This window comes from Pristiophorus japonicus, chromosome 17, assembly GCF_044704955.1.
Source record: "Pristiophorus japonicus isolate sPriJap1 chromosome 17, sPriJap1.hap1, whole genome shotgun sequence".
NCBI classification, from domain to species: domain Eukaryota; kingdom Metazoa; phylum Chordata; class Chondrichthyes; family Pristiophoridae; genus Pristiophorus; species Pristiophorus japonicus.
This window is the reverse complement of record NC_091993.1, coordinates 116,595,152-116,838,682: the sequence shown is the minus strand read 5'-3', so window position 1 is coordinate 116,838,682 and position 243,531 is coordinate 116,595,152. Positions and strand designations below refer to the sequence as shown.

Sequence of the window (243,531 nt, the reverse complement as noted above, 5' to 3'; positions counted from 1 at the left end):
AGGCCGGAATCAGAAGAGAGGAGGGTGTGTGTTAGAACATAGGGCTGAAGGAGGTTGCAGAATTAGAGATGGAAGAACCAAGCTATGGAAGGATTTGTATACGATGAAGGAGTTTGACATTAAATGTGTTGAGGAATAAGGAGTTAATGAAAGTTGTCAAGGTCTGAGTTGATAGGGGAATGGAACTTTCTGTGAGTAGGAATGTGGATGGTGGAGTTTTGAACAAGTTGCAATTTATGAAGGGTGCAGCTTGCGAGGTCAGCAGTAAATGAGTCTAGAAGTGATGAAGGCACAGATAAGAATGACAGCCGTACTAGGGGCGAGCTGGGGCTGACGTGGGCAGAAGCAGTAGATGGTGGGTAGCAGGTGGGGTTTGAAGGATAGCTCAGGGTCAAATAGGACACAAAGGTTGCACACCATTAGATTCAAGCTGTGCAAGCAACTAGGAAAATGAATGGAGTCAGGGGCTAAGGTGCAGGAAATGTTGGTTTGAGCTGAACAGAAAGGCTATAAGACTTCCCAATGTTGATTAAGTGAGGCCAGTATAGAAGCTGTGCTAGTTTTGTTGCGACAACATAGAAGTAGAACCAGGCTGGAGCAGTGCCACAGAGGTACAGCACCAGAAAAATGGTGGAGGAGGATTTAATAGTTATCTGCTTTGAATGTAGCAGAGGAAATACCCCATCACAAAGGAGGACGACTTTGTTGGTGACACTGTCCAGGGAGGTCTTGGTGCTGTGTGCAGACTCTTCATCCTTGGCGATTTCAATCTCCATCTCAACCCACCTTGCCCCCTCTTGATTTCACGAGCTTCCTAACCCTCTCCCTGTAGTATGGAAAACGCAGCAACTACAAACAGTTTTGTATGTTTACATTGGAGGTTCCAACATAACTATCTATCCATATTCATGGCAAGTCTCTCGATCTTGCTACCTCCCATTGCCTCTCCACTCCTGTGGTCCCAATCACACACAATGCCTTCGGACTACTTCTTGTGACCCTCACCACCTGCATTCCACTACCTCTGTCCAATTCCACTTCCTTCTACATCTGTTATTGGGAAAAACAATTGCACCTTCAAACGACAAATTACCCAGCCTGTGGCCTTCCATTCACAATACTTCTTCAGCTATCAATCTGCTCAACTACTTCCTCATCTCCATCTTTGATCCACTTGAACCCAGCAAAACCTTTACTCTTTCCCGGCTTGATAGTGTCTCCATCTTTGATCCCTCAAGTCCAAGAGATGCAGACTGGTGTATATCCACCACACAACTGGTCTAGTCATCCATGAGATCTGGCTGGACCACATCAAGCGCCATTAGGCCTCACTCTCCTCTGCCAAACTTTTCACTACTCCAGGATCATCCTGGAAAGCAAAAAAAGCAGCTTTTCTCCACCACCAACCAGTTCCTTAAACCCTGCCCCCAACAACAGTCACTAAGTTTGAAATGATTCGTTCAATGGTCTTTGGGCTAACCCTCCTCTTTGCCCACCAAGCATTACATCCCCCAGGCTCTACCCTGCCATCATCCCAGGTTCCCTCTATTTGTCAGCTGGCTCAGTGGGTAGCACACTTGCCTCGGAGTTTGTGGGGTTCAAGTCCCACTACAGGGACTGGAGCACATAAATCTCGGCTGACACTCCAGTGCAGTGCTGCACTGTCAGAGGTGCTGTCTTTCGGATAGGACGTTAAACCGAGGCCCCATCTGATCTCTCAGGTGGACGTAAAAGATACATGGCACTATTTTAAAGAGGAGCAGCTAAAGATTTCTTTCCTGTGGGAGCTTGCTGTGCGCAAGTTGGCTGACGCGTTTCCCACATTACAACAGTGACTACACTCCAAAAGTACTTCATTGGCTGTAAAGCGCTTGAAGATATCCAGTGGTCGTGATAGGCGCTATATAAATGCAAGTCGTTCTTTCTCTGGAGCCATTCTTTCCAAAACTGTCGTCATTACCCACCCCCTCACAAGCACCCATGAGCCCTTTATTCTTGCAAACTAATGCCCCATCATCAACCTCCTGTTTCTCTCCAAAGTCCTAGAACATATTACTGCCTCCCAAATCTGTGCCCCTTTCCAGCTACTTCACATCTGACACGAATAGATTTCTGCCTGATACAGCACTGAAATGGCCCTAATCAAAGTCAAAAATGAAATTCTCCATGACTGTGGTGCATTATTTCTTCTCAACCACTCTGCAGCTTTCGACAGTCAACCACAACATCCTCCAGTGCCTCTCCTCCCTTGTCCTGCTCAGTGGGACTGCTCTCGCTCTTACCTAACCAATCATAGCCAGAGCATCTCCAGCAATGGCTTCCCTTCCTGGCCTGGAGTCCCACAACGATCTATCCTTGGCTTTCTAATCTACATTCTGAGCCTTGGTGACATCAAAAGACTGTCAGCTTCCCCCACATACGCTGATGACACCCAGCACACCTCCATCCTCTCTCGCCACAGCCACTGCTTGACCGACATCCAATCTTGAGCAAGTCACAATTTTCTCCTGTTAAACAAGGGAAAGAGAGAAGCCAGTCTTTGGGCTCTGCCACTACAGCCACAGCCTGGCCACTAATTACCTCCGGTTTAAATAGACCATTAGCAATCTCAGAGATCCCCCTAAATCAACCTCGTCACCTTAATCGACATTGGCTTCCGGTTAAGCAACGCCTGGATTTCAAAATTCTCCTCATCCTTCCCTATAAAGAACTCCCCCCATCCCCACAAAAAAGTGCACACAGTTTTGCTGCAACCATTTCAGAAGATCATTCATCCATCTTGGTGGTCAGGGTAAAGCATTTAAGCTGGAACACTGATCTAAAGATTCAAAAAAAGGTGTTACTGATCAATTTCCTGGACTTGGCATATTGTTGATAGTGGAAGATGCAAAGTTGGAGACAGGCACATGGGTTACCCTGGCTTACTGGTGCTCGCCACTCTCTTCTGCGACAGTTGGAACTGGTGCTTGCCACTTTCTGTCCTGCGACAGTTGGAGCTGGTGCTCTCCACTCTCCCGTCCTGCGACAGTTGGAACTGGTGCTCTCCACGCTCCCGTCCTGTGACAGTTGGAGCTGGTGCTCTCCACGCTCCCGTCCTGCGACAGTTGGAGCTGGTGCTCTCCACGCTCCCGTCCTGCGACAGTTGGAACTGGTGCTCTCCACTCTCCCGTTGGTGTAGGAGGGAGGGCTTTAGTTTCCTGAACAATTGGGACCGCTTCTAGGGAAGGTGGGACCTGTACAAGTCGGACAGGTTACACCTCAACAGAGATGGGACCAATGTTCTCGCGGGTGGTTTTGATAGTACGGTTTAAACTAGCTTGGCAAGGAGATGGGAACCCAGGAAAGGGCTCTGAGCTAGTTAGAGTGGGTGAGAGCTCAGATGAACAGAACCCTAAGAATGCAAAAGGCAGGAGGCAACAGAGCAGAGTAGCACTGGGGTAAGTGTAAACCACAAGGAGAGAGGAAGGGACAATATGTATGAATATAAAGGGGCTGCAGGAGGGGTCAAAACTAAAAATCATGGTTTAAAAACTATTAAAACACTACCTAAACGCACGCAGCATTCGAAATAAAGTAAATGAGTTGACGGCACAAATCATTACAAATGGGTATGATTTGGTGGCCATTACAGAAACATGGTTGCAGGGTGGCCAAGACTGGAAATTAAAACATAGAGGTATCTGACAATTCAGAACAATAGACAAGGGAAAGGAGGTGGGGTAGCTCGGTTAATAAAGGATGATATCAGGGCAGTTGAGAGACAATATTGGCTCTAATGAACAAAATGTTGAATCATTGTGGGTGGAGATGAGAGATAGTAAGGGGAAAAAGGTCACTGGTGGGCATAGTTTATAGGCCCCCAAATAATAACTTCAGTGGGGCAGACAATAATCAAGGGAATAATGGAGGCATGTGAAAAAGGAACAGCAGTAATCATGGGGGATTTTAACCTACATATTGATTGGTCAAATCAATTCGCACAGGGTAGCTTAGAGGAGGAATTCATAGAATGCATACGGGATTGTTTCTTAGAACAGTATGTTACAGAACCTTCAAGGGAGCAAGCTATCATAGATCTGGTCCTGTGTAATGAGACAGGAATAATAAACGATCTCCTAGTAAAAGATCCTCTCGGAATGAGTGATCACAGTATGGTTGAAATTGTAATACAGATTGAGGGTGAGGAATTAGTGTCTCAAACGAGCGTACTATGCTTAAACAAAGGGGACTACAGTGGGATGAGGGCAGAGTTGGCTAAAGTAGACTGGGAACACTGACTAAACGGTGGTACAATTGAGGAACAGTGGAGGACTTTTAAGGAGCTCTTTCATAGTGCTCAACAAAAATATATTCCAGTGAAAAAGGGCGGTAAGAGAAGGGATAACCAGCCGTGGATAACCAAGGAAATAAAAGGAGTGTATCAAGTTAAAAACCAATGCGTATAGGGTTGCCAAGGTTAGTGGGAAACTAGAAGATTGGGAAAATTTTAAACAGCAAAGAATGATTAAGAAAGCAATAAAAGGTGAAGATAGATTACAAATGTAAACTTGGGCAAAACATAAAAACAGATAGTAAAAGCTTTTACCGATATATAAAACGGAAGAGTGACTAAAGTAAATGTTGGTCCCTTAGATGAGAAAGAGGATTTAATAATGGAAATGTGGAAATGGCTGAGACCTTAAACAATTATTTTGCTTCGGTCTTCACAGTGGAAGACACAAAAACCATGCCAAAAATTGTTGATCACAGGAATGTGGGAAGGGAAGACCTTGAGACAATCACTATCACTGGGGGGGGTAGTGCTGGACAGGCTAATGGGACTCAAGGTAGACAAGTCCCCTGGTCCTGATGAAATGCATCCCAGGGTATTGAGAGATGGCAGAAGTTATAGCAAATGCATTCGTTATAATCTACCAAAATTCTCTGGACTCTGGGGAGGTGCCATCGGATTGGAAAGCAGCTAATGTAACACCTCTGTTTAAAAAAGGGGGCAGACAAAAGGCAGGTAACTATAGGCCAGTTAGTTTAACATCTGTAGTGGGGAAAATGCTTGAAGCTATCATTAAGGAAGAAATAGCGGGACATCTAGATAGGAATAGTGCAATCAAGCAGACGCAACATGGATTCATGAAGGGGAAATCATGTTTAACTAATTTACTGGAATTCTTTGATATAACGAGCATGGTGGATAGAGGTGTACCGATGGATGTGGTGTATTTAGATTTCCAAAAGGCATTCGATAAGGTGCCACACAAAAGGTTACTGCAGAAGATAAAAGGTACGCGGAGTCAGAGGAAATGTATTAGCATGGATCGAGAATTGGCTGGCTAACAGAAAGCAGAGAGTTGGGATAAATGGGTCCTTTTCGGGGTGGAAATCAGTGGTTAGTGGTGTGCCACAGGGATCGGTGCTGGGACCACAACTGTTTACAATATACATAGATGATCTGGAAGAGGGGACAGTGTAGTGTAACAAAATTTGCAGATGACAAAGATTAGTGGGAAAGCAGGTTGTGTAGAGGACAGAGAGAGGCTGCAAAGAGATTTAGATAGGTTAATCGAATGGGCTAAGGTTTGGCAGATGGAATACAATGTCGGAAAATTGTGAGGTCATCCACCTTGGGAAAAAAAAAAAAAACAGTAAAAGGGAATATTATTTGAATGGGGAGAAATTACAACATGCTGCAGTGCAGAGGGACCTGGGGGTCCTTGTGCATGAATCCCAAAAAAAGTTAGTTTGCAGGTGCAGCAGGTAATCAGGAAGGCGAATAGAATGTTGGCCTTCATTGAGAGGGATGGAGTACAAAAGCAGGGAGGTCCTGCTGCAACTGTACAGGGTATTGGTGAGGCCGCACCTGGAGTACTGCGTGCAGTTTTGGTCACCTTACTTAAGGATATACTAGCTTTGGAAGGGGTACAGAGACAATTCACTACGCTGATTCCGGAGATGAGGGGGTTACCTTATGATGATAGATGGAGTAGACTGGGTCTTTACTCGGAGTTCAGAAGGATGAGGGGTGATCTTATAGAAATATTTAAAATAATGAAGGGGATGGACAGGATAGAGACAGAGAGGTTGTTTCCACTGGTCAGGGAGACTAGAACTAGGGGGCACAGCCTCAAAATACAGGGGGAGCCAATTTAAAACCGAGTTGAGAAGGAATTTCTTCTCCCAGAAGGTTGTGAATCTGTAGAATTCTCTGCCCAAGGAAGCAGTTGAGGCTAGCTCATTGAATGTATTCAAATCACAGATAGATTTTCAACCAATAAGGGAATTAAGGGTTATGGGGAGTGGGCGGGTAAGTGGAGCTGAGTCCACGGCCAAATCAGCCGTGACCTTGTTGAGTGGCAGAGCAGGCTCGAAGGGCTAGATGGCCTACTCCTGTTCCTAATTCTTATGTTCTTATTAATGTTGGGGGAAGTCCAGAGCCAGGGGTCACAGTCTGAGGATGGGGGGTGCCATTTGGGGCCGAGATGGGGAGGGGCTTCTTCACCCAGGGAGTGGTGAGCCTGTGGAATTCTCTGCCACGGAGAGTTGTTGAGGCCAGTTCACTAAGTGTATTCAAAAAGGAGTTAGATGTAGTCCTTACTACTAGAGGGATCAAGGGGTATGGCAAGAAAGCAGGAATGGGGTACTGAAGTTGCATGGTCAGCCGAACTCATTGAATGGTGGTGCAGGCTCAAATGGCCTACTCCTGCACCTATTTTCTATGTTTCTATGTTTAACCCAGTGAAGTAAATACTTGATATCCACATGGTGTGGAGTCACACTATTTTGGGTTAAAACTTTAAATCAAGTGCCCCCTTTTGTAAGGGCACAAAATCCATAAATTACCATTAAAGGGCACCTTGATAAATCAATTTGAATTTTGTTTCAGGTCACTCCATCCTTTTAGAATCCCTTTCAATATTTTGGCTAGATCACCTCTCCATGCACTGCCAACAAAGGATTGCATTCATTATATTAAAAAAAACAGAAATTATACCAAAGACTGGTTATGCAATATTTGAACAATTAATTTCAATCTTTATTAAAGTTTTCAAAACCTCTCGTACACTAGGTTTTAGTAGCCTGGGGAGGTGTGGGGGTGGAAACAGCCATTTCCTTCACTGTTTTTTGTTGCCCCATTTGGCCATCCTGTTGTTGAAGGGTCCCTTCATAAACCGGTCCGATTTAATGTATGCTGCAATCTTCTCCAAAGCCTGAAAAAAACCCACATTTGGACAGTAGGAATGAGTGCACAAATCACAACAGATTAGGAAATGATAAATTAAAAGTATGGAGATAAAATGAGAAAAATAAGCTGCATAATTTGTTCCCTTTGCAGCATCGTCAGCCAATAAATACAGCTTCCAAAAAAAAAAAAATTGGTGGATAATTCCAATGCAATCTTTTCTTCAGTGCGTGGTCCCTTTAAATCTGCAGCATGGCTGTACATACACGCCATCTTCAGCGGCAACTGCTGGTGAGCAGTCTGCACGGGACTTCCCCATCCACGCGTAGCTGCGTGCTCGCATAGCTCGGGGCGGGGGGGCGGGGGAAAGACTGTCGACTCCATCCAATTTTACCTCCGTCCCTGGGTAGGACTGGACTTCAGCTGTACACTTCTGTGGCTGCACATCCAAAATGAGAAACTCAGCATTTGGTGGATCGGATACAGTGTAGATTTCTAAAATCCACCATCCCATTATGGTCAGCAGTTCAATAACCCTCATTTCCAAGTTAAACTATCACATGCTAATTTTTTTTGTTAAAGGCAATCAATTGATTACTCAATACTGCAAGTTCAAAATGCAGAAAACCCCAGGAAAAAAATCTTTAGTTGCAAATAGAATAAGTGCTAGCATGTATTAACTGTTGCAATATATTACACAATTTACAACACAGGAGGCACCATTCGGCCCAATTGGTTAATGCTTCACACGAGCCTCCACCTACCCCTCTTCATCATACTCCATCAGCAGATCCTATTGCTCTCCCTCATGTGGTTATCTAGCTTCCCCTTAAATGCATCTATGCTATTTGCCTTAAATACTCCTGTAGTAGTAAGTTCCACATTTTAACCACACTCTGGGTAAAGAAGTTTCTCCAGAATTATTCATTGGATTGATAGACTATCTTGTATTTATGGCCCCTAGTTTGAGACTCTCCACAAGTAGAAACATTTTCTCTATATCTACCCAATCATAATTTTAAAACCTTTTATTGGATCACCCAGCTTTCTCTCAAGCCCCAGCCAGTTAAGTCTTTCCTGATCGATGTTATAAATCGCTCAGTTTTGATAACAACCTTGTAAAAAAAATTGGTACCTTCTCCAGTACCTACATGTCCTTTTTAATAATGTGGAGATCAGAACTGTACTTTAGTGTCATACAAAACAAAACAGACCACCTAGTCCATCCTAGCATGGTGCAATTTCTGCATGCCCTTCTCCCCATACCAGATCTTGGAAGCTACATGGCTACCAGATTCAGTAGGCCAATTTGGGAACAGTAGCAGTGGTTATGTCACTGGAAGAATGATCGAGACACTAATTCAAATCCCACCATGGCAGCTGAGGAATTTAAATTCAGTTAATATATAAATCTGAAATAAAAAGCTAGAAATCGGTAATGGTGACCATGAAACTAGTGGATTGTCAGAAAAACCCAACTGGTTCACCAATGTCCTTTAGGAAAGGAAATCTGCCACCCTTACCCGGTCTGACCTGTGAGAGAATCCAGACCTAGAGCAATGTGGTTGACTCTTAAACTGCCCTCTGAAATGGTGGCTCACCATCTCCTTCAAGGGCAATTAGGGATGGGCAACAAACACTGGCCTTGCCAGCGACACCCACACCCCTCAAATGAATAAATAAGTATTCCCATCAATTGGATAATTTATTTCAGATCATCTGACTGGGTGTTTGTTTTAAAACTCTGTATACCAGTCAAGACTTTTTGCTAAAAACCACATTGCTTATAAACCACAGTTCTTACCTCAAAACGAGTGAGAAAATCCTTCAAATTTTGAAACTCATCCAAACACTTGGGTTCAAAGATTTGATGTGCATCCAAGGGTTCATACATTAGAAAATCTACAAAAGTAATCTGTTTGGAACAAGAAAAAAAATATATATATTTATTCAATTTATTTTTAAGTTCTGTACAAAGCCTGGTTTGAGATTGTGGGTAGAGAGTGAGCTTGGTCTAATCTTCACTTACCCAATACCAAACCATAGCACCCTCAAACTACTAGTTTATACAACGCGAAGATTGGTTTGCTGTACCTCATTTAAGGTCAGAAGCCTGCAATTGTCTCAAAACGTGTTGGATTAGCAAACCAAAAATTAATTTGTTGGGGTGGGGAAGAACATAGGGACATACTTCATTAGTTATGGTCTACAACTAGTGATAGTCACAACAGTAAGCAACTAGCACTAATAATTTTGCACTGCTTGTGTAAGCAGATTTGTGCTGGTTCAAGATACATGCTGTCCACACTTTGTATAAGTAGCATCAGTTCTTCACATGCAAGCTTCAGTACTCAAGCCCATTTGGTACATCAGTTTATTACACTAATTCCTCTGAAGGGAGGGGGACAGGGGGAAAAAAAAAAAATGGGGTGAAGTCCCAATTCAGGGGTCTGTAGGTCAAAATGATCCAATTTTGTCAAATGTATCCACTCATGTCGGAGCTCGAAGGGTTATTTTAAGCTGGTAACTGAAGTCCAGGTGGGACACAGGTTCCTCAAAAGCAGTACCGAAGATTCAGATTCTTATACCAGCTACTTGGCAGGGCCCCAGGGCTATGGATATTCAGATAGTCAGTGAGAGCACACGGAGTTGTGCAGTACAAACAAACCACCCACTTCACAAGGGTGGCCATTGGCACGGCAGAAGCCTTTTCAGTGTCTACATTAGCAAAGTTGTAAGAAATTGTGGATTGGAAGAAATAACACGAGACAAAAAGTCTCCAGACTGGTGTTAGAATTGAAGGCTTCATTCCATGTAGCTAAAACTATTTGAATATGAACATAAATAAAAGCATCTGAAAGCCAAAAATGGCATGTCAGACTCCAACCTTGGGAGGGCGACAGGAGAGATGGGCCTTCAAAAGGAAAGACGTGCAAAGGTAAGTTTTCACCCAAGAGTCGAGACAAAGAACTTGACATATCAGGGGTTAAATGGCTCTGTCCATTATTTTACACCAGGACTACCCAAAAAAAAAAAATAGAAGAGATTTCTAAAGAGCTTTTCAGGGTAGACGGTGCAGAAAAGAGCTGTTCGTGCCACCAGCAGTCTGTCCGATCAGGACCAATATCACGGTCGTATGTCTATCCTGATTGTGTGTGGTGTTTGACTATTTGAACTACTGCTCCTTAATAAAATGCCTCATGACTCCTAGGACCCTTTGGGTAATGGGTGTGTGACCTGTGATCCAAATCTTAAAGTGCACTAAATGCAAATCATTTGGCCTCAATAGCCTGAAAATAATAGGTAGAGAGGGGGCAAGCTCAGCCCACCCTCAGTAGCATAGCATGTTACTGAACCAACCACTATGCTGCCCAGTCAACCTGAGGAAACCGTGCAACTCAAGCTATTTGAAAAGGTCTTTACTGAAAAAAAAAGTTAGAAAAGGCTTTAGCCCCAGCAGTGAATAAGTGAGTGAAGGTACGTAGTGTAGTGATTACATTACTGGACTAGTAATCCAGAGGCCTGGATTAATGATCCGGAGACGAGAGATCAAATCCCACCACGGCAGCTGGGGAAATTTAAATTCAATTAATTAAATCGGGAATTAAAAAGCTAGACCATGAAACTACTGCATTGTCGTTAAAAACCCATCTGGTTTCAGTAATGTCCTTTAGGGAAGAAAACCTGCTGTCCTTACCCGGTCTGGCCTATGTGTGACTCCAGACCCACAGCAATATGGTTGACTGCCTCACAAGCCATTCAGTTGTACCAAACTGCTGCATGGTGGGAGCTCAGCATCACCCGCTCAATGGCAATAAATGCCAGCAACACCCACGTCCCAGGATAAACAAATAAACACGAGATTAGAGCAGAGCAGTCGAGCCCAGACACAACGGATGAGGAGGAAGGAGAGGGGGACGAGGCAAGATTTATACATTTTTGTAGATGGTGCACTAAACGTTTTTGGGTTTTTAAAAACCTGCAAGCAATGTCACAGGACATTGGTTCAACAACATGTTGCATCTGTGAAGTGGCAGTCTTACAGATCTTAATATTTACAGTTAACCAATACGGATTCTTACTCTTGTGTGGGGCTTCATCTTCAATACAACCTTCATGTGCCCAAGTGCAGCCATAAACAGGGGACCATAAAAGTTTACAGTAGACAAGCCAACAAGAATGAGGTGTGACCTTACAGAAACAATACTGAGGGGGCTTGACAGGGTAGATGCAGAGAGGATGTTTCCCCTTGTGGGGGAATCTAGAACTAGGGGGTTATAGTTCCAGAATAAGGGGTCGCCCATTTAAAACAGATGAGGAATATCCGAGGGTCGTATATCTTTGAAATTCTCTCCCCCAGAGAGCTTTGAAGGCTCAGTTATTGAATATATTCAAGGTGGAGATAGACCGATTTTTGAATGATAAGGGAGTCAAGGGTTATGGGGAGCAGGCAGGGAAGTGGAGTTGTGGCCAAGATCAGATCATCCATGATCTTATTGAATGGCGGAGCAGGCTCGAGGGGCCTGCCTACTCCCATTTCTTATGTTCTTTACAAGTGCTGTTCCCAGCAGAGTTAGTGCAGCAACAGCTCAGAAGCCAGCTTACCTGGTCACCTGCAAACCAAGGTCTTTTCCCCAGAAAGTCAGAGTACTGCTTCAGCAAGCCAGGCAGGCCTTTCTGATAATCAGCCTTCAGATTTTCCTGCAGCAAGTCAGATAACAAATGGTTACACTCTGGAAACCCGTGAACCAGATTATACGCGGAACAAAGGATGTGCACATGCACAAAATCTTAAGCATGTATAATCTCGAAAATTTAAGGAATCTGTAGAGAAGGTCAAGTAAAACCACAAAGTCTAAAGCCAGCAGTGAAAGTCATTTCCCTGGAATTAGCAATATTCAAGCTTAGACTGCAAGGGTTGAAAGTCTAAAAATTACAAGCTGGAGTTTAAAAAAAAAAATAAAGTCCTGTTTTTTTGATTTGCAGTCACCACCCTGATGTTATGTTTCATAAAGATCATGCGAGTCAAAGTCACAACTTGATTTGTTGAATTGCTGTAAATTAACCTGTGGGAATCCCACAACTTGAATGCTAGAGCAGGTACCAAGCCACACAGAACAGTGTTTATTTTAAATGACAGCTGTACATGCACAGCCAAGCCAGTCATCCAGATCACACCCACAGCAGCGACAGCTCCAAGGACAAACTTCAAACCAAAGCCCAGTGCTGAACTGAATGGGTTCCAGCTGGAACCCTATGGGTAGCATACTTGCTCGAGTCAGAAGGTCGTAGGTTCAAGTCCCACTCCAGGGAATTGGGCACCAAAAAAAAAAAAAATCCAGGCCGACACTCGTGCAGCGCTGTGCTGTCGGGGGTTCAGTCTTTCTGAATGAGACATTAAACACAGGCCCCATCTGTTCTCAGGTGAATGTAAAGGATCCCATGGCACTATTTTGAAGAGGAGCAGGTGATTTATCCCTGGTGTCCTAGGGCCAATATTTATCCCTCAAAAATCAACATAACAAAAACATTATCTGATCATCACCACATTGCTGTTTGTGGGAGCTTGCGGTGTGCAATTTGGCTGCCGCGTTTCCACATTACAACAGTGACTACACTCCAAAAGTACTTCATTGTAAAGCGCTTCGAGTTGCCCTGTGGTCATGAAAGGCGCTATATAAATGCATGTATTTTCCAATATATTGGATCAACAAAACACGGAACCATTAAAGCTAGTCGATCTGATCAGCACAGTCCACTTGTAGGAAGTTAGCCGAGAAGGTAAACAGGCCCCCCCCCCCCCCACCCCACCTCACTGGATGCTCTACTCATCTGTACAATCAATACTCTTGACTCCAGTCCGTGTTTCCTATTCTGTGCAAACAATTATAAATTTGCAGCACAGGAGGCTATTCAGCCAACTGTGTCTGTACCAGCCCTTGTACATTTAACAACTCCAGCTATTATAGGCCAAAGAAAAAGACATTTTTATAAAACAGATTGTCCTTTGACTGGAGACAATACATACAGGGCATCATGGAGGTAGATAAACTGGAGCAATGTGTTAGACTGCAGGGAGATTCATGCAAGTCTGAACAATCACCCTCCACATCCCCCATAAACAAAAGCGACTGTACAACTAGGCCCCATGCTCTGGAACTCCCTGCCTAAACCTCTCTTTCTCCTTAACCCCTACCTTTGACCAAGCTTTTGGTCACCTGCCTCAATTTCTCCTTATGTGACTCGGTGTCAAATTTGCCTTATAATACTTCTGTGGTTTCAATCACTAGCGAATCTCCAGGGCAACACTCAGCAACTCAGGAGATGCTGAACATTCTAAATGCAACCAATTAATTATTCTGTTTCTAAAGTGCAGCAGTGCCCCTTTAATATCAAGTCGAACTGGTACAACCAGTGAGCAAGTTCACACACCACATCAAGCCAGTGCCAATATTGTGGCTCCAGTATTGGGTGTTGCTGGACTCCAATTGTTCTTTTCAAAAGGTTAAGCAATGCCGAGATTTCAAAATGTGCATCCTGGCTTTCAAATCCTTCCGTGGCCTCGCCCCTCCCCAACTCTAATCTCCTTCAGCCCCACAACCCGCCCCCCCCCCTTCTCAAATACTGCCCTTGCTCAACCATTGGTGACCGCACCTAGGCCCCAAGCTCGGGAACTCCCTGCCTAAGCCTCCCCACCTCTACCTCTCTTTCCTCCTTCAAGACACTCCTTAACCCCTACCTCTTTAACCAAGCTTCTGGTCACCTGCCCCAATTTCTCCATGTGGCTCGGTGTCAAATTTGCCTTATAATACCCATGTGAAGCACCTTGGGATGTTTTACTACATTAAAAAAGGAGTTATATAAATACAAGCTGTCGTCATCATAGGCAGTCCCTCAGAATCGAGGAAGACTTGCTTCCACTCTTAACATAAGTTCTTAGGTGACTGAACAGTCCAATATGAGAACCACAGTCTGTCACAGGTGGGACAGAGTCAGTCGTTGAGGGAAGGGGTGGGTGGGACTGGTTTGCCGCACGCTCTTTCTGCTGCCTGCACTTAATTTCTTCATGCTCTCGGCGACGAGACTCGAGCGGTTATAAAGGGATGTGCATTGCTTTGTTCACGTCATCTGGAGGGTGACAGTGTGCAACTGCAAAGTTAACACTCGTGAATCTCCTGTGGGGCTCACTGTGAATTGGAGGAAGTGGTCAGTCTTTTAGCAGTGGTGGTGGTGGTTGCTGCATTAGGGCCAAGTAGTTACATCACCTCCGGAGCACGAGTTCTTGTAATGTTTAAGAGGTTAACAGCACCATCTAGTGGAGGGACTAACAATAGCAAGTGTTACCTCAAAGCCTCCCTGATAAAGTGTGACATCCCCACTGACACCTGGGCATCCCTGGCCAAAGACCGCCCTAAGTGGAGGAAGTGCATCCGCGAGGGCTCTGAGCACCGAGTCTCATTGCTGAGAGCGTGCAGAAATAAAGCGCAGGCTGCGGAAAGAGCGTGCGGCAAATCAGTTCCACCCACCCCTTCTCTGAACGACTATTTGTCCCACTTGTGACAGAGTCGGTGGCTCTCGTATTGGACTGTTTAGCCACCAAAGAACTCACTTCAGGAGTGGAAGCAATATAAAACATCCCCAAGCGATTCTAAGGAGAGATATGAAACAAAATTCAATAGAGCCAGATAAGGAGATAGAAGGACCAATGTTCAAAAGCTTGGTTAAAAAAGGTAGGCTTTAAAAGGAGCACCGAGACAGGTTCAGGGAGGTAATTCCAGAGTTTAGTGACAAGGCAGTTGAAGGCACAGCCGTCAATGGTGAATTGGAAATTCAGGGATGTGCAGGAGGCCAGAATTGGGGGAGTACATAGATTTCAGAGGGTTGTAGAGCAGGGAGGTGGTTAGAGAGCTAGGGAGGGGCAAGGCCATGGAGTGATCTGAAAATAGGGATAAAGAATTTTTTTTTAAAAACCATGGTGTTGCCAGAGTGGGAACCAATGTCTTTCAGTGAGCACAGGAGTGATGGGACATGGTGCGAGTTAGGATGGGTGCAAGTTAGGAAACATCGAAATCTACAGCACAGGTCATTTCGGCCCATCGTGTCCACGCCGGCCGACAGCCACACGGCCCTCAGTCAGCAGCCCTGAAGGTTACATATAAACCTATGAACAATGGCAGAAAGGTAAAGAGCACCCAGCCCAACCAGTCCATCCCACTCTTTACACCGAAATATTCTACACTCCACCCCAACCGGAGCCATGTGATCTCCTGGGAGACACAAAAACCAGATAAAAACCTAGACCAATTGGGGGAAAAAAATCTCTGGAAAAATTCCTCTCTGACCCATCCAGGCAATCAAAACTAGTCCAGGAGATCACCCTAGCTGTATTCAATTCCTTGCAGTACTTACCATGTTGGCTGGCGCAGATACAAAGGTTATCCAATCTAATCCCAATTACCAGCTCTAGGTCAGTCTTCCTACAAGTTACGGCACTTCAAGTGCCCATCCAAGCACCTTTTAAATGTGATGAGGGTTTCTGTATCCACCATCCTCCCAGGCAGTGAGTTCTAGACCCCCACAATCCTCTGCATGAAGCACCCCCCTCTGAACCTTCCACCAACTACCTGAAAACTATGCCCCCTCACAATTGACACTTCCACCAATGGAAATAGGCCCTTGCTATCCACTATATTCAGGCCTCAATTTTGTACACCTCAATGAGGTTTCCTCTCAACCTCCTCTGTTCCAATGAGAACAAATCCAGCCTATCCAATCTGTCCTCATATCCAAGATTCCCCATTCCAGGCAGCATCCTAGAAAATCTCCTCTGCACCCTCTTAGTGCAATCACATCCTTCCGATAATATGGCAACCAGAACTGCACGCAGTACTCCAGCTGTGTCCTAACCAGAGTATTATACAATTTAATCATAACTTCCTTGCTCTTGCATTCTATGCCTCGGCCAATAAAGGCAAGCATTCCGTATGCCTTCTTAACCACCTGGCCTGCTACTTTTAGGGATCTGTGGACAAGCACTCCAAGGTCCCTTTGTTCATCTACACTATTAAGTGGCCTACCACTTAGTGTATACCTTTTCCTTATTAGTCCTCCTAAAGTGCATTACCTCACACCTCTGAATTAAATTCCATTTACCAGTGCTCTGCCCAGTAGATTGATATCCTCCGGCAGCCCAGGACTTTCCTCTTCATTATTAACTACACAGCCAATTTTAGTATCTGCAAACTTCTTAATCATACCCCCTATAGTCAAATCTAAATCACAGATATACCACAAAAAGCAAGGGACCCAGTACTGAGCCCCTGTGGAACCCCACTGGAAACATCCTTCTAGTCACAAAAACATCTATCCTTACCATTACCCTTTGCTTCCTACCTCGAAGCCAATTTTGGATCCAACTAGCTATTTTGCCCTGGATCCTATGGGCTTTTACCTTCATGACCAGTCTGCCACGTGGGACCTTATCATAAGCTTTGCTAAAGTCCATATATACTATATGGTACGCACTACCCTCATCGACCCGCCTGGTTACTTCCTCAAAAAATGCAATCAGGTCCCTTAACAAATCCGTGCCGACCATCCCTAATTAATCCTTACCTTTCCAAATGTAGATTTATCGTGTCTTTCAGGAGTTTTTCCAATAATTTTCCCACCAGGGAGGTTAGGTTGACAGGCCTGTAATTACTCAGCCTATACTTTTTTCTCCCTTCTGAAACAAGGGTACATGCAGTAGAGTTTTGGATGAGCTCCCATTTACCAGCAGATGGATGGTGGGAAATGGGTAATATGCCATAGTGTCATCTAATGCACAATCCATCAGAGCTGGGTCAAACTCCACAATGTGAAAATTGGACCCTCAGTAACCGGTCATGTTCCTGCTTTACAAGTGTACCGAGATCGTCCAGTCCAGCCTCCAATATCAATTCAGACTGAAGGAGTCGAAAATGTTAAATGCTTCAATTTAGATTTGAAGAGTTTTCCGCATCATCAGGAAGAGCAAAATTATTTATTGCGTCTGAATGCAGCCATTAAAGGTTTGAAACTGGAGGGCCTCAGCCTCTCCCAAAAGCCATGACTCAGGAAAAGTCAAAGGGCAGAGAGAAACATTTCAGCTACAGTGAAGGTGGGCAGTGTGGCGAAACAACCAACATCACAAAATGATTCTACCGCAGTCTGTGGTCACAGCAAGGCCACCAACCAGCTGGTGTTAATGCACACAGACTCCCCGGGTCATTGGGAAGCACCGTGTTACTGTTTTGGGTGCAAATGGGCCAGATTTTGCTGTCAAAAGAGTGGTGAGGCTAATGGCAGTTATTCATGCAGAAATGGTACAGCAACTTCAGGTGAAGAGCAGATGCGCAGTTAAATGCCAATATCCAAAAAGGTTGCCGAGAGTTGCGCCACTCAGGCATTTTGTTGTCTACCTCACTATTGAATGTCATGAAGTTGCTGTACGTGCGGACAGATACGAACAAACTAACCTCGCCACAGAAAGTGAAGTCTTGCAAGCGCAAGTGCCCCTTCAACGTGATAATTGTTCGTTACTGCCACTGGCACTGAAAATTAACACAGTATTGCAAGTGTGGAGTCTCACTACTTCAGGTATTAATTGTTGATTAAAAATCACATTTTTCTTGCTGTACCTGATTTAACATTGAATTTACACTTCCTTCTCTACTCCTGCTGTTTTGCAATCCCTTATGTTCACTCAGGTACCCCCCCGATGCCCCTTTTCCCCCCCCCTCGCTGTGACGTTATCAGCTCGCACTTACAGCAACTTTGCGTGCAGGGACAAGACTAACTCACGGCAGACACCGTGAAGATATCCTGCTACAGCAAAATCTGGCCCAATGTTATTTAACAATGTACAGCCCAACAGTGCCGCCTATAGGTGTAATTTGTCCCTGCAAGTAAAAGTGAAAGGAAAGGTTTTTTCACCACAGCAAGGTCAGACCCCTCCCAACATGCTGCCCAACCCCAGTGCAGTGCTGCCAAACTCGGGACTATTTCCCAGTGCTACCAAAGCCCAGCTAAATCCCAATCCAGTACCGTTAGATATCAGAAATATCTCCGTCAGAGTTATGGAATTCAATCCGTAAAGCAGTAGAAATCTCAGGGTCTCATTTGAAAGTGAAATACAAATTCATAGAATCACAGCACAATGTGCCAGATCCTTGAAAGAGCTGCCCAATCAATCCCACTCACTGCTCCTGCCCCATAGCCATGCACATTTTTAATGTAAGTTAGTCACCCCTATATGGAAAAAATACCATTATTGCTAACTCGGACGCACCATAAACAATGCCATATTTTTCTCAACCACAGTTAATGGACTGTTACATTAAGGGTTTTTATTGCAAGAGGGATGGAGTATAAAAGCAGGGAAGTCCTGCTACAACTTTACAGGGCACTGGTGAGACCACACCTGGAGTACTGTGTACAGTTTTGATCTCCACATTTAAGGAGGGATCACCATAATAGGTGGTCCCCTCGAACGAGGATGACTTGCTTCCACATAAGTTCACAGATGTTTCAATGAAGCTCCTGATGTTCCAGTCCTGAACTCCAATTGAGGGGGTGGAAGATGTCTGTGCGTGAATGTTTTTTTTAAATAAACGTGTGGTGACCGTTGCACATCAGCCATCACCCGGGTTTAACAGAGCTAGGCATTTATCCAGTGACAAGGATTAACCAGGAAGACTGGAGATCTGCTCTGCTGCACAGACCTAGTGCATACTTGGAATGGAGACAGTTCAGAGAATATTTGCAAGGTTGATGCCAGAGATGAAGGGGTTGACTTAAGAAAAGTTGAGCTTCTATTCATGGGAGTTTAGATGAATGAGGTGTAATCTTTTGAAACATACAAGATACTGAGGGGGCTCAACAGGGTAGATGCAGAGAGGATGTTTCTCCTCGTGGGGGAACGTAGAACTTGGGGGCATAGTTTCAGAATAAGGGGGTCACCCACTTAGAACCCCAGAGGGTTGTAAATCAATGGAATTCTCTGCCCGAGAGCTGTGGAGGCTGGGTCATTGAATATATTTAAGGTGGAGATTTTTGAGCGCTGAGGGGGGTGAAGGGTTATGGGGAGCGGGCAGGGAAGTGGAGCTGAGCCCAAGATCAGACCAGCCATGATATTAAATGGCTGAGCAGGCTCGAGGGGCCAAATGGCCTACTTCTATTTCTTAGGTTCTTGTGTTACAACAGCGGAGCCACTTGAGAAGGTTAAAAAAAAATTCAAACTGAGCAAAATTGAAACTGAAGAATTTTGTCTCTGGCTGCCAGACTATTAATTTCAAATGTCCTTCCAAAAAAGTGGTGGTGATTTATATTAATATACAAACCACAGCACCCTCTACTGGCAGAAGATATCTGGAGTGATTCTGATTAAGTGCTACATCAGCATAACACAAGAACACAAGAACTAGGAACAGGAGTAAGCCATCCAGCCCCTCGAGCCTGCTCCGCCATTCAATAAGATCATGGCTGATCTGGCCGTGGACTCAGCTCCACTTACCCGCCCGCTCCCCGTAACCCTTAATTTCCTTATTGGTTAAAAATCTATCTATCTGTGACTTGAATACATTCAATGAGCTAGCCTCAACTGCTTCCCTGGGCAGAGAATTCCACAGATTCACAACCCTTTGGGAGAAGAAATTCCTTCTCAACTCGGTTTTAAATTGGCTCCCCTGTATTTTGAGGCTGTGCCCCCTAGCTCTCGTCTCCCCGACCAGTGAAAACAACCTCTCTGCCTCTATCTTGTCTATCCCTTTCATTATTTTAAATGTTTATATGAGATCACCCCTCATCCTTCTGAACTCCAACGAGTAAAGACCCAGTCTATTCAATCTATCATCATAAGGTAAACCCCCTCATCTCCGGAATCAGCCTAATGAATCATCTCTGTACCCCTTCCAAAGCCAGTATATCCTTCCTTAAGTAAGGTGACCAAAACTGCATGCAGTACTCCAGGTGCGGCCTCAGCAATACCCTGTACAGTTGCAGCAGGACCTTCCTGCTTTTGTACTCCATCCCTCTTGCAATGAAGGCCAACATTCCATTCTCCTTCCTGATTAAATGCATGTGGTGCAGCAGGTAATCAGACAATTTAAACTCCATTCCCACCTTTCACACCGCCAAAAAATATAAAGCTACTGAATGTTGCCAGTACAGAACTTACAAAATCAGGATTGTACGCAAGACGGGCAAAGCCCATGCGGAAATCCATTGTCTGGTTTTCCAACAAATCGATGCGTATCTTTTCAGCTTCAGTCTTGCCATCTGCGAACATGAATTTAAACACAAGTTAATCCCAGTCAAGGTAGAAATCAATGGAATGTGGAGCTCAAATTGCAGCACAAACCAGGTCCTTTCTGGATAATCTTTGCATTGGGAGACGGTGGAGAGAGAATTATTAAAATACTAAATTTCTCCAGGTCTGTACTGAAGTCACCCATGTGACATTTGTTCAGAATAGCATGCACGCGTTTCTTTTTTGAAAACAAGCACACATTTTAGCCATTGCACTCAGACACCATCAGACCTCGGTAGAAAGGAGCAGGGCAGGAGTCCAACCAGGCTTAACCTGCTGGCAGACACCGATGAAGTTACCGCACAAGTCCTCAAACTTTGCAATTCACAATTCACTGGTAACTGGTGGGGGAGGGGGGGAACATTACCGCACATGCTCAGTTGAACTCACGAAAGTTGGCGTCACCTCCAATATGGACACGAGATAAAAATGTTGGGGGAAAAATATATAAAATTGAGTTAAACTATTAAAAAAACAAATGCTCTGTATATAGCATTTAAATGCTTCCATTTGTCCTTCCCCCACCGGTTAACTATTTAAGTTAATTAATTCAATAGCTAACAAGTTAAAAAAGGAATTCTGCACAAAGAGTATTAAGTGGAACTTGTAGATGGAATTCCACAATTTGACAATGAATTGTTTTTCCCCCAACTTACATTTTTGCATCGTTATGTCAATATAACCTGCACAGGAACTACAGCAGTGTCAATAATGGCCAGCCAACCTACATCAAATGCATAGGAATTAATGGGTAAAGAATGGCAGGGGGGAGAGGAATGGTGCTCATCAAATGGATTGAAAACAATATGCCTGCATCCTGCAAGATGGTGTGTACATGAAATTAGACAAAAGTTTAACAAGTTGCTGCAGATAGATGCACATACTGGTGACCGTTTAGAGAAAACTTACCAAGGTTGTGTTTCCTTGCAATATAGCGCACGATAGCATTGCTCTGGGAGAGTTTGACATCTCCATCAATCATATAAGGAAGCTGGAAACAAAGTTTTCATATGGTCATAGATTAGAACACAGTGCAGTTAACTATCCACATAACTGAAGGTCGATTCGGTCATGATAAAAAAAAACAAATGCAACATTTCAAATAATAACGATTCAGCCAAATCAGATTTGAATGGTGTACCAAATTCATCGCAGACTGGACGGTGTACCAGCACTTCATGAGTGCTGCCCTGGAAAGCTAGCTAAAAGGTTAATTGTAACAAAACCAGCAGTTACTATCCAGCAGACCTCCGTATGAATTAAAAATGTTATTCTCAACAGTCGCAACCAACGTTTTCCAATACTTTTAGGAAAACTAGAAAGACAGAGCGAGCGCCGCGCGCGAGACACACACAGAGCGAGCGCCGCGCGCGAGACACACACAGAGCGAGCGCAAGAGAGAGACACACACAGAGCGAGCGCAAGAGAGAGACACACACAGAGCGAGCGCAAGAGAGAGACACACACAGAGCGAGCGCAAGAGAGAGACACACACAGAGCGAGCGCAAGAGAGAGACACACACAGAGCGAGCGCAAGAGAGAGACACACACAGAGCGAGCGCAAGAGAGAGACACACACAGAGCGAGCGCAAGAGAGAGACACACACAGAGCGAGCGCAAGAGAGAGACACACACAGAGCGAGCGCAAGAGAGAGACACACACAGAGCGAGCGCAAGAGAGAGACACACACAGAGCGAGCGCAAGAGAGAGACACACACAGAGCGAGCGCAAGAGAGAGACACACACAGAGCGAGCGCAAGAGAGAGACACACACAGAGCGAGCGCAAGAGAGAGACACACACAGAGCGAGCGCAAGAGAGAGACACACACAGAGCGAGCGCAAGAGAGAGACACACACAGAGCGAGCGCAAGAGAGAGACACACACAGAGCGAGCGCAAGAGAGAGACACACACAGAGCGAGCGCAAGAGAGAGACACACACAGAGCGAGCGCAAGAGAGAGACACACACAGAGCGAGCGCAAGAGAGAGACACACACAGAGCGAGCGCAAGAGAGAGACACACACAGAGCGAGCGCAAGAGAGAGACACACACAGAGCGAGCGCAAGAGAGAGACACACACAGAGCGAGCGCAAGAGAGAGACACACACAGAGCGAGCGCAAGAGAGAGACACACACAGAGCGAGCGCAAGAGAGAGACACACACAGAGCGAGCGCAAGAGAGAGACACACACAGAGCGAGCGCAAGAGAGAGACACACACAGAGCGAGCGCAAGAGAGAGACACACACAGAGCGAGCGCAAGAGAGAGACACACACAGAGCGAGCGCAAGAGAGAGACACACACAGAGCGAGCGCAAGAGAGAGACACACACAGAGCGAGCGCAAGAGAGAGACACACACAGAGCGAGCGCAAGAGAGAGACACACACAGAGCGAGCGCAAGAGAGAGACACACACAGAGCGAGCGCAAGAGAGAGACACACACAGAGCGAGCGCAAGAGAGAGACACACACAGAGCGAGCGCAAGAGAGAGACACACACAGAGCGAGCGCAAGAGAGAGACACACACAGAGCGAGCGCAAGAGAGAGACACACACAGAGCGAGCGCAAGAGAGAGACACACACAGAGCGAGCGCAAGAGAGAGACACACACAGAGCGAGCGCAAGAGAGAGACACACACAGAGCGAGCGCAAGAGAGAGACACACACAGAGCGAGCGCAAGAGAGAGACACACACAGAGCGAGCGCAAGAGAGAGACACACACAGAGCGAGCGCAAGAGAGAGACACACACAGAGCGAGCGCAAGAGAGAGACACACACAGAGCGAGCGCAAGAGAGAGACACACACAGAGCGAGCGCAAGAGAGAGACACACACAGAGCGAGCGCAAGAGAGAGACACACACAGAGCGAGCGCAAGAGAGAGACACACACAGAGCGAGCGCAAGAGAGAGACACACACAGAGCGAGCGCAAGAGAGAGACACACACAGAGCGAGCGCAAGAGAGAGACACACACAGAGCGAGCGCAAGAGAGAGACACACACAGAGCGAGCGCAAGAGAGAGACACACACAGAGCGAGCGCAAGAGAGAGACACACACAGAGCGAGCGCAAGAGAGAGACACACACAGAGCGAGCGCAAGAGAGAGACACACACAGAGCGAGCGCAAGAGAGAGACACACACAGAGCGAGCGCAAGAGAGAGACACACACAGAGCGAGCGCAAGAGAGAGACACACACAGAGCGAGCGCAAGAGAGAGACACACACAGAGCGAGCGCAAGAGAGAGACACACACAGAGCGAGCGCAAGAGAGAGACACACACAGAGCGAGCGCAAGAGAGAGACACACACAGAGCGAGCGCAAGAGAGAGACACACACAGAGCGAGCGCAAGAGAGAGACACACACAGAGCGAGCGCAAGAGAGACACACACACAGAGCGAGCGCAAGAGAGACACACACACAGAGCGAGCGCAAGAGAGACACACACACAGAGCGAGCGCAAGAGAGACACACACACAGAGCGAGCGCAAGAGAGACACACACACAGAGCGAGCGCAAGAGAGACACACACACAGAGCGAGCGCAAGAGAGACACACACACAGAGCGAGCGCAAGAGAGACACACACACAGAGCGAGCGCAAGAGAGACACACACACAGAGCGAGCGCAAGAGAGACACACACACAGAGCGAGCGCAAGAGAGACACACACACAGAGCGAGCGCAAGAGAGACACACACACAGAGCGAGCGCAAGAGAGACACACACACAGAGCGAGCGCAAGAGAGACACACACACAGAGCGAGCGGAAGAGACACACACACAGAGCGAGCGCAAGAGAGACACACACAGAGAGCGAGCGCAAGAGAGACACACACACAGAGCGAGCGCAAGAGAGACACACACACAGAGCGAGCGCAAGAGAGACACACACACAGAGCGAGCGCAAGAGAGACACACAAGAGCGAGACAGAGAAGCTGCACAACAGCCTAAAATGAACAGAGTGTGAAGAAATATAAATGGACAATCCTTACATTGGGGAGCACTTTGAAGTTGAGGGATCAGAGTCACTTACATTTGGGAAATCCAGCCCAAGCTTCAATTTTACATCAAGCCAGCAGCTTTTCTCAAAATCCGGAGCTTGAAAAGGAAGTGAATACATTCACAAAATGTCAAGATTTTGTTACTATATTACATTATTGAAGTTACTGAATAAAATCCAGACAGAATGCTCAATTTCCATCCCCCCACCACCCCGTGCAAAAAGGTTAAATATTTATGCTAAAATTCTCTAACCAGTAACTTAAGCAACGCGAGTCCGGTGTGTGTGAAGAGGCCTATAATAGGCCCAACGTCAGGGGAGGAGCAGCACGAGTCCAGGATGCGTGGCGAGGCCTATAAAAGGCCCAACGTCAGGGGAGGAGCGGCAGTGCGAGCAGCATGAAGAGGCCTATAAAAGGCCCAGCTTGTGCAGCTGCAGTGGGGACAGAAGGCAAAAAAAGTAGAAAGAAATTGAAAGGTGACGTCACAGCCAAAGGGGTAAGAGATTGTCTGGTGATTGGCAAGTAGCTTTTCTTTTTCTTTTCTATTTCAGTAAGTAACCTTTAGCATTGTGCTTGCCAAATTAAGTTAATCTAGGGGTTAATTCATGGCAGGAGAGCTCGGACACGTGTTATGCTCCTCCTGTACTATGTGGAAAATCAGGGACGCCTCTGGTGTCCTTGACAAATACGTATGCGGGAAGTGTATCCACCTCCAGCTCCTGACGAACCGCGTTGCGGAACTGGAGCTGCGGGTGGATTCACTCTGGAGCATGCACAAAGCTGAGAATGATGTGAATAGCACATTTAGGTGAGTTGGTCTTACTGCAGGTAAAGGGTACATCGCCAGATAGGGAATGGAAGACCAACAGGAAGAGCAGTGCAAGGAAGGTAGTGCAGGGGCCCCCTGTGGTCATCCCCCTGCAAAACAGATACACCGCTTTGGGTACTGTTGAGGGGGATGACTCATCAGGGGAGGGCAGCAGCCAGGTTCATAGCACTGTGGCAGGCTCTGCTGCACAGGAGGGCAGGAAAAAGAGTGGGAGAGCAATAGTGATAGGGGGTTCGATTGTAAGGGAAATAGGTGTTTCTGCAGCTGCAACCGAGACTCCAGGGTGGTATGTTGCCTCCCTGGTGCAAGGGTCAAGGATGTCTCGGAGCGGGTGCAGGACATTCAGAAAAGGGAGGGTGAACAGTCAGTTGTCATCATGCATATAGGTTAAAAAATGGGATGAGGTCATACAAGACGAATTTAGGGAGCTAGGAGTTAAATTAAAAAGTAGGACCTCAAAAGTAGTAATCTCAGGATTGCTACCAGTGCCACGTACTAGTCAGAGTAGGAATCGCAGGATAGCTCAGATGAATACGTGGCTCGAGCACTGGTGCAGAAGGGAGGGATTCAAATTCCTGGGGCATTGGAACCAGTTCTGGGGAGGTGGGACTAGTACAAACCGGATGGTCTGCACCTAGGCAGGACTGGAACCAATGTCCTCGGGGGAAGTGTTTGCTAGTGCTGTTGGGGAGGAGTTAAACTAATATGGCAGGGGGATGGGAACCAATGCAGGGAGACAGAGGGAAACAAAATGGAGACCTAAACAAAAGACAGAAAGGAGAAGAGTAAAAGTGGAGAGTAGAGAAACCCAAGGCAAAAAACAAAAAGGGACACTTTACAGCAAAATTCTAAAGGGTCAAAGTGTGTTAAAAAGGCAAGCCTAAAGGCTCTGTGCCTCAATGCAAGGAGTATTCGGAATAAGGTGGACGAATTAACTGTGCAGATAGCAGTTAACGGATACGATGTGGTTGGCATCACGGAAACATGGCTCCAGGGTGACCAAGGCTGGGAACTCAACATCGAAGGGTATTCAACATTTAGGAAGGATAGACAAAGGAAAAAAAGGAGGTGGGGTGGCGTTGCTGGTTAAAGAGGAAATTAATGCAATTGGAAGGAAAGACATTAGCTTGGATGATGTGAAATCAGTATGGGTGGAGCTACGGAATACCAAAGGGCAGAAAATACTAGTGGGAGTTGTGTACAGACCTCCAAACAGTAGTAGTGATGTTGGGGAGGGCATCAAACAGGAAATTAGGCATGCATGCAATAAAGGTGCAACAGTTATCATGGGCGACTTTAATATGCATATAGATTGGGCTAACCAAACTGGAAACAATGCGGTAGAGGAGGATTTCCTGGAGTGCATAAGGGATGGTTTTCTAGACCAATATATTGAGGAACCAACTAGGGGGGAGGCCATCTTAGACTGGGTGTTGTGTAGAGAGAGAGGATTAATTAGCAATCTCGTTGTGTGAGGCCCCTTGGGGAAGAGTGACCATAATAATGGTGGAATTCTACATTCGGATGGAGAATGAAACAGTTAATTCAGAGACCATGGTCCAGAACTTAAAGAAGGGTAACTTTGAAGATATGAGGCGTGAATTGGCTAGGATAGATTGGCAAATGATACTTAAGGGGTTGACAGTGGATGGGTGTTGTGGAAGAATTATCTTAGTTTATGATACTCTTGTTTTTGGTACTGTACAATGTAAACGTTCAAGCAACAAATTGCCTGCTTAAAACAAAAGACACATTTAGACCCCAACATTCGTTGACCCTGAGTCATGGAGATAGAGGAAGACAGACAATGGGTGGTTGAACAGGCACACAGATGTATATCGCTTGTACTAAACAGGAAGATAGTTCCTTGTTTTTCTGCTGATGCGAGGAAAATAACCCTGCTTGTGTGCGTATGCTAGTTAACCTTTGACTTACCACAATGTAAAGATAGATTGTCATAGCGTTACCATATAGGGTAAGACGTTACAAAAATGTTACATAATTGGACAATGGTGCAAGGGGCGGGACCGCCCCAAAAGGTATAACTGTAACTTGGAAACTTCGCTCAGAGAGAAGGTGTGGCGAAGCTGCGGAGTTTCCCCACTTCTCCCAGAGCGCTCTATAAATAAACTGACGTTTCCCTCAGTTCTCAGACTCGGTGTGGAATTTATTTCCCTTACAATGGGCAATGGCAGACATTTAGAGACCGCATGGAGGAATGACAAGAATTGTACATCTCTGTCTGGCGTAAAAATAAAAAAAGGGAAGGTGGCTCAACTGTGGCTATCGAGAATCAGGGATAGTATTAAAGCCAAGGAAGTGGCATACAAATTGGCCAGAAATAGCAGCGAACCCGGGGACTGAGAGAAATTTAGAACTCAGCAGAGGACGACAAAGGGTTTGATTAGGGCAGGGAAAATAGAGTACGAGGGGAATATATTTTGGTTCGGTATTCACTAAGGAGGATATAAAAGGGGTCAGAGGGTCTAGTAAGAAGGAGGAACTGAGGGAAATCCTTATTAGTCAGGAAATTGTGTTGGGGAAATTAATGGGATTGAAGGCAGATAAATCCCCAGGGCCTGATGGTCTGCATCCCAGAGTATTTAAGGAGGTGGCCTTGGAAATAGCAGATGCATTGACAGTCATTTTCCAACAGTCCATAGACTCTGGATCAGTTCCTATGGAGTGGAGGGTAGCCAATGTAACCCCAATTTTTAAAAAAGGAGGGAGAGAAAAAACAGGGAATCATAGACCAGTCAGCCAGACATTGGTAGTGGGTAAAATGATGGAATCAATTATTAAGGATGTCATAGCAGCGTATTTGGAAAGAGGTGACATGATAGGTCCAAGTCAGCATGGATTTGTGGAAGGGAAATCATGCTTGACAAATCTTCTGGAATTTTTTTGAGGATGTTTCCAGTAGAATGGACAAGGGAGAACCAGTTGATGTGGTGTATTTGGACTTTCAGAAGGCTTTTGACAAGGTCCCACACAAGAGATTAATGTGCAAAGTTAAAGCACATGGGATTGGGGGTAGTGTGCTGACATGGATTGAGAACTGGTTGGCAGACAGAAAGCAAAGAATAGGAGTAAATGGGTACTTTTCAGAATGGCAGGCAGTGACTAGTGGGGTGCCGCAAGGTTCTGTGCTGAAGCCCCAGCTGTTTACATTGTACATTAATGATTTAGATGTGGGGATTAAATGTAGTATCTCCAAATTTGCAGATGACACTAAATTGGGTGGCAGTGTGACTGCAAGGAGGATGCTATGAGGCTGCAGAGTGACTTGGATAGGTTAGGTGAGTGGGCAAATGCATGGCAGATGAAGTATAATGTGGATAAATGTGAGGTTATCCACTTTGGTGGTAAAAACAGAGACAGACTATTATCTGAATGGTGACAGATTAGGAAAAGGGGAGGTGCAACGAGACCTGGGTGTCATGGTACATCAGTCATTGATGGTTGGCATGCAGGTACAGCAGGCGGTTCAGAAAGCAAATGGCAGGTTGGCCTTCATAGCGAGGGGATTTGAGTGCAGGGGTAGGGAGGTATTACTACAATTGTACAGGGCCTTGGTGAGGCCACATCTGGAGTATTGTGTACAGTTTTGGTCTCCTAACTTGAAGGACATTCTTGCTATGGAGGGAGTGCAGCGAAGGTTCACCAGATGGATTCCCGGGATGGCAGGACTGACATATCAAGAAAGACTGGATCAACTGGGCTTGTATTCACTGGAGTTCAGAAGAATGAGAGGGATCTCAGAAACATTTACAATTCTGACAGATTTAGACAGCTTAGATGCAGGAATTATGTTCCCAATGATGGGGAAGTCCAGAACCAGGGGTCACGGTCTAAGGTTAAGGGGTAAGCCATTTAGGACCGAGATGAGGAGAAACTTCTTCACCCAGAGAGTGGTAAACCTGTGGAATTCTCTACCACAGAAAGTTGTTGAGGCCAATTCACTAAATATATTCAAAAAGGAGTTAGATGTAGTCCTTACTACTAGGGGGAATCAAGGGGTACGGCAAGAAAGCAGGAATGGGGTACTGAAGTTGCATGTTCAGCCATGAACTCATTGAATGGTGGTGCAGGCTCGAAGGGCCTACTCCTGCACCTATTTTCTATGTTAACTTGAATTTAAAGTCCATCAGGAAAAAATAACATCCAAAACACTGCAATTCCTCTTTTCCCCCTCCCCAGGGAAGTTTAACATTAATACTAATATGTTGCACATTATTAATATAGCAACATTAACATTGTGAAAGTCCTTTGGTATCAAACAGCAATCAGTTTTTATACTATTGCTGCAAAGTGGCAGCTGCATTGTTTAGTGAGCAGCAGAATCGATTCACTTCAGTTTAGAAAGCCTGGGCAAATGATTTCCAGATGCATTAGCTAGCGCAGCTTTTGATGGCATTTGCACAGCAGGGACTGAATGCCAAAGAGAAACGGTGTGCTACTAACTTCAAAAAAGGTTCCCAAAAGGGTTCAGGGCTGAACAAAGACGACCTCACTTTTATTGCACCAAAACCTGCACGAGCAGTTGGTGCTCGCCAAATCATACAAAAAAAAAGGAGTCTTACGAAAGCAGTGCCAAAGTCTGAAACCAATTCAAGTCGAACAGTTGGCACACACCAGAGACTGGCCATTGAGGAGTGTATGTGCAATGCCAACTCACATCACATCCCGCCCCATTTCAATTCAGTTACTAGGGAGCAGAATTCACATAATGACCTCGCAGACAGAAACACACTTACCCTCTCCACATGAATAGAGCTTGTCTTCATACTCTGTTCCAGTATATTCCAAAAGCAAGCGGATTGGCTGAGCCAACTACACAACAAAGACACAAATCAGAATGCACAAGAGTTGACTTTTTCATAAACGAAACACTAAGACACAGGCGTTTAAACAGGGGCAAGGCAAGAGAAAAAAAAAATTCATTTATATAGCACGTTTCACAACCACCATATGCCCCAAAGCGATTTGCAGCCAATGAAGTACTCTTTTTGGAGTGCAATCACTATTGCAATGTAGGTTATTTGGCAGCCAATTTTCACAAAGCTTCCACAAACTGCAATGTGACAACAACCAGATAATCTGTTTGCTGTTGAGTGAGCAATGACTATTGACCAGGACAACTCCTGCAAAAATTTGCATTGGGGTCTCTTACATCCAGCCGAGTGTGCAGACAAGGCCTTGGTTTAACATCTCATCCGAAAAGTGGCTCACTTCCAACCAGTGCAGCAGTGCACTGGAGTGTCAGCCTAGGTTTGTGTTCAAGTCTGGAGTGGGACTCAAATCCACAACCTTCTGACTCAGGAGGCAAGAGTGCTATCCACTGAGCCACTGACTGACTATGTAGGATGTAGTATTGAGACCCATTGTACACAATTGCTGTGAACAGTTCCAAACTAGTGTTACTGTACCATAAAAGACAAGTGAAGAGGTTTGGAATTGTTGCTACAGCCCAAGATATGGTTTTGAATACCTGTATTTATGCAGACTATATTTGTGGAGTCAAATGATCCAATTTCAGTTCTGGAACTTTCTCCAGAACCATTTCAGCAATAGGTGGAATCAATTCAAAAACTCCAAGCCCTCTGGTAGTGGGGGAAATCAATCTCTTTCATACAGCAGGTAGTCATTGGAAAGTCTCAATTTATCAGTAGCCTCCAGATCCTACCCAACGGCTAGCTACGTGGACCTCGAAAACCTGAGACATGACAGAGCCGCAGGGCAAGTGGGTGCAAATTCAGCATTGCGAAAGGCATAATCAAAACGGGCAATTATTCCTTTGCCGAGAACAAATCTGTACATGTTACTAAGGAGACAGATTGAGGCAAGGACCTGCTCCTTTTTAAAAAAAACAGGCGAATGTTACAGGGGCAGCCAGTCAATTTGGAGAAGGCAAAGAGAAAGGATGTTGAAGCAAAATCCATCATCACTGGTGTTTTTGATCCCAAGATGCCACTAACCAGCAGTACCACAGCATAAAACATGTATAATTCCTAATTCAGGAGAGAAGAATCATGATAATGAGGACAGTCTACACAAAAGGGCCAGGGTGATCTCCTATTGGTAGGAGGGGAATTCCCCAGATTATTTCCCCCCAAATTGGCCTGTTTTTAAAAAAAAAATCTGTTTTTTGCCTCTCCCAGGCAATCACATGGTTTCAGGTGGGGTGGAGTGTATATGTTGTGATACAGAAGGTATCGCAAGTGTGGGGGACAGGCTCAATGGACCAGAAATTCCAGTTGACTGCTTCCCAGTCAAGGGAAAAAGTTTTAAAAGATGTGCACATAACTGTTCCTGCTGCACCCACGTGCATTCCCAGTCCCGAGGCCTCCACTGACTGCATGTCGCGGAGCATGCACGTCAAGACGTGCACAGGGCTGGAGCGGGTCACATGGCTCTGGGCAACCAACCCAGGTAAAGTGGGTTCTCATTCATAATAATGGAAACTTCGTTTGTTGGAGTTAGTACGAATGAGAACGCCCCACCCACCCACACACACAAAACTCAATAACTAATAAAAAACGCATTTAAATTAATGTATTAAATATTTTTCCAATTTAAAAAAGTTTAAATTGGGGAGGTTTTAAAAAAAATAATTTTTAATAAATTTATTTTATAATGTTTGTGTATTTTAAAACTCTTATGCCTGTAAAAGTAGGCTATGCACCTGCTTTGATCAGGCGCAAGAGTTTTCAGGAAAATCCTAATTCTGCAAAAATAAGACAGCAACAAAATTTCAGAAAAGCAAGTTAGTATAAAGATAAAATATCGCTGCCAGTAAGAAGATACAAACATTTGGAATGCAAGGTTGCAAACTAAGCTAAAATTAAATCCCGTAATCTCGGCCATGCGAAGGTCCTGGCTGCCAAGATGCAGAAGATCGCTTAAACTCTAGCTCGACCGATCAGAAAAGCGCATGTGCATTGTGCACTGAAAACCGGCTTTTGCGATGCCTTCCCGGGTGCACACACTCCGTAGGGACCCGGGAGGCTGGAATTTCTGGATTAACTTTTACCTGTCAATCATTGTTTGTATGTTGATTAAAAAATGGCTGCAACAAGCTAGTCACTGAAGAGTAGCTCCAGCGAAAGTAAGAGCCCAGTAATCCGGCAAGTGATCGTTATATTCTGTTTTACTATTCCAGTAATGACAATGGCAAAACGACAGATCACTTCCCCTTTAAAAGATTTCATTACCAGGCTTGTAATAGTTTTGAAAAAGCTAAATCTAAGTCGCACATTCAGTGAGTCAGCTCACGGGACTTGCTGCTCAAATGAAAGTTCCAAGTTTATATCCTCCCGAGTCCTCACTGTTGGCACTACTCAAATCTCCCTCCATAAATTGCAAACTAAGCTAATATTTTCCACACAAATGTAACACGAAGCACACAGAATTACTGCATCTCCATCCAGCAAGTTATACATTTAAAAAAAATAAAGCACGCATTTATTTTCCGGCAAAGAGCTTGTCGGTAACGAAAATATTCACAACAAGAAAAATCCTAATTCTGCAAAAATAAGACAGCAACAAAATTTCAGAAAAGCAAGTTAGTATAAAGATAAAATATCGTTGCCGGTAAGAAGATACAAACATTTGGAATGCAAGGTTGCATCAAACCTGGAACAGAGAGAATATATGGCAGGAGGCATGTGAGAAATGACAGGAAACTAAAGGGAAGACCCGAAAAAAAAGAGAAAAGGCACAAACAGATGGTGGATACATTGGAGCAGAGCCCAAGTACTGAAAGGGAAACGGTCACAAGACTCGGACCTGCAGAGTGTGGAGCAAGATGGAGCCACATCCTGGACCTATCGGTCACAGTAACCACCCAAGCAGTGTGAATAATTGCATTTTAGAAGCTCAGTGATCAAGCTGATGGTATTGCAGCCGCTAATATCACTCTCGAATAAAATAAAGTGGCATTGCTTCGAGTCCCGTGTGGGCAGAGAGAGGCGACACAAAATAAAATCGTCTTTGGCACAGATTAGTGCAAATTCTGGAGAACAATGCAATTCGCTGCAAGCTTAAAAAAAGAGGGGGAAATCCTGATTTAATAAACTCCAAAGCAAACTTATGCGCGCCAACCGGATGCAAACTTAATTTCCTTATTGCAAGTAATAAGTGGGGGGTGGGGAAGAAGAAGCCGGACACGAACGCTACTGCGAACCCCTGCAAACACTGCAGCTCAGAAAACGTCACCAGGGTCCCAGGCGGGGATAGGCTTTGATTGACAGGCGAGCTTGCCCCTGTAGTAAATGTGTATGCTCCTTACCCCGCGGATGTCCCAGTATCCGAGTGTCAGCACCATGATTGCAGTTTCAGCTTCTACACCTCTCTGACTACTTACAGCCACACTCTGAGCGACACTGACAAACACCGCCCCTTTGCTCACAGCTTTATATATCCGGCCCTCACCACCCCCGGCCAGTTATATCTTACCAGGAGTTTATTGCCTATTTAAGTGAAATGCATGCTAGTGCATTGTATGGAACTGCTGTCAGCATCCAAACGAATTGTATGGAATTGTTGACCTCAAGCTACTGATGTAATGTGAATAAAGTATATTTTTGGAAAAAAAAATCAATGACGCGTCCCTTCTCAATTCTTTTTAAATTAATACAATTCAACCATCTGCCCTCCTTGTTAAAGGGGCACAACTATTTTAGTATAATGTAAGATCCAGCGCCCCCTTTTGGCAAAGGCACCACAACCAACAAATTTCAAATTAAACTTTTACAGTAACTTACGTCAAATTAAAATTTGGTTGCAGGGGTGGTGATGCACTCCAGTCCCTCCAGCGCTCACCTCTCGCGGAAGGCCGCGAGCGTACCGGTGGACACCGCGTGCTCCATCTCTAGGGACACCCTGGCTTGGATGTAGCCACGGAAGAGAGGCAGGCAGTCGGGCTTTTTAACCAGCGATTTAAAAAGGACATTTTAGAATGTTAACACAAATTCTCCAGTTCACTTATTAGTACATTTCTTTCTTCCTGTGTTCCTAGGTAAATCTTGCTAGTTTCTGACTGTTTTTGTCATATAGACACAAAAATCAAACTTGCACTTATTAGCATTTTATCACATCAAAATGTCACAAAGGGCTTTAGCTGTCTGCTGTGGCTCAGTGGGTAACACTCCTCCCCTCTAAATCAAGCGAGGTTGTGGGTTCAAATCCCACTCCAGAGACTTGAGCACATAAATCTAGGCTGACACGCCACTGCAATACTGAGGGAGCACTGTGCTGCCTTTTGGATGAGACATTAAACCAGGGCTTTGTCTGTTCTCTCAGGTGGATCCCAGGTCACTATTTCGAAGAAGAGCAGGGGAGTTATCCCCAGTGTCCTGGCCAATATTTATCCCTCAATCAACATAACTAAAAACAGATTATCTGGTCATTATCACATTGCTGTTTGTGGGAGCTTGCTGTGCTCAAATTGATAGCTGTGTTTCCTACATTACAAAAGTGATGACTCTTCAAAAGTACTTCATTGGCTGTAAAACGCTTTGGGGCGTCTGGTGGTCATGAAAGGCGCTATATAAATGTAAGACTTTCTTTAGAATTAATTGTTTTTGATGTGCAGTGGCTTGCTAATATGGTCAAAACTGATTACCATTTTATTGTCAGCAATACTGGAAGCCAGACTCTGTACTGGACAGTTACTCTCTCCTTTACTCTGGCACCCAGCTCAAGCATCCACATATGGATTAAGGTGGTGAGGTAGAATGGCATCTTATCCAACAAAGACAATAGCTACCTCCACATGTCAGGCTGATGTTTCTTGGTTTGGTGTCTTATTTGAAGTTGCTGAAGTCTCCAGGGAATGGTGCAGCTGGTAATTTCAAGGCGTCTGCTCAGAGCAGTTGCTCCCAAACATGGGTGCAGGAGTTTGTATCCCCTTGGCCTGCAGCATGACAGGGAGAATGAGCAGTGGCGACACAGAGGAGGACAAGTTGCTCGAAGAGGAAGGATGAGGAGGCGGGGGCGGGGGAGAAGGGCTCTCAGCAAGAGGCCATATCCACCCAGGACCTTCGGGGAGCAATTTAAGAGGTGCAGGCTGGCTTTAATTGGTCCTAGCCTCACACAAACCTGGGCCCCCAGCTGAGCATGCAGCCTCCAAGCGACACATTCAGCGCTGAGCTGCACTCCACAATCATTCTAATTAGCAGGCAGCGCGAAGTTGGCGTGCTGTCTGCCTTACATTGAACGGGTGCGCAGTTGATCCCGCATCACGATCCCCGCACCCTTTTTCGGGGGCAATTGAATTTTTAGCCCAAAGGCTCTAAATTGCCTCGCACTTCTTAGCGCACTGGAAGTGCAATGGCAGCAACGGTTCGCAGTACATATTGGAGTAGAACCTGTTTTCCTGACTGTCAAAATTCCCAGTGAGGGCAGTAGACACATTCTCCATCCATCCCCTTCAGCAATGCAGATACTTGAATTGGATGGAAATGATAGGTGTATGTTGTGGGGATAGTAGTTGAAAATGGCTAATGCTGAAATCAAAGTTAGCCTGAATGAATACACACAACTTTCAGCACTCACCCCAATTTCTGCTGACACAGGAAGAAGCAGTTCAAGCTGGGTGAGATAAGATAGAAAGCAGTGTTGGGATATTTCTTCCTCGTCCTTTTAACAAATTGGTAAAGCTAGAGACATTAATATCTCTGATAATTAACTAAATTTATTCTTGCTCAAAAATAATTAAACATTTCATACAGATTTAAAAAAAAATTGTTCTGGGATGTAGGCATCGCTGGCAAGGCCAGCATTTATTGCCCATCTCGAATTGCCCTTGAGAAGGTGGTGGTGAGCCACCTTCTTGAACCGCTGCAGTCCGTGTGGTGAAGGTACTCCCACAGTGCTGTTCGGGAGGGAGTTCCAGGATATTGACCCAGTGACGATGAAGCCGGTGGTGGAGGGAGCGAATGTTTAAGGTGGTGGATGGGGTGCCAATCAAGCGGGCTGCTTTGTTCTGGATGGTGTCGAGTTTCTTGTGTGTTGTTGGAGATGCATTGATCCAGGCAAGTGGAGAGTATTCTATCACACTCCTGACTTGTGCCATGTAGATGGTGGAAAGAATAGTACACATTTAGCACCACGTCTAAAACCATCTGTGCAGGGAACTTCTAGGAGTAAATTGCAAGAATGGTTTATCCAAGGCTAGTCACATGTTGGCAAAATGAAGTTCTTACTGAGTCAAATATTTTACATCTTTTATGACACCATTTTCTACTTTCCGCTGGATGTATCACTATTGGGTGTTTTATTACAAGAGTGACTACACTCCAAAAGTACTTCATTGGCTGTAAAACGCTTTGAGACATTCGGTGGTCATGAAAGGTGCTATATAAATTCAAGTCTTTCTTTCTTTTATGACTGCTCTTTCTTCGAACAAATTGCCAGATAGGGATGAGGTGTCTCATATCTTTTCATACCATACTGTTACTTCCTATCATTGCTTTTCCTGAGCCATAGCTTTGTGTTAGCAGTGACCAGTCAGGCTACCCAGGTAGTGTGTTTAGTATCTGTGCTTTGATGTTTGCCAGGGGCTGTGTTTCTTGATTGTACATCAGTGTTAACCATGAAGGATCACTACTCTTGTTATTGTACAGCAAAAAGTGTAGAGAGATGTCCAAGGTAAAACACTCCCCTTCTCTGAAGCCGTATTGAAACCAAGGGGGTAAGTTACCCAGTGGATCAATTCACTGCTTCCCCTCCGCCTTATAGCCAGGGCCAAGCCATGGTAGTTGCTCACTGTTGTTTATGCCTGATAAATTGTAAAAAATCAAATGGCTATCAGTGGTGTGTTATTGCAACCCTGTGGAAAATGGCCTGACTAGTGGCAGTGGTTCCACACCTCGTAATCACCATCGGGAAAGTTGAGGGTCTCGCAGTTCACCGCCGGTAAGTAGAAGGTTATGCTGATAGTTTTACATGAAGCTGAGTGAAAGGAGGCTCGTGTGGAGCATGGACACCAGCACAGACCTGTTGGCCTGAATGGTCTATTTCTGTATTGGATAGGAAGCAAGCCTTTGGCACAGTGATAACATTCCCGCTTCTGGGCCAGAAAGTGCCAGGTTTGAGCCCCACTCCAGACAATCCTGGCGCAGAGTTGGAGCAGAATTCATAGTTAACATCCAGTGGGATACTTGTGCCCGGTGGGTGGGTGTGAGTGCTCCCTTCCACCGCCCACTGCCCCGCCCCCCCCCCCCCCCCGAATGATCATGTGGGAGTCCATAAAACCCTCCAGCTGTACAGGACTAACCCTCCTATCAGCTGGTATAATAGATGGCTGTGGCCATGGAAGGGGTGTTAATGTGGCCAGTCAGCCTGTGAATCCTTTGACTGCTGAGAAGACATGAAAATGATGATGAGCTGTGTACATTCTATGTAAATCTTTTGAAAATTCCAGGTCTCACATTTGGCTGCCTATCTCTGTAACCTCCTCCAGCCCCAAAACCCCCCTGAGATGTCTGCGCTCCTCTAATTCTGCCCTCTTGAGCATCCCTGATTATAATCGCTCAACCATTGGTGGCCATGCCTTCTGTTGCCTGGGCCTCAAGCTCTGGAACTCCCTCCATAAACCTCTCTTTCTTCCTTTGCTTCTTAAAACCTACCTCTTTGACCAAGCTTTTGATCATCTGCCATCATTTCTTCTATGTGGCTCGGTGTCAAAAAATGTTTTTGTCTTATAACACTCCTGTGAAGGGCCTTGGACGTTTTACTACGTTAAAAGAGCTATATAAATACAAGTTGTTGTTGCATGTGTTTGGTAACATACTTTTCCTTGAGGAACGACTGAGGTGTACGTTAAACTACTGGAGTCTAGGACTCTCTGGCTCACCTGCTAATTTACAATCTCTACCCATAGCAAAAGATGTTACTAGCAGCAAAGGATGTTATTGAGCAGCATTGGTTTCCCTGCAGTGATTTCTCTGCACGCAGTAGTGATGCAAAAGGGGGAAGAGACCAGAAAGGAGCAAAGGAGAGACTGGCAAAAGCAAAGGATGAGGCAACGCTGCAACTGTACTCTTGTATGGGTTAATGGACCCAGAAGAACTTATGAGTAAAGAGCTCTGTCTTTGCAGACTTAATTCACAAAGGAAGCCCTGCATGAACTATAAAGGTCAGAGCAAGAGTGGGTTAGAGGCTGGCTATTTCTGCAGCATCCTCACTAACATAGAAACATCGAAAATAGGTGCAGGAATAGGCCATTCGGCCCCTCCAGCCTGCACCGCCATTCAATATGATCATGGTTGATCATGCAACTTTAGTATCCCATTCCTGCCTTCTCTCCATACCCTTTGATCCCTTTAGCTTTAAAGGGCCACATCTAACTCCCTTTTGAATATATCTAATGAACTGGCCTCAACAACTTTCTGTGGTAGAGAATTCCACAGGTTCACAATTCTCTGAGTGAAGAACTTTCTCCTTATCTCGGTCCTAAATGGCTTACCCCTTATCCTTAGACTGTGACCCCTGGTTCTGGACTTCCCCAACATCGGGAACATTCTTCCTGCATCTAACCTGTCCAATCCCGTCAGAATTTTATATGTTTCTATGAGATCTCCTCTCATTCTTCTAAATTCCAGTGAATATAAACCTAGTCGATCCAGTCTTTCTTCACTAGCTGAGTATTGTTTAAGTGAGGCACATTCATCAACGAGATTGGTCAGTGAGAGGACTATTTGGGTTCTGAAGGGTGGGTTTCAGTGCTTTGATGGATCAGGAGAGGCACTGCTGTCTATTCGCATATGGAACTCCCACACTGTTGTTGCGTCCTGGATAGTTTTATCATCCAGAAAGGATTGGGAAATGAAGGCCCAGAGGGAGGAAGGCACCGCTACTATTAAAGAGCATGAAGGATAACACTGTGAGGATCCGGATTCAGAGAAGGCAACTCCCCTGGCTTCCAGGGAACTATGTAGTCAGATTAATAGCAATACATTCTCCTCGGATTGAGAGGTGCGACCACGAGGCAGGCTTCAGATCGGGGCTCCAGGTGGGAGCTCACCAATTGGCAGACGGGGCATCCTTTAAAGTGAATCGGCCTAAAATCATGGACCAGGAAGTCTAGACATGGAATACCCTAGCCAAAGTGTGGTCACCTGTTGATCTGTCTGGAAATTATTCTAATCTTGTACTTCACAATGCGGGGTTTATGTAGTGTCCTTACACACGACTATAAATTCACACGAGGCACATTCTGTAGACAAGGTCACTCTGTGACCTGAACCTTTATTCACAGGACCAAGAAGTGATGGCCCTGCGTGGGACCTCCCTTTATATACCTGGATGACCAGGTGAGGAGTGTCTCCCACAAGTTCACCCCCTGTGGTCAAGGTGTGCATTTCTCAGGTGTATACAGTATTATGAAGGTTACAGTTACATGAAGGTTACATACATGACATCACCTCTCTCCGCCCCCCCCCACGTCTTATGGGGTCAAAGGCAGTCGACGCTCTCTCTTGGAGCGCCGCAGTTGGGGCTCTGGTTGTTGAGCCTTGGCGTGTGTCTCTGTTACCTGTGATGATTCCGGCCTGTCCGGGCTGGCCGCAGGGACTGTGCATGCTGCTGAATGTTCTTGTTGTTCGTTCACTGGTAGTGTCGTGGGCAACATCTCATGATCTTCCTCAGGTTCCTCAGTGTCCATGCTGAACCTTTTTTTTTTAAACTTGGTCCAGATGCTTGCGGCATATCTGTCCATTGTTAAGTCTGACCACTATGACCCTATTCCCCTCTTTGCCAATTACAGTACCCTCAAGCCACTTGGGCCCCAAAGCGTGATTAAGAACAAATACAGGGTCATCGATTTCTATTCATCTCCCCGTTGAGTTATGGTCATGGCACTCATTTTGGGACTGGCTCTTGCCCTCAACAATGTCTGACAGGACAGGGTGAATGAGGGACAGCCGAGTTTTAATTGTACGTTTCATGAGTAGTTCCGTGGGCGGGACTCCTGTGAGCGAATGCGGTTGGGACCTATAGGCCAGCAGGAGGCGCGATAGGCGGCATTGAAGGGAGGGTCCTTGAATCTGGAGCATGCCCTGTTTTATGATTTGGACCGCACGTTTCGCCTGGCCATTGAAAGCCGGCTTGAACGGTGCCATCCTGACATGTTTGATGCCATTACCCGACATGAACTCCCGGAATTCATAGCTAGTGAAACACGGGCCGTTGTCGCTAACCAGGATGTCCTGCAAGCCCTGGGTCACAAAGGCTGCACGCAGACTCTCCACAGTGGTGGATGTCGTGCACGAATTCAATATGATGCACTCGACCCATTTTGAGTACGCATTAACAACAATGAGGAACATTTTTCCCATGAACGGGCCCACGTAGTCTACATGAATACGTGACCATGGCCTGGTGGGCCAGGGCCACAGGCTGAGTGGGGCCTCCCTGGGGGCATTGCCCAGCTGGGCACACGTTGTGCACCTGCGAACACAGTGTTCTAGGTCTCAGTCAATCCCCGGCCACCATACACGTGACCGGGCAATGGCCTTTATTAGCACGATGCCTGGGTGCTCGCTGTGGAGTTCCCTGATGAATGCTTCCCTTCCCTTCCCTTCTGGGGCATGACTACCCAGCTGCCCCATAGTAGGCAGTCGCTTGGATGGAGAGCTCATCCATCCGTCTGTGAAACGGTCTGACCTCCTCGGGGCATGCTCCGTGTGCGGGTGCCCAATCCCCAGTCAGGACACATTTCTTAATCAAGGATAGGAGGGGATCTCTGTTGGTCCAGATTTTGATCTGGCGGGCTGTGACAGGGGAGCCTGCGCTGTCAAAGGCTTCAACGGCCATGACCATCTCAGCCCTTTGCTCCGCTGCCCCCTCAGTGGTGGCCAGTGGAAGCCTGCTGAGCGCGTCAGCGCTATTTTCGGTGCCTGGCCAGTGCCGTATGGTGTAGTCATACGCAGCCAGCATGAGAGCCCATCGCTGTATGCGAGCTGACACATTTGAATTGACAGCTTTGTTGTCTGACAACAGGGATGGTAACAGCTTGTTGTCCGTTTCTAACTCGAACCTTCTACCAAAAAGGTATTGATGCATCTTTTTCACCCCGTAGACACGTGCGAGTGCTTTCTTTTCAACCATCCCATATCCCCTTTCTGCTTGGGAGAGCGACCTGGAGGCATAAGCCACAGGTTGGAGTTGGCCCTCATCATTACTCTGCTGCAACACGCACCGAACCCCATAGGACGATGCATCACGTCAAAACCAATTTCTTACAAAGGTTGTACAGAGTCAACAGCTTATTAGAACAAAGCAGGTTCTGCGCCCGATTGAAAGCCCGTTCCTGACAGTCCCCCCAAAACCAATAGCAACCCTTACGCAGGAGCATGTGTAGCGGCTCCAACAAAGTCTGGTATGCTCTGTCCTTGCTGATATCGGTGTGTATAGAATCGGTGTCGGGCCATGTGTATACTGCTCGCTGATTTGAGGTGCTCACCGATCAGTTTGCTGAGCTCTTCAAAGGTTTTGTCCACCGGCTTCTCGGGTGCGAGCAGGTCTTTCATCAGCGCGTACGTCTTTGGTACACAGCTGGTCAGTAGATGCGCCCTTCGCTTGTCAGCCGCTGCATCTCCCAGCCAGTCCTTCGTGACAAAGCTTTGCTGGAGCCTCAACGAAATTGTCCCAGTCCTCACCAACACAGTACCGTTCCTCTGTGCTACCTCGTGAGTGGCCATTCTCGTGAGTCGTTGATTCCCGTTTCTCGTCGCCAAATTTACTGTCCTTACACACTACTATAAATTCACACAAGGCATTCTGCAGACAAGGTCACTCTGTAACCTGAATCTTTATTCACAGGACCAAGAAGTGATGACCCTGCGTGGAACTTCCCTTTATATACCTGGATGACCAGGTGAGGAGTGTCTCCCACAAGTTCACCCACTGTGGTCAAGATGTGCATTTCTTAGGTGTATGCAGTATTGTTATGAAGGTTACAGTTATATGAAGGTTACATACATGACAGTTTAAATTCTCTCAGATTAAGCAGTTAGCAAGCTGCTAATCTCTTTAATTTATAAAGAACCAGGCTGTCATCAAACTAGTCCTTCCACTTTTTTTAAAAAAAAAGCAGTTATTTTCTCCAACTTTTTCAGGTTTGCCCAGGTCACGTGCCAAATGTGTTCGAGGAAAGAAAGGAGGGCAACCCACTCCATGGATTTTGTAAATGTCACCTTTGAGCTGGCTGCTACACGGTGTACAAGAGATGGTCGATACACGCCAACCTACAAAACCAGAATCGGACAAGTGCTTGCAGTAGGACAGGGCTTGCAGCTGGGTTGTTTATCTCGATTAAAAATAATTGAGGATTTGTTCCTGAGGCACTTCACACACTGTATCTTTCTAACTCAACAACACTCACCTAATTCCTAATAGGGAATGCAGAAGAAACTTCTTTACCCAGAGTGGTAAGAATGTGGAACTCGCTATCACTCAGGGAATGGTTGAAGCGAATAGTATAGATACAGTTAAAGGGCGTTAGACAAGCACGAGGGAGAAGGGAATAGAGGGTTATGCTGATAGAGTGAGATGAGGAAAGAGGGGAGGCGGCTCAAGTGGAGCATAAACACCGGCATGGACTGGTTGGTCCAAATGGCCTGTTTCTGTGCCGTATATCCTATGTAAAGGGAGGCTAAAAGTATCCGTGAGGGATGGGGATGCGGGGGGGGGGGGGGAAGCACTCTGGCTCCTCTTGGACAGACCACAAGGAGTGTTATAAAAAGCATTTAGTTTCTGGAACCGACAGCTCCTGCCTCCATTTCGCTGCCGGGTTTCCCGAACCCTGGGAAACCTTGCCACCAACAGATACATTTAAATCAGGCTCCCAATTACACGGTGGGAGCCCGGTTTCAATATTATAATGAAGTGCCTCGCCTCTCTGATACAGGACACACGCACACCTCCCAATCCACCACCATAAAAACAATGGGCGCGAGTTTGGGGGCGAGGTTGGGGATGCGTTCCCCATTTTGTTTTAAGGTTTAACCCCCCGGTCTTGGGGTGGTTAATATAGAGGGCATTGAGTGTTCTGCGCTTAGAGCTCCTTGATGCCAGGGAAAGTGCAGGATCTGGGGCTGCTGTTCCACAAGCTAATGAGGATGCCATGAAGTGTTTCGGCTCCTGAAAACTTTGCTGGCTGTTCTGAAGAAGCACGAAAACACATTGTTAAGAATTCAATACTGTTCAATATTCTTGCCAAAGCTGGATGGTTCCAGGAATCGCTGCCATCTTATGTTGTTGTAGGCTTTTAAATCCTGAAGCAACAATATCTTTCCCCTCCCCCCATATATTTCTCTCATTTCACACAGTTGCGCCTCTGATCCACCAACTGTTATGCACAGAAGCTGGCCCTGGGACTTTGTGGGGTCAGCAATGCACGTCACCCCCTGATGTCTATATGTCCCAAAGGCCCGGAGGAAATTAGTCACCACTCTTTCCTCACCATTTTATCATTCGGGTGCTTTCAGACCAACAAAATCTTACGTAGCCGAGTTAACAGGTCTCAACTGGAGCAGTCGATGGTACAATTGGTCAGTGTCCCTGCACCAGGGAATGAAAACATTTGCCTAGGATTGCCACCCTTCGTCGCTATCTAGTGACCCCTGCTGGAACTCATGCGATTGTGGATATTAGCTGCGGACAGAGGCAGGCTCATGTGTCAGTGTCAGCTGTGGCTCAGTGGGTAGCACTCTCACCTCTGAGTCGAAAGGTTGTGGGTTCAAATCAGACTCCCGAAACTTGAACACAAAATCAATGTTGAATGGTCGACGGTGCTGTCTTTCGGATAAGACGTTAAATCCAGAGGCCTTATCTACTCTCAGGTGGATGTAATAGATCCCATGGCATTATTTTGAATAAGATAGTTTTCTAATATATATCCCTCAATCAACACAACAAAAACAAATTATCTGGTCATTCTCCCCGGTGTCCTGGCCAATATTTATCCCTCAATCAAAATAACAAAAACATATAATCTGGTCATTAACACATTGCTATTTTTGGGAGCTTGCTGTGCTCAAATTGTCTGCTGTGATGTTTTTCAAATCCCCTACAACCTTCTGAGATCTTGGCACTCCTCCAAAAGCTTGGTCAAAGAGGTATGTTTGAAGAAGCATCTTAAAAAGGAGAGGCAGGGAGGTTTCCTTTCATAAAAACTTTGTCGACTCTGCTAATCATGTCAGGAATTTAAATTTTAAATTTTTTTTAGTGCTTTGATACCACTTTAATAATAGATTCCAACATTTTATTGATGACTGATGTCAGGCTAATTGACCTGTAGTTCTTGGTTTTCTCTCTCCCTCCTTTCCTGAATAGCGGTGTTACATTTGCTACCTTCCAATCTGCTGGGGCGGTTCTATAATCTGGGGTATTTTGGAAGATCAAAACCAATGCATCCACTATCTCTGCAGCCACCTCTTTTAGAACCCTAGGATGTAGGCAGTCAGGTCCAGGGGATTTGCCGGCTTTAAGTCCCATTAGTTTCTCTACTTATATTAATTATGTTAAGTTCCTCACCTTCATTAGAGCCTTGGTTCCACACCATTTTTGGTATGCTTTTTGTATCTTCTACTGTGAAGACTGGTACTAAATATTTGTTTAACATTTCTGCTATTTCCCGATTCCCAAAATAATTTCTCCTGTCTAAGCCTCTAAGGGACCAACATTTACTTTTGCTACTCTTTTCCTTTTTATATACTGTTGAAGCTATAACAATCTTTTTATATTTATATAGGGAGGGGCAAGGCCTTGGAGGGTTTTGAAAATAAGAATAAGAATTTTGAAATCGTTGCGTTACTTAGCCAGGAGCCAATGTAGGTCAGCGAGCACAGGGATTCTACTTGGAGGTCCAGGTGGGCAGAGGAAACGCTTCAAGGACACCCTTAAAGCCTCCTTGAAAAAGTGCAACCATCGACACCTGGGAAATCCTGGCCCAAGACCGCCCAAAGTGGAGGAATAGCATCCGGGAAGGTGCTCAACACTTCGAGTCTCTTCGCCGGGAGCAAGCCGAAGCCAAGCGTCGACAGCGGAAGGAGCGTGCGGCAACCCCAGGCACCCCGCCCAGCCATTCCTCCAACCACCATCTGCCCCACCTGCGACAGAGACTGTAGGTCCCACATTGGACTTTTCAGTCACCTCAGAACTCATTTTTAGCGTGGAAGTAAGTCATCCTTGACTCCAAGGGACCGCTTAAGAGAAGATGGGTGAACGGGACTTGGTGCGAGTTAGGACATGGGCAGCTAAGTTTTGAATGATCTCAAGGTTACGTAGGGTAGAACATGGGAGGCTGGCCACTAGTCTGTTGGAATAGTCAAGTGTAGAGGTAACAAAGGCATGGATGAGGGTTTCAGCAGCAAAAGAGCTGCAGCAGGGGTGGAGATGGACAATGTTAAGGAGGTGGAAATAAGCGGTCTTAGTTATGCCACGGATGCGGGGTCAGAAGTTTATTTCAGGGTCAAATAGGACACCAAGGTTGCGAACAGTGTGGTTCAGCCTCAGACAGATGCTAAGGAGTGGGATGGAGTCAATGGCCTAGGGAATAGAGTTTGTGGCTGGGACCAAAGGACAATGGTTTCGGTCTTTCCAAAATTTAATTGGAGAAAATTTCTGCCCATCCAGTACTGGATGTCGGACAAGCAGTCTAACAATTGAGATCGTGGCGGGGTCGAGAGACGTGGTGGTGAGGTAGAGCTCGGTGTCGCCAGTGTACACGTAGAAATTGACCCTGTGCTTTCGGATTATGTCGCATGTAGATCAGAAATAGGAGGGGGCCAAGGATAGATCCTTAGGGGACACCAGAGGTAACAACGTGGGAGCAGGAAGAGAGCCATTGCCTGGCGGATTACTATTAGATCGATAAGAATGGAACCAGGCGAGTGCAGTCCCACCCAGCTGGACGATGGTGGAGTGACACTGAAGGAGGGTGTAATGGTCAACCGTGACAAAGGCTGCAGACGGGTCGAGAAGGCCAAGGAGGAATAGCTTACCTTTGTCACTGTTATAAAGGATGTCATTTGATGAGAGCCGTTTGGTACGGTGGCAGGAGCGGAAACCTGATTGGAGAGATTCACACATGGAGTCAACCAATTAAAAACAAACAAGTGTCACTGTGAATACATGCACAAGAGCCAATGGACAGACAACTCTCACTCCCCGTCATACAACTATTCGTCAAATAGCAGAACGGCAAAACTTTTGAATAATTCTTTTATTGCAATACTTCAGCATAATTACATTATTTCAGCAATCTCAATTAACAGAATTAACAAGCAGTCGCATTACAGTGCAAAACTGGCATCAACATACTCAAACAACAGATGGCATCCAGTAATGAAACAAATGACAGAAACCCTCATTTACCATATTGTTATAGAATAGCCAAATACTGTCAAAATGAATACAGGCCTGTGTTTAAAATTCATTCTATGAATGTGGGCATTGCTGGCAAAGCTGCCATTTATTGTCCATCCTTAGTTGCCCCAAGATGATGGTGGGTCGTCTTATTGAACCACTATAGCGGTTTGATACAACCAAGTGGCTTGCCAGAAGGCTGTTAAAGAGTCAACCACATTGGAGTTACGTATAGGACAGATTTTCTTTCCTTAAAAAAAAGGACATTATTGAACCAATTGTTTTTTTTAAAACCAGCTTTTTATTTACAGATTTTTAAAACTGAATTCAAATCAGTTGCGGGACTTGAACTCCGGTCCTTTTGGATTATTAGTCCAGGTCACTGGATTACTAATCCAGTAACACCACACTGCCCAGTGTCCCACAATATTACATGTAAATTTTCAGGCTAATGTCCCAACAATCAATGCTTCTATGGGAAATGGTTGCCAAAATGAAATGTTCAATCTGAGATCAAGGCAATTTTTCCATTGTCTGAACTGCACATGATTTAAAACCTGGTAATTGAAGCATGCTTTTTACAGACAGATCACAACAAAAAGAGGGTACAAGCATGCACGCGTTAAACTTTCGTTCCTTAACAGTGGATTAATTATTACAATCAAGTGCCACTAATTTTCTGGCTGCAAGACAGAAACTCTAGTTAGTTACAAGTCCATCACAATCTGCATAATTACAATTTTGTGAATAGGTTTCAAAAGACCATCAAAATCTTTGCAGATGCCTTTTGACTTTTTAAGGTGAATTTGGCTTGATATGGTAAATCAGAATTTAAACAATTTGCTTCTCACTCACATTTGGTCTGAATATTTTTTCTGCGGGTAAAATCAGCACGTGTAGTAGTAAAGCTAATGGTCAACATCGAGCAACAAGCAAAAAGCAAAATACACTCTTGGCTTTCAATCAATTGTGAAAGGTAGCAAACCACTGGCCAGAGCACACTGAGGCACACTGGTCACAGCTGGAACAGTTGATACACAGCATCATTCTTACAGGTGAGAGTATGCACTCTTGCGCAGTGAAGTCCCATGTACTTATAGTATTTGTGCGGAACAGTAAACAACGAGAAGCAGGTTAAAAAATGAGACCAACACTTTGCAATAAAATAACAATCAGTACTTATTTAACCAGAGTATTTAACCAAGATGAGAGTTGGTTATTTAAACAAGTGTTCAAGTCTCTTAACGGCATGATATAACCCGTTGTGTAATTTTGCAGAAGTATTAAAAACCGCCGTGGCCCAAAATCACGCATCACAAATTACTTTTGGATATAATTCCAACTAACTGCAAAGTTTCAACAATTGAGTTATGGGCCACAGGTGTGGTGAAAGGCAAAGTACTGCAAAAATACTACCTGCATTGTACCAGGGAGGCTACAGTGGAGACAAATACATAAACAAATAAAATACGTAACCTCTCCTCTTACCCACTCAAGGCCTCCATTACAGCCTGCAACAATTCTCACAATGTTCAGTACATAATGAGTTACTGTAATACTTCTAAAGCGCAATCTAAATAATATTGTATACAATGTAAAGTATTTAATGCCTCTATCCTAGACATGTTTCACTGCTGCAGCTATCAAAGCTCCAATGAGTTCAAGGACTTAAACTGCAGATAATTTGATTCAGAAATTCTTTTGGTGTTCCACTGACAAAACACCTTCTCAGCAAGACAAATTATCAATAGAACGCGGGCACACGCATCATGGCAGCACCGTCACCAGGGTAGCGGTAATGTAATTTCTAAGCTCACACCACCACAGGCAGTGTGGGTAGTTACTCTCCTATGGGTAGTTACAAAACCTCTTCACATTATAATCACCAATGGGGAATGGGGCAAGGGAGAGAGCAGAGACCCAACTCAGCAAATCTGACAATATACAGTTTGCAGAAGAGTTGGAAACCGGCTGCTTTCTTCTGTGTCAAAAACATTTCAAGGTTATCGCAAGTCAGAAATAAAACTTAAGTCTGGTTTTGATTTACAAAACGGCACTTTGCGGAACAGGACTTCCACTTTATTAGCAAGCTCCGCTCCTTGCTGAACGCAGGTCAACTCACTGTTCGCTTGTAGAAACTATAACAAAAATCAGTGATGTACAAAATACAGGAACCGAATGAACATTGCAGTCCTTGAAATGATGGGGATCATTTTAACCCAACTCGTCTGGCGGGAAATGCACGGGATCGGGCGGAACTCCTGCTTCACACCCTGTCCAATATTACTCTTCAATGCGGAGTATAATCGGTGGGTGTGTAAAACCAGCGTTACAGCCAATCCTGTGGACTTCCTGACGGGAGGGTGTGTTAAAATTGCCCTAAATGTATCCCGAGAGTGTCAGGGACCAGGACTTAAAATCAGAGTGAGATTTCCAAATGAGTTCAATCACTCACAGTTCAGAGAAGGATATAAAACCCTATGGTTTATTTAGTGAGCACAAACATATGAGTAAACTCGTGTGAGAAGTGCAAGCCAGGTGTATTGTACACCTGTAAATTATATTCTGACCTGGTGCTTGTGATAACAGTACCAAAGATTTTAGCATTTTCATACCCAAAAGCATCACTACTGCCTCTATGTAATAAGTCACAGTGGAGTATAAATTATGGCTTATCTCCAGTGTAATCAGTGACGCTTATAAAAATTATAACAGCCATCTCAGATATTAGCTAATCTTGAGGTAAACAGTAAAGGAATAAGATGTTTGCAAAGCAATAAAACACAGAAGCCCATGTCAAACACAGCACAGTATATGGTAAAGACTAAACTAAAAAGGAGTATTTTAAAAAAGTATTGGTGAAAATTCGAACCTCTTCAAGTTAACCTATCAAATTACATATAGCAAACTTTTACCAAAAAAACTCACCATGGATCCCTTTTAAAAAATGTTTTAAAAAAGGTACAGGTTTCCCTGCTCTGTGGACTGTTGCAATAATTACACCACACTTCAGCCATTACCTCCTCTTTCAAACTAGTGTATAATATGTGAATAGAAATAACTTGCTTTTATATAGTTCTTTTTCAAGTCCTCGACATCTCTAAGCGCTTCGCAACCGACTTTCAAGTGGAGTCATTGTTAGTTTGTAGACAAATGCCACAGGCAATTGTGCACAGCAAAGCAGATTTTTTCCCCAGTGAGGGATAAATGCTGGCCAGTGCACAAGGAGAATTTCCTGCTCTTCTGAGTATTTCCATGGGCTTTTATGCTCACCTGAAAAGGTGGAGGGCCCTGAGCTGAACGTCTCATCTGGAAGACAGCACCTCCAACAGTGCAGCACCCCCTCAGTACTGGCACTGAAGTGTCAGCCTCGATTACATGCCCAACTCCTGGAATGGGATCTTCTGAATTTAAAAAAAGTGCTACCAACTGAGCCAAGCTAAGTTTACAACAAGAGTAGCATTTTCCTACATTACAACAGTGGCTACACTCCAAAAGTACTTCATTAGCTGTAAAGCGCTTTGAGACGTCCGGTGGTCATGAAAGCTGCTATATAAATCCAAGTCTTTCTTTTTTTAACAAAGATCTGGAATTAAGAATCCTGAATTTTAACACAAAAGGATGGAATAACTGCCAGAGGTTAAAAGGCATGTTGATAGACACTGGGTTTACTCTTAATGAAAGTTCTTGAACTTTAGACCAACTGACAGTAATGAACCTGACTGGCTAACCTTACAGGTCGTTTCTGAGCACAGCACCAATCCTGTCAATCAGGCCTCCTTCCAGTGTTAACCCATCAATCTCCATCTGCAAGGAGGTGCTGATATTCTTTATCTCAAACAGGAGCGACATATGAACTGAAAATGAATTTAATGCCTAGATAAAAAATATCACATTTTATTAGGTCATAACTCCAGAATTTAGTTTTAGTTTGCGGCACAAATTTAATTTCGAACATGTAAAATTCTGACGGCAAACGGACAGGGGCAGGGCATCAGTCTGTACACACTCATCGTTCAACATCATAAAATCTAGTCATTTGGACTGCTGGAAACAAATTAAATTCTCTTAAAGCATTAGTTATCTTTATGAATGATGACCTCTCTATGTTGATCCAATAAGGGCAGTTAAAGGTACTCTGATTCCATACATTTATATGCAGCAAAATAGAAGTGGTAAAATTGATAAGTGGTCTGTATTAATTACATTTAATATTTGACTTTTAAAAAAAATTACGGGCAGTGTACACACTCCCTGTCCACAAACCTGCTGTCACGATTTTCGGTCACACTTTGCCGTCAGCATTTCCCATTCAATTTTGCTATGTCAAATGTTGTTGCAGACTCGGATCACAAGGTGGCTCTGCAGAGATATTTCTTTCCCACTCTACCATCATCTTGTGTATATTAAAAAAACACAATCAGCTGACCATAGGAAACGCCACAGGTAATTAAATAGTCTGGATTTTTAAAAATAAAAGCGCTGAACAAAATGTTATATAGTTTAGACATCTATCAATAATTAAAATGCTGTTAAGATGATTTAACTGTGCCAAAACCTTTGAAGAGAGAGTTGGCTGGACTGAGGGATTTGCAGATACGGGATACCCAGTTGTGTATATTCCAAGCTTTGCCAGTAATAAACAGGACTTCACCATGCCATCAATTACATGAACTTGACAGAGCATGGACTGATGCTCAAACAGAAAATAAACAAACTCACCAAAATATCCGTATCAATACAGAGAACTGTGAAACACAACGGCATTACGTAAATTTGTATTAAATTATCTCCTCTCTTTGACCGTGCCTACCATTCCCCACAAATAACTCTCGTTCTCTAGTGCTCATCTCCGCTCCTCTTCCCTTTTGAAAGCACTGACTGGCTTATTGGGTTTGCTTCCACCAGGTAGTGGGTGTTCTGTTATCTTGCTCAAGTGACCATTATTCATGCTTCAACGGTGAGCGTTGGAGCAATCTAATTGTGGCAGGTGGTGCAAGGGATGGAGTGGGTTGGGGAATGAGTCAGTGCTCTCAGCTTAATCCTATCTTCTTTTGAGAACCACACACATACAATGCCAACAGGGGTCGCTCTATAGATATCAGAAACAAGAACTCCCTTCCTGAATCCAGGGATGTTGCAACTTTAATGCCCCTACCATTGCTCCATCTCAGCACACTAGGGGTTGAATTTAGAACATTTCCAGTCTACATGGCTCATGAGATGCACGGACAATACTTCAGTCATAAGGAAACTTTTGATATTGTGCAACTCTTTTTCCACTGTACCAGCGTAGGTAATTCTTTATAAAGCAATACAGACAGACAAGACTTGCATTTATATAGCACCTTTCACGACCACTGGACGTCTCAAAGCGCTTTGCAGCCAATGAAGTACTTTTGGAGTGTAGTCACTGTTGTAACATGGGAAATGCGGCAGCCAATTTGCACACAGCAAGCTCCCACAAACAGCAATGTGATAATGACCAGACAATCTGTTTTAGTGATGTTGATCAAGGGAGGACATATACGTGCTGTACATACCTGACAATATCAGTATATAAGATTGCCAGACAAATAAGTCAGTGTACAGATATCAGTTTTAATTTACAGCCTATTCTAGAGAGGAGTCTTTGTGCTCTACAATATGCGCTTAACTTCCTTCAGAGGTGTATTTGTTTCGCTTGGGCTCTGGATGCAAAGTACTGATGACTGGAACAGAAAACCACAGCGTTGGGCCCTAGTGGCATGGCGACTTATAAATCTGCCCACAAAGGGAACTCACCACTACACTAAAAGGATGAGACAAGGGGGAACATTTCCCAGGCTGTACGGAACAAACTGCTCAACTAATAGAAGTCTTGACCAAACACGAAACAAACCAGATCACTGTGTGATCATCCACTGACTGGAATATCTAGAAAAACTAGAGACAGAAAGAAAACAAAACTGTAAGTCAGACATAAAAACAAAAATTCAGATAAAAGGGTCACAGTTTCAAATGTTAACCAATCCGTCATGCATTATTTGTTTCTAATCTAGAAAAGCTAATATGACTACTCCATTTTTTAAAAACATGATGCATGCTACGTTTAAAGCAGAAGTTTGCAATAAAGTGAATCAGCTCTACTCGCTAATTATTTTTAAAATTCTCCCAGTTTATTGCAACACTAGCAGATCTCCTATGGAATTGCTCACGGTAAACACAACACTCACCGTTTTCTAACTATCGGGGTGTTATCAAGAAAGTACAATGGGGGAAACAGTGACACTTACAAGAAGCATTTGCTATACGCTAATCTTTAATTATATTTATAGGTATGATTCCATACATTGGATTTAACCAATAGGCTAACCGAGTTAGAATGGGAACTTCCTGCAGTGAAAATGATTTCAAAGTCTGCATAACAATAGCCTGTAGTACGATCGGCAATACTGGCTTTTTTTGTAAATATAAGAGCTCGTAAACAATGTAAAATGTATAAAGAGCTAAAATTCTAGTCAGTTGAGCAGTGATTGGAATATGCTCTTAAACAGGAACAGCACTGGCAGAAGGTGAGTCACAACTTAAAAGGACATCACCATCAAGGAAGGTGGTGCACAAACTGCTTTCCCATCCGATTGTCAAATGCATGTAGTCCATGTTGTGAAAGTACCATTGCATTGGGCGTGCAATGCAATGAAAATAACATCTCTTCTGCCTCCCCTATAAACGGCCAAACATGCAAATATTGACGCGTAGACGCACCCTGGCTTTTACAAGAAATCACTACCAGTATTTAAGCTCGGGATTAAAATTGGATACCGTGGGTTTGGGCTTGTGGTTTGTCAAGCTACTTACTCGCTGCGCTGTCGGAGACGGTGCTGAGGCTTGGCGTGCCCAGACAAGGAGGCAGCGAGAAAGAAAAGGAAAATAACATTCCATGGTAATCTAACTCATACTTGCTGCTTACAGGATGCTTGTAGAGCACCTCAGCAGAAGACTGGGGCCAGAAGTTCTCACTCTCACAATTGGGCAATGGTGCCGGGCACCTGAAGTGGGGAGCGAGAATTATTTCATTTTAAAATCAATCAATTGGGACGCAAGACTAAAAGTGTTAATCTTACAAAGAAGTGGCTTAAACAACATTAAAAGGGCTCTGTATAAAGTCCAATCAGTTGAGAGCAACTGCTGACTTAGTTCAAACAGACAAAAAATGATTTTGAACAGGTTAGAATCAGAGAATGTTGTAGCATAAAGACCATGGGACCCATCAAGTCTGTGCCGATGTTTATTCCCCTCTACGAGCCAACTAATCCAATCCCACTCTCTCACTAAACTACCAGTTTTGTTCAGACAAAATGAGCCTGGTCATTGCCTATAGCACTGAGGTACAAGTTGCACTGTGATCGATACCGGACGCCTGGGGTCAGCAACAATCTACGAAGACGTTATCAGTTTCCAACCTTTACTGGGTTAAAAAGATCTGCAGTCAGTTAATCATAAACCACTACCAAATCATCACGGTCAGATAACGGATTTGTGCTGTGGTCCCTGGACTTGAACCCACGACCTTCTGGCCCCGAGGCGAGGGTGCTGCCCACTGAGCCGCGGCTGACACCAATTAATGGAGCCAATTAAAAATTGAAGAAGACCAATAAGGACCATATGAAAGGAATTAAGCAGAATACGAGAAAAGTGTTTGAGAGAGGGATAAGAAAGGGTAAGGGTAGTATGAGGAGACATTTTTTTTTTAAATCAACTGGAACAATAAAGTATATGAGGAAAATGAGAATTCTTAAAAGCCAGGTGGGACTCCAGAGAGAAGAGGGTTGGTCATTTATAAATGGCAATCAAGAAATGGCAGAGGGGATCTCATAGAAAAATATAAAATTCTGATGGGATTGGACAGGTTAAATGCAGGAAGAATGTTCCCAATGTTGGGGAAGTCCAGAACCAGGGGACACAGGCTTAGGATAATGGGTAAGCCATTTAGGACCGAGATGAAGAGAAACTTCTTCACCCAGAGAGTTGTTAACCTGTGGAATTCTCTACCGCAGAGAGTTGTTGATGCCAGTTCATTGGATATATTCAAGAGGGAGTTAGATATGGCTAAGGGGATCAAGGGGTATAAAGAGAAAACAGGAAAGGGGTACTGAGGTGAATGATCAGCCATGATCTTATTGAGTGGTGGTGCAGGCTTGAAGGGCCGAATGGCCTACTCCTGCACCTATTTTCTATGTTTCTATGTTTCTATGATCTGCTGACTGTAAACTGAACAATCCTTGATCTACATTGGATACTCTCCTTCATGCTGCAGTAATCGCTTGTTGGCTGTCTTATAGTAATACTCGGAAATTCCATTTGTCCCCAAACATAAGTCTGACTATTTTGCTTTCAAGCAAGAAGTCACACTATAGATGCACTGATGTGAAACTGCTTATTTCAACTGGGTTACAACCAGCAAATACAGTCGGTTCGTGTTACAAGGCTGCAACAGACAAGGGCTTCAGACGCTAGTGTAAATCACACCACTGAAGTTTCAATTGGTTTATAAAATCCCGTTTTCCGTCACCAATAAACTTTACAATAAACTGTTCGTAAAAGCTAATTTTGTACCAACAAAAACACAGTCTAAAAGGAGTGAAGCATTCCTTATGCGACAGCATTGAGGACAACCTGCAAACACGGAGGCACTTATTTTATTTCTTTTGACAGCAAGGCTCGGAGGATATCCATTAAGGGGTGCCTGTTATAAAGGCAATAAAAGATTCATCGGAGTGTTAGAAGGATGTAAATAGTATTGAAGGGCTCTGATGCCCTATACTACAAGAGCAAAGCATCAATAATTAAACCCACTCACCCATAAGAGTTCAGGTAGGTATCTTGCCTTCATCAGTACTAAGTGTTTTTCTAGCCATAACTATTTGTTGCATGCTGGATTTTCCCCTCATTTTAAATCATACATGACAGGATTTTACTAGCAAACAAAATGCGGCCTTGCGAAAGGATGGGATTGTATGCTATGTGGAGATATGCACTACATAGTATATATGCCACTTACAACAAAACCTGCATGTAGCCAAAGCAAATTTTAAACATGCTTCATTAAAGCAGCTGCATTTAAAAAGCCAATACCAAGGTTCCTTTTCCCCACTTAGAAAAGCAGGATAGTCCTCTTGAAAAATCTCTGGTCCCAGGCTTAAAACAACGAGTCCTCCAATAACCGGGGAATTGAACACAAACTCATGAACATGGTGTCCATGCACGGTTGCTGTCTGAACTTCATTTCCACAAGTATTTAGAACAAAATATTACCATCCAACAAGGGCACATGCAACTTTTACAAAGATGTGGTTGTCCTTCTACATGGTATTTAGGGATGTAGCTTTCAGCTGCCAAAGGTAACGTGGTCATGATATGCATTCTGAATGCTGTAGGTAGTTATGGGGTCATTGAACATAAATGTGCACATTAGCAAGTAACAGGAAATGACTGCGGTGTGGTGGCAGTATTTTACCATGCAGCAATAAGACACTGATTCACAGCCACTGGCCTCAGTGCCGAGCGCTTCAGTCAATAATCAAGAGCAAAGAAGTTAAGCTAACCTACATTTTCCAAAATGAAGCCATTGACATTTGCCTCTACAAGGCTATCAGAAAGCAGAGTACTAGACTCAAACGCTGAGCAAATGCACAAACAGCAGCTTCATCAACAATACTAGGCAACTTTCAAGCAGATTTTTAAAAAAAACCTACATATAACGAGGACTTAATTTACAAATGAATTAATAAACTCTCAAAATTGGGCTCAATTTTTAAAAAAACGGTACATTATTTAACAACTACGGCAAGTCATCTAATTCTGTAAATACGATCACATGCAATACATTTAGGGCAACCGATCTAGCACTCTGTGGGTTTAAGAGTTGCTTGGAACAAGTTAAGGTAATGGATATATGTGGCCACAGGCTGACCAGCTCCACATTAAGTCGGCCGTGGTCTTTATACTATAACCCACAAGGAGTGCTTATAAATCAGATCTAGTTTTCTTTTTAATATATTGGTGGGCCATAAAAGGGGGGGGGCGCGGGGAAAAAAAAGAGTTCAAGAATGAGGTCAAATTAAAAATACAACTTAAAATCATTTCAAGTCATCAGGAATCCCAAAGCGCTTTATCGCTAATGAATCACTTCTGAAGTTTAATTACTGCTATTTGCAGCCGAATTCAGCATGGCAAGGTCCCACAATGAGATAAATTACCAGTTAATCTGTTTTTGGTGGTGTTGGCTCAGGAATAAATGTTGATCAAGTTATGGGGACAGCTACCCTGTTCTTCTTTTATGTCTATCGGAACAAAAAGTAAAGTCAGTTTAACGTCTCATCCGAAAGATGGCACCTCTGACAATGCAGCACTCAGTCAGTACTGCATTGAAGGGTCATCCTAAATAATGTGCTCTTCCAAGTGCTGGAGCGGGGCTTGAACCCACAACACTTCTGATTTCGATCCAAGAGCACCAACACTGAGCCAAGCCTGATATTACCATCAGACCGCAAAGAAGAAGAAAAACATGAAACAGATTGCTCACAATGCTCACGAGGAGCCCCCCGCCCCCTCCCCTAGTCAACATATATAATTGGGGTGGTGATCACTGGGCTCCATCAGCTAATAAAACCTATTTAATTTTTAAACACTCTAGTCACATCATACTAATGGGAGTGCCCAACATGCTAACTGGCCGCTGTGTCATTGGAAAATCGAGAGTGCCTGAAGTTTAATGGTCATTAAGGTGGACGGGCTGCTAAGGCAAGTTTTACTGTACAACCATAGCACCTCTTGGAATGCAGGGAGGTAGAACTTTTGATAATAAGTCAAAAGAATGGACACGATCACAGTCATGTGATAAGCGAGACGGTTACGTGTTACTCCCCAACCCCGGTCAACTCTTGACATTCAGACTAAAAGGCTAAAAAGAACAGGCAACTATATTTAAATAATTCACACAATATTGTAAAACAAGCACAATACAAGGTAGAATCTGTTGTGTGTATGCTTGAGGGCCAAGTTTTCAAATTGGTTCTATTTCAGGCGCTCCTATTAATTGTAAAAGCAGCTTATCGTGATTCAGGTACTGGCGTCATGTTTATGGCTTCGTTCTCCCATTGTTCTGCAGTGATCAATGCCTGTGTGATCAAGTTCAGCTCTTCACACAGTGTTTCGTAGCGGTAGCCAACCCGGATATCCGGAACGTTAGTGCGACGGATATCGTTGCTCTCTATGCTCTCCTTTTGAAAGTTTGGTCCCAGCCAGTAACCCTTCACCTGAAATGTGAACAAAAACAGAGGTATTCTTTTAATGAAAGGGCTCGTGTATAACCAGTATTCTAAAAGAACTAAATAACCAATTTACACAATCTGTCTCATTAAAAAGAAAAAGTGCTTTATTATTTCACAAACTGGAGTTTAAGTTCAAGGGTTTTGTCTTTGATTTGTGGAAGGTTTGCTGAGGTGGTAGGGTCATGATGGTTGGCCCGAGTCTTACGGTAGGGAAAGGAAAAGCATCACAAAAAAAAATGGTTCGCGTCCCTGCAAATTATCCAGTGACCGCTCTATGAATGTTGGGTCAGGGTTCAACTGTGACAACCCATACAGACAAATAAGTTGCCAATACTCATTGTCAGGGCTCAGATATCAAGCATGGTCACTTGGGTTGGGATGCTGGAGCCTTGTGGAACTATATCCAGCATGAGCCAGCTTCCACATGAGTAAAGTACCTTGGCTCATTCTGTGGCTGGGATTGGTATGTTCTCAAATGAGGGACAGAGGTGGTCCTGATTCTACAACATAATGAACCACACGCGCCTTTCTACACATTGCCTCCCCCCCAAAAAAAAACACATACTATCCAAACAACGTTTCTTATCCTGCGCCAATCACATTTGGCTAATTTTGCATTGGCCGAAGTATTTCAAGGATGGAAAAAAAATAATTCTTTAAACAAGCGAAGCAACCCTCGATCAAATCTTGGATTATTGAGTAAGCTATCAAGAGTGCATCGCTGTTACCATGTGAATTAAGTTTTCCGACAAATTAGGAACTGGTTATTAGGAGACGCACACATCAAAGCTGCAACTTCAGTCACAATAACGATGAGCAAAAATTGTCAGTTAGAGCTGAACTGTCATAAGACTAAACATTTCATGTTTAAAACACTTACTTAAAAAAAAAATCTGAAGCCATAAAAACAAAAATCACATTCAATCCAAACCTTTATTTCCTCTAAAGTTGTATCTAAAAATAAAAACATCAGCTGTGGCTCAGTGGGTAGCACTCTCGCCTCTGAGTCAGAAGATTGTGGGTTCAAGTCCCACTCGAGACTAGAGCACATAAATCTAGGCTGACACTCCAGTGCAATACTGAGAAAACGCTGCACTGCTGGAGATGCTAAACCGAGGCCCTGTCTGCCCTCTTAGGTGGACATAAAAAGATCCGATGGCACTATTTGGAAGAGGAGGAGGGGAATTATCCACTATGTCCTAGTGAATATTTATCCTCCAATCAACATCACAAAGAAAAAAAAAACAGATTACTTGGTCATATTGATGTTTGTGGGAGCTTGCTGTGCTTCCCATATTACAACCATGACTGCACTTCAAAAGTATATCATTGGCTGTAAAGCGCTTTGAGACATCCGGAGGTCATAAAAGGCGCTATATAAATAAGTCTCTCTTTTTTTTTCTTTCGGCCAAATATTTGAGAGATCAAGTCAGTTATATCAAACCGTTTCTAATTACTGTAAAGTTCCCCCAGTAAAAATCAAGTTATTACAAGCTAAACATTCTGCCAGGAAATTTCAATGTCAAATGTATGCAAAAACACTGTTGTAATTAGTTTTAATTTACTGAGGAAAAAATGCAACTGAACCAACTGCTATACAGGAGCAGAGTTTAAATTTTTTTTGAGATTGAGTTTAATTATTGCTACAGGCTCAATTCTACTGCCGGTAGCTTTGAGGTAACAGAGGCAATCATTTTCAGAAATATCAAGCCTTCTTTATATGGGAAGGAAAGAACCAGAGAGATATCCATCTCCAGGCTTGCTGTGTGTGGACATTTCTAAAATTAAACCAGGCACCAAAAGCTTGCCTTCCTCTTTCAAATAAACCTTCCTCCCCCTGCCGCCACTTGGTTCTGATTCAGATCTGGAGACATTGGTTAAGGCTCTCAAATTAAATTTAAACATGAGCAAAACAAATAGCAGAATTTAGTCCATGATCCTTACCTCCAACCTATCCTTCCCCTCCTCCTCTTCGAAATGGTGCAATGGGATACAAAGGAACTGGAAGACTGTATTGCCGATTTGGACAGAACGTTAGAAGAATGTGAGAGTAAGGGAGCAAGCGATGGCCTTGTTCAGCTGCATCGGGAAAGAGTGACAACTCTAAATGTGTATCATTTTGTCGCAGTGACATCAACCCTATTGGGGTGTCACAATGTAACTTGCATCACTCACATTGCGTGTTTGGCAAAACATTTTTTAAACACCAGTGATTTGGTTTTAAAGATTGGATTGAGAGAGGAAATATGAGAGAAAAAAGAAAAAAATTAAATGGCATTTTTAAAATCTCACCAAAAAATGTAAAACCTGAAGGAATGAGAGTTTACACTTATATTAGTTATTTTTCAGTATGAGAGGTTGATTGGCAGTAATTAACAATTTATCACGTGGTTGAGCAGGCAGGGAAATGGAGCCGAGTCCATGATCAAATCAGACATGAGCTTATTAAATGATGGAGCAGGCTCGAGGGGCCAAACGGCCTATTCCTGCTCCTATTTCTTATGAAAGGGCACTTACGCTACTAATTACTAACGCTAAATATCTGCGATGGGTTTAGTTTGTATTTACCACGCAAATACAGCAACTTCAAGACATTCAAAGCATGTCAATGGTGAGGCAGACAGCGATATGCCCTTTTCGTGAAGCTAACTATATGGCTGCACAACTCTGACAGCAACTTTTGGATATTCGCATTTCACCGCACATCTGCTCCAGGAATATGTACTATTTCCACATAAAGTAACGGTGTGTGCCATTAGCCTTACTCATGTTGACAGCAAATTCGAGCCCATTATTTTTGTGAAAGAAATCTATCTAATTTGCATTTGAATGAATCAACACCATCTGCTTCCACCATGTCTTCAGGGAGTCTGTTCCATAGATTTACCACTTGCTCGCTTCCCAAATATTGCACAGAATTGTCAGCCTCGATTAGGTGCTCAAGTTCTGGAGTGAAGCTCGAGTCTTTCGACTCAGAGCCAAGAGCCAAGCTGGCCCCTTCATTTATTGGGACCACCTGGCAAGGTAGCTCTGAACTGATTCAACTACTAGATGCTAATTCGGCATGTCCAGTTTCACCTGAACGGCATCCTTCATTCCTGAAAAACACCCGATTTAACGCCCAGGCTAGGGATGCATAAATTATACAAGTAACTGACACCAACTTGTATTTTTATTGCATCTTTAACATAGTAAAACATCTGAAGACACTTCATAGGAATGTTATAAGAAAACAAATAAATTTGACACTGAGCCACATAAGTAGAAATTAGCACAGGTGACCAAAAACTTGGTCAGAGGTAGGTTTTAAGGAGAGTCTTAAAAAAGAGGAAAGAGAGGTAGCGAGATTTAGGGAAGGAGCTCAGGGCTTAGGGCCCAGGCAGCTGAAGGCACAGCCACCAATGGTTAAGCAGTTATAAGTAACTTTTCTAAGTAACTGACTGAGAATTAGTCAACATTGGGAGGGGGGTTTCCAAATTCCAGCCAGAACAGAATACAGTGACCACTTTTGCTATTCTACTTAAACATTGGCTCACAAATTTGTTCCATCTGGATATATGGGAGCGTGCCAATTTTCACCATCTCAATTCCTAAGGATCTGGTCTTAAATTCTAGAGTGGGTTCAGTAAAATCTCCTGGTGGCAGCCCAATCTTACTAAAAGGAACCTGAACCCAATTTTTTTTTAAATTAAAAACAAATTTTCACTCATTTGGGAGTGAGACGCATTCAAACCGATTTAAAAATATAACCTATTTTGATGCGATTGAAATTGGCCTCACTCATTAGTGATAAGAAGTCTTTGTTTCTAATATTTCCTGGATGCCAACAATTATGTTTGAACTAGCTTAACACAGTCCCTGATGATAGGAATTCACAACAAGGAACTGAGAGCAAGAAACAGCCGTTACAATTCAGAACATGTTACTAAAGAAATTGTCTCTAAAATGCACATGCGAAGCACTTAGCAATGTTTTACTACGTTAAGGGGGGTGCTATATAAATGCAAGTTGCTGTTCTTGTAAGTACATTAGAAATTGTTAACTCAATTGCTATGAGTCACAAGGTAGCCTTTTGCTAGTAGCTAATATTTCTGTAGTTTATAATCCTCAATCACTTAATGAAGCCATTATGGACAGGATTAAATCAAGATCAGTATTGCAGTCAGCTCTTTCCTTTTGCTGTGCTTAAGGTTTTCTAAAGAAAATGCAGGGGAAGGTGTAGCAATCGCATTCAAAGTTTTTCAAAGGGCATGTTTTGACTTTCCAAGTTAATACTTTTAATCTCCTTAAAGGAAACATTTATGGTGCAAGTAAACAGGACTTCTTGAATCGAACAGGTTCCCTCAGGAAGCAATTATCAGTTGAAGTTTCTGTGCACTTCTGTGAAATTACTTCGAGAAAACTTTAAAATGAATTCAGAAGACATCTGGCATTTAAAGCAGAGCAAAAAATAGACTGAAGAAAGGAAGAGAGGATAACACATACACATTATCCTAGAATATAAAGCAGTGGTATTTTAAAATCAATAAACCCCCAATGCTTATGCTGCACAGGGTGACGCACAAAAGGAACAATTTCATTAGAGTCAGACTGTGGGTGGATTATCAGCAAAAAGGATCAGCTAAAACTAATGTATTGCAAAGTAAGCAGCTCTGGTATGGGGACAAATATATGACACTTTGCCCATATGCAGTGCACAATCTAGTTAGGCAGGAGTGTCCAATGGCCCACTGCCTACATGTGGATCAGCTATTCAGAATCTGAAGATACATTCATTATAATTTAAAATTTAAAACAACCCAAGTTAGATTGAAGGGTGAAATGGCACATTTTCCCCGACTGCCTCTCCCCATGTAACATGCGGTCTGCCCGTTTGAATGACATCGAGCATTGACTGGCCTAGCTCGGAGGGACAGACGCTCTCGAACTTGTTCAAAGTCAGCATTACAGTAACAAACACAATGTGAAAGTACTTCTCGCCAGTTCAGCTCGGGGGCGGTTCATTTTTTCCTTCCGTAATTTTATTCCCACCCGTCCCCCCGCCTCCGCCCCCATCAAGCAGGCAGTGTCAAGTGTCTGAATCTGCTAATTATTTATCACCATCTGCAGAAGAAGCATATTACAGTCCAATAACTCGATGTGGAATGCAAGGAGCACTTGCAGGAACTGGAAGACCACTGTTTAATTCGACTGCCTTGTTTATGTAACAAGTGACTGGCTGATTGCTGAGCTCGAGTTCGTGCAGTGGCACCAACTCGGTTTCCAGCATCTGATCGCTGAGTGTAGTTTAATGACAATGTTGTAAAACAGCTTGTTCATATCTTTTATATACAGGAAAAGCCAGAAAGGCGTAGCACCAATGGCTTTTTTTTGGGTGCACGGTCCCTTTAAATTTGTGTCCGCAGCAACAGCGGGTGAGCGGCTGGGAGGGACCTACCGACTGATGAGCGGCTGCGCACCTTTGGGGGAACATTACATCGCACATCCATCAGTATCTGAATAAAAGGACAGGTTTCTGTTGTTTATCTTCACAGATGAGGGCCAACATGTTGTGCATTTCCAGCATTTTGTTTTTATTTCAGAATTCCAGCCTTTGCAGGTTTAAAAAAACAAATCTGGACATATTTACTGTTAACCTGAATGACTTTCCTTATTTTGAGAGAGAAATGTTCTCACTTTAACCATAAGAGGATCTCAAGGCGAAGTAGTATTTAGTTGGTCTTGCCATCTCTTTCAACAATCCAAACAGCATTTGGCTTAACTCCTGGACTGAACCATTCAGCTCTGCAATTAAAAGCAGGGACCGACTGCTCCAGAATAGTAAACTAAAAATATGATTAGCCATTTCTACCTGCACACTCCTCATCCATTCTTTAGGTTCCGCACACAGCTCCATGACTGATAAGCAAGGCAGTCTATCTTCTACCAAGTCTCCGTCTCCAGCCAACCACTAGGGTACTTTTGCAGGTACTTTTCTCCTCCCTCTACCTACGGACCACACTCTCGCCACTCCTGATGTGACTGCAGTGGATAGAAGAACTTGCATTTATACAGAACCTCTCACCACTTCAGGACATCCCAAAGCTTTTCACAGTCAATTAAGTACTTTTGAAGTGCAATCGCGGTTGTAGGAAATGCGGCAGCCAATTTGTGCACAAAGTCCAAGAAATAGCAATGTGATAATGACCATATAATTTGTCTTAGTGATGTGGGCGGAGGGTTAAATACTGGCCAGGACATGCTCTTCTTTGAAATAGCACCACAGGATCTTTCATGTCCACCCGAGAACAGACGGGGCCTCGATTTAATGTTTCATCTGAAAGGCAGCACCTCAGATAGTGCAGCACTCCCTCAGTACGGCACTCAAGTGTCACCCTAGATTCTGCACTCATGTCTGTGGGGTGGAATTTGAACCCACGACCTTCTGACTCAGAGGCAAGAGTGCTACTACTGAGCCATGGCCGACACCTAATTCAACATACCGAAAGTACACCTGCAAAATCCTAACAAATGTGAATCCAGCATACTATTGCCAGTTACCTTGTGAGAGAAACCGCTCATTAACACACTGTTCCGTGCCAGCTCGCACATGTCACAGGAGCTCAACTTCCACACCTGAGCAGCAATGCTGTACTCTTCCATCAGTGGCTCCTGAGGAAAATGCAGAAAAGTTATCAGGAGTAGCGCAGCAAATTGCAAATTTATAAACAGGCCTCAAAACATTCAATGGACCAAACCAAAGACACAGTGGTTGAGTTCAGGAGTTCACCTGAAGGATTATTTGTTGGGTCCTACACTGCAGCAACCACTAACGGAGAACACATAGAGCAGAACCAAATCAGCCCAGTGACTCTAGTCAGTGGAATTCTTCTTGTTAGTCAGTCCCTCAGAGTCGAGGATGACTTGCTTCCACATTAACATGAGTTCTAAGATGGCTGATGAGTCCAATGCGGGATCTACAGTGAGCGTGGCCAATGCTTCGATGCTGGCCTGAGCGAGAACACTGAAGCAGAAATTACATTCAAGTAGGCTGAAAGATGAACTTGCCTGTAACTCAATAAACAAGTCAACACATTTTAGGAAATTCTTCTGTCCCTTATTTTGAAGAACATTTAAAATAAATAATTGTTAAGATAGCAGACAATGGGATTCAAACTCTGCAGTATCTCACCACCCATTCTTATCAGTCATTTTATCAGAAACAAGTTAATGCTTCTGAAGCAGTGCATTTATTAAAGTCGCTTTTATATGGAAACCTGTGACTGCTCTGTTTAAATCTGTGACAGACTCACTTTAAGATGCCCTTACACTTGTTGCTTTAGTTTGCATCACCATGTGTCAGTTCTCTGTATTCATATTTCCAAAACTGGCTCCAATATCCCAATGGCAGAATTGAAAAAAGGACAAATCCTTTAAGCTGCTCCAGTTACAACAGGGCACACACCAGAGCAGCTTACAGTCTGGTTCCAGGCACAATTAATTTTCCTACTTGCAAAAAGCTTGAATTTCAGGATTTACATCTAGACATGGATACCTTGCTGACAAATACATTTTGGGTCACTTATACTCAGGGCCACAGTGGAGATGGATATTAAACTAACTTTGAACCGAGTACAAGCAAAGCAATTTTCTAAAACTAGATTTAAACTGACCTGGTTTAATTCTGAGTGTCTACAGTGGAAACTGGATGAAACTAAATGGAAGTTGGTCAGTGACAATAAACGATAATGTAAACGGGGCTTAAAAGCTGTAAATCTAAACTAAAAGCACTTAAAAATTCCAGACCAAGGATTTATTGCAACTCATAGGAGCTTAGAGCTTCCGATCATGAGTTGATGGAAACAAAATTTCAGGTCACTCCAATCTCATTCACTTGAGTAAATGAGTGACCTACTTTCCCAGAGCTCCGGCTTTTAACCAAAAGAAAAGACATGTCCGTGGGTTTAAATGGTTTTGTGATCTCGCTGACTCTTAATTATAATAAATATTAATCCTGATCATTTCTTTAATATTGATGGCCATGATCATTTGCTTCGGGTTAAACTGTGGCTTGGGACTAGTGGTTGACTATCATGCATAAAATACAGTTAAGAACCCTGCGATTTGCATGGCCAATTAGTTGCCTTACCTTGGTAAAGTGAAACTGCAGAGGATCATCAGTGGAGAGAGACACCATTAGGCCTCGGGAGAGATACTCTGGCAGTGGGTTTCTATGGTAACTCAGAAAGAGGCTGTTGTTGCTTAGTGGAGACATCGCAATTCCAATCTGATCCAGGTAGTACAGATACTGCAGCACTGGAGCCTGCGAATTAGACACAAGCAATGAACATTCCAGAATTCACAAACGCTGTGATCACATTCACAAGACTTCTGCAACTTCACATTTTCTAAACGAGCACATTTCTTGAAGAATGCAAATAATAGAAAATTTAACTTTTCCAATCTGAGCATCCTGCATGCACATCAAGCCAGAGGGAGTACAGGGAAGATGCAGAGTCGAAAGTCTCCTAACTGCACCTCAATGCAGTCAGAATCAGGGGAAGTCATAACGGGGAACAAAGAAATAGCGGACCAATTGAACAAGTACTTTGGTTCGGTATTCACTAAGGAGGACACTAACAACCTTCCGGATATAAAAGGGGTCAGAGGGTCTAGTAAGGAGGAGGAACTGAGGGAAATCCTTTTTAGTCGGGAAATTGTGTTGGGGAAATTGATGGGATTGAAGGCCGATAAATCCCCGGGCCTGATCGACTGCATCCCAAAGTACTTAAGGAGGTGGCCTTGGAAATAGCGGATGCACTACCAGTCATTTTCCAACATTCCATTGACTCTGGATCAGTTCCTATCGAGTGGAGGGTAGCCAATGTAACCCCACTTTTTAAAAAAGGAGGGAGATAGAAAACAGGGAATTATAGACCGGTCAGCCTGACCTCGGTAGTGGGTAAGATGATGGAATCAATTATTAAGGATATCATAGCAGCGCATTTGGAAAGAGGTGACATGATAGGTCCAAGTCAGCATCAATTTGTGAAAGGGAAATCATGCTTGACAAATCTTCTGGAATTTTTTGAGGATGTTTCCAGTAGAGTGGACAAGAGAGAACCAGTTGATGTGGTATATTTGGACTTTCAGAAGGCTTTCGACAAGGTCCCACACAAGAGATTAATGTGCAAAGTTAAAGCACATGGGATTGGGGGTAGTGTGCTGACATGGATTGAGAACTGGTTGTCAGACAGGAAGCAAAGAGTAGGAGTAAATGGGTACTTTTCAGAATGGCAGGCGGTGACTAGTGGGGTACCACAAGGTTCTGTGCTGGGGCCCCAGCTGTTTACACTGTACATTAATGATTTAGACGAGGGGATTAAATGTAGTATCTCCAAATTTGCGGATGATACTAAGTTGGGTGGCAGTGTGAGCTGCAAGGAGGATGCTATGAGGCTGCAGAGCGACTTGGATAGGTTAGGTGAATGGGCAAATGCATGGCAGATTAATATAATGTGGATAAATGTGAGGTTATCCACTTTGGTGGAAAAACAGAGAGACAGACTATTATCTGAATGGTGACAGATTAGGAAAAGGGGAGGTGCAACGAGACCTGGGTGTCATGGTACATCAGTCATTGAAGGTTGGCATGCAGGTACAGCAGGCGGTTAAGAAAGCAAATGGCATGTTGGCCTTCATAGCGAGGGGATTTGAGTACAGGGGCAGGGAGGTGTTGCTCCACTTGTACAGGGCCTTGGTGAGGCCACACCTGGAGTATTGTGTACAGTTTTGGTCTCCTAACTTGAGGAAGGACATTCTTGCTATTGAGGGAGTGCAGCGAAGGTTCACCAAACTGATTCCCGGGATGGCGAGACTAACTTATCAAGAAAGACTGGATCAACTGGGCTTGTATTCACTGGAGTTCAGAAGAATGAGAGGGGACCTCATAGAAACGTTTAAAATTCTGATGGGTTTAGACAGGTTAGATGCAGGAAGAATGTTCCCAATGTTGGGGAAGTCCAGAACCAGGGGTCACAGTCTAAGGATAAGGGGTAAGCCATTTAGGACCAAGATGAGGAGAAACTTCTTCACCCAGAGAGTGGTGAACCTGTGGAATTCTCTACCACAGAAAGTTGTTGAGGCCAATTCACTAAATATATTCAAAAAGGAGTTAGATGTAGTCCTTACTACTAGGGGGATCAAGGGGTATGGCGAGAAAGCAGGAATGGGGTACTGAAGTTGCATTTTCAGCCGTGAACTCATTGAATGGCGGTGCAGGCTAGAAGGGCCGAATAGCCTACTCCTGCACCTATTTTCTATGTTTCTATAATTCTTACATTCAACAACCATCCACTCATATGGCCTCACTAAGGGAGATAGCCAATCAGTGGCAAACTGCAGTCAGTATTATGCTATGGATCCAAGCGAATTAGCAAAAATACTATTTACAAAGGAACGTTATAGTCAGCAGAGAAAGGAAGTGCTCATCCCTTTTTTTGCTGGAGATCTTTGAGGATGTAACTAACATGATGGATAAAGGGGAACCAGTGTATATGGTGTATTTGGACTTCCAGAAGGCATTTGACAAGGTGTCACATAAAAGGTTACTGTACAAGATAAAAGTTCACAGGGTTGGGGATAATATATTAGTTAGCCAATCCTCTATCTATGCTAACAGAAAACAGAGTCGGGATAAATGGCTCATTCTCTGGTTGGCAACCAGTAATTAGTGGGGTGCCGCAGGGATCAGTGCTGGGACCCCAACTATTTACAATCTATATGAACGACTTGGAAGAAGGGACTGAGTGTAACATAGCCAAGTTTGCTAATGATGCAAAGATGGGAGATAAAGCAATGTATGAGGAGGACACAAAAAATCTGCAAAAGGACAGACAGGCTAAGTGAGTGGGCAAAGATTTGGCAGATGGAGTATAATATTGGAAAGTGTGAGGTCATGCACTTGGCAGAAAAAATTCAAAGAGCAAATTACTATTTAAATGGAGAAAGATTGCAAAGTACTGCAGTACAGCAGGACCTGGAGGTACTTGTGCATGAAACACAAAAGGATAGTATGAGGTACAGTAAGTGATCAGGAAGGCCAATGATATCTTGGCCTTTATTGCAAAGGGGATGGAGTATAAAAGCAGGGAAGTCTTTCTACAGCTACATAAGGTATTGGTGAGGCCACACTTGGAATATTGTGTGCAGTTTTGGTTTCCATATTTACGAAAGGATATACTTGTTTTGGAGGCAGTTCAGAGAAGGTTCACGAGGTTGATTCTGGGGATGAGGGAGTTGACTTATGAGGAAAGATTGAGTAGGTTGGGCCTCTACTCATTAGAATTCAGAAGAATGAGAGGTGATCTTAGCGAAATGTGTAAGATTATGAGGGGGCTTGACAAGGTGGATGCAGAGAGGATGTTTTCACTGATGGGAGAGACTAGAACTAGAGGGCATGATCTTAGAATAAGGGGCCGCCCATTTAAAACAGAGATGAGGAGAAATTTCTTCTCTCAGAGGGTTGTAAATCTGTGGAATTCACTTCCTCAGAGAGCTGTGGAAGCTGGGACATTGAATAAATCTAAGACAGAGATAGACAGTTTCTTAAATGATAAGGGGATAAGGGATTATGGGGAACGGGCAGGAAAGTGGAGCTGAGTCCATGGTCGGATCAGCCATGATCTTATTGAATGGTGGAGCAGGCTCGAGGGGCCGTATGGCCTAATCCTGTTTCTATTTCTTATGTTCTTATGATTGCCTCAATCCGAATCCAAATCCATGTCACCAGCGCCTTTTATCTAACATTTTCAAATCGGAACAGTGACAATATTTGTGTCTTTGGTTTTGCATATTGCAGTACAGAATCAACATTGGGCTGTGCAATATTAATAATGAACAAGTCAACACATTTTTGGAAATTCTTCTGTCTCTTATTTTGAAGAGCATTTAAAATAAATAATTGTTAAGAAAGCAGACAAAGGGATTGCTAATATTGCACAGTGCAAGTTCAGCTCATGGTTTACTTTTCTATAAAAAGTGACCGAAACACAACTGTAGCATGATAGGAGAGATAGTGAGAAGAGTCCAAGAGGAAATAAACCTGAGGAAAAAAAAAGTTACTGCAGCTAATGGACAATGTGATTTTTTTTTTTGCAGACTTTCAAAATTTCAAATCGTTGATCAGAAATTGGACAGATGTGCTTTTGTCTTGTCCATCCAATTCTCTGCCCAGTCCACCTCTCCTGGTGGTGTTGACTCTCTCACCATGGTACCTTATCCATTGAAGTGCCTAGATGGTGACTGACCATACACTGTGGAATTCTCTTCCGCAGAGAGTTGCTGATGCCAGTTCGTTAGATATATTCAAGAGGGAGTTGGATATGGCCCTTACGGCTAAAGGGATCAAGGGGTATGGAGAGAAAGCAGGAAAGGGGTACTGAGGTGAATGATCAGCCATGATCTTATTGTATGGTGGTGCAGGCTCGAAGGGCCGGTTTGACTACTCCTGCACCTATTTTCTATGTCTCTATGTTTACACAGAGTGGCATCAGGCTTTCTAACAGTGGACATCATAGCAAGCTTCAGCCTCTTCCAGGCACTACGTGATAGGAGTTACTGTATAAGGGCCAGCACCCAGTCTTGGCTGACTTTCGCCATCCCTAATGCAGAGGCACTCTGACCAACTATACAAATTTGTAACACATAAAGAGGCAGAGAGACTTAATGCACAGATATAAGAGAAACAGAAACATATTTTCATGTCTTGAACAGGGTGACACAACATGAGGATGCCTCAACATATTGTTGAAAGCAGGTTTTATTCCACAGCTTTTGAATCTGCTGAGTTCAGGATAACCACGCTGTGAGAAAAGATGCTGAACACAGACTGAGCATTTCACCACATAAAGGTGGAAAAGTGGGAGTCAGCTGTTCTAGGCTATGTCCATTAGCTGCACTTGGAGAAGGTACATTATGTAAAACCAAGCTTTGTAGCTCAACTGTAATGTCTTTTAGAAAGATAGATACATCTCATGCAGTGCATTTGTCCATACCTTTCGGAGCAGAAGACCGTGGGAAATATTCTGAGAAAGCATGAATCCAGATATGAGATGGTGGATAGGACCAGCCTCTCCACAGTGTGGCCGTAAAACAAATGTATTGAATCCCCTCTTCCTGCAAAGGAAATAGCAACATGATCACAGCTCTGTGCATCCAAAATTCACTCATCGAACACGTCCCTCATTACAACTTCACACTCAAAAATATGTAAAATCTGAACTCCGATGCATTTAAGGGGAAGTTAGATAAGTACATGAGGGGGAAAGGAATAGAAGGATATTTTTATTTATTTATTCGTTCCTGGAATTATGGGCATCGCTGGCATATATTGCCCATCCCTAATTGCCCCCGAGAAGGCAGTGTTGAGCCACCGTGAGGTGAAGGTACTTCCACAGTACTGACTTTATTGTAGAGGTTTGGTACAATTGAGTAGCTTGCTGGGCCATTTCAGAGGGCAGTTAAGAGTCAAATACATTGCTGTGGGTCTGGAGTCACGTATAGGCCAGACCCGGGTAAGGATGGCAGACTTTCTTCCCTAAAAAGGAGGAACTGAAGGAAATCCTTATTAGTCAGGAAATTGTGTTAGGGAAATTGATGGGATTGAAGGCTGATAAATCCCCAGGGCCTGATAGTCTGTATCCCAGAGTACTTAAAAAAGTGGCCCTAGAAATAGTGAATGCATTGGTGATCATTTTCCAAACTTCTATTGACTCGATCAGTTCCTATGGACTGGAGGGTAGTTAATGAAACACCACTTTTTTAAAAAAAAAGGAGGGAGAGAAAACAGGGAATTATAGACTGGTTAGCCTGACATCAGTAGTGGGGAAAATGTTGGAATCAATTATTAAAGATGAAATAGCAGTGCATTTGGAAAGCAGTGACAGGATCGGTCTAAGTCAGCATGGATTTATGAAAGGGAAATCATGCTTGACAAATCTTCTAGAATTTTTTGAGGATATAACTAGTAGAATGGACAATGGAGTGGATGTGGTGTATTTGGACTTTCAAAAGGCTTTTGACAATGTCCCACACAAGAGATTGGTGTGCAAAATTAAAGCACATGGTATTGGGGGTAATGTATTGACGTGGATAGAGAACTGGTTGGCAGACAGGAAGCAGAGAGTCAGAATAAACGGGTCCTTTTCAGAATGGCAGGCAGTAACCAGTGGGGTGCCGCAGGGTTCAGTGCTGGGACCCCAGCTATTTGCAATATACATCAATGATTTAGATGAAGGAATTGAATGTAGTATCTACAAGTTTGCAGATGACACTAAGCTGGGTGGCGGTGTGAGCTGTGAGGAGGACGCTAAGAGGCTGCAGGGTGACTTGGACAGGTTAGCTGAGTGGGCAAATGCATGGCAGATGCAGTATAATGTGGATAAATGTGAGGTTATCCACTTTGGTGGCAAAAACATGAAGACAGATTATCTGAATGGTGACAGATTAGGAAAAGGGGAAGTGCAACGAGACCTGGGTATCATGGTACATCAGTCATTGAAGTATGGCATGCAGGTACAGCAGGCAGTGAAGAAGGAAAATGGCATATTAGCCTTCATAGCTAGAGGATTTGAGTATAGGAGCAGGGAGATCATACTGCAGTTGTACAGAGCCTTGGTGAGGTCACACCTGGAATATTGTGTTCAGTTTTGGTCTCCGAATCTGAGGAAGGATGTTCTTGCTATTGAGGGAGTACAGCAAAGGTTCACCAGATTGATTCCTGGGATGGCAGGACTGACATATGAGGAGAGACTGGATCAACTGGGCTTGTATCCACTGGAGTTTAGAAGAATGAGAGGAGACCTCATAGAAACACACAACATTCTGACAGGATTGGACAGGTTAGAGGCACGAAGAATGTTCCCGTTGCTGGGGACTTCCAGAACCAGGTGTCACAGTCTAAGAATAAGGGGTAAGCCATTTAGGACTGAGATGAGGAGAAACTTCTTCACCCAGAGAGTGGTTAACCTGTAAAATTCTCTACCACAGAAAGTTGTTGAGGCCAGTTCGGTAAATATATTCAAAAAGGAGTTCGATATGGCCCATACGACCAAAGGGATCAAGGGGTATGGAGAGAAAGCAGGAAAGGGGTACTGAGGTTGAATGATCAGGCATGATCTTATTGAATGGCGGTGCAGGCTCGAAGGGCCGAATAGCCTGCTCCTGCACCTAATTTCTATGTTTCTAAAAGGACATTAATGAACCAGCTGGGTTTTTCTAACAATCCGGTAGTTTCATGATCACCATATGTTGATAAGGTGGGATGAGGCAAGGTGGGAGATGGCTCGTGTGGAGCAATAACACTGGCATAGCATTTTGCTAAAATGGCCTGATTCTGTGCTGTAATTTCTATGTAATCCTATGCAATTCCCCAAATAATGCTACTTCCCTATTTTTGCTGGTTTGCGCTGAACACAGCTCTGATCCAAACTATCACTGGGACAGCCGACTGATAACTGAGGAGCAACATAAATTTTCCGATCAGAGGTGTTCGTATGAAGGAAGCCTCCGACCGTAATTTCCGGCCAATATAAAAAGAGTATTTTAAAGATGATTCCCTTTAACATTCTAAATGCACTTAAAGATAAACTATAGAAATAATTTGAAATCCAGTCCATACTTGCGGAGATGATTCAGCACCGTCATGTTAGCATACATGTAGTAAAGGTAATAGGCATATGGTGGGTTATCGACTTCTGTCCAATTCACGGGTAATGGGCTGTCTGCATTAAAGATGTGCTGTTCCGGTTTGGACTCATCATCGACACTATCAAAGCCCACAACCTGTAAAGTATACAATCCCAATCATTACATATATTCTTCCAACTCCTTTTGCTTAAAGCTATTAATTTTTTTATTTTTTTTATTTTTTTATTTTTATTTAAAAAAAAAATTTATATTAAATTTTTCGTAGCCAATCTTTCCAATTCTTTGTCAGATCACAAACGCCAGAGGTCACCTGGCACACATCAAGGATCACCCTGCGCTAATGCTCTTAGCCAAAAGGCCTAGAGCCCAAGCACCGTTCCTGGAAGTACTGCAATACCAGGTTCGTGCCATGGAGGTGGATGGGTCAGCAACCCCACACACCTCCGTGGAGGTGGATGGGTCAATCCACCCCACCCACCTCCTATTTCCAAAAAGCATAGGAGAACCACCTTCCTGATCCAGGGAGAACCACGTTGGGGTCATGGTTACTCCCCTGTCAGGTCAGTTACGCATGATCTTAGCCAAAAGGCCGAGAAGCTTAAAGCTATTAATGATGATGGCAGCACAGGGAGTTTTCCTGCACGCTGCATGACAGCATTATATCTGTGAATTCATCCATTAATCATGGTACATTCCACCGTGGCTATGGCCAAAGTCATCTCAGTGCTCCATGGTGAGAGAAATTTAGAAATTGTAGGGAGAGTCACCCTAGGCCACATTGAAACTGTTAACACAGCAGTACTGAGGAATGACAGATGAGAAGGGGAGGGGAATTAAAATAAAATGTTGGACATGAGGCAAATATTGGATTAAAAAAAATGCATTACAATATCTACAGATAAAGCCACACGATCCCTCCTAAAAATGTTCAACTCATTGGCCCCAAGTTTCCACATGATTTGCGCCTGATTTTTAGGAGCAACTGGTGGAGAACGGACTATCTTAGAAATCGCAATTCTCCACATTTTTTTTTCTGCCGTTCTAGTCAGGTAGAACAGTTCTACTTTGGAACAGAATTTTTTTCTTCAAAAGGGGGCGTGTCCGGCCACTGACGCCTGATTTCAAAGTTTCCACAGTGAAAACGTACTCCAAACTAAGTTAGAATGGAGCAAGTGAAGATTTTCGTAGAACTGAAAAAACTGTTCTACACATTAAAAAATCAGGCGCAGGTTACAAATTAGGCGTCCAGAACGAGGTGGGGGGGGGGGGGGGGGGGGGGGAAGGGAACTCATTAAATTCTACAATCAATCCTTATTTATACTTCTACAAATATTATACAAATAAATCCAACCTGAATAAACATTTATAAGCCAAGAAAAGATTAAATAAACCATCTTCCTACCTGTGTGAAAGTGCTTCAGGCACGGAGAATGCTACAGGCGTTCATTCCCGCGGGGGGGGGGGGGGGGGGAAAGAGGAAGGAAACAGTCGTTTCGTTCCCGCGGGGGAGGGGGGAAGGAGACAGTGAGAAGGCTGCAAGTGCTGATGGCAATGTGCTTTTATTAAAAAATGTTCAAAAATTAATCAGCTACAAAGAACTACAAAAATGGCCGAGTGCCAATGTTTTTTCACACTGCGCGTGCGCGAACGCTCCAACGCACACGCGCAGCGTTGCCGGCAGGAAAAAAACTAATTTAAATAGTACCCGCCCCCTCCCACTTACAAAATCGGTGCGAGTGTAGGCTCCGCCCCCCTGGGCGCCGCGCCAAACAGACAAGGAGCTGCAGAACGCTCCAGAATTGCGAGTTTTTTTTTAGGCGCCGTTTTAGGCGCGAAAAACGAGCGCCCAGCTCGGAGGGGCGCCCGTTTTTTATCGTGTGGAAACTTGGGCCCATTATCTGTTAAGGGCACAGATTTGCATGGTAATTTCTCCATTGATAGTAACTAAGTTCAGTTGAGTCTTTCTTGAACTTTATTCCGTGAGATTCAGCATGTGTTTATTTATCATGAACCAAACATTAACAGAGCAGCCTGGTCTAAGTGACAAGACCATTCAACATACAAGAGATTCAAGTAGCAGACACGATCAGCTTGAGATAATTCTTTAACAATGCTATCTGAACCAGAGCTGGGCTTCTCTCTAACAGAATCCTGTGCACTTATTCTTTACAAAGCAAACAAAATCAACATACCAAAAATGAAGAATTTTGGAACTGTAAAAGGTAACGCACTGATAACGATATTTTGTCACGCGACTCTAACTGAAATAATGAAGCTATTTTTGAGGAAGTACCACAGCGTTGTACTTCTAAATTACAAACGTAATGCCAAGTCACGGTTACTAAAATCCACGCTTCGCACTGCAATTTCAATTGGTGTCAAGTGGTGCAAATTGTAGCTTGCATTCAGGAGACACCCTCAGTCAGGGGCGGATTAACCACGGGGCGGATTGGGCTGCAGCCCCAGGCCCACCAAATAAATGTAGGAAAAAAAATATAAGGCCTTCCAAATAGGCTGAATAGAATAAGAAGAAAAACAAGACCGAAGAAAATAGATTCACTTGTTTATACCTATATACACTGATGTACCGATATACAGAACAGAATATGTACTAGCCTGTTTTATTTCACGTCATTGAAATAAATTTGCTTATATGTATAGGAATCTAGTATTGCAATGTTACTAGAACCAGAATATATACTTACTTGATACAGAATATGCGCTTTCATTGTTGAATATATTGGCCTATGTTTTCAGGGTAGCCTTGAGTTCATAGAGTGCATAAGGGACGGGTTCCTTGAGCAGTATGTAACGGAACCAACCAGGGGACAAACTATCTTAGATCTGGTCCTGTGTAATGAGACAGGATCAATAAACAATCTCCTAGTAAAGGATCCCCTTGGAATGAGTGATCATAGCATGGTTGAATTTCAAATTCTGATGGAGGGTGAGAAAGTTGGATCGCTAACCAGCGTACTAAGCTTAAATAAAGGGGACTATGAAGGTATGAGGGTAGAGTTGGCTAAAGTGGACTGGGAAAATAGATTAAAGTGTAGGACGGATGATGAACAGTGGTGTACATTTAAGGAGATATTTCACAACTCTCAAGAAAAATATATTCCAGTGAGGAGGAAAGATAGCCATCTGTGGCTAACTAAAGAAATAAAGGACGGTATCCAATTAAAAACAAGGGCATACAAAGTAGCCAAAACTAGTGGAAGGACAGAAGACTGGGAAGCTTTTAAAAGCCAGCAAAGAATGACTTAAAAAATGATTAGAAAAAGGAAGATAGATTATGAAAGTAAACTAGCACAAAATATAAAAACAGATAGCAAGAGTTTCTATAGGTATATAAAAAGGAAAAGAGTGGCTAAAGTAAATGTTGGTCCCTCAGAGGACAAGACCGGGGAATTAGTAATGGGGAACATGGAGATGGCAGAAACTCTGAACAAATGTTTTTGTATCAGTCTTTACGATAGAGGACACTAAAAATATTACAACAGTGGATAGTCAAGAGGCTATAGGGGGGCAGGAACTTAAAACAATCACATTCACTAAGGAGGTGGTACTCAGTAAGATAACAGGACTAAAGGCAGATAAATCCCCTGGACCTGATGGCTTGCATCCTCGGGTCTTGAGAAGTAATTGTGGATGCATTGACTGCAATTTACCAAAATTCCCTGGATTCTGGGGAGGTCGCAGCAGATTGGAAAATTGCAAATGTGACGCCCCTATTTAAAAAAAGGAGGCAGACAAAAAGCTGGAAACTATAGACCAGTTAGCCTAACATCTGTGGTTGGGAAAATGTTGGAGTCCATTATTAAAAAAGCAGTAGCAGGACATTTGGAAAAGCAAAATTCGGTCAGGTAGTTAGCATGGATTTATGAAGGGGAAGTCATGTTTGACAAATTTGCTGGAATTCATTAAGGATGTAACAAACAGGGTGGATAAAGGGGAACCAGTGGATATGGTGCATTTGGACTTCCAGAAGAGGCATATGACAAGATGCCACATAAAAGGTTACTGCACAAGATAAAAGTTCACGGGGTTGGAGGTAATCTATTAGCATGGATAGAGGATTGGCTAACTAACAGAAAACAGAGTCGGGATAAATGGTTCATTCTCTGGTTGGCAAACGGTAATTAGTGGGGTGCCGCAGGGATCAGTGCTGGGACCCCAATTATTTACAATCTATATTAATGACTTGGAAGAAGGGACTGAGTGTAACATAGCCAATTTGCTGACGATACAAAGATGGGAGGAAAAGCAATGTGTGAGGAGGACACAAAAAATCTGCAAAAGGACAGGCTAAGTGAGTGGGCAAACATTTGGCAGATGGAATATAGGGCCCAAGTTTCCACATGATTTGCGCCTGATTTTTAGGAGCAACTGGTGGAGAACGGACTATCTTAGAAATCGCAATTCTCCACATTTTTTTTTCTGCAGTTCTAGTCAGGTAGAACAGTTCTACTTTGGAACAGAATTTTTTCTTCAAAAGGGGGCGTGTCCGGCCACTGACGCCTGATTTCAAAGTTTCCACAGTGAAAACGTACTCCAAACTAACTTAGAATGGAGCAAGTGAAGATTTTTGTAGAACTGAAAAAACCTGTTCTACACATTAAAAAATCAGGCGCAGGTTACAAATTAGGCGTCCAGAACGAGGTGGGGGGGGGGGGAGTGGGGGGGGGGAAAGGAAGTCATTAAATTCTACAATCAATCCTTATTTATACTTCTACAAATATTATACAAATAACTCCAACCTGAATAAACCATCTTCCTACCTGTGTGAAAGTGCTTCAGCCATCGTTCGTTCCCGTGGGGGGTGGGGAAGGAAACCGCCGTTTGTTGCCGCAGAGGGGAGGGAGGGGAAGGAGACAGCGGTTTGTTGCTGTGGAGGGGAGGGAGGGGAAGGAGACAGCGGTTTGTTGCCGCGGAGGGGAGGGAGGGGAAGGAGACAGCGGTTTGTTGCCGCGGAGGGGAGGGAGGGGAAGGAGACAGCGGTTTGTTGCCGTGGAGGGGACGGAGGGGGAGGAAACCGCCGTTTGTTGCCGTGGAGGGGAGGGAGGGGAAGGGTAGCCTCAGTGCTGATGGCAATGTGCTTTTATTAAAAAATGTTCAAAAATTAAACAGCTACAAAGAACTACAAAGATGGCCGAGTGCCAATGTTTTCTTCACACTGCGCGTGCGTGAACGCTCCAACGCGCACGCGCAGAGTTACTGGCAGGAAAAAAACTAATTTAAATAGTACCCGCCCCCTCCCACTTACAAAATCGGCGCGAGTGTAGGCTCCGTCCCCCTGGGCGCCGCGCCAAACAGACAAGGAGCTGCAAAGCGCTCGAGAATAGTGCGTTTTTTTTCTGGCGCCGTTTTAGGCGCGAAAAACGGGCGCCCAGCTCGGAGGGGCGCCCGTTTTTTTATCCTGTGGAAACTTGGGCCCATAATGTTGGAAAGTGTGAGGTCATGCACTTTGGCAGAAAAAAATCAAAAAGCAAGTTATTATTTAAATGGAGAAAGATTGCAAAGTGCTGCAGTACAGTGGGACCTGGGGGTACTTGTGCATGAAACTCAAAAGGATAGTATGCAGGTACAGCAAATGATCAGGAAGGTCAATGGAATCTTGGCCTTTATTGCAAAGGGGATAGAGTATAAAAGCAGGGAAGTCTTGCTACAGCTATACAGGGCATTGGTGAGGCCACATCTGGAATACTGCATGCAGTTTTGGTTTCCATATTTACAAAAGGATATACTTGCTTTGGAGGCAGTTCAGAGAAGGTTCACAAGGTTGATTTCGGAGATAAGGGGGTTGACTTATGAGGAAAGGTTGAGTAGGTTGGGCCTCTACTCATTGGAATTCAGAAGAATGAGAGGTGATCTTATTGAAATGTATATTATAGGGGGCCTTGATAAGGTGGATGCAGAGAGGATGTTTCCACTGATGGCGGAGATTAGAACTAGAGGGCATAATCTTAGATTAAGGGGTCGTCCATGAAATTTCTTTTCTCAGAGGGTTGTTAATCTGTGGAATTCCCTGCCTCAGAGCTGTGGAAGCTGGGACATTGAATAAATTTAAGACAGAAAGAGACAGTTTCTTAAACGATAAAGGGATAAGGGGTTATGGGGAGCGGGCAGAGAGGTGGAGCTGGAGTCCATGATCAGATCAGCCATGATCTTATTGAATGGCATAGCAGGCTCGAGGGGCCATATGGCCTATTTCTTGTTATGTTCATACTCAATCAGAATCATATACGTAATGTAATGGACATGAACAAACATAACTATCGACCCAATTCGATCAGCTTGCCCCAGGCCCTAAATCCGGCCCTGCCCTCAGCCCACTTGAGTTACATATTCAATATACTCACATGCTGAAGGAACAGGTGAAGCTCTGGGTGACTGCGAGGATTAATGGTAGCTTCAAAGATGGGAATAAAGATGTTCTCCAGCATGTCTTGGAAATTGCACAGCTGTTTCTTTGTGCGGAAGACATCACTGAAAGCAATTGAACGTCAAGCTGAGTAACTCATTCCTACAATGATTTGACAGCATCCATTATCTCAGCAGACAAGCATGGATTTATAACCAGTGCTGAAAGGCTCACTGAAGTGCTTTATATAATCAAATGCTTATTAATGTTCCCATATTATATATTAAAAATTGGACCAAAGCAGTCCCTTGTGCGGAAACAATTCTTAAAGCTGGATAACATCCAAAATCATGTTATGAACAGTTTACAAATTATTAATTGATAAAACCAAGATGGAGTTGAAATAGTAGACCGATTTACGCTAGAGTTCATCTGGATTTGCATTAAAGCATGCAGATTGTGGTAAATCACTAAACTAACGAATCCAAATAAAAACAAACATTCTGCAGAAGCGAGGACAGAGCCGAGTTAGATCATTATTACAGGACGCAACACATTTTTTAAAATGTAGTTATCGCTGGATAGTTCGAGGAAGAGCAGAGACCATCAATTTTGTCATTTTACAGCTTTTTGTAAGATGATGAAGGAATGACTTCTAATCCTAACCAAAAATTATGCTGAAGTACTTTATTATTGTACATTACAAGGAATTCGCAACCATCAGGCAACTTGGCTCATTGCCAACTCAGGCTCACAGTGCACATGTAGATTAATTGAGAAGCTCCAGTAATGCAGCTTCTACTTGCAATTCGGCTTCTCACCTCTGCTAAGCATTCTTGTTTAAATTTGTGAGCCTGTTAGTTTATTGATCTATTTCCCCTTTATTGGTGAGAAATTTCTGTTTCCACCTGTAACTGCTTAAGAGGAATACCTTCATGCAAGTTCATTTATAATAATGCTCGTTAGTCAGTGATTTGTCTTGCAATTGGTTATATGCGACTGATAACACAAGTGGCCCATGAAGACAGATAGCATTGCACTGGTTGCTTGTTGTACCCTCCGGCCCATATTCAGTCCTATTGAAGTCAATGAAAGTGAATATCAGATGTGCCTTATAGCAGTCGCCAAATGTGATTCTGCATGTTTTGCATTCTACCCCCCCACCCACCCCCATCAATTGCCCTGATTCAAGATAATCTGGAGTTTAAGTAACTTGTGCCTTTACAGCATGTAGGAACAAGTGTTCGCACTACCTGGCTGTCTCAAATGTTCTTCTGGGCAGTTTGTGGGACCAGCACATGTGTTGCAAATTGTGTAAACAGACCTAAAAGCAAGGATAGTTTCACAGGAAAGTAAAACAGTAGAATGTGTCATCATCATCATCATCATAGGCAGTCCCTTGGAATTGAGGAAGACTTGCTTACACTCCTGAAGTGAGTTCTTTGGTGGCTAAACAGTCCATGTGTAAGAGTCATTCAGCTATATATGTAATGGTCTGCAATATGTCAGCTTGGTCACTTGTGTTTAGGGGAATGAGAAGATTTTGCAACAGCAATTAGATACCTCCTGGTCATGGTAATAAAAATAATTAGAACAGTTAAGTGCATGTTTGATGGGTTTATGTTATCCTGTTGGCATTTGTATGAATCTTTGATGTACTGTACTATAATTTATTGGTGGTATGCATGGAATGCTGTGATCAACGGTGAAATTTGATAGAAGAGATGCGAGTGAGCAGCTCATGCTGGAATCGTGAGAGTACGATGTCTCACAGATCTCATACTTGAATTGAGAAGCATCTCACACAGAGCCCATACTGGTTGTATATAGTATGAGGTTTCAATAAAGACTGATCCTGCATTGCGGCAACTGAGTGTGTGCGTGTGTGGAATCTGCCGTTTAAAGTCACAAGATAGAATAAAAAACAAGAAAGCATGTCTAACATAGCTCATCATTATACTTACAAAAGCCGTGGTATCTGCACCAGCCAGCACACATTGTTGGAGTAGACTTTGTGTTTCACTGCCCACTTTGCCAGTCGATCCCATTCGTCCCGGGAGCGACCATATATGGACAAGCGCAGCTCGGCATTCTGGTACTTGCTTTCTTCAAGATCTTCCATCACTTCCTGTGAAGTACAAGAATAGAATTGACAGTGGTCTTGTTAAGTTATAAATATATTTTTCAAGACAAGATTTGTTTTCTTCCCTTCCCCGTTTTCAGAGTATCGAGTACAATGAACTACCCCAGACAACCCACTCCTAGACAACCCACTCCTAGGCTGCCAATGTTGCTCTGGGTATAAGATATCATCTTACTGGGTGGCTTTTCCTTCACTTTTGCCTCCCTCCTTGGTAGAGTTGCTTGTCCTCTACCTGAGACTCATCTATAGTGGCACTTCTGAAAACAACATCGAACATGAGAATGGCACTGCACTTTGGGTATTTTAATGCAATACACTGTTATGGCCTGCTACAAGTTTATCTTTACATCCCCTTCATACAATGAGGTATAACTTAAAGGTATTAGATTCACGAGAAACTCTGCACTCCATATGCATTTACTTTAAAGCTTCCCAAGTGTTTTTTAAAAATTCTGATGAAAGGTCATCGACCTAAAACGTTAACTTTGTCTCTCCCCACAGATGCTGCCAGACCTTGAGTAGTGTGAGTATTTTCTATTTTTATAAAATGCAAGTGGTAGCATTATGCTGGAGTCAAACACATTGGACCATAGAATAGCAAGGCAACAGTTTATCATGTGATTATTCATTCATTAGCTTCCTGATCTCAACCTTTGTCACAAGAAGTAGCCCAATGGAGGCCAGGTACTCCGTGCAACTGAGAAGGAGAAATCAATGGGTTGTCCACATCCATCATGGATGGTGTGCAACTCAGGAGACCAAGGTAGGGGTGAGGTTAATACTTTTATTTAAAAAAAGGAAAAAAATTAAAACAAACAAGGGAAAGGTAGCACAACCTGAAAAACTCTCTCTTTAAAGTCGTTGCAATTCTAACCTTTACAATGTGACCAAAGTATTTGCCATCAATGTGATTATCGGTCTTGATGAAAATCTCACGAAGGATCGATTCCCCAATGGGGTTATACTTGGCATTGAATTTATCGAACCGGTGAAAGGTATTTCGGTCCTAGAACACAAAATCAACATTAGGAAGTCAAAACTCTGATCTACAAGCAAGGGTGGAACATAGATATCTCCCCCCCAGGTTTCCAGTCTCAGTTGCATTAATTATGAGGCAACATTTGCCCACACTGCACCCCATGGAAGGATGGAATAGAGAATTAGGGACAGAGTAGTCACCACCGAGTAGTTTCTTGTTACTGCCTTGCGGGCAGCTCAGAAGTGGCAAAGAGCAGGGTACCTGCATGACTTCCCAGCTGAGGAACTGCAGCCTGGCCAGAAAACAAAACCAGATACTGAGGAGTACTTAAAGCAAAGAAATTGTGGAATTCAAGTCTGGTGTGTTGCCCAGGGAAACGTCGTCACCAGACAGAAGAACTGACTTTGTATCTTGGATTTATTTTAATGCTTTTTATGTATATTCAAGTGTGCAAAAGATATTATATCACCATAACTGGAAAATACTACATTATTAGTAACACTGGCTACTCCACAACATAGGACAAGCACCAGTAACTACTCGAGAGATGTTTCGGCCGATCACTGCTCCACCCAAAACACAGTTCAATGAAATATATTTGGATTTTCAAAAGGCATTCGATAAAGGTGCTGCTCAAGAGGTTGTTACACAAGATTAAGGTTCATGAGACTGGGGGAACGTATTAGCATGGATTGAGGATTGGTTAACAGACAGAAGAGAGAGAGTAGGAACAAACAGGTCATTTACGGGTTGGCAGTTTGTAACTAGTGGGGTGCCGCAAGGATCAATGGCTGAGGCCTCAACCATTTACAATCTGTATCAATGACTTAGATGAGGGGACCACATGTAATGTATCCAAGTTTGCTGATGATACAAAGATAGATGGGAAAGTAAGCTGTGAGGAGGACACAAAGAAGCTGCAAAGGGATATAGACAGGTTAAGTGAGTGGGCAAGAAGGTGGAAGATAGAATATAATGTGAGTAAATGTAAAATTATCTCCTTTGGTAGGAAGAATAAAAAATAATATATATATATATTTTTTTTAAAAAAGGTGCTCACGAATCACAAAGTTAACATACAGGTACAGCAAGCAATTAGGAAATCAAATGATATGCTAGCCTTTACTACAAGGGGGTTGGGGCAAGTCTTGCTGCAATTATATAGGGCTTTGTTGAGACCACATCTGGAGTATTGTCTACAGTTCTGGTCTCTTTACCCTAGAAAAGGAAATACTTACCTTAAAACAAAAGTTCACTTGATTGATTCCTGGGATGAGAGTTTTCCGATGAGGAGCGATTGAGCAGAATGGGCCGATACTCTCTGGAGTTTGGAAGAATGAGAGGCGATCTCATTGAAACGTATACAATTTTTTTTAAAGAGGGCTTGATAGTGTCAATGCTGAGAGGTGGTTTCCCCAGGCTGGAGAGTCTAGAACTAGGGGTCATAGTCTCAGGATAAGGGTATTTAGGACTGAGATGAGGAGCAATTTCTTCACTCATAGTTTTGTATTTTTGGCATTCTCTACCCCAGAGGGCTGTGGATGCTCAGTCGCTGAACATATTCAAAGACCGAGATCAATAGATTTTTGGACTCTAGGGGAATCAAGGGATATAGGGATAGGGCGGGAAAGTGGAGTTGAGGTCGAAGATCAGCCGTGATCTTATTGAATAGAGGAGCAGGCTCGAGGGGCTGTATGGCCCACTCCTGCTCCTATTTCTTATGTTCTTATCTGCTGGTAATACTCATTTACTTAACTGAGAAACAGATTGATTATATTCCATACAACAGTATTTGCAAGATTCAATTTTAGTGTTTAAATAAATCATCCCGAATACCCAGATTTAAAAATTATCAGTTTTTGTGGCTTTTAACCAACAATTGACAGAAGTGCCAATTTGAAAGAGGTTCTGAAATCTCACTTTCTGCTTTCTCTTCTTATCCAGCACATCAAAATGTCAAGTCATACAAATAAGAAGTTATATTTTTAGTCACATCTTCTATGCTGCCCATGTGGTGTTCAGTCACCAGGGGTTTCAATTTACTCCTCTGAAATCCACGCTCATTCATCTCCTTTATTTCTCTTCCAGGTTTTTCGTTTGTCTCTATCTGCTAAGATGTTTGCATCTCAGCTGCACCCATGCAGGAAATATAGTATTAATCATTTTTATTTCCTTCCTGCTACCAGTATTTAAACTCTTAAAAATAAAGACTGAAAAGTTTTCAGTCCAACCTCAGTTATCAATGGAGATACAGCGTCATACCAAGGATCATCCTGGCAACAAGTAACCTTACTTAAGCAAAACATTGCCGCTAAATGTATTTTTTCAGCCATTTTACTATTCAATGTAATCCTTAGGTAGAATTTATTCTCGCCGGCATTTTACCATAGGAGAAAATTCCTCCCATTTAAAAAAAGGTACATAAAATGGCCTCATCCAATACCTGGAGCTATGATAGCAGCTACTAACATTAGCCTTTGCTCACTATGATCCCCAACAAAGGAGGCAGAATCTGATAGACACCAGCTTTTACAATGTCAAAAATCAGCCACTCCTGCACAACTGCTAATCATTCCTCCACAAAATAAACAGCAAGTCAATGTAAAGTATTTAGCGAGATCAAAAGGGAAGAAATTGCCGCCGTATTCCATCAGAATGGCCCCACAACTTCCGGTTTCCCGCATGCTCAAAACCCAGAACTTACAAATCGGTCAAGATGACAGATTAAGGAACCTGCAATTAAAAGCAGTAGTGCTGGCACAGAGTTGGGCTATTTGCCCAACAACTGTTCAGCAACTGCCCATGAAATTCTTATGGCTGGTAAAATCAGGTGTAGGACCTGCTTTGATCAGCGCAAGGGTTATTATAAATCTTAAACATTTAAGAACAAAAAAATACGCACAAACACTTTGAATTAGTTTATGCAAATATTGGCCAGGTTTAAGATGTTTAAAATAATTTTTCAAATGAATTACATTTTTATTGTATTTGGTGTAATGAAATGATTTATGAATAAAATTGAAATTCAGAACATTTATATTTATTAGAATTGTGTAAATTATCTAATTATTTTGGGGATTCTGTTCGAAAATTACAGCAATGGAATCCTCCTTTGTGATTGGAGGACAGGGCCCACATGATGTCAAGGACGCTTCCGAACCGCTTGCGTCCCTGGGATCCGTGGGCCTCTATGCAGCCGTTTGCCTGGAGGCCCAAGACCCGAACACGCCGCAGCCTGGACGACAGCAGGTGGGTCGGAGGCGTGTTCGGGTCTTGGGCCTCCAGGACCAAGATCTCAGTACTAAATATTTTTCAAACAGGGAAGGGAATCATATCAAAACCACAGGGATCTGAAGCACATCAACACCACTATACCAATAAAGAAGCTTTTTTATTCCCAAATTGAAGAACTTGTTAATCTAAATTTCTTTGCAGTTTCGTTAGTTAGTTTCCTCCCCTCTGATCCCTCATGTTCTCCTGTCAAACCACGGTTCTCCAAATGTATCATTACGGCCCCTATTCCAATGCATTTCTCTTTGCAGTAGGTATAATGTACACGAGAGCAGCATGGGTTATATTGTTCTTAGAATCTTGCTCAGTGCCTCTTTAAAAACTCCTCAGCTATAATTGGAAAGATACCATGTGGGGATTCGTAACAGATTTAAATTGTGATGGTGGGATGATAGACTTGGTCAGAATTAGATAATCATGAGTTAAGCAGGGATTCACAGAGTAGAGGAGATATTGGAATTGCCATCTAGTGCAATTAATGTTCAGTTGGATATATCCTTCAAGAAATGTCATATTTCTGACCACACTAGAGGGCTCTGGCCTTTACAGGCCACTGCTTACAGTAGTGCACCGCATTAGTGCTCTATCAAGCTGTGCAATTGAGCAGAAAAGCTAATTGTAGAGTTTGCAATCTGAGCTGTGCTAGTCCATCCAAGGCCACTCCCATCTGTGCAGCTTCCAGTAGGCTGCTTAGAAGTACCAGAGAATATCACAAAATACCTTCAAATCTCACCTCAGCTGAGTAATGCAACAAAGTGGTTGAATTTTGTTTAACGATTAGTGTCTTTCTGAGGAATTAAACAAAACACTGAGTATGTGGATTAGCTCATGCATCATGTGCTTTCAGAAATGTACATCATCAGGATTACATAGGACATAGAAGCAGGCCATTTGGCCCAACCAGTCCATGACGGCGTTTATGTTCCACTCGAGCCTCCTCCCGTCTTTCCTCATCAAAATCTATCAGTATAGCCCTCTATTCCCAGTCACCCAATCTGAAAAGCATCTGTGCTATCTGGCAGCCACTTTGTTCAAATCTGAAAATAATGGAAATGGCTACAAGCCCAACAGTAATTAATGCTCAATAAAAATAGTGCTCCGACAGCAACTAATAAGCTCACAACAAATAGATGTATTTCCCAAATATGAAATGTGACTCTTGTAGCAGATTCTAAAAATTACAAACTATCTCTCCCCAACACACAACTGGCTATTAAGCAGTATTTTGTAACTTTAATGTAAAAGTTTGTAAACCAGGATCTCTGTAAAATGAGCAACCATGCCCTCTGCAATGTAAGGCAGTCCAGTCAAACTAAAAGAGCGAATCTCTCAGCCAGCTAAAATTATCAAGTGCTCAAAGGTTTAGCCTTTTTTAAAAAAAAGAAAAATGTTTTACTGATAAATAAGTTTGAACAGCCAAGAGCCATGGTGCAGGATACTATCAAAGTTGAAAAGGCTAAAGATGTTAAGAGTTAAATCAGAAAGTAGTAATGCGATGACTTGATGTCCGAGTTTTAAGTTTAAACATTGTAGCAGGTTGGAAAGGCGGAGGGAGATAAGAAATCTATAGATGTGTGTCTGGGAGAGGGGGAGTTGGAGACAGAGACCGTGATGACTGATGACATCAAAATAATGGTTTTTGAGGAGGAAGTGAGTGAAGGATAGCATGTTTGGGGCTACAAAGAGAGAAGGAGAAAGTTAACTGACCATATTATTGATAAACTAGTAAAAGACCGCTTTGCGGAACACCTCCGTGCAATCCACAAGCGTGACCCCGAGCTTTCAGTCCCTTGTCATTTTAATTCTCCGGACCACTCCCCCTCTGATCTCTACCTCTTGCACTGTTCCAATGATGCTCAACATTAGCTCGAAGAACAGCAACTCATCTTTGTAATAAGCACTTTAAAGCCTTCTGGATTCAACACGGAGGTCAACAATTTCAGATCATGACCGTTGCCCCCATTACCATCTCCTTTCGCCTTGCACCAATACATCCCTTTTGTCATTTACTCTCTCCTATCTTCCATGCGATCACAGACCTTCCCCTTCGTTCCCCCCTTTCTTCTCCCTCCCTTTCCCTGCCTCTGTACTTGCTTAAAACCTACTGCATTCTCTAACCTTTTCCAGTTCTGACGAAGGGTCATCGATCTGAATTGTTAACTCTGTCACAGAAGCTGAACTGCAGGACATAGTCGATTTATTTACTGAGGCGTACGAAAGCATGGGCCTTACACTAAACATCAGTAAGACAAAAGTCCTACACCAGTCTGTCCTCGCCGCACAGCACTGCCCCCCAGTCATCAAGATCCATGGCGCGGCCCTGGATAACGTGGACCACTTCCCTTATCTCGGGAGCCTCCTGTCAACAGCAGCAGATATTGACGACGAGATCCAACACCGCCTCCAGTGAATCAGTGTAGCCTTCGGCCGCCTGAGGAAAAGAGTGTTTGAAGACCAGGCCCTCAAAACTGTCACCAAGCTTATGGTCTATAGGGCTGTAGTAATACCCGCCCTCCTGTACGGCTCAGAGACATGGATCATGTAGACACCTCAAGTCACTGGAGAAATACTACCAACGGTGTCCCCGCAAGATCCTACAAATCCCCCGGGAGGACAGATGCACCAACGTTAGCGTCCTTAACCAGGCCAACATCCCCAGCATTGAAGCACTGACCACACTTGATCAGCTCCGCTGGGCAGGCCACAGAGTTTGCATGCCAGACACGAGACTCCCAAAGGTGGGCAGCGGAAATGTTACAAGGACACCCTCAAAGCCTCCTTGATAAAGTGCAACATCCCCACTGACAGCTGGGAGTCCCTGCCCAAAGACCGCCCCAAGTGGAGGAAGTGCATCCGGGAGAGCGCTGAGCTCCTCAAGTCTCATTGCCAAGAGCATGCAGAAATCAAGCGCAGGCAGTGGATAGAGCGTGCGGCAAACCAGTCCCACCCACCCTTTCCTTCAACCACTGTCTGTCCCACCTGTGACAAGGACTGTGGTTCTCGTATTGGACTGTACAGCCACATAAGGACTCATGTTAAGAGTGGAATCAAGTCTTCCTCAATTCCGAGGGACTGCCTATGATGATGATAACTCTGTTTCTCTCTCCACAGATGCTGCCTGACCTGCTGAGTATTTCCAGCATTGTGTGTTTTAATTTCAGATTTCCAGCATCCGCAGTATTTTGCTTTTGTAGTAAGAGCAGATAGTATGCGAGAGAGATTAAAGGCAAGGGATCAGAAAAGGATCATTTTCATGTTTGCTGGCACAAGAAGATTTGAGAAGAAAAGACTTACATTTATATAGCGCCTTTCACGACCACCAGACATCTCAAAGCACTTTACAGCCAATGAAGTAGTTTTGGAGTGTAGTCACTGTTCTAATGTGGAAAACGCAGCAGCCAATTTGCGCACAGCAAGCTCCCACAAACAGCAATGTGATAACAAAAACAATTTATCTGGTCATTATGTCGATTGAGGGATAAATATTGGCCAGGACACCAGGGATAACTCCCCTGCTCATCTTCGAAATAGTGCCGTGGGATCTTTTATGTCCACCTGAGAGGGCAGACGGGGCCTCGGCTTAACGTCTCATCCGAAAGATGGCATCGACAGTGCAGCGCTCCCTCAGCACTGCACTGGAGTGTCAGCCTAGATTTTTGTGCTCAAGTCCCTGGAGTGGGACTTGAACACACGACCTTCATAACTCAAGAGGCGAGAGTGCTACCCACTGAGCCACAGCTGATAGAGTTAGATAGCTATGGGCATAGCTTTAGTAGGTCATATATTAAATTTTTATTTAAAAAATGCATAATACCAAACTGTATAAAAGGCTTTGCAGAAAGTTAAGGCAATGAGAAATTATTCACCGAAGTTATTCAAGGAGAGAGTTTGAGAGATGTGTATACAGCCAACGGGATTACTAGTGCAACATCTATGTTAAAATCCATACTGTGGAAAAAAAACTAAAGCAAGCACCACCTGTCCGTATTCATCCATCAGCTCTGCATATTCCAGCAGGTTTCTTTCATATGTTTCTTCGTTCCTGCTTTCTAGCTTCAGCCATTCCAGATATAGCACTAGTACCAATTAGAGGCCAGAGTAATCATCTTCACTCCAAAAGACTGTAAGATTTGTTGTCAGTTTCCAATCTATTGTGCCAATCACAATCAACCTCTTTCCTTCCACCTACGGCTCCTTATCTGCTGCCTCTCATTCACAAACTCAATTACTGCCTGCCCTTTTCAATTACACGCATTCATTTACTCTACTCTACATGCTTACTAACCTCCAATGCCTGGAGATCCCAGCCTCCGAGTCTGTACGCACCCGGGAAGGCAGCACAAAAGCCGGTTTTCAGCGTGCAATGTGCATGCGCTGAAAACCGGCTTTTCCGATCTGTCAAGCTGGAGCTTGACAGATCACTCTTCTCGGGAGCGAGGATATCTGCATGGGTAAGATTGCGGGATTTACCCATATCTTGCCCAGTAAATGACCTCAAAACTCTTGCGCCTGATAAAAGCAGGCGCATAGCCTACTTTTACAGGTGTAAGAGTTTTAAATCATACAAAAATAATAAAATTAAATGTAAAAAGCACATTTTATTGTTAAAAACCCTGCCCACTAAGGTAAGTTTATTTTTAACCCTAACTGCAAAACTTTTTTTTTTAATATAAATCGGAACATATTTTTCTACGGCATTTATTAACTTCAATTTCAATTAATTTTAATTATGTGAGGTGTGTTTTTTATTTTTTATTACGTGATTAATGTATTTGTTCTTTTTTCTCATTAATAGCAATGAGAACACGTAGCTATGGAGTTCTCATTGCTATTAATGAGAAAGCTGTGGAATACTGTACCTGATTGGTTGAACAGTCACACGTGACTGCACGTTCTGCGTGGGAACCTGGAGGACGGGAGAGCATTTTGCAGCACGGGAAGAGAAGGCCTTCTCACCGGAATCGCAGGCTCCTCCGGGGCTACCAGGTAAATTCATAAAAATGTTTCAGGTGGAGGCGTTTGTCTGAAAGAAGCCTCTGTCCGGGATTTCATGTGTGAAAATTTCCAGTGAAGGGCTGCAAGCCAAAAGGACTCAAAATTGTCTACCTCCTCTCACGTAATGCATAAACTGCAGTCATCGTCTTACCAGGTTCACCCTAGTTTGCAGAAAATCACAGATGCTTAAGAATCTAAATTGACTTCAACCATTGACCAAAGTTGGCGCTCTGATAAACATCAGTTCTTACGAAGAAAGGTTGGAAGGGGTTGTCTTATGAAGAAAAGTTGAACAGGTTCATTGGAGTTTAGAAGAATGAGAGGTGATCTTATTGAAACGTATAAGATTCTGAGGGGGCTGGACAGGGTAGATGTAGTGAGGATGTTTCCCCTCGTGGGGAATATAGAACTAGGGGGCATAGTTTCAGAATAAGGGGTCGCCCATTTAAAAAGGAAGATGAGGAGGAATTTCTTCTCTGAGGGTTGTAAATCTATGGAATTCTCTGCCCCAGAGAGCTGTGCAGACTGGGTTATTGAATATATTTAAGGTGGAGATAAGACAGATTTTTGAACGTTAATGAGTCAAGGGTTATGGGGAGCATTAAGGGGAGTGGCGTTGAGCCCAAGATCAGATCAGCCACGATCATATTGAATTGCAAGCTCGAGGGGTCAAATGGCCTACTCCTGCTCCTATTTCTTATGTTTCCACACTGCCCCAACTCATCCATGTGCCTTGACTCTGTTGCACAGCGATTACCACCCTATGCTCTTTATCACTGCCCTGATTTACTATATTGCCAGTTCCTACCTACCTCTTGCGTTCTGCTTGCTCAACTACCTCATTTGGTCCACAGCAATCTTCCTCTCTTTCTCCATGCAAATGCTCCCAACTACCTCAGAAAAAAGGAGTGATTCTTTCTTCCCCCACTGAGAAACTAAGAGTGACTAGATGTGGACATGGACAGAATAGGGATCTGAGATTCGACCCTGAAATGATGCCGAAGTGCAGGTTAAAGTGAGAAGCGGCATCTCATAGTTCTGCATGTTTCAGTGGGGACAGAAAGTTGTGAAGATTTAGACTGATCTTTCCAATCACTCATGATGATGTCAATGGAGAGAAGAAAACACACAAGGGGCTGTCACTGACGTAGCACGAGAGTAGCCTGTAAATCTCTCACAAGATGCCCAGAGGGCCCTCCAACCACAGCAGCCCTCACCACAACTCAAGCAGCGGGGAGTGTTTGCTAGTGCTGTTGGGGAGGAGTTAAACTAATATGGCAGGGGGATGGGAACCAATGCAGGGAGACAGAGGGAGACAAAAAGGAGGCAAAAGCAAAAGACAGAAAGGAGATGAGGAAAAGTGGAGGGCAGAGAAACCCAAGGCAAAGAACAAAAAGGGCCATTGTACAGCAAAATTCTAAAAGGACAAAGGGTGTTAAAAAAACAAGCCTGAAGGCTTTGTGTCTTAATGCAAGGAGTATCCGCAATAAGGTGGATGAATTAACTGTGCAAATAGATGTTAACAAATATGATGTGATTGGGATTACGGAGACGTGGCTCCAGGATGATCAGGGCTGGGAACTCAACATCCAGGGGTATTCAACATTCAGGAAGGATAGAATGAAAGCAAAAGGAGGTGGGGTAGCATTGCTGGTTAAAGAGGAGATTAATGCAATAGTTAGGAAAGACATTAGCTTGGATGATGTGGAATCTATATGGGTAGAGCTGCAGAACACCAAAGGGCAAAAAACGTTAGTGGGAGTTGTGTACAGACCTCCAAACAGTAGTAGTGATGTTGGAGAGGGCATCAAACAGGAAATTAGGGGTGCATGCAATAAAGGTGCAGCAGTTATAATGGGTGACTTTAATATGCACATAGATTGGGCGAGCCAAACTGGAAGCAATACGGTGGAGGAGGATTCCTGGAGTGCTTAAGGGATGGTTTTCGAGACCAATATGTCGAGGAACCAACTAGGGGCGAGGCCATCTTAGACTGGGTGTTGTGTAATGAGAGAGGATTAATTAGCAATCTCTTGGGGAAGAGTGACCATAATATGGTGGAATTCTGCATTAGGATGGAGAATGAAACAGTTAATTCAGAGACCATGGTCCAGAACTTAAAGAAGGGTAACTTTGAAGGTATGAGGCGTGAATTGGCTGGGATAGATTGGCGAATGATACTTAAGGGGTTGACTGTGGATGGGCAATGGCAGACATTTAGAGACCGCATGAATGAATTACAACAATTGTACATTCCTGTCTGGCGTAAAAATAAAAAAGGGAAGGTGGCTCAACCGTGGCTATCTAGGAAAATCAGGGATAGTATTAAAGCCAAGGAAGTGGCATACAAATTGGCCAGAAACAGCAGCGAACCCGGGGACTGGGAGAAATTTAGAACTCAGCAGAGGAGGACAAAGGGTTTGATTAGGGCAGGGAAAATGGAGTACGAGAAGAAGCTTGCAGGGAACATTAAGGCGGATTGCAAAAGTTTCTATAGGTATGTAAAGAGAAAAAGGTTAGTAAAGACAAACGTAGGTCCCCTGCAGTCAGAATCAGGGGAAGTCATAACGGGGAACAAAGAAATGGCAGACCAATTGAACAAGTACTTTGGTTCAGTATTCACTAAGGAGGACACAAACAACCTTCCGGATATAAAAGTGGTCAGAGGGTCTAGTAAGGAGGAGGAACTGAGGGAAATCTTTATTAGTCGGGAAATTGTGTTGGGGAAATTGATGGGATTGAAGGCCGATAAATCCCCAGGACCTGATGGACTGCATCCCAGAGTACTTAAGGAGGTGGTCTTGGAAATAGCAGATGCATTGACAGTCATTTTCCAACATTCCATTGACTCTGGATCAGTTCCTATCGAGTGGAGGGTAGCCAATGTAACCCCACTTTTTAAAAAAGGAGGGAGAGAGAAAACAGGGAATGATAGACCGGTCAGCCTGACCTCAGTAGTGGATAAAATGATGGAATCAATTATTAAGGATGTCATAGCAGCGCATTTGGAAAATGGTGACATGATAGGTCCAAGTCAGCATGGATTTGTGAAAGGGAAATCATGCTTGACAAATCTTCTGGAATTTTTTGAGGATGCTTCCAGTAAAGTGGACAAAGGAGAACCAGTTGATGTGGTATATTTGGACTTTCAGAAGGCTTTCGACAAGGTCCCACACAAGAGATTAATGTGCAAAGTTAAAGCACATGGGATTGGGGGTAGTGTGCTGACGTGGATTGAGAACTGGTTGTCAGACAGGAAGCAAAGAGTAGGAGTAAACAGGTATTTTTCAGAATGGCAGGCAGTGACTAGTGGGGTACCGCAAGGTTCTGTGCTGGGACCCCAGCTGTTTACATTGTACACTAATGATTTGGATGAGGGGATTAAATGTAGTATCTCCAAATTTGCGGATGACACTAAGTTGGGTGGCAGTGTGAGCTGCGAGGAGGATGCTATGAGGCTGCAGAGTGACTTGGATAGGTTAGGTGAGTGGGCAAATGCATGGCAGATGAAGTATAATGTGGATAAATGTGAGGTTATCCACTTTGGTGGTAAAAACAGAGAGACAGACTATTATCTGAATGGTGACAGATTAGGAAAAGGGAAGGTGCAACGAGACCTGGGTGTCATGGTACATCAGTCATTGAAGGTTGGCATGCAGGTACAGCAGGCGGTTAAGAAAGCAAATGGCATGTTGGCCTTCATAGCGAGGGGATTTGAGTACAGGGGCAGGGAGGTGTTGCTACAGTTGTACAGGGCCTTGGTGAGGCCACACCTGGAGTATTTGTACAGTTTTGGTCTCCTAACTTGAGGAAGGACATTCTTGCTATTGAGGGAGTGCAGCGAAGATTCACCAGACTGATTCCCGGAATGGTGGGACTGACCTATCAAGAAAGACTGGATCAACTGGGCTTGTATTCACTGGAGTTCAGAAGAATGAGAGGGGACCTCATAGAAACGTTTAAAATTCTGACGGGTTTAGACAGGTTAGATGCAGGAAGAATGTTCTCAATGTTGGGGAAGTCTAGAACCAGGGGTCACAGTCTGAGGATAAGGGGTAAGCCATTTAGGACCGAGATGAGGAGAAACTTCTTCACCCAGAAAGTGGTGAACCTGTGGAATTCTCTACCACAGAAAGTAGTTGAGGCCAATTCACTAAATATATTCAAAAGGGAGTTAGATGAAGTCCTTACTACTCGGGGGATCAAGGGGTATGGCGAGAAAGCAGGAAGCGGGTACTGAAGTTTCATGTTCAGCCATGAACTCATTGAATGGCAGTGCAGGCTAGAAGGGCTGAATGGCCTGCTCCTGCACCTATTTTCTATGTTTCTATGTTTCTATGAAACAGAGTGGGATGAAGAGCACAGGAAAAAATAGACAAAATGTCGAGGAGCAAAAAAAATTCTCCTTCGTCTCATTTTTACAAACTACCCCCCCACCCCTACCTCCGGCCTTTTTTCTCTCTTTTCCATGGCAGCTGGTGATGATTCTGCCATTCACACCCCATCTAGGCTCATCTTTTGTTTCTTAACTTGTGCCATTACCATCTCATTTTTGCCCATCGACCCTTTTGTCTCTTAAATCTCTCCTGCATTCCACCCTATTACAGACCTTCCCTTTTGTTCTTTCCTCTCCATTCCCTTTCAGTGCCCAGCACTTCCATAAGAACATAAGAAATAGGAGCAGGAGTAGGCCATACAGCCCCTCGAGCCTGCTCCGCCATTCAATAAGATCATGGCTGATCTGATCATGGACGCAGTTCCACTTCCCCGCCCGCTCCCCATAACCCCCTTATCGTTTAAGAAACTGTCTATTTCTGCCTTAAATTTATTCAATGTCCCAGCATCCACAGCTCTGAGGCAGCGAATTCCACAGATTTACAACCCTCAGAAGAAATTTCTCCTCATTGTGGTTTTAAATGGGCGACCCCTTATTCTAAGATCATGCCTTCTAGTTCTAGTCTCCCCCTTCAGTGGAAACATCCTCTCTGCAAGTCCCCTTATAATCTTATATGGTTCGATAAGATCACCTCTCATTCTTCTCAGTTCCAATGAGCAGAGGTCCAACCTAATCAACCTTTCCTCATAAGTCAATCTCCTCTCATCCCCGGAATCAACATAGTGAACCTTCTCTAAACTGCCTCCAAGGCAAGTATATCCTTTCGTAAATATGGAAACCAAAACGGCACGCAGTATTCCAGGTGTGGCCTCACCAATACCCTGTACAACTGTAGCAAGACTTCCCTGCTCTTATACTCCATCCCCTTTGCAATAAAGGCCAAGATTTCATTGGCCTTCGTGATCACTCGCTGTACCTGCATACTATCCTTTTGTGTTTCATGCACAAGTACCCCCAGGTCCCGCTGTACTGCGGCACTTTGTAATCTTTCTCCATTTAAATAATAACTTGCTCTTTGATTTTTTTCTGCCAAAGTGCAAGACCTCGCATTTTCCAACACTATACTCCATCTGTCTATGTCCTTTTGCAGATTGTGTGTGTCCTCCTCACACATTGCTTTTCCTCCCATCTTTGTATTGTTAGCAAATTTGGCTACATTACACTCAGTCCCTTCTTCCAAGTCATTAATATAGATTGTAAATAGTTGGGGTCCCAGCACTGATCCCTGCGGCATCCCACTAGTTATTGGTTGCCACCAGAGAATGAATCATTTATCCCGACTCTCTGTTAGTTAGCCAATCCTCTATCCATGCTAATATATTACCATGGATATTAAGAATCTGTTACATCTCAAACTTTTCAAGTGATGAAGGGTCATAGACCTGAAATGTTAACTGTTTCTCTCCATAGATGCTGCCTGACCTGCTGAGATTTCCAGCATTTTCTGTTTTTTTTAAATTTCAGATTCCAGCATCCGCAGTATTTTGCTTTTGCCTCATTAGTATCCCTTGAATACAAATGCACACCTATCCATTTGTGCACAAGCAGTACAGTTATGCTGGGACTTTTATCTGCCATTGGGACAGCTTCTTAAAGCGTCAATAATGGGTTCAGGCCTTCAACCATCAGTTGGCCATGATGGAAGTCAAGTCTGATAAAGATGCCCTCCAATCAGAGCAGCCCTCACCACAACTCCAGCAGCGATGAAGCAGAGCGGGGTGAAGAGCAGGAAAAAAAATAGACAAATGCCTAGGAGCAAAAAAAAGTAATGGAGGGAGAGAAAATAAAATTAGTTTAAGAGTGATTATAAAAGTGGGACAGGGAAAAGGGCAGTATAAATAGGTTAAAGCTTTTCATACACATACATTAGATCATTATATTGAAGAAGAATTACATGTATAGCAATTACACACACTCTAGACTAACCAGATTGCTCTGCCAAAAGATAAATCACTATCAGCCACAGCTGAAGGTAAATGTTTGAGCTACCAGTGCTACAAGTAAGACACTCAGTGAATCCCTGTTAAAAATCAACAACGAAAGATTGGAAAATTCTGAATCCACGCCTTATATTTTTTTTCTAAAAGTGGGTGAGTACCCAATTTCTGGTAAAGAGTGTCTTCCTGAATGAGGTCATTGAATAAACCGGTAATGGAAAAGGTGGTAGCTGATATTCAACTCAATCTCAGATCATTCCAATGAGAGCAGAGGCCAACATAAATTTGACAGTAAAACTGGAATTTTCATCTTTAAGCTTCCACACTGCAGTGTTAAGCACTGAAGTTTCAAAGGAGAAGGAACGGTAGGGATCAATACTATGAATGCCAAGTACTTACCCTTAGATGTGGACACAGGGTTTTTTTTGTGAACACTGATCCCATTAATACGGCTTTTCCGCAAAGCCTTGTATTCATCACAAGCAGAATGAACACACGAGGGTTTGAGGCCAAAGGGACCCACCTTACAGCCTATTATCTACCAATAGCCTCAGTGAGATTAGTCTTTTCTCAGATCCATTATGGATGGGCTTTATTCCCTTCCACCAGCTGGGTTTTTCCTCCTTGGGGGAGCCAATCCAATCATTTAAATTTAAACTAAGATGGTCAACAAAAAAAGTACCAGGAACACATCTAAGGATACGTACTTACTATTCATAGTACTGAGGCTCGAGCCCCTTCTCCTTTCACAAGGAATCCATATCCTGCCAGAATTTGAAGAAAAGTATGCCATTTACAATCTAGATGGGGAATTAACTTCACACTACTTATTTTTAAAAAAATTTAAGAGTTTATCTTAAAGGTTTAGTGGATAAAAGGGGTCGATATAAATACGGACTAGAAAGTCTCCGGTTCACTCCTGGTATGTGAGAAGTTAGTTAATTTCATCTGGGAAAGTCGTTGGACACTCATTAATTCCAATACCCCTGAGCTAGGGGAGCTAAAATCAGACAGGGCTCCTGCTTTAGATGGCTAGCCAGTAAATCCCTGCTTAAAGGGCATACAGGTATGAATGTCAAGCGAGGGCAGGATCAGGCTTGGCCACGATACACTCACTGTCTAGGCACACAAATCAAAAGAAGAAGCCATTCTGTCATCATACAGGTGACTGGAGAACTACGCCCTGTTTTGTTCCCCTCACATGGTGGCCGATATCGTGGCCTTGGAAAGGGTTCAGAGGGCAGCTACAAGAGTGATTCCTAGTGTAAAGAACTTTAGTTATTCAGACAGGCGTAAAGAGCCCACTCTATTTACGTCATAGCAGCACAGATTTAGAGGCAACCAAGATAAAGGAAGTGCTGCATTGTGTGCCTAATATTATTTCAGCTCGACAGATTAGGAAGGACATGGGGACATGCATTTAAACTATGCAAAAGTAGAATACACTAGATGTTAGGCGGTGCTTCTTTTCCCCAGAGGGTAGTGAGCCTCTGGAAGGCGTTGCCAGCTTGTGCGGTCTTTCTGCAATGCCTTCGAGGGGGAGCTGTCCTGGTTCTTGGCTGAGGCAGAGATTACGTCACATAGAAGACCCCCAAAACCAAAAGATTACATGGTTGGCTGGGGGGGGGGGGGGGGGGGGGGGGGGGCGGCGGGGGAGGGGAGGGTTAGGCGTTTAGTGGGGCAGCAGGTGACTAGTCATGATGTTCCAGGCATCATGTGGCTTGATGGACCAGCGTGTCTTTCCCTGCCCATCATTTCCATATATTCATACATCATTTGGCCACTTGGAACGGTACCACAGGGTGTCTGTGCGACCATCCTCTAGCAGGTATCAGCATCTTTGCTTAGACCTTTTGTCCTGTGTTCTCCCAAAGAAAAACTTTGGTTCATCAGTAAAATTACTACCGCCTGAAAGAACCTGTGAACGGGTGCTTTGTATTACTGATGGGAATTGTAAGATACGAGCGCGCGCACAAACCAAATTAGTTTGCTTGTTGTGGTCAGGCATGTCAGAAACTCCAGAAAAACACAGCAGCACATGAGAAACTCTTCAGATCAACTTCAACGCCCAAGTACTTCAAATGTTTAGAGCAGGCCTAAACAGGCAACACAGAAACAAAAATACTTGTACAGCTTGCAGCAATTCTGAATCACCAATCCAACTGAGAGTTTTGTATTAAATGCTAAACTAACAGTCACACTTTTTTTTTTGCACCAGCACAACTGCAAATATTTGGAATGTTTCTCTTCCCCTTAACTTCTTGTTTTTCCCTCCTCCCTTTCTTTCAGAATCAGTCCCCATTCCATAATAAAAATACTGGTAGGCAACTTGTTCCAACACCTTTAGCACTCTGCTCAGTCATATATGTACACATGTCCCCGGCCAAAGACCACCCCAAGTGGAGGAAGAGCATCCGGGAGGGCGCTGAGCATCTCGAGTCTCGTCGCCGAGAGCATACAGAAATCACAAGCGCAGGCAGCGGAAGGAGCGTGCGGCAAACCAGACTCCCCACCCACCCTTTCCTCCAACCACTGTCTGTCCCGCCTGTGACAGAGACTGTAATTCCCATATTGGACCGTTCAGGTCACCTGAGAACTTACTAAGAGTGGAAGCAAGTCTTCATCGATTTCAAGGGACTGCCTAGGAGGATGATGATGATGGATATGTACAATATGTATATTCAAGACAGAGAACCATAGATTTTTGGATATTAAGGGATATTGGGATAGGGCAAGAAAGTGGAGTTGAGGTAGAAGATCAGACATGATCTTATTGAATGGCGGAGCAGGTTCGAGGGGCCAAGCAGCCTACTCCTGCTTCTTGTTCTTTTGTTCTTATAACTAGGGCTGAAGAGATGTGAAGGAAAACCAAGTGGAGATTTAACAGGGTGAACGCAAGTTCCTGTCAAGCCGTGGCGCACGACGGTTTGACCAATCAAAACACAGAAAAGCTGACCGCGATCTGGACATGATTAATGAACTCGCTTATCCGAGTGGGAGTCAGTATTGTTTGAATCCCATTTAAATATATTACAAAAGGTTTCAGGAGTGCTAACGAGAAGCAGCGGGTTCTTTGTGACCAATAGTCACGAATGCAGGTTTTGATGCGTCATGCGAGCTACACTGCGTGCATACCGCGTGCATATCTAGCGTGTCCACACTGAGATCGTACGCCGTGAGGTTCATGCTCTCGAAGACGTCCTTCAGCGTCTGTCCTTTTCCGTTTTCCACGTGAACAATTTCGTCTGGGTACTTCTTCATTGAACGCTTGATGAAGCGAAGCAGGTGTTTCTGATTCATGCAGGATGATGCATGAATGTGGGTATCAACCTGTTGGTGAAGGGAAAAGGTTTAAAAAAAAACATACCAAACAGCAGAAATCCTCATGAATTCACAAATAAATTTGCTTGGCTGCTTAGAGCAGGCAGAGTGAACGGGAGTCTGGCATATGCTAATTTTAACTACAAAACCGGAAAGTTTTGAGTTAATAAAACACACTACTTTATTTACTGGTAAGTGGAGAATATTGTGACAGGCAGATGAGAAGACCGATTTTGAACTCATTTGCTCAGCTTTCGGATGAGACGTTAAACCAAGGCCCCGTCTGCGCTCTCAAATGGACGTAAAATTCCCATAACATTATGCTGAAGAGGAGTAGGGAGTTATCCCCGGTGTCCTGGCCAATATTTATCCCTCATTCGACATAACAAAAAGCAGATTATCTGGTCATTATCAGATTGCTGTTTTGGGGAGCTTGCTGTGTGCAAATTGGCTGCCGCGTTTCCCACATTACAACAGTGACTACACTCCAAAAGTACCTCATTGACTGTAAACACTTTGGGACGTCCAGTGGTTGTGAAAGGCGCTATCGAAATTAAAGTCTGTCTTTCTTTGCAATCCACGTACTTGGCTCAAGCGTTTCACATGGCAGGGACAAGGTATAAATCATGAAATAAAATGCATCTGAGTTTTCATTAGTCTGAAATTGTGTTATGTTCCCCCGCCCCAGGAGCTCATCATGTTAAATTGGTACAGTACAAATACTCGTTTTTTCCTGCAATGTAGGGAAAACAGTTTTATTGCTTTTATGTTCGGAACTCATACATCTACCAAGATTCAGTCATCCATCAGCTGGCATTGTGCCTTCCTTCATTACAACAGTGACTATAATTCAAAAAAGATTAGCTGTAAAGCGTTTGGGGCGTCCAGCGCTCGTGAAAGATGCTATATAAAATGCAATTCTTTTTTCCCCCCCCCCATGGACGGTGGCATTCGGTTAGTCAACATACTTAAAACTGGTGGACTGAAAGAAGGCAGTGTAAACATGAGTACTAAAAATAAAAAGGAGGTGGGGAAAAAGAAGCAGGCAATACAGAAAAAGTTAATTAAATATAACTGGGTGGCACCGTGGATTAGTGCAATGTATTGTTAACCCCTGGGTAGGCCGATGGGATCATTAGCTCCTTCCTGATCGCTTTAATGATCGGATGTGAAACGAGGCGGGACAGCTTCAATTCAGCTTCCTGAGAGTGCGGGCTTGCAGTACAAAACTAACCCTAATTAAGCAACTAGTTGGTAATATCAAATCAAGAGAAATTTAAAAATGTCTCACTGATCCAACAGGTGGCGCTCTTGTAGCTGGGGCTGAGGCACATTGTTAGGTAGAGAGAACGTATCAATTCGGAGCAGGAGTAGGCCATTCGGCCCCTTGAGCCTGCTCTGTCATTCAATAAGACATGGCTGATACTCTACTTCAACTCTGCTTGCCTGCACTATCCCCATATCTTTTAATATTCAAAAATCTATCGATCTCTGTCTTGAGCACACTTCAATGACTGATCATCTACAGTCCTCTGAGGTAGAGAATTACAAAGATTCACCACCCTCAGTGAAGAAATTTCTCCTCATCTCAGTCCTAAATGGCTGACCCCTTATTCTGAGACTGTGACCCCTGGTTCTAGACTCCCCAGCCAGGGGAAACATCTTCCCTGCATCTACCCTGTCAAGCCCTGTACGAATTTTGTATGTTTCAATGAGATCATCTTCTAACCGCGAGAGAATATAGGCCTAGTCTACTTAATCTCTCCTCATAGGACATTTCCACCCCCCTGCCACCCCAGGAATCAATCTGGTGAACCTTCACTGCACTCCCTCTATGGCAAGTATATCCTTCTTTAGGTAAGGAGACCAAAACTGTACACAATACTCCTGGTACGGTCTCACCACGCCCTATATAATTGCAGTAAGACATCTTTACCGTTATACTCAAATACTCTTGTAATAAAGGCCAGCATACCATTTGCTTTCTTAATTGCATGTTAACTTTGTGAGTCATGTACAAGGACACCCAGGTCTCTTTGAACACCAACATTTCCCAACCTCTCACTATTTAAAAAATACTCTGCTTTTCTATTTTTCCTACCAAAGTGGATAGTTTCACATTTCTCCACATTATATTCTTGCCCACTCACTTAGACTGTCTATATCCCCTTAAAGTCTCTTTGCATCCTCCTCACAACTTACATTCCCACCTAGCTTTGTATCATCAGAAAACTTGGATATATTACATTTGGTCCACTCATCCAAATCATTGATATAGACTGTAAATAGCCTGGGCCCAAGCACCGATCCTTGTGGTGCCCCACTAGTTACAACCTGTCAATCCGAAAATGACTCGTTTATTTCTACTCTCTGTTTTCTGTCCGAAAACCAATCCTCAATCCATGCTAGTATATTACCACCAATCCCGTGAGCCCTAAGTTTGTTTATCAATCTCGTGTGGCCCCTTATCAAATGCTTTCTGAAAATCCAAATATACACCACATCCACCGGTTCCCCCTTATCTATTCTGCTAGTTACAAAATGATAGACTTGCTGTGGAGGTTGTTCAGAGAAGGTTCACTCGGTTGATCCTGGGGGTGAATGGGTTGACTCATGAGGAAAGGTTGAGTAGGTTGGGCCTCTACTCATTGGAATTCAGAAGAATGAGAGGTAATCTTATAGAAACATATAAGATTATGAGGGGGTTTGACAGGGTGGATGCAGAGAGGATGTTTCCACCGGTGGGGGAGACTAGATAGAACTAGAGGGCATGATCTTAGGATAAGGGGCTGCCCATTTAGAACTGAGATGAGAAGAAATTTCTTCTGAGGGTTGTGAATCTGTGGAATTCGCTGCCTCAGAGAGTTGTGGAAGCTGGGACATTAAATAAAGTTAAGACAGAAATAGACAGTTTCCTAAACGATAAGGGGTTATGGGGAGCGGGCAGGGAAGTGGAGCTGAGTCCATGATCAGATCAGCCATGATCTTATTGAATGGCGGAGCAGGTCCAAGGGGCCTTATGGCCTAATCCTACTCCAATTTCTTATGTTCCTATGTAACCTTAAAAAACTAAGATTTGTCAAACAGGATTTCCGTTTCATAAATCCGCATTGATTCTGCCCAATCCTATTATTATTTTCTAAGTGCCCCGTTATCACGTCCTAAATAATATATTCTAGTATTTTCCCGACTACTGATGTCAGGCTAGCTGGTCTGTAGTTCCCCATTTTATCTCTCCCTCCTTTCTTAAATAGAGAGGTTACATTTGCCACTTTCCAATTCACGGGAACCTTTCTAGAATCTATGGAATTTTGGAAGATGACAACCAATGCATCTACTATCTCTATACCACCTCTTTCAAAACCCTAGGATGTAGGCCATCATATCCAGGGGATTTATCAGCTTTCAGTACCATTAATTTATCCAGTACAGGTACTATTGTTTTATTAATACTAATTTCTTTTAGTTCCTCATTGTCGTTATACTCTTGGTTGTCCACTATTTCTGGGAGGTTTTTTTTCATATTCTTCCATGATGTCAGACACACAGTATTTGTTTAAATATTCTGCCATTTCCTTATTCCCCATTGTAATATAGCGAGAGTTATAATCTGCATTTAGCCAGGCTACCCCGATCTAGGAGGATTTCATGCTGCCACTGGGTGTCTGAAATGAAAATTTGTAACATTTCCCAATACATCCATAAGTACACAAGATATTCGGAACACTGAGCTATATGTTGATCCCATTTCCACACCACTTAAGATGTACGGTAGCATAGTGGCTATGTTACTGGACTAGTAATTCAGAGACTAATTTTCCTAGAGACACGAGTTCAAATCCCACCATGGCAGCTGGGGGAATTTAAATTCAGTAAAGTAAATAAATCTAGAGCAGTAATGGTGACCATAAAACTACCCGATTGTCACAAAAACCCATTTGGTTTAGGGAAGGAAATCTGCCGTCCTTACCTGGTTTGGCTTATATGCGACTCCAGACCCACAGCAATGTGACTTACTTTTAACTGCCCTCTGAATTGGTGGCTCACCACCACCTTGTCATGGGCCTTGCCAGCGACACTCACATCCCATGAACAAATAATTAAAAAAAACTGATGCTACACATGTTTTTGAGATGGGATAAGGACAGCCTAGTGATGGTGCCTTTAACTTCTTGAGCATTTTCCCTATCTGTATGGGGTTTATATTTATTAAGCAGTGCTGAAATTCATTTATTTTTCTTAATAGTCTACTCCTGATATTTCAATCACCTTTAGCACTAAAACATTGACTTATTCAATAATTTGAATGATGTAAATAATATAGCAAAGTGGAAATTAGTGCTTAAAAAAAAACCTGAATTTTTAGAAAATTTGAATGAAGCAACTTTGAATTACAAGTAGATAGTATTGGGCTCGATATTGTTTAGCTCATTCACGAATGAGGGATGTTAGTCCAACCATCATTTGCTGGAAGTACTTTTAGCAACAGTTCGCTCATTCAAATTGCACTGGTGCCAATTATATCCAAACGCCTCTTGTGAAACATCCTCGCAAGCAACAGGCTTCAGTAAATATCGTTCTGAAAAGCTTTTTAATTTGTACTTATGACAACAACTTTTCCATACAGAAATAATCTTCCAGGTACCCTGCTTTCAGCACGTGACAAGCACTGGAAATTTATCGGGACCACTAGACTTGGCTCAATTATTTTCCACTAATCCACCACCTCTTATTATGCACTGTAAAGATAAGATGCATCCCCCGATGGTGGCAATAAAAGATACCGAAGAGGGAGTGAGATATTTTGGGGGCGGGGGGGGGCGGGGTGGCAGTGAGTAAAAGATACGAAGATGAATGAGTAAAAGCTAAGTTTTCAGTTTCCCTACTTTGCGAATATTGTAGAAGTCTCGATGTGGTACTTTCTTCTGAGCAGCCAGTTCCTTCATTTCATTGAGTAAGACATGCATCTGGAACTTGGAACTCAGGTACTGTAGACGTCGATAGCAAAAGGATTTCCTGTGGGCAGGGGGCAAACGGAAAATAGTTCTGATAACTGTTCTTCTTACCTCAGATAATCTACAATTTCTATTAAAGTAATGTATCTGAAATAAATGGTTTCCATTGACAGTCAATTTAAAAAAAAATATAAGCTTGTACTTTAGGGATAAGGTCTCACAACCACATGGAAAACAAACAGTTACACTAACTGAACATTTGACATTTGTTTTACCAGCAAAGCAACAAAAACTACATTTTATTTCTGTATTTCATAGATTTACTCTTTCTCAGTCTATTGGATTTTTTTTTTAAAATCAGGGCTAGAGGAAAGGAACAGGGAAGTGGGACTAAGTGGATGGCTCTATCAAAGAGATGGCATGGGCACGATGGGCCGAATGGCCTCCTCCTGTTCTGTACCATTCTATGGGCCCAAGTTTCCACATGATTTGCAGCTGATTTTTAGGAGCAACTGGTGGAGAACGGACTATCTTAGAAATTGCAATTCTCCACATTTTTTTTTCTGCAGTTCTAGTCAGTTAGAACAGTTTCACTTTGGAACAGAATTTTTTTCTTCAAAAGGGGGCGTGAACGGCCACTGACGCCTGATTTCAAAGTTTCCACAGTGAAAACGTACTCCAAACTAACTTAGAATGGAGCAAGTGAAGATTTTTGTAGAACTGAAAAAACCTTGTCTACACATTAAAAAATCAAGCGCAGGTTACAAATTAGGCGTCCAGAACGAGGTGGGGGGGAGGGGGGGGGGGGGAAGGGAAGTCATTAAATTCTATAATAAATCCTTATTTATACTTACACAAATAAATCCAACCTGAATAAAAATTTATAAGCAAAGAAAAGATTAAATAAACCATCTTCCTACCTGTGTGAAAGTGCTTCAGGCAGGGAGAATGCTGCAGGAAGCCTCACAAGTTGAGGCAGCCGTTCGTTCCCGATGGCAGGAGGGGAGGAGGAAGCCGTTCCCGACGGCGGGCGGGCGGAGGGAGGGAGCGCGGGACCGACTGACCAAACGCAGGTGGGGGGGGGGGGAGGGGGGGGAGGGGGAGGAAGCCATTCCAGACGACGGGCGGGCGGGGAGGGAGGGAGTGCGGGCCCGACCGACCGCAGCTGGGGGGGAAGGAAGCTGTTCCTGACGGCGGGGGGGGGGGGGGGGGAAGGAGACAGTGAGCAGGCTGCAGGAAGCCTCACAAGTTGAGCAGCCATTCCCGACGGCAGGGGGGGGGGGGGGGGAAGGCCGTCAGGAAACGGCTGCCTCAATTTTGAGGCTTCCTGCAGCCTTCTCACTGCTGCAAGAAGCCTCAGTGCTGATCATGGAAGGGCAATGTGCTTTTATTAAAAAATGTTCAAAAATTAAACAGCTACAAAGAACTACAAAAATGGCCGAGTGCCAATGTTTCCTTCACACTGCGCGTGCGCGAACGCTCCAACGCGCACGCGCAGGGTTGCCGGCAGGAAAAAAACTAATTTAAATGGTACCCGCCCCCTCCCACTTACAAAATCGGCGCGAGTGGTAGGCTCCATCCCCCTGGGCGCCGCGCCAAGCAGACATGGAGCTGCAGGACGCTCCAGAATCGCGCGTTTTTTTTCCTCCGCCGCTTTCGGCGCGAAAAACGGGCGCCCAGCTCGGAGGGGCGCCCGTTTTTTATCGTGTGGAAACTTGGGGCCTATGATTCTATCTGTACTTATGTAACTTTCAGAGATCAATTTAGTTGTTAGTTCTTTCTTCACTGCACAACACGCAAAGCTGACATCACTCTGTGGAAGTCAAATTTGTACTGCAAGGAGGGAAAAACTTGCATTTATATAGTGTGCCTTTAACATAGCAAAATGTCCCTATGGTGCATCACAGGAGTATCAACAAAAATTTGACACCAAGCCACATAAGGAGATATTAGAGCGGTTAAGGTAGGTTTTAAGGAGTGTCTTAAAGGAGGGAAGAGAGGTAGAGAGGCAGAGAGGTTTAGGGAGAAAATGCTAGCTTAGGGCATTGGAAGCTGAATGCAGGGCCACCAATGGTGGAGTGATTAAAATATGGGATGCTTAAGCGGCCAGAATTGGAGGAGCGCAGATATCTCGGGGGGGGGGGGGGGGGTCATGGGGCTGGAGGAGATGAGAGAGATAGGGAGGGGCGAGGGCCATGGAGGGATTTGAAAACAAGGGTGAGAATTTTAAAATCGAGACTTTGCTTAACCAGGAGCCAATGTAGGTCAGCGAGCACAGGGGTGATGGGTGAACAGGACTTGGTGCGAGTTAGGAGATGGGCAGTATAATTTTGGATGAGCTATGGAGGGTGGAAGATGGGAGACCAGCCAGGAGTGCACTGGAATCGTCAATTATAGAGGTAACAAAGGTACGGATGAGGGGTTCAGCAGCAAAGTTGAGGCAGGGGCTGAGTTGGGCGATGGCACGAAGGTGGAAACAGATGGTCTTGGTGATGGCACGGATGAGTGGTCAAAATCTCATCTCCGGGTCAAATATGACACCAAGAACACCACTGGTTCAGCCTCAGACAGAGGTTGGGGAGAGGGTTGAAATTGGTGGCTAGGGGATGGCATTTGTGGCAGAAACCGAAGACAATGGCACCGGGTCTTCCCAATATTTAGTTGTAAGTTATTTCTGCTCATCCATTACTGGATGTCTGACAATTTAGAGACAGTGGAGGGGGCAAGAGAGGTGGTGTTGAGGTAGAGCTGAGTGTCGTGAACGTACAGAAAAATATGAGTTCTGAGGCATTCATATTCATTTGCACTTACACTGGTCCATTGATTATTAAGGCCATTAACACATTCATGTCCGCAGTGAACTCCTGAAGATCTGGACAAGGCAGGTCCAGTTCTGTAGACCTAAACAAACAAGATTTAAATTCAGATTGCAGGCTCTTTTCATTTAGAAGTAATTTTTCCAAACAAATTTTGAGATTAAGGCACTTAGGCAATTCTAAGCAGCTGTCTTTACAATGTCGTTCAACTTTCTGCCCTCGCAACCATTGTGGTTTGGTGATCTCAAGAGGAAATGGAGGGATTCAAAGCCCTCAACTCTTCCCACCAACACTTCCAAAAAAGGTACTGTTTATCTCTTCGCATCTTAGATTCGTATTCTTCCAATCACCATTCTACTACAACTGTGAAGACAGAGCTGAAGGCTGCTATTGATGCCATTCAACTTATTAACCAATAGAAGAGGTAGTTTCATGATGTTACATGGGACCCATGTGAATAATCGTGTCTTCCTTGGGATGAAATGCTCAGCTATCACATAGTGCTTTACCTAGTTGTAATCTGATGAAGAAAAGGAAGAAACCCGCTCCATCAGGGAATCAATTTAAATGGGTCATACTTGGAACTTAAGATTCTCATTTTGGAGACCCTCCTCCCAAAACTTGTCATCCTAGACCACAGTCTGCTCCAGTCTATTCATACTTTCACTGCAATTGGCCAATAGCGATATTGCTGCACCTATGCGTGGATTTTATGCCATTAATTTTCCATGTTACCAATTTCAGCTGAGCCACACACCTACAGGTGTGTGTGGGTGGGTGAGTGGGGGGGGGGGGGGGTGGGGGAGGGAAGAGGGAGAATGGACTCTTCTATTGCATTTTGTAGAGCCTGCTTAGAGCAATAGATGGGAGAGCAGACTGCCAGAACACCAGTTCAGTCAAGGAACTGCACCCTTTTCAGGTGAAATGGCAGCCCTTGCTCCTTGTACCAGAGAGGTGTTGAGAAGTTATCAAAAGCCAGCAAATATTTTAAAACATCACATCTCTGGCTCTATAACACAACTGTTTCTTGTCACACATCAGGCCTGCAGTATAAATAAGTTATAGAGCTTTAACACTTGTGAGGCTGAGCAATAACATATCCTCCACTTAATAGCTATCCAAAGATAACACATTCATCTTAATTTTGTCTTCTTCAAGCGTGCAGTACTTCATTTCTATTTAATGGAGTACTGGGGCACAAGGACAGCTCTTCTATTTTTAACATTCATTCTCAGGATGTGGGTGTTACTGGCAAAGCCGTCATTTGTTGTCCAACCCGTTTGCCCTCGAGAAGTTGGGCCGCCTTCTTGAACCACGGCAGTTTAGCAGTTTCATGCAACCGAGTGGCTTGCTACGGCACTTCAGAGCAAAATTAAGAGTCAATCAAAAGTCAAATACTGTGGATGCTGGGAATCTGAAGTAATATAAAATGCTGGAAATGCTCCGCAGGCCAAGCAGCATCTGCAGGGAGAGAAGGAGAGTTAACGTTTCAGTTCGTAGAACCTTTCATGATGAAAGTTCATCAACCTGAAACATCAACTCTCTCTCTCTCTCTCTCTCTCTCCACAGATGCTGCCTGACCTGCTAAGCATTTCCAGCATTTTATTCAAGAGTGGACCATATTGGTGTGGTACCATATTGGAGTCACACATAGGCCAGGCCAAGTAAAGACAGCAGATTTAGTGAACCAGTTGGGTTTTCACAACAATCAGACATCGATAGTTAAGTAACATTATCATACATATCGGACGTCATGATAAAAGGAATGCTAACTCCAAGTGTCCCAACCCAACTAAACATGGAAAAAGAAACCTCTAACAACATCCCACCTTCTTGGAGCTATTTTAAATACATTCTGTTTCTAGGTGTGCACCTGAGACATGGGCACTACAATTTCTGGTCTCAGATGTCAATGAAAACATATCAGTGCCCAAAAGCATCAGAATTGACCAAAAATACCGAAGAGTACCGGCAGCTGAAACTTACCCTGGGTATTCAAGTATTTGCGAGGATTGAAAATATAGATTTACATGAAGAACTATTCTACATATACATCATTTTTTAAATATAAAAGAGTTTTAATTACTTGTCCATAATATTCATTTTAGAGTACACATGGGTGACTCCATTGATCATTTTGCAGCCAAACCCAATATCCTCAGGCATTATATTCGGGTCACAGTTTTTGTATGGATGCTCCTCGGCAAATGGCGAGTGGATGGATGCACCTGCAAGACAAATCAATAGATAGATAAAGTTTCAAACAGTTTCTAATTTGTACAACATTACACTATACATTACAGAGGATAATATCTGGACATCCGAACCACACAGGTGCTGTGTGCAGGTACAGTTCAGCAACATAAAAAATAACGAGAGAGATTTTGTCTGTGTGCTAACTGTAGCAAAACTTTAATTGCGTTTATGAAGAAAGCCTTTATAATTTCATTACAATTCACAGACAGCTTTTCCCGCTATTTACAGTGGGTGCTAAAACCAAAAAGCGGAGTAACGGATATATTCAGGAAATCTCCATTTAGCAATGCTTCTCTCAGTTGTTAGGAAGTGCACCCTAAGGTAGTCGCACTTTAATGAAGTGCGAACTGCTGACTAAAGACCTGAACTTGCCTGAAATCTGCAGCACCTTTTAAATTGCTAAGTACAGGCTAAGTACTTATTAAGCTGCCCGATATATGCAGCTGCTTGTGGTAAGCATGATCAGTGCAACTGGTGGGGACTGCATAGAAAACCTGTGTGCTTAATCACTAGTAAACAGCAGATTCCTTCCTCGTAAGCATAATCCAATTTACAGTAAATCTTGTAATTAAAATCTCTTCTACAGTGATATTATGGATTCTGCGTACTTAACCAGCAACATGACATTATTTTCACAGAATAAAAGGCTGCCATTGGTATGTAGATTACATTCAGCATGGGCCAGCCCACACTGCGATGTGTGCATGCGCTAGATCTGTGCAGCAGAGCAGATCTCCAGTCGTCCTGGTAACCCTTGACACTGGACAAAGGCCTGGCTCTGTCGAGCCCGCGTGGTGGCTGATGTGCAACAGTCACCACACATTAAAAAAATTCCACGCACAGGCATCTTCCACCCCTTCAATAGGAGTTCAGGACTGGAATATTGGGTCCTTCATTGAAACATCTGTGAACTCATGTGGGAGCAAGTCATCCTCGTTCGAGGGACCCCCTATGATGATGACGACATTCAGTTTGAAACTGATTTTCTTACATTAACTTGTTTTTAAGAGCTTTAATCTAGAGGAACGTTTTGTGTATTAATGGGAACTTGGAATAGTCCCTCGAAATGTTTTCTCTACCTGCTGTAGAGATTAAAACTAGTCCTTTCACAACCGATCAAGTGATACCACAACTTTTGATTCTTTCAATGGATAACATTTCTCAAAAAAATTACCTTGAACCAACAGCATTTGATTTTTGATCTTAATATACAGTCTGTGATGTTTCCCCCCTCCTGTCTACCAATATGCCAGCCATCAGATTCTAATTATTTGACATCCGACAGCAATTGTTATCTGCCACCTAATGTTTCCAATATAACTGCTTGCTGCCAAGATGAGCTTCTGACTACATATCTGCGGCATCACTAAGATCGCCTATTTCCACCTCTAACATCGCCCGACTCTGCCCCTGCCTCAGCTCAGCTCCTGCTGAAACCCTCATCCATGTCTTTGTTCCCTCTAGACTTGACTATTCCAACGCACTCCTGGCTGGCCTCCCACATTCCACCCTCCATAAACTCGAGGTCATCCAAAACTCTGCTGCCTGTGTCCTAACTCGCACCAACTCTCGTTCACACTTCGCCCCTGTGTTCGCTGACCACATTGGCTCCTGGTTAAGCAACGCCTCTTAAAATTCTCATCCCGGTTTTCAAATCCCTCCATGGCCTTGCCTCTCCCTATTTCTGATCCCTCCAGCCCTACAACCCTTCGAGATATCTGCACTCCTCCAATTCTGAATTTTAATCGCTCCACCATTGGCTGTCGTGCCTGCAGCTGCCAAGGCCCTAAAGCTCTGGAATTTTCTCCATAAACCTCTCCGCCTCTCTACCCGTCTCCTTTTTTAGGACGCTTAAAACCTATCTCTTTTACCAAGCTTTTAGCCATCTGTCCTCATATCTCCTTATGTAGCTCGTTGTCAAATTTTGTTTGAGAACGCTCTGTGAAGCGCCTTGGGATGTTTTACTACGTTAAAGGTGCTATATAAATGCAAGATGTTATTGCTGTTGCCGACAATTGGTGTGTGTCTGGTCTCACCTGGTGAAATGGGCGTTTCCGGCATTTCGTCATATAGGTTTCCTTGGCACTGCCGGTCTCCCAGCTGCTCCAGAAACCCTTTCGTTGTCGGACAGAAGCCCTGCAAGGACAGAGCCATGTACTTCTCACGAACAAACAGGCTTTTGACAACGCACTTAGCAGCATCCAGAAGGTCTGTGAAAGGGACCTATGATGAATAACAATACATTTAGAAACCATAAATGTATTATTTGTGGGTGATGTTCCCATTAAAACTGACCAAATTAATGGCTTATATCCTCCTAGTAAGGAGGAACTAAATATCAAGTACAGGTATTTAAAGCAGTGAATAACTTCACTGAGCTTCTTTGGCCTCAATCATATTTCTAAAATGTTACAAGGACATCATATCACAATATAGAAACTCATTGTCCCCATGATTTGTTCTGCTATTCTAAATTATTTTGCTCTAGACAGGACTTAAATTGGTTAAGATGCTCCCTCAATTAGCAATACTATCTGGCATTCTTAAAGTACTTTCTCCCTTTTATCTTATTGTCTTATGACACAATGCACCATTTATAATCCCCTGAAGAGAGCAAACAGACAACCTGTCCCATCCTCCAGCAATCTAACCATCACATTGAAACCTGCCTCCTACAGGCATATAAAAATGGTCCATGGCAATTCTTCCTTCACTTCTGTCCCCCTCCTTGCGAGGGATGACCCTGGTGGAACACAGAAATGCAAACCTATGACTTACCATATTCAAGTGCAGAATATTGGGGTTCCAATGTAATAAGACAGTTGTTAAATACAATACAGGATGTCTTTATAATTAATCATACCATGCATTTTACTCCCTCCCACTTCATTAAATGCCACGCACCAAGAGAGGATGGGCAGGTGGCCTTCCCCATAGCCTTTGTAACGACACTCGAGTTTGGGAGGTGCTGTTGAAGAAGCCGTGCCGAGTTGCTGCAGTGCATCTTGCACATGGTACACACTGCAGCCACGGTGCGGCAGTGGTGGAGGGAGTGAATGTTTAAAGTGGTGGATGGGGTGCCAATCAAGCGGGTTGCTTTGTCCTGGATGGTGTCGAGCTTGGTGTTATTGTTGGAGCTGCACATATCCAGGTAAGTGGAGAGTATTCCATCACACTTGTGCCATGTAGATGATAGAAAGGCTTTGGGGAGTCAGGATGCGAGACACTCGTCGCAGAATACCGAGCCTCTGACTTGCTCTTGTAGCCAGTGTGTGTGTGTGGCTGGTCCAGTTAAGTTTCTGGTCAATGGTGATCCCCCCAGGATGTTGATGGCGGTGGTAATGCCATTGAATATCAAGGGGAGGTGGTTAGACTCTCTCTAGTTGGAGATGGTCATTGCCTGGCACGTGTGTGGCACCAATGTTACTTGTCACATCAGACTGGATCTGAATGTTGCCCGTGTCTTGCTACAGGCAGGCACCAACTGCTTCATTATTGGAGGAGTTCAATCTCTAACAAGCGCACGGTGACACACACGAACTCAACCTGCAATTCTGCCTTCCTCCATGTGGGAAACATATCTCCTCCTCACCCCAGAGAGCCCATTCCACACTGGTAACCCAGTATATTGGGATTCATGGGCTCATGCAATTGTTTTACTGTTAGGTAGAGCAGCATAATTACAAATCAACGCAACTGCCCGACAAACATGGGCATTAGCAGTTTGGAGTGCCTGTTGACAAATTTCCAACTGCAGAAACAACTCAAAATTAAAGTAAACTGATCGGCAAGATGTGCGGGTTTGAAGCACTGCAATTTTTGAAATGCCAGCCATTATGCCAGACAGTGCTACAGAATGGTAGGGCGCACTGTGGCATCCATGCCTTACACAATGAGTCACCAATCTCAGCTGTGCTGCAAAGGAGAGGTAGAAATGGAGGAAAGCAACCCACTCTGTCCTCTGCAGATAATTTATGGTGAAGGGAGACCACTGAGGAACCGGGGAGAAAAATACCGCAATTAAAATAAATGTGGCGACATTTTGAAAACTCCTTAATCGGTTTGTGGCTAATCAAGGATATCACATTAAATAAAAAAGTGTGTGACGAACAATTTTCACAGCTTCTTTGGCAGCACCTCCTAAACCCGCGACCTCTATCACCTAGAAGGACAAGGTCAGCAGGTGCATGGAGACACCACTACCTCCAAGTTACGCACCATCATGACTTGGAAATATATCGCCACTCCTTCATAGTCGCTGGGTCAAAATCCTGGAACTCCCTCCCCAGCAGCACTGTGGGAGCACCTTCACCACACTGCAGAGGTTCAAGGTGGCAGCTCACCACCACCTTCTCAAGGGCCATTAGGGATGGGCAGTAACTGCTGGCCTTGCCAGCGACGCCCACAACTCGGGAACAAATACATTTTAAAAAGCAACCATTTTACTTTGCAGAATGGAAGATCAAGTGTATCTATTCCAAAAGCTACTCTCGCCCATCTCCCAAATACCATATATGAGACTTCAAAGTTCTGCCGTACCCCACATTTCTCCTCTCCAGATATGCTAACTCGCTGGAATTCCCGCACAAGATCATGCTCCTGCTCTTCTGGGTACTTCTCTGTTGTGGAATCAATTTGGTCCTTGTAGTATCTAAGGAAAATGCCCAAAAAGCAGGTTATAACACATCTCACACTTCATTAAGTATCCGATTGGAACACGAGTTCACTGCAAAGCTACACCTTGAAATACTTGCATTTGTTAGAGAAGATTCATTGTCAGAGGTCATCAAACTAATGCAAATTAGGGAACCTCTTTATGCCAGAGCTGGGAATTTAAAGTGTTAATGTAATTACAAGAATATATGGTAGAAACTTAGCAATACCTACACAAATTCCAATCTGATCACCAGCATGACAAAAACTTGTACTTGGACCCACAGTTGTCTGCTTTCAAAGAGCTGTTAATTGGTAAATATGCTTAAAACCAAAAGCTTTGGTGTTAAAAGGTTAAGCAACAAAATGTTCACAATAAATATTTCATCAGTTGCACATTCCCAAGGACTTTATAAACGAAATTCATTCAAACCGCTGCTGCATGTTGTGCGCATCTTGGTTTACCTGGTTGCAGTATCCTCACACCAGGGAGCACCTGAGGTGCAGTTTCCCAAATGGCAAGCAGTGCACCGTATTACATAGAAACTACAGCTCACAAACAGGCCATTTGGCCCATGTCTGCATTTATACTCCACGTTTTTGTGGCAGAGGTGCAGCGAATGAGGGTACGGGGCCCAGAAGAGCCGAAGACCCAGGGGAAGCATGGGCCTGCCCACACTGCAATATGTGCGCGCACTAGGACCCTGCAGCAAAGCAGGTCTTGGTTAACCCTTGCCACTGGATAAAGGCCTAGCTGTGTCAAGCCCGTGTGGTGGCTGGTGTGCAATGGTCACCACACATTAAAAAAAATTCACGCACAGGCATCTTCCACCTCCTCAATTGGAGTTCAGGACTGGAACATCAGGTCCTTCATTGAAACATCTGTGAACTCATGTGAAAGCAAGTCATCCTCGTTCGAGGGACTGCCTATGATGATGACGACTCCATGAGCCTCCTCCCACTCTATCTCTTGCGACCCTGGCCCCATATACCCCTTATTCCTTTCCCCCTCATGCATCAAGCCTCCCCTTAAAATGACCGATGCAATCTGTTTCAATCGTTCCACATAGCAGCGAGCGCCACATTCTCACTACTCTGTGTAAAGAAATTGCTTCCAAATTCTTTATTTGATCAGTTAGCGGCTATATTGGGGCAGAAATTCCGATCTCCTCGGATCTGTAGAGTGTGTACGGACCGGGGAAGGCGTTGCAAAAGCCGGTTTTCAGCATGCAATGCGCATGCGCCGAAAACCGGCTTTTCTGATCCGTTAAGCTCTGACTTGACAGATCCTCCGTATCTCCACAGCCAGTACATTTGCATGGGCAAGATTGCGTCATGTCCTGAAAACTCTTGCGCCTGGTAAAATCAGGCGCATAGCCTACTTTCACCAGCATAAGCGTTTTAAAACATACAAAAATAACATTTTAAAAACACATTTTAATGTTTAAAAACACTGCCCACTAAGGCAAGTTTATTTTTAACCCGAATTACAAAATTAAAAAAAAATAAATTGGAATATATTTTTTTCTAAACACTTATTTACTTTAATTTCAATTATGTGAGGTGCGTTTTTTATTTTTTATTATGGTGTTTAGTGTGGTTCTTTTTCTCATTAACAGCAATGAAAACTCGTAGATACGGAGTCCACTGTATTAAAACTCCTTCATAATTTTAAAGACCTCTATAAAGATCTTCCCATTTCCAGAGAAAAGAGCCTCAACCTACTCAATCTTTCCTGAGTTTCACAATGTACATTTTTGCTGATTAAAGCTTAATTCTTTCATTCTGTCATGCTCGAATAAGGCTAGAGGGGCTGAATGGTCCACTCACGTTCCTATTCTAAACAATACTTTGCAGAATGGGAGTGCCTCCCAGTTATAAACTGATCACCCAGTAGCTGAATAAAACCGGCACAGCTGTTCAGATCAGATTACTGTGCAGCTCCGATTGTGACTAATTGCTACCCAAGCTCGCCTAACAAGTCTGAAGAATTCCTTTACATCCAAAATCACCAGCCTAGAAAAATGCAATGCTACCCATCAGTTCCCGATTTGCAAATGACTTTCAGTCTCTCTCCTGGAATAACATTTTTAAAAAACAGACACATCATAGAATATTTTCTCATTGTTCCCCATTGGCACTGAATCACCTGTAGAGGTGGTTCTCTTTCTGCGCTGGCTTAGTTACTATAACAAAGACATCCTCCGCTTTCAAAACAACAGAGAAATCAGATTTTCAAGGTATTTCTAAAAGACAGCGGTTATAAATTAAGGATGGGTGCTGGTGAGGTGCCCAGGCAGAGCATGTGCTGTCCCATGGAGTGGATAAGCAGCTTTTAGCCTTGCAATTCTCACACTCGGGGATTGCTTATCTCAGCTGTGCTATTAGATGGACGGCAAAGAACATAGGCAGAGAGTGGCATTCATAATATGGCCATGTGGGGGGGGGAAGGGTAGCCTATCTTGGTTCATGGCATACTTGGCTAGGAGCTTCAGCTGCAGCCGAGACTTAGCAATTCTTCCCCCTTCCACCCCACCCACCACCAAATCTTGCTCTCCAGAGAGAAATCATAGGGACACTCATGGAAGTTAGAAACTATCCATGGCACAAGTGAAAGGCATCCTTGCCAATTCCCCCTTGCACCAAGACCAAATTCTGGAGATTATGCATGAAAGAATCGGAGACACTTGAACAATTTGCAGTTATACGATAACTAGCTTTGTCTTCATGGCCCATTAGTTTTGCAATGTGGAAACGGAACAAAATTGTGACCATAATTCCTGGTGGCCCAAATGCATTAACCATAGGCTACAAACAAATGTTCGCTTGAATATTGTTTTTAAAGTCATATAATCTACATATCCGAAGACCAGGTTAAAATTCAAACATAGTTAAAATCATATATACCTCTTACAATACTACTTTTTACTTCGAACTTCAGAACAAATTGGGCAATGGAAAAAAAAACAAGACAGGATCTCAGCAGTTATTAAAAGTAACACAATCACTTCAACAAAAAAAAACACAAACACAACATGTTTTATCCGTATCGGGGTTCGACAATCTGTCGGTCTGGCACTGAAACCTTTGTTAAATAAGAAACAGATCCTGTATTGGGTCAGAGCCAAAAGGACGGTGATCAATGATCAGTCTGGCCGTTCAAATAAGTACATAAACAGTCCATTGATCAAAACCTGTGAAAGGGCAAATAAAGAAACAGAAAGTAGAGAACATGCACGGCAGTTCTGTAGACACACGATTGCTACCATGTGGAAGATACACTCCTTCAGGGAGTGCAGGAAAACTCACTGTAGATCTGCAGCGCTGTCAATTTTCATGAAGTCCTGTTTGGCTCTGAGTAAAATTTCTGGTTCTAGTCTGAGGACGGCAGGCAGAAGCAAGGCAAAGATACAAGGAGAGGAAGGGGAAATGGAAAAGAGAGAGAGAGAAAAAACAAGCCAGTTAATCCAGATATTAGCAAACATATTTTCTAACTGCAGTTCACAAGTTGTGCCACATCACAAAGTATTTTAACAATTTAAAAAAGGTAGTTTTTCATTCCCCCCCCTTCCCCACCCCAACTTTTTAAAACTAATAAAAGGCTCTCAGATCCCCTATACACTCTCTAGAGGATTTGCACAATTGCTCTACTCATTTCTGCGTACTCTTGGTTGATTGAGCAGACCTGAATACAGATTAAAATGGTTAGTGATATGTGGGGAATCTTTTCACCATAGACAAAAAGAGTTACTACCTTAATTTTTTTTTTTTAAATTTGTTCATGGGATGTGGGCATCGCTGGCAAGGCCAGCATTTATTGCCCGTCTCTAAAAAAATAATGGCTTTCTGGGGGGGGGGAGGGGGCAGTTAAGAGCCAACCACATTGCTGTGGGTCTGGAGTCACATATAGGCCAAACTGGGTAAGGACGGCAGATTTCCTTCCCTAAAGGACATTAGTGAACCTGATGGATTTTTACGACGAGCCGGTAGTTTCATGGTCACCATTACTGATACTAGCTTTTTATTCCAGATTTATTTAATTAACCAAATTTAAATTCCCCAGCTGCCATGGTGGGATTTGAACTCATGACGCCAGATCATTAGTCCAGTAACATAACCACTATATACCGTAACCGAATAGCACAGATGCATTCGTCATTATTAGTCATGGATCATTAGTCCAGGCCTCTGGATTACTAGTCCAGTAACAACCACTATGCTACCGTCTGCCTTATCAAAGTCCTAAACTTTGGCAGCCGTACAAGCAGTGACCAAAATAACCTTTTGTACATACACAGACTACCATTACTGTAAAAGCACTGGGAAGTCTCTCACCAGGAATGTATAGCAACCAAAGCAGTAGCAACAAGGAGCCCAACATGGATAAAACAGGGCATGAGATAACAAAACCCTGCTTTTTTTTTATAAAATAAAAGAGCATTATTTAAGTTCTGATCAAATAAAAACTTGTACAGCTTAGAGTTCAATGCATAAGCATTGTTAAAAATTAGGGCAGTGTATGACATGCATTTATAGATTATTTTTCGCATTAACAATAGTATTAGCCACATGCATGGACCTAAACAGCCAGAGGAAAACAGTATCTAAGTTACAAATAGCACACAATCATGATTGAGGACTCCAATGAAGGTTGGGTTATGATTAAAGGCCAAGAGGCTCGAGTAAATTTTCAATGACGTGAAGATGAATGTTTTTTTTCCTGTAGCTTTTAAAAACAGGATTTTATTCCAATCCCTCCCCAGCATATATCCAAACTCTCTTTTTATATTAAAACAGCTGCTCACTGTTATTTCCCCATGCCGACATCATCAATGCTGCATTGTAGCACAGCAACATGAGGACAACGTGTCCCCCTGGAGTCAGAACATCACGTTTTTCTGCAGCACTCAACCTAGCTTCCCCTACAGACTCCACCAGCTGAGGCAGGCATGTCTGAGCAACGGGCAGTCCTTAGATGAGCATGTGACTCTCTGGCTGGCAGGCTCTCTCTTTGTGATATTGGACCACCCCAAAAAAAAGTGTTTCTGTGCAGTACTGAGAACTGAGTTCCACTTGCGATGGCATTTTATTAGCAAAGGCAACCCGAAGGATGAATACAAAAATGAAGGAAGAGCATGTAGAGAGGGCAGAGATATGAAGAACAACACTGGAACCTTAACACTCGCAGTTATCTTATTCTTTGCCCAAGGCATGTTTTCAACACATGAAGGCAGTTACATCTTTTTATCAATTTGGATTTTCATTTCGTCAGACTTGTAGCCAATGTACAGGGTTTTACGGTGTGTGTGTGTGTTTGGCAAACAGATAAACAGCAAGTAGGTTTAGTAACATCTCTTAAGTTACTTTCAGTACAGATCAACTTGTGCAGTTTGAATACGTAGCTAAACAGCAAATATGATTTATACTTTCGGTGCTCACAGCTAGGTCATGCCCCTGGTCAAACTGCCACATGGTTCATCATCGTGTGGAACTGTGGATTTTTCAACAAGTATTTACTCACTGACAAGTGAGCAGGTCCTATTATTATCAGTCAGCGCTTTTCATTCAAAAAGCCTAAAGGATTATACAAGTAAACCGATTTGCTATTTGCCATTGCGATAAGACAAGATCGGGTTAGCTTTTTCTCTTCCATTTAGTATCAGTAACTGCGGCAGGCATGTTTGCACAACAAGCAGTCCCGAGACTTTGAACCCGTAACTCTCTGGCTGGAAGGCTCGAACTTTGCAACATTGGGCCACCTGAAGATAATGTATTTCACATTCAAAAATTAATAGCCATTACTAAATGTGTACTTCAAAAAAACATCCACAAAATCATTCCGAAATGGATGGATTTTTATTCAGAGGTAATGTGAAGATCCAATGAGAAATCAAAAAGCCAATCTACAAGTGAAGGGAAAATGAAAAAAGAATTAATAAGGAAGGCTGTGCCAATTAACTCCAATCGATTTCCTGGTATAATGATTAACTTAGAATCATAGAATGGTTACAGCACAGGAGATCATTCGGCCCATTGAGCCTGTGCCGGCTCTCTGCAAGAGCACTTCAGCTAGTTCCAACTTATAGATATCAAGGATACTGGTATTGGAATAGCATAATATTTCACACATATTTGATTCAATTATTCAGTCTCAAATCCATGCAAGACTCAAGCCATTATCGAACTAAAAGGTAGACACAGTGCAACATTCCTTCTACTCTGCCTCAGTATGTCTTAAATCTGGTTTCTAAACTATTGCAACATTTTCCACGTCCATCTTACTTTCTTTCAGTTAGTTGGCACAGCCCTCACGATAAATAACTGCTCACTGCAAAGTTCTTTCTGGTTACATTATTGGATAGAATAAACTAATAAAAGGGTATTAAACCTCACACGACAATTCAGCTTACCTCACATCCTGGCTGATTTGACGTTCCAAACGCTGCCGTCTCTCTTCCAGCTGCTCGATGGGACTCTCCTCTGGAAATTCATACGGAGCAGTCCTCATGTCACTCTCCGTCAGGGATCGGGTGAACAGCTCCTGAGGCAATAAATATAGAACAAAAATAGCATTCAAAAAAGAAACTTTCTTATGCCGTACAAAATTTCAGCCAACAAATTTAAGTCAATAGGGAAAATGATTCATTAATTATGAAGCATAAACATTTAAAAAGAAACTTGCAAGGAGGACACCAGGTTTGAGAACAACAGGAGAGATGAGGTAAATTAAGTAACGATGATTAAGCAGTGCCAAGCTTGGGTTGTAAGTACATCAATTGTAGGAGGATGGAAAAAAAAATAGACGAAGGAATTCCACGATTTGGGAATCAAAAAGTGGCACATTAATTTTCACCATTATGCAATTGTATATCAATACGTGTGCACTCTAACTAGGTAGTTGAATGGCATTAATCAATCTTTGGTCAGCAGGCAATGCAAAACACGAGCATCGCTTGATGAGTAAAATTTTGATCAGTAAATTAAATTATTTTCTCTCCGTATACAAATTAATTTCTTATTACTACAGTCTCGGAGGACATTTTATGAGGCATCTCAGAGCCGTATTACGCTTCATGCAACAAAAGTTTATTTTCTTGACTTTGTTTCTCCTTACACAGCTTCTGCTGGGGCAGGGCACCTTGCGGCGTGCCCGGTTTGTTAAGATTCTTTTCCTCACCATTCAGCTCGAAAAACGTTTGCACTGCAAATTGCTGGAAGTGCGAACAGATAACTGCGCAGCAGTGAGATTCTCCCCTCCCCCCGACTTTATCTCCACAATTTGCGACTGTACTTGCAGCAGCTTCAGCTCCACACTTGGGAATCCTCGCCTCAAAACCCCTCCGCCTCTGCAACTGGAGAGCGCGAACGGCAAGGGGCAGAGAGAGAGCGAGCCAGAGAAAGAGAGAGCGAGCCAGAGAGAGAGAGAGAGAGAGAGAGAGAGAGAGAGAGAGAGAGAGAGAGAGAGAGGAGAGAGAGAGACAGAGAGAGCCAGGACAGACAGACACAGAGAAAGCAGAGGTACCCCAGTCTGCGGCACTTCACTTTAAAAATGTTAAAATGTTAATCGCTGCTTATTTTAGTTTTTTTTTTTAAAGTGGTAGAACACTTTGACTGTTCCTACAGGAATGGCCCATAACTCTGTGCAACCATTGAAGGCATTACCAGAAGTGGTTATTTTTTTAGATAAGACATTAAATGGAGGTCGTGTCTGCCATTAAGGTGGGAGTGAAAGATCTCCAGAACTATTGAAGAGCAGCAGTAAGTTCTCCTCGTGCCCGAAGGCCGAAATCCCTCCCTCAAAATCACCACCAAAAACATATCAGTTGGTCATTTCACTTATTTGCTGTTCATAGATTGGCTCCTGTAGTTGTCTATGCAGCAACGGTGACTCGACATCAAAAAGTAATTAATTTAATGTGAATACATCAAAAAGTAATGAACTAGATGTGAATACAAATCAGGAGAACACCTCTTTACCAACAAGACAGCGAAGTGCCAAGGTCCCAGTCACAAATACACTTGCAACAAATGAGAAACATGTTGGCTAGTCATGGCCAGGCTGGTAGATGCAATAATGGGGTAAGAGTACCCAAATCAGTATCAAAAATCAAGAATATTTGAAAAAATTAGATAAATTAAATGAGAATGAGAAACAATTTATATAGCACCTTTAATGTAGTAACATATCCAAAAGTGCTTCACACGCTATCAAACAAATTTTGACAACGAGCTAGTGAGATATTAGGTCATATGAGCTTGGTCAAAGAACGCTTAAAGGAGGAAAGAGAGGTTTAGGGAGGGAAATCCAGAGCTTAGGGTCTTGACAGCTGAAGGCACAGCCACCAATGGTGGAGCAATTAAAATCGGGGATGCACAAACGGCCAGAATTGGAGGAACGCAGAGATCGCGATGGATTGTGGGGCTGCAGGAGATGATAGAGATAGGAAGGGGAGAGGCCACAGAGGGATTTGAGAACAAGGATGAGAATTTTTAAATTGAGGCATTGCTTAACCGGAAGTTAATCTAGATCAGCGAGCACAGAGGTGATGGGTGAACAGGACTTAGTGCAAGTTAGGATATGGACTACCGAGTTTTGGATGACCTCAAGTTAATGGAGGATGGAGGATGGTAGGCCAGCCAAGAGTGCTTTCGAATAGTCAAGTCTAGGGGCAGCATGTAGATGAGAAATAGAAGGGGGCCAAAGATAGATCCCTGGGGGGACACCAGAGGCAACGGTGCAGGGGGGGGGGGGGGGGGGGGGCAGGGTGGAAGGGAAGAAAGAGAAGCCATTGCAGGTGATTCTCTGGCCAGGAATGGACAGATAAGAATGGAACCAGGCGAGTGCAATTCCACCCATCTGGACAACAGTGGAAGTGTTGGAGGAAGATGATGTGGTCAACCGTGTCAAAGGTTGCAGCCAGGTTGAGAGGATGAGGAAGGATAGCTTGCCACTTTCACAGTCGCACAAGATATAATTTGTGACTTTGATAAGAGTCATCTCAGTACTATGGCAGGGGCGGAATACTGATTGGAGGGATCCAAACATGCGTTCTGGAAAAGATGGGCACAACGCACAAAAGATAGACAGGACAAGATACTCAAATATTAACTTTTTAAAAAAAATCATCTCGCTTTTATCATCCATACAAAAGCCAATGTTAATCAGCTTCTAAACAGTGCATTAGTCCTGAAAACACAAATAAAAAGAACAAAATCTGTGACGTTAAGGCTGCTGAATGGTATCACTCACCTCAGCGATCTCCTTATATTTTCCATCCATGGATGTCGGGAGATGGATAGGAAAAGTTTTCAAAGAGAGTGGAGTTCCAGGAAGTGACTGAGAGCAATGAATTTGCTTCAGAGTCCCTGTCTTGCTGTGTACATCTGTGTAAGCAAAGAGAGAGAGATTTTAATCAAACGCTCGCAGCAGTGTCTCGCCTCCAAAAAAGGGAATAAAAGGATATTAAAATGAGTTATGAATAAAACACAATACCACATCTTATCATTTATTCCTCGCATTCAAATTGCCTCGGTAACCACTTCCTTTACCAGAGTTAAATGTAGAATTGCACATTTTATAGTCTCCAACGGTCACGTTTCATGATAGCAGTTGCCAAGCAATTACCCAATACAGGTCCCTATGGACCAAGTGGTAATGCTCGAAAACATTATGAAAATGATTCATGTATTAGTTTGTCAATCCTAATGTAATCAAAATTGAAATGAAACATTTTTAATCAAACATGAGCCCAACAGAGGTAAACAAATGAGACCAAAGAATTGATGTCAGTAAGCCTATAAATGATAAAGGCACTTATCTTGCCCTGAAAAGCTTTATTCCTATTCTTCAACTCAAGTACAACAGCCAGAATCTGAAGTATCCCGACTGCACTATCAGAATTTGGGAGCAGAAAATGCAATGTTGCAGTACCCAGTAAATAAGCATAATCTAGACTGGCTTTAAAGATCAGTTGATGAATGCAATGCACAAGATGGAACTGGAGGAAAACAGGATCCAGGTCTGAGTTAAGTCAGTGGAATAGTAATGGCACAGCAATTAGCCTCAGTGCCTCTGGGTTAAGCGGGGCAAAGAAAGGGCATCCAGATCGATATCTATCGAGCCCTACTGGAGAGTGCCATGTGTGCAGATGAACAGTGTCGACTCGGATTTCCTGATCCCTGCCCCATCATTGACATCATGCCAACATTCATTGGCTGGCCTTACACTTGCCAGAGGGTAACTGCCACCCATGGAACTATATCGAGCACAAGTCAGCTCTCAAGGGAAGAGGGAGGAAGGCAGGGGGATTTAATTTTTTATAAATGGCCCACGTGTAATTCCTCAGTGGGGGCAATAAAATATTATTGAGATAGATTTTCCAAAATGGTATTTACTTAAATACCAATGTTAACCAACCTCCCATACAGGAGCTAGGGCAAAGGCTCAGGAGCAAGACCGGTGAAGTACAGTTGGTTTTCATAGAACCATAGAAAATAGGTGCAGGAGTAGGCCATTCGGCCCTTCGAGCCGGCACCACCATTCAGTAAGATCATGGCTGTTCATTCACCTCAGTACCCCTTTCCTGCTTTCTCTCCATACCTCTTGATCCCTTTAGCCGTAAGAGTCACATCTAACTCCTTTTTGAATATATCTAACGAACTGTCATCAACAACTCTCTGCGGAAGAGAATTCCGCAGGCTAACAAGTGAAGAAGTTTCTCCTCATCTCGGTCCTAAATGGCTTACCTCTTATCCTTAGACTGTGACCCCTGGTTCTGGACTTCCCCAATATCGGGAACATTCTTCCTGCATCTACCCTGTCCAATCCAGTCAGAATTTTATATGTTTCTATGAGATCCCCTCTCATTCTTCTAAACTCCAGGTCTATGTGAAAATAGATTCAAATGAATTCTGCAGCAAAGGAACAAGGGTGGCAGCAGTGGCGGTCAGAAGCAGAGGTAAAAAATCTGACCAAAATCTATCTGGTCTCATTGACTGTGTGCATTTTGTTATACATGACAATTCATCCACATTTTACATTCATTCGTAATCTTGACTGACGAACAGCATAAAGTGTGGAATGGGATTTCAGCTCACCAGCACACTCATCCTGGCCATCAAACACAATCTGACCCATCTTGGACGTTACCCCACTTGTGGGTTGCAATTGCTCTTAGTGATATTTGGAACTGATAGATTAGTGCATTTGTATGAAACTGCATTCTAATTAACACATTCATTAACACAATGGGTTAATAAATGCATTGCAAGAGCCTGCAGAGGAATTCATGTTGATATGTTCATCACAAATGCCAAAAAGAGCACTTCAAACCGTTTAGATTCTCAAGGAAAGTTCTATGAAGTCTTTCATTTCCACAAAATTAGGCAAATTCCAAAAGATTTATCCCTCCATAAAATGACAACCCATGTTAACAATATTTTTTTTTAAATATTGCTTCCCAAGTTCAGGAACCTTCGACATGTAACAACTGCTGTTCACCGGGTCAAGGAGGAACTATGACTATTCTGGGCACGAGTCTATTTTGGAACGCAAGTTAGCTCAAAATTACGGCTCCTCTCCCAATCCATGCTGGCCTAACCTCCTGCTCTACACTATCCGCTCTCCCCCATTCCACACTGGCCAAATTCCGTGCTTTCCGCTAGCTGGATTTTCGCTGGCTAGGTGTCAGTCGCGGCTCAGTGGGTAGCACACTCACCTCTGGGTCAGAAAGTTGTGTGTTCAAGTCCCACTCCAGGGACCTGAGCACATAAATCTGGACTGACACTCCAGTGCAGTGCTGAGGGAGTGCTGCACTGTCGGAGGTGCCATCTTTCGGATGAGACCTTAAATCGAGGCCCCGTCTTCCCTCTCAGGTGGAATAAAAGATCACATGGCACAATTTTGAAGAGGAGCAGTGGAGTTATTCCTGGTGTTCTGACCAACATTTATCGCTCAATCAACATAAAAAAATTATCTGGTCATTATCACATTGCTGTTTGTGGTAGCTTGCTGTGCGCAAAGTAGCTGCCACATTTCTCCATTACAACAGTGACTACACTTCAAAAATACTTCATTGGCTGTAAGGCACTTTGAAAAGTCCTCTTGTCGTGAACGGCACTATATAAATGGAAGCCTTTCTTTTTTGGATTTGCTGCTCTCCTACAATGCTTCTCCACCCTAGATCTGTTATAATGCCAGCTGCTTCTTACTTCTTGGAGGGCGGGGGATTTAGGATTTATCCGCCAATAGCTGCACCAGCCCCCAGCTCTCAAGGATCACAGAGTTCAAGCAGCTGAAACCAGGGGAGCAAAAAGAGAGAAACAACGGGCATTCTGTGACAGCTTAAATATACATTTGAAAATTTGCAAATTACTATCCTTCAGTGATGGGAAGCATCCACCCATAGCTCCTTCTCCCCTCTTCCCACCCTCACCTCCCCGCCCCTTTGCATTTTATATAGTGCCTTTCATATCCTCAGGACGTCCCAAAGACAATGAAGTACTTTTGAAGTGTGGTCACTGTTGCAATGTAGGAAACGCGGCAGCCAATTTGCGCACAGGAAGCTCCCACAAACAGCAATGTGGCGATGACCAGATAATCTGTTTTTGTGATGTTGATTGAGGGATTAAATATTGGCCAAGACACCAGGGATAACTCCCCCGCCTGAAAATAATACCGTAGGATCTTTTACGTCCACTTGAAAGAGCAGACGGGGCTTCGGTTTAATGTGTCATCCAAACGACGGCACCTCCGACAGTGCAGCATTCCTTCAGCACTGCATTGGAGTGAAAGCCTAGATTTGTGCGCTCAAGTCTCTGGAGTGGGCCTTGAACCCACAACCTTCTGACTCAGAAGCGAGAGTGCTACCACTGAAGTCACTGTACCATGCTACTTTACATACTTTGCAAGACTGAAAATCGCAGTTGACATTGTTCTTAAAATGCAAAGCACAAGGCTTTCAGCTAACCAGGGAACACATCTAGAATTGCAAGCAGCTAGAATCCAGCAAACAATTTACAATCAGTACACTGCCTACTGTTGCCCTGATTAGCAATTTTACATCATGAAAGCTACAGTATCCCTCATGATTGGCCTCTCCATCAAGCAAGAGATGGCCAAAGTGAAGATAATGGAGGCACTGTAAATATTTAATTAATGATTTATTTTCCCCAAGACCATCCCAAAAAGGATGAGACCACTTCAGGAGGTCACAAAAAATTACCTGTTTATTTGATAAATACTAAACAAGTGACTTGATTCTTTTGAAAAGGTCTACTTGCTTTTATGTTGCGCTTAGTAGAGATCTTCAGTCGTTGCTTGTGACACAAAAGGTTTTCATCGAATATTTTACAACCTAAGAGTAAGTGAACAGTATTGCTGCTGTTGAGCAATGCTGATGTCGCAAATGGTGTGCTTTTCATAGGGTAAAATAACCTTTATAAAAAAATAAAGGTTAGAAAACAGGTTAACATTTTGAAAGTGTGCAATCTTCCCCCATTTATAGCCTTCTGCTCTTTGCATTTCAGGCACTGATGGGGTGCCACAGACTCATCTCTCGGGGTGAACGTACAGTAGCAGCTGCAGCTCGGCTTCGAGCCAGGCAAACACCAGACTGGAACTTTAACCACCTCCCTAAATAATGACATCCTGTCCAAAAAAATCTAACATAATAGAAACAGGGCATTCTGAACCATTAAGTCAGGAGGGGGAATCAGAATTACACCTTGGAACGGCTGGATGTGGATTTGTCTGTTCATTTAATACGAATAAAACAGTTGCCAACAACCTTGGGCACACATGTTCCAGCAGCTTCGGCCAAACCTACCCAAGGCAAAACTATTGCATTCCTAACACAGATGAGGCTGCACACAGGGAGGTTTAAAGTATCAGTAACCGCAGTCTTTAATAAGACACTCTAGAGTGAGGAACAGGCTTTAGGGGCCGGCTTATATACAGTGCTCCCAAGGGATGCTGGGATTCCTTGGGACTTCAGGGGATGAGCTCCCTGGTGGCGGAACATGGGAGTGCATGCTTTACAGATACACAACATCACTCTCTTTCCTCCCCCCCGCCCCCCACCCCTCCAAAGTCAAAGTGAAAACTATTTACAAGGTGAGGCGGTCGGGAGCCTTTCTTTCCCTGGTGGACCGCCTCGGTACAAATGTCTGTTCTGGTGTGTTGGCTGTGCCCTTGCTGGGCTGGCGTGTTGTTGGCCCTGCAGGGCTGCTGGGTGAGCCTGGCCTTGCTGGGCTGTTGGGTGCGATGGGCTCGATTTCCTGGTCCGGCGTGGTGTCGTGTCGTTGATCCTTTGGGTGTGTGTTATGGGCTTGAAAAAGGTGGTGTCTGCTGAGGGTTGTTCAGGGCAGTCTGTGAACCGAAGCCTCGTTTGGTCCAGGTGCTTTCTGCAAATTTATCCATTGTCTAGTTTGACTACAAACACTCCATTCCCCCCTTTAGCTATCACCGTGCCCGCGATCCACTTGGGACGATGTCCATAGTTTGGTACATGCACAGGGTCATTCAGATCAATTTCCCATGACACAGTGGCGCAACCATCGTTTACATTTTGTTGCTGCCGCCTGCTCTCTATCCGATCATGCAGGTTGGGGTGAACCAGCGAGAGTCTGGTTTTAAGTGTCCTTTTCATAAGTAGCTCAGCCGGGGGCACCCCTGTGAGCGAGTGGGGTCTCGTGCGGTAGCTAAGCAGTACTCGGGACAGGCAAGTTTGGAGTGAGCCTTCTGTGACTCATTTGAGGCTCTGTTTAATGGTTTGTACTGCCTACTCTTCCTGCCCATTGGAGGCTGGTTTAAACGGGGCCAAGGTGACATGTTTGATCCCATTGCGGGTCATGAATTCTTTAAATTCGGCACTGGTGAAACATGGCCCGTTGTCACTGACCAGTATGTCAGGCAGGCCGTGGGTGGCAAACATGACCCTCAGGCTTTCAATGGTGGCGGTGGCGGTGCTTCCCGACATTATTTCACATTCAATCCATTTTGAAAAAGCATTCACCACCACCAGGAACACTTTACCGAGAAATGGACCCACATAGTTGACATGGATCCTCGACCATGGTCTGGAAGGCCAGGACCACAAACTTAGTGGTGCCTCTCTGGGCGTGTTGCTCAACTGAGCACATACACTGCATTGCCGTACACAGGACTCTAAGTCAGAGTCGATACCGGGCCACCACATGTGGGATCTGGCTATCGCTTTCATCATTACTATACCCGGGTGTGTGCTGTGGAGATCCGAGATGAACGTCTCCCTGCCCTTTTTGGGTGGCACTACACGGTTACCCCACAACAGGCAGTCTGCCTGAATGGACAGCTCATGCTTTCGCCGCTGGAACAGCTTGATTAGCTCTTGCATTTCAACGGGGATGTTGGCCCAGCTCCCATGCAGTACACAGTTTTTTACTTGGGACAGCAGAGGATCTTGGCTGGTCCAAGTCCTAATCTGACAGGCCGTGACAGGTGATTTATCATTTTCAAACGCTTCCATGACCATCAACAAGTCTGCGGGTTGCGCCACCATCAACAAGTTTGCAGGCAGCGCCATTTCCAGCCCCGTGGTGGGCAATGGTAGCTGACAGAGCATCCATGCAGTTCTCGGTGCCTGGCCTGTGGCGGATGGTATAGTTATACGCTGATAGCGCGAGTGCCCACCTTTGTATGCGGGCTGAGGCATTAGTATTTATCCCCTTGTTTTCAGCGAACAGGAATGTGAGGGGCTTGTGATCGGTTTCCAGCTCAAATTTGAGGCCAAACAGGTACTGATGCATTTTCTTTACCCCGAGCACACATGTTAATGCCTCTTTCTCAATCATGCTCTAGGCCCTCTTGGCCTTAGACAAGCTCCTGGAGGCATCGGCGACAGGTTGCAACTTCCCCGCAACGTTTGCTTGTTGTAATACACACCAGACTCCGTACGACAATGCGTCATATGCTAGCACAAGTCTTTTACACGGGTTATACAATGCAAGCAGCTTGTTGGAGCATAAAATGTTTCTGGCTTTCTCAAAAGCAATTACTTGTTTTTTTTCCCCATATCCAGTTCTCACCTTTACGCAATAACACATGTAGGGGCTCTAAAAGGGTGCTTAACCCCGGTAGGAAGTTACCAAAATAGTTGGAGTCCCAGGAACGACCGCAGCTCCGTGATGTTGTGTGGCCTGGGCGCGTTCCTAGCCTCTGTCTTGGCGTCTGTGGGCTGAATGCCGTCCGCCGAGATCTTTCTCCCCAAAAACTCCACTTCTGTTGCCATGAAGACGCATTTCGACCTCTTCAGCCGCAGCCCTATGCAATCCAGTCGCTGGAGGACCTCCACCAGGTTTTGTAGGTGCTCGGCCGTGTCCCGACCCGTGACCAATATGTCGTCCTGAAAGACCACCGTGTGTGGTACCGACTTGAGTCGGCTCTGCATGTTTCTCTGGAAGATCGCTGCAGCCGACCGAATTCCAAACGGGCATCTGTTGTAGATGAACAGTCCTTTGTGCCTGTTGATGCAGGTGAGGCCCTTCGAAGACTCCTCCAGCTCCTGTAGCATGTAGGCCGAAGTCAGGTCGAACTTGGTGAACACGTCTTGCCTCCTGCCAGCGTCGCAAATAGATCATCTGCCTTGGGTAGCGGGTATTGGTCCTGTAGCGAGAAACGATTAATTGTTACTTTATAATCGCCGCAAATCCTGACCGTGCCATCACTTTTGTACTGGAACAATCGGGCTGGCCCACTCGCTGAATTCCACTGAATTCCCCTCGCGTTGCAGCCTGCCCAGCTCGATTTCCACTCTCTCCCAAATCATGTGAGGTATCGCTCGCGCCTTGTGGTGAATGGGTCGTGCCTCTGGGACCAAGTGGATCAGCACCTTCGCCCCGGAAAAGTTTCCAATGCCTGGCTCAAAAAGGGAAGGAAATTTGTTAAGAATCTGGGTACATGAGGCCTCATCGACATGTGATAGCTCTCGGATGTCATCCCAGTTCCAGTGGATTTTGCCCAGCCAGTTCCTTTCAAGCAAAGAGGGGCCATTGCCCGGGACAATCCAGAGCGGCAGTTCGTGCACAGTGCTCTCGTAGGTGACCGTGACCATGACCATGACGCTGCCCAGGACAGTGATAAGCTCTTTGGTGTACGTTCTCAGTTTCGTGTGGATGGGACTCAGGGCTGGTCCGAATGCCTTGTTGCACCACAGTCTCTCAAACATCTTTTTACTCAAGATGGATTGGCTAGCGCCAGTGTCCAGTTCCATGGCTACGGGTAAACAATTCAATTTTACGTTTAGCATCATAGGTGGACATTTCGTCGAAAATGTGTGCACCCCGTGTACTTCAGCATCTGCCTCCTCTCTCTGAGGCTCGAAATTGCTTTGATCCACCATGGACCGATCTTCCTCTGCCACGTGGTGGTTAGCAGGTTTTGCAGAGCTTGCAGCTCGTTTGCAAGCTCGTTGGAGGTGTTCCCATTGTTCCACAGCACTTGCAACCATATCCTTTGAAGCGGCATGAATAGGCTGAATGGAAGCTTCCACAACGCCAGCAAGGTGTGAAATGTCTTGCATTCATCCTTTGTTGGGGACTCAGTCATCTGGGTCACCTGAGGCCTGCTGGCAGTTGCCGACTCGTGGGTTCTGCCCTGACATTTCTGCTCGCAAACACAGTTCCAGTTAATTTATGAACATTGCTAGTACTTGTGTGCTGAGAGATTTATTTGGTGTTATCACTGGTGAACATAAATGCCTGTGCTATCGCAATGGCCTTACTGAGGGTCAGTGTCTCTACAGTCAAAAGTTTTCGTAGGATGATCTCGTGGCCAGTACAAAAAAGTCTCTGAGCATTTGCTCCAGGTAGCCATCAAACTCACATTGTCCTGCAAGTCGCCTTAACTCGGCAACTTAGCTCACCACTTCCTGACCTTCAGATCGCTGGCACGTGGAGAACCGATACCTCGCCATCAGCACGCTCTCCCTCGGGAGAAGATGCTCCCGAAGCAGTGTACACAGCTCCTCATACGACTTATCTGTGGGTTTCACCGGAGCCAGAAGATTCTTCATGAGGCTGTAGGTCGGTGCCCCGCAGACTGCGAGGAGGACCGCTCTCCTTTTTGCAGCGCTTCCTTCTCCGTCCAGCTCGTTGGCTACAAAGTACTGGTCTAGCCATTCGACATAGGCTTCCCAGTCCTCACCCTCCGAGAACTTCTCCAGGATGCCCACAGGTTGCTGCATCTTTGCGTTGGATTCGTATTATTGTCGCCAGTTATTGTGTTCCTAACACAGATGAGGCTGCACACGGAGGTTAAAGTAACAGTGACCTCAGTCTTTATTAAGACACTCCAGAGTGAGGACTAGGCCTGCGGGGCCGGCTTATATACAGTGTTCAGGGGATGAGCTTCCTGGTGGCAGAACATGGGAGTGCATGCTTTACAGATACACAAGAACCACCCTTCAATTCAGCAGATTGAAAGGTCTGGAGAATCAGGCCTTGTAATGCTGGAGTTAGAACTTACCGTTAAAACAAAGACTGGGCAGAATAGTACCACCACTGGTCACCTGGCTTTGACCTGTAAGTGCATTTACTCAGCCACCCGTTTTACTTCAGTGTGAGCCAGTGGCACGATCACAAAATATAATTTTTGTTTTTGAAGTATTTGAAGTAGAATCTTAACTTTCAAAAAAGAGAATTGGATAAATACTTGAATGGGAAAATTTGCAGGGCTATGGGGAAAGAGCAGGCGAGTGGGCCGAATTGGATAGCTCTTTCAAAGGACTGGAACAGGCACGAAGAGCTGAATGGCTTCTTACTGCTAGGTATTTGATGCAAGTGAAAACCCATCACCACGTTGAACATTCCCTGAAGTCAAGCTACTGAAAAATCCAAACCTGCACAAAATTTCTGTTCAGCCAATATAGAGTCCATTCACTCTCTCCAGAGAGACATACCTAAAAGCATTTCTGCTCTCCAGCACAATTTATTCTTCATGACTACATTAAAGCAAAAACGAAATTTACTCCCATTGCCTCTGCGGCCAAGTTTGCAAATTGCACTTTCATGCAGCGGTGAGCAAAAGGTGCTGTGAGGAGACGTAGGCTGGGTGCCAACAGAAGACTGAAATGGTCTTCTGCTTTCTCTACAAACCATCTGCCATCAGCATGCAGTATCCCTGCTGCAATGGCACAATTCTGCAGCTGCAATCATTTATTATTGATCTGGCAAGCTACATTCAGCAAGAGGACTCTGGAAAATCTCCAGCAAAGCCCCGTGTTTGAGATCCATCGAGACAAAAGCCTCAATGCATCTGAAGCAGAGTTGAGTTACAGCCACATTTAAAGACAGGTACTTACTGGCCCTAACCTTCTGCGGTGAATTTAATGGACAATTAATGTGCAAAAGCAGCTGGGAAGCTGATGTTTTCCTGAAGCCAACAGCCTCAGTAATCTTCAACAACTTCGCAATTCACGGGGTCTCTCTTCCTCGCCACACGCTGCTGGATGATTCATATATCAATAACGATGAGCACCATTAAACACGCTGTTATTTCGTCACCAAAATCTGGGTCAATAAATGGATAAGATTGTTCCTAAAAGGCTTCTGGCATGAAGTAGCATTGAAGACATTTTAGAGTTGTAAGCTCCGGAGGTACTCTCTGAAAGAGAACCAGGCCGCCAGGCGCAGAGTTTTGTGCAAGGAGCCTCTTGTAACAAATCGCCGAGTGTAAAAATTGTTACGGCTGATGAGAAATGATTGATTCCTTTACTTGGTGTCTGTACTCTAATCATCTTCTTATGTAGTCCCCCGGAGTCGAGGATGACTTGCTTCCACAAGTGTATGAATTTGAATATGACCAGAGGCACAGGCCAACTCCAGCTCATGTTTCTGCAACCTATGGTCTCAGTACAGAAATACCTTTCATAGTACAAACAATATTTCAATGGCATTAATATTGCGTGCCAAAGACTTGAGCCAAGTTATCTGTAAGCTCTCACTTAGGAGATTTTCATCTGAGGTTCAAGTCTTCCAAGTTCCTCATCTTGGAAAACTGTTCTATTAAAAGGCAGAGGGGGAAAAGGTGGAGGAATGTTGCTGAGCTGCTGTCATGGCCATCTGGAAAGCAACAATGGCAGAGGATTGGGATTAGGATTGGGCAACCCATCCTCTTGCCTGCAGAAAGTGCGTCCACCACGGAAAGAAAGACGATAATAAAAGTTTTATCAAGTAAATAAAACTAAAAAAGGCCATTTGGAACCAACAAAATTAATCTCAGATGGGCTTATAATACTCATTAGATTTTGGCTACTGCAGCCACCAGATGCTTACTGTAATTGTAGGAAAATTGAAAGGGTAAAAATAGAACACATTGAATTAAATCATAAACCAAATTAAATTGAATGGGCTGATACAGAATACAGTGAAAAGGCAGGTGCTGTACTCATATTCCCGATGTATATTTAACACACAGCAAGAAGGGGTAGCAAGTTCAAGACACTGAAATCACAAGCTGTTAATAAGCAACAGATGCGTTTTTCTAAAATCAAAATCTCTGCTGGTTTGATTTCCCATTTTCTTCTGTATCAAAAAGATTAGCTCTCCTACCTATTGGAGTTTCCAATGTTTTGATTTACACCATTTTTCCCTCGTAAGCAATAGTTTATTTATTTTAATTATAAGTTTGTGTTTGCTGTGTTAAAATGTATTTTTAGGCTTGTGGGGTCACAGTAAATTTTCACAACTAGCTGGCATCACCTAGTCCTTGTAAGGCCTCAGGCAAAGACTGAATGGAGAAAAGAATGTATAATGGAGGACACTTAAAAATATAGCAACATGCACAGTGTGCGATGGCAGAGCACACCTCCCAAACCCGCGACCTCTACCACCTAGAAGGACAAGAGCAGCAGGCGCACGGGAGCGCCACCACCTCCAAGCTCCCCTTCCAAGTCACACACCATCCTGACTTGGAAATATATCACTGTTCCTTCATCGTCACTGGGTCAGAATCCTGGAACTCCCTCCCCAACAGCACTGTGGGAGTACAGTCACTATGCGGACTGCAGCGGTTCAAAAAGGCGGCTCACCACCACCTTCGAGGGCAATTAGGGGTGGACAATAAATGCTGGCCTTGCCAGCAACACCAACATTCCAGGAACAAAAAAAAAAATATTGGCGCCGGAACATCTGAATCACGTAGAATATAAGAACATAAGAAATAGAAGCAGGAGTAGGCCATATAGTCCCTCGAGCCTGCTCCGCCATTTAATACGATCATGGCTGATCCGATCATGGACTCAGGTCCACTTCCCTGCCCACTCCCCATAATCCCTTATTCCTTTATCGGTTAAGAAACTGTCCATCTTGGTCTTAAATTTATTCAATGACGCAACTTCCACAGCTCTCCGAGGCAGCGAATTCCACAGATTTACAACCCTCAGAAGAAATTTCTCCTCATCTCAGTTTTAAATGGGCGGCCCCTTATTCGAAGATTATGCCCCCTAGTTCTAGTCTCCCCCATCAATGGAAACATCCTCTCTGCATCCACCTTATCAAGCCCCCTCATAATCTTATACATTTCGATAAGATCACCTCTCATTCTTTTGAATTCCAATGAGTAGAGGCCTTTCCTCATAAGTCATGGCAGCTGTGCGGCACGATCCTGCAAATGTCTGCCAACCAGAGGCTAACGACTTCCTCACAGGAAAGTAGAGGGGGCCAGGGAGGAAGAAGTTGCCTATCCTCCCATCTGTGAATGGTGCATGGTGATTAAAATTAAAGAATAAAAGTTCTTCCAATAAAAGTTTCATCCTTAAAAAATATACATAAAACACAGATGGAAAGGGAAAGCTGGAGAGTTTACTGAACAGTGGAAAACATAGAAACATAGAAAATAGGTGCAGGAGTAGGCCATTCGGCCCTTCGAGCCTGCTCCGCCATTCAATAAGATCATGGCTGATCTGATCCTGGCCTCAACTCCACTTCCTTGTCCTCTTCCTCATAACCCTCGACACCCTTATCCTTCAAAAATCTGTCTATCTCCACTTTGAAATTATTCAATTACCCAGGCTTCACAGCTCTCTGGGGTAGAGAATGCCAAAGATTCATGACTCTCAGAAGAAATCTTCCTCATTTTAGTTTTAAATGGAACTTGCATCTATATAGCGCCTTTCACGACTACGGATGTCTCTCAGCACTTTGCAGCCAGTGAAAGTACTTTTCAAGTGTAGCCACCGTTGCAGTGCGGGAAATGCAGAGGCCAACTTGCGCACAGTAAGCTCCCACAAACAGCAAAGTGATCACGACCAAATAAACTGCTCATGTTATGTTGATTGAGGGATAAATATTGGCCAGGACACCGGGGAGAACTCCCCTGCTCTTCTTCAAAATAGTACCATGGGATCTTTTACATCCACCCGAGAGCAGACGAGGCCTCGATTGAACGACTTGAACCCACAACCTAAAGGAGGAGGCTATTCTTCCCATCGTGACTGTGCGGATCAAAAAAGAGCTATCCAGCCTAATCCCATTTTCCAACTCTGAGTCCGTAGCCCTGTAGGTTATGGAACTTCAAGTGCATATGCAAGTACTTTTTAAATATGATGAGGGTTTCTGCCTCGACCACCCTTTTCGGCAATAAGTTGCAGACCCCTCTCACCCTCTGGGTGAAAAAAGTTCTCAACATCCCAATAATCCTTCTACCAATTACTTTAAATCTATGCCCTCTGGTTAATGACCTCTCAAGATAAATAGTTCCTTCCTATCCACTATCTAGGACCCTCATAATTTTATACACCTCAATTAATTCTCCTCTCTCCTCCTCTGTTCCAAAGAAAACAAACCCAACCTATCCAATCGTTCCTTGTAGCTAAAACTCTCCAGTCCTGGCAACATCCTTGTTAATCTCCTGTGTACCCTCTCCAGTGCAATCACGTCTTTCCTGCAATGTGGTGACCAGACGTGTACGCAGTACTCCAGCTGTGGCCTAACAAATGTTCGAGACAATGCAAGCATAACCTCCCTGCACTTATAGTCTCTGCCTCAGCTAATAAAAAGGAAAGTATCCCATATGCCTTCTAAACCACTTTATCCACCTGTCCTGCTGCCTTCAGGGATATATGGACATGCATTTCACGGTCATAAGAACAGAAGAAATAAGAGGAGTAGGCCATTTGGCCCCTCGAGCCTGCTATGCCATTCAATATCATGGATGTTTGGATCTTGGTCTCAATTCCACTTCCCTGCCCCGTTCCCCATAACCCTTGACTCCCTTATCAATCAAATATCTGTCTCTTTCCACCTTAAATATATTCAATGGCCCAGCCTCCACAGCTCTCTGTGGTATCTAAAATATACACAGAATTCACAACTCAAGCACAATAAGGAGTGTGGGGAAAAACACCACGAAAAGCAGGGTAATTTCATACCTGGGACACATTTTCTATTTTTGGAGTTGTGCAAGTTGGTTTTACTCATGGTTATATTTTTGTCAAATATTGCTTCCCCATATCATCCCCCTATTTAAAATAGGTGGTGGTAGGACTGTGAAACTGTGCAGCTCTAATTTACTGAAAATTCTTAATAAAATAAAGGCTAGAGAGTGTTTATAATCTCAAAAATGTTTCCATGAGAAATGAAATCATTGAAGCCTTTCCCAGCCTGCCTGTCCACAATGATCAGATTCATTGCTTTGTCATTATCAGCAGCAAGATGGACTTTCAGCACTACCTTACAAGTATCATCGCCATGCATGTCATACTGTATTAGAAATTAAGCACTGAATAGAATTCAGTTTGTCTGGTTCAATATATTGCATGTTACAACATACAGCACTTCTATCCTCAAACATCTCGACCGACTCTGAGCAACATCAGGGGATAAACCTGCAAAGGTTAAAGTTGGGAGTAGAAACTGTGTTGATTGAGGTATCTCAATTGTGTCACGAAAGTCAGAGATATTTCCTCCTTGATGCTTGCAGAGTCAATCTCTCTTGGCAATAGGCCCACAAATGTTTCCAGCCTTATTAAAAATGTTCAAACTGCGAGATACAAAGGACAGCTGTGATGCAGAACAATCAGATAGTAATCCAATACCACACAACGTAGTTGAACCAGGACTATGGGGTTTTCTCTGTGCTTTCAAGGTCACTTTTACAAGATCATTTCTGCCTTCTCAAAATGGATTGAGTGCTTTGCTTCAAAAGGCTAATAAAGACAAAAGCTACATTGATTTATTAACACGGTATTGAAAATACAACATTCAATGCCCTGCCTGAAAGGGTGGTGCAAGCAGATTCAATAGAAGCCTTCAAAAAGGGAATTGGATAAATACTTGAAGGTGAAAAGTGTGCAGGATTATGGGGAAAGAGCGGGGGAGTGGGACTAATGGGGAAACTCTTTCAAAGAGCCAGTACAGGCACAATGGGACGAATGGTCGCCCCCTGTACTGTACGATTCTGGGGCTAAAAATTCACCAACTTTGCACCCGTTTTTTTTGCGATATTTCGCCGTTCATGGTGGTAAATTTGGAGAAGTCTTGAGCGGTGGCTTTTAAATAGCTCTGGGGAGAGGATTGCCGCAGTGCAAGACTCAAAATAGCACTTTCGCCAAAAATTTGGCTCAGCGCGCACCTGTATTCTGCGCGAAGAAAACGCCATGACAAAACCTGCGTTGCAGCCCTTGGAACAATGGTAGGTATGAAGGCCTGCAAAAATGGTAAGAAAAGGTAAGTTAAAGTTTTTATTTTTAAATTCTTTTTCAGCGATTCAATACTTAAGTGTCGTGAATGTTTTAGTTTGTGTTTTTTTGCAATTTTTTTGGGGGGGGGGTTCCCTCCCACCCAAAGCCTCTCTCGCAGCCGTATCGGCCTCGGAGTAAAGTCGCAGAAAATTTGCGGTTTGCGCCACGAATCTCATGCAACGCCGATTTTTACCGCTGCGCAAATTGAAGCCTGAATTTTAGGCCTCGTAGCGGTAGTGGAGTGACAGTATTTTTGGCGAAAAAATACCGCTTTCACCAAAACACGAATTTCTAGCCCATATGAATTTTGTCTCTGTAGGAAGCAAGATATTCCCTTGATCAGATTATCAAGCAAACATGAGTAATTTTACTTATTCTCATTGGAAGTAATATCATTCAGCTACCCAAAAACTTAACCATTAACACTCATCCAGTACTAGATCTAGCAGCATCTGAAAGTGGGTACAGCAACAGAAGTTAATGCACAATCTAATTATCTTCACCTCAGTCTAGATTTTGTTCTATGGCAGGGTTCCTACCAGAAATATGTCGGCATGTAGGAAGTTAGCACTGCTGCATTTAGCTAGCGTACCAACTTAATGGAGTTGGCCATTGATATTACATCAGAGTTCAATGACTTGAGAGGCTACGTTCAAGAATCGTGTTTGATGCCGCTACAGTAGGACCCAGCCTACAAAGCTGGACAATTCTTTAATCAGATTTTCTGCATCAGAACCCACAAGGAATTGGTTTCTGAATACAGCTTCAATTGCTTTCCCCCAGTAAGCACAAAATCTAGGCCGACACTCCAGTTTCTATAGGGATCAAGGTGTATGAAGAGAAAGCAGGAAAGGGGTATGGAGGTGAATGATCAGCCGTGATCTTATTGAATGGTGGTGCAGGCTCGAAGGGCCAAATTGCCTACTCCTGCACCTAGTTTCTATGTTCTATGTTTCTATGTGCAGTGCTGAAGGAATGCAGCAGTCGGAGGTGCCGTCTTTCAGATGAGATGTTAAACTGAGACATCCTCTGCCCTCGGAGGTGGACGCAAAAGATCCCATGGCACTATTTCGAAGAAGAGCAGGGGAGTTATCCCTGGTTTCCTGGTCAATGTTTATCCCTCAATCAACATCACTTTTTTTTTTTAAAAACAGATCATCTGGTCATTATCACATTGCTGTTTGTGGGAGCTTGCTGGGCGCAAATTGGCTGCCGCGTTTCCTACATTAGAACAATAACTACACTTCAAAAGTTCTTCATGAGCTTTTGGGACGTGCGGAGATTGCGAAAGGTACTATATAAATGCAAGTCCGTCTTTCTCACCGTCCCCGCCTCACCTTCCCAGGACAATTTACCAAGGCAGCAGGCAAACAATCTTCTCCCAAACTTCTGCTCTTGACCCAGATGCCAGGAGGTACAGAAGAGCACGAGAGTGTGACCCAGTCCTCGGTCATTTCTATCCCAGTGATAAAGACATCTAGCTCACTTTCGGTCTCAGCCTGATGAGCTCCTGATTTATCAAGGTTTATCTACAATGGAAACAACAGGTGCAATGCTGCACCCTCGTGCTTCAGAACAGTTTCCTAAATACTGACTAACAGCAACTGACTACATTTCGAAAGTGGTTCATTGGCTGTAAAATTAAAGCTTCTGTATAAATGCAACTTCTTTCTTTGCTACGCATCTGACTCTGGTTATGAAGCTTCCGAACAATTATAGGCTCACTGGAAATTTTTTGATTCAACTCTTAGACTTCCTACTTACAATTAAAACAGAGAAAGCTTTCAATAAAGCGTTCCTTTACTCATATTTGCCTTACTCTCGCCACGTCATTGAGCACCAGAAAACAATGCATAGAGCTCCAGCCTTCGTTTTTAAATAATAAAAACCGGCCCTTGCAGCAATCAAGTTATTAATTTATTTAATTTTTTAAAACAAACAAAATTACATAAAGCTTTCTCGAGTAAGCAGATTGGGCAGGCTGGGCTAAGAGGAGATCTTACAGGTCTATAAAATTATGAAGACATTTGATAGGACGGACACGAAGAAGCTGTTTCCACTTGTTGGACAGTCCAGAACAAGGGAGCATAGATAAGATACACATCATCCCCACTCGGAAATATACTCCAGTTCTTTTATCGTCACTGGGTCAAAATCCTGGAACTCTCTACCTAACAGCATTATGGGAGTACCTTCACCACACGGACTGCAGCGGTTCAAGGCGGTGGCTCACCACCACCTTCTCAAGGGCAATTAGGGATAGGCAATAAATGCTGGCCTTGCCAGCAACGCCCACACCCTTCAGGAATCCATTTTAAAAATCTGCCCTGAGCTGCATTATGTCCATTTTTGATTAAAGCTTCATTCTGCCATGATCTAATTGCTACCCAACAGTGGCTAATTGCTACCTGAGCTCACCCAACAAGCCTGAAAAATGTATTTGATGCTACCCAGCAGTTCCCGATCTGCAAATGGCTCTCAGTCTCTCCCTTGGAATTTAAAAAAAAGACATCATAGAAAATGTTCTACTTACTTAAGGCAGGTTAATATTTGCGCTACTTCAAATACTTTTAAGTGCTTGCATACTAGTGTCTCAGCATAATTTCAAGGCCCTTATTTTTTTTTTAAGTTATTATTCCCTCCTCTCCTTTAGTGATCTAGCGGCACTTACTTCAAGGTCTCTGCCAGTGCAGGTCAGGAACTGATCACTGATGTGTATATGAGCCGTATAGTGATGACTCTCCCTTGGCATCGACGTTGACAACCAGGAACTTAACTGAGAGTTCAAACGAGCTGCAATTCATTTATGAAATCACTACTGACATGATTTTCAGAATTTATCATGTACCTCATCCAACGAAGCCAATGTTAATTTTGGATAACTTGTCGCAGCTGCTTGTCGGAGAGGAAGTTGCTGGATAGATTGAGTTTGGCGATGGAGATATCCAATTGAGCTGGACAAGTGGGTACCTGTATTGCAATTAATGTAGCTTCCCACATAAATTTAAATTGTCTACTCTTCCCAACTGTATCAAACTAGATTGTTTCTTAAATCACAAACAAGCTTCACCCTATTTATCAAGCATCATAATCAATTTGGAATTATCTCTTTCCACATTCTTCATTTCTACTAACTCTTTCTCAAGCGAAGACTGCCAGATCACCTCACACAATACCACTCCATGGGTTAATGGATAAAGCTACCCCAGACAAGGCAGACAGATCAGTTTCTTTCCAGGGTGGGGATGGTCTGCCAATCCAGCCAATTTATGTGCATTACCAAGCTACAGTGTCAACCAGTACAGATAATATTTCAAATGAGAGGTATGCAGCAAATATTGTAACCAATACAGTCCAGCAACTTGATATTACAACTGGTCACTTTCAACAAAAATAGGTTGAATTACCCTGCTAGCCTGGGATGACAAATTACCACAAAGATGAGAAAGCTTGCTCAATTAAATATATTACTTCATATATTTTAGGCTCTCCCGATACAGTATACAATAAGTACAGTATGGAGTGATACAGTATTTCTTAATGGCTACATTGCCTATTTTACATAAATGATTTCTCTTAACTATCATCTGGTAATTGCGCTTCAAAAATTAAAAGAATTGTATTGAGAGTCTGAAAGCAGATTTAATTAATAACAGACAATTGTTCCATTTGATCTAATATTTACTACATGACGGAAAACCAGTCCCGATACAAAATGTGAGCAGTTTTTGAAATATTACTCCAATCTCACCAACAATCCGCTCAGCCTGCCGAGATCCTGAGTGCAATTCATCATCATTTGCTTAGCCAAGCCATATAATTGTCTGTTATTAACTGAATCTGTTTTCAGTGTCAGATGTGGCTCACACACTCTGACCCTCGGAAGGTTGTGGGTTCAAATCCCACTCCAGAGACTCGGGCACATAAATCTAGGCTGACCCCAGTGCAGTGCTGAGGGAGTGCTGCACTGCTGGAGGTGTCGGCTTTCGGATGAGACGTTAAACCGAGGCCCCTTCTGCCCTCTCAGGTGGACATAAAAGATCCCATGGCACTATTTTGAAGAAGAGCAGGGGAGGTTTCTCCGATGTCCTGGCTAATATTCATCCCTCAATTAACGTAATAAAAAGAGAGAGAGAGATTATCTGGTCATTTATCACATTGCTGTTTCTGGGAGCTTGCGCAAATTGGCTGCCGCGTTTCCTACATTACAACAGTGACTACACTTCATAAGAACGTAAGAATTAGGAACAGGAGTAGGCCATCTAGCCCCTCGAGCCTCAACTGCTTCCTTGGGCAGAGAATTCCAGATTTAGAACCCTCTGGGCGAAGAAATTCCTTTTCAACTCAGTTTTAAATTGGCTCCCCCGTATTTTGAGGCTGTGCCCCCTAGTTCTAGTCTCCCCGACCAATGGAAACAACCTCTCCGCCTCTATCTTGTCTATCCCTTTCATTATTTTAAATGTTTCTATAAGATCACCCCTCATCCTTCTGAACTCCAATGAGTAAAGATCCAGTCTACTCAATCTATCATCATAAGGTAACCCCCTCTTCTCCGGAATCAGCCTAGTGATCGTCTCTGTATCCCCTCCAAAGCTAACATATCCTTCCTTAAGTAAGGTGACCAAAACTGCACGCAGTACTCCAGGTGCGGCCTCACCAATACCCTATACAGTTGCAGCAGGACCTCCCTGCTTTTGTACTCCATCCCTCTCGCAATGAAGGCTAACATTCCATTCGCCTTCCTGATTACCTGCTGCACCTGCAAACTAACTTCAAGGACCCCCAGGTCCCTCTGCACCACAGCATGTTGTAATTTCTCCCCATTCAAATAATATTCCCTTTTACTGTTTTTTTCCCCCAAGGTGGATGACCTCACATTTTCCGACATTGTATTCCATCTGCCAAACCTTAGCCCATTCGCTTAACCTATCCAAATCTCTTTGCAGCCTCTCTGTGTCCTCTACACAACCCACTTTCCCACTAATCTTTGTGTCATCTGCAAATTTTGTTACACTACACTCCGTCCCCTCTTCCAGGTCATCTATGTATATTGTAAACAGTTGTGGTCCCAGCACCGATCCCTGTGGCACACCACTAACCACCGATTTCTAACCCAAAAAGGGCCCATTTATCCCGACTCTCTGCTTTCTGGTAGCCAGCCAATTCTCGATCCATGCTAATACATTTCCTCCGACTCCGCGTACCTCTATCTTCTACAGTAACCTTTTTTGTGGCACCTTTTCGAATGTCTTTTGGAAATCTAAATACACCACATCCATCGGTACACCTCTATCCACCATGCTCGTTATATCCTCAAAGAATTCCAGTAAATTAGTTAAACATGATTTCCCCTTCATGAATCCATGCTGCGTCTGCTTGATTGCACTATTCCTATCTAGATGTCCCGCTATTTCTTCCTTAATGATAGCTTCAAGCATTTTCCCCACTAGAGATGTTAAACTAACCGGCCTATAGTTACCTGCCTTTTGTCTGCCTCCTTTTTTTAAACAGAGGCGTTACATTAGCTGCTTTCCAATCCGCTGGTACCTCCCAGAGTACTTAATCAGTTGTAAAGCGCTTGGAGACATCCGTTGGTTGTGAAAGGCGCTGTATAAATGCAAATCTTTATTTTGTTACAGCAAATCACTGGTTAAGCATTGCAGATGTGGCACCAGCTAATTTTAAATATATGCCGTTTATATTTAACTTTCAAGTCCACAATAACAATTCTGAACTTCCAGCATCAGATCTTCAAGGATGAAATTAACAAATCCCACAAAATACCAGAACTGTGAGAGGGTAAGGGAAATATAGTCTAAGGTTGATGGCAGGGGCATACCATGCAATTGGAGTTTTTTTTAAAGTGACAGTTAAAATGATATGAAACGATAAGTTTTCAAATGGTGCCCATCAGAGTGGAACAATGCTTTAATGGAAACTGATAATGCCTTCAGACATCCAAAGTAAATTGGGAGCCAACTGTTAAAATGAGGCCCCAATTTTTCCTATTTTTAGTTGTTAGCATGCTTATATTGTTGTGTTTGCACCCAAGAATGGCCATTTAGCAGCTAATATCAGAATCACAAGAAAGAAGAAATACATTTTCCTAAAAACATGTTTACTTGTAGGAACTAAATGCTGATATGGAATTCTCTACCACAGAAAGTTGTTGAGTCCAGTTCGACGGATATATTCAAAAGGGAGTTAGATGTGGTCCTTACGGCTAAAGGGATCAAGGGGCATGGAGAGAAGGCAGGAGTGGGGTACTGAAGTGGCATGATCAGCCATGATCATATTGAATGGTGGTACAGGCTTGAAGGGCCAAATGGCCTGCTCCTGAACCTATTTTCTACATTTCTATGTTTAAAAAAAATAAAGGCTTATGGATCAGTTACATTTGCATTCCCAATTTTACAGTCGCTTTCCTATTGAGCCATGACAATTTATAGCTATAAAGACTTGCATTTATTCAGCGCCTTTCACAACCAATAGATGTCCCAAAGCGCTTTACAGCCAACGAAGCACTTTAAGTGCAGTCATGGTTGGAATCTAAGAAATGTAGCAGCCAATTTCCACACAGCAAGCTCCCACAAACAGAGATATGATAATAACCAGATAATCTGTTTTTTGGCTATGCTGATTGAGGGATCAATATTGGCCAAGACAGCAGGGATAATTCCCCTGCTCTTCTTCGAAATAGTGCCAATAGATCTTTTATGGCCCCCCGAGGGGGAAGACAGGACCTTGGTTTAACGTCTCATCCAAAAGACAGCACCTCCGACAGTGCAGCACTACACTGGAGTGTCAGCCTAGATTTTGTGCTCAAGTTTCTGGAGTGGGACTTGAACCCACAACCTTCTGACTCGGAGGTGTGTGTGATACCCACTTAGCCACAGCTGATGGCTATCAAGCCTCAATACTTTCAGGTAGACATTAGTAATTTGTATGCTGTCTATTGTTTCATAAATTACTCAGTTAAGTGAAAATGTTAGAAATGTAGTGACCTGCTTGGAACCATGGCCATTCGAAGTGATTGGAGGAATAAGTGAAAGGTTTCTCACACAATTAAATGGTGCGTTGAAGCAAAAGTTGTAGTAATTGTATGAAAAAGCACTGTGTAGATGTAACAAACACTGCTAGAGAGCAAAGAAAACCTCAACCCTCTCATCCCAATCTCAAAAACAGGTTTAAACCTCAAGATTATTGTACGCTCTGCTGCCTGCAGGGCAAAGCTTTGGGCGTACCATATTAAGTAACAAAGTGACAGCATGACCCAAAATATACACCAAATATCTGACAGTTAAGTCAAAACGTGTAACAAATAGTAATACAATCAGAAAACAAGGTATTCTCTGATGATATTTGACTGAATTTCAAACACGGATGATTGCAATTTCAGTGGAACAGATTCTAAAGAGGTCAACTAAACCCAATTATATAAATTCTCCATCCATCGGGTTCCTTTTTCATCTTCCAATTATTCCGCTGATTTCTTCCTCTCCGAATAGGTGGAAAGTCAAGAGGAACTGTCCCATACGTAGCAGCATTCCTCACCCAAATACCCATTCTTTATATGTGAGCCCAGTGAATGTCAGCACATCATTTAATGTTAAGGGTGGGGTGGGGGGGCGGGAAAGAGAGAGACAGAATATCGCAGCGGATCTAGATCTCCTCCTTACTGAACATTCAACACATTTGCAGTAGATAGTGATCAGGACCTGATGATCTTAGCTGAACCTACCCATCCAGAACTAAATGTACAGGTGGCTGGCTAATGCCAAATAATTCACTCTAGACAAGGCCTATTGTTTTCCAAGATAGAAAATTGCTGTGTTAATATTACTACTGAGTGGTGTTAGGAGCAGTTAAGAAGCTGTAATGTCACAAGAAAATAACAGATGAGGAAGACCATTAGGGCCATATTAGTTCATCCATCCAGAAGCACCCTACACTGTCCCCCATTACAGGATCAAAAATGTTCCCTAATTACAGTGTGTTATGAGCATCATTCTACCCGGAAGTCCATTTCAAATGTTGATCACTCTGCACGAATAACTACTTCATAATATCGGTCCTAAAGTTACTTAAAAGCACGCTGCTCCCTCCAATGGCCCCGGCCTGCTGATGGCCTTGCCAGGTCATTGATTGCAGTGCAGGCAGGCACAGCAGGAGGGGCGAAGGAGTGTCAAGAGTCTGTAGAGGGAAGTGACTGGGGCCCAGAAGAGGCAAGGGCCAGCCCACACTGCGATATGTGTGCACGCTCGGTCTGTGCAGCAGAGCTGGTCTCCAGTTAGTCTTGGTTAACCCTTGCCACTGGACCTAGCTCTGTCAAGCCCGTGTGGTGGCTGGTGTGCAACGGCCACCACACATTAAAAAAATCCACGCACAGGCATCTTCCACCCTTCACGATCTGGAATATTAGGTTCTTCATTGAAACACCTGCGAACTCATCCCTTTTTGGCGTGGAAGCAAGTCATCCTCGTTTCGAGGGTCTGTCTATGACGACGACTTAAAGGTTTGAGCCTATGTCCTCTTTTCCTACTCGCACAATTTAATTACAAGTGCTATTCCAGTTTCCTTTTCCAATCCCTTCTATACTAGAAGATCAACTCTCAGACATCTCCTGCCTTGGCTCAAAATCCCATGTCTCTCGTCTTACCTCACAACTCAGACCGCTCCCCCCCACCGCCCCCCCACATCCCCCACACGGAGATCATAATTCGGCCTCGCGGCTTTTCTCTGCCCTGCTCGCGGCACCCGAATGTCATTTGTGTGTCTCAGCAACAAGTACTCAAAAAGGCGGTCGGACCAGAGCACCGTACAGTTTGAGGACTTTCTCAGGCTTATATTGTACTGTTTTGGTTATGTAGTTCAACATGTTATTGGTTTTGTTCATTGCTGCTCTGCACTGGTGGAATATGTTGGTTAGCATCGAGTCTATCTAGGCTCTTGGATCTCCTTCTGCTTCATTCTCAGCTACTTCCAACACTATTCATGGGAGTACATGTGGTGCTTCTTTTGCTATCCTAGGTGCATTACACTGGTCTTGTATTGAATTTTATCTGCTACTGATCTGCCTCGATCACAGTTACTTTGTTCACTCACTTCATAATTTCTGACCTATTTCTTCAGATTCCACTGTCCCTTTCAGTTTGGTTTCAGCAGCAAAATTGATGCCCGTTGTAGGCGAGTCTTCCGAAGACCATGGTGGTTACTATGCCACATGACTAGATGGGTCAGTGATTCGAAACCTTTTTTTTTTTAAAAGAATGGCACAGTGGACAGCTGCTGTATTATTTTTAATTCTTTGCTCTATAGGAGAGAAAACGTAACTGAAAGATGTTTTAAACATCACCCATCAGACTGTCGAGCATCAATGCGTCCACTGTTATTCATTTTAATGGCCGAAATCCAATCACCCTGTGATCAGTGTAATCCCCAGGATATACCACTTCTATTTTCTCCATAGATCAGTTACAACCCAGAGTTTGCAAGATACCATCATTAGACTAAGAATATCGAGCAATGTTTGCAGGCTGGAAAATAAAGATCAGCACCGACTAACTTAGGTCAACATCACATCTAACAATCTCCATATCATGGACTAAAGAATGTTTAACAGTAATCTCAAACTTGTAAACATAATTTGAGAAAAGTGCAAGTTCGAGATTGCGCAAATTCTGGGGTATTTTCAAGGAAGCAGACAGGGCTGCACAAGAGATGACAATCTGTGGTATATTTTGTGTGTCATTAAGCTGAGCACTGTATTTGCCTACACGACAGCCCAAAATACAACTAAAATGAATTTTAAAACGACAAGATTTCCCAACCAACCCAATGCTTTACAAGGTCACTGCACTTACACTAACCATAGCTGGCAGCCGGGTGCACAAGAAAGGGAAAGTGATTTCATCCCCATACATAGCATGCTTTCATCAAAAGCTAAATCCTTCTTGCGAACATCTTTAGCCGCTAAGTATAACAAACAATGTGAGAGCTTGCCACAAAAGAACCTTCAATTGAATGGAATGTGACAATTAAAAATGGCACGAGTGCCATGATGATGTAAAACAAGTTGCCCTGAGCACAACTTGGTACAAGGGGGAAGAAATGATATGGATTCACTGTGTTTGAAGACATGACAACATTCCAAGTTCAATTCCCCAGTGGAATTTCACTTTGCATAAACCAAGCAGAATGGAAAACACAAGTCATAACCAATTTAAATCACTGTCTGTGTAGTTGCCATCAAACATATCCCGACCCTTCACGGGGCTGAATAGTGACTTCAGGATTTATTTTTAAACATTTACAAGTATTCATCTATTAGTTAAGATTTTGTACCATTTTCCAGCAATGTGATGAATAGTTCAACAAGCTACACAACGTCAAGTGCTGTCTGCCAATTAGAACCCCATATTTTGCAATTGCTCCCATCTACCCATTATACTTTACTTTTTATCAATTACAATTCGATCTCTGTAGCACTGCATGGAGAGCTAAAACCAAGTGTATTCTTCAAGTGAAGTCATTTCTTTTGCCTCTCCCAGGAGATCACACGGTTTGGGGTGGGGTGGAGTGTATCTATTGTGATACACAAGATATCGCAATTGTGTGGGACAGGCTCAATGGACCAGATGGTCGACCCCTGTCCGTCATTGTTCATATATTTGTAAATGGGATTGGAGGATAGTGGATAATTGGAGCAGGGTACACGGACTTAATTCAGTTCCCATTTTAAAGTTACACATTCTGTGTCTGTATTTTTATATATTATTTGATTTCACATATTACTAGTTGAGTGTCGAAGATATTGGATGCAGGGAGTCAAGACCAGGTATAATCTTCAGATGAAGCAGGGTTAGAAGGCAGGAGAAAATTTGTTCATGGGATGCATAAATAATTCAACTTCCATTTTAAAGCCATACATTCCGTCCTTATTTTTATAAAGCTTCAACTTGATAATATTTATATTAGAAAGCAGGAAGGGGGTACTGAAGTTTCATGTTCAGCCATGAACTCATTGAATGGCTGTGCAGGCTAGAAGGGCTGAATGGTCTGCTCCTGCACCTATTTTCTATGTTTCTAAATAACAAAGCTTAGATCAATTTGAAGACAGAAGTAGATGTGGTTGGAGCCCAATAGTTTCTCTCCAGTACAAAATTGAGGCACTGTACCCCACCACTGACAGGAGGCTAGAATTATAGAAGGACAGGTTTACATTAGGTAGTTTCCATTATAAATGTGGACATAGGAATTTATAATGGGAAAAACTGTCCACAAAAATGCGGCCACAGGAAATAAGGTTTTGTAGACAGGAAGAGCACAGAGATGTAAGATTTTTAATATATTAGTCAATATGCTCACTTTCAAACAGAGAAAATGTTTGGAATGTATTAAGGTGTTCCTTGTCTCTTATTAACATCACTTTTCATTCTGCACTGTATGGAGGCACTTTTAGTAATGACTCCACGAGGCAGGGTATGAAACTTAAACTGTGTAGACCTGTAGTCCTTTATTTGCAGCTCCTCGAGTGCAGGTAACCCTTAGGTCTCCAACAGCAGCACCCTCTGGTGTACAGGTAAGGTGTGTACAGTGTAAGGGTACATTCAGTGTTGCATAACAGTGTCACAGGCATCACACAGTAAACAGGCATGCATATATAATGCATTTGACGTATCCAAATGTTTTGTACCAGTACACTACAACCAGACACACCCTAAACCTACACAAGCTTCTTCAATGATGAAACCTATGAAAAGCCTTCAAAATGGTTCAGCAATTATTGTCTGTAAAACAGTTTAAAGCTTGCCACTGGAAACCAAGAATGTGAGCAGCATTCTCTCCATTCGGATGTGCTACCAACATAGAAGATCGAAAGGGACCAACTTGTGCCAAAAGATTATTAAATTAAGGCTGGCGAAAAATTGATCAAAAAAATGGAAAAAATTCCACCCGGCAGTGGAAAAACCCGATCCTGGTTAAATTGGGCGGTACTTACTCAAAATTTAGTCCGAAGCTGCAGCTTGGGCCGAGAGAGGGGGGAAAAACACAAAAAAATATTTTTCCAAAAAACAAAAACAAACAAAAAAAAAAAATCGGAACACATTCTCAAGACCCTTTTCCACTGAATCGCTGTAAAAGAATTTTAAAAAAACTTACCTATTTTTGCAGGGTTTCATACCTACCGCCCAGCTCAAGCTGGTTTCTCGTGGGCGTTTTTTTCCCTCCTCGCCTACGGGTCACCGCTGTGACCAAACTTGGACGGTAATGTTTTTTTCGGCGGTGCATGCCGTCGATCCGCTCACCAGCGGTATTTCGGAACTGCTGGCAGAACTCTGATGAAATTCCCGCCGGGTGGTTTTCCTCCGAAAACGAAGAATACTGCCGAAAAACCCGCCGGAAATGTTCACCAAATTCCAGCCCATATGACATGACACTGATTAGATAAATATCAGAAGGCAGAAAAGATAGGTTACTTACTCACACTAAAGTACAACACCCCCCAAAATCAGTGAAAGAATATCCTCCAGATAGCTTACAAATTGGAATCTGATGAAGAGTCCACAAGCAACACAACTTCCACTTTTCATATCCTTCACAGCACCCCAAAATTCTCCGTCTTCTGCTCTTTCCAACGAAAACAACTAGCAAAACTTAAATACACAGAATAAATATTACATTCCACTGTTCACACCCCCTTTCATGTTTAAGCTTATCTGGCAATCATGCACCATTCCAGTTACGAGGCAAGGCAGGCGAAAGAACGCTTCATCCTCAGACAGTGACATTGTGCAATTAGCCACAAAGAAGTGCGCAAGAGCAGCTTGGGCAGACTCACTACCTGATCTCCGTCTCCGTAGAGAAGCATTTTGTATGTGTGGTGTGTCTTTTTTCAATTCTCTGCCGCTCCCCCAACCCACCAAAAGAAGAAATTGAACGAACACTGTGCTTTTTTTAAAAAACCACTCTGATTTACACCATTCCTATTAAAAAGAATGAATGACTTGATTAAGGATTAACAATTTGCTAATTAAATCGAGCAACTCAAAATTAATAATTTACAACAGGTACAGCACAATGCTGAAAATATCTTGTTGGATCCAGAGGGAAAATGGGGAAGTTCGTTGGTACGTGCAAGGGAATTAATGGCACGGTCTATCAAGATTGGAATAAGCAAGTCATTCACACACTGTCAGCAGTGGTTCAGTGGGTAGTACACTCGCCTCCGAGACAGAAGGTTAGGGACTTGAGCACATAAATCTAGGCTGACACTCCAGGGAGTGTTGCACTGTCGGAGGTGCCATCTTTCGGATAAGACATTAAACCGAGGCCCATCTGCTCTCAGGTGGTCATAAAAGATCCCGTGGCACTATTTCGAAGAGGAGCAGGGGAGTTAGCCCCAGTATCCTGGCCAATATTTATCCCTCAAATCAACATAAACACAGATTATCTGGTCGTCATCACATTTGTGGGAGCTTGCTGTGCACAAATTGGCTGTCCCGTTTCCCACATTTAAAATGTACTTCATTGGCTGTAAATCCCTTTGAGGGGTGCAGTGGCCATGAAAGGCGCTATACAAATGCAAGTCTTTCTTTCAGTTGAATAGTTTGCTGACGCTCTGTGGTCAAAAATCATAACACACTTGGGTTGAGATACTGGAAGGCCGACAGTTCCCATGGGACGACACCCCAGCAAGACTCAGCATCCTTCAGGGTCAGGGAATATGAAAATTACTCCCTTATTACACTAAAATTATCACGTCCCCTAGCTCCACACAAAGCACTTCACCACATTCTTTCTAGTAACTCCCTTTACGATTTAAAAAATTCTCATTATTTTTCCCTTTTCCCCCCCCCCCACCCATACAAATAGTTTTTCCTCAGCAACCATCATCACAATACAACTGTACTTTCAACATTTAATCTATCTTTACATTCAAATATTTTTCCTGTTCTACAATATTTAAATTAACCCTTAAGCATGTTTGCTATTTTAGCACCAGAATGCATCTCTTCGTGTTGAATGTCATCTGACCAGTAAGAAGTGCCAGTTGGTCTTTACACCTTTCTCTTCAGAACACCTCGTGTGCCCACATTTTTGCAAACAAACATTCCAGTTACAATACTAGTTAAAAACCAAGAGGCAGATTTTCCTGATCAGCATCCTTTGGCGAGGCACAAAGCACTCACGTCAAATTCAGACATTAGCTGCTCATGATTTTCAGTTCATTATTAATGGACCAAAATCCATGAGCAGCATGTGCCCAGAAAGAGTTCCCGCCTGCAAAACTCTTAAACCCCGATGAAGAGGAAAATCTGGCCGTATAATTTTAAAGGTAATAATAGTCATTGGGTGACTATTATTGAAATGATTCTGCCCAATAAGGGTAATAGAGTTATGGCGAAAGTTACCACTGACACAGATAGCATAAATGCATTCAAGAACCAATTAGCGTGGTTGTACAATGCAACAGCGAGCCAGCTCCCAGCATCCAATGCTGCTAAATCTGGCTCCTTGTTCGTGATAAACATGTAGACCCACAAAAAAGCATAAGTGGGTAGATTTAGAAATATAAATGCAGAGATCTAGCTTAAAGATGATGGTCACCAAAAATTCATATTAATACAACACTACTTAAAATGGCATTACAGTATAACAGCAGCTATGGTTGGGTTTCTGGTCAGGGAAGGAATTGAGGGATCTGTTCAGCAGGCACATAGGTGGAGGTGATCTATAAAAAGGGACATGTTTGGGCGAATGGCTTTTTACTGGCCATAAAAATTCTTCTGTTCTTACCCGAATAAAACTCATACCATTAAAAAGATTTATATAGTGCCCTTTCACGACCACTGGACGTCTCAAAGCACTTTACAGCCAATGAAGTACTTTTTGAAGTGTAGTCACTGTTAACGGATGTCCCAGAATTACTGTGCGAGACTCAGTCTGCTGGCAATGGCTGCACAACCTGAAGTAGCATTGATAACTATTACTACATTTCCTATTGTCTGGTTAAATAATTACCCTATACAACATGCTCCCCGATCATGAATTTTCAAAACTCAAACTGATGAAGGGTTACAACCAATCATTTAACCCGTTTTCCACTTACAGATGCTGATGATCTGCCTGTAAACCTCCAGCAGGTGTTTCAATTTCCAATTTCCAGTATCAACAGCTTTTCTTTGTCTCTCTTGGGTACTACATGTTTTATGTATAGAACAGAATGGCTGGAGATATATTGTAGTCCATACTCCAGAGATTTATCAGAACCCCATCATTAAGTTTCACAACCCAGCCTTATAATTTATACAAACTTTTATTTTTACATTGGAGTCTGTATCTGTGGCTAACATCACCTTGTGCCACCTGGGCTCATAACTGCCAGGCCAGCTGTTGTAACGACAACATGCACAAATCAGTGTGCAACATTCAGAAACCACTTTTGAACGCCGGGAGGGGAAAAGGCATTGTAGAAATACGCCAGCCCTCATAATCGGCACAATTTTCCAACCCAAACAAACTCTAAAACTAAACGGTTTCTACGATCATTACCGTGTAAAGTACACTCAGGTCAGGCTACCATTGATCAAGTTAGTTTAAAATCACGTTGTGCGATTTAAAATTTGTTAATATAGCAGACAGAGGAATTAGTGAACTTATTCATTATCAAATTTGTTCATAGAGGAATTCGTGAACTTATTCATTATCACAGTATTATTCGATTCCAAATCAGTAATCGCATTTCTAAATTCCAACTCAGAATCAAGATTCAAAGTGACAAACGGACTCAAAATGTTAACATGTGCTTGTTAATTTTTACTATGAATTTATTCTTTATAGAAACACACATTTAGACTCACGTGGTCGTTTTCTTCAACTGTAAAGTACTTCTCAATAAATTGAAAGAGGAAAATAAAGAGGAAAAAAAGCCAACTCCCTCTCATTATGGATTCTTAGCAACGCAAGGTTTGAACCATCAGGCAGGCACGTGGGTATGATTGCAAACCTAATCTGCTGTCAAGTTGGAGCCGGCTGTCCTAATTCCACCCACGTGGCTGACCGACAACACCAAAATGTTAACACAATGAGCTTTTCATTATAACTTCAGAAATAGAAATAAGAACTTGTAGCTGATTTTTTTTTCTTCATCGCCTTGTACAATATTTGAGAATTATGGAGTCTGTTTGTTTTCTTCCCAACATATACAGTACTAACAGAGTTCCTGTGTTGTTGCTCAAAGGATATGCAGTTTAAGAAAAAGGGAGTCGAGAGTGACTAAATAAATCCAATTCTGTTCAAGTCAAAACGTGCGACAGTGAAAGTTGTTAGAGGAAGTAAATGTGATTATCAGGAAGTGTGCACAATGCACGTCAATATCAAGATATATTTTATATTATGTTGGTAAGAAAGCACCTATAATTAATTTCACTCGATTATTTTAGAATGGAGGGGATTAATACAAACTCACCGCACATAAAATAACCCATTTGCAAACATTTGAGACATTTTGGGAAACGGAGGCAGAAACACAAGCCATTGTGAAAAGAATGACAATTGTGGATGGTCCCTACTGCACATCCCATGCTAAACAACCTTCTGGACTCGAACATTTAAAAGTTCAACAATTTCAGATCATAACCACTGCTCCAATTTTATCAGACAGGAGATGCGGGTGATGCAATTTTACAGCTCCTCCAGACTCATGTCTTTCTTTTCTTGTCCCATTACCACCCTCTTTTGCTTTGCACCATTATCCCTCTGGTCATTTAAGCTCTCCTGCCTTTCACCTGATCACAGACCTTCCCTTTTGTTCTTTCCTCCCCTCTCTCCCTCTCCTTTGCCCCTGCAGTTGCTTAAAATTGGTTACATCTCCAACTATTTCCAGTTTGGACAAAAGATTATCGACCGGAAACGTTAACCGTTTCTCTCTCCACAGATGCTGCCTGACCTGCTGAGTATTTCCAGCAGATTTAGTTGCTATTATATTCTCACTGAACAGTGCAAAAAAAATAGGTTTAGTCTGAACATGCTGGATACTTTTGAAGAATTAGTGCACAAACTGAGTTGAGGAGAGCTTTTTTCACCCAGAGGGGGGTGAGGGTATGAAATGCACTGCCTGAAGAGGTGGTAGAGGCAGAACCATCATATTTTAAAAGTATTTGGATACACACTTGGAATTCCGTAACTTGCAAGGCTATGGACCAAGAGCTGGAAAGTGGGATTAGGCTGTATAGCTCTTTCAGCCGGGACAGACACAATGGGCCGAACGGCCTCCTTCTGTGCTATAAATTTATATGATTCTACACAAATTCATTACAATGGCTAGTCTATCGCATAGTAACATTGTACATCTTATGCAGTAAGAACCACATATTCAAATACACTTAGAACTACATTAAGCTGACTAAAGAAATTATACTGCAAACATACATTTAAAACATGCACATTTTTCATATCACAATAGTGCTAATTTGAGAATTCTCCCCCAATATCAGAATGACCACATTTAATAGTTACTAAAACTTTAACATAAGCATTGGATAAAATCCTGAAGAGCATTAGTGGCTTCCAGTCAGTTATTCCATGGAGACAAAATTTCGATGCAACATTTTATGTGGGTGCACCAGCTGACTGCAGAGTAATGGGACGGACTCTGGCCTCAGATGCCCGTTTAGAAGCTGCATTTTGTGCAAAACAAGACTGGCTTTCAGAACGCGACCCAGAGAAGCTACACAACTATATAGAGCCTCTTCAGGCAAGTGGACAACTACAGCAAATGCAACCTTCAAAATTTATCATCTATGCTGCAATCGCCACCTCGATCATTGCACACACCGACCGGCTAAATGTTAGCAATAGGACTGGATGGAAAATTCAGCTACATTGTTGTGGTTAATAAATTGCAGCACGTGGAAAAGTAAGTAGCAGTTCAACTGATCAGATCTCACACACACTGCAGAGGAAGAGAGTATCCAGGTCCCATGGAGTGGCACAGTACAATTACATTAAAATAAACGTGCCTTCTCAGTATGCTGCTATCAATTACCAAATACTGCAACACCAACCCATACAACGTATAAATTATTAATTCTAATTAATTTCAACCACTACAGAAGATTGCAACTTAATCTTTTTTAATCTGCAATGTGCTGCTTACCAGGCAATTGAAGGCAGAGGAAGAGAAATGGGAGGGGGGGGGGTGCGATGGTGTGCTAGATTCTCAATTGACTGGCTCTGTCTGCTCGGCTTGCGTTGAAATTAATCGCACAACATAGGGGCGCACGCACAAGAAGATGCTCGCAACCGCCCTGGAATAGAGGGTTTCGTGCAGCTTTTTCACCCCCCTCGACTGGCCGACCGCGTTTTGTCCACAGGAAACCTCCTGCGGGAGACCAGCCCCAGCACCGAGCCGCCTTTAAATAGCCCCGTTGACAGCAGCAGCAGCAAGCAGCAGCCACTTAGCACCGCCAGCTGGCAGAGAGGAGGGGTTAACCAATGCAAATCGCTTCCCAAGCCACGCATCAAGCACAAGCAAAGCGACCCCGGACCGGAACAGACCCAGACAAGCTAGGAAGCGATACCCTTTACTTAATGGGAGCACCTTGGGCCAGAAAACAAGCAACCACAAATCCGAAATGAGGGGTCAAAAATGTCTCTTCCCCTCCCCCTTCTCAAACGAAAGTCTATGGCGTTCACCTTCACGGATATTTCTGACACAGGTGCGGGTTTCAGTGGTGCTTAAGTCAGTTAGATCTCAGCAGATCAAAGACTTGCATTTATATAGCGCCACTGTTGTAATGTGGGAAATGCAGCAGCCAATTTGCGCACAAGCAAGCTCCCACAAACAGCAACCACACCATCTGTTTTGTTATGTCGATTGAGGGATAAATATTGGCCAGGACACCAGGGATAACTCCCCTGCTCTTCTTCAAAATAGTGCCGTGGGATCTTTTACCTCCACTTGAGGGGGCAGACGGGGCCTCTGTTTAACATCTCAGCTGAAAGACGGCACCTCCGACAGTGGAGCACTCCCTCAACACTACACTGGAGTGTCAGCCTAGATTTTTGTGCTCAAGTCGCTAACACAGACAGGCAGGGCAGATCTATACTCAGACAAACACCAATACCACCTCGCCCATTGCACAAGTACTTTTCAATATATTCTCCTACCGCCCCCTTCCCACTTTTGAAGTGTAGTCACTGTTGTGAGGCCGCACCTGGTGTAGTGTGCACAGTTTTGATCTCCTTACCTAAGAAAGGATATACTTGGCATACAGGGAGTGCAGCGAAGGTTCACTAGACTGATTCTTGGAATGGCAGGACTGTCCTATGAAGAGAGATTGGGTCGACTGGGCCTGTATTCACTAGAGTTTAGAAGAATGAGAGGGGATCCTATTGAAACGTATAAAATTCTGACTGGGTTGAATAGACTGGATGCGGGGAGGATGTTTCCCCTGGCTGGGAAGTCTAGAACAAGGGGTCACAGTCTCAGGATATGGGGTAGGAAATTTAGGACAGAGATGAGGAGAATCTTTTTCACTCAGAGGGTGGTGAACCTGTGGAATTTTCTACCACAGGAGGTTGTGGAGGCCAAGTCACTGAATATATTTAAGAGGGCTATAGATTTCTAGATAAAAAAGACATCAAGGTGCATGGGGAAAAAGCAGGAATATGGTGTTGAGATAGAGGATCAGCCATGATCATATTGAACGGTGGTGCAGCCTCAAAAGGCCTACTACTGCTCCTGTTTCGATGTTTCTATGTTGTAATGTGGAAATTGCGGCAGCCAATTTGCGCACAGCAAGCTCCCACAAACAGCAACGTGATAATGACCAGAGAATCTGTTTTTTTTCCAGTGTTGATTGAGGGACACCAGAGAGAACTCACCTGATCTTAGAGATAATGCCATAGGATCTTTTGTGTCCATCTGAGGGGGCAGAAGGGGCCTCCGTTTAACATCTCAGCCGCAAGACAGTACCTCCGATTGTGCAACACTCCCTCAGTGCTGCACTGGAGTGTCAACCTAGATTTTTGTACTCAAGTCTCTGGAATGGGCCTTGAACCCACAACCTTCTGACTCAGAGGCGAGGATGATACCAAGTGAGCCACAGCGTACGCTGTAACTGTGAACTGCGTAACCCGTAAAGCATCTAGGTCCCAACTCTTTGAGTGTCAACACTGCAGGTTAAAAATATGGAAAGCGTGTGGCTGTTTATTTACCTCTCCAACAGAGGCCCAGCAGGTACAGCGGGGTTCCGATGTCATGGGTCTCTACTTGTACACCACTCTGGCTATGGCACCAACAGCAATGCAAAAGTAATTATTGCCCACCACGACTTCGCTCAGTCTTTCCTTCCTGCTACAATGTTTTAAAACCCAAGGAAATAGTCACAAATGGCACTACCTTTTAATTTGCCTCAACTCAGCTTTTACTGTTCACCCTTGGCTTCAACAATAATCGATATTTTTCATTGGTTATTTTAAAGTTGCAGTGCCCTCCAGTTACTCGATAACAATGTTGTGATTGCTTAGGTTGGACAAAGAATTATGCAGAAGGTAGGGGAATGAACCATTTGTTTTTAAGTTAATGTAGCGTCCTCATTTAATTTTATGTTCTTCACAGTGGCTTGTGCACCAATAGAATTTAACAATGTTAGCAAACATTAAAAAACATTGCATGTTGAATTTTAGAGCACGTGTTTTTTTTAAACAATATATAAAATAGTCTTCTTTTCCTTCCAATTGCCTTCCCCTGAAGGTGCTGACTCCTTGTAGTGCACGGGTAGCAGCGTCCTTTCCTGGTACCTTATCCAAGTGATTATTCAGCCTCAACCGTGAATGCTGGCAGACAATCAATGGTGGACAGCATCCCATGTATAGATTTCCGATGAGAAATGGGAACCCGAATCATTTTATCCACTTGCTAAACCAGGAATTCTGATGAGACCAGCAGATTCGGGACCAGGAATAGAACCTGTAACTTTCCTGTTCTGTATGGTTTAGCTACTCATGGCCTTAACCAGAGGAGCCATCAGAAATATAATGATTTTTAAAGACTAGGTACAATAGTTTTCTAATTTTTGAAGCAACAACAACTTGTATTTACATAGCGCTTTTAATGTTGTAAAACATCCCAAGGCGCTTCACAGGTGTGTTACAAGACAAAAAGCAGCCATTATTAGCTCCTAACCACACGCAAGTTCAACATAATTAGCAAGTAAAAAAAAAAATGGCCAGGGAACTCTACAAGTTTTGTTTTCAACCCATCGTTCAAGCAAACTATTTTGATTTGTTACTTGTCTCGTTTCACAGTTACATAGTGTCTGATTAATTTTCCCGTGTAAACATTCCAGATAGTAGCTGTCTACCAGCGCAGAAATAAGAGTTAATACTCCACAAGGAGCGTGGACGCATGCATGTGTTCCAAATTGCAGCCTTTTCTAGTAGTGGGACAGATAGAACACTCTATATTCTGAACAACAATTGATTCACCACTGGCCCTCAAAAGTTTTTGGAAGTCTACCCTCCCCCAATCCATGGCTGCCACCAAAACATCCTAATCGTGATGTTACTCTCAGTATATAAAACTAATCTTATCAATGTCTATTCTTGAAAATGCTGTGCAGACAAAATACGTAACTGTACCAATATGTAAATCAGTTTAATATTGTGCATTTTTTTTTAAGTGCTGCAATCTTTACCCAAGAGCGTGTGACAAAAAAAAAGGCTTATGGAATATTTGAACGTGCAAAATCCAGTGGCGTATATGCAATGTCGTTACACTGAAAATGACATGTAGCTGTTCGGTTGTTCTGCAAGGTACCTCCGCCCTAGGTGGAGAAAGTGCATCCGGAACTCTTCGAAACTCAACGCCGCAAGCGTGAAGAGGTCAGGCGCAGGAAGCGGAAGGAGCCTGCGACAAGCCAGTCCCCACCACCCCCCCGGACGAATGTCTGTCCCACCTATGACAGGATCTGTGGCCTTCGTATTGGACTGTTCAGCCACAAAAGAACTTACTTTAGGAGTGGAAGCAAGTCTTCCTCGATTCCGAGGGACGGCCGAGGATGAATTTGTTTACTCCAACATTAGTGTGAAAAATGTTTTATTATGGTGGGGGGAAAAAACTCTCAGATCAGGCAGCAAGGGCAGTTGATAAAAACTCAACATAAACTCACTGAAGTTTCCTGGGAACTTCAGAACCATCAAACTCCCAACATACTTAGATCTGGGAACTAGACTTTTACTTATCAATGTTGATGTTTCATTAAAGCCGTTCTCTGCAAAATGCTAACACAGAAGTCTATGGTTTTGACTGTTGTCCTCAGTAATACAGATCATAAAATCAGAAACATTGTCATGCAGGAAAGTCCACTGCAAATTAGAAACACTTCTATAAGTTAGTATCGTACACAGCAAGTTGTAAAATAGTAATGACAGCTGCAATTTATGAATAAAACAAAGCTGGACAGGTAGATTATAGACAGGTCTCTTCAAGTAGGTAAGACTAGGAGAATAACTGTGAAATAACAGTGAATAAAGAAATTAAAATGAGTGTGTGGGGTGGGGAAGTAGAAGAAAAAAAAAAGGAACTGCCATTTTATTTGTGGGAGGAGACAGGATTTGGGATAGAACTTGGCAACGCTCCCATGAAGTAGCTTAGGATGTTTTACTACTTTAAAAAGGTGCTATATAAATGCAAGTTGTGGTTGTTAAATAGGTTTCCTGAGAAGTGAAGATATTTTGCCCCCGCCCCCCGCTCTTCGTCTTGATGAGGGCTTTGGGTTCCCCCATCTCTCTCGGAGAGGGAGGTTGTCACTCCAAATTGTCCCTTGAATAGTTGTGCAGTCACCTTTGTTGCATGTTGTGATGATGATGACTTCTACAGGTTTGGGGCACTCGCCCAGAATATAAAAGTGACCCCCCTGTCTCCGAGATTAGAGACTGGGTCAACATTTAAGTGGTCTTGCACTTTCCCCGCTGCTCTTTAAAAGGATCCATGGGAATTTCTGGTCCATATTTTTTATTAAATAGCAAACTTTCCACTCATGTCCTCAGGATCCCCCAAAGTCCTACTTCATAACCAATGAAATACTGACAGTATAATAGTCCTACAAACAGCAATAAGATAACGGACCAGATAACGGATGTAGGATGGCCAGGGCACAGGGGCACATTCCCTTTGACTAGTGCAATAAAATATTTTATTTCAGTACCTCGACTCATCAAGCTCATCTGAAAGATGGTACTTCCAACAATACAACCATCTCTCAGTGATACCAGTCTAGATTGTGCTCAAGTCCTGGACTGGTGGCTTCAACCCCCATTCTTCGGAGTCAAGAGCCGAGAATGCTACCAGTGAGCCAAGCTGACACATTAAATAGATCGTCTACGATATAGAACTGGGCCACATATTATGGAACTCTTTATTTCACACAGAATGATTCTTTCCTACTTCCATTGTTGGCCAAAATGTGGATGACACTAATTGACCACAGAAAGAAAATGGGAGAAATAAATAACTTTGTGACAAATAAAAACAATGATAGTACTGTGCCTAATGTTAGTGTTGAGTCATGCACAAGGAGGCATCGGGGGTGACAGTGATGTGCGCTCAAATTACAACATGACATCAATGATGTAGTATGTGGAGCAACAGACATTAAATAGATGATTAATTACACCAAATGGTAGTCAACTAAATTTAGCAGAAAAACAAGAGAGTAAATTTGATTGAAACATTGGTCAATCAAAATAAGAGGAGAAACATGACATATTTCTCCCAAATGTCCATTTCTGGGACTGTTGTTTCAGAAGCCAGAGTAGAAACATTTTGCAGTGATGACAGATCTGGAAAAACAAACTCCAATTTTATATCATCATTCCCCTCTTATCAGTAACATTCTCAGAGAATCCACACCAGGATAATGTTCAATCAGTTCAGAATATAGACTTTGCCTCATCACTTACAGTTGACCCCAAACGTAGTCACCATTGTCCAATCAAGGTACAGGTTGTACCTTTCCAGTCTGGCACCCCTGGGACCTGTGCCGGACCAGAGAATTTTCCGAGCATCGTCAGCAGTACCCTATACTTACCGAGTACTGTTGATAACGACCCGGCCGCGTTCTGCACAGCATTTCTCAGGCCCAGCTTCCAGTCAGCCGCCACGCTCCTCGCTCCCTCTCCGCGCCAACCTGACCAGGGAGGGAACGCCGGAGGCAGCGGGGAGAAGACGAGCAGCAGCCCCAGGACACAGCGTGGGTCGCAACCCCCCCACCAGGACTGATGCCGGACCAGGGATGTTGCCGGACCAAAGATAAAACTCTGTACAATCTAGCATAATCAGTCCACATTAGTCTCTGCTAACTGGGACACTGGAACTGGAACTTTCTTCTGTAGTTAGTTACAGAAACTAATTAATCTTGCCTGGCATTGCTCACAATTATTTATTTAAAAACAGTCTCCTGAACAGCCATCAATTGTGTTAATTCTCTTTCTCATTACATATTTCTGATATGCTCAGAGTACCAACAGCAAAATCAACTGGTTTCTGTAAATAACTGTAGAAGAAAGTTACGTTCCTAATGGCACAGTTAGCATGTGGAGTGATGATTCTGGACTCATTGTCCTTGTGGTAATTATTATTCATAGCATCCATCATTGACTGGCAAGTGACCTGCTGACCGGTCTCTGCCAATGCTGTCATGGAATACAACACATTCGAGCACCAGTGTCAACCGTGGCTCAGTAGGTAGCACCGGCGCCTCGGAGTGTGAAGGTTGTGGACTTGAGCATATAAATCTAGGCTGACACTCCAGTACAGTGCTGAGGGAGTGCTGCCTTATTGGAGGCGCCATCTTTCGGATGAGACATGAAACGGAGGTCCCTTCTGCCCTCTCAGGTGGACATAAAAGATCCTATGGTGCTACTTCAAAGAAGAGCGGGCGGGGGGCGGGTTCTCCCTGGAGCTAATACTTATCCCTCAATTAATCTCTCAAAAAACAGATCATCTGGTCATGATCACATTGCTGTTTGTGGGAGCTTGCTGTGCGCAAATTGGTTGCCGCGCTTCCTACATTACAACAGTGACTACATTTCAAAAAGTATCTCGTGTAAAGCATTTTAGGACATCCCGCAGTTGTGGTGAAGGGCGCTATATAAATGCAAGTCTTTGTTTTCAGCGTGGTGTGTCATGGTACAGTATGACATTGACTCTCGTCTGCAATCCTGCACTTGCAAACATTGGCCATTTCACTGTGGGAAGGCACCTCACATTATCCTCGGGCTGCTCTTGCACAGCTCCGAGCAGAACATTTCAGATTTGTGGTGCCAATGAGGCTTGGGAGCAACTTTACTTGTCCATGAGCACTTGCCCATCCTCTTTCGGAGGATGATTTTTCATGCGGGGATTGGAGGAGAATATAACTTTTAAAAGAGGTTAGACTGTATGCCTCCACCCCACAAAACATGGTTTGAGTCTTCATGGTGCATTGGAGAATCTTCTGGAAAAACAAACTGTGAAATACAATTAAATATTTCTACTGTGATTGGATCGCAATTAATGAAATTGCAGGATCTCCCTCAATCAGTGCAAATATCAAATGTGGTTGACCTGGAATTGTCTATCATGCTGTACTGTATTTCACACTGCACAAATGCTTCCCAAACAACATATTTTAAGCATGTGCATCAAGTACACACAATGAACAAGAGAAAAATTAATGAATGTCAAGCAATTGTTTCCAGCATATCCGATTCAGAGATAAACTGACACACATTCCAGCCGGATTCTGTACCAAGAGTTGAAATTGCAATCTCTGTTGAACTGACAGCTGGTTATAATTTTACGGTCAATTTAAAACCAATGTTCTGTAAGACCATTAATAATCTCAGATTGACATCACACAGGCTTCAATGGCCCTTGCATGAACAACTTCAAAATGTTTGGTTTATTTCAGTGAAGAGCAGTGATTTTCGATCTACTCCTGTGGGGACCCCTTCCAAAAACTGACAAGAACAAAGGACTTTCACAAATTAAGACAAACCAGAGGCCCTCATATTCTAACTTTTGAAAGATTGGGTCATGTACCCAAAGGAAATCAGTGCCATCACTACAAAAAGATTTTTGCTTAGTGCTAGTGGATCTCCAGTGGGATCACTCATGGTGAATCACTATTTGATTAATAGCAAGAATGGTGCAGTATGTAGAATACAAAGTGTGGTTACATAATATAGCGGATGTAGGGCAAGTTACAGAGATGAATGGATTGGATGAATCCATTACTAGCATTCATTGGTAGGGGATGCTAGTGGTGAGGGCACGCAGAGAAGAAAAGAACTATGGGCCCAAATTTGGCCCTCCGGTTTTTTCCACGCACCGACGAGTCCCCCGTCGACTTTGTACCTCAAAAGCAACGCCGAAAAAATTCTCTGCGATCATGGCCGATTCTTGGACCGTCTGTGGAGCACAATGAAGAGGTGGGGGCGGAGCTAGGTTCCAGCTTGAGTCTGCGCGCATGTGCAGTAGCTCCTGGCAGATCGTTTCGGCAAATGTGCGCTGCAGGCTGTTTGGCAGAGGCCGAAGCACGCCATCCCTAACCCTGGCCGAATGGGCTCCCTCATCGGCGGCCCGCTGCATTCCCCAAGGTAAGAGTTTTATTTTTTATTTGTTATTTACTGATTGATTTTGCTGCTTTAGGTGCAGGGTTCCTTCTATTTTTTTTATTTAAACATAGAAACAAAGAAAAGAGGTGCAGGAGTAGGCCATTCGGCCCTTCGAGCCTGCACCATCATTCAATAAGATCATAGCTGATCATTCCTTCAGTACCCCTTTCCTGCTTGCTCTCCATACCCCTTGATCCCTTTAGCCGTAAGGGCCATATCTAACTCCCCCTTGAATATATCCAATGAACTGGCATCAACAACTCTCCACAGGTTAACAACTCTCTGAGTGAAGAAGTTTCTCCTCATCTCAGTCCTAAATAGCTTACCCCTTATCCGTAAACTACGTCCCCTGGTTCTGGACTTCCCAAACATCGTGAACATTCTTCCTGCATCTAACCTGTCCAGTCCCGTCAGAATTTTGTATGTTTCGATGAGATCCCCTCTCATCCTTCTAAACTCCAGTGAATACAGGCCCAGTCGATCCAGTCTCTCCTCATAAGTCAGTCCTGCCATCAAGGGAATCAGTCTAGTGAAGTTTCGCTGCACTTCCTCAATAGCAAGAACATCCTTCCTCAGATTAGGAAACCAAAACTGTACGCAATACTCCAGGTGAGGCCTCACTAAGGCCCTGTACAGCTGCAGTAAGACCTCCCTGCTCCTATACTCAAATCCCCTAGCTATGAAGGCCAACATACCATTTGCCTTCTTCACCGCCTGCTGTACCTGCATGCCAACTTTCAATGACTGATGTACCATGACACCCAGGTCTCATTGCACCTCCCCTTTTCCTAATCTGTCACCATTCAGATAATATTCTGCCTTCCCGTTTTTGCCACCAAAGTGGATAACCTCACATTTATCCACATTATACTGCACCTGCCACACGTTTGCCCACTCACCTAACCTGTCCAAGTCACCCTGCAGTCTTTTAGCGTCCTCCTCAAAGCTCACAACGCCATCCAGCTTAGTGTCATCTGCAAACTTGGAGATATTACACTCAATTCCCTCATTCAAATCATTAATGTATATTGTAAATAGCTGGGTTCCCAGCAGTGAGCCCTGCGGCACCCCACTAGTCACTGCCTGCCATTCTGAAAAGGACCCGTTTATCCTGACTCTCTGCTTCCTGTCTGCCAACCAGTTCTCTATCCACGTCAGTACATTACCCCCAATACCATGTGCTTTAATTTTGCACACCAATCTTGTGGGACCTTGTCAAAAGCCTTTTGAAAGTCCAAATACACATCCACTGATTCTCCCTTGTCCACTCTACCAGTTACATCCTTAAAAAATTCTAGAAGATTTGTCAAGCAGGATTTCCCTTTCATTAATCCATGCTGACTTGGACCGATCCAGTCACTGCTTTCCAAATGTGCTGCTATTTCAGCTTTAATAATTGATTCCAACATTTTCCCCACTACTGATGTCAGGCTAACTGGTCTATAATTACCCGTTTTCTCTCTCCCTCCTTTCTTTAAAAAGTGGTGTTACATTAGCTACCCTCCAGTCCATAGGAACTGATCCAGAGTTGATAGAGTGTTGGAAAATGATCACCTAAGCATCCACTATTTCTAGGGCTACTTCCTTGAGTACTCTGGGATGCAGGCTATCAGGTCCCTGGGATTTATCGGCCTATTTATTGATTGCTTATTACTTTGGTCTTGGTGCTTTAGGTGCAGGGTTCCTTTTATTTTATTTGTTAATTAATTGCTTATTACTTTTTGTGCTTTGTTTGGTGCTTGGTGGTACTTTAAATGTAGTTATTTGCATCGATTCCTTAACAGTAAGTAAGGTCTTTCTGTGCGGACAAAAGTGGACACATACGCTGCCCTAAGTTAGTTTAGTACAACTTTTTTCTGGCCAAATTGGCATAAATGGTGTAAGTGGCTGGGAACGCCCCCTTTTGAAAAAAAAACTGACCTAACGAAAAACCTAACTAACTCACTTACATTGGCGCAAATTAAATGGCCATATTTGCAACTAGAAAGATGCACCAGAAAAATCAAGTTACACCAAAAAAAACGGTGCAACTCTTGGGGACATTTGGGCCCGATGAGTGGGCTCAGTTTCAAAGAATGAAGTAGAGGAATAAAAAAAAGGGCAGGAAGTAAAAAGGATGAAATAAAAATCGATGAACAGGAAGAGTTTCTGTTGGAAACAAACAAGAGTTAGAAGAGGTATAGTTCAAAGTAAAAGATATTAGTTGGTTTGGAATTGTGAAGAAAGGAACATAAAGGCATAATTGTACACTAATTAGCAAGTGGATAGAATTGACTATGTAATGGGATATGTTGGGGAACTGTAAATAAGCATGACATATCTTTGCAGAGATTTACATTAAGGATATGACTCCTTCTGCCGCAGTAATCTGTATCCTCTCACCAGTAATGCACAATTGATGTTTAATCTTTTCTTCCGTAAAGTTTTTGGCTTTTACAACCATACACTTTGAGTTATTTTATCGAGTTACTAAGTAACAGTTTGTCAGTACACACTCATGGAATCATACCACACTCTGAGCAGCTTTTATCTTATCCAACCAGTTTTTAAAGTTATTGAATTAGCCATGAGCAAATGAAAAGAAATGTTTCCGGTGAAGCTTTCAAACAATCTTCAGATTACACAGATATTCAACGTGTAGACAAACAATTTTCAGCACATGCTCCAGTGATATATTGTCCTATAGAAATTTAATACATAGGATCCTTCTGTTCGGTTCCCAAAATGGCAAATTCCCTGGTTTCAGTGGACAAAATGGCCATGTTGTAGAGGGCAGGGCTGCTAAACAATATCGAGAGGGCAAGCCAAGTTTGTGCTACTTTCAGCAAAAAAAAAAGTGTACATTTCTAGTGTGTTGAAAAGCAGACTATGTTCCATGTGCCCAAGGTGAAGAATGTCAAAGCTGGGGAATGGAACACATTCCCATTTTTGTCCTTCAAAGTCTGCATCAACTATGCTCAGGTCATGTACAGCACCGCCAGCTGCAGTTCAAAGCTCTCTCTATTCTGCCCCAACAGAGTGCCCAAACCCCCAGCCTGAGAATAGAACCCCCACAGTACTGGTATGACATTTCCATTTCCAACCCTTTGTGGTTTCTCTAGGTGAGATTTCCAATTTAATAGAATACTTGCATTTATTTATGTAGCGCCTTTCACCACCACTGGACATCTCAAAGCGCTTTAGAGCCAATTATGTACTTTTGGAGTGTAGTCACTGTGTAATGTGGGAAACACAGCAGCCAACTTGCACACAGCAAGTTCCCACAAACAGTAATGTGATAATGACCAGATAATCTGTTTTTGTTCTGTTGAGGGATAAATATTGCCCAGGATACCGGGGATAACTCCCATGTCCTTTTTCAAAATAGTGCCATGGGATCTTTGATGTCCACCTGAATGGGCAGATGGGGCCTCAGTTTAACGGCTCATCCGAAAGACGGTTCCTCCGACAGTGCAGCACTCCCTCAGCACTGCACTGGAGTGTCAGCCAAGATTTGTGCTCAAGTTCCTGAAGTGGGACTTGAACCCACACCTTCTGACTCAGGTGAATGTGCTATCCACTGAGGCACAGCTGACACTACAAAATATTTATGTGCAGTTTTGTTCTGTCTGCAACAAATTAAGATTTCCCAAATTTATTTTACATAGGACCTTTACTTTGGCGGTAGAGAAGACATTTTCATTTCATTAGTCTGCGCTGGACTTGAAGCCAGATTCCAGAGCTGAATGGACAAAGTGCTGCAAAACTACCTCAAGATTTGTAATCAGAGCCAATTTAAAGCCCTAAAAAGTCAGGATTCAAAAATGTGGGATTGAGGAAGTGACAGTACTAACACAACAAAGTTCTCCAAATAAACAAGCACATTTGGGACTTATAGAACTTAGTCTTGTGACATTTGCTCATTAGTGCATGTGACCTTCTTGGTCAACGCCAACAGCGAGTACAGATTGCAGACTATGCAGAAAACTGAAGAGATGGGGAGGAAGAAAAAGTGGGGATAACGTAGATTTTTATTAGATTATTGATGATGAACATGATGGCAGCCGATTGCTGCATATGTAAAACTGAAGTGACAGAGCTTCGACAGCACCTCCTAAACCCAAAAGGACAAGGGCAGCAGGTGGATGGGAACACCATCACCTTCAAGTTACCCTCCAAATCACACACCATCCTGACTTGGAAATATATCGCCGTTCCTTCATCGTCGCTGGGTCAAAATCCTCTTCCTTCCTCCCTAACAGCACCTTCACCACACAGACTGCAGCAGTTCAAGGTGGCTGCTCACTACCATCTTCTCAGGGGCAATTAGGGATGGGCAATAAATGCCGGTCTTGCCAGCAACTCCCACATCCCAGGAACTAATATATAAAAAAAGATAGTAAAAGTACAGATAGTATCATATTTAGATTACCGATTGTTGCACCTATTGGCAAAGCTTTTGCTTCAGACATAGGAAATAGGATAAAGGAATATGGTTAGAACCAATTATACAGTTTACTCTAATACCTGCAGATCCCAGCAGTTGCTTCAAACATGAACATTGATGATATTGTATTCTCTGTATTTGCAGTTATGAAAAAAATAGTACATCTTGTTGTTGACTGCTTGGTGGCAAAGACTGCTCTGTGTGGCTCTAGGAGAAACATTATCTGTACTGCAACTGCAGTAGTGTCAATGCCAACTAGTCCACCAAAAACAGAAGCAATGCCACTGAGGGCAGCAGCTGGAGTTGGCAATAACTGCTTCACGGTCATGTGCCATTGCTATGTTCGACACTAACAATTATCAAGCAAGGCTGAAGCGATGTTTTTCAGCCAGCCGTGACCAGACGTTTGGGGGGGGGGGGGGGGGGGGGGAATCTTATCTAAAAATTAAGAGAGAGAATGCTGCAAACACTCAGCATCTGTGGAAAGAGGAAAGTTGGATCAACTTTGATGATTGACAATCTTTCGTCTGGACATGGGGATCGGCAGCGATTCTCTCATTAGCTTCTGTTCACAATGCCAACTTCTGCTGAAGTCAGTCAGACATTTTTAGCTGCTGGAATCATTCTTACAAAATTATATTCTTGTTTGGTAATGAGACTCCGGATTCACTGTTGTATGAGAATCTTTTACAGAGCCGCAAAATGAACAGCTACAATGTGTTTGATGCATCTTTTGTTTTTTAAAACAGTATGTTAACATTTGAAAGGTGGGGGGGGGTTGTTGTTTAATAAGTGTATGTTATATTTGGTGATGGTGCTGCTGCATTTTTTTTCGACACAGTTAAAGTACACTGGGGAAGTGTTACTGCGTGTTACAGAAGTGGAATAGAAAGTTGGACGAACGTTGTCACTCTACCTCTTAATCTTTCCGCCCTAAGTGGAGGAAGTGCACCCGGCAGGGCGCTGAGCACCTCCAGTCTCAACGCCGAGAGCGTGCAGAAATCAAGCGCAGGCAGCGGAAAGTGCGTGCGGCAAACCAGTCCCACCCACCCCTTTCCTCAACGACTATCTGTCCCACCTGTGACAGAGTCTGTGGCTCTCGTATTGGACTGTTCAGCCACCAAAGAACTCACTTCAGGAGTGGAAGCAAGTCTTCCTCGATTCCGAGGGACTGCCTATAATGATAATCTTAGACTAGTTTTTTTCCACGAGGGTGCTGAGTGTGAATGAATGCTGAAGTTGAAGGCAAGCTATATAGGCCTCAGAGGGACTCCAACAGTGTACGAAAATAAACTTGTTTTGATCAGACAGAACTTGCATTTATGTAGCAGCTATAGGACACCCCAAAGCACTTGAATGTCAATAAAGTACTCTTGGTGTACTTCCTGTTGTAATGGTGTTAAACGCGGCAGACAATCTGCACATAGCAAGGTCCCACAAACAGCAATGAGATAAATGACCAAATCATTTTTTTGTTGATATAAATATTGGCCAGGGCACGAGGTCTTCAAATAGCGCCATGGAATCTTTTAAGTCCACCTGAGGGGGCAGACAGAGCCAGGGCTTAACATCTCATCCGAAAGACGGCACCCCAGACAGTGCAGCAGTCTCGGTACCGCACTGGATTGTCAGTTTAGATTATGTGCTGAAGACTTTGGACTTGGCTTGAACCCACGAAATTCTGACGAGAGAGAGAGAGAGAGCGAGCGCGCTAATAGTGAGCCAAGTCTGCCAACCTACAAGAGAGGAAGATGGAGAGGTATAGGGAGGCCCACAGCGCAGAACATAGGCAACTGAAGGCATGGTTTCCAATGGTCACCTGCCAGCAGTGGTTCAGCAGTGCCTCCGCTATGGGGGGGGGGCGGGGGGTGTAATTACAGCCTGATATATTTTAAAATATGTAGTTTCCATTATAAAATGTGGACCTAGAAGTATAGAAGTGAAAAAGTTGACAGGAAGTTCATGCAGATGCAAGATTTCTAATAAATTACATAAACATTTCTCATTATCAAGTCAAAATACTAAACTGCAATCTACAAAGGCTTAACAGAAATAAGTTTCAAATACTGCAATGTTCTAGGCAAAAACAAATCAAATATCTTCCAGAAGGCAACAGCTGACGTTCTGTGTACATAAGTAATGAAAAACTAACTAACTTCTAGTGTATTTGTTTCACTTCAGTTATGAGTGGGTAGCTGACAAGTGCGGTGATATCATTACACGCAAGGTGTTAAGTTGCAGGCTTCTGCTGAAACAGGCAGCCATTTTTACAGTCTGTTAGCATTACACAAGGTTGATAATTTGTCAATTTAGTGCTTCATTAGCACTTCATAAAATTCAACACGGTATTCCTTAATTTATGTACAATGTCAAACTATACTTATTCAAGACTGCCGACATTTATTTCTTTCAAGTGACTGTATATTACAAAGCAGAAACATGGCCTCCCAATATTATATCTGCAATAACTAATACACAAATATTTATAAAGAAAGACAGACTTGCATTTATATAGCACCTTTCACAACTACCAAACATCTCAAAGCGCTTTACAGCTAATAAAGTATTTTTGGAGTGTAGTCACTGTTGTAATTTGGGAAACCCAGCAGCCAACTTGCGCACAGCAAGCTCCCACAAACAGCAATGTGATAATGACCAGATAATAGATTATTTCGTTCCTCAATATGAAGTCCAGCAAACTTATAACTCCCATCCTTTCCCCCCCAAACACCTTCAATTCTCTTCATTTGAGAAAGGAAAATGAATGCCTAACTCCTTAGTATGTAACGCAATTGTTTACTGGGTGAGTGCAAGCAAAGAGTTGCAACAGACAAGATAAACCAAATGCCAGTTTTATCTGCATCTGTCTCTTCCTCACCCAGCTCAACAGCCACTAGCTTCCAAAAGGCACCCCACCTCAGGACTTACAAAACCAGGGGAGACTTTGACAATTCCAGGAGAGTTTTGTCAGACTTCCCAATACCTTCTATAGCGAAGCTTATCGACAGAATAATCATTACAGGCTGTGACTTCCTGATAGAGGTTTAGGTGTGAATCATTAATAGATTATTGGAATGGGGATTCATTACAAGGTTTTGGGAGATGGTCTGCAAGCTATCTTCGTAACAACACCTCAACAGTATCATGCAACATATTTGTATTTCAGCAGATAGGAGAAACAGATTTCCCATGGGTATTCCCAAACTGGGAGAGCTGTGAGGAAGCAGCTAATGATTCTCCACAAAGGAGGAACCCCCCCCATCCTGCAGCAGTAAAGCCTGGGAACTCTCTCTTCCAGTTGAGTGACATTCTATAGATTCTAGAATGGTTCCCGTAGATTGGAAGTTAGCTAATGTAACCCCGCTATTTAAGAAAGGAGGGAGAGAGAAAACGGAGAACTACAGACCAGTTAGCCTGACATCAGTAGTAGGGAAGCATAGAAACATAGAAAATAGGTGCAGGGGTAGGCCATTCAGCCCTTCGAGCCTGCACCACCATTCAATATGATCATGGCTGATCATGCAACTTTAGTACCCCATTCCTGCTTTCTCTCCATACCCTTTGATCCCTTTAGCCGTAAGGGCCACATCTAACTTCCTTTTGAATATATCTAAGGAACTGGCCTCAACAACTTTCTGTGGTAGAGAAAATACTAGAATCTATTATTAAGGATGTGGTATGGGGCACTCAGGAAAGAATAGGATTGGACAGAGTCAACACGGATTTATGAAAGGGAAATGATGTTTTTTTGAGGTTGTAACTAGCAGAATAGACAAGGGGGGGGGGGGGGGCATGTGATGTATTTGGATTTTCAGAAGGCGATAAGGTGCCACGCAAGAGGTTATTGAACAAAATTAAAGCTCATGGGATTGGGGGCATTATACTCGCATGGATTGAGGATTGGTTAGCGGACAGAAAACAGAGAGTAGGAATAAACGGGTCATTTTCAGGTTGTCAGGCTGCAACTAGTGGGGTGCCACAAGGATCGGTGCTTGGGTCTTAGCTATTCACAATATATATCAATGATTTGGCTGAGGGGACCAAATGTAATGGGCCCAAGTTTCCAGCCGCGCCTGGAACGGCGCAGTCCTGACCTGGACGCCCGTTTTTCGCGCCTCAAAGTGCGCCTAAAAAAAACTTCCAGATTCTCCAGCTCCCTGCAGGTCGTTTGCAGCTTGGTGCAGCGCAGCATGAGCAGTAGGGGGCGGAGCCAGGTCCCTGCGCTGAAAACAGTGCCGGGACCTCTGCACATGCGCGCGCATGTGCAGTAGCTCCAGGCGCCCAAAACTGTGTCGGAGGGGCCGAAGCACGCAGCCCCGAGCCCTGGCCGAATGGCCTCAGTGGGGCTGCGTGAATAAGGCTCCTCCCACGCCCAGCTCCTGCTTCCTCCCGGCCCGACTCCAGCTTCCCACCTCCGGACCAGACCCGACACCGACCCGGCTCTCCCCCCCCCCCCCCCCCTCCCTGGACCGGACCCCGACTCCCGCTTCCCCCCGCCCCGGACCAGACCCCGACCCGACTCCCGCTGCCCCCCCCCCGACCCGAACCGAACCGACCTCCCTCCCACCTCCCACACCCCCCCGACCCACGCTCCCCCCGACCCGACCCAACGCCACCTACCTGTAAATCTGGTGCTGGGGACGGGCCCTGCCCAAAATCTCGGGCCCGTCCCATTCAGCCTCCCTCCCCCTTCCCCTTCTCCTTCCCTCCCTCCCCTCCCCTTCTCCTTCCCCCCCTATTCTCCTTCCCCCCCCCCACTTATCCCTCCCTCTACCCCCCTCCTCTCGCTGTCAGAAACACAGACACTGACAGACAGAGAGTGAGAGACACACAGACAGACAGACAGACAGACAGACAGACAGACAGACAGACAGACAGACAGAGAGCGAGATAGAGACACTGACAGAGACACACTGGGGGGGGGGTCATCCCAGCACGCTGTTGGAGGGCTCCCGGTGCTGCAGTCGGTAAGTAGAAAATGTTTTATTTATTGATTTAAAAAAAAATTATTTCTTATTAATTTTCTTTGATTGATTTATTGATGTATTTATCATTTATTATTGATGATGGCTCTTTATTTGTAAAACTGAAGTGTTTAATGTTTGTAAACTTCCCTCTAAACCGCACCCCCCACCATTCCCTACGCCTGATTTTCTAAAGTGTAGACAAGGTTTTTTCGAGCGTACAAAAATCTTCACTTACTCCATTCTAAGTTAGTTTGGAATAAGTTTTCACTGACGAAACTTGAAAACAGGCGTAAGTGGCCGGACACGCCCCCTTTTGAAAAAAAAATTCTGTTCCAAAGTGAAACTGTTCTAACTGACTAGAACTGGAGCAAACTAAATGGCGAGAATTTCGATTTCTAAGATACTCCGTTCTACATCAGTTGCTCCTAAAAATCAGGAGCAAATCATGTCGAAACTTGGGGCCAATATATCCAAGTTTGCTGATGATTAAAAGTTAGGTGGGACTGCAAGTTGTGAGGAGGATGCAAAGAGACTTCAAGGGGATATAGACAGGCTAAGGTTAGTGGGCAAAAACATGGCAAATAGAATATAGGGCCCAAGTTTCCACACGATAAAAAACGGGCGCCCCTCCGAGCTGGGCGCCCGTTTTTCGCGCCTAAAACGGCGCCGGAAAAAAAACTCGCGATTCTGGAGCGTTCTGCAGCTCCTTGTCTGCCTGGCGCGGCGCCCAGGGGGGCGGAGCCTACACTCGCGCCAATTTTGTAAGTGGGAGGGGGCGGGTACTATTTAAATTAGTTTTTTTCCTGCCGGCAATGCTGCGCGTGTGCGTTGCAGCGTTCGCGCACGCGCAGTGTGAAGGAAACATTGGCACTCGGCCATTTTTGTAGTTCTTTGTAGCTGTTTAATTTTTGAACATTTTTTAATAAAAGCACATTGCCATCAGCACATCAGCACTTGCAGCTTCTCACTGTCTCCTTCCCCCCCCCCCCTCCCCCGCGGGAAGAACGGGCGCCTCCTCCCACCCCCGCGGGAAGAACGGGCGCCTCCTCCCCCCCCCCCGCGGGAAGAACGGGCGCCTCCTCCGCCCCCCCCCCCCCCGCGGGAAAGAACGGGCGCCTCCTCCCCCCCCCCCCCGCGGGAAAGAACGGGCGCCTCCTCCCTCCCCCGCGGGAAAGAACGGGCGCCTCCTTCCCCCCCGCCCCCCGCGGGAAGAATGGGCGCCTCAGGCTGACTGCAGCATTCTCCGTGCCTGAAGCACTTTCACACAGGTAGGAAGATGGTTTATTTAATCTTTTCTTTGCTTATAAATGTTTATTCAGGTTGGATTTATTTGTATAATATTTGTAGAAGTATAAATAAGGATTTATTGTAGAATTTAATGACTTCCCTTCCCCCCCCTCCCCCCCCACCTCGTTCTGGACGCCTAATTTGTAACATTTTTTAATGTGTAGAACAGGTTTTTTCAGTTCTACAAAAATCTTCACTTGCTCCATTCTAAGTTAGTTTGGAGTACATTTTCACTGTGGAAACTTTGAAATCAGGCGTCAGTGGCCGGACACACCCCCTTTTGAAGAAAAAATTCTGTTCCAAAGTAGAACTGTTCTACCTGACTAGAACTGCAGAAAAAAAAATGTGGAGAATTGCGATTTCTAAGATAGTCCGTTCTCCACCAGTTGCTCCTAAAAATCAGGCGCAAATCATGTGGAAACTTGGGCCCATAATGAGGAGAAATGTGAAGTTATCCACTTTAGTAGGAAAAATAGAAAAGCAGAATTTTTTTTTAAATGGAGAGAGATTGGGAAATGTTGATGTTCAGAGGGATCTGGTGTCCTTGTACACGAATCACTGAAAGTTAACATGCAGGTACAGCAAGCAATTAAGAAAGCAAATGGTATGTTGGGCTTTCTTACAAGAGGTTTTGAGTATAAGAGTAAAGACTTTTTACTGCAATTATATAGAGCCCCGGTGAGACCACACCTGGAGTGTTGTGTACAGTTTTGGTCTCCTTACCTAAGGAAGGATATACTTGCCATAGAGGGAGTGCAACAAAGGTTCACCAGACTGATTCCTGGGATGGGAGATTGTCCTATGAGGAGAGATTGAGTACACGAGGCCTATATTTTCTAGAGTTTAGAAGAATGAGAGGTGATCTCATTGAAACATACAAAATTCTTACAGGGTTAGACAGGGTAGATGCAGGGAGGATGTTTCCTCTGGCTAAGGAGTCTAGAACCAGGGGTCACAGTCTCAGAATAAGGGGTTGGCCATTTAGGACTGAGATGAGGAGAAATTTCTTCACTCAGAGGGTGGTGAATCTCTGGAATTCTCTACCACAGAGGGCTGTGGAGGCTCAGTCCTTGAGCATATTCAAGGCAGAGATCAATAGATTTTTGGATATTAAGGGAATCAAGCGATGTGGGGATAGTGCAGGCAAGTGAGGTAGAAGATCAGCCATGATCTTATTGAATGGTGGAGCAGGCTCGAGGGGCCGACTCCTGCTCCTAATTCTTATGTTCTTATTTATTTTGATTCTTTTAAAATACCCTCAACATTCAAAATGATCCATACGATCACTTTCTTTTCATGCTGTCTTTTTCTTTGGGAAAACTGAACTGACCTCAGACTCTGAAATATCCTATCATTGAAAATCTAAGCCAATTTAAACTCATCACATACAGGGACTAACAACCTGTTTACAGGACAGAACATCCTGCATAACAAATTGTATGGAACACACGTGTGAAACCAATCAAATAATGTTCCATCTAATGTTTCCACAAACCAGCATGCTGGGCCCATTAGCAATCAACATTGCTTATATTGGATGTCGGTTGCTTTTCTATACGATAATACATCTTAGAATGCTTACATTTTTATACTACCTTATGTTGAAGCATTTCAAACTGCTTCACTAAATAAATTACTTTTGAAGTGCAGACACAGCAGCTTTTTAAAAATTAGAATGTATTTATACAAGTTAAATCCAGCAAAAAGTACTGAAAACAATAAATAAGGCAATAAAAGTTACTCGATAGGTCTGTACATTCTTCAATTCCTGCTATAAATTATAATCTTTTGGTGGATTTTTAGCTCGAGTTGTCAGCCAAGTGTGCTGGAGGAAGAGTTGCCTACTTTTAAGCACCCAGTGAGTACTAGTATCGAGCATTTCTAGCTGTGGTCTACCATGGCTTATAGTTGGGTATTAAAGCACCATTTTGATCCAACCATGCCTTTGGTCCAACCACAGAAGTAACTGCAAACACTAAATATCACCACTTCTCCCACCAGGCCACCTTGACAGAGATTTCTAATTTATATGGTCAGCTTAGTGTGGAGTTTCTCCACTTAAAAAGATCTAGGTTGAGTTTGCCCAAAACTTATTTCAAGAGGGACCCATCCAGTGGTCAGAATGACAAGATTGCCATTCCATTATTCTGGGCTGGTTTCACACCCGCATTCCCAAGGACAACATGCTGATTCACTGCATTACATCATTCCCCCACCTTCATATCCTATTTTACCTCCTCCTCATTGACCACTATTATCATCTCTCCTGCAAGCATCGACTCCTCCCTATAGTTCAAGTAGCCGTCAATCATGCTTAAGCCTTTAGTATCGACAGGCGACTCGACTGCCGGGGTGGATAGAATCAGCAATTTATGGCACAGGTGGCAGCCATTCGGCCCTTCGTGGGATGGAGGGAGAGAACACAACCAAACCTGATCCTGTCCTCATCTAAAATGCTCATGTGCACTTCCAGCAGTGGTTATTGGGCAAAGATGAAAAGTGCATACTATGGGTGATGCTGCCCTCCCTAACTAAGGGGTATTAAGGCTAACTGTATCACCACAACAGATGCCCCGGCTGAGAGCAGCTTTTTTGTACAGACAAGGGATCAAATCTGGAAAAGTACTGTACAGTTCAGCTTTTTGCTCTGAATAAGCTCACTGAAAAATTAAATGTAATCTATTTTTTGCAAATATTCCATAAAAGACATTTCAAGTCCAATATCTGGTCACCTCAGGAGCCATATCTAGGTATGGTTTACCAGCTGCAAAGTCGGAATTCAAAATCAATTTTATAGGCTCTAACATGAACCAACCGTTAGACCATACAAACATACAAAGATAACGAGCAGGAAGAGATCAGTAACACAACAGGAGATCAATTATCATTTCAAAGCAACTTTTTATGCCATCAGCATTACCACCAGGACCTGAGGCAATATTTTTACAATTATTATCCATTAGCTTTATCCTTAACCAGCAATATTTTGGTTTAATCAGAACACAGGACTATATAACCAGCATTTTTTTTTAAATATACAAAAGGACCACCATATTTTGTGAACAATATGTCACATCTCATCTTACTCCCCAAAAAGCTGCTCTCTAAATAAAATTTCTAATATTTTGTGAATAAACTTTTTAACAACGTTAACAAGAGTATACATATCAGGAAAGGATGGACAGGCTGGGTCTCTTTTTCTCTTGGAAAAAAAAAAGGCTGAAAATTCTTTGGGTAAAGAGTGATGAGAATCTGGAACTCACTACCACAGGAAGTGGTTGAAGCGAATAGTATAGATGCATTTAAGGGGAGGCTAGACAAGCATATGAGGGAGAAGGGAATAGATGGTTATGCTGATAGATTTAGATGAGGAAAAAGACGGGAGGAGGCTCGAGTGGAACATAAATGCCGGCATGGACTGGTTGGGCCGAATGGCCTGTTTCTGTGCCGTATATCCTATGTAATCCGATGCAACAAAATAAATCAGTTTTTCAACCAAAGCAATACTGAGGGGGAAAAAACTTCACAAGAACAGAATGAAGACATGTTCAGGGAGCATCTGCCTGATCAGCAGTCTTCAGTGAATGGGTTAAGTCTTCTCCAGGAGACCGCACTAACTGTCATGTTCAGACTGTGCTGAATCTTAAAATAAAGCTGGTGTGCTTTTGTATTCACCAGATGGATGCCATTAAGCCATTGTGCCAAGCAGAATAGCATATGATGAAATTCACAGCTATTGTAAAAATAACTGCCCTCTCTCAATCATGTAAGTCATTACAACAACAACTTGTATTTAGATAGCGCCTTTAACGTACTAAAGGCGAAAAATCGCAGGATTCTTGAGACAAATTTGACACAGAGCCACCACATAAGGAGGAATTAGCACAGGTGACCAAAAGCTTGATCAAAGAAGTAGGTTTTAAGGAGCATCTTGAAGGAGGAAAGAGAGGTAGGGAGGGGGGGGGGAAAAGAGGTTTAGGCAGGGAGTTCCAGGGCTTGAGGAGTGCAGATATTTTGTGGGGGGGGTTTGTGGGGCTGAAGGAGATTACAGAGACAAGGAGGGGTAAGACCATGTCGGATTTGAAAATGCGGAATGTTTGAAATCGAGGCGTTGATTAACCGGAAGCCAATGTAGGTCATAGAAACATAGAAAATAGGTGCAGGAGTAGGCCATTCGGCCCTTCGAGCCAGCACCGCCATTCAATGAGTTCATGGCTGAACATGCAACTTCAATACCCCATTCCTGCTTTCTCGCCATACCCCTTGATCCCCCTAGTAGTAAGGACGACATCTAATTCCTTTTTGAATATATTTAGTGAATTGGCCTCAACTACTTTCTGTGGTAGAGAATTCCACAGGTTCACCACTCTCTAGGTGAAGAAGTTTCTCCTCATCTCGGTCCTAAATGGCTTACCCCTTATCCTCAGACTGTGACCCCTGGTTCTGGGCTTCACTAACATTGGGAACATTCTTCCTGCATCTAACCTGTCTAAACCCGTCAGAATTTTAAACGTTTCTATGAGATCCCCTCTCATTCTTCTGAACTCCAGTGAATACAAGCCCAATTGATCCAGTCTTTCTTGATATGTCAGTCCCGCCATCCTGGGAATCAGTCTGGTGAACCTTCGCTGCACTCCCTCAATAGCAAGAATGTCCTTCCTCAACTTAGGAGACCAAAACTGTACACAATACTCCAGGTGTGGCCTCACCAAGGCCCTGTACAAGTGTAGTAACACCTCCCTGCCCCTGTACTCAAATCTCCTCGCTACGAAGGCCAACATGCCATTTGCTTTCTTAACCGCCTGCTGTACCGACATGCCAACCTTCAATGACTGATGTACCATGACACCCAGGTCTCATTGCGCCTCCCCTTTTCCTAATCTGTCACCATTCAGATAATAGTCTGTCTCTCTGTTTTTACCACCAAAGTGGATAACCTCACATTTATCCACATTATACTTCATCTGCCATGCATTTGCCCACTCACCTAACCCATCCAAGTCATTCTGCAACCTCATAGCATCCTCCTCGCAGCTCACACTGCCACCCAACTTAGTGTCATCCGCAAATCTGGAGATACTATATTTAATCCCCTCGTCTAAATCATTAATGTACAATGTAAACAGCTGGTGCCCCAGCACAGAACCTTGCGGTACCCCACTCGTCACTGCCTGCCATTCTGAAAAGTACCCATTTACTCCTATTCTTTGCTTCCTGTCTGACAACCCGTTCTCAATCCACGTTAGCACACTACCCAGAATCTCATGTGCTTTAACTTTGCACATTAATCTCTTGTGGGACCTTGTCGAAAGCCTTCTGAAAGTCCAAATACACATCAACTGGTTCTCCCTTGTCCACTCTACTGGAAACATCCTCAAAAAATTCCAGAAGATTTGTCAAGCATGATTTCCCTTTCACAAATCCATGCTGACTTGGACCTATCATGCCACATCTTTCCAAATGAGCTGCTATGACATCTTTAATAATTGATTCCGTCATTTTACCCACTACCAATGTCAGGCTGACAGGTCTATAATTTCCTGTTTTCTCTCTCCCTCCTTTTTTAAAAAAGTGGGGTTACATTGGCTACCCTCCACTCCATAAGAACTGATCCAGAGTCTATGGAATGTTGGAAAATGACTGTCAATGCATCCACTATTTCCAAGGCCACCTCCTTAAGTACTCTGGGATGCAGTCCATCAGGCCCTGGGGATTTATCAGCCTTCAATCCCATCAGTTTCCCCAACACAATTTCCCGACTAATAAGGATTTCCCTCAGTTCCTCCTTCTTACTAGACCCTCTGACCCCTTTTATATCCGGAAGGTTGTTTGTGTCCTCCTTAGTGAATACCGAACCAAAGTACTTGTTCAATTGGTCTGCCATTTCTTTGTTCCCAGTTATGACTGCCCCTGATTCTGACTGCAGGGGACCTATGTTTGTCTTTACTAACCTTCTTCTCTTTACATATCTTATAGAAGCTTTTGCAGTCCGTCTTAATGTTCCCTGCAAGCTTCCTCTCGTACTCTATTTTCCTTGCCCTAATCAAACCCTTTGTCCTCCTCTGCTGAGTTCTAAATTTCTCCCAGTCCTGGGTTCGCTGCTATTTCTGGCCAATTTGTATGCCACTTCCTGGCTTTAATACTATCCCTGATTTCCCTTCATAGCCACGGTTGAGCCACCTTCCCTTTTTTATTTTTACGCCAGACAGGGATGTACAATTGTTGTAGTTCATCCATGCGGTCTCTAAATGTCTGCCATTGCCCATCCACAGTCAACCCCTCAAGTATCATTCGCCAATCTATCCCAGCCAATTCACGTCTCATACCTTCAAAGTTACCTTCTTTAAGTTCTGGACCATGGTCTCTGAATTAACTGTTTTATTCTCCATCCTAATGTAGAATTCCACCATATTATGGTCACTCTTCCCCAAGGGGCCTCGCACAACGAGATTGCAAATTAATCCTCTCTCATTACACAACACCCAGTCTAAGATGGCCTCCCCCATAGTTGGTTCCTCGACATATTGGTCTAGAAAACCATCCCTTATGCACTCCAGGAAATCCTCCTCCACCGTATTGCTTCCAGTTTGGTTAGCCCAATCTATATGCATATTAAAGTCACCCATGATAACTGCTGCACCTTTATTGCATGCACCCCTAATTTCCTGTTTGATGCCCTCCCCAACATAACTACTACTGTTTGGAGGTCTGTACACAACTCCCACTAACATTTTTTTGCCTTTTGGTGTTCTGCAGCTCTACCCATATAGATTCCACATCATCCAAGCTAATGTCCTTCCTAACTATTGCATTAATCTCCTCTTTAACCAGCAATGCTACCTCACCTCTTTTTCCTTTTATTCTATCCTTCCTGAATGTTGAATACCCTTGGATGTTGAGTTCCCAGCCCTGATCATCCCGGAGCCACGTCTCTGTAATCCCAATCACATCATATCTGTTAACATCTATTTGCACAGTTAATTCATCCATCTTATTACAGATACTCCTTGCATTAAGACACAAAGCCTTCAGGCTTGTTTTTTTAACACCCTTTGTCCTTTTGATGTAGTGTGGCCCTTTTTGTTTCTTACCTTTGTTTACTCGGCCTTCCACTATTGCTTTTTACCTTTCTACCATCTGTTTCTGACTCCATATTACTTCACCCTGTCTCGCTGCATAGGTTCCCATCCCCCTGTCATATTAGTTTAAACACTCCAGAACTGCATTAGCAAATGTTACCCATAGGACATCAGTTCCAGTCCTGCCCAAGTGCAGACCGTCCCTTTTGTACAGGTCCCACTTCCCCCAGAACTGGTTCCAATGTCCCAGGAATTTGAATCCCTCCCTGTTGCACCACTGCTCAAGCCACGTATTTATTCTAACTATCCTGCTCCCTCTACTCTGATTAGCACGTGGCACTGGTAGCAATCCAGAGATTACTACCTTTGAGGTCCTACTTTTTAATTTAACTCCGAGCTCCCTAAATTCAGCTTGTCGGACCTCTTCCCGCTTCTTACCTACATCGTTGGTACCTACATGTACCACGACAACTGGCTGTACACCCTCCCTCTCCAGAATGCTCTGCAGCCGCTCCGAGACATCCTTGACCCTTGCACTAGGGAGGCAACATACCATCCTGGAGTCTCGGTTGCGGCCGCAGAAACTCCTATCTATTTCCCTTACAATAGAATCCCCTATCACTATAGCTCTCCCACTCTTTTTCCCGCCCTTCTGTGCAGCCGAGCCACCCATGGTGCCATGAACCTGGCTGCTGGTGCCTTCCCCTGGTAAGTCATCTCCCCCAACAGTATTCAAAACGGTATATCTGTTTTGGAGGGAGATGACTGCAGGGGACTCCTGCACTACCTTCCTGCTCTTGCCTTGTCTCGGCGAGCAGAGGGTGATGGGTGAGCGGGACTTGGTGCGAGTTAGGACATGGGGTTTGGACCACCTCTAGTTTACTTGAAGCTGAACAAGTGTTAAAAATCATAGAAAACGCTGAGTCGCACGTTAGCATTTCCCTTTTCAGATGCCTACAGACCTGTTGTGTTTTTCTACCATTTTCTGTTTTTATTTCAATTTTGCAGCAGTTGCAATTTATCTTTACCTTTGAAAAACCTGCAAATTATCCCACGTCCCAAGGAAATTCTTTTAAAACCAACAAAATGCCACACTGTGCTCTTCAATCAATCATGTGGATCGATATATTGTGGCTTGAGTTCGGGCAATGAGTTTCAAATTCTTGAGTGTTTATGTTGAAGGCTATTTCAATCTAATTAATACATTTGAAACAAATTTCAGCACCTCATTCACTTACACTCAATTTCTCAAATTATAGATTAATCATTAAAAGAAAATTTTGCAGGAAGGTCACGAAAGACAGAAACTACCATATATCAAATCACTATTACACACGCTGGAGAACCTGAACAGCTGTCCTTCTAGAAAATGATTAGTACTGACACCGAGGTGCTTCATGGGCAAGTAATGATGCTGTGTGCGAAAACAAGATCACCACAATCATAACTGGGAAACCAGAACATTTACAAAGAAAAGCCTGCATTTATATAGCGCCTTTCATGACCTCAGGACGTCCCAAAGCACTTTACAGCCAACGAAAAACTTTTGGAGTATAGTCATTGTTGTAATATGGGAAACGCAGTGATCAATTTGCACACAGCAAGCTCCCACAAACAGCAATGTAATAATGACCAGATAATCTGTTTTTATGATGTTGATTGAGGGATGAATATTGGCCAGGATACCGGGGATAACTCCCCTGCTCTTTTGAAAAATAGTGCCATGAGATCTTTTACATCCACCTGAGGCAGCAGACAGGGCCCTTGGTTTAATGTCTCATCCAAAAGACAGCATCTCCGACAGTGCAGCACTCACTCAGGATTGCACTGGAGTGTCAGCCTGTGCTCAGGTTTCTGGAGTGGGACTTGAGCCCATAACCTGAGAGTGCAACCTCTGAGCCACGTCATTTTCAATCCTAGAGAACCCAGCATTAATGTCAAATTACTATGAAGGCCAAAGGTGAAACAATTCACAAACAAATATTTGACTGCTTCTTGCCACATTATTGAATGTTAACCTACTGAAGTAAAAAGAGTCCATTGTTTACCTACGCGGGAATGGATTGTTATGGCAAACAGGACATTAACACATTTCACACATTAATAGCTTGCTGGCAGCCATAACATTAACGATTAGAATCAAAAGCAATAAACTTTGACATACAGTAGTAATATTCTGCGGAAAAATATATAAACATTGTAGTAGTGATTGAGAGAGAAAAAAAACCACTGCTGGAAATCTGATGTGAAAACAGAAAATGCTGGAACTACAGGTAACATCAGCATGAGAAAATACAGGCTCACGTTGCAAGTGGAGACCGAAAAGGACTCGACCCGAAATGTTAACCCAACCTTTTCAAACGTTGACGGACCCAGGGTGTATTATCCAATTTTTGAGGTTAAATAAACATCCCAAGTACTCTTTGAGGAAAAGCTTGTTACAAGCTTGTACTGGATTTGCATTTGCAGGTGAAAGGGGAGGGTGGGGGAACTGCTACATGGATGTGAATGAACTGCTGGAAATTAAGCTCAGAGGGAGTTTACATTGCAAAAGCCAAAATCCATAACGAGGGACACATTCAATTATCGCACTAAGTCTCCAACATCCTTTCAGGAGCAGCAGTGACGTCTAGTGGCAACACAAGTATTGTATCAGAGTGAGCATATTCCCAGTGAAGGAAAGGAGAAAATATACAGCAACCTAAATATTGTCAGCCTTCATTAAGCAAATGTGTGTATTGTATTGATCTTCCAAAGTTTGGCATTTCAGCGTGGCCAAGATTTAAACACTCCCATCTCGGGAGTGTCTTTTAGTGCCACTATTTGCAAGAGCCCTGAACAACAGAATGACACATTAAAAAGGACATTAAAAGTTAGCTTGTATTTTACTTGCTTATTTCAAGTGCTATGCTCATAGGAAGCTTTGGTCAGTACAATGCTAGTGTGTTAGCCTCTTAATCCAAGAGAGCACAGTTCATATTCCACTCTAACAAAAATTACTACCCTGCTTCCTTCAGAACCTGGCAGAGCAGCCTCGAAGGGCTAAATGGCCTACTCCTGTTCCAAGTTCTACAGGACAGGTGTACAACTTCATTTTAGTGGGACCTGTCATGTATTTTACATTATTATATATAACTGTATCCAAACATGCTATACATGACTGTAATAAGATATGACCTGTAACCACCAGCAGACCTTACCACCGGGGGTGCACTTGCAAGAGACAGGTATATAAGCACAGATTTCAGGCAAGTGCAGCATTCCAGAGCTATGAAATAAAAGGTGCAGGTCCAGAGTGACCTTGACTTCACTACATGCCTCGTGTGAATCTGTACTGAGGGGACAGGACTTTACAGTGGCGACGGGTTACGGGATTACAGAATCCACAGAATGGCGAACAACGGATCAGATGAAAAGTACAATGCGGGAGACAATTGGGAGGACTTTATAGAAAGGCTCCAGCAAAGCTTTGTAACCAAAGACTGGTTAGGCGACGAAATGGCAGACAAGAGAAGAGCTCATCTCTTGACCAGCTGTGGCTCGAAAACATATGCTTTAATGAAGGATCTGTTGGCACCTGAGAAACCAGCAAGCAAGTCGTTTGAAGAATTGAGCACTCTGACTGGTAAGAGACCACCTGAAGCTAGCGAGCAGCCGACACATGGCCAGACACAGGTTCTACAACTACAGACGCTGTGTGGGCCAGAGCATACCCGACTTCGTGGAGGAACTTCGGAGGTTGGCTAGTTTATGTGAGTTCTCCGATGAACTGAGGAGAGAAATGCTGAGAGACTTTTACATTGAAGGAATAGGCCATGCAGGCATATTCCGAAAGCTCATAGAGACCAAGAACCTGACCTTAGAGGCAGCAGCACTGGTTGCACAGACATTCTTGGTAGGGGAAGAAGAAACGAGGTTGATTTACAATGCAGGTACGACAACTAACGAAATAATGGAACAAGGAGTTCACAGCATTAGAAAAGCTGCTATCCTCACACACAGACAAAACCGGCAGAACAGGCTTTCGACAGCAAGCAGTGGCAACAGAAGCCATCAAGGGCCACAGGAACGGCCGTTCACACCTCATCAACCCACAATGAGAGCAATCAACTACAAACTGAGAGAAGCTCAAGAGAGGTCTGCCAGACGCAGCTCATTCTTTGCAAGCAGTCTGTGCTGGAGGTGTGGGGGTGGGCACTCATCAAGGGAATTTCGATTTTAGCAGGCTGTTTGCAGGAACAGAGAATATACAGGGCATTTGGCCCGCATGTGCAAAAAAACGGCAGCTCGGCTGGCATACGAATCGGATGGGTCGGAAAGCGGACCAGAAGATGGTGGGGACAGTACCCGGGACACCGATGTACAGCGGGTCAACACGATCAATGGCTGCTGCTCCTACGACAGGACGCCTCCGATAATGATGAGGGTCCTACTCAAACGGGATATCTGTCAACATGGAGTTGGATACGGGAGCGAGTCAATCTCTCATGGGCGCTCAACAATTTGAACAACTGTGGCCGCATAAAAGAGACAGACCAAAACTCACAAGGGTCGACACCAAACTAAGGACCTATACCAAAGAAATCATACCAGTCCTCAGCAGCGCCATGCTCGCTGTCACACACAAAGGGACAGTGAACTGACTTCCCCTGTGGATTGTCCCCGGAGACCCCCCAGCACTGCTGAGGAGAAGCTGGCTGGCAAAACTAAACTGGAAATGGGATGATGTCCATGCCATGTCATTAGAGGAACGGACCTCCTGCTCAACAGTTATAAAGCGATTTGAACATCTCTTTCAGCCAGGTGTGGGCACTTTCAAAGGGGCCAAAGTCAAAATCGACATCACACAGGATGCTAGACCGGTCCATCACAAGGCCAGAGCTGTACCCTATGTGATGAGGGAAAAGATTGAATACGAACTAGACAGGCTTCTGCGGGAAGGCATTATATCACCTGTGTAATTTAGCGACTGGGCAAGTCCCATCGTCCCAGTCATGAAGCCTGATGGATCCGTACGAATCTGTGGGGACTACAAATCTACCATAAACAGAGTCTCCCTACAGGACCAGTACCCGCTGCCCAGAGCGGAGGACTTGTTTGCCACATTGGCTGGAGGTAAACTTTTCTCAAAATTAGACCTCACATCTGCGTATATGACGCAAGAATTGACCGAGGAATCCAAGCTACTCACCACCATCAACACACATCGAGGCCTTTTCATGTACAATCGATGCCCATTCGGCATCAGGTCGGCAGCTGCCATATTCCAGCGCAACATGGAGAGTCTGCTCAAGTCCATCCCGGGGACGGTTGTATTTCACGACGACATACTTATCACGGGCAGGGACACTGACTCCCAGCTCCGTAATTTGGAGGAAGTACTAAAGCGGTTGGATTGGGTAGGCCTATGAGTCAAGAAATCCAAGCGCCTGTTTCTCGCACCCGAGGTTGAATTTTTGGGCAGAAGGATTGCCGCTGATGGAATCCGCCCAACAAAGTCCAAAACAGAAGCAATTCGCCTGGCACCCAGGCCCCGGAATGTCTCAGAACTGCGCGCTTTTCTCAGGCTACTCAATTACTTTGGGAACTTTATGCAGAACTTAAGCACCCTGCTGGAGCCTCTCCACGTGCTACTCAGGAAGGGGTGCGATTGGTTTTGGGGGAACGCCCAGGAACGTGCCTTCAATAAGGCAAGCAACCTTGTGTGTTCCAACAGTGTTTTGACTTTCTTTGACCCAGGTAAAAAGCTAGTTCTCACATGCGATGCGTCAGCGTATGGGGTCGGGTGCGTTTTGCAACATGTTAATAGTGTGGGCAAATTACAACCCATAGCTTATGCCTCCAGGTCACTTTCGCGGGCGGAGCGCGGGTACGGAATGGTAGAGAAGGAGGCGCTCGCGTGCGTGTACGGTGTCAAAAAGATGCACCAATACCTTTTCGGGGCCAAGTTCGCGTTAGAAACCGACCACAAGCCCGTCACGTCCCTCCTATCAGAGAGCAAGGCAATAAACGGCAACGCCTCGGCACGAATTCAACGGTGGGCACTCATGCTGACGTCCTACAACTATACCATAAGACACAGACAACTGAGCTGACGCGCTCAGCAGGCTACCCCTGGCGACCACGGAAGGGTCTGACGAACAGGACTGTGAGATAGTCATGGCAATTAATGCCTTTGAGTCCACAGGTTCGCCCATGACGGCTCGCCAAATCAGAGCCTGGATGGCCAGCGACCCCACGTTATCCTTAGTAAAAAGATGTGTCCTAACCGGTGACTGGGCAGAGGCTCGCGATGCCTGCCCCAAGGAATTAAAACCCTTTCACAGGCGCATGCATGAGCTATCACTACAAGCAGACTGCCTGATGTGGGGCAGCCGAGTAGTCATGCCTCTGCGAGGCAGAGAGGCATTTGTCTGGGAGCTCCACCGCGAGCTCGCGGTGGAGCTCCCGGACAAATGCCTTCTCATGAAGGTCATAGCCAGATCCCACGTCTGGTGGCCTGCTATTGATGCGGACTTGGAGCTCTGCGTCCGAAGGTGCACCATTTGTGCCCAACTCAGCAATGCCCCCAGGGAGGCTCCACTGAGCCCGTGGCCTACCAAACCGTGGTCGCGGGTGCACGTAGACTATGCATGCCCATTCATGGGAAAAATGTTCCTCGTAGTTGTAGATGCATTTTCAAAGTGGATCGAATGCACCATTTTAAACTCGAGCACAACCTCCACCACTGTGGAGAGCCTCGCAACCATGTTTGCAATGCACGGAATCCCTGACATATTAGTCAGTGACAATAGTCCATGCTTCACCAGCACAGAATTCCAAGACTTTATAATTGAACACGGCATAAATCACGTCAAGACGGCACCGTACAAGCCGGCCTCCAACGGCCAGGCAGAGAGAGCAGTGCAAATCATTAAACAAGGCATGCTTAAAATCCAAGGTCCCACGCTGCAGGGTCGCCTGTCATGACTGCTGCTGGCATACAGATCTCGTCCGCACTCACTGACTGGGATCCCCCCCCCCCGCGCAACTGTTGATGAAAAGGACTTTAAAAACAAGGCTCTCATTAATCCTCCCAGACATGCACGAAATCGTTGAGGCAAAGCGCCGTAAGCTGACTGAGTACCATGACAGAAATTCGAGGGGGAGATGGAATGAGATAGGGGACAAAGTGTTTGTACTAAACTATGGCAGGGGTCCCAAATGGCTTGCAGGGACAGTAATGGGCAAGGAAGGAAACAGGCTACTGGCAGTACAAATGGACAATGGCAAAACCTGCCGGAGGCATGTAGACCAAGTCAAAAGCAGATTTACAAACAGCATTGCGGAACCAGAGGCAGACTACAATGTGGAACTCGCACCACACCTGGTGAACAGACAGAGGGAACAACCTGAGGAAAGAACAATCCCAACAGATAGCCCAGGCGAGTCAACAACAATCACACCAATCGAAACAGACAGCCCAGGCGAGATACCAGCAACCAGACCCAAAGAAAAACAGACACCAAGGCAAACAACTGAACCACAACTCAAGACGCTCCACGTGAGAGCGTAGACCACCTGAGAGACTGAACTTATAAAGACAATAAGACCTTGGGGGAGGGTGATGTCATGTATCTTACATTATATATAACTGTATTGAGACAATCCAGTTCTGGACCCAAGCTTCAAACCCCCATATCTTATTAGTCACAAAACCATTTAAAAAAAAAAACTTGTTCTTGGGATGTGCAGAGTACTAAAACTGCAGTATTTTTATTATTTATAGGCTAGATCAGTTCGCAAGTTCCCTTCCCCAAAGGACATTAGTGAACCAGTTGGGTTCTTACAACAAAACCTGAAGCTTTCATAGTCAATTTCCGCTACCATCCCACAAATGAGCAGATTTATTGAATTCAATTTCACAACTTTACACAGTGGGATTTGAACTCTCAGCTTCTGGATCTGGGTTGCTAGTCCAAAACTATTAGGCTACCATAGTTAGAAACAAATAGACTGTTTATTGCCAACTAAATATTAAACATTTAACAGCTTCATGGCAACTATTATGGTTAAGGCAAGTGAGTTATTGCTCAGAAGCCAGCGTTTTTATAGAACATAAGAAATAGGAGGAGGGATCGTGGTTAATCTGATCTTGGCCTCAACTCCACTTCCCAGCCCGCTCTTAACTCTTAACTCGCTCATCATTCAAAAATCTGTCTATCTCCACCTTAATTATTTCACTGCCTCTGCAAAATTGTGACACTCAGACAGCAAACCATACTGCATTGGACAAGTGTAAAAATTTGAGGGATTTGTTACAATGCGTTATACTGCCCCAAATCACTTGGCCTAATTAGGCTGCAATGTTTTATCAACTGCTTTAGATTTGCACAAACTGTTCTCATTTACGCTTCTTGTGACTAATTGGCAAAATGAGAGCCGCTCGTACTACCTGCACTCCTTTACTTGGAGAATGCTTTGGTTTCACTTCCTCCTGCTCTCCTCTCCAATTTTTCCTCTCTTCAGCAAGCAGTGACATATACGGAGGTATTGTAGGGTCCCCCCGCCCCACAATACCTTGCTCAAGTGGCCATCCGACATGTGTGGGCTCAGTGAGCGTTGCTGGACTATCAGACCGCAGACACTATTACAGCCGAGCTGGATCCTATTGTCATCCAGTGAGGTTACTGATCAGCCATTTAGAGCAGGAACCTTTGCTAATTGTCCCCCTTCTTAACTCAAGGATTCCAATCTCAGTCATGATGCTCCAACCGGGACCAGAAAACTAATCCCAGACTAGCAATCAAGCCTCGCTCCTCCCTGGTCTCCAATCGTCTTGGATCCCCTTGCCATCAGACCAAGACCTTGTCAAGTTCGCGTGGTAGCTGGTGTGCAACGGCCACCCCATGTTAAAACAATTCACGCGCAGGCATCTTCCACCCTTTAAAATGAAGTTCTGGGACCTGGAACATCAGGACCCGCATGGATGGACCACATCAGGCAATATATTTACCCATTGAAGCCTCAGGAGGAGCCCGCTTTATTATAGCTCATCAACTTCAGGGTACTCTTAGTAATACTGAACCAAGAGACTTCTAGAAAAAGAGATGAATTCTACAAAGAGACAGCGTAGAGATTAAAAGTATGTGACCATCAGGCTACAACTACAACATACAAAAAAGATGGACAGAAATAGACCAGCTGGTTCATCAGCCATGTTGCAACTAGACAATATGACCTCCAAATGTTCCCCACCCATCAGCAGCCATTTAATATCCTGGACGGGGCATAAAAAATTATAACAAAATGCCTCTTTGACCCCTGAAACTGATCAAAAATCATTTACGAGAGGTCACACTGACCACAAGATACATCACCCAACATCCCACCTACCTTTTGTACACAGGTATATCAACCTCTTCTAGGAACTCTTGCAGCTCTCTTTCGAAGATTTGCAACAAATCTGCAGCTACTATACAAGCTGGCATCTTTTTCCAAACATCAATGACCCTCTGAAAAGGCAATCCTCGTGATATCTAACCAAGTTCTATGCTTACTAAACAAAGAGGCAAAGCATATAGCTTATACTGGCTCATTTTATGACCAGAGGCAAAGTCCTTGTGCTTTACTATCTGTCGGCAGATAACATGCATCCAAGCAACATACAAAAAGGTAACCACCCAACACTTCTGAGATCACGATCTATAAAAGGCAGGGCTCCCAGACTCTGCCAAATCAGACAAGCCTAATAAATTAATATAAAGGCAAAATACTGCGGAAGCAGGTTCTGACAAAAGGTCATCGACCTGAAACATTAACTCGGTTTCTCTCTCCACAAATGCAGTCCAACTTGTTGAGCATTTCCAGTATTATCTGTTTTTATTTAAGCCCAATAAATTATCCCGATCATCAAAAGTATCTGGTGCTCAGCATGAGCTTACATGTACCCACAACCTCAAGTGTTATTCTTCTGCAAGTGTTGTGTAAAAGAAAAAGTAGTTTCACAAAATACACACATTCTTTTCTCTCAAAGATCCGGTTACCTGCACCAAGTTTACAAAGGGTCTTGGATGTATAATTCAAAAAGAAATATTTACAGGGCCTTGGGGATAGCTCTTTCAAAAAGCTGGCACAGTCATGATGGGCTGAATGGCCTCCATGATGTTATGATTCTTCTTCCCACCCTTAGGTAGTCAGCAAGATTAAAGAAAGAAAAAGTCTGCAAAGTAAGTCAGCTGGATTGGCTTCTTCCAAGCACATGAAACTTGTAGGGTTTCATAGAAACATCATGCCCATTATACTATAATGTTTTCAGTAAAAAGGAACTTATGGCTATGAAGAGCATTTAAGGAAGCAAAAGTTTAACATCTTGATCTCTGCAATGTAGCATTCTACCACCAAAATATATTACAATACTACATATAAGATCCTTATTCACCTGAAGAATTATTAAAAATAATTTGGTTGCTGATATTTCATTCAACCATATCTTGGGATACTACATTGTTAAATCTTTGTACACGTTGAGTTGTTACAATGTTGAAAATGCTATGGGAGAGCCCCACATTAAAATAACTGTTCTATAATAAGAAAACAAGAGATTCATCATTTCGCACAATAGAAAAAGAATTTAAGATGCCAATAAGAGTTCTGGATTAGATAACTTTCATAAACTGGTGGTTTGCTCCAACTGTGCAAAATATCATCTGAGCTCTTTGATTTGATTTGATTACTGCCTTGGAATCTAATTATCCTGCCTGTAACATATAGGATAAGTTCCCTGGAATGTCTAATGAAAAATATGCAACATTAATTATACAGTCCACTCCTGTTAATGCTATTTTTTTCCTCTCAAAAACAAACAATTTGAATTATCTAGTGCAATTTAGCAACTTTAATACTTGGTACAGGATTGTGCACATAAATCAAATTGAACTTTGAATTGAGGAGCAGACTGTATTGGTTTTTCAACATGTCCTGTGGGTAAATGTACTGTTTTCTGAGAAATAGGGGCATACAGACAAGGAAGGTCTCAGAGTAAACCTCCAGTGTGTGTTGATTTTAGCTCAGCACTGGTGGCTCCATTATTTGCCCAAGCACAGCAGAGATGCTCCTGTTGTGTGAATCCAACTGGAAAGTGCATGTGCGTACATATTCAGGCAGCAGAACAACAACTTGTATTTAAATTGAGTTGGTGAGAGGGGAGCGATCTATCAAAAGCCCAGCGGGAGATCGAGAGCCAGCGGCAGTTGGTGAGAGGGGAGCGACCTATCAAAAGCGTACCGGTGCAGCTACAGTGGGAGAGAAAGCAAAATAGAAGTAGAAAAGAATCAAAAAGTGACGTCACAGCCAATGGGTTAAGTGATTGGTTGGTGATTGGTGAGTAGCTTTTCTTTTATTTTTTATATCAGTAAGTGAACTTTAGCATTGTTATTACCAATTTAAGGGTACCTAAGGTTAAGGCATGGCAGGAGAGCTCGGTCACGTGATATGCTCCTCCTGTACCATGTGGGAACTCGGGGACACTTCCAGTGTCCCTAGGGGCTACATGTGTGGGAAGTGTATCCGCCTCGAGCTCTTGGCGGTCCGCGTTGCGGAATTGGAGCTGAGGGTGGATTCACTCTGGAGCATCCACGATGCTGAGAATGACGTGAGTATCACGTGTAGTGAGTTGGTCCTACCGCAGGAGAAGGGTCCACAGCCAGATAGGGAATGGAAGACCAGCAGGAAGAGCAGTGCAAGAAAGATAGTGCAGGGATCCCCTATGGTCATCCCCCTGCAAAACAGATACACCGCTTTGAGTACTGTTGGGGAGGGATGACTCATCAGGGGAGGGCAGCAGCAGCCAAGTTCATGGCACCGTGGCTGGCTCTGCTGCACAGGAGGGCAGGAAAAAGATTGGGAGCGCGATAGTGATAGGGGATTCGATGGTGAGGGGAATAGATAGGCGTTTCTGCGGCCGCAACCGAGACTCCAGGATGGTATGTTGCCTCCCTGGTGCAAGGGTCAAGGATATCTCGGAGCGGGTGCAGGACATTCTGAAATGGGAGGGAGAACAGCCAGTTGTCGTGGTGCACATTGGTACCAACGACATAGGTAAAAAAAGGGATGAGGTCCTACGAAAAGAATTTAAGGAGCTAGGAGCTAAATTAAAAAGTAGGACCTCAAAAGTAGTAATCTCGGGATTGCTACCAGTGCCACGTGCTAGTCAGAGTAGGAATCGCAGGATAGCGCAGATGAATACGTGGCTTGAGCAGTGGTGCAGCAGGGAGGGATTCAAATTCCTGGGGCATTGGAACCAGTTCTGGGCGAGGTGGGACCAGTACAAACCGGACGGTCTGCACCTGGGCAGGACCGGAACCAATGTCCTAGGGGGAGTGTTTGCTAGTGCTGTTGGGGAGGAGTTAAACTAATATGGCAGGGGGATGGGAACCTATGCAGGGAGACAGAGGGAGACAAAAAGGAGGCAAAAGCAAAAGACAGAAAGGAGATGAAGAAAAGTGGAGGGCAGAGAAACCCAAGGCAAAGAACAAAAAGGGCCACTGTACAGCAAAATTCTAAAAGGACAAAGGGTGTTAAAAAAGCAAGCCTGAAGGCTTTGTGTCTTAATGCAAGGAGTATCCGCAATAAGGTGGATGAATTAACTGTGCAAATAGATGTTAACAAATATGATGTGATTGGGATTACGGAGACGTGGCTCCAGGATGATCAGGGCTGGGAACTCAACATCCAGTTGTATTCAACATTCAGGAAGGATAGAATAAAAGGAAAAGGAGGTGGGGTAGCATTGCTAGTTAAAGAGGAGATTAATGCAATAGTTAGGAAAGACATTAGCTTGGATGATGTGGAATCTATATGGGTAGAGCTGCATAACACCAAAGGGCAAAAAACGTTAGTGGGAGTTGTGTACAGACTTCCAAACAGTAGTAGTGATGTTGGGGAGGGCATCAAACAGGAAATTAGGGGTCCATGCAATAAAGGTGCAGCAGTTATAATGGGTGACTTTAATATGCACATAGATTGGGCTAGCCAAACTGGAAGCAATACGGTGGAGGAGGATTTCCTGGAGTGCATAAGGGATGGTTTTCTAGACCAATATGTTGAGGAACCAACATAGAGGGAGAGAGAAAGCAGGGAATTATAGACCGGTCAGCCTGACCTCAGTAGTGGGTAAAATGATGGAATCAATTATTAAGGATGTCATAGCAGCGCATTTGGAAAATGGTGACATGATAGGTCCAAGTCAGCATGGATTTGTGAAAGGGAAATCATGCTTGACAAATCTTCTGGAATTTTTTGAGGATGTTTCCAGTAAAGTGGACAAAGGAGAACCAGTTGATGTGGTATATTTGGACTTTCAGAAAGCTTTCGACAAGGTCCCACACAGGAGATTAATGTGCAAAGTTAGAGCACATGGGATTGGGGGTAGTGTGCTGACGTGGATTGAGAACTGGTTGTCAGACAGGAAGCAAAGAGTAGGAGTAAATGGGTACTTTTCAGAATGGCAGGCAGTGACTAGTGGGGTACCGCAGGGTTCTGTGTTGGGGCCCCAGCTGTTTACTTTGTACATTAATGATTTAGACGAGCGGATTAAATGTAGTATCTCCAAATTTGCGGATGACACTAAGTTGGGTGGCAGTGTGAGCTGCGAGGAGGATGCTATGAGGTTGCAGAGTGATTTGGATAGGTTAGGTGAGTGGGCAAATGCGTGGCAGATGAAGTATAATGTGGATAAATGTGAGGTTATCCACTTTGGTGGTTAAAAACAGAGAGACAGACTATTATCTGAATGGTGACAGATTAGGAAAAGGGGAGGTGCAACGAGACCTGGGTGTCATGGTACATCAGTCACTGAAGGTTGGCATGCAGGTACAGCAGGCGGTTAAGAAAGCAAATGGCATGTTGGCCTTCATAGCGAGGGGATTTGAGTACAGGGGCAGGGAGGTGTTGCTACAGTTGTACAGGGCCTTGGTGAGGCCACACCTGGAGTATTGTGTACAGTTTTGGTCTCCTAACTTGAGGAAGGACATTCTTGCTATTGAGGGAGTGCAGCGAAGATTCACCAGACTGATTCCCGGGATGGTGGGACTGACCTATCAAGAAAGACTGGATCAACTGGGCTTGTATTCAATGGAGTTCAGAAGAGTGAGAGGGGACCTCATTGAAACGTTTAAAATTCTGACAGGTTTGGACAGGTTGGATGCAGGAAGAATGTTCCCAATGTTGGGGAAGTCCAGAACCAGGGGTCACAGTCTAAGGATAAGGGGTAAGCCATTTAGGACCGAGATGAGGAGAAACTTCTTCACCCAGAGAGTGGTGAACCTGTGGAATTCTCTACCACAGAAAGTAGTTGAGGCCAATTCACTAAATATATTCAAAAGGGAGTTAGATGAAGTCCTTACTACTCGGGGATCAAGGGCTATGGCGAGAAAGCAGGAAAGGGGTACTGAAGTTTCATGTTCAGCCATGAACTCACTGAATGGCGGTGCAGGCTAGAAGGGCTGAATGGCCTGCTCCTGCACCTATTTTCTATGTTTCTATGTTAAATAGCGCCTTTAACGTAGTGAAACGTCCCAAGGCACTTCACAGGAATATTATGCGATAAATATTTGACACCGAGCCGCACAGGTGACCAAAAGCTTGGTCAAAGAGGTAGGATTCAAGGTTCGTCTTGGAGGAAAGCGAGGGTAGAGAGGCGGAGAGGTTTAGGCAGGGAGTTCCAGAGCTTGGGGCCGAGGCAACAGAAGGCATGGCCACTGATGGTTGAGCGATTATAATCAGGGATGCTCAAGAGGGTAGAATTAGAGGAGCGCAGACATCTCGGGATGGGGGGGGGGGGGGGGGAAGGAGGGGGGGAGCAGAGGCTGCAGAGATAGGGAGGGGAGAGGCCATGGAGGAATTTGAAAATAAGGATGAAAATTTTGAAATCAAGGTGTTGCTAAACAGGATCAAATGTGATGCCTCCAAGGTGGATAGCCTTCCAATACTGCCTATGCTCATGTGAAGAACAGGTACTTAAAGCAAGGGCTAATGGGGGAAACTGGTGACCATGAAATGATCTCCCAGCATGTGGCAATGCCATCAGTTGAGGAACAATAACTTGTACTTGTATTTATATGGCGTCTTTAAAACATCTGAAGGCACATTTAACAAAATTTGACACCGAGTAACATAAGGATATATTAGGGCAGATGATCAAAAGCTTGGTCAAAGGAGGTAGATTTTAAGGAGCGTCTTAAAGGAGGAAAGAGAGGTAGAGAGGCGGAGAGGCTAGGGAGGGAGTTCCAGAGCTTAGGGCCCCAAGCAACAGAAGGCACGGCCACCAATGGTGGAGCGAATAAAATCAGGGATGCTCAAGAGGGCATAATTAGGGGAGCACAAACATCCTGGGGTGATGTGGAGCTGAAGGAGGTTAGAGAGATAGGGAGGGGCGAGGGCACAGGGGGGATTGTAAACAAGGATGAGAATTTTAAAATTTCCTTTTTCAGTTGGTATCTAACTGCTAGGTGATTCTCAAATCGATCAACAGCTCTGTCAAGTCCGTGTGGCGGCTGATGTGCAACGGTCACCACACGTTAAAAAAAAGGGCTAATGAGGAAACTGGTGACTATGAAATGATCTTCAGGAGAGGAACAATAACTTGTATTTATATATTGCGTCTTTAAAACTTCTGAAGGCACATTAATAAAATTTGACACCGAGCCACATAAGGATATATTAGGGCATCTTCCACCCCTTCAAATGGAGTTCAGGACTGCAATATTGGGTCCTTCATTGAAATATCTGTGAATTCATGTGGAAGCAAGTCATTTTTGTTCGAGGGACCGCCTATGATGATGATTCTCAAAACTGCATCAATGCTCAGTAACATTAATATAGAGGCGTTGCTTAATCGGGAGCCAATGTAGGTCTGCGAGCATAGGGGTGATGGGTGAACGGGACTTGGTGCGAGTTAGGACATGGGCAGCAGAGTTTTGGATTACCTCAGGTTTACGGAGGGTATAACGTGTGAGGCCAGTTAAGGAGGAGGAAAAAAATTGAGATTAAAAGTATTAACATAGCACTGTTTCAGTATCCATCAGGGTTTGCTGTATTGTATTTAGTGCTAAAAGGAAAAAAAAGTGAAACCTCCTTCTTGGTCGTTTTAAAATAAATTTCTCTCTGCTTAGCATAGAACAACGCTACCCAACTAACATGTGCTATCTACCGTCTACAGGACTTGAATACGCCACTCTAATCAAAAAGACTTGCATTTATATAGCGCATTTCACGTCCACCGGACATCTCAAGGCACTTTACAACTAATGAAGTACTTCTGGAGTGTAGGCACTGTTGTACTGTGAGAAACGTGGCAGTATATATGCGCACAGCAAGCTCCCACAAACTGCACTGTGGTCATAACCAGATAATCTATTTTTGTTATGTTGACTGAGGGATAAATATTGGCCAGGACACTGGAGATAACCCCCCTGCTCTTCTTCAAAATAGTGCCATGGGATCTTTTACATCCACCAAGAAGAGGTTTAACGTCTCATCCGAAAGACAGCATCTCCGACAGTGCAGCACTCCTCAGTATTGCACTGGAGTGTCAGCCGAGATTTTTGTCCTCAAGTCCCTGGAGTAGGGCTTGAACCCACAACCTTCTGGCTCAGAAGCGAGTGTGCTGCCCACTGAGCCACAGCTGACACTGGTGGAAGGAGCCGCATTGGAGAAACGTAAAAAGAATTTAAATACATAAAAGTTTTTTTTTAAAAAACACATTTTTCGATAGCAACAGGAATTTGAAGAAGAAAAAGTTGGGAGGGGAAAAAAAATCAAAGTGGTAGAGAATGAAAATTGGGCTTGGAAGAGCAAACGAGGTGGTCAGAAAAAGTGTTCAATAGCAATGTTCAATGTCATGTGTTTATGATATCCATTTAATCTATTAATACTATGATATTTGAATACAATAAAAACTCATTATATTTCAAGGATTAACTGTATCTTTAGTATATTGTTACTAGTGACAATAATTCCTCTATATTAATGCTACTGAGTATTGATGGAGTTTTGAGAATCGCTTTGGAGTTAGACATGAAGGCTACTCCATCAAGCTAGTCCTAAAAAGGAAACAAAATTAATCAAAGATGCACCAACCAGGATTATATATATTACCAGACATTTCATTCTGTTTGCATTCAACTGCAATTGTTGATTAGTGAAATCAACTGCAACAATTGCACATTCAAAATGGATCGTGATTATCGGTTGATACTTGTCTGATAAGCAGGAGCTTTTTGGTACCAGCTGGAATTATTTTTCGTCTCGAGATTTCTATTTTTAAAACTCTCAATACAATAAATATTGACATAGGCTACGTTGGCAAGAGACATGTAGAGGTTACCTTGTGGCAGAGGTTCTTTAATCCTATACCAAAGCACTTACTTTAAAAAATAAATCTATCACTGGAGTAATCGGTCATCACACACTTGAAACGGAGAATTCCCAACATTAGTAAAATAATATTGAGGCATATTTATTTACTTTGTGGAGCGTAAAATACACTAAATGGGACTGAATAATGTTCCCAATGCTTTTTTTACCAATGTAAATTTCCGTGGCCCTCAAATTATGCAGCACCCCGCGGCGGGAGTTCCTACACCAGGTACGGAAATAATGCCCCGCGACTTATATTTGGGTTACCGCTCCCAAGAGCAAGTGGAGTGTAAAAAAAAAAATCGCTCAATGGAGCGGGAGTGGGTCGGAAAGACTCCGTGAAGGGCCCTTCATTAAAGGGGAGGGTCAAGCTACCGACTGTGTGTGCAAGAAACGGGGTCATCCCTGGACCTACCAGAGAGCTATACCACCAGCGGTGTGCCAGGCTGCAAGATTGAGGACGAAGGAGGCCGCGACCGGTAAGTCGGACATTTTTTTTTCTTTACACTCCCCGCCTCCCCTTTAATTATCACCCCGCGAGCGGCCTACAACCCAGTATTGCGCCCCCTGAAGTTGTCGCGGGCATTGCCAGCGGCAGGCCTCAGGGGGCGCTACCGAATTTTCGCTCCGAGGCGAAAGCGGGTTGCTGCGCACGGTGATGACGGCGTCGATGCCGGCGCAGCGGAGTGGGGCGCTAACGGTTACTGCCGCTGCTAAACTCCCACGGAATTTCACGGGAGTCGGTAGCAGCACCAGGCCCAGGCAAAAAAGTCGTTTGCGCCCTGTTAGCGTCCGCCGGGCGCGCTAACGGGAAACACAAATGCCCTGAATTTTTCCCCCTATGATTCTATGAAGCACCAGACTGTTCCTTGGGTAATACACTGTGGGTGAGCACTGGGCAGAGACCCTTATGTTCAATAAATCCCTGAGGAACGAGGAAGTGGGAGCCAGAAGGAAATACAATGCCACAGAGATAACAAAATCACTGTCGGTAATAACTGCAGCTACAGACTACAGACGCTTGCCCTCACCATCTCCGTTGGTCTCAACTGGAACTCCCATATCTCCCACAATCCTCTAGTCAGCAACTGGCCTCCCCTCAGAACCTTTCCAGTCTAGCGAGTGAGCAGCTGATCGCCGTATGGAAAAGTCTGTGTAAACCCTCAGAAAAAAATTCAACAGCGTATGTTGGGTGACCAGTCATATCAATCTTACCATTTTAACAATTTGTTGTATTACAAAACAGAGTACAAAGGCCACAGTAAAATAAAGCATTTAAGAATTGAATTAGAATCATTAACTAATCTCAAGAGCATGAAACATTAGTGCAAAAACAGTTTTATTATGGTATAAAATAAACTTCGCAAAAAAAAGGTCAACTCAAATATTTATTGCAGGTCAAAGCCCACCTGTAATCTCCTTTTAGCTACTATAATCACTTACAACACAATCTGAAAGCACTGTTGTATTTGTGACAGAACGATAACACTCCAGACAATTAGCCAACTATTATAGATGTATTAACAGTTGTTTTTGTTCCAACATTTTTTCAGCACAAACAGCCAGTGTGTACCAGTGAACCTCCTCCCGCTCTATTTGATTCATCTCACCCCATCAACATATCCTTCTCTTCCTTTCTCCCTCATGTACTTACCCAGTTTCTCCTCAAATGCATCTATTTTATTTGCCTCAACCACTCCATGTGATAGCGAGTTCCATATTCTCACCACTCTAAGTGAAGAAGTTTCTCCTGAATTCCTTCCTGGATTTATTGGCGACATCATCATAGGCAGACGCTCGAAACTGAGAAAGACTTGCTTCCACTCTAAAAGCGAGTTCTCAGGTGGCTGTACAGTCCAATACGGGAATTACAGTCTCTGTCACAGGTGGGACAGACAGTGGTTGAAGGAAAGGGTGGTTGGGACTGGTTTGCCGCACGCTCCTTCCGCTGCCTGCGCTTGATTTCTGCATGCTCTCGGCGACGAGACTCGAGGTGCTCAGCACCCTCCCGGATGCTCTTCCTCCACTTAGGGCGGTCTTGGGCCGGGGATTCCCAGGTGCCTGTGGGGATGTTGCACTTTATCAAGGAGGCTTTGAGGATGTCCTTGAAACGTTTCCTCTGCCCACATGGGGCTCGCTAGTCGTGTAGGAATTCCGCTTAGAGTGCTTGCTTATCCTGTAACTATCCTGCTCGTCACCACCTTGCTTGTATTTATAGCCCCCAGTTCTAAACCCCTTCATAATTTTAAAGACCTCCATCAGCTCTAGAAAAAAGATGAAATGAAGAGCCAGAGTCTGTTCAGTCTTTCCTGATAGTTGTACCCTCAGTTCTGAAATCATCCTTGTAAATCTTTTGTGCTATCTCCAGTGCTTCTAGATCCTTTCTAAACACAAAATAGATGTTTTTAATTAAAAAACTACATTTCTCCACTCTGGCTTTACCATGTGCTAATTGCAATAGGGATAGACAGATTAGGAAGGTGAATGTGTGGCTGATGGTCTTGGGTGCGGAGGAGGGGTTCCAATTCATGGGACACAGATATCACTCCACCCCCACCCAACACCCCCTTCACCCCACCATTGGCAGCTGTGCCTTTTGCCATCAAGATTTACAATTCTTGTTCTCCTTGGAGCAGAGAAGATTGAGAGGAGATTTGATATAGAGGGATTCAAAATCATGAGGGGTCTGGACAGAGTAGATAGAGGGAAACTGTTCCCATTGGTGGAAGGGTCGAGAACCAGAGGACACAGATTTAAGGCAATTGTCAAAAGAACCAAAGCCAACGCAAGAAAAAACATTTTTTAACGCAGCGAGTGGGTAAGATCTGGAATGCAATGCCTGAAAGGGTGGTGGAGGCAGACTCAATTTTATCATTGAAAAGGGAGTGGGATAAGAATAAAAGGAAAAAAAATTGCAGGGCTACAGGGAAAGGGCAGGATCATGGGACTAGCTGAGAGTTGGCATGGGTGCGATGGGCCGAATGGCCTTCGACCGTGCTGTAACCATTCTATGATTCTATCATCTCCACAAGTGAAGTATTTTTCTCTAAATTTCCACCTTTCTCAAGGCACCGACTCCTGGTGCACAGTTCCTTGGTTATTATCTCATCAAGTGCCCATTCTTCATGGTGAGCATAGACAGTGAGTGTCACTCGGCTATTTGTCCACGGAGGGTGTCACCATTCTATTCTAATGATTCTAATTCCTTCGCTAAACCACTCGGCTTCCTCTTAACTGCATGTATACTATTTGCCTCAACTACTCCCTGTGCGTTCCACATTCTGACCATTCTTTGGGTAAAGAAGTTTCACCTGAATTCCGTGTTGAAGTTGTTAGTGACATCTTCTATTTATGACCCCTAGTTTTGGACTCTCCTACAAGTGGAAACAATTTCTCGACCAAACTCTTCCATTATCTTAAAGCCCTTTATCAAGTCAGCCTCAGCCTTTTCCTTTCTAGACAAAAGAGCTCCAGCCGGTTCAGCCTTTCATGATGAGGATATCTTCTCCATTTTGGTACCATCCTTGTGAATCTTTTTTTGCACCTTCTCCAATGCCTCTATATATCCTTTTTAGATGATACGAAGACCAGAACATTGCAACCGATGAGGGGTAGAGAGAAACTGTTCCCATTGGGGGAAGGGTCGAGAACCAGAGGACACAGATTCAAGGGGATTGACAAAAGAACCAAAGGCTACATGAAGAATAACTTTTTTCACACAGCGAGTGGTTAGGATCTGGAATGCGTTGCCTGAAGGAGGCAGACTCAATCACGGCTTTCAAAAGGAAATCGGATAAGTACCTGAAGGAAAAATATTTGCAGAGCTACGGGGAAAGGGGACTAGCTGAAGTACTCTTGCAGAGAGCCGGCACGGGCTCGACGGGCTGAATGGCCTCCTTCTGTGCTGTAACCATTCTATGATTTCCAACACAATGTTGCTCTGTAGAGTCTGGTAGGTATGGGGCATTGCAAATCAGTCGTCTCTTTCAGATTAGCCCTTGTCTAAAGGGGGACCATGGCTCACATGGTCAAGTGTGTAGAGAACCGACCACTCACCAGACTTTTGTTTTGCCAGTCACTTTGTATTTTGGTAGAGCTGTTTCTAGAATGATCTGTAACAAATTCTTCTCGTCACATGAAGCTACAAGTTGCAATGAACGTGCCAATATATCAATGGTGCCGATTATTTGAGATAACATTTGTTGCAAACTATAGCTTTTGTACACACAAAAGCAGCATTTTGTACCTCATTTTCCATGAAAGCTTCCTATAGTTGCAAATTGCTTCCCCAAGACAAAATGTCTATATAAAGCAACATGTGACAATGAACAACGACGTCTAGAAATTTCTGGGATGGGATCCAACGTCACTCAATCCAGCTCAATTTATTTCCAAGAATATTTGTATTGCACAAGGATTTCCAAATGTATCATTCTGGTAAGCAAATTCTTGCCAATGTTGATGTGTGCAATTTGTAATCAAGCCATGCTGTTTTTTTCCTCCCTACAGTACAAGTGATATTTACAAATCCGACTACAGTCGCCCAGCTCTACTGGGCGGGTCACATTGTCTGCATGCCCAACCCGAGACCCCCCAAAGCAAGCGCTCTACTCTGAACTCCTACACAGCAAGCAAGCTCCAGGTGGGCAGAGGAAATGTTTCAAGGACACCCTCAAAGCCTCCTTGATAAAGTGCATCCATCCCCTCCGACATCTGGGAGTCCCTGGCCAAAGACTGCCCTAAGTGGAGGAAGGGTATCCGGAAGGGTATCCGGGAGGGCGTTGAGCACCTCGAGTTTCGTCGCCGAGAGCATGCAGAAACCAAGCGCAGATAGCGAAAGGAGCGAGCGGCAAACCAGACTCCCCACCCACCCTTTCCTTTAACCATTGTCTGTCCCACCTGTGACAGAGACTGTAATTCCCGTATTGGACTGTACAGTCACCTGAGAACTCACTTTTAGAGTGGAAGCAAGTCGAGGCAGTGCCTATGATGATATAAGCAGCCTGCTGGATTCTGATATTAAAAGCAGCTGGCACACAAGATAGTTTCTGACTTTTCCCAACATGTTCCAGATTTAGTACTATTATAATTGCTCGCGATACCCAGAAATCTGGTTTTAAGTAGCTTTTCTATTCGTCCCGGCACAATTCAATTTTATCCCAGCAGAAATGGTTCACCATGAAGTTATAGAGTCCGTTTTACTCAGTGGGTAAATGTACTGAGTGGTATGATATGTAATCAATCATTCAGACTAGAAAGGTTTCAGTTTCAATCCCAAATCTATGTCACATTTAACATCTTAGCCAGGGTAGTGTTGAGACTAAATAACACTCTATATTTGGGTTAAGAGCGAAGGGGAGACTAGAACTAGAGGGCACGATCTTAGAATAAGGGCCGCCCATTCAAAACAGAGATGAGGAGAAATTTCTTCTCTCAGAGTTGTAAATCTGTGGAATTCGCTGCCTCAGAGAGCTGTGGATGCTGGGACATTGAATAAATTTAAGGCAGAAATAGACAGTTTCCTAAACGATTATAGTATAAGGGGTTATGGGGAGCGGGCAGGGAAGTGGACCCGAGTCCATGATCAGATCAGCCATGATCTTATTGAAAGGCGGAGCAGGCTCGAGGGGCCATATGGCCTACTCCTGTTCCTATTTCTTATGTTCTTATGTAACCAAGTTTCCTTACCTGATCACTGTGCAGCGATCTTTGTTGGAAAGTATGTGTAGATGTGGGAAGAATTGGGCTCAGCTATGAAGGTCAAACAGATCAATAGCCTGGGCTCACAAAAGAAATGACTACTTGGAAAAAGAACTTTCATTTCACCACCTCAGGGCATCCCAAAGCTCTTGAAGTGCTGTAATGTAGGAAATGTGGCAGCCAATTTGCGCACAGCAAAAGCTCCCAGAAACAACAATGTGATAATGACAAAATAATCTGTTTTAGTGATGCTGATTGAGGAATAAATATTGCCAGAACACTGGGGATAGCTCCCCTGCTCGTCTTCGAAATTGTGCCATGGAATATTTTACATCCACCCGAGAGAGAGAGCGGTCTACATCCACGGTTTCAGCGATGTTCCCTGTAATTTTATTTGGGTCGCATGGCCCATTCAAAATTCCAGGCAAGCCTCAAGTATCAAAAAAAAAATTGGCAGGCCTAGATCACTAATATAATGATAATCGTGAATTTAAACACGCTTTAAATCTCTACCTTCCTCCAGCCCGACAACCCTCCGAGATCTCTACGCTCCTCCAATTATGGCCTCTAGCGCATCCCCGTTTTTAAATCACCCCACCATCGGCAGCAGTGCCTTCAGTTGCCTTGGCCCTAAGCTCTGGAAATCCCTTACTAAACCTCAACATCCCTCTTATTTTTTTTCCCTCTCTCTCCCCTCCTTCAAGACGTGCTTTAAAACCCACCTATTTGACCAAGTGGTAGAAACGTTAAACAAATATTTTGTATCTGTCTTCACTGTAGAAGACACAAAAAGCGTGCCAAAAATGTTGGGGAACCAAAGATCTAATGAGGGTGATGAACTTAACGCAAGTAAAGTTAGAGAAAAAGTACGAGAGAAATGAATGGGACGAAAAGCCGACAAATCCCCTGGACCTGACGGCCTACACCCTAGGGTTCTAAAAGAGGTGGCTGCGGAGATAGTGGATGCATTGGTTTTGATCTTCCAAAATTCTAGAACCGCCCCAGCAGATTGGAAGGTAGCAAATGTAACACCGCTATTCAAGAAAAGAGTGAGCGAGAAAATAGGGAACTACAGACCGCTAAGCCTGACATCAGGAAAGTAAATGGCATGTTGGCCTTTATTGCAAGTGGGTTGGAGTGCAAGAGTAAGGAAGTCTTGCTACAATTGGACAGAGCATTGGTGAGACCACATCTGGAGTACTGTGCACAGTTTTGATCTCCTTATCTAAGGAAGGGTATACTTGCCTTGGAGGCGGTGTAACAAAGGTTCACTAGATTGAATCCTGGGATGAGAGGGCTGTCATATGATGAGAGATTGTGTAGAATGGGCCGATACTCTCTGGAGTTTAGAAGAATGAGAGGTGATCTCATTGAAACATACAAGATTCTGAAGGGGATTGACAGGGTAGATACTGAGAGGTTGTATCCCCTGGCTGAACTGCCTAGAACAAGGGGGCATAGTCTCAGGATATGGGGTAGGCCATTTAAAACGGAGATGAGGAGGAATTTCTTCACTCAGAGGGTTGTGAATCTTTGGAATTCTCTGATCCCAAGGGCTGTGAATGCTTGAGTCTTTGAGTATATTCAAGGATGGGATAGATAGATTTTTGGACTCTAGGGGTATCAAGGGATTATGGAGATCGGGCGGGAAAGTGGAGTTGAGGTCGATGATCAGCCATGGTCTTATTGAATGGCGGAGCAGGCTCAAGGAGCCGCATGGCCTACTCCTGCTCCTAGTTCTTATGTTATCTGTCCTAATATCGCCTTATGTGGTTCAGTGTCAAATCTGTTTTGCTAACACTCCTGTTGAAGCGCCTTGGAATGTTTAACTACGTTAAACATAGAAAACATAGAAAATAGGTGCAGGAGCAGGCCATTCAGCCCTTCTAGCCTGCATCGCCATTCAATGAGTTCATGGCTGAACATGAAACTTTAGTACCCCTTTCCTGCTTTCTCGCCATACCCCTTGATCCCCCGAGTAGTGAGGACTTCATCTAACTCCCTTTTGAATATATTTAGTGAATTGGCCTCAACTACTTTCTGTGGTAGAGAATTCCACAGGTTCACCACTTTCTGGGTGAAGAAGTTTCTCCTCATCTCGGTCCTAAATGGCTTACCCCCTTATCCTTAGACTGTGATCCCTGGTTCTGGACTTCCCCAACATTGGGAACATTCTTCCTGCATCCAACCTGTCCAAACCCGTCAGAATTTTAAACGTTTCTATGAGGTCCCCTCTCACTCTTCTGAACTCCAGTGAATACAAGCCCAGTTGATCCAGTCTTTCTTGATAGGTCAGTCCCACCATCCCGGGAATCAGTCTGGTGAATCTTCGCTGCACTCTCTCAATAGCAAGAATGTCCTTCCTCAAGTTAGGAGACCAAAACTGTACACAATACTCCAGGTGTGGCCTCACCAAGGCCCTGAACAACTGTAGCAACAGCTCCCTGCCCCTGTACTCAAATCCTCTCGCTATGAAGGCCAACATGCCATTTGCTTTCTTAACCGCCTGCTGTACCTGCATGCCAACCTTCAATGACTGATGTACCATGACACCCAGGTCTCGTTGCACCTTAAAAAGGCGCTATATAAATACAAGCTGTTGTTTAAATAACTGTGCACTAGCAACCAGGAATGCACTAGGCAAAATCATATAGAATGACCCAAAACGTTAACTATGTTTCTCTCTCTCTGTCTGACCTTCTGAGTGTTCCAGAATTTTCTGTTTTTATTTCAGATTTCCAGCATCCACAGTATTTTGCTTTTGTTTTAGTTCAATCTATTAATGGATTTCATATTCGCACAACTCTTGTTGCCACAATTATTTTTAAAATCCAAGTTTTGTACTTCCATATTCCTCATTAAAATAATTCATTTTTTCCTTTGACTGAATACTGTATTACTTGAGCTTTACATCAGAAGATTTTAACAGTCTATTTGTACCTATGTATAACTGTCTTTATTAGATGGTTGGATCAGAACGGCATCAAAATAAGGATATTGTGCAGTTAATTCAGATTGTTTAGTCCATTTACTGATGACAAATTATTCTACAATGTTGACGTTGAATATCAAATTCTACTCACAAAATGCTGTGTAGAGATGACACTATTTAAGCCGGTCCGTTCCCCCCATCCAACTAAAACACATTACAGTAATAACAGAAACAAAGAACAGGTTTGATGTTCAACTAAAGGGTTAAAAACATAACCCACAACCAAAATTACTGATCTTCCCTATCATTTAAATGCTACAAGCAAAGAACACAAGTACATCAATAACCTATAACCAAAAGTATTGACCATCCCAATCATTTAAATGCAATAAGCTAACAATAAGGCAAACCGCAAGTACATTAAAAACATGCAACCAAAAGTATTGACCATCCCAATTATTTAAATGCGGTAAGCTAACAATAAGACAAACAAGTACATCAATAACCTACAAATCAAAAGTATTGACCATCCTAATCATTTAAATGCATTAAGCCAACAATAAGACAAACAAGAACATTAAAAACATACAACCAAAACATTTAAATACAATTAAGTCAACATTACATGTTATGCTAAATTTCTACATCTTGTTCACACAGTCATGTATAATGAATAGTCACCCTCCCCAGTGAATTGAGAGATCTGGCAACAAAACAGGTTTGAGCAATCTTTATGCCTTAAAAAAAATGATGCAGAGAAAAAAGGTACTTTAAAAAAAGTGAAGACCTACAAATCGCTATTTCGGAAACAGCAGTGCAGTTAGAGAATAACGGCCACTGCTGCCCGAAATGTATTTATTTTCCCCTCACACACACACATGTATTTTTAAATATTCCCCCCCTCAATCCCTCAGGGTCTCTCTCACCTGCGGGCTCGGCATTTTGCAGGCTGCTCCTGCCGTGGAGTTTGGGCCGGAGTTTCTTGGCTCGGATGGGGATGGGCTCGGACATCTTGTCTCTGCCCGAGGAGCCCGCCGACTGAGAGGAAGCGGGGCGGCAGGGACAGGAGCAAGAAGAGGCGGCGGAGGAGGCGCCGGCAGCCGCTCTTGGACGAGACCAGCCCAAAATGGAACAGCTTCCCCTCGGCTTTCCGCTCGGCGGGGGCGGGGGCGGCTTCGGCTTCGGCTGGCGGACGGCCGGCCGCGCCACGCAGCCCAGGCTCAGGCTCGGCGTCTCCAGGAAAGGCCGCAGGGCGGCTGCCCCTAGCAACGGGGCCCAGGCCTGCCTGTGCAACCAGCTCATCGACAGCAGCTACAGGCAAACCAGAGCAGCTAGCAACAAAGAGGGGCTTTATTGATAAAATAAAAAGGAGGGTGGTATTTGGGGCATAAACAATACAAAATACTAACTAAAAAAAGATGGTACGGGGGGGCATTAACAATACAAAATGTTTTTAGGGAGAAAGCAAGTCTCTAAATGTAGACTTGACTCTATTCTCCTGGCTTTATTTGCTTGTGTAATTCTTCAAATACCCAATTAAAAATAAACTCTCACTGAGTAAACATGATGACAGGCATTCCTAGAGTGTTCACACCGTGTTTTGGAAGGACAGGAACACGTGTGTATTATGTCCTGCCAAAAATACTTGCCTGTATTGTGTTACCCATAATTGTAAGTGTAAGGGGAATGGAAACATTGGAGATTACTTGGCACTACAGTGGCCTGAAGGCTGCTTCCACTGGAAGCGAGATGCAATATAGTCCTCCCTTTCAAATTGTTTACTGTAACTGGCTTTTTAATCTACCTGTCAAATAAATGACCTGATAAGGCAGCTAATAATAATGACCATTATTTTAGAGATGACTGCAGGGCAACAGCTATGTTGCCATCAAGAAGGTCAACGTTTCCTTTTGAAGTGACTATTTTGATTCTCAAGAATAGATGGAACAACTAGGATGGTGGATTGAACTATTTTGAGAAGTTAAGTACTCTAGGCAGGACAATCTAAAATGTGCGGATACAGCTTTATCATAAAAATTGCTGGAGAAAAACTATCCTAATAAATTCTCCAACGCGTGCCCTTCCACACAAGGGTGTTCAATCCTGTGATAAGCATTTCAAAAAGTCACAATAGTGGCATTATCCTGGAGATTACAGAAAGATATGCACCCCCATGAAGACCGAATAATGCATTGTTATATTCACAGTTCAGTTATAGGCATACCTTCCAATCCACCCTCAGTGTTGATCAATTTTTAAGACGAACTTGAATTTATATAATGTATTTCCTGTCAAGGTATCCCAAAGTGCTTCACAACCATTGAACTACTTTTTGAATACAGTCACTATTTCTGATTAAAAAAAACATGGTGTCCATTTTGTGTATAGCAAAGTCCCACAAATCAGCAAATGAAATCAATTACTACTGAATTTGTTCAGGTGATGTTAGTTGAGGGATAAAATCTAAAAGCATTACCTAGTTTACCAGTACATTTTGTTTCAAAACAAACAATAAAGGGCAATAAACCTAAAACTTCTGGGAGTCAAGAGCAGCTCCTAAATCTCAAGCATGTTTGACTGCACCCCATTGTGTCAGCACTTAGATAAGCTTTGCCCTCATTAAAGCTGAGGTGACAATTTTTAAGGGCTATAAAGGTCCATCATTATGACTCAATTCCTATACAAAAACCCCCAACATCATTTATCTTTACAAAACAGAAAATACACAGCTAGTTGTCAGCATCTGGAGAAAATCACATTTGTTATTATGTGTTGTCAGAACTTGGGGGGGGGAAGGAGTCCTAATCCAAAATATTAAATTATTTTTCTGTTTTTTGAGATACTAATGGACCTGCTGCATGCTTCCACCATTTTCGATTCTTATTTTAGACTTTCAGCCTATGTAGTTTTTCTTGTGTACCTTTCAATATTACTTATTCATAAATGCCCCTTTTCTTTCAAATATATTGCTTACAAAAAAAAAAACAGTATTTGGTTTCCACTGAAGTTTTGTATTCAGAACAATTTAATTTCCACGCAGTATTGCATAGATTTAAGTTGCTATTTTATTTCTAAAATACTTCACCTTGAAATGGCAGACCTATGGTAATTTACAATAGCATATACTTCAGTGTTGGCACTAAGATTTCACTACAGCATAAAATATCAAGCAAAATAAAATTTTCACATGCCCTTAGTGTAGCCATTATCACCACAAGGATTTCAGCAAAGCACTGTGAAATTTATATGTTCACTTGAGCTATGAAAAATAACCATGAGGTATGTATGCCAAGTGTAGAATGTGTCCTTTTAAATATGTGCGGTGTATATATTATCAAATAAATATTCACATTTAGTGCAACAGGTCTGTCACATGTTGAAGCAATTTGAGATATTGGGTGCAGCACACAAACAGCATGTTGGGTTAAGTGTGAGAATGGTTCATTCTCGGGTTGGCAATCAGTAATCAGTGGGGTGCTGCAGGGATCATTGCTGGGACCCCAACTATTTACAATCTATATTAACGACTTGGAGGAAGGGACTGAGTGTAACGTAGCCAAGTTTGCCGACGATACAAAGATGGGAGGAAAAGCAATATGTGAGGAGGACACACAAAATCTGCAAAAGGACATAGACAGGCTAAGTGAGTGGACAAATATTTGGCAGATAATGTTGGAAAGTGTGAGGTCATGCACTTTGGCAGAAAAAAAATCAAAGAGCAAGTTATTATTTAAATGAAAGATTGCAAAGTGCTGCAGTACAGTGGGACCTGGGAGTATTTGTGCATGAAACACAAAAGGTTAGAATGCAGGTACATCAAGTGATCAGGAAGGCCAATGGAATCTTGGCCTTTATTGCAAAGGGGATGGAGTACAAGAGCAGGGAAGTCTTGCTACAGTTGTACAGGGTATTGGTGAGGCCACACCTGGAATACTGCGTGCAGTTTTAGTTTCCATATTTACGAAAGGATATACTTGCTTTGAAGGCAGTTCAGAGAAGGTTCACAAGGTTGATTCCAGAGATGAGGATGTAGGCTTATGAGGAAAGGTTGAGTAGGTTGGACCTCTACTCATTGGAATTCAGAAGAATGAGAGGTGATCTTATCGAAACGTGTAAGATTATGAGGGGGCTTGACAAGGTGGATGCAGAGAGGATGTTTCCGCTGACTAGAACTAGGGGGCATAATCTTAGAATAAGGGGCCGCCCATTTAAAACTGAGATGAGGAGAAATTTCTTCTGAGAGTTGTGGATCTGTGGAATTCGCTGCCTCAGAGAGCTGTGGAAGCTGGGACATTGAATAAATTTAAGACCGAAATAGACAGTTTCTTAAACGATAAGGGAATAAGGGGTTATGGAGAGCGGGCGAGGAAGTGGACCCGAGTCCATGATCGGATCAGCCATGATCGTATTAAATGGCGGAGCAGGCTCGAGGAGCTGAATGGCCTTCTCCTGCTCCTATTTCTTATGTTCTTATATTACCTGTTGCAGATATGTTAACAGGTGGCAATGCTGTTCCATGTGTATAACTTTCCTATATATCTGATAACACAAAAATCCTTTAGATTGCACATGTCTGCTGTAGCCCGTGACATGGCAAGTGGCTTGGCAGTATAGCCCCACCCCCCACACCGTTTTCCAACCTGTGCTTGCTGCGAGCAAGGTTCCACATCATCAGTGGTGTCTCGTTAAACTGCCCCATGTGTTACTATGATGCGCTCCATTTAGATTAATGGACCAGATGAAAGGATCAGTGGGCGAAAGATAAATAAAACGTGCTGCATTACCAATAAACATATCATCACAAATGGTGGCAGAAAATACAGTTGGACTATGATTTTCTCCAACCAAGGTGTCTTTGGTCAGTATTGAAAGTACAATTGTTCCAACAGGAAAGGCAACCCTGTGAGTGTGTCATGCACTGCTGCGCTAATTAATTCATCGGTTTGTGCCAAGACTCTCTCCACACAACAGGACATCTGGCTGAATGTACAGTAATTGGAGCCATTCCATTAGAACACAGAAGATTGAGAGAACATAACTTCCAACAGTGTTCAAAATTATAGGCAGTTTTGATAAATTGAGAAAACTAGACCACAAAAAGAATGAAGAGATACATTGGGACATTTAAAAATGCAGAGACTTGTGTTGGGTAAAGTGATGGAAGTAGAATCCATAATAGCTTTTCAAAGAGTTGATAAATATTTGAAAAATGACAATTTTAAAAAAGATCTCAAGGAAGGGAAAGCTTCTGGGACCCAGTGGACAGGTCTTTTAGAGAGCTAGCACAGGCACAATGGCTGCCATGGGCTCCTACTATGCTATAAAATCCCATTATTTGGAGCCATTCCATTAGAACACAGAAGATTGAGAGAACATAACTTCCAACAGTGTTCAAAATTATAGGCAGTTTTGATAAATTAAATTGAGAAAACTAGACCACAAAAAGAATGAAGGGATACATTGGGACATTTAAAAATGCCAGGGAATCCCTGGCCCAAAACCGCTCAAAGTAGAGAAGCATCTGGGAAAGCACCGAACACCTCAAGTCTCTTCGCTAGGAGCACGCGAAAGCCAAGTGCAAACAACAGAAGGAGCGTATGACAACCCAAGCACCCCACCCACCCGTCCCCTTCAACCACCCTCTGCCCCACCTGTGACAAAGACTGTAGGACCCACACTGGACTCATCAGCCACCTTAGAACTCATATTAGTGCGGAAGCAAGTCATCCTGGACTCCGAGGGACTGCCCAAGAAGATTTTGAGCAGAAGGAGTGAGGGTACTTCCATTTTTTTTTGAATGTCCGCTTGGCTCAGCCATTACCTCCAAATTGGAAGGTTGGAGCTGCAAACCCCATTCCAGGACTTGACAACATAACTTAAGACTGCAACTCCATTGCAGTACTGAGGGAGTGATGTGTTTACAGAGGTGCCATTCTTTGGAGGAGATATTAAACCAAGGCTCCATCTACAGGTGGAGTATTAGAAAAATTATGGAGTTCTGGCCAATATTCCTACGACAACCAGCACCATCCAAAACCAGTTAGCTTATAATTATCGGTATCTTACTGGGTGGCAAAATAGCTGCCATATTTACCGATACAAGCACAGGCATTTCGCTTAAAAAAATATTTTGTTGTATGTGAAGTGCTTCAAGATCTTTTTCAGACAGGATAGGGTGCGATAATACAATTCTTTTCCTTTTTGGACCATTCTTGTGCAACTTTGCCAAGGTTCTGAAACCAGCCTAGTGAATGAAGTGGAGGAGGCAGAGATAGATAAAACAACTTGTACAAAGACTATAGTTCAAAACTTTAAAATGTCTATTACACACAGAGAATAAAAGCTCTTCAGACTCTTATTCTTTTTCCCTCTTTGTGGTAAACCTGGAACATTACATTGAGGGAGTGCAGCAAAGGTTCACCAGACTGATTCCCGGGATGACAGGACTGACATATGAAGAAAGACTGGATCAACTAGGCTTATATTCACTGGAATTTAGAAGGATGAGAGGGGATCTCATAGAAACATATAAAATTCTGACGGGACTGGACAGGTTAGATGCAGGAAGAATGTTCCCAATGTTGGGGAAGTCCAGAACCAGGGGTCACAATCTAAGGATAAGGGGTAAGCCATTTAGGACCGAGATGAGGAGAAACTTCTTCACTCAGAGAATTGTGAACCTGTGGAATTCTCTAACACAGAAAGTTGTTGGGGCCAGTTCGTTGGATATATTCAAAAAGGAGTTAGATGTGGCCCTCACTGTTAAAGGGATCAAGGATTATGGAGAGAAAGCAGGAATGAGGTACTGAAGTTGCATGATCAGCCATGATCATATTGAATGGTGGTGCAGGCTCGAAGGACTGAATGGCCTACTCCTGCACCTATTTTCTATGTTGACATAGTTGCTATGGCAATAGATTGAGCCAATCTGAACAATTATCCCAATCTTGCTGTGACTCATTGTGCAAAGAAATAAATGAGCTTTTTTGCTTCAACTGAAAGCGACAACATTTTCTTAAAAATTAAATTTTCCTTTCTTCATTTTTTTGCCAGTTCTGCAAACTGAATGAGCTATCATTCTCTCACGCTTCCCCCCTCCCCCTGCCCCCCACGTACTGTATTTCTCTAGAAAGCAGCACAAATCTGTAATGACTGCAGCAATAATGTTCACTTCATGCCCGTGTGTTGTTACCTAGTAGTTGACAAGACTTTAGTAATAACACCCCATAAAATACACATAGCCAAAATGGATTCAATCGCAAATGTTGTGCATGTCAGGTGAAGTTCAACTTCTACACAATTATAAGCAATGTTTTCCAAATATGTTAGCCAAATAAAATAATTCCTATATCTAGCATCACGCACACATCATTTTATTACTTTGCACTTCCCCGGAATTTCTTAGAGACTGATAACACCATTTGTCATGCATTATATGATCAAATATGCAAGCTGTTCCAAGATTAATGCGCTCACCTACACGGTGATCTCTGAAAACCAGGGAGCGGGGACCTGAGGGAGGGGCGGAGGGGGTCAGTAGGAATGTGTGTGTGTGTGTGTGTGTGTGTGAGGCCTATGCGGCAGAGCCTGGTCTCCAGTCGTCTTGGATCCCCTAGCCATTGGACCAAAACCTTGCTCTGTCAAGTCCGTGTGGTGGCTGGTGTGCAACGGCCCACCACACGTTAAAATAATTCACGCACTGTCATCTTCCACCCTGGCCCGCATCGGTCTCATCAGTCAACTTAGAACTCATTTAGTGTGGATGCAAGTCATCCTCGACTCCGGGGGCACTGCCTAAAAAGATTAACATTGATGAAGTATTGCTGGACTCAATAGGAATCCAAATGGCTGCCAATGAATTGGATTATTAGTCACTAGCTGGTTGTAAATTCCATGCCCCAAAGTGCTGTAAAGAGTTTGTTTATCTAGAAATGACAGCTACTTGCCCCTGCAAAAGTCACATATTGTGGTTCAAACGTGTAACCTATTATGAAATCAGGTCACTCTTAAAAATAAACACATCTCCACTTGTTTACATGAATCTGCAATCTGTCTCATTCAAAGTGATCAACAATTTGCTCCTAACATTTCCCCAGTGCTGACAGCCCAGCAGCGACTCGGAGCAGTGCACTCTATATTATCAATTTCTAATGTTAGCAACTGAATTAAGTGGAACTCACTTGCAGTTAACTCACAGACAATGAAAACACTGCAATTTCTCAATCCACTCACCATGTTAATTGAATGGAATTCAGTAACTACAAAATTACTGCCTGCCTATTGCAAAATAGGGAGCATTAATCTTCCTTTGTTAATCCCATGAGGAGCAGTGAATGTTTCTCAGGTCAATGCTCACTAATGTTTCCAGTTATTAATAGACACACCCTTATTTATATTCCAGGCCACTTCCACTGAAAGCAGTTCTGCAGTTCATTCCGTGTGCAATTGCTCCAAAGTTGAAAATGCAACATTAAAGCAACCATACCTGCACGGTTGGTAGAAAGCCACGCTTGCAACATTGCCACTGGAGATATATCACCAACGATGTCTCCGCAAGATCCTGCAAATCCCCTGGGAGGACAGGCGCACCAACATCAGTGGCCTCGGCCAGGCTAACATCCCCAGTATTGAAGCACTGACCACACTCGATCAGCTTCGCTGGGCAGGCCACATAGTTCATATGCCAGATACGAGACTCCCGAAGCAAATGCTTTATGCGAAGCTCCTTCATGGTAATTGAGCCAAAGGTAGGCAGTGGAAACGTTACAAGGACACCCTCAAAGCCTCCCTGGTAAAGTGCGACATCACCACTGACACCTGGGAGACCCTGGCCGAAGACCGCCCGAGGTGGAGAAAGAACTCAATGCCCTCCCGAATGCACTTCGAGTCTCAACGCAAAGTGTGTGAAGAGGTAAAGCGCAGGCAGCGGAAGGAACGCGCGGCAAACCAGCCCCACTGACCCCTTCCCTAGACGAATGTCTGTTCCACCTGTAACAGGTTCTGTGCCTGTCGTATTGGACTGTTCAGCCATCAGAGAACTCACTTTGGGAGTGGAAGCAAGTCTTCCTCGATTCCGAGGGACTGCCTATGATGATGATTACCACTCTGACTGGCATCTTTCACGAGTGGCTGGAATTTACAGGCAGGATGAGAGGTCAGCCCGCCCATGGCTGAATCATAGAATGGTTACACCACAGAAGGAAGCCATTCGGCCTGACAAGTCCGTGCCAGCTCTCTGCAAGAGCACCTCAGCTAGTCCCACTCCCCTGTCCTTTCCCCATAGCTCTGCAATTTTTCTTCCCTTCAGATATGTATCCAATTCCCTTTTGAAAGCAACGATTGAGTCTGCCTCCACCACTCTTTCAGGCCGTGCATTCCAGATCCTATCTACTCGCTGCGTAAAAAAGTTTTTCCCTCATGTCGCCTTTGGTTTTTTTGCCAATCACCTTAAATCTGTGTCCTCTGGTTCTCGACCCTTCCACCAATGGGAACAGTTTCTCACAATCTGTCTAGACCCCTCATGATTTTTAAATCTAAAGTGCTGGTACCCACATAAAAAAGAGAAAGCGAGCAGTGCATTTATATAGATCAGTTCACAGCCCCAGGACATCCCAAAGTGCTTCACAGCCAATGAAGTGCAGTTACTGGTGTAATATTGGCACAGCCACTTTGTGCACAGCAAGATCGCACAAATAAGAATGAAATAAATAACTAGATAATCTGTTTTAGGTATTGGATGAGGGATAAATATTGGCCAGGACACTGAAGAGAACTCCCCTGCTATTCTTTGAATATCCACCCGAGGGGGCCTTGGTTTTTCATCCAAAAACTGTCACCTTGAACAATGCAGCACTCCTTCTGTCCTGCATTACATAGTCAGGCATACCAGAAAAAAACTTCTAAAGAGGGTCTTTCAATGGCATTGGGTTACCTCATTTTGCCTTTGACATACTCTTCCCTCCAGGAGGGAACCTTGTAAAGTAAATGAAATTTTAATCATTACTTATTTATTGATTAAAACCTCAAATACACTTTTAAAAGTATTCGTTTCAGTTCAGTCACTGGTGAGCTTTCATTTTTGGAGAGTGTCCAGTCATTTGTAGGTGAGGTTCACAAACTAGAGCAGTAGAGAATGCAAAAAATAAAGCATACAATTTGAGGCCCCGAATCAATGTTAGCTTAGAGTACCAGATCACTGTCGAGAAAAGGCAGGAGACTCATACCAGTATAGGAGTTTAGAAAGACAAATATAGACATTGAGGTAAGTCGTGACCCATCTTGCAACCCATTTAAATATAGCTTCTGCATTCTTAGCCAACAAAATCAGAGGCAGCTTCTGAAAGGAAGATTTGAGTTGCAGGATATATGACCTGCTTTCATAGGCAACTGTTGACATACAATTTATTTTAATGACTATAAAACTCCTTTGCAATCTCCCCTTCCTCTCTGTAGATGCTGATTCATCCTGGGGTACAATTTCACATGTGCAGGGATGTCTTGTACCTCAACGAAAATGGCTTTTGTTCATCCAGGAGCCTCAATTGTAAGAGTCAACAGGCTACTCAACAGTGGGGACAACATAGTCAAGGCTCACATCTTCACTCAATGTCAGTGTGTACTTTCCAGAAGGGCTCACTGGATAACGATCAAGAATAAGAAACTTGTCTGTTGTTGACCCTCCCTTGCCCAATGACACAGAGACCAACTGATGCACCAGCACTGCTACATCACTCGAGATCAGTTAGCCAGAGACAAACAGGGTTAACATTTCAGGTCGATGCCCTTCCATCACATCAACACGAAACGTTAACTCTGTTTTTCTCCCCAGAGATGCTGCCTGACCTACTGAGAGTTATCAGCATTTTCTGTTTTTATTTCAGATTTCCAGCATCCAGCAGTATTTTTTTGTTTTAATGTTACAAGGTTTACTGTGTGCACCTGACACATTTAAAAACTTTAAAGAGATTATTCTGTTTTAAAGTCACATGACTTTTTGTGGAGAAAGAAAGCGATTTGGGCATTCGAGTGCAGATATCGTTAAAGGCACACGAGTAATGCTGTGAAGCGATAGCTAGAGCAAACAGGGTGTCGGGGTGTATCCCTAGGACAATTGAGTACAAGACGAGGCGTACTGTTTTGTCTTTTTACAAGACCTTAGTCAGACCTCACTTGGAAAACTGCGTCCAGTTTGATCTCCTCACATGGTGGATGATATTGTGGCTTTGGAAAGGGTGCAGAGGAGGGCCACTAGACAAATTCCCAGTTTGATATCTTAGTTATCAAGATAGGCTAAAAGAGTTGGAACTCTACACTTTAGAGAAGCGTAGACTTAGTGGTGATCTGATTGAGGTTTAAAAGATAATGAAGGGAAGAGATTGTGTTCCAGTTGATAGTTTGTTTCAATTAAATAGGTTAGGGAGGTCCAGGGATCACACGTTTAAGTTGTACAAGGCCAGATCTAGGTTAGATGTCAGGAGGTGGTTCTTTTCCCAGAGTGTACTGGAGCTCAGGCTGCCGTCTCATGCGGTGGATGCTGATTCACTGAATTCCTTCAGACGAGATCTGGACGTGTTTCTGGCTGCAGCGATCACCTCGTACAGAAGGTAGGTACTGCAGGGAGTTCAGGGCCAGAGTGATCGCCTGGACTAGTTTCGGTCGCCTAGATGGGTCGGAGAGGAATTTCCCAGATTTATTTTCCCCAAATTGACCTGGGTATTTTATTTTATTTATTTATTTTTTTTTAAAATGTGGTTTCTCAACTCTCCCAGGAGATCACATGGTTTCAGGTGGAGTGTATATGTTGTGATATACAAGGTATACACATGGATGGGACAGGCTCGATGGACCAGAGGGTTTTTGCCGTTCCATTGTTCGTAATGAAAGAAAGTAACACGTTTCTGATCAAACTAATCAGTGTGCGTGTAGACTGAAGAAAGTAAACCTGTGTGAGTGGGGATGGCAAGCCAAGTTGATAGTGTCCTGGCCAAAATGCACAAAGACATTGACACATCTAAAATATTAAAAATTGGCAGGATGAGACAAAGAATTGGTGCCATGTGCATTAACATTAACTTGTGGATTGGCAGAAACATGATTTCAGGAATAGCTTTTTTTTTTAAAGATTCAAGAAAAAAAATAGCTGTAAATGCTGGATAACCAAAATAACAGAATGGTCTGTTAGCATCTGAATCGTTGAGTTCCGATTTAGGATGTGCATTTGAAACATTGATATGGTCCTTTTTCAGATTCTGAAGCACCTTCCAAGTATTTTTCAGCAATTTTTCTGGGGGAAAAAAAAATCACTGGTGAAAATTGTTTTAAATCGCACGTGTACATGTTCAACCGGCCACCACCATTTCAGAGATTAGGAACAGATTAAAATAGTTTGCACCACTGGGATAATTATATAGATATGAGTTGGAGAAAAAATGGTATTGTTCAAATTGTTCAACATCATTGGAGCACATTCTAATTACAGGGTGCTGTGCTTGAGGTTTCAGATTTTCTGATTCAAATGAATGGTTTTTTTAAAAATATAAATCTTGATTCATTACACCCCCATCACTTGTGGGTGGAGATGACATGCAGCACACCAAGATTCCATACCTCCCACGTTAGTATGAGGTGACAGGTGAGCAGGTGGATGGTATTGAGTATGTAGGCACTCTGTTAATGACTCCACGAGGCAGGGATATGACACGTGAACTGTACAGACTGTAGTCCTTTATTGCAGCTCCTAGAGTGAGGACACCAAGAGGTGAGCTTCCTTTTATACTGGGTTACCTGCAATGTACAGGTCTCCAGCAGCAGCACCCTCTGGTGTACAGGTAAGGTATATACAGGGTGAAGGTACATTCAGGTCTAGTGTTACAGTACATTACATCATTGGCGTGCATACATAACAGATGGAGTCATGGCTAGAGATTCGTAGGCGTGGTGGGAACCAAAGGGGGCACTTCAGTTTTGCCAACATTAAGCTTTGACTCAGTTAAGCAATTGGGGACTGTAGCAACAGTCTTTTCAATTAAGGAGCTAAAGCATACACATGGAGGCTGACCCTATTTCATGGTCACTCTTAGAGACCAGCCTTTTATATCTAAATTATTTTTTATCGTGAACAATTCAAATTTTCAAACTACCGTGGTGAGATTTGAGTATGATCGATTCCTGGGATGTGAGGGTTGTCCTATGAGGAGAGATTGAGTAGACTGGGTCAATATTCTCAAGTTTAGAAGAATGAAAGGTGATCCATGCTACTGAGGGGAATCGCAGGGTAGCTGCTGAGAGATTGTTTCACCCGGGCTGGAGAGTCTACAACGAGGGGGGCATAGTCTCAGGATAAGTGGTGGGCCATTTAAGACCGAGATGAGGAGGAAGTTCTTCACTCAGTTTGTAAATCTTTGGAATTCTCTACCCCAGAGGGCTGTTGAACCCTTAGTCATTGGGTGTATTTAAGGATGTGATCAATAGATGGGCTCTCAGGGAATCAAGGCATATGGAGATAGTTCGGGAAAGTGGAGCGGAGGTCAAAGATAAGCCATAACACATAAACAAAACACTGCATTATTCTGGGAGCTATGTGCCCCGCACCAGATACTGATTTATTTATTTATTTTTCCATTAATCATGGAGGCCTGGTGTTCATTCTGTGGAACTGCACTTGGCACCTTCAAGAGTAAAAAGGAGAAAACTGTACTTAGCATGTATGGCCAGTCTTTTGGTGGTGTTGGTTGGAAGTGGAAAATGGACTCTAATTGGTTCATAAGATGTTAAGATATTTACACATTACACATCACTCACTATTTCCTGACATGGTAGAAGACACTAAAAACATTCCAATAATAGATAATCAAGGGGCTATAGGGAGGGGGGGGGGGAACTTAAAACAATCACTAAAGAAAAAATACTTGGTAAAATAATGGGACTAAAAGTGGACAAGTCCCTTGGAACTGATGGCCTGTATCCTAGGGTCTTAAAATAAGTGGCTGCAGAGAGAATGGATGTTTTGGTTGCAATCTATCAAAATTCCCTGGATTCTGGAGAGGTCCCAGCAGATTGGAAAACTGCAAATGTAATGCCCCCTATTTAAAAGAGGAGGCAGACGGAAAGCAGGAAACTATGGACCAGTTAGCCTAAAATTTGTCGGTGGGAAAATGCTGGAGTTCATTATTAAAGAAGCAATAGCGGGACATTTGGAAAAGCATAATACAATCATGCAGAGTCAGCATGGTTTTATGAAAGGGAAATCATGTTTGACAAATTTGCTCAAGTTCTTTGAGGATGTAACGAGTAGGGTGGATAATGGGGAACCAGTGGATGTGGTGTATTTGGATTTCCAGAAGGCATTCGATAAGGTGCCACATAAAAGGTTACTGCACAAGATAAAAGATCACGGGGTTCGAGGTAATATATTAGCATGGATAGAGGATTGGCTAACTAACAGAAAAGAGAGAGTTGGGATAAATGGGTCATTTTCCGGTTGGCAAACGATAACTAGTAGTGTGCCACAGGGATGAGTGCTGGGGCCTCAATTATTTATAATCTATATTAAATGACTTGGATGAAGGGACCGAGTGTAATGTAGCCAAGTTTGTTGATGATACAAAGACAGGTGGGAAAGCAAGTTGTGAGGAGGACACAAAGAATCTGCAAAGGCATATAGGCAGGCCAAGTGAGTGGGCAAACATTTGGCAGATGGAGTATAATGTGGGAAAGTGTGAGGTTATCCACTTTGGCAGGAAAAATAAAAAAGCAAATCATTTTTTAAATGGAGAGATTACAAAATGCTGCAGTACAGAGGGTCCTTGTGCATGGAACACAAAGTTAATATGCAGGTACAGCAAGTAATCAGGAAGGCAAATGGAATGTTGGCCTTTATTGCAAGGGGGATGGAGTATAAAATAAGGGAAGTCCTGCTACAACTGTACAGGGTATTGGTGAGACCACACCTAGAATACTGAGTACAGTTTTAGTTCCCTTATTTAAGAAGGGATATACTTGCACTGGAGGCAGTTCAGAGAAGGTTCACGAGGTTGATTCCTGAGATGAAGGGGTTGACTTTATGAAGAAAGGTTGAGCAGGGTTGGGCCTATATTCATTGGAGTTAAGAAGAATGAGAGGTGATCTTATTGTTGAAACATGTAAGATACTAAGGGGGCTCGACAAGATGGATACAGAGAGGATATTTCCACTCATGGAGGAATCTAGAACTAGGGGGCATAGTTTAAGAATAAGGGGTTGCCCATTTAGAACTGAGATGAGAAGGAATTTCTTCTCTCTGGTCTGGCCTATATGTGAATCTGTGGAATTCTCAGTCTCAGATTGCTGTGGAGGCTGGGTTATTGAATATATTTAAAGGTGGAGATAGACAGACTTTTGAGTGATAAAGGAGTGAAGGGTTATGGGGAGTGGGCAGGGAAGTGGAGCTGAGTCCATGAGAGATCAGCCATGATCTTACTGAATGACGGAGCAGGCTCGAGGGGCCAAATGGTCTACTCCTGCTCCTATTTCTTATGTTCTTATATACCTTATGCAAGCATGCATTGTACAATCAGCCATAGGAAGGCTTATACAGACCTGCTCGAGAACTTGATTGCTGTGAGAATCCTGGAAATTCTCCATCTCAGAGTCTCCCTACTAACTAACATGGACTAAATGAAATTATTATTAGTCATAGGTTCAAGTTTGTATTATGTAACTGTTACGCGATGTACGCTGATTCTTGCATAATTATGCAGAAACGATAGTATAGTGGTAATGTTACTGGACTAGTAACCCAGAGGCCTGGGCTGATAATCCGGAGATGTGAGTTCAAATCCCACCACGGCAGCTGGGGAATTTATATTCAGTTATTCAAATAAATCTGGAATAAAAAGCTATCAGTAATTGTGACCATGAAATTACCGGATTGTTGTACAAACCCATCTGGTTCACTAACGTCCTTCAGGGAATGAACTCTGCCATCCTTACATGTGACTCCAGACCCACAGCGATATGGTTGACTCTTAAATGGTCAAGCAATTGTAGGGAATTCCCATAATGTGCCATTGGAAAGCTACTCAAGGGCAATTAAGAATGGTCAATAAATGCTGACCAGGCCAGCACCACCCACATCCCATGAATTAATGTAATATGCCCTGGGTAGACCCAATTAGATTTAAAACAGAGGAAACCAGGGGGGTGGGTCTTGCTTCGCCAAATTAAAGATGCATACAGCATCATTCCTAGCAGAACAAGACAACAGCCTGTTTGTAGGGCCAAGGATAATGAAATTAGTAGAACCAACTGCATTTTAAAATCGGAATGGCTCAGCACAAAGAGACTATTCGGCCCAGCAAGGCTGCACCAAATAAATTAATGGAGGTAAAAGCCCTGGAATCATTTGAGAAGCATTGAGTGAAAATTCAAGGCCTTTCTGGTTGGAGGAGCCAAGAAGGGCCATATAGCTTTCCTCAGGCGTAATTGTCTTGTCATTTTATGAGCAACCCTAGTTGAATTTCTTCTCTAGAAGAGACACCTAGTCCAATCCAATGCTCTTGCTCGCTCCCCATACCCTTCAATATTGCACTTTTCCTTTTTAAAAAATGAACTGATTTATTGAATAATTCTAGATATTTTATATTTTTACTTCTCCCCCATCAACGCCCTGCTCTGCTGCTTCCCGAGCACAGATTCCAAACAAATGGGCATTTGTTGCATCCAAATAAGTCAGAAGAGCAACAAGTCCATCTTTATGAATGTCGCATTTTCCAGACACCATCAGCAACCCTGCATGCATTATTTGCATCTTACATGCATAGGTAACAGTTATTGTAATTTAATATAAAAATATACTTTTCTTAAATTAGCACAGTGCCTCCATCTAGTGGCCAGAGTACAGAGCACTTTTATGTTATTGATAAAATTTGACTAGAATGTGAACAATTTCCACCCTATATTTTATAGTTCCATCTATGTGGTACACAAATAACTCTACTACATCAATATCAGTAGATATAAGAATCCCAAGCTATTTAAATAACATTTTTCAGTTTGCTAGGAAATGACCCAGCAGGAATGTGGTACCATTGGCTAAATGAACCCAACCAAATTCTCGAATGAAATATTTTAAACCGTCCAATTGCTGTTACTTGTGTATCAGCTGTGGCTCAATGGGTAGCACTCTCGCCTCTGAGTCAGAAGGTTATGGGTTCAAGTCCCACTCTGGAGACTTGAACATATAAATCTAGGCTGACACTCCCAGTACAGTGCTGAGATGGGCTGCACTGTCGGAGGTGCCGTCTTTCAGATGAGACATTAAACCGAGGCCGCGTCTGCCCTCTCAGGTGGATGGAAAAGATCCCATTTTGAAGGAGAGCAGGGGAGTTCTCCCTGGTGTCCTGGCCAATATTGATCCCTCAATCAACATACCAAAAACAGGTTATCTGGTCATTATCACATTGCTGTTTGTGGGAGCTTGCTGTGCGCAAATTGGCTGCCGTAATTCCTACATTACAACAGTGACTACACTCCAAAAATAAATCATTGGCTGTCAAGCGCTTTGGGTCATCCAGTGGTCAATAAAAGGCGCTATTTAAATGCAAACCTTTCTTTTAAAATCTCTGCCGAAGGCTCGGTGAGTGAATGGACTGCTACGGCTGAGCCATAAAGACTAGGTTTAATCCTCTCTGTACTAGGTTAGCCAACATTACCTCAATTTCGTCTGAATTGGCCCTGAGCTACGAAATGACCGGGAGGGGGGGAATTCACCAGTGACTCTTGCTGTGTGCGTGTGTGTGTGTGTGTGTGTGCATGCACGTGTGAGGAGAAGATAAGGTTTGAATATAATGACTCACACACCCCTCTCAAAATCAGTCTGCTCATACTCACTATCTAGCCTACTACAGGAAGAATGGCCCCTTGGATTGGCCCCAAACATGACTGACACCCATGCAATTATGGGTCAGTGCTAACAACAACAACTTGTATTTATATAGTACCTTTAACGTAATGAAACTTCCCAAGGCACTTAACAGGAGTATCACAGATAAAAATTTGACACCGAGCCACATAAGTAGAAATTAGCACAGGTGACTAAAAGCTTGATCAGAGGGGTAGGTTTTAAGGAGCGTCTTGAAGGAGAAAAGAGAAGTAGAGGGGCGGAGAGGTTTAGGCAGGGAGTCCCAGAGCTTGGGTCCTCGGTAACAGAAGGCACAGCCACCAATGTTTGAGCGATTATAATCAGGGCTGCTCAAGAGGGCAGAATTAGAGGAGCGCAGATATCTCGCAGGGGGCAGGGGGCAGGGGGCAGGGGCTGGAGGAGACTACAGACATATGGAGGGGCAAGGCCATGGAGGGATTTGAAAATAAGGATGAGAATTTTGAAATTGAGGCGTTGCTTAACTGGAAACCAATGTAGGTCAGCGAGAACAGGGGTGATGGGTGAACGGGACTTGGAATCCCGTGTCCTAACTTGCACCAAGTTTTGGCTCACTTCTAGTTTACGTAGGGTAGAATGTGGGAGGCCAGCCAGGAGTGCTTTGAAGTAGTCAAGTCTAGAGGTAACAAAAGCATGGATGAGGGCTTCAGCAGCGGATGAACTGAGGCAAGGGCAGAGACAGGCAATGTTCCGGAGGTGGAACTAGGCAGTCTTAGTTATGTTGCGGATATGTGGTTGAAAGCTCATTTCAGCAGAAGATCAATTTTAAATAAACAACTTTAGTGCAGAGGACAAAGCCTGGTTAATGTTGGTTTAAGGATATTTGTGCGGTGCCAATTGTGATCCAAGACCGTTCAAATATGTGGAAACTAAATTAAATGAGTCTGCGAACTTGGGAAATCCTTCTGCAAATATTTCATTTTTAAAAAGTATTAAAACACGGTATGTTACATGCCGCACCCCAGTAAAGCGACAATGTTCCTTTTATCAACTGTTTGAGGGCGGAGGCGCACCTCAGCAAAGCAGTCAATGTAAATCTGCAGCCAACCACCACCGAGCGGACGAGGAACACAAGGCGCTGGGACCCCAAGTTTTCCCTGGGGTTGAGCAGTTTCACTCACCTCTCGACATAGTGGGAACTTCTCCAAACTGCAGTCAGATTTTTTTTTTTAAAGTTGACACACAAAAAGCTAACTCCAGGAAGTTAACCTCGATTATTTCACACCCTCCAAAACAAAATAAAAACACTAAATGCTCGGACTTTGCATTGAATGTAGAAAATTCTGGGACTTTGCAAAAAGATCAAAACTCGAGATGAACAATCACGTGGTCAGTCAGAGACTGACGCAATCAGACTTTCCTCGGGAACTGCACCCAGCTTTGCGCACGTTGCTCCTCCAACTCTCTCGGTTCCGCATTCTTTTTTAAAAAAAAACGCTGCTAACATGCCAAGAAGTAAATTATCAAAACGCGTCAAAAAAAATAAACCTCCTTCCCGCCGCCCCCAGACAATCGACCACCTCAAAGAACATCATTGTAACGGCAGATCCGGATCGGAAACAACATAGTCTGTAATGAACCATAGCAGAATATTACTGGGAACTAAGGTAGAATATTATTGGGAATTGAGGTAGAATATTACTGGGAGTTAAGGTAGAGTATTACTGGAAATTAAGGCAGATTATTACTGGGAATTAAGGTAGAATATTACTAGGAATTAAGGTAGACTATTACTGAGATTAAGGCAGAATATTACTGGGAATTAAGGTAGAATATTACTGGGAATTAAGGTACAATATTACTGGGAACTAAGGTAAAATATTACTGGTAATTGAGGTAGAATATTATTGGTAATTAAGGTAGGATATTACTGGAAATTAAGGTAGAATATTGCTGGAAATTATGCCAGAATATTACTGGGAACTAAGGTAGAGCATGACTGGGAATTATGGTGGAATATTCCTGGGAATTAAGGCACAATATTACTGGGAATTAAGGTAGAATATTACTGGGAATTGAGGCAGAATATTACTGGGAATTATGGTAGAATATTACTGGGAATTAAGGCGGACTATTACTGGGATTAAGGTAGAAAATTACTGGGAACTAAGGTAGAATATTACTGGGAACTAAGGTAGAATATTACTGGTAATTGAGGTAGAATATTACTGATAATTATGGTAGGATATTATTGGTAATTAAGGCAGATTATAACTGGGAATTAAGGTAGAATATTACTTGGAATTAAGGTAGAGTATTACTGGGAATTAAGGTAGAGTATTACTGGTAATTAAGGTAGGATATTATTTGTAATTAAGGTATAATATTACTGGGAATTAAGATAGAATATTACTGGGAACTAAGGCAGAATATTACTGGTAATTAAGGTAGAGTATTACTGGAAATTAAGGCAGATTATTACTGGGAATTAAGGTAGAATATTACTAGTAATTAAGGTAGACTATTACTGAGATTAAGGCAGAATATTACTGGGAATTAAGATAGAGTATTACTGGAAATTACGGTAGAATATTACTGGTAATTAAGGTAGGATATTATTGGTAATTAAGGTATAATATTAGTGGGAATTAAGGTAGAATATTACTGGGAATTAAGGTAGAATATTACTGGGAACTAAGGCAGAATATTACTGGTAATTAAGGTAGAGTATTACTGGAAATTAAGGCAGATTATTACTGGGAATTAAGGTAGAATATTACTATTAAGGTAGACTATTACTGAGATTAAGGCAGAATATTACTGGGAATTAAGGTAGAGTATTACTGGGAATTATGGTAGAATATTACTGGTAATTAAGGTAGAATATTGGTAATTAAGGTATAATATTAGTGGGAATTAAGGTAGAATATTACTGGGAACTAAGGCAGAATATTACTGGGAATTAAGGTAGCATATTACTGGGAACTAAGGCAGAATATTATTGGGAATTAAGGCAGAATATTACTGGGAATTAAGGTAGAGTATTACTGGTAATTAAGGCAGAGTATTATGGTGATTAAGGCAAAATATTACTGGTAATTAATCTAGAATATTACTGGTAATTAAGGTAGAATATTACTGGTAATTGAGGAAGAATATTAGTGGTAATTAAGGTAGAATATTACTGAGAATTAAGGTAGAATATTACTGGTAATTAAGGCACAATATTACAGGGAATTAAGGTAGAATATTACTGGTAATTAAGGTACAATATTATTGGGAATTTATGTAGAATATTACTGGAAATTGAGGTAGCATATTACTGGGAACCGAGATAGAATATTACTGGTCAGTGAGGCAGAATATTACTGGGAATTAAGTTGGACTATTACTGGGAACTAAGGTAGAATATTACTGGGAAGTAAGGTAGGATATTACTGGTAATTAAGGTAGAGTACTACTGGCAAGTAAGGTAGAATATTACTGTGAACTAAGGTAGAATATTACTGGTAATTGAGGTAGAACATTACTGGTAATTATGGTAGGATATTATTGGTAATTAAGGCAGATTATAACTGGGAATTAAGGTAGAATATTACTTGGAATTAAGGTAGAGTATTACTGGGAATTAAGGTAGAGTATTACTGGTAATTAAGGCACAATATTACAGGGAATTAAGGTAGAATATTACTGGTAATTAAGGTACAATATTATTGGGAATTTATGTAGAATATTACTGGAAATTGAGGTAGCATATTACTGGGAACTGAGATCGAATATTACTGGTCAGTGAGGTAGAATATTACTGGTCAGTGAGGTAGAATATTACTGGGAATTAAGTTGGACTATTACTGGGAACTAAGGTAGACTATTACTGGGATTAAGGTAGACTATTACTGGGATTAAGGCAGAATATTACTGGGAATTAAGGTAGAGTATTACTGGAAATTAAGGCAGATTATTACTGGGAATTAAGGTAGAATATTACTAGGAATTAAGGTAGACTATTACTGGGATTAAGGCAGAATATTACTGGGAATTAAGGTAGAGTATTACTGGGAATTATGGTAGAATATTACTGGTAATTAAGATAGGATATTATTGGTAATTAAGGTATAATATTAGTGGGAATTAAGGTAGAATATTACTGGGAACTAAGGCAGAATATTACTGGGAATTAAGGTAGAATATTACTGGGAACTAAGGCAGAATATTACTGGGAATTAAGGTAGGATATTATTGGTAATTAAGGCAGAATATTACTGGGAATTAAGGTAGAGTATTACTGGTAATTAAGGCAGAGTATTATGGTGATTAAGGCAGAATATTACTGGTAATTAAGGTAGAATATTACTGGTAATTAAGGTAGAATATTACTGGTAATTGAGGAAGAATATGAGTGGTAATTAAGGTAGAATATTACTGAGAATTAAGGTAGAATATTACTGGTAATTAAGGCACAATATTACAGGGAATTAAGGTAGAATATTACTGGTAATTAAGGTACAATATTATTGGGAATTTATGTAAAATATTACTGGAAATTGAGGTAGCATATTACTGGGAACTGAGATAGAATATTACTGGTCAATGAGGTAGAATATTACTGGTAATTAAGGTAGAATATTACTGGTAATTGAGGAAGAATATGAGTGGTAATTAAGGTAGAATATTACTGAGAATTAAGGTAGAATATTACTGGTAATTAAGGAACAATATTACAGGGAATTAAGGGAGAATATTACTGGTAATTAAGGTACAATATTATTGGGAATTTATGTAGAATATTACTGGAAATTGAGGTAGCATATTACCGGGAACTGAGATAGAATATTACTGGTCAGTGAGGTAGAATATTACTGGGAATTAAGTTGGACTATTACTGGGAACTAAGGTAGAATATTACTGGGAAGTAAGGTAGGATATTACTGGTAATTAAGGTAGAGTACTACTGGCAAGTAAGGTAGGATATTACTGGGAACTAAGGTAGAATATTACTGGTAATTGAGGTAGAACATTACTGGTAATTATGGTAGGATATTATTGGTAATTAAGGCAGATTATAACTGGGAATTAAGGTAGAATATTACTTGGAATTAAGGTAGAATATTACTGGTAATTAAGGTACAATATTATTGGGAATTTATGTAAAATATTACTGGAAATTGAGGTAGCATATTACTGGGAACTGAGATAGAATATTACTGGTCAATGAGGTAGAATATTACTGGGAATTAAGTTGGACTATTACTGGGAACTAAGGTAGAATATTACTGGGAAGTAAGGTAGGACATTACTGGTAATTAAGGTAGAATACTACTGGCAAGTAAGGTAGAATATTACTGGAAATTGAGGTAGAATATTAATGGGAACTAAGGTAGAGTATTACTGGGAATTAAGGTAGAATAAAACTGGGAACTAAGGTAGAATATTAGTGGGAATTAAGGTAGATTATTACTGGGAATTAAGGTAGAATAAAACTGGGAACTAAGGTAGAATATTAGTGGGAATTAAGGTAGAATATTACTGGGAATTGAGGTAGAGTATTACTGGGAATTACGGTAGAATATTACTGGTAATTATGGTAGGATATTATTGGTAATTAAGGTGTAATATTAGTGTTAATTAAAGTAGAATATTACTGGGAACTAAGGCAGAATATTACTGAGAATTAAGGTAGAATATTACTGGGAACTAAGACAGAATATTACTGGGAATTAAGGTAGGATATTATTGGTAATTAAGGCAGAATATTACTGGGAATTAAGGCAGAGTATTACTGGTAATTAAGGCAGAGTATTATGGTGATTAAGGCAGAATATTACTGGTAATTAAGGTAGAATATTACTGGTAATTAAGGTAGAATATTACTGGTAATTGAGGAAGAATATTAGTGGTAATTAAAGTAGAATATTACTGGGAATTAAGGTAGAATATTACTGGTAATTAAGGCACAATATTACAGGGAATTAAGGTAGAATATTACTGGTAATTAAGGTACAATATTATTGGGAATTTATGTAGAATATTACTAGAAATTGAGGTAGCATATTACTGGGAACTGAGGTAGAATAGTACTGGTCAGTGAGGTCGAATATTACTGGGAATTAAGTTGGACTATTACTGGGAACTAATGTAGAATATTACTGGGAAGTAAGGTAGGATATTACTGGTAATTAAGGTAGAATACTACTGGCAAGTAAGGTAGAATATTACTGGAAATTGAGGTAGAATATTAATGGGAACTAAGGTAGAGTATTACTGGGAATTAAGTTAGAATACAACTGGGAACTAAGGTAGAATATTAGTGGGAATTAAGGTAGAATATTACTGGGAATTGAGGCAGAATATTATTGGGAATTGAGGTAGAATATTACTGGGAACTAAGACAGAATATTACTGGGAATTAAGGTAGTGTATTAATGGGCATTAAGGCAGAATATTGCTGGGAATTAAGCTAGAATATTACTGGGAACTAAGGTAGAGCATGACTGGGAATTAAAGTGGAATATTACTGGAAATTGAGGCAGAATTTTACTGGTAATTAAGGTATAATATTACTGGGAATTGAGGTAGAATATTACTGGTAATTAAGGTAGGATATTATTGGTAATTAAGGCAGAATATTACTGGAATTAAGGTAGAATATTACTGGGAATTAAGGTAGAGTATTACTGGGATTAAGTTAAGAATATTACTGGGAATTAAGGTAGAATATTACTGGGAACTAAGGTAGAATATTCCTGGTAATTGAGGTAGAATATTACTGGTAATTCAGGTAGGATATTACTGGTAATTAAGGTAAAATATTACTGGTAACTAACGTACAATATTACTGGGAATTTATGTATAATATTAACTGGAAATTGAGGTAGAATATTACTGGGAATTATGGCAGAATATTACTGGTAATTAAGGTAGAATATTACTGGGAATTAAGGGAGAATATTACTGGGAACTAAGGTAGAATATTACTGGGAAGTAAGGTACGATATTACTGGTAATTAAGGTAGAATACTACTGGCAAGTAAGGCAGAATATTACTGGGAATTGAAATAGAATAGTACTGGTAACTGAGGTAGAATATTACTGGGAACTAAGGTAGAGTATTACAGGGAATTCAGGTAGAATAAAACTGGGAACTAAGGTAGAATATTAGTCAGAAATAAGATAGAATATTACTGGGAATTGAGGCAGAATATTACTGGGAATTAAGGTAGAATATTACTGGGAATTAAGGCAGACTATTACTGGTATTAAGGTAGAAAATTACTGGGCACTTAGGTGGAATATTACTGGGAACTAAGGTAGAATATTACTGGTAATTATAGTAGGATATTATTGGTAATTAAGGTAGAGTATTACTGGGAATTATGGCAGAATATTACTGGTAATTAAGGTAGAATATTACTGGGAATTAAGGTAGAATATTACTGGTAATTAAGGTGGAATATTACTGGGAAATAAGGTAGAGTATTACTGGTAATTAAGCTAGAATATTACTGGGAATTAAGGTCGAATATTACTGGTAATTAAGGCACAATATTACTGGGAATTAAGGTAGAATATTACTGGTAATTAAGGTACAATATTACTGGGAATGTATGTAGAATATTACTGGAAATTAAGGTAGCGTATTACTGGTAATTAAGGCAGAGTATTACTGGTAATTAAGGTAGAATATTACAGGGAAATAAAGCAGAATATTACTGGTAATTAAGGTAGAATATTACTGGGAAGTAAGGTAGAATATTACTGGTAATTAAGGTAAAATATTATTGGTAATTAAGGTGCAATATTACTTGTAATTTATGTAGAATATTACTGGAAATTGAGGTTGAATATTACTGGGAATTATGGCAGAATATTACTGGTAATTAAGGTAGAATATTACTGGGAATTAAGGTAAAATATTACTGGTAATTAAGGTGGAATATTACTGGGAAATAAGGTAGAGTATTACTGGTAATTAAGGTAAAATATTACTGGTAATTAAGGTACAATGTTACTGGGAATTTATGTAGAATATTAGTGGTAATTAAGCTAGAATATTACTGGGAATTAAGGTAGAATATTACTGGTAATTAAGGCACAATATTACTGGGAATTAAGGTAGAATATTACTGGTTATTAAGGTACAATATTACTGGGAATGTATGTAGAATATTACTGGAAATTGAGGGAGCATATTACTGGGAACTGAGGTAGAATATTACTGGTAATTAAGGTAGAATATTACTGGTAATTAAGGCAGGGTATCACTGGTAATTAAGGCAGATTATTACTGGGAATTAACTTAGAACATTACTAGGAATTAAGGTAGAATATTATAGGGAATTAAAGTAGAATATTAATGGGAATTAAGGTAGAATATTACTGGTAATTAAGGTAGACTATTACTGGTAATTAAGGCAGAATATTACTGGGAATTAAGGTGGAGTATTACTGGGCATTAAGGCAGAATATTACTGGGAATTAAGGTAGAATATTACTGGGAACTAAGGTAGAGCTGACTGGGAATTATGGTGGAATATTCCTCTGAATTGAGGTGGAATATTACTGGTAATTAAGGTAGAATATTACTGGGAATTGAGGTAGAATATTACTGGGAATTAAGGCAGGGTATTATTGGGAATGGAGGTAGAATATTACTGGTAATTAAGGTTGAATATCACAGGGAATAAAGGCAGAATATTACTGGTAACTAAGGTAGAATATTACTGGGAATTAAGGTAGAATATTACTGGTAATTAAGGCAGAATATTACTGGTAATAAAGGTAGAATATTACTGGGAATTAAGGTAGAATATTACTGGGAATTAACGTAGAGTATGACTGGTAATTAAGGCAGGGTATGACTGGTAATTATGGCAGATTATTACTGGGAATTAACTTAGAATATTACAAGGAATTAAGGTAGAATATTATTGGGAATTAAGGTAGAACATTAATGGGAATTAAGGTAGAATATTACTGGGAATTAAGGTAGAGTATTACCAGGAATTAAGGTAGAATATTATTGGGAATTAATGCAGAATATTACTGGGAATTGAGGCAGAGTATTACTGGGAATTTAGGTGGAATATTACTGGGAATTAAGGTAGAATATTACTGGGAATTGAGGCAGAATATTACTGGTAATTAAGGTAGAATATTACTGGGAATTAAGGTGGAATATTATTGGGAATTAAGGCAGAATACTACTGGGAATTAATGCAGAATATTACGGTAATTAAAGCAGAATATTACTGGTAATTAAGGTAAATTATTACTGGGAATTTAGGTGGAATATTACTGGGAATTAAGGCAGAGTATTACTGATAATTAAGGCAGAGTATTACTGGTAATTAAGGTCGAATATTACTGGGAATTAAGGTAGAATTTTACTGGGAACTAAGGTAGAGTATTACTGGTAATTAAGGTAGAATATTACAGGTAATTAAGGCACAATATTACTGGGATTTAAGGTAGAATATTATTGGTAATTAAGTAGAATATTACTGGGAATTTATGTAGAACATTACGGGGAATTGATGTAGAATATTACTTGGAATTAAGGTAGAATATTATTGGAAATTAAGGCAGAATATTACTGGTAATTAACGTAGAATGTTACCGGTAATTAAGGTAGAATATTGCTGAAAAATAAGGTAGAATATTACTGGTAATTAATGTAGAATTATACTGGGAATTAAGGCAGAATATTACTGGTAATTAAGGTAGAATATTACTGGTAATTAATGTAGAATATTACTGGGAATTAAGGCAGAATATTACTGGTAATTAAGGTAGAATATTACTGGTAATTGAGGTAGAATATTACTGGTAATTAAGTTAGAATATTACTGGGAACAAAGGTAGAATATTACTGGTAATTGTGGTAGAATGTTGCTGGGAATTGAAGCATAATATTACTGGTATTTAAGGTAGAATATTACTGGTTTTTCAGGTAGAATGTTACAGGGAATTAAGGTAGAGTATTACTGGTATTTAAGGTGGACTATTACTGGTAATTAAGGTAGAATATGACTCGGAAATAAGGTAGAGTGTGACTGTTAATGAAGACAGAATATTACTGGGAATTGAGGTAGAATATTACTGGGAATTGAAGTAGAATATTACTGGTATTTAAGATAGAATGTTACAGGGAATTAAGGTAGAGTATCACTGGTATTTAAGGTAGAGTATTACTGGGAATTAATGTTGAATATTACTGCGAATTTTGGTAGAATATTACTGGGAATTAAGGTAGAATATTACTGGGAATTAAGGTAAAGTATTACTGGTATTTTAGGTGGAATATTAATGGTAATTAAGGTAGAATATTACTGGGAATTAAAGTAGAATATTATTGGAAATTAAGGCAGAATATTACTGGTAATTAACGTAGAATGTTACCGGTAATTAAGGTAGAATATTGCTGAAAAATAAGGTAGAATATTACTGGTAATGAATGTAGAATATTACTGGGAATTAAGGCAGAATATTACTGGTAATTAAGGTAGAATATTACTGGTAATTAAGGTAGAATATTACTGGTAATTGAGGTAGAATATTACTGGTATTTAAGTTAGAATATTACTGGGAACAAAGGTAGAATATTACTGGTAATTGTGGTAGAATGTTGCTGGGAATTGAAGCATAATATTACTGGTATTTAAGGTAGAATATTACTGGTTTTTCAGATGGAATGTTACAGGGAATTAAGGTAGAGTATTACTGGTATTTAAGGTGGACTATTACTGGTAATTAAGGTAGAATATGACTCGGAAATAAGGTAGAGTATGACTGTTAATGAAGACAGAATATTACTGGGAATTGAGGTAGAATATTACTGGGAATTGAAGTAGAATATTACTGGTATTTAAGATAGAATGTTACAGGGAATTAAGGTAGAGTATCACTGGTATTTAAGGTAGAGTATTACTGGGAATTAATGTTGAATATTACTGCGAATTTTGGTAGAATATTACTGGGAATTAAGGTAGAATATTACTGGGAATTAAGGTAAAGTATTACTGGTATTTTAGGTGGAATATTAATGATAATTAAGGTAGAATATTACTGGGAATTAAAGTAGCGTATTGCTGGGAATGGAGGTAGAATATTACTGGTAATTAAGGCAGAATATTATTGATAATTGAGGTAGAATATTACTGGTAATTAAGGTAGATATTACTGAGAATTATAGTAGAGTATTACTGGTAATTAAGGCAGGGTATTAATGGTAATTAAGGCATATTATTACTGGGAATGAACTTAGAATATTACTAGTAATTAAGGTAGAATATTATTGGGAATTAAGGTGGAACATTAATGGCAATTAAGGTAGAATATTACTGGGAATTGAGGTAGAGTATTACTGGGAATTACGGTAGAATATTACTGGTAATTAAGGTAGGATATTATTGGTAATTAAGGTGTAATATTAGTAGTAATTAAGGTAGAATATTACTGGGAACTAAGGCAGAATATTACTGGGAATTAAGGTAGGATATTATTGGTAATTAAGGCAGAATATTACTGGGAATTAAGGCAGAGTATTACTGGTAATTAAGGCAGAGTATTATGGTGATTAAGGCAGAATATTACTGGTAATTAAGGTAGAATATTACTGGTAATTAAGGTAGAATATTACTGGTAATTGAGGAAGAATATTAGTGGTAATTAAAGTAGAGTATTACTGGGAATTAAGGTAGAATATTACTGGTAATTAAGGCACAATATTACAGGGAATTAAGGTAGAATATTACTGGTAATTAAGGTACAATATTATTGGGAATTTATGTAGAATATTACTAGAAATTGAGGTAGCATATTACTGGGTATTGAGGTAGAATATTACTGGTCAGTGAGGTAGAATATTACTGGGAATTAAGTTGGACTATTACTGGGAACTAAGGTAGAATATTACTGGGAAGTAAGGTATGATATTACTGGTAATTAAGGTAGAATACTACTGGCAAGTAAGGTAGAATATTACTGGAAATTGAGGTAGAATATTAATGGGAATTAAGGTAGAGTATTACTGGGAATTAAGTTAGAATAAAACTGGGAACTAAGGTAGAATATTAGTGGGAATTAAGGTAGAATATTTCTGGGAATTGAGGCAGAATATTACTGGGAATTGAGGTAGAATATTACTTGGAATTAAGGTAGAATATTACTGGTAATTAAGGCAGAATATTACTGGGAACTAAGGTAGAGTATTACTGGGAATTAAGGTAGAATATTACTGGTAATTAATGCACAATATTACAGGGAATTAAGGTAGAATATTACTGGTAATTAAGGTACAATATTATTGGGTATTTATGTAGAATATTACTAGAAATTGAGGTAGCATATTACTGGGTATTGAGGTAGAATATTACTGGTCAGTGAGGTAGAATATTACTGGGAATTAAGTTGGACTATTACTGGGAACTAAGGTAGAATATTACTGGGAAGTAAGGTATGATATTACTGGTAATTAAGGTAGAATACTACTGGCAAGTAAGGTAGAATATTACTGGAAATTGAGGTAGAATATTAATGGGAATTAAGGTAGAGTATTACTGGGAATTAAGTTAGAATAAAACTGGGAACTAAGGGAGAATATTAGTGGGAATTAAGGTAGAATATTTCTGGGAATTGAGGCGGAATATTACTGGGAATTGAGGTAGAATATTACTTGGAATTAAGGTAGAATATTACTGGTAATTAAGGCAGAATATTACTGGGAACTAAGGTAGTGTATTACTGGGCATTAAGGCAGAATATTACTGGGAATTAAGGTAGAATATTACTGGGAACTAAGGTAGAGCACGACTGGGAATTAAAGTGGAATATTACTGGAAATTGAGGCAGAATATTACTGGTAATTAAGGTATAATATTACTGGGAATTAAGGTAGAATATTACTGGTAATTGAGGTAGAGTATTACTGGTAATTAAGGTAGGTTATTATTGGTAATTAAGGCAGATTATTACTGGGAATTAAGGAAGAATATTACTGGGAATTAAGGTAGAGTATTACTGGCAATTAAGGTAGAATATTACTGGGAACTAAGGTAGAATATTCCTGGTAATTGAGGTAGAATATTACTGGTAATTCAGGTAGGATATTACTGGTAATTAAGGTAAAATATTACTGGTAACTAACGTACAATATTACTGGGAATTTATGTAGAATATTAACTGGAAATTGAGGTAGAATATTACTGGGAATTATGGCAGAATATTACTGGTAATTAATGTAGAATATTACTGGGAATTAAGGGAGAATATTACTGGGAACTAAGGTAGAATATTACTGTGAAGTAAGGTACGATATTACTGGTAATTAAGGTAGAATACTACTGGCAAGTAAGGCAGAATATTACTGGGAATTGAAATAGAATAGTACTGGTAACTGAGGTAGAATATTACTGGGAACTAAGGTAGAGTATTACAGGGAATTCAAGTAGAATAAAACTGGGAACTAAGGTAGAATATTAGTCAGAATTAAGATAGAATATTACTGGGAATTGAGGCAGAATATTACTGGGAATTAAGGTAGAATATTACTGGGAATTACGGCAGACTATTACTGGTATTAAGGTAGAAAATTACTGGGAACTTAGGTGGAATATTACTGGGAACTAAGGTAGAATATTACTGGTAATTATAGTAGGATATTATTGGTAATTAAGGTAGAATATTACTTTGAATTAAGGTAGAGTATTACAGGGAATTATGGTAGGAAATTACTGGGAATTAAGGTAGCGTATTACTGGTAATTAAGGCAGAGTATTACTGGTAATTAAGGTAGAATATTACAGGGAAATAAAGCAGAATATTACTGGTAATTAAGGTAGAATATTACAAGGAACTAAGGTAGAATATTACTGGGAAATAAGGTAGAATATTACTGGTAATTAAGGTAAAATATTATTGGTAATTACGGTACAATATTACTTGTAATTTATGTAAAATATTACTGGAAATTGAGGTTGAATATTACTGGGAATTATGGCAGAATATTACTGGTAATTAAAGTAGAATATTACTGGGAATTAAGGTAGAATATTACTGGTAATTAAGGTGGAATATTACTGGGAAATAAGGTAGAGTATTACTGGTAATTAAGGTAAAATATTACTGGTAATTAAGGTACAATGTTACTGGGAATTTATGTTGAATATTAGTGATAATTAAGGCACAATATTACTGGGAATTAAGGTAGAATATTACTGGTAATTAAGGTACAATATTACTGGGAATGTATGTAGAATATTACTGAAAATTGAGGGAGCATATTACTGGGAACTGAGGTAGAATATTACTGGTAATTAAGGTAGAATATTACTGGTAATTAAGGCAGGGTATCACTGGTAATTAAGGCAGATTATTACTGGGAATTAACTTAGAACATTACTTGGAATTAAGGTAGAATATTATAGGGAATTAAAGTAGAACATTAATGGGAATTAAGGTAGAATATTACTGGGAATTAAGGTAGAATATTACTGATAATTAAGGTAGACTATTACTGGAAATTAAGGTACAATATTACTGGCAATTAAAGTAGAGTATTACTGGGATTAAGGTAGACTATTACTGGGAATTAAGGTGGAATAATACTGGGAACTAAGGTAGAGTATGACTGGTAATTAAGGCAGAATATTACTGGGAATTAAGGTGGAGTATTACTGGAC

General features: G+C 43.0%; 2 protein-coding genes and 1 non-coding gene across 10 annotated transcripts; all 3 read right to left on the bottom strand.

Moving 5' to 3' along the window:
* Positions 1-7,005: 7,005 nt before the first annotated feature.
* On the bottom strand, positions 7,006-33,741 carry LOC139228035 (glutathione S-transferase Mu 2-like). 4 transcript variants are annotated; one of them, XM_070859184.1, is made up of 8 exons: positions 33,633-33,741; positions 30,100-30,175; positions 24,546-24,610; positions 21,414-21,495; positions 20,373-20,473; positions 11,780-11,875; positions 8,979-9,089; positions 7,006-7,202 (listed from the first exon to the last, which is right to left on the bottom strand). In XM_070859184.1, exons 1-8 carry the CDS (start codon positions 33,666-33,668, stop codon positions 7,107-7,109), a joined length of 663 nt encoding a protein of 220 aa, XP_070715285.1. In that variant the 5' UTR covers positions 33,669-33,741; the 3' UTR covers positions 7,006-7,106. The 4 variants fall into 4 exon arrangements, with proteins under 4 accessions (XP_070715285.1, XP_070715283.1, XP_070715286.1 ...); XM_070859182.1 differs by lacking the exon at positions 33,633-33,741 and adding an exon at positions 32,978-33,477; XM_070859185.1 differs by lacking the exon at positions 33,633-33,741 and adding an exon at positions 32,952-33,034.
* A 12,831-nt stretch (positions 33,742-46,572) lies between these two features.
* On the bottom strand, positions 46,573-230,117 carry LOC139228013 (AMP deaminase 2-like). 5 transcript variants are annotated; one of them, XM_070859164.1, is made up of 18 exons: positions 230,035-230,117; positions 125,076-125,209; positions 122,236-122,366; positions 119,135-119,203; positions 115,712-115,823; positions 113,209-113,395; positions 111,003-111,144; positions 108,912-109,001; positions 106,032-106,161; positions 100,960-101,154; positions 83,101-83,232; positions 82,048-82,211; positions 80,082-80,208; positions 73,691-73,854; positions 71,067-71,187; positions 66,161-66,334; positions 64,573-64,683; positions 46,573-58,017 (listed from the first exon to the last, which is right to left on the bottom strand). In XM_070859164.1, the coding sequence occupies exons 1-18, from the start codon at positions 230,042-230,044 to the stop codon at positions 57,811-57,813; spliced, it is 2,400 nt and encodes a 799-aa protein (XP_070715265.1). In that variant the 5' UTR covers positions 230,045-230,117; the 3' UTR covers positions 46,573-57,810. The 5 variants fall into 5 exon arrangements, with proteins under 5 accessions (XP_070715265.1, XP_070715262.1, XP_070715266.1 ...); XM_070859161.1 differs by lacking the exon at positions 230,035-230,117 and adding an exon at positions 211,923-212,515; XM_070859165.1 differs by lacking the exon at positions 230,035-230,117 and adding an exon at positions 158,702-158,889.
* LOC139228387 (U2 spliceosomal RNA) lies at positions 74,124-74,320 on the bottom strand. The gene has a single exon (XR_011587548.1). It is a non-coding gene; the product is annotated as a U2 spliceosomal RNA (small nuclear RNA).
* Positions 230,118-243,531: the final 13,414 nt, after the last annotated feature.

Excerpts from the sequence above, each read along its gene's own strand:
- LOC139228035 (XM_070859182.1), bottom strand. The coding sequence starts at position 33,082 with ATGTATCCACCATCTGTTTGTGCCTTTTCTCTTTTTTTTCGGGTCTTC. Across the intron at positions 21,496-24,545 it reads TTGGGCTGGATTTCCCAAAT|CTTCCTTATATGATTGATGG; the intron begins GTAAGTGACTCT and ends CTTTGTTTCCAG. Across the intron at positions 11,876-20,372 it reads TTGCGTACAATCCTGATTTT|GAAAATCTGAAGGCTGATTA; the intron begins GTAAGTTCTGTA and ends GACTTGCTGCAG.
- LOC139228013 (XM_070859161.1), bottom strand. The coding sequence starts at position 212,298 with ATGAGCTGGTTGCACAGGCAGGCCTGGGCCCCGTTGCTAGGGGCAGCC. Across the intron at positions 125,210-211,922 it reads GCAAAATGCCGAGCCCGCAG|ATGTACACAGCAAGACAGGG; the intron begins GTGAGAGAGACC and ends TTGCTTACACAG. Across the intron at positions 64,684-66,160 it reads TGCAGTTTCACTTTACCAAG|GAGCCACTGATGGAAGAGTA; the intron begins GTAAGGCAACTA and ends CATTTTCCTCAG.